Source organism: Tursiops truncatus, chromosome 1 (genome assembly GCF_011762595.2).
Source record: "Tursiops truncatus isolate mTurTru1 chromosome 1, mTurTru1.mat.Y, whole genome shotgun sequence".
NCBI classification, from domain to species: domain Eukaryota; kingdom Metazoa; phylum Chordata; class Mammalia; order Artiodactyla; family Delphinidae; genus Tursiops; species Tursiops truncatus.
In genome coordinates, this window is record NC_047034.1 from 103357665 (window position 1) to 103646022 (window position 288358).

Consider the following 288358-nt stretch of genomic DNA (forward strand, 5'->3'; position numbering starts at 1 on the left):
TTTTCCTCAAGGTAACAAGGCTTTTAAAAATAACTTGCTTTTCAGGCATATCACCCTTTCCAAAAAATACGCCTCTTCTCCAAGCCGAGTTGTATATTCCCCAAAATATGCTGATGCTGCGTGTCCATCACATAAATACCCAAATGTCACACCATACCCCAGCAGGTTACAGTTGGGCAGTACAATACCTTTAAAAGCAGTGGGGCTGCAGAATTCTATAGAAAAGACCATTATATCCTCCTCTGAAAGAGAATCTCATAAGCTGAAATACCAGTTAATAAAAAATACAGGACAGAGAAAACTAACAAGGCAAGGATACAAGTGCACTCAAGCGATACTCAAAATTCCAGCTGAGTTGAACTTAGAGTTATTTAAGAAAAGTCAAATATCTGAAGAACTAGTTTGGGAGCCTCAGTGTGTCTTTTTTTTTTTTTTTTTTTTTAAGGTACATACCACTTAGCTCTCTGGAAAAAAAAAGTTGAAAGGGGTTTCTAACCAACAGAATGAAATCTGAGACTGAAATCTCAGGTCACATGCAAAGTTAAAACTCAACATTCCCAGTAAAGGTTTCTTCCTTCTAAACTTTGTATTTTGAAAAATTTCAGGCCTTGAGAAAAGTTGAAAGAATACTCAGTGAAATTCTGAAGGTATTTGGCACAATGAAAGACTGGAAAATAATTTACATGAGGAAAAAATCTATAAAATTTACTAATTCCTATGTTTATTTTTACAAATGTGCACAAACTCTACAAATGTATATGCTTTGCTTATGCATTTAAATTTAGTAAAATTACATTTAAGGAAAAGCAGGAGGAAATTTGGCAAAAAGAGAAGAAACAAGAGTAAGGAACAAAAAGCCATATAGAACGCACAAAACCCTGTGACGCTTCGGATTTTTAAACAGGGCCTGAACAATTGGTTTGCTTGATTTTTAAAACAGAGTTGAAGTTGTTTTAATATTCTATAGAGAAAACTGAAGGGGATCCTAGTGGGACTGTGTAGTGTCAGAGACCAGAGGCAAAGAAGGAAGTACGTTGTCCTTTCTCAAAGGGAAAAGTGAGTGGGAAGGGAGGAGGCTGTTTAAGTTAATGAATGCTTCCTTCCTTTCTCTCTCACTTCAGGAGTAGCCAGAGACCAAAGACCTGCTTCCTTCTCCTTTAGTATCTGTGCCTTTAGCATTTAAAGATGGCCAGCATTTTCCAGCAATGTTAATAGTAGTGTGGATATGATTTTTTCTATCAACATAGTATAAAATAAGAGTGATATGCAAAGGCATTACATTACACATTATTTCTACTCTTAGTGGCTCCTGGCTCTTTCTCTCCTTTCTCTCAAGCTAACTTGAGTCAGCAGCCTTATTTGCTCCAGCCCAGGGACTTGGTTTATCTCCTCTTTGTTAACGGGTCTGACTGAGATCAGGAAGCCCCTTTCTCATGCTAAACCTGTGGCTTCCAGGTCAAGCTTCATTCATGCTGTTTATACCACATACTTGCTTCCTGCCTGGGCAAATTGGTTCCAGTTCTTCCAGGTCAGATGTATTCTGCTGTCTCCTGAGTCTTGACTTGCGTTAACACCCAAAGCCCTTGTGTCAGTGTCTTGTTGAGCCTCTAGAGGGGCATGTGTCTCAATGGTTGTTGCAAGACTTCACTATTCTCGGTCTCTAACTGTGGGTATCTATCTGTGGAATGAAGCCGTCCATAAATTCAATAATTTTTATTGGATACTTGTTAGAGGCAAGGAGCATTGTACTCTGCTGGGAGCTGGGAATACAATGTTGGTTAAGATAGCCATGGTTTCTGCTCTCATGGTTCTTATCGTCTAATGTGAACTTACACAGACAGCCTGCTCCAAGGAGGGGCCAGCTTTTATTCACTAACATGAACTGTACACAGAAAATACTGAATAAGTACATGTGTTTATGTTAGTGGGTGGGAAGCAAGATTAGAAGTAGGGAGGCTAGAGCTATCACAATTGTACAGGTGAAAAAATTGTATAGGTTAGATAGTATTTTGACTGCAATGGAAATAGTGAGAAGTGATAATTTGAAGATAGAGCAAACAGGCCTGGGTTTGTTATGGGGTGTGAGAGACATAGAGGCAGCAGTGAAGACCCATTTGTTTTTGACCTGAGTCACTGAATGAATGGTTGAGCTATTTACTGAGATGAGGAGATGGAAGATGTATTCATGGGAATCAGGAGTTTAGTTTTTGTCATGTAACATTTGATTTTCCTACTGAACACATTGAGTAAAGATGTTGAGATGTCAACTAAATACACGAGTTTGGAATTCAGGGGAGAGGTCCAGTCTGGAGATAAAATTTTGAGAATTTTCAATGTGTGGATACACTTAAAGAGATGGGTCTGGATAATAACACCTTGAGAGAGAGAGTCTTAATAGAGAAGAGGATCAAAGGTACTGCCCTGGGACAGTCCAACATTTAGATCCTGGGAGAAGGAAGAAGAGCCAGCATCGGTAACTTAGAAGGTCCAGCCAGGAGGTAGGAGAGAAACCACTAGTGCTCTGTATCCCTGTAGGCAAAGGAAATGTCTCAAGGAGAAGGGAGTGAGTACCTGGGTCATAAGCTATTGAGTGGTTACGTAAGATGAAAACTGAGAATTGGCTACTGGTTTGGCCACAAGGTGACCTTGACAAGTGTGGTCTGATTGGATCTGGTTGAGGAGAAAATGATGGGTGAAGAATCATGGGCACCAAATGTAAATATCCCTTTTGGAGTTTTATTACAAAGGGAGTAGAGAACTGGGAGTGAGATGGGTATGCGGGGTCAAGTAAAATTTTCTAAAATGGGAAACATTACAGTATGTTTGTAAGTTGATGGGAATGATCAGAGAGAGAGAGAGAGAGAGAGAGAGAGAGAGAGATCTGAGGATGCAGGTGAAAAAGGAATTACTACAGTATGAAAGCCCTTGAGTAGCTGAAGAAATGGAATCCAGTGCACAGGTGGAGGGAGAAGGGCCAACAAGAGAGAAACCAGAGCAGAGAAGAATAGACACAGATAAATTTGCAGATGTGGTGGTGGGAAGCTGAGGGTATTTATTCAGAGGGCTTTGATATTCTTAGTATCAATAAAACAAGAAATAAGAAGCAGGGTCAGCAGTTGAATTCAGGTAAAGGGCCGAAGGTATTGAAGATTTGAGGAAAGAGGAGGAGAAGTAACATAAACCTCTTGGAGAATAAGAGAGTGAGCTGATAAGGAAAATATAGTAGGATTGCTGAGCAGTGCTAAGAACCCATTGAGGCTTGCGGTCATAAATTTAAGTGAGACCAATCGTGGTTGCAGATGGTAAAAAAAAGTAGTAGGGACAATGGATTAGAGATCCTGGTGGGGTCAAATCATTGTTGGAATCAAGATACTGGAGGCAATGAGTTGGAACAATAGAGACTGATGGTCAGAGAGGGGTGCTTGAAATTGAGATCTGGGAGGCGGAACATTTATTTCTGATGAAAACGACCTGGACATAATCATGTTTCTAGGCGACTGAAGTGGGATGGCAGAACAGGTTGCTGGAGGGGAGAAAGTCAAGGAACTGAGAGGCCAGAACTCTCCAGAGGTGGAATATACAAGGGATCTTGTTGGTAATTTGTCATAAGTTCTAGAGGGCACCTGGAAAGTTTGGAAGGTTGAGAAAGGGAGAAGGATTGAACAGGTTAGGGAACATTCAGAGCCGTATGGTGATAAGAATCCAGGTGTGAGCAATGACTAAGAAGGCTTGGATTTCTCATGGAGACTGAAGGAAACAGGATTGAGAGGTCCTAATAGTCTCTTCAGGGAAGATGAATAGGCTGTTCTCATTCTATTATTCTAGCTTCTTTCTTGGGACCAGTCTCTCAGGTGCTCCTGGCATTATAGCCTTTGCCATTGTTCAGAATGTTCTTTTCATCTTTTGCATCTGCTGAATCCTCAGCTCCCTTCTTATCTTGCTCCGATCATCCCAGACCAAGGATCGTCTCAGTTCTTCTAGCACTTACAGTCACATTTGATACTTAACATATAATACTGTTCTGTTCCTCCTGGAAAAGTGGTACAGATGAAACGGTTTGAAGGGTAGAAATAGAGACACAGATGTAGAGAACAAATGTATGGACACCAACGGGGGAAAGTGGTGGTGGGGTATGGTGGTGTGATGAATTGGGAGATAGGGATTGACATGTATACACTAATATGTATAAAATGGATAACTAGTAACAACCTGCTGTATAAAAAAGTAAATAAAATAAAATTCAAAAAAAATAATACTTTTCTCTTCCTTAGTTATCTTTTATCATGTTTCCTGTCATCTCTATATGTATCTTTCACCTCTTAATATGGCTTAGCAAATGTCAATGAATATTGGTTGATTTTTCATGAAAGAGGCTAACATCTTCCAGAAATTATATGGGTAAGCTGGGGACATGGTAAAGGAAATTTTAATTTAAATTTTTGCAGCAAATTTTTCAAATGTTAACAATGTAAGGACACTTTAAAAGAAAAAAAAATTCTTAAGCATCTCTGGAAATGAATTTCCCACTTCGAAAAACATCAACTTAAGAAAAAAGTCTTTTGTTATGGGAAAGTCTATTGGTTTTTCTTTCTTTTTTAATTTATTTATTTATGTTGGCTGCATTGGGTCTTCCTTGCTGCATGCGGGCTTTCTCTAGTTTCAGTGAGCAGGGGCTACTCTTTGTTGCAGAGCACGGGCTCTAGGCAGGGGCAGGCTTCAGTAGTTGTGGCACGCGGGCTCAGTAGTTGTGGCTCATTGGCTCTAGAGTGCAGGCTCAGTAGTTGTGGTACACGGGCTTAGTTGCTCCACAGCATGTGGGATCTTCCCGGACCAGGGCTTGAACCCATGTCCCCTGCATTGGCAGGTGGATTCTTAACCACTGCGCCACCAGGGAAGTCCAGTCTATTGGTTTTTAATTATCCCTGTCCTCCTCCCCCACAAAAGAGGGTAAATGCTGCTTTTTAATATTACCATTAAAACAAAAATACAAAATGAAAACAAATTTCTTATTGAAATTATTACCGAATTCTAAAGACTATGTCTGCGGGACCCAGTTGAGGCACTCTCCTCAGATTTTATGGTAAAAAACATTGGGTGAGTAACCTAAAGAAATGTTATAGCAGGTAATTTTAACAAATACGTGGAACTATCCATTTGCAAAATATGTTAGGAAATAAATTTTATAGGGCCAAACTTATAACAAGGGCTTGCCCAGAGAAAGTGCTCAATAAAAGGTAATAATAATAACAGTAATAACAGAAGATCAATAACAATAGCAATAATAATTTTTAAATTTTGGTGTTTTTACAAGTGGAGTTTCAGCATTTCTTATATTTGCTAAATGAAGGTAATAAGATTTGTAACATTCACAGATGCTAATATATGTCCTGGGTCCTCCTGGTCTTTTTTTGGTCCCCCTGTCACAAAACAACGTTTTCCATTTTTTTCTCTTCTCCAGGCCAAAACAAAAGTTCTCTGCAGGGCAGCTATGGAGGTGGGGGCCAGGACGAAGCCTTCCCTCTGGAACCCCTGCTCCTGAGGCAGGAAGAGCAGAGGCTCTGCCACATCCCCTACGGAGCTAAGACCACAGGGATCTCAGGGGAGGTTGCTGTTCCTTTGAAATGGTGTGAGGTTTCCTTCATTGTCAGTAGACCCGCTGAGGGGGAAATTAAAGGGGCATTGTGGAAACTGCTATTGGAGGCTCTGCACAGGCACAGGAAATGACAAGTGTGCAGGAACTCGGGCTTACTGTAAGGGAAATTGCTTTGGATTTTTATTTCCAAATTCTCTGAGGAATCCACCAGCCTGAATCAGGTGTCTGTTTGGGGCTCTGCTCTGCAAACGGGTTCACCTGACAGTATCTTTTCCTCATTAATTTGAAATTTGCTGGCTGCAAATATTATCAGTGAAAACCATATTCTAATCTTGGATATAGATATAGAAAATGTGGCTTTAGATTATGGCCTTAGGTTATGGTGATATATAAAACACCTACAGGTATGAATTAGAATCTTTATGGGCAAATTTTAGAAATAAGGTACTAAATCTGTCTGTAATAATAGGTCAACTGAGCAGAAAATAGGAGCACAGGCTGTAGTTTGTAGACCAATATCCTGTCACAACAATTTTGGAACATTTGGTTCTTGTTCTGTCACACATTCTTAAGAGTAGTTATGCAACTGCCTCCAAGATGTTGGCTGTTTCAGACAAACTTTGAAGTTAGCGTCCCTTCGCCTCTCTTTCTTGGGTGAAAGGAATCGATTTTTATGTGGTGGTCGAGGGTTATATTTCTCCTCAACAAACTTTATCTTTTGAAACTTTTAAAGAATTGAGCTTTAAAAATATAAGACTCTTGCTCTGAGGGAAAGGGGGCTCATTTTCACCTGTGGAGCACAAAGCGGAGGTTCAGGGCGGACTCTGGAGTCACAGCTAAGTCACATCCTCATTCTAATCTGTAGAATGAGGATGACAGAGCTGTTACAGGGTTTAATGAGTTAGGATTTGTAAAGTGCAAAGCATATGCAGTACTATATGAGGACTTGTTAAAAAAGAAAAACAACCAGATGATTTTCTACTGATAAAGTCTTTTAGAACTTTGAGGTCTTTGCTTCTGTAAGGAACACAAACAGGTTATTATGAATTTGTTCAGCTGTCTGCTAATCAACACAATCTGGGGACATGCCACTGTCATAAATAAGTGGGTCCACACCTATAGGAAGGGTGGTTCCTTGCGAGAAATACAGCCTCAGTAAATTTGACGCTCTGCTGTCAAACGTTTTTATGCAAGTGAGATAGAGTGCACCTCTATATCTCACCCCCTGCTTGCAATTCTTTTTGAAAAACTTTGGAACGAATGACCAAGATACCACCTTGAACCAAAGAAAGTTTGTATCTTATGGTAACAAATACTGTAACTTGAACAAAGTCCTAATTTGTAAGAGACCAATGAAAGGAGAGGATTCATTCCCCCTAGAAATCAGTTAATATTGCATTATTAAAATGTAGGGGAAACCCCTTTTCTAGAGCTTTGCTGGGGAACCAGAATTTTTAGTTTGTTTTAAACCTTTTCTCTATGCTTCAGGAGTCTGTATTTCTGCAAATAATATCACATTATTAGTGTAAATATTTAGAGAAAACACCTATGTAGACATTGTTGGTTTTGCAAATACTGATATAATTTCTTGTGTTTTTCCGTATCGTCTACAGAAAATAATTAAATAGCCCAAAATTTTAAAGATGTTTTGAGAAAAAAAAAATCCCAGCCAACCAAACAAACCCCCCAAACCTTTCATTTTGCCAACAATGTAAAGCTTTTGATGACAGGTGGTATGTCCTGTTGGTTGAAGACTTGGGCTCAGAGCTAGATGGATGTGGGTTTGAATCCTGACTTTCCCACTTATTAGCTGTACTATCTTAGCAAGTTGTAAGGCCTTCAGTATATAGGTAGGTTTCTACATAGGCCTCAGTTTGTATACAGCCTTATAGGGCTGTGAGAAGTAAATGTGTTCATATGTATAGAATGTTTAGAACTCTGCCTGGCACAGAGTAAGTGTTCACTGTTGAGTTACACTATTAGTTACAGTAGTGTAACTAACTGGTTACACTATTGAGAATCTGACTACTGTGAACAGTTACTTTATCACTCTTTAAAGACAAGACACTGTTAAGTTATCTAGGACTTGGTTTTTCTCTCTCTTCTATGCCATTTATTTTCTTTTTTTTTCTATGCCATTTTATTTAGAAATTAAAAAGCCTTAACGTGATTGATATGTTTAAATGTAGGATTAAATATCCCAACACAGCTCACGTGTTCATGTCTGCTCTTGAAACTAAAACTTGACAATTTGAGGCACGAATACTATGTCATTTGAGTCTATGAGAAATCTAAGGCCTTGAATCTAGAGAGACTGTATCATAGCTGAGGCTAACTCTACCTAGACTGTTGCTCCAACAGGGCATTATGCCTATGGGTTTCTCCAAGGCCTCACTCAAGCCTCTCACACAGTAGGTGTTCAATAAATATTGGTAAGGAATGAATTGTTCATTTTAGAGATTTTTGCAGGAATCCAGTTGATCAATAATGATTTGACTTTTGTCAAACTATATTCAATTGGGTGAGTTCTGTATGTATAGGTACAAGCGAAAAAGGAGGAGAAACACTTCCTCTTTAAGTAGGGAAACCCAGTAACTTTCCAAACAATAATACTGCGTAAGTAATAATATCAGAAACCTCCCCATTCTACTCTCCAACGTTTTGAAGGCCTAGGACCATAACATTTTAGGACTGGAAGAGGTCTCCTAGGCCAAGCTCCTGATTTTACGGAGGAGAAAACAGACTTGGAGAGTTTAAGCCGATCGTCCAAGGTTCCACAGCTCGTCGAAGGGCAGAGTCAGGACTGGAAGTCTGGTCTCTGAAACCTGTCAGCCCAGAGTCATTTCACCAGCCTCTTGGTAAAACAGTGCCCTTTGATTTAAGCATATCTTTTAATAGACAAACCAGGTGTAAAAAAGGAGTATCAAAGTGGCGTACTGATGACAGCATTCGTCAACTCTTGCAGCGACCAGTTCACCCGCGCATGTATGCAGGGAGTTGCACGCCGCCAACACCTTCGCTTATATCGCGCCAACCTTAGGGTAATGCTAGTAACGCTGACCTGCCTTCTTTATTTGTATTCATTTATTTAGCGAGCGGGGGCAATGGCTGGGTAATGCACTCTCAGCTGTTAAAGATGAGGAGGCAAGACCCACCATCGGAGCGCATCTTGAGAGAGCAAACAGCATTGGAGGCGGGAAAACAACCAGGGGCAGAATGAATGTGTGCGTGGGGACTTTTGCTAGCGAGTGGGCAAGAGGGCGTGATCAGATTACTGGAGGTTTTAGAATTTTTAGAGCAAGACGGAGGGAACCAAATAACCCAACTAACTCTTCCACAGAGCCCTGAGAAGTTGGAAGGACCTAGTTTAAGGGAGGGAATCCCTGCAGCTCGCGCCCACGTTCCACCCCCCCGCACCCCCGCCCCAATCCGGCTCTTCCCCGACGACTGGGACCCCCCCCACCCGACGCCCCAGCCTGGGCGCACAGCAGCACAGCAGTTCCCGGTACTCCTCTCCTCTCCCTCCCTCCGCGGTCCGAAGGGAAAGGCAAGCTGTGGCAGCGCTCGGGGTTCATCCGTCAGCCTGAGAGGAAAAGGAGGAGGAGAGAGAGAGAGGAGGCGGGCGGCGGGAGGAGGAGTTTCTCCGCGGCCCGGAGCTCCCGGGGGGACCGCGGAGGAGGAGCGCCCTTCCCCCCGCACGCTGATTGCTGTGGCGTCCTGCCCGTCCCCGCCCGCGTGTGTGAGGGGGAGCGAGTGCGCTGGGTCGGCCCGATGGGGGTAATCGAGGGTTTCGGGGACGCCGAGCGGCGCTTTCCTCTTCCCAGTGAGTGAGGGAGGGAAGTCGGCGGCTCTCGTGCCCGGCCACTTTCCCTGCGCGATTCCCTGAGCTCCCTGCAGGAGGAGAAAGTCCCCGGCGGGTCCGGATGGCGTAGTTGTGCCGCGGCGCAGCAGCTGCCGGAGCTCGCCGCCGCCGGGCGCGGGGCGGGGAAACTTCGTTCTGCTTCGCTCCAGCTTGTGGCGGGTGGATCTCCGCTTGACACATCGCCTCCAAGGTACGCGCCGGCTCGGCCCCGCGGCACTGCCGCCGGCGCCGGGACGCCCTTGGCCGCACCGCTAGCCCAGCACCCGTTCCGGCCGAGGGCTCTGCAGGCTGCGCGGTGCCTGTCGGCGTTGCGCGGTGGTCCGCGCCTGTTTCCCGGCCGGGGGTCGCTCCGGCCGCCCGGACCCCCGGGCTTGTGGGGGCGGTGTTGGTCTGTTAGTGTTTACACTCCGAGGTGCGTGGGCAGCGGCCGCCCCGGGGTGGGCAGCGCTCGGGGCGCTGCACTGTGCTGGCGAAGACATCTACTCCGCGCCTGCCCTCACTCTTCCTTTCCGCGGTTTCTTCTGACCTCCGCGGGGCGCGCTGGCCACTTCCCACTGAGCTCGTGACAGTGTCGGTGGGAGAGATTTGTTGTGGGTTTGCACGCAGTTGCCGTTGCAGAGGCTGCGGCCCCGGGACTTGAGCACCAACGTGAGCTACGCTCCCTGCGGGCCGCGCCCTCGGGGTGCTGTGCTGGAGGCGCCGAGCGCTGCAGCTCGGAGCCCCGCAGAGAATCCTTCTTCCCGCGTTAACTTACTAGCCACCTTAGCCAGCTTATTTGGTTAGAATACGCTGGAAAGTTGGACTGTTGCTAGGAGAATCTTTTTGCAGTCTTGTTCTTATTAGGGCGTTTGCCTCACTTTCCAGAATCATTTAGTGTAGGGAACCGGCTTGTCAAGCTTGAATTACCTTGACAGAGTAGAACTTAATGTGCCTACAAAAAGAGCTGAGAGAAATGGGAATTTCTCTTAGCTGTGAAATGGGAATAATAACAGTATTGGCCTCATAAGGTTACTGTGAGGATTGAATGATTTAAAATATATAAAGTACTAGAGCAGTGCCCGGCTCCAGGCAAGCGCTGCATGGCTATTAGCGGTGCTTGTCCTGAGCCCAGTGGGGACGAGAAGAGCAGGGAGGGTACGGGATGGTAGGAATGACAGACTGAGATAGGGAACCAGGCTTTTTCTGAACTCCGCATCCCTTCCAAGAGAAGTAAGCGAGCGGTTTGGGAGGAGAGAAGTCTCTACAAGTAGCAAAGCACATGTCAAGACCTTTTAATTTTTCTGAAATGGTACTTTAGATTGCAAACAGGTACTTCAGTGTGAAATTAGCTATTAATTTCTGATAATAATAATAGCTCACGTTTATTGGGCTCAAACTCTGTGCCAGACACTCTCCTAATACTTAGGGCACTTAATCGTTACACCAACCCTCTGGAAAAAACAGTATTAATAGCCCTATTTTACAGGTAGGACACTAGAGGTTAGTTCCTTAACTGAGCTATTACACAACTGTTAGTTCTGTCTGACTCCAGGGCTATCTTAGTCACTCAGCAGAGAGCAGCAAGTGCAGTCAGATTTGTGTGCAGTGAGTCCAGGCGTCTTCTCCCATCCTTCAGCTTCCCATTTGAGTTGAACACAGATCTCCTGAAACACAAATCAGGTATCTGTGATTACTTTAGGTGATCTGCCCAGGGGGGCGCCAAATTACAACTCCTCTGAAACTGACCCCAAGTAATTATACATAGAACTCTGATTTGTATTAATTAGTTCAGATCTTTAATCTTCATTTCTTTTATTAATTCTCCGGACATCGTTGGTCAGTGTTACATGGCTTCCTTAGGAAACAGCTTGGGGTTGGCACAGAAGGCAGGGAAATAATTCTTACCCCCTTAAGGGCTATTAAAATGAAATTGATTTCATGCCATTGTGTCAGCTAAAGGTTGTTGCTCTGTTTCTTGATGTTCTCTGCTTTTGGCTATAATTCTGCATTGTTTAGTGTTTCAAGGCTTCAGCATGTTTTCAGCTCTTCAGTTTGTCTTTGTCAACTTTAATTTTTCCTGTTTTGATGGAATCTGACCATTACATGGCAGCTTTGCTTAACAACTGTTGATCCAGCTCATGTTTTTAAACATAAAAATCACCAACTTACTTTTGAACCCCAGCACTTCAAAGGCAACCCCTGGGGAATTCATTGTTATGTTGAATATTAACCAATAGGGGGAGCATAACACACTATGTATTGATGTCCGTTAGGCACCTAAACCAGTTTTTAGAGTATTAAACATACATTTCAGGAATGGACAATGTGTGGCTTTATCTAGCAAAATAACCAAGTTGCCTTCCGAGTTGACTATGGAGAACTGGGTTTAATTTCAACTGATTACTGTTAAGAATGACTGACGACAGGGCCTACATGTTGGATATATGTCAAGAACTCTCTGGTGTCCAGACAGATATTAAGTACACACACAGTTTATTGCCATTTGTTTTCCTTAAGAGGCATATGTAAAACGATTTTGTGTACTTTGAATGATATTTCAGATTATCTAGGAGAACTGGGAGTCTGGAGAGATCCATTGTGAATCCTTTTGTAATGATGCTCATTTGTCTTTTGTAGAAAACTGGATATAGTGAATTTGTTCTCAGGGAGGTTGGTGTACTCACAATCCTGTCATTATCATTTTTCATTAACATCTGAGTGCAAGACAATAAGGGATTGTTATGCTGAGTAACAGCATTTCTATTCCAGTGCATTTTTCAGAGGCTTGTATTTTAGTATGGCAATAGTTAAGAAGTATCATATTTGTTGAGTATAGATACAGTGTGTCTATAGATAAATATATAAACCATATTTAGGAATTAACATGCTTGCAAAAACAGTTAAACTGACTTTTAAAAAAGGTTTTCAATCTTTGTCTGAATTTTGCAGGCCAGTTTCCTTTCTTGTTTCTTGAGTATCAGGTAGTAGGGACTTAACTTTATTTACCAAGTTAGGGGTCAGGTGGATCCTACTTTATTTTTATTTATTTATTTTTTGCAGTACGCGGGCCTCTCACTGCTGTGGCCTCTCCCGTTGCGGAGCACAGGCTCTGGACGCGCAGGCTCAGCGGCCATGGCTTACGGGCCCAGCCGCTCCGCGGCATGTGGGATCTTCCCGGACTGGGGCACGAACCCGTGTCCCCTGCATCGGCAGGCGTACTCTCAACCACTGCGCCACCAGGGAAGCCCTATTTTATTTTTTATAATTCGTTCCTATTTATTTATTTATTTATCTATTTATCTATCTATTTATTTATTTATTTATGGCTGCGTTGGGTCTTTGTTGCGGTGCGCGGGCTTCTCACTGCGGTGGCTACTCCTGTTGAGGAGCACGGGCTCTAGAGCGCAGCCTCAGTAGTTGTGGTGCACAGGCTTAGTTGCTCCGCAGCATGTGGGATCCTCCCAGACCAGGACTCGAACCCGTGTCCCCTGCATTGGCAGGAGGATTCCTAACCATTGCGCCATCAGGGAAGCACGTGGATCCTGTTTTAAAATACCTTTCAAATTTAGTTCTTTCTTTCTAAATCTCAGCATTGCAGTTACACTTCAGAGTAGCATTTTGTTTAGAGTCTAATTTAGTCTTCCAGGGTCTCATCTAGTTTACTTATTCAGCAAACATTTATCAGGCCCCAACTCCCTAATAGGCTTAAGGTTCCTGGTGTTGGAGTTTGGCAAATTAACTATCCTCTTTCAGTCCTCTGATAGCAGGAGGCCTTAAGGCTTCCTAGGGCGTAGGAAAGCTTATACACATTGACAAAATTTTTTGCTTAAAGAGAACTATTGTCCCATTCTTTTGAAGACTCAAAGGAATTAATCTTTCTTTTTTGCATGCAAACTTGATTGTATCTTGTAAAAGTCAGGTGACTCTTGCTTTTCTGAGGGCCTGCTCTGGGCCTAAGTGCCTAGGGAACTCAAATGTCCTTTGAGTACTAAGAAGGTGATCTCTGCTGACTTCTTTAGTACCTAAGTGATGACCAATTTCTTGGGATCATAAATTTGTGGAAATTCCTGACTTTACATCTTAAGCTTAACAGACAGAACTGTTAAAATTTAGAGGATGACTGCTAACAGTTAACATTGCTGTAATATTTTTCCTGGATGAATTTGCTCTGTGGTCATTTAAAATTACCCCTGTTCTTGATAATCCATTTTGAAAATGTATTTTTTCTTCTTTCATTGCTATTGGACAAAAACTAATTATAATCGTCAGGTTCATTAGTTAATGAGGACAGTCTTCATTTTTTCTTTTCTTTTTTTTTTTTTTTACTCAACAGTTATTTTGAAAATGATTTTATCACTGTTTCAGTCTGTCCACTGGAGTGTTTTTCTTATGTTTTTCAACTTCTTTTGAAATTTTGAAACTTAAAAAATGTTAACTACTTTTTGAACTTTGCATGACTCAAGTTAGGTAATGTTTTTAAGGGTCTTTAGCTTAAAAGCAATCTTATATTGCCTTTAGGAACACGGATAGTTTGGAATATAGAAGAGTGAATCTAAGGCATTTGTGGCTTTGGAAGAGAATTACTGCACCAAGATTCATGGCAGTAATTTCTCTGGTTCCACATCTTCAGAGTAACACTTGGAATGATAGCATTGTCTTTTTGTAGCATTTCATAAAGCACAAGCTTTTGCTAATTTGTTTGGTTTCTAGTAAAGCAGAAATAAATCAACACAGCTTGGAAGTGCCTTACAAAAAAGGATTTGGGTCCATTTCCTGGGCTCTGTCCACTTTTAGATTTCTTTTATATCTTTTGAAATAGCACATTTGTTTGTTAACTGACATTGAGATTTATTTTCTCTGCAAAGTTTTAAGATTTAGCACAGATTTCTGAGCATTCTTCCTTCTCTTAGGGAGAAATTTTTATTTCTCAACCAAGATGTGTGCAGTATTTAATGTTTGAAGCAACATTCATAAAATGTCTGCATTGAGGCCCCTCTTATTTGGACCTTATTTTACTTGTTTTATCCTTCAGTTTTCCAGGCCAAACAGCAAGACTTAATAGGCTGACAAGTAGGGGTATAAGGGATGGAGACCATATTTAAAATTGAGATTATCCCTGAAGGTCTGAAACGTGGGCTCCAGAAGCACACCCTTAGGCTATCCTGATATCTCCTGTTTAAGATAATTATAAGAAAAGAAAGATTAAAGTCTGTTGTTAGTGCTGGTAATTCCTTTAATGCTGAAAGCTTCAAGTCTGGGAAGAGGACTCAGAGTGATATAAAAGTTCATTTTTAGGATTTAATGTTAAATTGTTGCCACAGTAATAATTTAGAATCAAGTCTGAAGTGTTAGCTCTGTCTTCACTTTAAGGAAAAGAATGGTAATCCAGAAGCATATACTTTCCCCACCTCTAGGACACTGGGCTCTGGGAGAAAAGGGACTTAAGAATTTGGTGCTGTTTGCAGAAGAAGGAAGAATTGGGTGCTGTTTGTTATGTCCTTCCAAGCACATAATTCATTTTTCTGGTACATGCTGAAGGTCAGGTTTTTGTTTGAATTTGCAGATGGACCATTTGTAAAAACACATTCAAGTTGATTTAGTCCCTGAAAAAAAATGATCTTTAGAAAATAGTCTTTACAGATCCTAGTCCTTGAGTTTTCCTGTGATCAGATTGCCCTGGGAGAAGCTCTGGAGTTTACAGTCATGATGACTAACCACCAGTGATGGGTAAGAACACCAAGTGGACCAGGTGGAGGGTCTAGCAGAACTTTGGAGTTCTTTTTTAAAATTCTTATTATACTATTTTATTAATGGAAACTTGATGAATACTTAATTTCATTTGGTGTGTGAAAAGATTCCCTTTTGGGAGTATAATTCAGTTAGCATTTTTAGTAATTTATGTGTTTTGACATATGAAATTGGTCATTGGATGCAAAAATACACTGGTGGCTGTTTGCAAATTTCATTTTATAATTAACTGCATGATGATTGCTGGAGCAGAACGTTGCTTTTTTTTTTTAATACTTGGAAGGTTATTTGGGGTGAAATACTTAGATTCCAGTCTCAAAACCCTGTGTTCATGTGGTGCCCTAAGTACTTTTGTGTGATACTCCCTGTGTTGTTTTATCTCTTTTCTGTTTTTTTTTTCTTTAAAGCAAAACATACTCAAACACAAAACTCTCCTTCTAAGAGTCCATAAAGAAAAAACGTCTCATTTTGTTATATTCTACTTTGTGCAATTGGCTGGCACATGAAATTCAACTTCGAGGGAAAGCACCATTGACTCATTACATACATTTTGCATCACTGCAGTGTAAGGTCTTCCCTATGTGTGTGGGAGAAGTTTCTGATCTTCTAAATGGGCATGTTTACTATTGCTGGTCTATCTCTTTTTGTCAGAGCCTTTCTGAGCAGACATTCCTCTTAGTTTTCTTATTTTTGTGTCCTTATAGAGATAGTTACTTGTTGTGTATTCATAATATACCATGTGAATCACGAAAAAATATGTAGCACCTGCCATTTTGTTTTGAGTCCATCATACTTACCCATTACAATACTGTGCAGCCATTGGATGCATCATGCTTTTGACACAGGAGCCAGGGGAAGGATGACCTACTTGATACATTTCTTTTTCTTTTGGTACTTATGCCTTTTTCAGTTTGAGGCATCTTTATTTCATTATTAGAGTGGCTGCTCTCTATGATATTCAAGGTTTTAATTTCATTCAGTGTGGGCAAACAGTGAGGTTTCATGTAGAGGCAGTTCTACTAAATAAAAACAAACAAACAAAAAAACCAAAAAAAACCCCACTTCCAGAAAGTATCATATATAGATATGTTGTTGGGTAAGGCTTTGGTAATGTTCAAATGGGAGATAACTGAACACACAGAAGGGTCCCACTTAGCTTAACGAAGTAGGGAGGCTAGGAGAGAGAGGGGAGTGTCTAATTTATTAGGAGAAAATTCACTTTTGCATAATAATAAGCATTTAAATGTTTTCTTTGGAATTAATATATATTTCAAGTAGTTATACAGGTAAGAGATTTGCAAAAGAAATTTTGCTAAGGTTGAAGTTCTGTAGTTGGCAACTCTTTTAGCTCTGAAGATCCTGTTCTCTGAAGCCAGGAAAAAACAGCCTGTTTCCAATTATAAATCACAAAAATAGGGAAATTAGGCCAAGAAAAATGATCATTTGGGGGTTGGGTTGCTTTTTTTCAGAGGGTAAAGGAGAAAGGACCATAGATGCACATTTAAAAAAAATCTGCTAGTTATTCTGTTGGTTTTCAAATGCTTTTCAAGCATTCTATATTGGAAATTAAGAATAATTTTAGGATTAAAGACTCTTCCTCCTTCAGCTCCTTTTTGTTTTTCAGAGAGCAAACAGAAGAGCAGTTAGGCAGCTTCTGCTGAGACTGAGGGGCTTGGTCTCAGTGTTTTGGGACCCCGCTGGTATTACTGGTAAAGCCTTTTCCTGTCTGAATGGTGCCAGGTTATGGTTCCAGCATCATACCAGGTAGTTGATGCTATGGTTTTTTGTTATACTTTATACTATGCTTTGAACGGAGATGTAGTCCCTGTGGATTAGCATTACTCTGCTCTGGGAGAAAGACTAGCGATGCTAGTGTGAGAAGAATCAGAGGTGAGAAGCCTAACTGGGAGTTGGACGATGTGTGGGTGAAGATATTGTCCTCAGCACTTGTCGGAAGCAACTAGCCTTTCTTAAATAAAGCCTGCTGCTAGTTTCAGGATTAGTGGTCCCATGAGACGCAGGTGTTAACTAAGAAATCTCCTTTGTACCGCCAGAAGATCACCACCAAAACAGATCCTAGTTCCTGTTTCTCACACCTTACACCTCCAGAGTGCTGAATAAAACTTTCCTGGTGGTACAGAATCTTTGATAACAACGTAGTCCGTCGGGGCCAGTGGTGTGCAGCTACTGGCTCTTTTCTTCTCACCTCGGGTTAACAACTCGGCCTGCGGCAGGCAGGCTCCCACGCCCACTGCACCGTGACCCATGATGGGCGGGCGCCAGAAAAGGTGCGAAGTGCAAAATTCCGTGCTTGTATTCAGTCAGCATCTTCATTGTACTCTCTTTGGTGCCTCTGCTGCTTTAGTCTCCCCCACGTTTTATTACCTTGGTTTCCGGGAACTACTTGTCCTGGTTTTCCCCATTTCCTGCCCGATCTGTCTTCAGTTTTCCTTCTCAGTGCTCGCTCCGTGCGGGTCGGCGTTCTCCACCTTGCATCTGCCCTTTCCCTCCTCTCCTCGGTTGTTCAGTGGTTCATGTTTCCATGCTTCAGTGGCCACGCCTATGCCAGTAACTCCCAGTTTTATACGCTATACCCTATTTCCAGCAGCTACCTGGCTATTCTGTAGGTTTTACTGTTAGAACTAAGTCCCAAACCCGACATACAATGTCTCTGTGGTCCCCAGTCTCAACTCCTTTATTTCCCATGTCAGTAAGTGGCACCAGTTATCAAGCTAGGAGCCTCAGGCATACTCAGTTTCCTTTTGCTTACTTGCCCCAGCTGAATCCCGCAAATCCCATGGTGTCTTACCTTTAGCAGATCTCAACTGGCATTTTCTTTTTTTCCCCGAGTTCCAGGAAACTTTATTTATGGACACAAAAAGTAGAATTTCATATAATTTTCAACGTATCATGACATATTATTATTCCTTTGATTTTTCTCCATCATTTTAACATGTAAACACCAATCTTAGCTCTAGAGTAGGAATTGGCAAATAGACCTGTAGGTCAAACCCTGCAATTGACATTTTCTTCTCCATTTCCAAATCATCATCTCACCTGGACTATTGCAGACATATTGCAGTTGGTTTTCCAGGCTTCATCATCTCGATCTCAAATTGTTCATCCATTATGATTGGTACCTTCTAAAATACAGATCTGTGTTTTCCTTTCTTACATTTTAAAAGTGTCTGCTGTTCCATTATCCTTGGCATGGGATATCTGGTTATTTACAAGGTAGCTCAGCCTACTTTTTCAGCCATCATTCCTTCACTTCTTCTGTGAACCTCACTGTGCTCATACCAGACTCCTTCTGGTTTCCAGAGCATGCTCTGTGCTCTCATGCCCTGTTTCTTTAGTACTGGTCTCTTCTCTAGCATCCTCTCCTTTCCCTCCTTCCTTGTGGCTCCCTGCTTACTCATCCAGGCTATCTCCATGGTCAGCTTTTCTGGTGAAGCTTCACATGGCTCTTCCCTGGCAGGTGGTTGGTTGCTTCCTCCCTGTATTTCTCTTGCAGCGTTTCTCCTGCTGCCTCGTGAGAACTTACTTTCTTCTTCTGCCAGATTGTAGACTTCTAGAGCAGGATTGAGTCTCATTATCTTTGTATCCTAGGTGTGTGGCATGGGCATGACATACATGTTGTCAAATTGAATTCTTCAGCTTGGTTCCATTTCTGTTAAAGCTTGGGGGAAAGATCAAGTTTACAGCTGATATAAATTATAACTTTTTGTAGAAAAGACAAAGGAAATAATCAACTCAGAATCACAGAGTTTAACATTAGATTGGGGCTTAGAAATAATTCTCTTGAGGTCCCTCTAAAGAGGAGGACAACCAGGTACAGAGAGGTTAGGTGGTCTGCCCAAGACTGCACAGCTGGGAGTACTGCTTCCCTCTGCCCCTCTGCAGTATTCTCCACCCAGTAGCCAGAATGGCCCTGATAAAACCTAAGTCAGATGCTGTTATTCCTCTGATTAAAACACTCTCTTGTTCCTGCCTTTCTCAGAGTAAAAACCCCAATCCTTATAATGATCCATGAAGCCCTATACAACCAGCCGGTGACTCCCTTGCCTGTTACCCCTTTGACCTCACTTCTCTGCTTTCTGGCTTGTTTACTCTGCTCCAGCTGCTTGACCTGCTTTACCTTCCTCATACTAGACACACTCTGTCTCAGGGCCTTTGCATGTGCTGTTTTCTTTGCTTGGAATGTTTTTCTCCCAAATATCTACAGAGCTCATTTAATTGTTTTTGAATTTAATTTTATTTATTTTTTTATACAGCAGGTTCTTATTAGTCATCCATTTTATACACATCATTGTATACATGTCAATCCCAATCTCCTAATTCACCACACCACCACCACTCGCACCCCCCGCCGCTTTCCCCCCTTGGTGTCCATACGTTTGTTCTCTACATCTGTGTCTCAATTTCTGTCCTGAAAACTGGTTCATCTGTACCATTTTTCTAGGTTCCACGTATGTGCATTAATATGCAATATTTGTTTTTCTCTTTCTGACTTACTTCACTCTGTATGACAGTCTCTAGGTCTATCCACGTCTCTACATGTGACCCAATTTCGTTCCTTTTTATGGCTGAGTAATATTGCATTGTATATATGTGCCACATCTTCTTTATCCATTCGTCTGTCGATGGGCATGTAGGTTGCTTCCATGTCCTGGCTATTGTAAATAGTGCTGCAGTGAACATCGGGGTGCATGTGTCTTTTTGAATTATGGTTTTCTACAGAGCTCATTTCTTGTAGGTCCTTACTCAACACAAAATAAACAAACAAACAAAAAAAAAAACAAAGACTCCCAAATACTTCCTTTCTCTCTTCTCTGCTTTATTTGTTTTCTTAGCATTTATCTCTACCTCACGTATAATTATATATCTTGTTTATAGTCGGTCTCCCCTGACTAGAATGTAAGCTCCACAAGGGCAGGGATTTTTATATGTTTTATTCCCTGTTGAATCCTCACACCTAGAAGAGTCCTGCACTGACTGAGCAGGCACTAGATAAATATTGTTGGATGAATAAATAAATGAGAAGAAGCAAGATTTGTGGATTTCTTATACATCCAGTTAAATGTACATTTATGGCATTAAAAAGGGAAAACCATCAGATATGTGTAGAAGGAGAATCTGATTTTTAAAAAGCCTCATTCTAGACCTGTCAGACTAGAACACTGACCTCGTTAATTGTCTGACTTGATCTTTAATTGTCTGACTTGAAGCAGCAACCGTGGGTTCTCCTCAGCCTTAAAAGTGGTTTGGGAAGACTCCCATTTTACCTCTAAAAGGCTAGGGCTTGCTGTGGTTTCTCTCTGCCTGTGGTTTGCCCTTTAACCCATCGGACTGCAAAGATGAAAAGTAAACACAGCATTAAAGAAAAGAGCTGGGGGAGAGGGTATGGGGCAGAGGAGCAGAATTTCCTTGTGGCCCTGACATCTTCCCTTGGCTCTGGGCCCATGTACAGGGCTGCTCACTGGACCTTCTAGAGTTGCTTTGGGGCTGTGCTCTAAGGAACAGTCTGGAGACTGCCAGGCCAGACTCTTAAGTTTTGCTTTGATGTTCCTATTTCTTTGAAAAGAAATGTTTAGTTTAGACAAAAAGGACATTGGAGAAAGGATTTTTAAAAAATTAAATTACTGTCTTAATTTTGCAGAGAGGTTTTTAACCCTTTTCAAGATAGCAGTTGAAATTACCACTTGTGGACTTCCCTGACGGTCCAGTGGCTAAGACCTCTGCGCTTCCACTGCAGGGGGCACGGGTTCCATCCCTGGTTGGGGAAGTTCCACATGCCGTGAGGTGCGGCCAAAAAGAAAAAAAAAAAAAAGAAACTACCACTTGCTTCTCTCAGTGGTGCTGGTGGGGATCTGGTCCTTTGAAACCAATGACTTAAATCCAAGGGGTGGTAAATCATACTTCTGTAGAAGCATCCAGTTCTTGCGGGTGGGGGCTAGGTTGGGTGTAGAACTCATTTATGTTAGTGTAACAGTGATGGTAGAGGCATTTGCCCTCCTCTCTTTTTGTGCTAACATCAGTATGGTTCCTACAGAGCCCTCCTCATCAGGACAGGAAGTCCAGCCAAGGAAGTCAAAGGCTTAGTAGGATGTTATTGGCCATGTACGAAGCTGCAGCATAATTTAACCCTGGGATTCAAAACCATCAAATTGAAAGTGAATTGTCTTGAATGGAGCTGTTGTCAATGACCTAGTTAAAAATCAAAGCTACCATTTCCTGAACCCTAAGAACCTATGAGGTATTAAGTGCTTTATATGTTATTAACTTACTTAATCCTCATAACAACCCCATTAGGGAAATAGAATCATTATCTCTACTTTATAGACGAGGCATGGAGGTGTTTATTGAGTTGCCCACAGTTACACCACTGGAAAGAGGCAGTGCAGAGGTTTGAACCCAGGTAGGCTGGGTCCCCACCCTTTCCACTATATTATACTGTAGTCTGCTCCCGGAGCACACCAAGCATGCTGTCAGTGCAGGGTCTTTGCATTTGCTATCCCTACTGCCTTGCATGCTTTTCCTTCAGATATTCATAGCTCTGCCTCTCATCACTGTGCTCAAATGTCACCTCATCTGAGAGTCCTTCTAAAAAGGGTTCTGGTCACTGATCCCACTTTGGGGGACTGTGTTCCCTCCACACCACCAAGCAATTCTCAGACACTGGCAGGGTGTCTAAGAATTCAGCTCAGCTCTGACACTATCTACTGTCCATCCAGAGATAGCATCATCTTCCACAGGTTAAGGACTCAAAGACCACTGTCCACTTCATTCACCAGTCAAAAGCCCAGGTTATTACCTGGGATTTTGACCCACTGGCTGCAGATTGGAGGTTCCCAGGACCTCCTCCTTGGACTTCAGACACCAGTCCCAGTCACAGGTCCACATTGTTACCTGTACTTCTGACCAGGCTGGCTATAAATCAGAGATTCCCATGACCCCACCTTGGATTTGATTAGTTTGCTAAGAGCAGCTCACAGAACTCAGAGAAACATTTTACTTATTAGATCACCACTTTATTATAAAAGGATATGAGTCAGGAACAGCCCGATGAAAGAGAGGCATAGGGCAAAGTATGTGGGAAAGGGGCGCAGAGCTTCCGTGCCCTCTCCAGGTGCCCCACTCTCCCAGCACCTCCATGTGTTCACCAACCAGAAGCTCTCTGGACCTTGTCCTTTTGGGTTCTTATGGAAGCTTCTTCACGTAGGCACAATTGATCAAATCATTGGCCACTGGTAATCTCCCAAGGATGGGTAGGGGTAGGGGGCGGGACTGAAATTTCCGATCCTCTAATCACGTGGTTAGTTCTCCTGACAGCCACCCCCCCATCTTTAGGTGGGGTCTAAAACTGACCTCATTAACATAACAAAAGACACCTTTCTCTCTCTTGTCACTTAGGAAATTCCAAAGTTTAAGAGCTTTGTGCCAGAAACAGGATGAAGACCAATTACATATTTCTTATAAATCACAATATCACACGTTCCCTGACCACCCTATCTAAAGTAACATTTCTCCTCTCATCATTCTTTCTTTTTAACCTGCTTTATTTTTCCTTCACAGGATTTACCACCATTTGACACATCATTATTGTCTGTCTCTCATTAGAAGGTAAACTCCATGAAAACAGTGTCATGTTTAGTTCACTGCTGTGTCCTCAGCTCTCTGAACAGTGCCTGGCACATGGTAGGTGCTAATAAATAATGAATGAATGAAGTAAAAGAGAACTGCTGATTGAGCCTTGCCTCCATGGCTTCAAAACAAAATAACTTATCTCGTATGTCAGATCTAATCAGACTGGCCCTATCAGAAAGTGAATGTCTCTGCAGGGCCTGGTTGGTGTCCATAGTGGAGGAGCTCCTGTGTGTAGTGGTTAAGAGCATAGGCTGTGGAATCAGACAGACCTGGGCTCAAATCCTGGTGCCAGGATTTATTAGGTGGTGACCTTGGGGGTGGTTTGACATCTTAAGCCTCACTCTTCTCACTATAAAGTGGAGTTAAGGACATCTGTCTCCTTGAGTTGTTGAGAGGTTGAAATGAGAAATTGTGAAAAACAGTGCAGGTGTTCAGTAGATGTTAACTGAGATGTTTTGTGAGGTCAGAAGAAGAAAGCAGGGTGTTAGCCTCTAATCGGAAGGCGAATGTTGTAGAAACACGGGAATGACCACAGAATAATTACAAAGCGGCCTGTGGATAAGTCTTGGCTGTGCTACTTACAAGTTGTGTATCAGTGGACCAATCATCAAGGCTTTCTAATTCTTGGTTTGCTAATCTGCAAAATTAAAGGCTTGGAGTACATGTTATCTTTTTCGAACCTTCTGACTTGGCTCTGAGCAGAAGATAACATGGAACAAATCATACACAAGATGTTAAGGAGACGGTGTTTACAGTGGGCTGGGATTGTTCAGAAGTGGCTTTTGGAATGAGGTGAGGGGAACGAATAGATTTCGTGGAGTTGGAGGAGTGGAATAAAAATGGCAGTTTTATTTTATTTTATTTTATTTTATTTTACATCTTTATTGGAGTATAATTGCTTCACAATGGTGTGTTAGTTTCTGCTTTATAACAAAGTGAATCAGTTATACATATACATATGTTCCCATATCTCTTCCCTCTTGCGTCTCCCTCCCTCCCACCCTCCCTATCCCACCCCTCTAGGTGGTCACAAAGCACCGAGCTGATCTTGCTGTGCTATGCGGCTGCTTCCCACTAGCTATCTACCTTATGTTTGGTAGTGTATGTATGTCCATGCCTCTCTCTCGCCTTGTCACAGCTTACCCTTCCCCCTCCCCATATCCTCAAGTCCATTCTCTAGTAGGTCTGTGTCTTTATGCCTGTTTTACCCCTAGGTTCTTCATGACATTTTTTTCCCTTAAATTCCGTATATATGTGTTAGCATACGGTATTTGTCTTTCTCTTTCTGACTTACTTCACTCTGTATGACAGACTCTAGATCCATCCACCTCACTACAAATAGCTGAATTTCGTTTCTTTTTATGGCTGAGTAATATTCCATTGTATATATGTGCCACATCTTCTTTATCCATTCATCCGATGATGGACACTTAGGTTGTTTGCATCTCCTGGCTATTGTAAATAGAGCTGCAATAAACATTTTGGTACATGACTCATTTTGAATTATGGTTTTCTCAGGGTATATGCTCAGTAGTGGGATTGCTGGGTCATATGGTAGTTCTATTTGTAGTTTTTTAAGGAACCTCCATACTGTTCTCCATAGTGGCTGTAGCAATTCACATTCCCACCAGCAGTGCAAGAGTGTTCCCTTTTCTCCACACCCTCTCCAGCATTTATTGCTTCTAGATTTTTTGATGATGGCCATTCTGACTGGTGTGAGATGATATCTCATTGTAGTTTTGATTTGCATTTCTCTAATGATTAATGATGTTGAGCATTCTTTCATGTGTTTGTTGGCAGTCTGTATATCTTCTTTGGAGAAATGTCTATTTAGGTCTTCTGCCCATTTTTGGATTGGGTTGTTTTTTTGTTATTGAACTGCATGAGCTGCTTGTAAATTTTGGAGATTAATCCTTTGTCTGTTGCTTCATTTGCAAATATTTTCTCCCATTCTGAGGGTTGTCTTTTGGTCTTGTTTATGGTTTCCTTTGCTGTGCAAAAGCTTTGAAGTTTCATTAGGTCCCATTTGTTTATTTTTGTTTTTATTTCCATTTCTCTAGGAGGTGGGTCAAAAAGGATCTTGCTGTGATTTATGTCATAGAGTGTTCTGTCTATGTTTTCCTCTAAGAGATTGATAGTTTCTGGCCTTACATTTCGGTCTTTAATACATTTTGAGCTTATTTATGTGTATGGTGTTAGGGCGTGATCTAATCTCATACTTTTACATGTACCTGCCCAGTTTTCCCAGCACCACTTATTGAAGAGGCTGTCCTTTCTCCACTGTACATTCCTGCCTCCTTATCAAAGATAAGGTGACCATATGTGTGTGGGTTTATCTCTGGGCTTTCTATCCTGTTCCATTGATCTTTCTGTTTTTGTGCCAGTACCATACTGTCTTGATTACTGTAGCTTTGTAGTATAGTCTGAAGTCAGGGAGCCTGATTCCTCCAGCTCCGTTTTTCGTTCTCAAGATTGCTTTGGCTATTTGGGGTCTTTTGTGTTTCCATGCAAATTGTGAAATTTTTTGTTCTAGTTCTGTGAAAAATGTCAGTGGTAGTTTGATAGGGATTGCATTGAACCTGTAGATTGCTTTGGTAGTAGAGTCATTTTCACAATGTTGATTCTTCCAATCCAAGAACATGGTATATCTCTCCATCTATTTGTCTCATCTTTAATTTCTTTCATCAGTGTCTTATAATTTTCTGCATACAGGTCTTTTGTCTCCTTAGGTAGGTTTATTGCTAAATATTTTATTCTTTTTGTTGCAGTGGTAAATGGGAGTGTTTTCTTGATTTCACTTTCAGATTTTTCATCATTAGTGTATAGGAATGCCAGGGATTTCTGTGCATTAATTTTGTATCCTACTACTTTACCAAATTCATTGATTAGCTCTAGTAGTTTTCTGGTAGCATCTTCAGGATTCTCTATGTGTAGTATCATGTCATCTGCAAACAGTGACAACTTTACTTCTTCTTCTCCAATTTGGGTTCCTTTTATTTCTTTTTCTTCTCTGACTGCTGTGGTTGAAACTTCCAAAACTATGTTGAATAAGAGTGGTGAGAGTGGGCAACCTTGTCTTGTTCCTGATCTTAGTGGAAATGCTTTCAATTTTTCACCATTGAGGACGATGTTGGCTGTGGGTTTGTCATAATGGCCTTTATTATGTTGAGGAAAGTTCCCTTTATGCCTACTTTCTGGAGGGTTTTTATCATAAATGGGTGTTGAATTTTGTCAAAAGCTTTCTTTGCATCTATTGAGATGACCATATGGTTTTTCTCCTTCAACTTGTCAATATGGTGTATCACATTGTTTGATTTGCGTATATTGAAGAATCCTTGCATTCCTGGAATAAACCCCACTTGATAATGGTGTATGATCCTTTTAATGTGCTGTTGGATTCTGTTTGCTAGTATTTTTTTTTTTTTTTTTGCGATACGTGGCCTCTCCTGTTGCGGATCAGAGGCTCTGGATGCACAGGCTCAGCGGCCATGGCTCATGGGCCCAGCCGCTCCGCGGCCTGTGGGATCTTCCCAGACCAGGGCATGAACCCATGTCCCCTGCATCAGCAGGCGGACTCTCAACCACTGCGCCACCAGGGAAGCCCCTGTTTGCTAGTATTTTGTTGAGGATTTTTGCATCTATGTTCATCAGTGATATTGGCCTGTAGTTTTCTTCCTTTGTAACATCCTTGTCTGGTTTTGGTATCAGGGTGATGGTGGCCTCATAGAATGAGTTTGGGAGTGTTCCTCCCTCTGCTATATTTTGGAAGAGTGAGAAGAATAGGTGTTAGCTCTTCTCTAAATGTTTGATAGAATTTGCCTGTGAAGCCGTCTGGTCCTGAGCTTTTGTTTGTCGGAAGATTTTTAATCAAAGTTTCAATTTCATTACTTGTGATTGGTCTGTTCATATTTTCTATTTCTTCCTGATTAAGTCTTGGCAGGTTGTGCATTTCTAAGAATTTGTCCATTTCTTCCAGGTTGTCCATTTTATTGGCATAGAGTTGCTTGTAGTAATCTCTCATGATCTTTTGTTTTTCTGCAGTGTCAGTTGTTACTTCTCCTTTTTCATTTCTAATTCTATTGATTTGAGTCTTCTCCCTTTTTTTCTTGATGAGTCTGGCTAATGGTTTATCAATTTTGTTTATCTTCTCAAAGAACCAGCTTTTAGTTTTATTGATCTTTGCTATCATTTCCCTCATTTCTTTTTCATTTATATCTGATCTGATCTTTATGATTTCTTTCCTTCTGCTAACTTTGGGGTTTTTTTGTTCTTCTTTCTCTAATTGCTTTAGGTGCAAGGTTAGGTTGTTTATTCGAGATGTTTCCTGTTTCTTAAGGTACGATTGTATTGCTATAAACTTCCCTCTAAGAACTGCTCTTGCTGCATCCCATAGGTTTTGGGTCATCGTGTCTCCATTGTCATTTGTTTCTAGGTATTTTTTGATTTCCTCTTTGATTTCTTCAGTGATCACTTCGTTATTAAGTAGTGTATTGTTTAGCCTCCATGTGTTTGTATTTTTTACAGATCTTTTCCTGTAATTGATATCTAGTCTCATAGCGTTGTGTCGGAAAAGATACTTGATACAATTTCAGTTTTCTTAAATTTACCAAGGCTTGATTTGTGACCCAAGATATGATCTATCCTGGAGAATGTTCCATGAGCACTTGAGAAAAATGTGTATTCTGTTGTTTTAGGATGGAATGTCCTATAAATATCAATTAAGTCCATCTTGTTTAATGTATCATTTAAAGCTTGTGTTTCCTTATTTATTTTCATTTTGGATGATCTGTCCATTGGTGAAAGTGGGGTGTTAAAGTCCCCTACTATGAATGTGTTACTGTCGATTTCCCCTTTTATGGCTGTTAGTATTTGCCTTATGTATTGAGGTGCTCCTATGTTGGGTGCATAAATATTTACAATTGTTATATCTTCTTCTTGGATCGATCCCTTGATCGTTATGTAGTGTCCTTCTTTGTCTCTTCTAATAGTCTTTATTTTAAAGTCTATTTTGCCTGATATGAGAATTGCTACTCCAGCTTTCTTTTGGTTTACATTTGCATGGAATATCTTTTTCCATCCCCTCACTTTCAGTCTGTATGTGTCCCTAGGTCTGAAGTGGGTCTCTTGTAGACAGCATATATATGGGTCTTAGTTTTTGTATCCATTCAGCCAGTCTGTGTCTTTTGGTGGGAGCATTTAATCCATTTACATTTAAGGTAATTATAGATATGTATGTTCCTATTCCTGTTTTCTTAATTGTTTTGGGTTTGTTATTGTAGGTGTTTTCCTTCTCTTGTGTTTCTTGCCTAGAGAAGATCCTTTAGCATTTGTTGTAAAGCTGGTTTGGTGGTGCTGAACTCTCTCAGCTTTTGCTTGTCTGTAAAGGTTTTAATTTCTCCATCAAATCTGAATGAGATCCTTGCTGGGTAGAGTAATCTTGGTTGTAGGTTTTTCTCCTTCATCACTTTAAATATGTCCTGCCAGTCCCTTCTGGCTTGCAGAGTTTCTGCTGAAAGATCAGCTGTTAACCTTATGGTTATGGGGATTCCCTTGTGTGTTATTTGTTGTTTTTCCCTTGCTGCTTTTAATATTTTTTCTTTGTATTTAATTTTTGACAGTTTGATTAATATGTGTCTTGGCATATTTCTCCTTGGATTTATCCTGTATGGGACTCTCTGTGCTTCCTGGACTTGATTAACTATTTCCTTTCCCATATTAGGGAAGTTTTCAACTATAATCTCTTCAAATATTTTCTCAGTCCCTTTCTTTTTCTCTTCTTCTGGAACCCCTATAATTCGAATGTTGGTGCGTTTAATGTTGTCCCAGAGGTCTCTGAGACTGTCCTCAGTTCTTTTCATTCTTTTTTCTTTATTCTGCTCTGCAGTAGTTATTTCCACTATTTTATCTTCCAGGTCACTTATCCGTTCTTCTGCCTCAGTTATTCTGCTATTGATCACTTCTAGAGTATTTTTAATTTCATTTATTGTGTTTTTCATCATTGCTTGTTTCATCTTTAGTTATTCTAGATCCATGTTAAATGTTTCTTGCATTTTCTCTATTCTATTTCCAAGATTTTGGATCATCTTTACTGTCATTATTCTGAATTCTTTTTCAGGTAGACTGCCTATTTCCTCTTCATTTGTTAGGTCTGGTGGGTTTTTATCTTGCTTCTTCATCTGCTGTGTGTTTTTCTGTCTTCTCATGTTGCTTATCTTACTGTGTTTGGGGTCGCCTTTTCGCAGACTGCAGGTTCGTAGTTCCCGTTGTTTTTGGTGTCTGTCCCCAGTGGCTAAAGTTGGTTCAGTGGGTTGTGAAGGCTTCCTGGTGGAGGGGACTAGTGCCTGTGTTCTGATGGATGAGGCTGGATCTTGTCTTTCTGGTGGGCAGGTCCACGTCTGGTGGTGTGTTTTGGGGTGTCTGTGGATTTATTATGATTTTAGGCAGCCTCTCTCCTAATGGGTGGGGTTGTGTTCCTGTCTTGCTTGTTGTTTGGCATAGGGTGTCCAGCACTGTAGCTTGCTGGTCGTTGAGTGAAGCTGGGTGTTGGTGTTGAGATGGAGATCTCTGGGAGATTTTTGCCGTTTGATATTACGTGGAGCTGGGAGGTCTCTTGTGGACCAGTGTCCTGAAGTTGGCTCTGCCACCTCAGAGGCACAGCACTGACTCCCGGCTGCAGCACCAAGAGCCTTTCATCCACACGGCTCAGAATGAAAGGGAGAAAATGTAGAAAGAAAGAAGATTAGAGAAAATAAAATAAAGTAAGGTAAAATAAAATAAAGTTATTAAAATAAAAAAATAATTATTAAGAAAAAATTTTTTTTAAAAAGCAAAATACCAAAAAAAAAACAAAAAACAAAAAAACTGGACAGATAGAACCCTAGGACAGATGGTGAAAGCAAAGTTATACAGACAAAATCTCACACAGAAGCATACACATACACACTCACAAAAAGAGGAAAAGGGAAAAAAATAATAAATCTTGCTCTCAAAGTCCACCTCCTCAGTTTGGGATGATTCGTTGTCTATTCAGGTATTCCACAGATGCAGGGTACATCAAGTTGATTGTAGAGATTTAATCCGCTGCTCCTGAGGCTGCTGGGAGAGATTTCCCTGTCTCTTCTTTGTTCGCACAGCTCCCAGGACTCAGCTTTGGATTTGGCCCCGCCTCTGCGTGTAGGTCGCCGGAGGGCATCTGTTCTTCGCTCAGACAGGGATGGGGTTAAAGGAGACGCTGATTCGGGGGCCCTGGCTCACTGAGGCCAGGGGGAGGGAGGGTACTGATGTGGGGTGAGCCTGCAGCGGCGGAGGCCGGCGTGACGTTGCACCAGCCTGAGGTGCGCTGTGCATTCTCCCGGGGAAGTTGTCCCTGGATCCCGGGACCCTGGCAGTGGCGGGCTGCACAGACTCCCCGGAAGGGAGGTGTGGAGAGTGACCTGTGCTCGCATACAGGCTTCTTGGTGGCGGCAGCAGCAGCCTTAGCGTCTCATGCCCGTTTCTGGGGTCTGCGCTGTTAGCCGCGGCTCGCGCCCGTCTCTGGAGCTCATTTTAGCAGCGCTCTTAATCCCCTCTCCTTGCGCACCAGGAAACAAAGAGGGAAGAAAAAGTCTCTTGCCTCTTCAGCAGCTCCAGACTTTTCCCCGGACTCTCTCCCGGCTAGCCGTGGTGCACTAACCCCTTCAGACTGTGTTCACTCTGCCAGTCCTGTCCCTGCGATCCGACCGAAGCCCGAGCCTCAGCTCCCAGTCCCGCCCGTCCCGGCGGGTGAGCAGACAAGCCTCTTGGGCTGGTGAGTGCTGGTCGGCACCGATCCTCTGTGCGGGAATCTCGCCGCTTTGCCCTCCGCACCCCTGTTGCTGCTCTTTCCTCCGCGGCTCCGAAGCCTCCCCCTCCGCCACCCGCAGTCTCCGCCCGAGAAGTGGCTTCTAGTGTGTGGAAACCTTTCCTCCTTCACAGCTCCCTCCCACTGGTGCAGGTCCCGTTCCTATTCTTTTGTCGCTGTTTATTTTTTCTTTTGCCCAACCCAGGTACGTGGGGAGTTTTTTGCCTTTTGGGAGGTCTGAGGTCTTCTGCCAGCATTCAGTAGGTGTTCTGTAGGAGTTGTTCCACGTGTAGATGTATTTCTGATGTATCTGTGGGGAGGAAGGTGATCTCCGCGTCTTACTCTTCCGCCATCTTCCCCTAGATCTTCCCCAAAATGGCAGTTTTTATGAAATGGGCAGAGCTGACAAAATTCAGGTTTTGTGGTTGCTTGCATTGCTTGTAAGAGAATTCATTAAAAAATTTTTTTTGTTTTGTAAGTTGTGTGTTAAAAAATAGCTAGTGTAGTATTAGTATTTTATTTATACATACATTGTCAAGTTGAATGTTTTTCTGGGATAATACTTTCTAGTGTTGTTGTCATTCCTGCTAGCCATTACATGATCATGCATTTCAGATTTCCACAAGTGTGTTTGAAGTTTCATTTTATAGGAGAGATTCAGAATTAGTTGTTAGTCCTTATAACGGCAATCATAAGTAAGGTAGAGAATAAAAGATTTTCTTGTTTAATCTCTTCATATTAGAGATGAAGCAATTAAAGCTCCAAATGAAGTGACTTGTCTGAGCTTGTAACACGTGTTGATGCCAGAATTCTTGCCTCTCATGTCCCTTTCAGGCTGCCTGCTGTGTAGGTTCTTTCTTATATTCAACTCTTACTTGTTGGCTTATCATTTATTATTGAGAAATGTTCTGATAATTCACCATCTTTTCATACTGTTTCTCATTTTAATGTACAAGATAGTATTTTATACTTGCGATCCATATGGTACATTCATTGGATGCCTACTATATGCCAGGTGAGCCAGGGAGACTGTCATCCCGCTTTCTGGAGTGAACAGATGAGTGCAAAAACCATCCCCGGAAGGAAATAATTACATGGAGATTTACCAACAGGGTTGAATTGCACTACGTTCTACTTCGAGAGAATCAGAGGAGGCCTCCTTAAAGAAGTAATGCTTATACAAAGACCTGAGGCCTTGAAGGTGTTTGAAATTGACCATATTAGGGGGACCATGGAGGGTCATTGAGTTGCAAAACGTGAACATCGCTTCTGGAAGAAAGGGGTTGGCCCTTGGGTAAAACTGAATTAAGGTGAGCATGGCTGGAGACGATGCAGAACATGAGGTGGGATTAAGTTGGCAACACCCAGCAACCATGCAAAGTGTTTTGGTCTTTATCCTGACCGCAGTGGGCAACCATCTAAGGGTTTTAATTCTTAATGTTTCACAATGCCTGGGCTGCTGAGCCCTTTCCTTACCAAATAATATCAGTTAAGTGATTGAAATGTATCTGTTGAGGGATTAGCCCCACTCAAGAGAAAGAATTTTATATTGGAAGTCAGTGAGAGGAATTAAAAAATGTGCTTAATTGTGATTAGCAAAATAGTCTGTTGCTGGAGTGTTTATTCTAAATTCATATATTTGCAGAATCCCTGCAAATATAAATAAAGATGTGAATCAAATATTTTAGTAAATTAGTACATATTGTACAAAATAGTCTATTGGAGGTCTAGAAGGTGTAGCTTCCCCAAAGGCTTTTTTTTTGTTTTATTTTATTTTTATTTAAAAATTTTTTTCCCCAAAGTTTTTTTTAATGGCTTGGCGCTTGCTAGGGCCTGAGAATATTCAGCTGTGCTGACTTTGCTGGAATAATTGCAGCTTTGTGATTTAATAAGCCCTTCTGGTGATAGCCGATTCCTTTCTCTAGGCAGCTGGGTTAGTTTGGTGGCAGTGCCAGGCTGAGCTCCGCAGCCCCCAGGCTAAACCCCTGCAGCTAATTTGGGAATCAAAAGGTAGAATTGAGGAGGGCCGTTCAGCCGGATCCCTGTAACTTAACACCAGAGCTGTTGAGGCAGCAGCTTTACTACCCTTTGGGAACAGCATTGCAATATTAGGACTATCTTTAGGACTAATACCTTACATTAGGTTTGGAATCATTTTTTGGTGATGAAGGGAATTTTTGAAACTCTAGATGACAAAGTCTAATCCTAAAATTAATACAAACTTTGATGTAAACTGTGATTTTTTTTTTTGCGGTACGCGGGCCTCTCACTGTTGTGGCCTCTCCCGTTGCGGAACACAGGCTCCAGATGCGCAGGCTCAGCGGCCGTGGCTCACGGGCCCAGCCGCTCCGCGGCACGTGGGATCTTCGCGGACCGGGGCACGAACCCGCGTCCCCTGCATCGGCGGGCGGACTCTCAACCACTGTGCCACCAGGGAAGCCCCTAAACTGTTATTTATATTATATTGTTACTGGTAGTTTGCTTGGTTTTTTCCCAAAGACTAGATGTATTTTAATCATAATAACTGCAATGACTGTTATTTTTAAAAAATGTACTGTGTGGGCCAGGTGTTGTTTTAGGTATCATGCCCATATTCTGTCTCATATATTACCATCAAAATATCATTAATATTTTACAGATGAGGGGGTGATGGAGGCTAAATGACTTGTCCAGTGTAAGACATCTGGGTAAGCCAGGTTTGGAACCCCAAGAATAGTTCTCTATTAATTCTAGCTTAAAATTATAAGCAACGGAAATCTTTGGATGCAGAAATATTAAATGTGAAAGGTAGTTCCTGGAATACTGCACGGGTGGGTAAAAAAATCTGTCCTACTTCCCTGGTGGCGCAGTGGTTAAGAATCCACCTGCCAACGCAGGGGACACGGGTTCGAGCCCTGGTATGGGAAGATCCCACATGCCGCGGAGCAACTAAGCCCGTGTGCCACAACTACTGATCCGGCGCTCTAGAGCCCACGAGCTGCAACTACTGAGCCCGTGTGCTACAGCTACTGAAGCCCACACGCCTAGAGCCCATGCTCTGCAACAAGAGAAGCTACCACAATGAGAAGCCCGTGCACTGCAAAGAAGAGTAGCCCCCACTCGCTGCAACTAGAGAAAGCCTGAGCACAGCAGTGAAGACCTAACTCACCCCAAAATCAATAAATCAATAAATCAATAAATAAAGTCTGTCCTAGTTTGTGAACTTGAACAAAACCTGGTCTTCACAACCTTGTGAGATGTGTACATGCCCACCCTCCCCTCTTTGCTGTATTTTCCTTGGGCAGTGAGGTCTGCTGTGCTTGGGATAGACAGAGGGCTTTTAAGGACTGACTGAAGGTCAGCCCCAGCTGGGGCCAGAGATGTGTTGGTTATACTCTGTGTAACCAACAGGAATGAGGGTGGGCCAGGCCCTAGAGGGGCAGGGGAGAGCAGAGCCCAGCTTCTCTGCACATCTTGTACCCTCTGTGCTTCCTGCCTTCCTTTACTGGGTCTTCATGTGGAATTCCTATCCACAAGTGTAGGTAGTTCAAGAGTAATCCTTTTTTTTCCCCTTCCACTGGCAGCCATAGAATATTGGGACTTTCTTAGGCTTCAGGATAATTCTCTTTTGTAGAGACTGCCGGCTAATGATAAGTAATGATAGCTTTTATGCTGTTATGTGTACAATTTCATTTGATTCTTGTAACGGCCCTGTGATGTACGTAAGGTTAGTTTATTTTCTTACAAATGAAGAAACTGAGGCTCCATTCTGATCCAAACCACCTTTCTTATCTGACGTGCTGTCAGAGTCTTAACTGAACATCCAAGCACTCTGGGCTCTCTTCAGTCTCTTCTCCACATGGTACCCAGGGAAATTGTTATTTATTTTTAATTAAAATTTTTTTCAGTTTTATTGAGATATAATTCATACATAACATTGCATAAACTACAACACAGTGATTTGATGTATGTATGTATTGAAAAGTGATCACCACAGTAAGTTTAGTTAACATCCATTACCTCACATAGTTAATTTTTTTTTTTACTCATGTTAACATTTTTTTTTTTTGGCTGCATCATGCAACATGTGGGGTCTTAGTTCCCCGACCAGAGATTGAACCTGTGCCCACTGCAGTGGAAGTATGGAGTCCTAACCACTGGACCACCAGGGAATTCCCTACTTGTGTTAACTTTTAAGATTTATTCTCTTAGCGACTTTAAAATATACAATACAGTATTGTTAACTATAGTCGTCATGTTGTACATTACACCCCCAGAACTTATTTATCTTATAACTGGAAGTTTGTACCTTTTGACCACCTTCACCTATTTCTCCCACCCCTCACCCCCACCTCTGGCAACACCAATATGTTCTCTGTTTCTAAGAGTTCAGTTTTTTAGATTCTACATATGTGTCCTACAGTATTTGCCTTTCTCTGACTGACTTATTTCTCTTAGCATAATGCCCACAAGGTCCATCTATGTTGTCGCAAATGGCAGGATTTCCTTCTTTTTTATGGCTGAGTAATATTCCATTGTGTACACACCACATTTACTTTATCCATTCATTCATCAATGGACGTTTAGGTTGTTTCCATGTCTTGGCTATGGTAAACAATGCTGCAGTGAACATGGGTTTGCAGATATCTCTTTAGCACAGTGATTTAACTTCCTTTAAAGATATACCCAGATGTGGAATTGCTGGATGATATGGTAGTTCTATTTTTAATTTTTTGAGGAACCTCCATACTGTTTTCCATAGTGCCTATACCAGGGAAACTTTAAAAACATAATCGGATCATTCCACTTTCCTGCTTAAACTCTTTCTTGAACCTGTTCCTCTCTTTTCCCTTTGGCTTTGCAGCCATGCTCCCTTCAGCATCAGTGACCTGTAATGTTTCCTCTACTGTAATGTCATCCTTCACCAGAGCTTTTAAATCTCTACTTATCCTTCAGGTTGTGGATACCTTTTCTTTAGGGCCCTTATCATAGTGTATAATTACATATTTGTGTTTATCCCACCACACTTTAAGCCCATGAGGGTAAAAGAATATGTCTCTTTTCATGGCCATTATATTCCCATTGCCTGGCATGAGTAAGCAATAAATAAAGATTTACTGAAGGGAGAAATGAAGCTCAGGAAATTAAATATCTTGCCTAACGTACTAAATGGTGTTACTTTTACTAAAATATAAGCACCATGAGGGCAGGATTTTTGGCTCAATTTTTTTTTTTACTACTATATCCTTGGTATCTTCAACAGTGCCTGGCTCCTAGTAGTAAATATTTATTGAATATTGATTGTACTTAGATGCAATTCCAAAGATTTCTTATCCAAATCCAGGATTTTTCTCCTCTTTGTGCCAAATCTGTCTGAAAATGGGGATTTGGAAGTAGCTAGTTTCTCTGTGTAGTAGAGAAATCTGAGAGTTGCGACTCAGTAAGGTGGCTTTGCTCTCTCTGTGTACAAGTCTTAAAGGGCATCCAAATGTCATCGGACAAACAACAGTATCTGTTCTACACGTTGCACACCCCTTTTTACAGGCTGCCAAGCTAGATATTGATGTCCTCCACCCTGCCTCTTTTCTAAATCCCCTGAATAACATGTTGAATATCCATCAGAACAATTCTTTTACCAGCTTTTACTTAACCATTTGCAGACTTAACAGTATACCTTTCTCAAAAAAATTCACTTAAATGACCAGACTAGAAACAACTTAATGATCTGCTAGAAAACCTTTTCATATTGAAGGTACCAGAAAATCAGGTGTTATTTACTATTTGAGTTTAGGGAATGGCCATTTTTTATTCCACTCAATATATCTCTGTCTTTAAGATCTTCACATTTGTTGAATATTTTCCTTGTTGGGGGCTAAACAGTCTTAGTGTTAAGATATGATTGTGCAAAGATTTGTGCTTCATCTTCACAGAACTTGAGTCAAACAACATCACCAAGGATTGTTTATTTATTATAGCCGCCACCCACAGTCCTGAAGTCAAGTCATAGTTTGTGATCAGTAATGATTTGTGCAGAGTACATATGTCAACATGGAAGTACCAATGTCTGGTGGCAGCCATGGCAGGCTTCCCCCTCTCTTCGAAAAAAAATTCTGTTTCCAGAGATTGAGTATGGAGGGAGAGAAAATGGTTCCTAGTTTGTGGCAACAGACCTGGAACTGCAAGGTAGGATACTGGTCATGGAAAAACCTGGTTTCTAGTCTTGACTCTGCCCTGTTATTTGGGGCAAGTGCTGGGCTTGGAGTTTGGGCTCCTCTTCATCCATGAATCCTGTTGACTGCTTCTAACTTTAAAAGCTGTTCATGTTATCTTTAGCATGCTAATTCTTTTAATTGAGAAATTGATTGGCTGGAAGCTAATTTAAGTTCTGATTTTGAATAATCTCATGTTCATAGCCACTGTGTTAGCCATCTAAGGGGAAGTTAGCAATTTTTCTTGCTGGCTTTTAGCCTATTGCCAGACATCATTTCACCACATTTTTCCACTAAGACAGAGCAAGATTTTCTCTTTAAAAGACATCCTGGTCAACTCAGGGAATACTGTTCCCAACCAATTCCTTTTGAACATTAGTTTAACCCGTAATGGTTTTTGGGACTTGTTTGGGTAGGGGTTTTCAGCTTATCCTGGTCTTTCCCTGTGAATTCTGTTGGATCACTAGAGAATGTGGGGCAGCACACAGTTTAATGGCCTTAGAAATAGATACAGGGGAAATTAGAAGAATTAGTATCACATTCCTTTTTTAAAAAAATCCGTTAAAGTCCCTCTCAGAATTGTGTTCTGTTCATTTGCGGATACTATAAGTTCTGGTACCCTTTGAATGGAATACATTACTTTGAAATGTGGGTGAAATGACTACTACACAGTAGACCCCAAATTGTTCATTCAAGATTTCAGAGTACCCTATTTATATTCTAAAGGAAGAGTTTAGTTCTTAAAGTCCAAAGAGATACAGTGAGGTCAGAAAACCAGAGTGGCGAGTCCCTGGTCTTTGCAGACTGAGTGTGATATAACATCAGAGAAGGAGAAGAGTTTGTATTTCCCTAGTTTTATTCAAGATCTGCGACTTTTCCAAAGCCTTTGATCATCCTGCATTCTTCTAATTGGGGAACTGATCCCTAAGTCGTGTGTTAAGGCGCTGATGTATGCAAGTCTTGGCCAAAACTGGAGTTCCACTGAATGGAATGACTTGCTTCCTTTTTTTATTCTCCTCCGCCTTAGGATCCTGTCACCACATTGGGAAGATTAGACAAAAATTCTGTGCAGTTTATTTTCTTTTTGAACAAGTTACATTATGGAGGGACTTTTAAGCTGAAAGAAGAAAAGCTCCCTCTTTGTTTGAAGCAGCAGTATGTAAGTTTCAACTTGTCTTGGACTTCCTTGGAGATGTTTTAAGATCCGGTGTAAACTTGCTGTGGTTTGCCTTTGGGCATCAAACTGTTTAGCTTGGCTCTATTGTATCTGTAATTGCTGCATTTTAATAATTACCCAATATTCTTGTCAGCAATTTGCAGTCTACATTTTTAATAGAACCATTTGCCTTTCTTTTCCACAGGTTCATTCAGACCTGGTTTAAGCCCCAGATTAACGTGCACAGCTCCACAGAGCCTCTGCAGCTGCGGGCAGGGGGTGATACAAGCTCATTAAATATTCCCACAAGCCTCGTGCTGGTTATATAGATTGTGTGCACCATAAAAATCCTCTGGGAAGTCATCTTCTTCTGAAATCTCCTTACAGGGTTTTGCTTTATAAAAGTTGCCCTTAGTATTTGTTGAAATAGCATATTCTTTTAGAGTTTTTCTTATTGATCCATTCAGGAAATCTAATTTAAAAAATTTAATTTAATTAATTAATTTATTTTTGGCTGTGTTGGGTCTTCGTTGCTGTGCGCGGGCTTTCTCTAGTTGCGGCGAGCGGGGGCTACTCTTCTTTGCGGTGCGCGGGCTTCTCATTGCGGTGGCTTCTCTTGGTGCGGAGCATGGGCTCTAGGCGCGCAGGCTCAGTAGTTGTGGCGCACGGGCTTCGTTGCTCCGCGCATGTGGGATCTTCCCTGACCAGGGCTCGAAACCGTGTCCCCTGCATTGGCAGGCGGAGTCTTAACCACTGCGCCAGCAGGGAAACCCAGGAAATCTAATTCTTTGAAGGGAAAAAAATAGGGACAAATTCTCTTTGCTGTCATTGACTTTTAGGTTAACAGAGGAGACTTCCATTACATCTGAGGTGATGTGGAATTATGGTGACAGAAATTTTGGACTTAAAGGGATGATTGAAGTCAATTTTATGGTGTCCAAAATTGTGTCTATAATTTAGTCAGTTTTTGAGATAAGACCATTGTGCCACCAATGGATTGTGCCTCAATTTGACTGGCAATTTTTTTCCCTTAGTGATTCCACTCTTTAGCTTATCTCCTTTTTGTGTCCATTGTAGTGTTTATTTAGCAGCAAACAAAAGACTAAACTGGTTTTCCAGTAGCTAAGAATTATGTCAATAATCACAACCTACTTTCTCCACTTTCTTGGTATAAATATACCTCAAAGGGAATGGACAAGCATGATAATAATAGCTAACATTTATTCATTGCCTATTATGTGCTAGGTACTGTTGTAGCAATGTATATATATTAACTGCTTTAATCCTCATGGCAGTCCATAGGATAGTTTCATGCATGAAGAGTATTGTGGTCAACATCACCCATTTGGTAGGTGGCAGAGTGGATCCACACTTAGGCAGACCTTTAACTGCCATCATAATCTATATTTACTCACACTAGGCTTTTAAAATCACTGTCATACCAAGATTGAACTGCAGTGCCTCCTGCATATGTAATAGTTTAGTTTTAAAGCATATCTAAAATTTATTTTTGAAATTAGGACATTATTGTTATTTCTGGGTAGGTAATACCTGTAAAACCCAAATGGGAGTTCAGTGAAAAGGTTCCTGCCCCCTCCCACCACTGTCCCCCAATCACCCTGTTTCTCTCCTTCTCAGAGGCCATTAGTGTTACTACTGTAGGAAACCATTTTAAATATCTTTCTCTTAACAATCGATGCAGTGAACTAAGACCATTTGATTAGAAACTCATTTTTCCATTGTTTTTATATTTTTCTACTGTATCTACAAGTGCCCAAACTGGCTTTGTCTCTAAAGGTAGCAAACTGGTTCTGGGGATGCAATTTTCTGGATGAGAGTAACAAGGCTGCAATCTCTAGCTCTTTGAGGTGGGTCCTAGAAACTCTGTGATCTTGCCTTGCCCAGGGCTTAGATCAGGCAGGGTCTTTATACTTTTTTCCAGTTGTTGGGTAATTTTTTTCCCTGTTAACAGGAATCATGTCCTCACACAACGCCTGGAACATAGTAGGTGCTCTGTAAACATTTGTTGAATTGCACCTTCTATGGGTTGTGCCAGGCTCAATGAGATAAGGCTGGAAATACTTTGGAGTGTCTAAATGAGGTGATCTTTAGGGCCATAGGAGGATATTCCAGTTCAGCAAACCTTCACAAAACTCACCATTCAAGGCTCTGGATAGGAAAAGTTTAGAAAAGACCTTCTGGATCCTCTAGTCATGCAACCAGATAGTCTCAGATGGGGTTGAGAGACAGGGAGAGACATTTTTGCTTATTAAAATGTTGGCAAACAGTTGAAATAAGAATCTTGTCTTTTAATGGTTCTTTATTTTTTCAGGTTGACTCTCAATGTGTTTCAATTTGATCCCTGTGATAACTCTGTCACTATAACATTAGATTGAGTTCTTTTTTAAAAAAAAATTATTGAAATATAGCTGATTTATTAATTGTATTAAATAAATTAAATAAATATAGCTGATTTATTGATTGTATTAATTTCTGCTGTACAGCAAAGTGATTCAGTTATACACATATATATTCTTTTTCACATTCTTTTCCATCATGGTTTATCACAGGATATTGAATATAGCTCCTTGTGCTATACCATAGGACCTTGTTGTTTATCCATCCTATATATGATAGTTTGCATCTTAGATTGAGTTCTAATCAGAGTTGTTTGTGTTTTTTTGCTGGCACTAGGGAGTTCATGTATCAAGTGTCACTGATTATTTTATAACTGATGATGTTATATTATAGGTGTACCTTGATTTTCTTCTATATTCTTGAAAATTTTATGTAAAACCAAAGATTTAAAATGTCAAAACAGCATGTATTTGCAGAAGTATTTGCTATAAAATTCTTTATTAGGTAATTACCTCCCCTGCACCCCCAACATTTGCTTGAGTGCTGTCTAGGCACACAAGATAAATTTATCTTATACTTTTTAGAAATTCCTCATTTCACTTTCATGTGTATTTATCAAAAGAAATACCTGCATTAAGTTTTCTTCTTAAAATGTTTATTTTTATAGGCAATTTGAAAATTGGCAAGAAAGATTTTAAGGCCACTTCCAATTTGCAAAGATTATTTATAATCTGAAGAACTGCAGGCTGAGGTGACTGAACGGGACACACTTTTGGAGAAATAAAAATGGCTTCTCATTGTGTGATTGCCATGTTTGCCCTGATGAGTTCCTGTTTAGCAACTGCAGGTAAGTTGCATAATATAAATTGCATGTTCATTATATTCTTTTGGCTATATTTTTCTTCAGTCTCTTCAGTCTAGAAACATTTAGGACATGGGATATTTATATAAAACTTGAGTATTTGTGTTCTTCAAGGAAATAAAATATTTGACTACTCTACAGATACATAGTATGTTTGCCCATGTTATATTTTACTAGACAAGTGCTAGACATTCTAATGTCAGTAACACAGATACCTAACTGACCTTCAGTGTTGAGGTGGCTAGAGAACAAATATGCGGTTTAATACCACTTAATTTTGTTACATGCATTGATTACATTTACTTTCTTGTCGTAAATAAGAATTTCAAGAAAGGCTTTTTGTTCTTTATTACAAAATAAATAGATCTTTTACATAGAGGTAGCACTCCTAGCATGGGCTACTTAGGAAATATTTAATTTTGCCTATTTCAGGTAATTTTTAAAAAAGTAATTTTTAAAAAAGTACAGAGGGAATTCTCTGGCGTTCCAGTGGTTAGGACTCTGTACTTTCATTGCCGAGGGCCTGGGTTGGGGGACTGGGATCCCACAAGCCACGTGGTGTGACCAAAAACAAAACAAAACAAAACAAAATAAAAAAATTAAAAATGTACAGAAATACACTGTGCTTCCTAGAGGCCATCAGAATGGGAGCTCAGAGATGAGAAGAAGCAAATGATTTGGTTGGAACATTGTTGCTTAAATAAGAGTGTCAGATCCCCTAGGCAAGGTCTTAGTGTGGCAATCAGGGTTACTTAACAAATTTGGAAACTTAATTTGCTCTATTTTGTTATAATTTGCTTTGTGTCTCTTCTATAATGAGCTACATAGAACTAATTTGTTGGGCCAGTTCTGGAAACACATTGACTTAAAAAATGATTAGCCTCTTGGTTTTAGCTGTTGAATTGCACATACAGATTACATGAGAGTGATAATAATAACCATGTATTGAGTGTGCACTGCAGCCAGGTACTGTGCTAAACAATTATAGCCTCTAACAATGAGCAAGGATATTCTTAGTTCATGAGCTCACTTAGTCACAACTCTGCTCTTCACCTCTGCGTTATACTGAAGAAGCGGGACCACCATTAATGCTCCAGTTGACTCAGACCAGGAGTCATATGCAGGCACAGACTGAGTGGAAGCCAGTTTGCAGAAGCTGGTTTATGAGATTGGAAAGCAGAATGTCCTCCTTGTTGCAAATATCTTGAGAGAAAGTTGCTAGTTTTTTTTTTTGAATGCTGGTGTGTGAATTTGAACTGCCCATTCTCTCTGTCAGCAGTTTCATTTTGTCTCATGATTGAGAAGTTATTTGCCTTTTAGCCTGTGTATTAAAACTTATCTTAATTAAAATCTCACTGAAAAGTAGTAGGAAAAAAAAAAGAGAGAGAAATGGCTTGATGGAAAAATGTGCTGTTTTGATAACAAGATGTATAATTATACCTGGTGGGTTTGAGGCAGAATTTTCTGCTTTCATTGATGAAAAAACATAACTTAAGAAGGTACTTCATGGGAATGTGGTGAGTTTGGTGGTTCTGTATAGCCTTGATGTATTCGATAGTGAATCAGTTTTGCTTGAGACCTTCCTTCCTCTGTCCAGCCACTGGTAGAAATTTTTTTTGAGTTGTGTACACACTGAAAGCTTTGCTGAAGTGTACAGTAAGATTGAAGGTACAGTAGAATTACAGATTTTATAACAAACTGAGGCAACTGATCAATAGTACAGAGGTAGAGATGCTTTTTTGAACAAGCTGACGGGCCAAATGAATGAAGAAGAAGGGAGAAATGTTTTGTATATAATACTGACATCCAGTAGCTTTCTGTATAGGCTCAGCATACTTTGCAAAATACTTTTTTGGGGCATTCTGCATGAGCTGAATTTCAAGAAGATAGTAGAAGATAATATAATAATGAATATTTATAATAATTAATTAATTACTGTGTATCAGGCCCTGTTCAAAGTGCTTTAAATGTATTATCTCATTCCATCCTCATAACTCCCCTAAGAAATGTAGGTTCTTTGTTTATTCTCAGTTTATAGATGGGGAAACTGAAGCATAGACAGGTTAAGTAACTTCCTCAAGGTCCTACAACTACTAAGTGGCAGATTTAACCAAGAACCTACTGAGTCTAGGTCTACAGATTGAGCCTTTAATCTCTACACTATGAGGGAGTCTTGATCAGAAAGGTGTTTCAAAAAAATGATAATGGGTTTGCTGTGTGTCATCTGTGCCCTTTTGAAGCGTCAAGTAAATCACTTATTCACTGAGTCTCCACTGAGTGCAAAGCACAGTACTAGTCACTTAGGGATATAGAAAGAAATGTAAGAGTCATCCTTCTTTTGAGTTGTTTATACTTTAGTTCGGCATATAAAATATAACCAAATAATCAATGCATGGTGAGGAAAAGCCAGAAGACCTCAGGGGGGTCAGGAGGGTGGATTAGAGCAGCTGGGGAGGGCTTTGTGGAAGCCTAGGTGTTGAGCTGTGTTTTGAAGACCAGGCAGAATCTAGAAGGCGAAAGGCATTGGGGTGAGCAGAGGGGAGAACAGGGCTTAGCACAGAACAGGGCAGTTAGGTGCTTGATGTTGTTTTAAAGAACGGATGACCCAGAGAACTGGTTGGGAATGTAGAGGAGGTCTGTTTGGAAGGAAGGATGGGGGTAGATTGTGGAGGACCTCAAATGTGAGAACAAGGCTGTGGATTTCATTCTGAGGTTTGGATTCTCTCTTCTTCCATCCCCCTGTAGCCAAAAGCATGCACTGTTTAATCTTAGAATTCAAACTGCAGCCTCCCAAAGTTAGACTGAGAATATGGCCTTCTTGGCTACAAAGGCAACAGTGCCTGGCACATAGGCTGACATTCAGCTAGGGCTTGATCTCTGCCAGCTAATTTATTTTGTTTTTATAAGAAAACCCTGTGAGGTGGTATTAGTATTACTATCATCATCTGCATTTTACTCACAAGGAAACTGGGACTCAGTAACTAATAAGTGGGCCTTCTCTGGTGGTCCAGTGGTAAAGAATCCGTCTTACAATGCGGTGGGTGCGGGTTTGATCCCTGGTCAGGGAACTAAGATCCCACATGCCGTGGGGCAACTAGGCCCGCGTGCCACAACTACTGAGTCCACGTGCCCTGGAGCCTGCACACCGCAGCTAGAGAAGAGAAAACCCGAACACCACAGCTAGAGAGAAGCCTGCACGCCACAACGAAGAGGCTGCGCCCTGCAACGAAAGATCCCACGTGCCTCAGTGAAGATCCCGCGTACCCAACTAAGACCTGACACAGTCAATAATAAATACATAAATAAATAATAAATCTTAAAAAAAATACATTTTATAAAAAAAAATCTAATAAGTGGCAGAGCAGGGACTTGAACCCAGGCAATTTGGCTCTAGACTCCAGCCCATCCACCACTCCACTAGAGCCTCTACGTAGGAGACACTCCGTGGGGAATGAATGAGCCTCTTCCCTTGATTGATTCAATACCAGGTGAGTAGCCACCAGTGAGACATCCTGGAACCAGATGAAACCCCTTTGGCCTCAGAAGAGACGTATGTAAGTCATCAGAATGGAAAGACCCTCAAGTAATGGGCCTTTATTCGCGTTCTTCTTTCACTGACGGGGCTGTGGAGCTCTACAGTAGAGTTCTTGGCAGCAGAAGGGGTGAAGTCCTCCTTTAGACACGCGGCCAGGGAGGAGAAGAGCACAGCACCTAAAATGAGCCTGAGCTGGAACAGTAGGTGCCTGCGTGTGGGCCTTCAGTGAAAGCCTTCCTTCCCTGCTTGTGGCTGAGGGTGAAGGAGGCGGAGGCAGAAGCCACAGCCCAGGGTTAGTGGTTGCTTTGACAAAACTCATACTTTTCCTTCCCTCCCTTGTTCCTTGGTTATTGTACAGCATGTGGGGAGAGAGGGCCATGCTCTTGGTGAACAAGAACTGTGTAAGGACCATAATGCCTTCTGATTAGAAATTACCTTAGGTTTTTAGTGCCTTATCTTAGGTCCTGTAATGTATCTAAGAAAAGTGGGAAGTTATAAAGGTAAATGCTTGCTCCTGTGGGCTTAAGGCTCACTAAGTTTTCACTTTAAAAACTGTTCTGCTACACATCTTTAAAAAATATTAACTGCTGCCTCTGAGGCTTGCCAGAGTTAGGTAGGGCTGTGTTCCCAGGAGCCTTAATAATGAGAAAAAGAGGCATGTATGGAGAATTCAGGGAAAACAGTTTGGTAGGAGGGGATGGACTTGTCTGTGCCCTACTGGTCCCTTGTGTCAGGCCAGAGGGGTGCTGCTGAGGGGAACTCTGCAGAAACGCTGCTGGCCTCTGTGCTGGCCAGTGTTGATGGCTTGGCTGTCTCCCTCATTCCGTGGTTTCCATTTGGTGCCTAGGTGTATCCTTTTAGATGCTTGCCGATGACCCGCACACACATTTATTTCTATTGAACGAACTCATTTCTTTTTATCTTTATTCCAGGATGTACCTGGAATTCCAGGTACAGTCCACAGGAAAACAGAGATGTTTTTAGTTGGAGCTATTTTCCTGCTAAGAAATCTCTGAACTCTTCGGGTCCGTAGGACAGCAAGCAGAGACACTAGCTGGTTAATACTTGGTTTGGAATGGAACAAGCTGGCAGCCTTGAGGGGAGGCTAAACATAATAATATCATTTTATTTTTATTGTTTCCAAAATGCTTTCATGTCTAGTGTTTCATTTGATTCTCCTAGCAGTCCCTGGGTGGGCAGGGTTGTTTTCTTCACTTATGGAATGGGAGTAAGGGGCTTTAGAGAAAGTAAGCAATTTAGAAAGCTGGTCTGCCTCTTGATCGAACCGAACCCAGCACACTTCTGCAGATGAACTGCACTGTTGAGTCTTAGTGCGCCCCTCAGCACCTCTTGAAACAATGCAGCCAGGTGCTCTGCTGGGTACTTTGCACTAATCAGTTCATTTAATCCTTATAGAAACCCAGTGAAGTAGGTATTCATCATTATCACTGTTTTTGTAATTATTACTACTGCCACCACCCTTACCATTATTATTATACTAATTTTACAAATGATGAAACTGAGGCTTAGAGAAGAAAAATGTCATATATAGTGAGAGACAAATTTTTTAAAAAGTTAAAACGGTCCTTTAGGTAATAATAGTCAGACGATGAGTAAGTGGCAGCATGGCAGCAGACCCAGAGTTCATGTTCTTTCCATTGTGCTGCCCAAAGGGAACTGGCACTCTCTCTCTCTTGGATTTGAGATCAGTGGTCTGAGGACCGCAGAGGTGGTTCTGCCATGGTTTCCCTGCTCTGCCAACTGAGGGATCAGAGGCTGGAACTCATAATGGCAGAAAGGGAGGGAGGGTGCCGGTGGGAGCTGCCACCAGGAAATGTGAAGGGTAGAGGAGGAATAGACTTGAAGGTTCAAAGCAAATTCGAAAGGCTCTTCTCTTGCTAACCCCTAAGTCTTTGGACACAACTAGTTGATTTGGTCTGTGATTATTATTGTTTATAGGTGGTTATTATAACCACTTTTGTGTTTAATTCCACTTTTGGATACATAGGCAAAAGATCTTGTCAGTTGTGATGCCAGCTATCACCAGGGTGCCAACTTTCTATTTATTTTAAAGGCAAAGTAATGTTATTAAAAGTCCCAGAGTGAATACCATTTTAGGTAGTGATTTTAGGTAGTGATTTAGGTAGTGATCTCTTTGGGGGGGACCATGCACACCCTAGCACGATGAGGTCCCTGCCTCCCTTTCTTTAGTTTTGCACAGAAACAACACACACACACACACACACACACACACACACACACACACACACACACACCACATACACACACAGAGTTGGGGCCGTTAGCTGTAGTCAAGAAAAATACAAGTTCATTTCTCAAAGATTACCCTGCCCTGCATATTCCACCCACAGAGGTGGAATATGATATGATATCAAATAAAAGGCCTTTTTCTTTTTCATTTGCAAGGAGAGTAGATAGTTGGGTAAGCAGATGTTCATATAGTATGAGAAAGATATTTACCAAGAGTGTGTGTAAGATTATACATAGATTTGATGTCAGACAGGTCCACAGAACCCAGGTTTCCCTCTCCTTTGCATCCTTATCCTAGACTGTATCATTGCCACCCAGCTTTCTGAATTGTTGATTTATTTGGGTTATTTTAGGGTACCAATGATGGGGCATTTTTGTAAACACTGATCAACTTTTCCATCAGGACAGAGCTATCTGTATGTGACCACATAGCTGTTTAATTGCTCAGGGCTTATACTCTCACACACTGTGGATTTGGGAAATCAGGCTTTCTCGGCTTGTTTGCTTTGATAACTAAACCTTCCTACTCTGGGACCACCTTGAATCATTGCTGGAGCTCTGAGCTCCGAGTGCTGGTTTTGGAAGTGTTGTAGGAACAAGGCGGGTTCCAGGAAGTGTTTCACTGTGGTGCCTTCCCTCAGGACCGGCCCTGCACATGGGGGCCTCAAGGCGTGGAACAGTTTGCCTGTCTTGGAAGATTGGCCTGACCGGCACTGCGTCCACGTGAACCGCTGACTTTCATTCTCTTTAAAACATTCTCTGCCAGAGTGGCCTAAAATAGATTTATCCTGAAGTCCCATATAATCATATTTTTGTTCTCTGAGAGGACATTGTAAATCAGGCAGAATTCTAGAAGGCTTAAAAATGCACTTGCTCTCAGAATGTTCCTTCCAAGGACTAGGCAGCAGGTGCTCTGGGGACTGAGGCCCAGCTATTCTCCTGTCCTATCCTGCCAACTCCTAGAAATCTTAAGGAAAAAAAAAAAACAAACAAAAACACTAGAGTAGAATGTGGAAAACCTTACTGCCTTCAAAGAAAAATATTGATTAAAAAAAAAAAGTTATTCTCTCTGTGGGCAATGAAGGGAACCATATAGCGATAAGTGGTATAGTTATGGCAAAAGGAAAAAGTTCCAATAAGCCTGCCCTGAGTTCTTTGTGTTGCTTCCCTTTGTCCTCATGTGCCTGAATAACTTAGTCCTGGTCTGGACGATAGATGAGCCATGAGTTGTAGCACCTCCCTTCCTCCCTACCCTCCTGCCCCATCCGGAAAGATGCTCAGGTAGCAAAGGCCTCAGGAGAGAGCAGAGCACCTGCTTCTGGAGTCAGTTCCTGCTCTGTTGCTTCCAGTGGTGCCAGAGCTGCTCCTGGGATGAGCTGTTCCAGCGGGACGCATCTGTGTGGCCCATTTTGGCATTTCGTTGCTGCTTGGTAAAACAGAATGCCACATAGCTCCCATCTGCCCCTTTCTTTTTTTAGACGAAGGAACCATTTATCATTTCACCGTTTCTTTCAACTTTTAAATACTGCTATGTTTAGGTGGGAGGTTGTAGTCTGGTGAATTAGCTTTGAGTGCATACCAGATTTCAGGTAGTTTGCTAGCTTCTGTGGCACAGAAAGGGGATACTTTGGAGTTAGTGCAAATAATGAGTTTTTTCCACCTTCTAACATGGTTGTTTCCTAAAGTGTTGATTGATTTATTCAGCAAGCATCTACTGAGCACTCTAGACACTCTTCCAGGTGTTGGAGGTACAGCAATGAACAAAACAGACAAAAATTCTTGTGCACCTGAGGCATACATTCTAGTGAAGAGAGAGAGAGACCAGAAACAAAAAATTATGCGTATTTTAGCAGGTTCAGTGGAGAAAAAGCAACAGGGCTAGGAATTACTCCTGGGGAAGTATAATTTAAAGTAAGGTGATCAGGGAGGGACTCACTGGGAAGATGACATTTGAACGAAGTTTTGAAGGAGGTGAGCTAAGTGGATATCTGGGGAAACGAGGACTCCAGGCAGAAGGAAAAGCACATGCAAAGGTCCTGAGGTGGGAGCTTGTCTGAAGTGCCCAAGTCCTAGTAAACAGGCCAGGTGGCTGCTGGAGTGGAGAGTCAGAGGGTTACCTGGGGGACAGGTGTAGGGCTGCATATAGCCTTGTAGGCCATTGTTAAATTTTTACTCTGAGTGAGAAAGAGCCATTGGAGAGTTTGAGCAGCAGAATGGTGTGATCTGAAGGATATTGTAACAAGATAACTCTGGCTGCAGTGTTGAGAATAGACTGTTGGGTTATGGTGCATTTAGGGATACTGGCTGGTGGCTATTGTAATAATTGAGGCAAGAGCTGATGGTGGCCAGAATCAGATTTTAGAGGCAAGACCCTTGGGAGTGAAATGCTTATGAAATTAAGAATGATTTTATGGTTTTCTTTCAATTTGTTCCTTTTGAGGAGGAGATTATAAAGACAGATATATCAGTGGAATACTATGCCATAACTTAATAGTAAAGATAATTACTTCTATGTAACAGTAAAAACTGTATCTTAAAACACAGAACAACCCCCCAAACTGTCTAAAGAAAATCTCTTCACGCTGTGAATGACTGTCCTCGAAAAATCACTGTCTTAAAAGCCTGGACCCTCTCTTCCTAATTTACCTACTGTCCTGATTTCCAAGTCTCATCCTTTTCATTCACCATGTGGTCTGTTTTTCAGGATTATGGATTTTGACGGTTTTACCACCTTTTGCAAAATTGCTTCTCATAGCAAAATTAGCGTTTCAGAGAAATACAGTTGCATCCAGCTTTACATAGTAAATAAGCGTGTTGTGTGTAAACTCATTTTTATAAATTAAATTACATATTAGGTGTGAGCAAGGAGCTGGATACTTACAGTAAACTTTATTCTGTAGAGCAAGTAATTACTTTAAAATATGTTTTATAGTATGGGTATTCATATTGCTTTTGCCTGAGAGTGGTACACCCATTTCGCTTTTGGAGTTGGAAGTTAAAAACAGACAGACATTAGACCAGTGCTTTCTAAACTTTAATGTGCGTACGAATCACCTGGGGATCTTGTTAACATGCAGATTCAGTTTTCATGGGGTAACAAACTGCATATATATATATTTTTTTTTTTTTATAATGTTTTTTTGTGTTTTTTTTTTTTTTTTTGGACAGTTTTGCTTTATTTATTTACTTATGGCTGTGTTGGGTCTTCGTTTCCGTGCGAGGGCTTTCTCTAGTTGTGGCAAGCGGGGGCCACTCTTCATTGCGGTGCACGGGCCTCTCACTATCGCGGCCTCTCTTGTTGCAGAGCACAGGCTCCAGATGCGCAGGCTCAGTAATTGTGGCTCACGGGCCCAGTTGCTCCGCGGCATGTGGGATCCTCCCAGACCAGGGCTCGAACCCGTGTCTCCTGCATTGGCAGGCAGACTCTCAACCACTGCGCCACCAGGGAAGCCCAACAAACTGCATATATATTTTTTACCATTGAATTGTATGTGTTATTTTTTTAAATTAATTACTCAATGCTTTTTTTTTTTTTTTTTTTTTTTTTTTGCGGTACATGGGCCTCTCACTGTTGTGGCCTCTCCCGTTGCAGAGCGCAGGCTCCGGACGTGCAGGCTCAGCGGCCATGGCTCACGGGCCCAGCTGCTTCGCAACATGTGGGATCTTCCCAGACGGGGACACGAACCCGCGTCCCCTGCATCGGCAGGCAGACTCTCATCCACTGTGCCACCAGGGAAGCCCTCAATGCATATTTTTTTTTTAACAGGCCCATATGATGTTGATGCTGCTGGTCTGAGGACCACATTTGACAGCATAGATCATCTGTTTTCTCTATGCACAAATTGTAACACAGAACCTGCAAATACCTTCTAGAAAAAGTCTTACTGTCATAAAGGGAGCTTGGTTTTAGCATCCTTTTGAAACAGCTACCTTGAAAACCTTTCAGTGAACTCATTTGGGTCAGAGAGATCCATGTGCTGGAAGGGAGATTGGTTTGAAGGAGTGAGCTCCACAGACACCTTTAGCTCTCCAGCTGTAGGTGTGGTGCACCTGCAAATACCAGGTGCATCTTCATTGGCTGGGGCCACACCTTGAAATAATGGCTGTAGCTATAAGAAGAAGGAATTTTCCCTCAGTTCTTCCTTTCATGTGCCTCTTTTGCCTTTTCCCATTTCTTGCCTCGTGACTTAGTAGGTAATGGGGACACTGATGCAGGCAGCTGTGGCTGAGGAGACTCTAGGTAATGCGGGATGGTACCAGCTGACTGGATAACAGGGAGAGTTGAGGTAGGTTAACAAGGGTGTTAAAAAAAATCCGGAATGTTAAGTGGGGCACACCCCATTTCTGCTGGAGCCGTTCTAGTATTTTTTTTTAATTAATTTATTTATGGCTGTGTTGGGTCTTCGTTTCTGTGTGAGGGCTTTCTCTAGTTGTGGCAAACGCAGGCCACTCTTCATCGTGGTGCGCGGGCCTCTCACCATTGCGGCCTCTCTTGTTGCGGAGCACAGGCTCCAGACGCGCAGGCTCAGTAATTGTGGCTCACGGGCCCAGTTGCTCTGCGGCATGTGGGAACCTCCCAGACCAGGGCTCGAACCCGTGTCTGCTGCATTGGCAGGCAGATTCTCAACCACTGCGCCACCAGGGAAGCCCCACCATTCTAGTTTTTAGCTCTGGCTTCCTCACTGATTCCTATTTTATTCCTGTAATCAGATTCTAGGCTAGAACTTTAAAAAAATTAACAATTTACAGAAGGGAAAAAACTCCCCAAAGTTGTTATTGATATTTATTAAGCATCAACATCATATTTATTGAAAATTGGGATAAGACACTGTGAAGATTTAACCTCCGTGCCTGAAAAGTTGTCTTTTAAAATAACTTGTTTATTTATTTTGCCACTGAGTAGTTTGTAAAATTTTCTGATTTGCTTTCTCAGATCTCATCACTGTCATCGTAGGGGTGGTAGGGGCTGGGTTTTGGGGTGGGTGGGCAGCGATAAGCAGCTTAAGTTTGGCCCTGGAGCTCTCTATAAGCCCCAGGTGGTGGTCGTTCTGTTTTTGAAACTGGAACAGAAAAGTCCAGAGGAATGCAACAACATTTTTACTTCTTGCCCCCCTGCTAGCTTTTTTCTAGGCCTCCCAAAAATGTGTTTATCTTGCTGGCCATGCATGTAGAGCAGCCTGGAATTCTGTGTGGCATTAGATAGTAAAAAAATCGAAAGATTTCTCACATGACTGAGGTTATGGGAGTGGGAAATCGTGGATTATGCAGGACTCTTTGATTGAAAGAAGGGAATTTTGGGACAAGATTTATTCTAATATTTAGTTTTAAAAACTATTATTCATCCCCCCCTCTTTTAAAAAATTAAAACCAGTCTTTCGGGGGATGGAGGTATGGAGGTGTGGAGGTGTGGATTAAAAGCAATATAAAACTTTTAAGTATCAAATTAAGAATTTCCACTCATTAGAAGAAAAAAATGTCTTTAGGGTGAAAGAATAATTTTGAACTTTAAGAGCCTGATAATGATATAATTTGAGAGCAGGGTCTGGCATATTGTGGAGGACCCTAAGGGCCTGACCCCAGCAGCCCCCCACTTTGTCACCCCAGGATCGTTTCCAGGATGGCTTCACTGTCAACAACCAGGTCTCAGCCTGGCCCTCTCGGGTGCCTGGGGAGTCTGTGTCCTCTGGTTTGCCACGTTTAATGAGCTCTGGAAATATGTTATCAGAGGCTGTCTGGCAATGTTTCATTAATGGTATGGGGTGAATTCAAAAGCACTAATTAATTGTTTTAGATCATTTGCAAAGCCCATGCTGAAAAACCTAATGACTGTAGGAGAAAGTTGGCAGAGAGGCTGTTCAGAGATTAGCCTGGACCTTACCCAGCTCAATTGCCTTTTGGAGTTGGGCCAAGAGGGGAGTTGTTTTTCTTTTTGGAGAAGTGCTTGTGGTCACATTGTTCCCTAAATTCCCAGTTTACTGCTCCAGGCTCGTGGCTGATGGAGCTCATATGGACCTTGCAGAGCTAGGGAGCCCAAAGAGCATCTTCTAGAAGTTTTTTTTTTTGTTTTGTTTTGTGAGTAAAACACAATTACTTAACATTCATTAACTAAATAAATACTTCCCAAGGGTCTCTTCTTGGAGGGAGGAAAGGGAGCTCTAGTTTATTATGAAACAGTTTAGGTTCCAAGTGTTAACTGTTCAAAAGGTACCAGGATCAGGCCTTAAGTAGTTTTTTTTTCTTCCTCTTAAAATAAAACAAATCAGATTCCTCATTTCCTCTGTTTGGCCGGCCCAGGGCAGCAAACTGCTACTGCGTTTGGAAAATGGTGTTCAAAAATCTCAGTTTGAAATCAAGTGCACACAATATAAGTTCAGAGTATACTGTATGTATGAAGGATAAAAATAGACTTGCATCATTTTGTTACATTTGACATATGTTATAGAATAATACCTTGAATTAGCTCAATCTGATGAATTATAGAAAAATAATGCAAGTCCTTGCCCCTTAAAGATGAGAGATATTTGAGGCTTGTTGAGCCAAGTGCCAGTTCTGGTGACTCTGAGAGCAGTGTAGGCAGTTGAAAATGAAAGCAGAGAAGAGTATTTCAGACTTATCTCAGAGCCAGTCAAGTGTTCTGTAAGGGAGCTCTTTTCTTTTCTAAGCAATATATAGCTTTGTTGGAAAACATTTATCCAGAAATCTGACAATTCCTGGGCCTGGGCCTGGCCCTGCCTCCTACTGACAGGCCTCAGTGTCTTTTCCCCGTCCTTCTGGGCTTGAGCTGCTTGTGAGTAAGTAGTTACGTATGAATCCGAGGCCAAATTGTACTTTATTAACATGATTCAGGAGAAAAGAATTCTAATGAAAAATTTCAGAGGACTGTGCTGAGCTATTTCATGATAATGTCAGATCTTCCTGAACTCAAGAAGGCCCAAGAGCATCTATTATTTCTGTTTGTTCCTCAACTTGGAATCTATTGGAAAAAACTTACATGCAAACCTCAGGAGAGTATGTGCTGGTTGAGGAATTTATTCCTGAGTGCACAGCGGCTCTGTTTACTCTGTGTGAGGCTGGCCATCCTGAGGTTCCAGGAAACCTGCTTCCTCCTCAGCCAGCAAGCATGGAGTAGCAACTTTGACTTTTAACCCTTTCTGCAGATGGTCCCCAGGCAGCTTGATGGAGTTGATCTCAGAGCTGTGAGGAATCATGAAAGATATTTTTAAAGTTGGGAATGAAGCCTTTGAATGAATAAATCACTGTGATTTTTCTTTGCTGCTTTGTTTTTTTCCATCTCATTACACTTTTATTTTAGAAAGTAATTCTGTGCCACAATGTCAAGACTTGCTGGTATATCCCAGTTAAGTTGTAAGATACCATGAGTAATGTTACTACTAATAGTTAAAGTGCTGACTTTAAAGAGTGGTTTTTCTTTAAAAAGACGAGATTCAGGTTTACCCTAACCATGGTTATTTGCATTTAAATATATCTGAGTGAGAGAGAGCGAGGTTAGGATTGCCGTTGATAGAATGAAAAGAGTGGTACATATATACAATGGAATATTACTCAGCCATAAAAAGGAACGAAATTGGGTCATTTGTAGAGACATGGATGGATCTAGAGACTGTCATACAGAGTGAAGTAAGTCAGAAGGAGAAAAACAAACATTTCATATTAACGCATATATGTGGAACCTAGAAAAATGGTACAGCTGAACTGGTTTGCAGGGCAGAGACACAGATGTAGAGAACAAACGTATGGACACCAAGGGGGGAAAGTGGCGGGGGTGGTGGTGGTAGTGGGATGAACTGGGAGATTGGGATTGACATAAGTACACTAATATGTATAAAATAGGTAACTAATAAGAACCTGCTGTATAAAAAATAAATAAAATTCAAAAATTCAAAAAAAGAATGAAAAGAACACAGAATCTGTAGCATGTAATATCTGTTTTGCCATCCATGAACATGGTACACCCCTCAATTTAAGTTTTCTTTAATTTCTTTCAGTACTCCTTGGAGTTTTCAGGAATTTATTTTGAAGACTGTAGTGTGTCCAAATGTGAACAATGTTCATTATGCATGTCTGTTTCATTAGAATTAGGTTTGAGAACCTCTGTTTTAGAGACAATAACTCTGTCTTCTTTAAACTACCCTTGATTAACAGTGATAAAAATTAATACTCCCTCTGGCCATCTGGAGAGTGAACTCAGTCACAGATAACTAAGGCCTTCTGCTAAAGAGAGTTATTGGCCTGGTGGCTTTGCTCTAAGTTGTAGGAACTCAGAGCTCAGTGTGTACTATAAGAAATATGGCCTTTAGCTGAGGCTTAAACTGGTGTTGCTGAGCAGGGGAAGCCATCACATCTCTTCAGTATGGTAAAGTGAGCACTCTTGTTCCTTTGGACAGTCTCAGAACCCAAAGATTGAAAATTGTGCCCTTTTGCCAGGCCCTTGGGTTTTCCCAGCAGAAATTTATTTTGGGACTTGTAACTAAAGGATTTTGTAGAGATTTTACCCTCCAAATGTGAGCAATACCTAAGGATTCCTGTTACACTTTTATGTAGGAAAAGTAATTCTCTACCACAATATCTAGTCTTAACAGAGATGTATTAAAGTCAGAGAGTCAGGATCTTATGGTAGTTGTGACCATGGGCTTTGGCTTCAGACACAGGTTCAGGCCCAGGCTTTGCTATTTGCAGGCTGCATGACCATAGCCTCAGTATCCTCATATATAAAATAGAGATATTGATTATATCCACTGCACTGTGTTCTTGTGAGGAATATAAATGAGATAATGCATGTAAATTAGAGGGTCATGTTTATTTAAAAAAAACTATTGAAAATGGTGTTCTTTGAAAAATACGAGCATGTTGAACATATTTACCCAGTCTTTTAAGTTGGAAGTCTATTGCTTAGGCATATTTTTAGTGCGAAAATCAGATCTGATCCTGAAATCCAGTGTTGCAGACAAGACAGACTCTATCAATGCCCAGTTTCTTTATTTTCCATATGTTCTGCTCAGAGCAGTACAGTGGGACTGATGAAGTTGGGAGGAGGTTGTGAATAAAAAGCTTTCTTCTTTTGTTTTCTGTATTGAAGATTTGAATTTGAGTCCCAAATGTATGACTTTCAGAGCTTCTGTTGCCTTATCTATAGATTATTGCTAATTATACTTATTCTGTTGATTTTTATGAGAATTAAATAACATGTAAAGCAGCCAGCAGTTTATGGCACATAGTAGGTCTTCAAAAAGTTATTCCTTATTTAGAGAATCTGCGTGTTTAGAAAAAGAAAGAGAGCTAGAACAAACGTAGCAAGGGCAGAATGAGTTTGCTGTTTAGCTCTGTGCTCCCAGCAGAGAAAAGGCAGGTCAGGGTATTTTTCTGGGAGATGGCTGATTTGCTGTTGGCTGAACCAGGGCTCAGGTGGCTTTGAAATGAAAAGAACTAAATCTGGGGCCTGGATAGAAAAGACCTTATTCCTCTTGAGGAAGTAGCTTGGCCTTTAGCTGGAAGTTGGATGGTAAGCCTGAAACTTCAAGAAAGGTGGTAGTGGCACTGAGGATGATGCCTGGCCGAGGACAGGAGAACTTGGAAACAATGGAGTGAGACCACCTATCAGCAATTTTCCTCATCTGTGGTGGTACCCCTGGGCTCAGTCCCACCCTAACTACCTTATTTAAAATTGTAATCCCTCTCAACCCCTGGTATTCCCATTCTTATAATCTTGTTTTATGTTTTCCCTCGTAGCACTTATCACCTTAAAACAAGTTTATGATTTATTTTGTTTATTACTTGTCTTCCTCCACAAAAGTGTAAGCTCCACGAAAGTCAGGTTGGTTTGCTTTTGCTCTGGTATATCTCTTCCATCTATATGAAAACTCACAAGTAGAGGAGTTTCTATGTTTTTGTTTGACCCTTCTTGAATGTGACCATTGTGGTAGAGCATGGGGACAGTTCACTGATAAATCCCTGGTCCCCAGCACATAGTGGATGCTTAATATTTATTGAATAAATCGCTAATTATAACTCTTGTTCATAAAGTACAATAAAGTGAAACAACTTTGCTAAAATAATAAATCTCAAGGTTACTCCATGAAGAGCGGGTGAGGGTCACTGTCTTTTCAGATAAAACAGTGTCTGAGTGACATGTGGGCATCTATTTAAAGACAGATACTCGATCTGTCACTAGATTGTTATGAGTCTTTGGCGGCAAGAAGCTGTTCTTTCTTTTTTTCTTATATAAATTTATTTGTTTTATTTATTTATTTTTGGCTGCGTTGGGTCGTCATTGCTGTGCACGGGCTTTCTCTAGTTGCGGTGAGCTGGGGCTACTCTTAGTTGCAGTGCACGGGCTTCTCATTGCGGTGGCTTCTCTTGTTGAGGAGCCTGGGCTCTAGGCATCCAGGCTTCAGTAGTTGTGGCTCATGGGCTCTAGAGTGCAGGCTCAGTAGTTGTGGCACATGGGCTTACTTGCTCCGTGTCATGTGGGATCTTCCCGGACAAGGGCTCGAACCTGTGTCCCCTGCATTGGCAGGAGGATTCTTAACCACTGCGCCACCAGGGAAGCCCCAAGATGCTGTTGTTACTTGGGAAACATTCTATGAAACTTAGCATAGGGACTTCCCTGGCAGTCCAGTGGTTAAGACTTCGCCTTCCAGTGCAGGGGGTGCGGGTTCAATCCCTGGTCGGGGAGCTAAAATCCTACATGCCTTGTGGCCAAAAAACCAAAACATAAAACAGAAGGAATATTGCAACAAATTCAATAAAGACTTAAAAAAAAACCCAACAGCATAAGACAGTACTTTACATGTTGGCTAAAGTAGTGGTGCTATATTTCATTCAGGAGCTGAAGGTTAACTCTTTGAACCATTGATTCTCAAAGTGTGAATTGTAGATCTGAGACCTTTTCAGGATGTCTGTGAAGTCAGAACCATTTTTATAATAATTCTAAGATGTCTTTTTCCCTGGGTTAATATTGCAATGATGATATATAAAAGCAATACTGGATAATACTGCTGGTGCCTTATCAGGAATTGAGGCAGTGCTTCACTGCCACACACCAGCTTCATTTAAGAATATTCTTGTTGAAGCAGTAAAACCCCTCAAATACACGTCTTGTTCATATTCTGTATGATGAAATGGGAAGTGTGCAGGTAGCACTTTGATACTTCAAAGTACAATGGTTGGCTTGAGGAGAAGCACTTGTGCAGTTGCTTGAATTGTGAGCTGAACTAGTCTGTTTATCATCAAATACCATTTTGCTTGAAAAAACGAGTGACAGACAAATGATGGTTATCTAGACTTTGCTATTTGGCAGGTATTATTCAAAAATAAACAGAGGGAGCATATTATTTCAAGGAAAACAACTATTTGTTGCTAATGATACAATTTTATTTTTCAAGTAAAAATTAAAATTTTGGAAAATTTATATCCATCACCATGACCATGGCAGTTTCTCAGTAGTTAAATGCTTTTCTGATGAGGTCAATGGAGATATTAACAAATGTGATTTTTTGATATCATATAAGAAATACTTCAACATTTGGCATATTTGTATAACTCAGTGAATCATTATTTTCCAGATGACCAATACCTGCTGTAATAAAATCATGTATGGTTAAAAGATCCCACATCTTGATAGTACAAGATAGAGCAATTGATTTTTTTTAAAACTTCATATTTTGAGATTATTTTATTTTATTTATTATTTTGGCCATGCTGTGCAGCTTGCGGGATCTTAGTCCCCCAACCAGGGATTGAACCCGGGCCCTCAGCAGTGAAAGCACGGAGTCCTAACCGCTGGACTGCCAGGGAATTCCCAAGATAATTTTAAACTTACAGTAAAGTTGCATATATACTACAGAGAGTTCCCATAATCCCTTCACCCAGCTTCACCTTACAACATCTTATATACCCATAGAGCTATTATCAAAACTAAGAAATTAATTTGATATAATATTATTAACTGAAGTATAGAATTTATTTGAATTTCACCAATTTTCCCACTAATGTTCTTTTTCTGTTTCAGGACCCAAGTCAGAATCTCACATTTCATTTAATTGTCAGGTCTTCCTTTTTTTTAAATTTTATTTTATTTTTGGCTGCATTGGGTCCTTGTTGCTGTGAGTGGGCTTTCTCTAGTTGTGGCGAGCAGGGGCTACTCTTCGTTGTGGTGTGCGGACTTCTCATTACGGTGGCTTCTCTTGTTGCAGAGCACGGGCTCTAGGCACGTGGGCTTCAGTAGTTGAGGCGTGTGGGCTCAATAGTTGTGGTGCGCAGGCTCTAGGGTGCACAGGCTTCAGTAGTTGTGGCGTACGGGCTCAATTGCTCCACGGCACGTGGGATCCTCCTGGACCAGGGATCGAACCCGTGTGCCCTGCATTGGCAGGTGGATTTCTAACCACTGTGCCACCAGGGAAGTCCCTGTCATGTCTTCTTAGTCTCCTCCGATCTGTGACAGTTCTCTGTCTTTCAGTGACCTTGACACTTTTTCAAGAGTACCGGTCAGTTTTGGAAAGTGTCCCTCATTTGGGGTTTATCTGATCATGATTGCGTTGAGGTTATGTTTTCTTGACAAGAATGCCACAGAGGTAATGGTCCCCTCTCAGGGTATCAAATCAGGGTTACATTATGTTAGTGTTGAATAATAGTGGCTAGAGTGGACATCCTTGTCTTGTTCCTGATCTTAGAGGAAATGCTTTCAGTTTTTCACCATTGAGAATGATGTTTGCTGTGGGTTTGTCGTATATGGCCTTTATTATGTTGAGGTAGGTTCCCTCTATGCCCACTTTCTGGAGAGTTTTTATCATAAATGGGTGTTGAATTTTGTCAAAAGCTTTTTCTGCATCTATTGAGATGATCATATGGTTTTTATTCTTCAATTTATCAATATGGTGTATCACATTGATTGATTTGCATATACTGAAGAATCCTTGCATCCCTGGGATAAATCCCACTTGATCATGGTGTATGATCCTTTTAATGTGTTGTTGGATTTTGTTTGCTAGTATTTTGTTGAGGATTTTTGTGTCTATATTCATCAGTGATATTGGTCTGTCATTTTCTTTTTTTGTAGTATCTTTGTCTGGCTTTGGTATCAGGGTGATGGTGGCCTCATAGAATGAGTTTGCGAGCGTTCCTTCCTCCGCAATTTTTTGGAAGAGTTTGAGAAGGATGGGTGTTAGCTCTTCTCTAAATGTTTGATAGAATTCGCCTGTGAAGCCATCTGGTCCTGGACTTTTGTTTGTTGGAAGATTTTTAATCACAGTTTCAATTCCATTACTTGTGATTGGTCTGTTCATCTTTTCTATTTCTTCCTGGTTCAGTCTTGGAAGGTTATACCTTTCTAAGAATTTGTCCATTTCTTCCAGGTTGTCCATTTTATTGGCATAGAGTTGCTTGTAGTAGTCTCTTGGGATGCTTTGTATTTCTGTGTTGTCTGTTGTAACTTCTCCTTTTTCATTTCTAATTTTATTGATTTGAGCCCTCTCGCTCTTTTTCTTCATGAGTCTACTAATGGTTTATCAATTTCATTTATCTTCTCAAAGAACCAGCTTTTAGTTTTATTGATCTTTGCTATTGTTTTCTTTGTTTCTATTTCATTTATTTCTGCTCTGATCTTGATGATTTCTTTCCTTCTGCTAACTTTGGGTTTTATTTGTTCTTCTTTCTCTAGTTCCTTTAGTTGTAAGGTTAGATTTTTTGTTTCAGATTTTTCTTGTTTCTTGAGGTAGGATTGTATTGCTATAAACTTCCCTCTTAGAACTGCTTTTTCTGCATCCCATAGGTTTTGGATTGTCGTGTTTTCATTATTTACCTCTAGGTATTTTTTGATTTCCTCTTTGATTTCTTCAGTGATCTGTTGGTTATTTAGTAATGTATTGTTTAGCCTCCATGTGTTTGTGTTTTTTACGTTTTTTTCCCCTGTAATTCATTTCTAATCTCATAGTGTTGTGGTCAGAAAAGATGCTTGATATGATTTCAGTTTTCTTAAATTTACTGAGACTTGATTTGTGATGCAAGATGTGATCTACCCTGGAGAATGTTCCATGCGCACTTGAGAAGAAAGTTATCTGCTGTTTTTGGATGGAATGTGCTATAAATATCAATTAAATCTATCTGGTCTATTGTGTCATTTAAAGCTTGTGTTTCCTTATTAATTTGCTGTTTGGATGATCTGTCCATTGGTGTAAGTGAGGTGTTAAAGTCCCCCACTATTGTTGTGTTACTGTCAATTTCCTCTTTTATAACTGATAGCAGTTGCCTTATGTATTGAGGTGCTCCTGTGTTGGGTGCATATATATTTATAATTGTTATATCTTCTTCTTGGATTGATCCCTTGATCATTATGTAGTGTCCTTCCTTGTCTCTTGTAACATTCTTTATTTTAAAATCTATTTTATCTGATATGAGTATTGCTACTCCAGCTTTCTTTTGATTTCCATTTGCATGGAATATCTTTTTCCATCCCCTCACTTTCAGTCTGTATGTGTCCCTAGGTCTGAAGTGGGTCTCTTGTAGACAGCATATATATGGGTCTTGTTTTTGTATCCATTCATCAAGCCTGTGTCTTTTGGTTGGAGCATTTAATCCATTCACGTTTAAGGTAATTATTGATATGTATGTTCTTATTACCATTTTCTTAATTGTTTTGGGTTTGTTTTTGTAGGTCCTTTTCTTCTCTTGTGTTTCCCACTTAGAGAAATTCCTTTAGCATTTGTTGTAGAGCTGGTTTGGTGGTGCTGAATTCTCTTAGCTTTTGCTTGTCTGTAAAGCTTTTGATTCCTCCATCAAATCTGAATGAGATCTTTGCTTGGTAGAGTAATCTTGGTTGTGATCTTTGCTTGGTAGAGTAATCTTGGTTTTAAGTTCTTCCTTTTCATCACTTTAAGTATTTCATGCCACTTCCTCTGGCTTGTAGAGTTTCTGCTGAGAAATCAGCTGTTAACCTTATGGGAGCTCCCTTGTATGTTGTCATTTTTCCCTTGCTGCTTTCAGTAATTTTTCTTTGTCTTCAATTTTTGCCAATTAGACTACTATGTGTCTTGGCGTGTTTCTCTTTGGGTTTATCCTGTATGGGGCTCTCTGCACTTCCTGGACTTGGGTGGTTATTTCCTTTCCCCCCGTTAGGGAAGTTTTCAACTATAATCTCTTCAAATATTTTCTCGTGTCCTTTATCTCTCTCTTATCCTTCTGGGACCCCTATAATGCGAATGTTGTTGCGTTTAATGTTGTCCCAGAGGTCTCTTAGGCTGTCTTCATTTCTTTTCATTCTCTTTTCTTTAATCTATTCCGCAGCAGTGAATTCCACCATTCTGTCTTCCAGGTCACTTATCCATTCTTCTGCCTCAGTTACTCTGCTATTATTCCTTCTAGTGTATTTTTCATTTCAGTTATTGTGTTGTTCATCTCTGTTGTTTGTTCTTTAATTCTTCTAGATCTTTGTTAAACATTTCTTGCATCTTCTCAATCTTTGCCTCCATTTTTTTTTTTTGAGGTCCTTGATCATCTTCACTATCATTATGCTGAATTCTTTGTGGAAGGTTTCCTATCTCCACTTCATTTAGTTGTTTTTCTGGGGTTTTATCTTGCTTTTTCATCTGGTACATAGCCCTCTGCCTTTTCAGCTTGTCTGTCTTTCTCTGAATGTGGTTTTTGTTCCACAGGCTGCAGGATTGTAATTCTTTTTGCTTCTGCTCTAAATCATGTTTTATTTTGGAAAATAGTTGTTTTTTCCTAAATATACTATTTATGTTCACATGCAATGGGTTTATTATTATTGGTTTTAAATGAATTAATAAATATTTTAAAAATTGCTGTTTTAATTTCTGTGTTGGTAAATCTTGATAGATAGAACTCATATCAACAAAGTCTCTGGAGCGCTCAGTAATTGTAAAGCATAAATGAATCCTAAGACCAAAAAGTTTCAAAATTCCTGTTTACTGAATACTAAAGAGGAGCTATCTTGGTGTAGGGGTGGAGAGTCCCTAGCGGATCTTGTCTTCTGGCCCAAATGAAGATTCAAAGGAGACATGACCCTGAGGGAAGTCATTTACTTAGCATCTCTGTAATCAATCCCCTCACCTGTCAGATGAGGGAGATTGGCCTAGGGATCTCCAAGTTTCTTTCAACTCCAAAACTATGACTCCAAATCACTGTGGCTGTCAAAGAAGCCATGCTGGTAGCATGGACATTATGCAGCAACACAGGTAATTTCTAGATATTCACAAGGTTAAAAATGAAGATCTCATGTGGAGGATGTGACACAGTAATATTTGTGAGAACCTTGTTCTGACTTTTTGGGCCTGTAAAATTATGTTTTTCATCATCACCTTCAGAAAATTATAGTTTTAATTATACTAAATTTTACTATAATGAGGAAAGATTTAAGTTATTGCTGAATATTTTTGTCAGTTTATGTATATCACAAATTAAGAAGTGCATGATTTCCTAGAAGTTTTTTGCTATAATATTCTTTCTCCGTGTATGTGTAAGCTTATTTTGTGTGAATATATATAAGTATTTGCATAAATTATTTTTATTTGTTTAGGGTTCTTAATATACCACTGATACCTATATTGAAGCAGGCTCAAGTTGTATATCCATTTTATACTTACTGATCATCTTCATGAAATTAATTAGTTACTTTGGTACTTTGGTTTTTAAAAAATATGATTAAGACTCTTTGGACATCATTGATATTTATAAATATAGATGTAGAAAAATGCCAGGTGGAATGTATTAATAATCCCAAGCTGGGCTTCCCTGGTGGCACAGTGGTTAGGAATCCGTCTGCCAATGCAGAGGACACAGGTTCGAGCCCTGGTCCAGGAGGATCCCACATGCTGAGGAGCAACTGGGCCCGTGCGTCACAACTGCTGAACCTGTGCTCTGGAGCCTGTGAGCCTCGGCTGCTGAGAACCCGTGCCACAACTCCTGAAGCGTGCTCACTTAGAGCCCGTGTGCTGCAGCGGGGGAGGCAGCCACAGTGAGAGGCCCGCGCACCGCAGCTGGGAGTGGCCTTCTCTTGCTGCAGCTGGAGAGAGACCCCGTTCAGCAACAAGGACCCAATGCAGCCAAAAATAAATAAATTAAAAAAAAAAAAAAGAGAGAGAATCCCAAGCTTTGAAACTAACACTTTTCCTTTTTTAGTTTAAATGGAAGGAGACTTGATGACATAGTTTTTTAAGATGAGGAAACAAAAGGGAAAGAGAAGCCAATAGTAAATTGTCATATTAAGAATAAGTCTAAATCAGTTTTTAAACAGGATCCTGCATTCCTGTAAAGTGGATTTTGTAATGGAAACTGCCACAATTGAGGGCCAGCTCTGTCATAACCACCAATTTGGGCATCTCTGATGTTTAACAGAAATATAAATATCCAATGCAGAGTGTGTTTGTTACACTGTCATAGGAAAATTTTGTAACTGATTTTGAGCCAGATTCTTCTAGTGTTTAAGCTACTACTTGGAAATAAGACTTGGAACCTGAACTAACTTTCTGAGCACTTCTACAATTTAGTAGTAATAATAATAATAATTTACCTTATTATGATGAGGTAAATTTAGTATATATTATATCTAGAACAGAAATTTATGATTATCTTATATCAAAAAGGTTTCACTTATCAAATTTGAAAGGTTTCTTTAAGTAGTTAACTATTTTAGGATATTCATGTCACTCAGTCTAAGAGAAAAATGCTCCCCAGCTCCCAACAAGACAGTTTAGCAGAGCACGGTGCTTCACAGCACAGACTTGAGAACCAGCTGCCTGGGTTCAAATCCCAGGTCTGCCATTAAGCAGCTGTGTAGCCTTGTTTGCTTCAGTGTTCATCTGTAAAATGGAGCTAATAATAATATCCATCTCACTGGGTTGTTTTGACGATTTAATGAGATAATATGCTTCAAGTGCTCAAAACACTGGCTGGCATTTATTAAGCACCAATAAGAAGGCTGTAGCTTTTAGTATTTGTGTGCTTCTAAAATTATTGCTTAGTTAATACATGGTATATTTTTGGTTCCTTATCTCTTCATGACATCTGACTTTTTAACTCATTAGTGACATTATCCTCAAGTAATGTTTTAGGAAAAGTTACATCTGGAAAGATTTTACATTCATAGGGCACAGTACAGCTCTAGATTCGTGGTATGTTGCTGGTATTTTAAGGATCCTTAGAGATTACCTGGTCCAACTGAGCTTGATACATAAATCACCTTTCTAATATCCTGTTGACTGAGCCCCCAGCCTTTGCTTGAATTTAAAATATCTCTGACTCTCGGGAAATTCTTCCTTGTGTTGTGCAATCCACCTCTACTCTCAGCCCCAAGCTTTGTGCAGTAGAGCTGCATAGAATTTGGCTAACAAATAACCCATCTGAATAGTGACCGTGAAACAAATGGATTCTGGATAATTCAGGGTTGTCTAGAAGTGACCAGATAGTATAATTCAAAGTTGAGGGGCTCAATGGACTTTGCTGCCTGTTGGTAAAAGAAGTAAGGCTGCTATTTGTAGATGGAGTTGCCCTGAGCTAGTTGGGAACACATTTGGCATAGAAATTTGTATCATTAAGCCTGTGGTGGGGCTATAAACCAGAGAGGGGAAAGGCAGTGCCTGGATCTCTGGGCCCCCCTTGTCCAAAACACCCCCATGCATTGTTGTGCATGTCCTTTCCTGGAGGTGGAGCTTCTTTGTGTTTTAAAAACCTGATCTTCCATATTTAAAATTTTTTTGTCTATTTCTTTTACGTAGAATGGAAGCTTCACGAAAGCAGAAGAGAAACTGCTTACTTTTTTCACTGCTGTATCTCTAGCAGCTACAAGAACTTGGAATATAGTAGGTGCTCAATATTCAAATGATGGAAGCAAAGATTGAACACTTGAATGTGAATATATTTTCAATTTAAATAAATAAATGTCACGTTCACTTTTATGTCATGGCCCATTCCTTGGGTCTTGAGCTGAAGGAGAACCTGTCAGAGGATAGGATTGAGAAAGGTATCTGTTATTATTATTTGCAACTTTCAAATATGTTCAGAAAAAAAGTATCTTTTCTGTTTTGATATGTGAGGATTTTCTAGAAAGAAAATAGAGGTTTCTGATATTATCAAAGCCAGAGGTATACCATGCTATGAGTTTTGGGTTTTTAAATCAGCCCAGCTGGATAGCAGCTTCAGACTGTAGCCTGGGCAATGTTATATGAACTTAGCTGTACTCTGAGTGCTAATGAAACAAGTTTGCCAGACACATGAATGGTAAAAAGCCATCAAAACATTACAATGTAGAAGAAAAATGTAGTGAAAATTCCAACATATAATGTCTAAATGGTTCCTTTTTTCTGAAGGCTTTAAAGATTTTTCTTAGGTAATTTGCAAAGACTATCTGAGGTTGTATAAAATATATGTAAAATTAAAATGACATTAGTTGAAATCTGAGCCTCTTTTTTTTTTGGTGTATCTCTCTTTAACGTGCTAGTAGCTGAGTTTTCTGTAGCTTGAAGGTATATATTTAGGTCAAAACTCATTGGCGTATTCCTTGGGATATCTTGATTTGTCATCTTCTCTGGGAAGAAACACCCTTTGATTTTGGAACCAGAAGGCTGGTTCCTGCGTTCTAGCCCAGGTCCCACCCTCCCTCGTGTGCTGGTCTTGGCTTAGTTATTTGACTAAGTCTATAACTTATGAAGTCAGTAACTTTTGTGACTTTGAGTGAGTTACTTAACATCATTCTACCTCAGATTTTTCGTCTGTAAAATGGAGATAATAGAACTGTATCTCAAGGTTGTTGTAAGGAATAAATACATAAACACATATAAAGTGCTTAGAAGAGAGCCTGGGATATTGTAAACAACCCATAGATAGTAACATCATTGTTGTCAAAGGTGGATATTTTGAAGGTAATTCAGTGGAAAATAGATAAAAGAGCTTTGGAGATTTAAAATCTCTATACAAATTCAAAGGAGTATTGATTATTTGTTTCCATGGTGACCTTAGTATTTGCAAAGTTATTTTGCACTTAGGGCCACTCACTGTGCTCTCATTTACATGTTTCTCTGCAGGGGTGTGGAGTTAATTCCTAGGGTGCTTCCTTAATCATGAGCCAGGAATGCTCTGAGGAAAAGAAGTTTAAGTACTGACTAGTTAGAAAATGAAATAACTTTGAATTTTCTAAGCTATACCTTTACTTGGAATTTTAACTTTGTAGAATTTCTAAGTAAGGGGATAAAAAAAAGACTCTATTCCATTTGTTCATAGGCAAAATGGAAAAAAAAATAGACAATTCAAGGAGAAATTTTTTTTGGCCATGTTACACAGCCTGTGGGATCTTAGTTCCCCAGCCAGGGATTGAACCTGCACCCTCGGCAGTGAGTGTGGAGTCCTAACCACTGGACCTCCAGGGAAGTCCCGAAGGAGAAAAGTTTTGAAGGGAAAAGTTTTAAAAAATAATTGTCTACATTAATCAAATTCCATAGATCTTGTATCTTAATTATCACTTTGTTTATGCAGAGAATGGAGTAGATTTTGAACATGCTTTTTTTTTTTCCTTAAAATATATTGGCATTATATTTAACAGGATCTAGGTTTTTTAAAAAATAGAGGTAATTAATTGTGAAGTATTTTGATGTTCAGCAGGCAAAGGAAACACATTACTTTGTGTAAACAGAGGTTAATATCGAGTCTTTGAAGTCTAAATTATTGAACTGTTTGCCTAAGGACAAACTTCTTAACTGTTTAGGTTTCCTCTGGCCTGTAGTAAACTACAGGGGTGGGAATAACACAAAAATATTCTATGTGTGAAACATTTGGAGTCTGTTTGCAAAGGATGTTTGATCCAAATTTTCAGGTTTCCCTTTGAGTTACACTGACGAATTAGGGAACTTTCATTCCATTTTCCTCTCCTTGTAGCAGTCTAATTGGCTTATGGTTGATAAAGACAGAAGCATGTGTTTCTGGGAAAGGTAAGCCTTCATTTGTTTAAGTTTTAAATGATCTCTTGCCTCTCGAACTGGCACAGGGACCAAAGAATGTTTATTACTTCCATGTCGTTAACATGGGAATGGATCTGAAAGATGTTAAGTGAGGTTTATGTCCATTTCTATTCTATAGCTTCCTTGGGCCCCAGCCAAGGTGACTTGGTTTTGTAAGGGCCAAGAAGGCCTTGCTTAAAGAGTAGACTATTTTTTATATCTGTTTTTAATCTGAAAATATCTACCTCGAGGACAGAGCTCTACTTTGCAGAGTAAAAGACAATTATTGACTGATCTTAGCAAATGGACAACTACCAGAGAGGTGGGCAGGGGCACACGTGTTTCTAGACACAGGTTGTGCCTCACACCTGCTCTGCTTGTGTTACTGGTCAAGCAGATCTTGTGGCCTTTGGACAGGGTTGCTTTGGGAAGGTGGAAACACAATAGTGTTGGTTTCCAACTTAGAAAGACCTTTGGGACTCCAGTCCACAAGTTTTTTGACGTGTGTGTGCCAGGTGGGAAGTAGAGTGTGTGTCCTGCTGTGAGGGTCGGGGCGTGGGGGGAGCGGTGGCCCACCCTCGTGGGGAAGGGAGAAAGCATCTGATTGGCACGTGTGATTCAGAAGCATCACTTCGCAACTCCACATTCACTTTTCCAAGATCCTTCCCTTTGCCCTGAGGTCTGCCCTGCCCCCTTTCACAGCTCTGGGGACTGTGGGAGCAGCAGGGAGGAAGTCGCCATTCTTCATGCCCTTTACTCTGCGTGTGCCTCCGCCCTGAGATCTGTCAGGTGGGACTGGGCCTCACCCAAAATCCCATTTGTATTTAGCAGCCTGCTTGGCCGTTCCCGCTCAGGGCCCAGACTCCTGTCTGAAATACTGGCTGGCGTGACAGCAGCTCCCGTTGACCCTCTGTTCACAGAGGCATAGGAACAGATAGCCCCAGACTGTAGAACCCAAAGAAAGCTCTGGGTGACCTCTCTTATTTAGCAGCTGCTCCTAGCACCAGTCACTGTGGCAACTGGGCTCTGTTTATGAAAATGAATGAGGACCTCAAGCCTGGGGCATCCACACCATGGACAGAGCTCCCCCTGGAAATACATCGCCTGCCAGATTGCCAGGGCTAAACCAAAACAAAGATGATCCAAACAAAAGTAGCCAGGGAAGTGTTCTGCCCTGGAGAGACATGAGCCATGGCTCAACTGCCTAATTATCCTCCCTTACCAAGCAGAGCCATGCCAGAGTGAGCTTATCTCGGTTATGCTAGAGGAAGACTGAGGCTAAGACCCTGGAACTGGTCTGGGCAGTTTTCTGAGCTCATCCTCGCATTGCACTGGCCGGGCCTCTAGCTGTGGGTTTAGAAGGAAGCAGTGTTTAGTACCAAGGATCTGACTTTTTGAAAAGCTTATTTTAGATCCTGCCTTTACGTAAACTGGAAAGCTATTTTTGGGTCTGCACCTTTGGAATGGACCCTTGTCTGGAAAAACTGAGGTTGGAGTTTGTCATCTTTGAGTCCTGGCTTTCACAGTGTCCAAAGCACCCTTAGACGTTATAACTCTCCTTGGGAAATGGTGAACCCGTGGATGTCTTTGAGAACTCTGAAACTGGAGCTTCGTTGGAGAGGACTGCTATGTTCTGGGTGCTTCTAGCCTTCTTAGCTTTTATGATTCCATGGCTGGACCCGTCCAGCATATGTGTCCTTTGGTCTCACTTAGATGTTCCCTGGGGTACTTCACTGAAGTACAGATAAATGTGGAGCTAGAAGGGCCTGTAGAAATCATCAAACCGCACTCCCTTATTTTAAAGATCTGTAAGCCAAGGCTGAAGTTCACGTGGCTAGTGTGGCAAAGCCAGAGCCAGTGCGTGGGTCTTCTGATGCCGTGGCAGAGCTCCCTTCCCCACACCGTGCTTCGTCATGTGAGGGTCTGTTTGGGCCACGGCTGAGGTGGAGGAGGGAGAGTTGGGGAGCTTGAGAGGTCTGGCATTGATGGTTCGCCAACAGAGCAGAGGTGCTTAGAAACATGATGTACGTTCAAAGAAAGAGGGATTCCTCCACATCCGTGTAAGTCAGTTTTAGCTTTAAACTTGGAAGCACCCGTTGGCTGCATTGAGGAGGCCTTGAGGTCGGACGTACCTGCTCTTCTTGATCTGATCAGATGTCAAGGAGTTGGGGATAAAGGGGGAGAGGGACCCGCAGAGGGGATGCTACAGGTTTTGACTGCAGTGAGAAGACCATGGGCTTGAACCAGAGCTCCTTCCCAGAAGAATTCAGGTCCGCCTCTGCCCCAGCAGCCCTTTACCCCTAACTTCGGCCGCATGTCCTGGGGTTTGAACAGCTCCTACCCCTCATGAAGGCAACCCATCGAGAGGGACCCTTGCCTGCGGGGAAGGGAGTAAAGCTAAGCCCTTGCTCCTTCAGCAGTCAGGCCCGTGCAGTTACTGAACGGCTGCCGCTGTTTGCGGATGGTAATTCCTTATGGACTCTCCTGTTGATAAATCAAACCAAGTCAGTGGTAGTTTTCCTTTAACTGAGGATTTAAGTTAAAGTATAACCACAAGTATCCTGTTAGTTTCCATTCATGTCAGTGCTGAACATTTGTACACTGGGCTGTGGAGTTGATGTTTCTGAGCTGTCTCGGCTGAGATACCTGTGTGAAATGTGAGTTTCCTCTGGCTGGTCAGTGAAGCGAAAATAGACTGGTTGATTGGTTATTTTTGAGAGTTTTTCATGGGCGTGAATATTGGCACAGGTAAATCCTGTGTTTCACTCTGAGTAATTGTAATCAGGGGAAGAAGGAAACTTTTCCAGGTTTGTTCTGTAACTATCATGACATTCGTGTTCCTTGGGGAAAGGATAAGGAAGGGGTTTGTTAGAGGATGTCCTGTGCTGGTGCTGTCAGGCTTTGAAAAGCAGACCTCAGGGTGAGCTGAAAAGCCAGTACCCTGGACTGGATGAAGCCATGAACTAAAATGATGTTCTGAACAGTCTGAAGCTGAACAGGTTTCTCTATTATCTATTCACAGTTAGCCGGTGAGGTTAATAACAAGTTAGCTGGGAGTCAATGCCTGCACTGGTCATAACTCACCTGTATTCTGGATGGGGGTCAGAGAAACTGAATAGATTTATTCATTCAGTGAGCAGTGAGTAACAGCGGCCTTAGCTGCAGAACCAGCTCTTTTCAGCTTTTTGATGACATGTATTATTATTGTTGTTAACCGGTTGGCTAAAAAGAACCTGGAAGAGTCAAGGCTTTGTTCCTCTTTTTCCAGCACTCAGATGTGTTCTCCTAGTTAGTCAGTAAACATTTATCAGATGCCTACTGTGTGCCAGGGGCTGTGTTATCACAACGAGTAACTTATTATTAGTTAATGAACGATCTCATGCAGCAAGCATACAAAGAAGCCTTAAGAAGAGGAGGATAATTGGGTTCTTGTGTGTCTCTTCCTGCCCATCCTTTGGTGCCTTCACACCAGGGAAAGGAAGCGGAAGTTGACTTAAATTAGTTTACTTTGGTAATAGCAGTTTTAGCAAAGGTTTGGAGAAGGAAATTGAAACTGTTGAGAAACAGGAGGTTTGGGGATTACTGCTGGAGTTTTCTTATTCCTTCTAGCCCAGGAACTCTGTCCCAGTTACCAGTGATAATGGACCTTTTTTTGTGTTTAACTGTCTTGTCAGGAAGTCAGTGACACATGCTGAGAATAGAAACTTAGTACCATTCCATGTTGTAATCGCTAGTCCATACATGCCCCACTGTTTCTGTTGTTGTGACTGTTGCTATGATGCTTCACATCAAGTGTCAGCCGTTAGCTCGCCGCTTTACATCACACCTGCATGGTCCCTGTTCCAAGCAGTTTACCTGCCCTAGAAGCCCAGGGCTTTTTCCACATTGGCACCACAGGAAGTGATTGAGGGGAAGGGACAGGAACCTTCCCTTTGTGAAATGTGGTCCTTGCTTGAGTCAATAAAGGGAACTGTGTTCATCTGTTTTAATAGGGAAGGCTTTTACTGAGGTAAATGTTTTTTTCTGTTAAATTCTGCTTTTTAAAGCGTCTAGGGTTGGGTGTAACAAGAACAGAATAACACCTCTGTTCACTGTTTTCTGTTCTTTCAGAATATGTGACTTGCAATGGTTGACTACGTGCTAGGCTCTGAGGGAGGAAATGAAACAAGAGATGTAACCTCTAGTCTCTGCTCTGTAGGTGTTTCCTGACCAGTGAGGGAAGAAAAAACATCAGATGGCGTTGTCAGAAGCTTCTTAAACTTAAGGTGGACAGGAGAAAATTTCATTCAGTTTTTAGGTTGTTTTGTCTCCACTTTCCTGGCCATAACGTTATTGTAACTGGAGATGGATCTGCTGGTGGTTGTAGGAATGGCTGGCAGTAGGTATCAGGGCTCTGGGCTTGTTTATAGTTCAAGGAAGTGTGATGCTGCCTTTGGCTTTCTTAAGAATGTGACAGCCTTCTTCCCCAAACTCCAAGCATGCCTCTCTTTGCATTCACTGGCAATTAACTTAGCCCCGCCCATCCAGGAACAGTCATTGGTGAAGAGTAATGGAGTTGCTGTGATTGGCTTAGACTGATCAGCTGGAAACTCAATCACATTGCTGACCACAGGGGTCTCCTACCAAAGTAAATGCGGGTGTACCTTACAATAGAAGAAATGTGAATCCAGCAGGACCCTGACGTAGGGATAAGAGGTCAAGAAGTAATGGAGAGAAGGTCCTGGCCCTTATTTGTGTTCCCTCAGTTCCCTAGACATCCCTCTATGGGGCCCTCTACTGTGGCGCTGCACTGTGGACCTACCTGTCTCCCCACTCTTAGAGTATAGCTTCTTAAGACTAAGGCACTCTGTCTTATTCAGTATTTGTGGGCATGCCTGGCACATCATAGGAACTTAACATGGGGTTTAAACAAATTGATTGAAAAGGAATGCTTTGAATTCCTTTGTGTTTAACTTTTATCAAACTTGAAATACGTGGACCACTGATATCCTGTTGTTCATTAATTTATTTTATAACAGTTTTATTAAGATATAATTCACATACCATGCAATTCATTCATTTAAAGTGTACATTTCAGTGGTTTTTAGTATGTTGACAGAGTTGTGCAATCACCAACACAATCAATTTTAGAACATTTTCATCACCCCAAAAAGAAACTCCATACTCATTAACAGCCACTCCCCATTCTCACCTTCCATCAGACCTTCTCCTTTTTATGGCCAAATAATCTGTTTTATGTATATACCACATTTTATTAATCCATGGTCAGATGATGGACATTTGTGTTGTTTCTAGTTGTTGGCTGTTATGAATAATGCTGCTGTGGACATTCGTGTGCAAGTTGTGTGGACATATGTTTTTATTTCTCTTGGGTATATATATACTTAGGAATAGCTGGATCATATGGTAACTCTATGTTTAAGCTTTTGAGGAACTGCCGAACTGTTTTCCAAAGTGTTGTGCTATTTTACATTCCCAGCAGCAACATTTGAGGGTTCCAGTTTCTCCACATCCTTGCCAACCGTTGTTATTATCTGCTTTTTGATTATAACCATCCCAGTGGGTGTCAAGTGGTATCTCGTTACATGTTCATGGATTAAAAAAAAAAATAAACAATTGGATGTGGCGGAAGCTCTCTGTTAGGTAAAAAGACATTGAGTAACTTTTGACCCTTTCCATCTTTCTGGCCTCATCTCTTTCATGTATTTTTCTTTTTTTTTTTTAACATCTTTATTGGAGTATAATTGCTTTACAATGGTGTGTTAGTCTCTGCTTTATAACAAAGTGAATCAGTTATACATATACATATGTTCCCATATCTCTTCCCTCTTGCGTCTCCCTTCCTGCCACCCTCCCTATCCCACCCCTCTAGGTGGTCCATGTATTTTTCTCTTAATTCATATTCCAAGCACACTAAATTATTTTGTAGTCCCCACACTACTGTGTTGTTTCCTACCTCTAGGCCTTTGCTTGTGCTCTTCCTTGTGCCTGGAATATGAATACTAATGCTAATGCTAATACTAGTAATGATACTGGGTAATTCTTACACAGCCAGTAAGTCATAGAGCTAGCAGTCTGGCTCCAAGTCTGTGTTCTTTTTAATTTGATTTTATTTATTTAATTTAATTTTTTTAGAGTTTGTATTCTTAAATATATAAATATATATTTAAAATCAGTGTTATGGGAGTATATTTACATAGATTAAAAGGCACACATTTTAAGGGTACAGTTTGATGAATTTTGATAACGTGTATATCTTTGTAACTACCACTGCTATCAAGATATAAAAGATGTAGATATTGTCCTATTCCCCGTTCCCCACCATCCCAATTCTCTTATGCCCCTTTGTAGTCAGTATCCCCAGTCCCAGGCTCTGACTGATCTGCATTCTGTCACTATGTTTTTGTTTTTGTTTTTGCGGTACGCGGGCCTCTCACTGCTGTGGCCTCTCCCGTCGTGGAGCACAGGCTCCGGACGTGCAGGCCCAGCGGCCATGGCTCACGGGCCCAGCCGCTCCGCGGCATGTGGGATCCTCCCGGACCGGGGCATGAACCCGCGTCCCCTGAATCAGCAGGCAGACTCTCAACCACTGCGCCACCAGGGAAGCCCTGCATTCTGTCACTATGGATTACTTTTGCCTGTTCCTGAATTTCATGTACTCTTTTTGAGTCTGGCTCCTTTTGCTCAGCGGAATGTTTTTGAGAGTTAACAACCAGGTTATTGTGTATATCAGTCGTTTGTTCTTTTTTGATGCTGAGCATATCCATTGAATGGATATACCCCAATTTGTTTATTCATTCACCTGTTGACGGACATTTGTGTTGGTCCCTTTGAATACTATGAAAAAAGTGGTTATGGACATTTGCAGACATGTCTTTTTGGTGCACGTATGTTCTCATTGTTCTTGGTTATATACCTATGAGTGCAATTGCTTGGTCGCATGGTAACTGTATGCTTAACTTTATAAGAAACTACCACCCAGTTCTCCAAGTAGATGTACTTATATTGATTTTAATACAGATTTGTCCTTTCCTATCCTTTTTGTTTAGGTAACTTCAACTAATTCTTAAGAATTAACTGAGGGACTTCCCTGGCAGTCCAGTGGTTAAGACTTCATGCTTCCATTGCAGGGGGCACAGGTTCGATCCCTGGTCAGGGAACTAAGATCCTCCAAGAAAAAAAAAAAAAAAAAGAGCCCAAGAATTAACAGACATCACCTGCTAGGAAGTCTTTTCTGACCCCTTCATTTCCCCTTCCTTGAGATGGATTTGAAGAGGCTGCTCCTTTGTGCTCCTGTTGCACCTTGGTCATTGAAATTGTTCACTTGTCCATCTTTCTCATTAGACTGTGAGCTCCTTGAAAATGGAGAATGTGTTATTATTTCTGTATCCCCAAGATGGGGGATACTTATCATCTAGCTAGGTGCTCAGTAAATGTTTGTGAATGGGTGACTGAATTAAACATTATTCGGCTTATAAGGGAGTTTACAGTCCTGTATAGGAGTTGAAACAGGCATGCAAAGAACTGCAATGTATAGTAGAAACTGATAAAGTTGAAGAACAAAGTCTATGTGAATTCAAAGAGAGAGATGACTTTTAATGGGGAGAATTTGGGAAGGTTAATAAGGGAGGTGGAATTTCCACTAAGCATCAAAAGATAGGTTTAGATGTACAGAGGTATTATTATACATTGGTTCTAAAGTGATTTGACTTGAACTTCTGTTCAGAAGATTGAGAGGCTGGAAAATGAAGGCTGTGTTTGGGAAGGTCACACTAAAATCCTCTATTTTGTAATGCTTTGCTATTCCCAGTCTACCGCAGACACTAGGGGATGTTTTCCATTTGGCAATAGAAGAATATGAATGTGTCTGTCTGTCTGTCTATTACCTTTCCAAATTCTGAGTCTTCTAGACTGGAGAAAAAAGCCTTCTTGTATCCTCTTTTCCTCTTACCCTGTGCGGTAGTGGTCACACAAGTCCCACCATTGCCAAGGCTCTGCCTGGGAGGTTGTCTTTGGTCCCAGCCACCTGGCTGCACTTTTTAGCATGTACTTGTCCACTTTTCTTTTTTAGCACATGTTCATAGAATATTAGAGCTTTCAAAATAATCAGGTATCAGGCTCTTGTTTAACAGATGAGAATTGATCTTGAGACCCATAGAGTTACCTGGTTAATAATAGTCATGATAAAAGCTGCCATTCGTTGAGCACTTAGTGTGTGTCATATAATCCCTGTGACAGCCCTACAAAGTGTAGATACGTCCCCATTTTACAAATGAGAAAACTCAGGCAAAGTCTCAGATGGTACACAGCAGAGCTAGGAGTCAAAGTCAGATCTTTTCAGTATAGTATCCTTCTGAGCCCAGGCAAGACCCTAGGTCTGCAGGGTCACTGACCACAGAGAAGGAGGAAATCAGGCCAAAGTCCTCAAGTAGAGGAGAGGCTGTTGTCACACAGGTGGAGTAGACTAGGGTTCTCTGCTTCTTAGACATTGGGTGGTGGTTTTTTTTTTTTTTTTTTCTTTTTTTTTTTTTTTTTTTTTTGCGGTACGTGGGCTTCTCACTGTTGTGGCCTCTCCCGTTGCGGAGCACAGGCTCCGGACACGCAGGCTCAGCGGCCATGGCTCACGGGCTTAGCCGCTCCGCAGCATGTGGGATCTTCCCGGACCGGGGCACAAACCCGTGTCCCCTGCATCGGCAGGCGGACTCTCAACCACTGCGCCACCAGGGAAGCCCTGGGTGGTGGTTTTTTTGAACCACTTGTGATGCTGTCACAAAATAGAGACATCAAGAGCAGAAAAGTAATCAACCAGCATTGGCTTTTATCAGAGTTATTTGTATGATAAAGTATGGTATATGTTCTTAGTTTTTAATTATACAAATACAATTGTTTATCTTCATTATACAAGTAATGCTTAAAATACATTTGCGTGGTAAAGGGGTTAAATAATGTGGAAAGACAGAGAGCAAAGTCACAGTTCCCATTCATCTCCCCGACCCCACTCTAGCACCATCCCCACCTTAGGTAAGAACTATTTTAGTTAGAATTATGTGCTTAATCTTTTTTCTATACACATGTAGACATATACATTGTTTTAGGAAGTTAATAAATTGTATCATTCTTTACATATTTTGTTTACAATTTTTATAGAGGCTTAACAACATGCCATTAACAACATGCCATTTTTGTCAGTACTAATAGACTATTTTAACTGCAGCAAGTGTATTTCATGGTACAGATGTACCCGCATGAACGTTTACAGCATTTCTAGTATTTCTCTATTGTAAATACTATGGCAGTTAACACCTATGCATGTAACACTGTAATAATACCTTTATGGTTAATGCTGTAAAGTTATGGTGTAATACAGTTGGTGTATTTACAATTATACCAATTGTAATTGGTAAGGTGTAATTACAGTTATGGTGTAATACCTTTACAGGGATGTTGGGCACTAACCAATCCTATCTGAGAAGGTTGTAACAGGTTCAAAATGTTCCTATTGGCCTTTATTATTGAATGATCACACCCTTTGAAAAGTATTAATTGAGCATTATCATTGTTTTATAGGTAAAAGGTTAGTAAGTACGTAATATGTGGTAGGTACTTTCTTATGTATTATCTCATTTAAATCTTTTAATAATCCCAAGAAAAATGTGCTACTATTTACCATTTTCTGAAACTAAGACTTGGAAAGATTGTGACTTGTGTAATGTGACATGGCTTCTAAGAAGCTGGTTCAAAATTTGAACCTCATCTTCTGATTACCAATTCAGTGTCTCTTTCCCCATTGTTCTGAAGCTGGTCCATTTCCTTCTACGAGCCTTTAAGAAGAAAAACGTCTTTGAAATAATGGAGTTGTAGCATGAGGAGAGAAAGGAAGAGAGGGTATCCTCTAGGTTGGGGGTCAGGGTGGCCTGGAAGCCTCTGCTCCTGTCATCAGGCTTGGAAGTGAGATTCATGACTTCAGGAGGTTGTGGTAGTGGCGACAGTGAGAGGCCTTGGTGCCCTGACAGCAGTGTCCTGCTATTGTAAACTGTGGATTTAATATCATGCTGAGAAAAATAAATCACCACCAGGAAAGGCTGCGTGCTTAGATGCAGCCGGCTCCTGGAGGCCCTCTCCCAACAGGAGAACGGCCCTCAGTGGATGAATTGTCTCAGCTTCCTTTGAGTTTTAATTTCTATATAGATCAAAGGGTTATTTTCAACCCGTGGGATGGCTTGGCCCTTTGAGAAGTGGCCCCTTTTACAGGCGCCGTGGAGTGGGGTGATGGTCAGGATTTAAGGGTTGTTTCAAGCTCTTCCTGGATGCTGTTAAGTCCCCTGAAGTACATGTGAGCAGCCTTTTCTCCTAGAGGCGGAATTTGAGCTGTTTGGGTAAGGGGAATCACTTCTGCTCTCTGGCAAAATGATTTGCATCCATCGATCCTGTTGGCAGTAAAAAAAAATTTTGAGAATAAGTCATCACATGTGTTTGAGGAAGAAAGCTTAGAAAACCTGAAAACAAAACACAACACAACAGAACACAAACCCATAGCAGAGTAAATAACATTCTTATAATGAATGTGTCAGCATTTTTAACGGAAGTGTACTCAAGCATGTGGTGATGCAGTATGTGTATACAAGCGAAAAGCACAAATGTAGTCAATGTTTACATTCAGCCTCCCACCTCCAAAATACACTCACCAAAGCTCCCACTTGTGTATGTGGAATTACATCTCTGAATACTCCCTTGGTCCACTCCTCCCCCTCCTTTCCTCAAACACATATTTTGGTTACTTCCCTAAAGAGACATGATATATATGAGGAAACACCTCTCTGAGTAGTGTATAAAGTGTAATGTTTTGAAACACCAAGGACGTGGGTCCACCGGGAATCCTGAACACTGGTTTCCAGCCACAACTGTGCTGGAATGAAAATAGAAAACAATGAGGCATGTGCAGAGTCAGCTTTACTTTGTATCTCAGCTCAGCAGTTTTCCCGCTGTCCTAAACTTTCCAAAAAAAAAAACCAAGGAAAAAGAGGAAATGATCCGGTTTTAAAAATCCTACTAGTGAAGAGTGAAAATATCAGATGGCAGCCAGGACTGTGGGGACACTTATAAAAAAAATCAAAACTGAACCAATGGTGAAAAATCTCACTGTTCTTTGCTTGGTTGTGAAGACTCACGTATGTGCGCACACCCCATAGTAAACACCTCACTGCACACGTAAGTACACACGCAGTCATGCATTTTCATGGTGGTGTGGTACAAGCTGTATTTGGTTATCATGACGTACTAGTTTTATTTCTGCTGACCGTTTGCTGTGGAATCTTGGAAATGTCACTTTTATTCATTAATCAAATAATTCCATTTAAAATTTTTTTTAATTTTATTTTTGACTGCGTTCAGTCTTCGTTGCTGCGCACAGGCTTTCTCTAGTTGCAGCGAGCGGGGCTACTCTTTGTTGCGGTGCGCGGGCTTCTCGTTTTGGTGGCTTCTCTTGTTGTGCAGCACAGGCTTTAGGCGCATGAGCTTCAGTAGTTGTGGCATGCGGGCTCAGTAGTTGTGGCTCACAGGCTCTAGAGCGCAGGCTCAGTAGTTGTGGTGCACGGGCTTAGTTGCTCCGCGACACGTGGGATCTTCCCGGACCAGGGCTCGAACCCGTGTCCCCTGCATTGGCAGGCGGATTCTCAACCACTGCGCCACCAGGGAAGCCCCAAATAATTCCATTGAACAAATATTTATTGAATGCTGGTTATGTTCAAGGCCCTATCTAGGTGCTGTGGAGGGTTAGATCAATCAGAAAACATGTTGTGTGACTTGAATATGCATAGATGCTGGGGGAATCATGAAGAAATGCTCAGCGTTGAAGCTTGCTGCTACGGTGCATGCCCGTGAAGGAAGAACCAGCCTGCTGCAGGAATTCAGAGGAAAGGGCATGGCTATGTCTAGCTGAAAGAGGCTTCTTACAGGCAGTGAATACCATTGAGGTGGGCTTTAAAGGCCAGGTGGGCGTTTAGAGATGGGGAGGGAAGATTGATTGCCAGAGCTGGGGAAGCATGAGGCCTTTTGGATGACCAGGCCGCAGAAGAAAGTGGGGCTCTGTTTTGGTATGTGCTGACCATGAAGTTAAACTGTGTCTTAATTTCTCTAGTCCTCAGTTTCCTCCTCTGCAAAAAAGACGGTTGAAATTTCTTTTTGTTTCAGTGTGCCAAAGAAAGAAAGAGAGGATTATGTTTGTGGCCAGGCATGCCAACTGCCACTGGTCTTAGGCCTTAGTGCTTGAAAACAAATAGGATTTTAGCCCTTTATAAAAAGTAGACATCAAAAGGCTTTCTCCCCTCTTTCTTTTTTTAAAAATTATTTTCACCCCCTTTTTATTATTTTCTTATTTTAACATCTTTATCACTAGGTTACTATTTACTATAGGATGGGCTTGTGGAAACTTATTTGGTAAAGAGGGGAAAAAAACCTAAGTGATGTGCCAAGCCTTTTTCATGAATGGCGCAGAAATCCAAATTTACATAGTGTAGTTTAAGTTGAAAGGTTTGTTAGTGAAGTATTATTTCAAACATCTGTATATGCGTCTGTAAAAGGAGAAAAACCAAGACAGAAGAAGATGTGAACATCAAGTACATTCACATTTTTTCCCTATTATCAGTAGCATCCTTCAGAAAGTACTGATTAAAAGTGAAGGCCGTTTCCAGTTCTTGGTTTACTTGCCTCATAGCACACTAAGTCAAGGCTAAGCTGGGGGCCACCTTCCAGAAAGCACAGACTTCCTTTATGGTTGGAAATAATCCATATTTTGTTTGACCTTCAGAATACTCATGGCCTTGCTGGAATATATGGGCCAACATTTGTCCTGGCAAGGCCAGGGCAGTTTAAGTTTGGTGTCTTCAGGGATGGCTTTATAGGCCATTAAAAGCAGTGGGAGGAAGGGGACGATAGTAACTCAGACATTTGCATCCTTTCCGACTAAAAAATCAAGGGGGTGATTTAAAACAGGCAGTATTTGAAAACAAACAAACAAAAAAACTTCTTGCAGTTCCTATTTGTCTGAACTTCTGAGAACTCTCTCAAGGTCAGAGTGTTCTTTTGCAAATGACCTTGTCATGAAGAGGGGATTGCATCTCATTTATTACACTGTATTAATATCTGAAATCCTCTTCTGACTGTCAAATATGGACCATGGAAAGAGCACAGTTTCCATGCCTTTTGAACAATATGTTCTTCATGATGCTTTGTTTGTAAAAATCTTGTCAGATGGTTGGGATTTGCCTGAGGGTAGTAATATTAATTGGAATTAGGCCTCATGGTAGCTTTTTCTGCTTAGGCCAGAGGCAGAGTCCGAAGCCTAAGAGTGAAAAGTTATTGCTCTGTTTATTTTTTCACTTTAATAGATGGCACTTTTTCTTCCCTTCCAATTTTATTGAGATATAATTGACATACGGCACTGTGTAAGTATAAGGTGTACGGCATAATAATTTGACTTACATATATCATGAAATGATTACCACAATAAGTTTAGTGAACATCCATCATCTAAGATACAAAATAAAAGAAAAAGAATTTTTCTCCTTGTGTTGAGAACTCTTAGGAGATACCCTCTTAACAACTTTCACATATAACATACAACAGTGTTAATTATTGGGTTGGTCAAAAAGTTCATTCAGTTAATGAATATGTTCAATAAAGTTCTTGGTGAAAATGAAAAATATATCTTTTATTTTTACTTAAAACCGAACGAACTTTTTGGCCAGCCCAGTATACTAATCGTCATACATCACATCCTAGTTCTTATTTATCTTATAACTGGAAGTTTGTACCTTTTATCTTCATCCCATTTCCCCTCCTCCCACCTCTCTTATTATTCTTATTTTAAAGCAAATACATAACTAAAGTTATTGTTGTATACTGGGTTTTTGAGTACTTAGTGAGGTCAGTAATGCCCACTACTTACGGCCAGTTCGATTGTCAGATGTGGTGTTGCAAAGATGATAAATGATAAAGTAATCAGGGATTAGATGGATTCATATGTGGCAATATGAAGATATTGTCTTTAATAAGAATATCCATTATATGGGCATAATTGAAAATAATTGTAATTTAGTTGAAATCTGGTATAAATTTAGGGGAAAAAAGTAAAATAATTACTTTTTTCCTGCTCATATAAAGGGATATAAAAGAATGCATGTAATTAAATTTCTTAATGCTTCATTTTGCTTTTGATGTGCTCACACCAGGTGAAGTTATACTTGAATGTTAACGCTCATAGCGTGAGTCTAAAGTTTCAGTTGCAGCCAATAGATGGGAACCACGGTTTCTAGTGATTTTCAAAATACAATCCCATAAAGATGAAGAGACCCCACAACTGAAACAGGTGGTGTGCTTAGTTTAAGTGAACATTTGGGAGTCCGGAAAGAATCCGACACTGTCTCATCACTGTCAGAAGTGATTCCAACACCACTGCTGTGCACCAGCCCATGTTGTTGGCCGTTAGTTGTACGGATGTTTGCTGTTCACTCAATGACAAAAGCAAAATAGCCAAAAAAAAAAAAAATAAGGATATAAAAGAATATGTCATACACTGTTAAGTTCACATATATATGTATTTTCTTTTTGCAGTTGAGAAAGCAGGATTGGTAAGTGAAGCTCAAGGGTTAGGTATGAAAAATAATTGAGAGAAATGAATAGAAAGAAAGAAAAATTGATGTTTGATAATCTTTGTTAAATATGTTCTCAAAGATCAGCCTCAGATTTAAAGTATTATGTACCTGTAGACTTTGGTCTCCAGTAGTTTTTTTGTTTGTTTGTTTAAATAAATGTATTTATTTATTTATTTTATTTTTGGCTGTGTTGGGTCTTCCTTGCAGTGCACGGGCTTTCTCTAGTTGTGGCGAGCGGGGGCTATTCTTCATTGCAGTGCGTGGGCTTCTTATTATGGTGGCTTCTCTTGTGGCCGAGCATGGGCTCTAGGCACGCGGGCTCAGTAGTTGTGGCTCGCGCGCTCTAGAACGCAGGCTCAGCAGGCTCAGTAGTTGTGGCACACAGGCTTAGTTGCTCTGTGACATGTGGGATCTTCCCGGACCAGGGCTCGAACCTGTGTCCCCTGCATTGGCAGGCAGATTCTTAACCACTGCACCACCAGGGAAGTCCCTCCAGTAGTTTTTTGATAGGAATTCAGCCTTGAGTTGAACTTTGAGATACGTTCTTTTCTTTTCTTTTTTCTTTTTAATTACCAAGCGACCAACCTTTTGTAGTTTGTTGATCTATTTTCTCCTCTTACTCTCTTTCTGTTGCTTTCTGCAGGTGCTGCTGTTTATTCTGGAATGCTGGGCATCCATATGTAGAATTAGGGTTTGCCCACCTCTGTCTTAACCAGTAATGGAGAAAATCTGACCCAATATTTTAATTCACAAATTGAAGTGGACTCATTGGGGTCCTAATCCAGTTCCTTGGTCTAAGCTCCAATTTCTAAAGCCCCCATTTCTTTATGTAATAAGTACATGAGTTACCACTGTTTAGGCTTCTCCACTCCTCTGTCTTTGCTTAGCCTTCTGTCTTCAGGTGTTTAGGAAGGGTCTTATCACAGCCAGCTTCTTTGCTTGTCAATGGATTTTATAACAAAACTATTAAAGTCCAAACTCTTTGTTAAGCAAATCCAATTCATTAATCTATTATATAGATATCTCACTTTATAAGAATTATAGAATTCTTAAAGAATTATAAGCTTATAGAATCCTTTGCTACCCATTATGTTAGTTCATTTTGGCAAGACAGGTAGTATTAGCCCCAGTTTCCCAGGGAGGAAACCGAGTGAGGTGGCCCAGGTCAAGAAACTCGTTAGTGGCAGAGCTTGGTGTAGAACCCAAGTCTTCGAAATCCAAGTTCGACCTTCTTCTGTGTTTCTGTGGTCCATGTGGTATGTTATGAGCTTCTTTTCTGATGGGAGAAGGTAGGATGGTAGGGAAAAAAGTGGTTCATTCCTGTTGATTTTTCTTATGTTTATTAGTAATTTCTTTATATTTGTATAGCATTTCCTGATTTAATTAAAAAAACCCAAAAACCTTTTCATTGTTTTCCTAACAACCCTGGGGATTAGCTAGGACAAGTAATATCCTTATTTTATCTTATTTTTTTAAGGTTTTTTTTTTTAATGTGGACCATTTTTTAAATCTTTATTGAATTTGTTACAATATTGCTTTTTAAAAAATTTTTTTATGTTTTGGTCTTTTGGCCACGAGGCATGTGGGATCTTAGCTCCCTGACCAGGGATCGAACCCACAACCCCTGCATCGGAAGGTGAAGTCTTAACCACTGGACCGCCAGAGAAGTCCCCTATCCTTATTTTGAAGATGAGAACACTGAGGCTCAGTGAAGTGAAATGTTATTAGTTGAATTGGAGCCATAGCCCAGACCGGGTTGGACTAAGACTAAAGTGAATGAGAATTAAATGTGAACCGTTCCTTTCTGTAACATACATGGAGCATCTATAGTGTGTCAGTTGCCATGTTAGATGTCGTGGATTTAAAAATACCTGTTTTTAGCAGTTTGGGAGTAACAATATACACACTACTATATATAAAATAGATAACCAACAAGGACCTACTGTATAGCACAGGGAACTAACCTCAATATTTTGTAATAACCTATAAGGGGAAAAGAATCTGAAAAAGAATGAATGAATATACATATAACTGAATAACTTTGCTATACACCTGAAACTAACACAACATTGTAAATCAACTATACTTCAATTTAAAAAAATTGAAAAGAAAAAAAATACCTGTTTTAAAATTTGTCACAGTATGTCAGAGGTTTTTAGAGTTTGTGGGGTCGTGCTGGGGGTTACTTTTGTTTAAGGAAATCATTTCTCTAGTATGGAGGAGGGGGTAAATTTGGAAGACATTATGTTATAGAACTGCAGCCAGATATATGTTTACTTTTGTGAGTGCCCGTTTTATTTGCTGGTTTATTCATTTCTATGCATTAGGATAGAAAAATAAATATAGTTCTGTTTTGGCTCCCTGAAATAGTTTTTATATTTTCTGGAATTTCCTCACTTATTGTCTTTAATATTCCAAAGTTTTACTATGACTCATTTTGGCCATCCAATAATAGAAGAAGTAGGTGTAGGCCTGTTTGAAGAGGCTCATTAAGTAATTTTGGGGAAATATGTTTTTGAAGTCTGTAAATGTTAATTTTTGCTTGCTGTCGAGATTTGTGTCATGGGTATCAGTTTTGCATGTTCCTATATGTTTTGGATGGGAGAGGATGAAAAGTTATGCTAAAAGAGCTTAGTTATTTTTCTCTTTGGCTCAAATATGTGGTTTTACCATAAACTACTGAAAGTTTCCTGTTCTTGTTTGATAAAAAGGCCACTTCCATTCATTGTTTCCCTGCAACTTCCTATACTTTTCACAGTAAAAAAGGTTGAAATTGAGGATAAATTATGAGTTATCTCTGGGAGCAAAGAAACTCTATTTCATTTCAGGAAAAAACTTAAAAAAGTGAGCCTCCCTGAGTCTGAAACTGCAGTAATCCTCATTATATGCCTTTCCATACATAATCATGATTTGCAAGGAGTTCATTCTGATCCATAACTCAAACTAACATGAGAAGGCGAGGAAGAGTCATGTCATGACTTGATTTTAGAAAGCCGCAGGATGGTATCACTGTCCTGTACAGGGGCTTTCTGAGTGGCTTTGTTGTGTGTTTTCTTTGTGAAATGGCACTGGCCAGCACATAGCCTGCCCTGCGCTGTATTCATACCGTGGATCATTTGTACTCACTGGGAATAGGGACCACTGGTGGGAGTGTCTGATCTCCCTGACGGTGTCTGCTAGCATTGAGGGGAGAGTGAAGATGAAAGGAATAGTAGTTACACGTTCCATTGAGAACGGTGAATGTGAAAATGATGCTAAAATTGTAATTAATTGGGGATGTGCAGTTTGAATATCTCTTCATCCTGAAAACTAAAAAGAGGAGGAGGTATCATGAGAACTTTACATATATACACGAAACCTAATTGTATATTTGCTTTCACCTCTTCTTGAAAAGATAAAATTTCAAAAATGCTTGAAGCCCTAGAGCACTAGGAGAATAGGGCTTCTAGCACAGTGGTTGTGTGAACTAAATTCCCAACAGTTCACCCTTAGTGTGTAAGCTTCGCTTTCTTTGATGCTTGCCATTCAAATTAGATTAGTGTGGACAGTGTCTCTAATATTGTTGCTAATATTGTCACTCACATTATTATACATGGTCAATTTTACACCAGGTTTGTGTGTCTGGAGCACATGAAGGAAGCCAAAATGTTTGGTGAGTTACAAGGAAGATAGCTGTCAAAAGCCCATATAAGTTACACTGGAGGTGGGATGGCCCTCATCCAGAGCTTGTTGGCTTACAATTGAGTATCAAAGAAGGCATGTCATGGGCTTGAGGCAGAGACACAGGCTTGCAGCCAGAGTTGAGAAAATAGAAATATAGAAAGTATAAGCAGAACTATAAAACAGAGAAGTATGGGACCATTTAATGTAGAGATAAAAACTAAAATCCCAAACCAGGTTTAATAAACTGTAATTAGTATCATAATGATGACCCTATGTCCTCAAAAAAAAGAATTAATAAGTGATATTTAGGATGCTCAAAATATATACGATGGCCATGAAGTAATTATGTATGTAGTATGTTTTAGGTAGACTTACCTTAGAAATGACAGAAGTCACTTTCTTGAAAAGGAGTGAAGCCTTAGTTGTTTGGAAGATTTGCTTATGTGGGCTATCTCATTGCTAATCAGTGCTAATTAATGAGGCATTGATTGTGTGGCAGTCAGGTGGTTTTTTGGGCCAGTTGCAGTAGGTGGGAAGAAGGGAGGGAGAATGATATAAAATACTGAAAGAAGGAATTAATTATTACTGTAAATAATGGATTAGTGTAGTTTCGATATATTTTTCTGTGCAGATCTTGAAACAAAGCCCTTTTTGTTTTAGGAACTGGCATGCAAAGGATTTTATTTTCAAACTGACCATTTGAAAGTACTAGAACTTGTCTCCACGTGAGAAAAGGTGAATTCCTTCTGGCAGAGTGGTTTCCGAAGGTTTACTTGAGAGGAAAAGAGAGGAGCTAGTTGATCCAGAGTGGAAAAACACCGAAGAAAAGTTTTCCCCAAAATAACACACAGATTTCAGGAAAAGAAAAATTGCTTTGATTGAATGTGACAAACTAAAAAAAAAAGTTGAGCTTTGAAACATCATATGACACATCTGTTTTGAAAGGTTGCTTTGTCAGATACAGCTGTGTGTTTCACAGTACTTTATTGTGTGTGAAGTTTTATCATGAGCATGCTCAGTAGATGTCTTTCTGAACAGGTATCTCATTTATCCCAGTTTTAAAATTTGGGGGGAGAGTTTATTAAACAACAGTACATTAATTTATTTTATATTTATCTTTAGTTTAAATGCAATGTGATTGAATCAAACCCCTCTCTTTTAGCCTTTTATTAAACTGATAGCTCTGTTTAGATTTTATCCTTTAACAAGTTGCTTGTTGACCCAGGAATATCCAAAACTTTTGATTTATTGCATGGCATGTTTTAAAAAATTGAGATCACGGATTTCCCTAAATAACTTTAGCAAACCAATGCCGCTTTGTTTTTTTGCCTTCGTACCTACAGTAATGTAAATTATTGGTTTAAAAAGTAAACAAAAAAAATCTTCCAATTCTAGAAAGGAGTTTTTGTGCATACTGGAGATGATTGCCTAGATCCCGGATTGAAACTCACTATAGAGTGTATTTCCTCTATTTTTAATGAGGCTGTATAAGAAAAGTTATGCACCTACGCTTTTTGTAAAATAACTCTTGAAATCACTGACCCTTGCTTTATAACGGGCCTCTTAAATCCAGACTTAGGAAGAATATTTTCTTATCCGAAGAACTGATTTGTTTCCTTTTTATGAGATCTTGGGAACGTCACATTTTCTTTTCTACCTCAACTGCTAGGAAACTCAGAGCTAGGTCTGGTGCTCAAATGAAGTTGTTTCCTAAGTTCTTCAATAAGGTTTGGTTTGGTTTTGGTTTTTTCATATCCACTTTTTAATTGATTGGCAGCTGAAGTTTTCTGGGCCTGTTTTTTTTTTTTTTTTTTTTTTTTAAATTTTTTATTACCAGCCCCTCAATTTCCTTTCTAGAAGTAGTTGAGTATATAAATAATAAAGGAATATATAGCATGACATTTTGGTTGGATCAGTAATTTTCTAGGAATAGAGTCCATTAAAACTGGGGACTCTGGTCAGACCTGTCTTGGTACATTAATTTTTGCATCGCTGGGACCAGAAGCCAGAGCAGAACTTATCTAAAAATTAGGAGGAATTGGAAGCAAAGGTCTTTTTACCAAAGATTTTATAGAGGCCTCAAACTCTCAGGGTGACAGTGAGGGCATCGAACTACATGGTACCAAAGTTCCTTTAAACTCTAATATTCTATGCTTCCTAATGCAAAAGGAGGTTGAGATAAGTTAAGAAGTATTTTTTTCAGAACATATTCCATAGTTGGAGAGATGATAATAATAATTATAGTTATATGATAATAAAAATGAGTTAATCCTAAGAACAGGTTTTGTTTGTTTGATTGAAGAATTCATTACTCAACAAATCTTTGTGAACACCTGCCTTATGCCAAGCGCCATGCCAAGCACCTGGGTGGATAGAGAGTTAGCAAAAGGAACATGGTCACTGCCTTCATGGGATTTCCAGCTAAGTAGAAGACACACAAACACATGCCAGAATAAATGAAACAATATGTTTATAACTAAAAGTTGATATTGGGTGTAAAGGAAAAGTGTAATAGGTATGACAGGCTTATGGAGTCGCTAAATTTAATCAGGTATGAAAATGTGGTTCTGGGCCAGGGCTGGTTATCTGGGCACAATCCTTCTGTCTTTCGAAGGTCTGTTGTCCCTCGGTCTACACTGAGAAGTCCTATCAGTGGTGCTGTTTGATTGGCCCATAACTACTGTGAACCTTGGAAATTTCAGCTCCATCAATACTCCTGAGGCTTTTAGCTTCACTGTGAAAGGAGCAAGAGCACATTAGTTCTTCATAGATTTCTCTACAAACTATCAGCTATTTCTTTCTTAACAGAAGCACCTGAGCAGCGAGCTAGCTTGCTTGAGGAAAGACTATGGTTTTGTATTGTAATTGGATTTGACGTATCACTGATGCTTGGTGATTTGGCATTCCTGGTAAGCATTCCTGCATTCCTTTAACAACCAATTGTTGAGTGCCCTGACTATATATAAAATCCTTAAAGTAAATGTATTTTAGTTCATGGCCCAGTTTGTACATATGGCTGTAATTAGTAATATTTTGCATGGCCAAACCAAAAGTTGGTAGATTTTCCTTTTTTAATCTCTTGCCTCCTATTTATAATCAGGACCAGTGGTTACAACCTTTGATTCAACTCCCGAACAGTTGAGGTTTCCCCCTTCCGTCCTGTCTGACCACTCCCCCACTTACAGCTTCTTGTCTTGCCACTTACCCAGACACTGCACCCCAGCCCTAACCAAGGGCTCAACCAGTCCCCGAGAATGCTTGTTGCAGCGTGTTATACCTCTGTGTTTCTGTGCATGTCCTTACCTGTGTTTTTCCCAGTTTTTTCTTTCTTATCAGACACCAGTTTACTAGAGGTAAAAAAAAAAAAAGAAAAGAAAAGGAAAGAAAATTAGTTTAGCGACTATCTTAAGTACAAGTCGAGGTCTGAGAGACAAATTTGGTGACGTTATCCCTCAGAGTTAATGAGGAGTGGCTTTCCAGCCCTGCAAGTTTCACTTTACCATAAAATGTTGCATTAGTAGGAATTAAATTATAATTTTTATTGGTTATGTACCTAAACTGAATTTAATATTTTGACTCCAGATCAATTATTTTCCTTTTAATAAAGAAGTATACTTAAAAAAACCTATTTTGTGTATCTCAAAAACACAGTAGGAGAAAACAGATTTCATTTTCTTCCATCCTCCAAATCTTCAGATTTGTTCTTGGTCCCTGTGCTGAACCATTTAGGCAATAACATTCCATAAGTTCTAATCTCCTCATAAATGAATTCTGTAGCTGGTTTTCCCTTCATTCCCAGCTTCCTTTAGACTTGTCAAAAAAACAGGAACAAGTGCACCATCTTATTGATGGAAAGTAAATGATGAGAAAGTTGACCAAGATGGTGCCAGATTACTGTCTTTCTGGATTGTGGGAATTCCCTGGAGGCAGAAACATGGCCTGTTCTCACCTTTGGGAGTTGTACTTCCAGATTGTGGTCAGAGAATAGGAATTTTTACCCTAATACTGAACATAGTTTTATTTTAATCCTTCCCAGGGCAATTCTTAGAAATAATTTTTGGGGAGTAATGGCTAGGGAGTAGTATGAGAACATTTTATCTTAGATATTTTATTAATCATTCTAAAGGCTCATAAAGAAAACATTTTTTCAATTGGAGAAAATATTTTCATTCATTTATTTCTCCCCCCCCAGGGGGCTTTATGTTTCTAATAGTAAATGAAATTTGTAAAGTATTTGCATGTATAGGGTTTCATTTGGTCTATGAGTCGAGCCTGTCATAAAGTAAGAGAAAGCGAGATTATGGGAATCTTAAAGACAAGGTCAAACAACTAATAGTTGGCAGACCTGGATTTAGAATGCAGTTCTTGGATCTCCTGGTCCAGTGCTCCTCCTGTACCAGTATGTCTCTAATACAAGGACTCTTCTCTTGCAATGCCCAGTGGTGACTTCTGGGGCGTGCTCCTTCTGCTACCTTTTCTCTTCAGGTTATAAAAAATTATGAAACAAAACAACCCCACAGCGCTTCCCTGGTGGTGCAGTGGTTGAGCGTCCGCCTGCCAATGCAGGGGACACGGGTACGTGCCCCGGTCCGGGAAGATCCCACATGCCGCGGAGCGGCTGTGCCCGTGAGCCATGGCCGCTGAGCCTGCGCGTCCAGAGCCTGTGCTCCGCAACGGGAGAGGCCACAGCAGTGAGAGGCCCGCTTACCGCAAAAACAAAAACAAAAACAAAAAACAACCCCACATCCTCACAGAGTTGCGTAAATCCTCTCTGATACTTTTCCGTTGTATAGTGGTATCTTGCTTAGATGGAAGAGTAGAGTGCCTTTATAGCTTGGCACTTCCCAACACTTGGAGAATTTAGATTCTTAAAGAAGCTCTGCCCACTGTTTCCCTTTGAACATTTAAAGACACAACTTGAACACAGGAAGTTCTTCAACATGGTTGCACCATGATTTCAACACAACAATATGCAGCTATGCACTGGCTTTTGGCCCAAGAAGTTGGCGGTTGACTTCTTGGAAGAGGGTTGGTTTGTCAAGAGAAAGGTTTGGATTTAGATATTCACTTGGAGAATGAATGAAACTATGATAAGATATGCTTAAGGAATTGTTCTGTTTAAAAAAAAAAAATCTGGCTGTTTTTTCCTGAGAAATCCACAGTACAGGTTTTAGAACGTTGTATATACACTCTTCTGCCTATCTTTTTCTTATCAAGGATAAGCTTTAGCCGTAAGCCAGGTTTTATTGTTGAAAAACCCAGGTGGAAGCTGTGGTAGAAGGTCCCCCTTTGGATTTTAATGGTGGTGCATTCCACAGCTCCATCCCCAAGGAGCCGTAGCTCCAGTGAGTTGTAATGTAAGATGGTATAAACACGAACATATGTTGTCTACACTGCATGAGCTTGGGGCCTTCCAGGTGCTTTTTCCTGGAACTTTGTTTTCGCATCATATCCTGATGCCTGTCACATTCCCTCTCATAAAGCTCAGTTAGAGCCAGGCTGTGCTATTGGCTGAGAAATCACCCTGGGTGTCCTTTCTTACAGATTCTTGCATCCTGTGGAGGTAGAAGGGATTTTCAGCTCAGGGGCAGAGTAGATCCTGCGGTGCCAGGCCCACAGTCTGTGGAAGTTTGTCCCTCTTCGCAGCTGACAGCATTGCGGAAGTCCCTGTGGGACAATAACAGAAACCCTTATTAACCAATGGTGTTGTTGGAATAAAATCTCCCCACTGAAGTGTCTTGGTCCCAGGCTATAATGTTACCCCTTGATTCCCTCTGCATCTTTACCACTTTTATTACAGCTGAACACACGCTCCTCATTAGTGCTCTGGGTGATATGGGGAATCAGTGTGCTGGAAATTATGTGGAATAGGTACCAGATGTTTGTGTCAACTTGGTATGCATTGGTGTTTAGAATGCTTAAGGATCCCATTTATTAAATGTGAAAATTACTTACTATACCTTCCCCTAAACAATAACTCTCCCCCTCCCCAACCCCCAATATTTTTCTCTGTGTTGCATGAGGTGTGATATTAATTTCTTTGGGGACAGATTAAATTTAATGTGTGTGCAGCAAATGCATCTGTTCCCAAATGCTTTGTCTGCATTTTGTCAAGTCTGAGGGCTGGCCTACAGCCAGTGGGGATGTGGGGTTCTGTAACTGAGACTGGAATGCTATGTTGCAGCTAAAGGATATAATGAAAGGGTGAGTCCGTTTACATTTTTTTCTTTAAGTGGAACTGGGAAGTTAGACATTCGTGTTATAGCCAGGCCTTAGGAACATTTCCCATGTGTGCAGATAAGCAGGCATTAGTGAGAAAGAGGAAGACAGTTGGTAAAATGAGAAATGAGCTTGTGCTTTCTCATTAAATTTATGAAGTCTTTTAAGTCAACCAAAAGGTTGCAAGTGTGAACCAAGCAGTTTATTTTATTATATTTTATTTTATTAGACATGAATTAATGTCTGTGTTTGGCTAAGGCATTGGCCTGTTCATCAAGTCCTGAGGTGAAGGAGTGGAGAATGCAGGGTAGAAGCAGGCAGTGCCTTGTCATGGGAAGAACTTGGATCTGGAGTCTGAGAGACCGCAGGTTCGAATCCCACCCTGCCACTTACTGATGGTATGTGACCTTTGGTGAGTTGCTTAACCTCTCTGAGGCCCAGTTTCCACCACTGTAAAGTGGGAGTTTTAGCACAATCTTTACAGTGGTGTTATGAGGATTAGAAACAGTATGTACACAGCATGTGGCTCAGAGAAGGTGCACGATAACTGTTTTCATGAAGAATTAAACCCTCGCTTATCACAGGGGTCCCACCATATGCTTCACAGTGTTCCTCCAGGTGGCCCAGCTGCTGAACAGAGGGCCCTGCTTGCTGAAGGAGGCCACTCGGTCAGGGCCACCTGGTGAGTTTCTCACCACAGGGTTTACTTGAATTTGTGCTGCCTTCAGGGCAGTAAACATTTTTACTCAATAGAAGTAGCATCTTATAGATGAATAGGGGCTGTGTGTCTGTCCTGGTGGCCAAGGAGGGTGTACTGAGCAGGAAAAACAGAGTCTGACTTAAGTTGGATTCTTTTGGGAATTACCCCCAAAGAATTCTGGACAGGCCATGTACTAGATGTCTGGAATAAACAGAAATATCCAGATTGGGAGGCAACAGTGAGGAGCATCTCTGGGGGTGTGTTACTGTCAGGAAGCACTTTACTGAAATATTCACCCAGCTCTGTGGCTCGCAGCAATTTACTTATAGTGGGAATAATATCTGTTCTACCCACTTTACAGAATTTCTATAAAATGCTTTTTAATTATAAAGTACAGTGCAAGGTTAACAGGAGTGTTGCTTATGAATATTGTTGCTTTCAGCCAGCATTTCTTTTTTTTTTTTTTGGCTGCGTTGGGTCTTCATTGCTGCATGTGGGCTTTTCTCTAGTTGTGGCAAGCGGGGGCTACTCTTCATTGCGATGCGCGGGCTTCTCACTGCAGTGGGCTCTCTTGTTGCAGAGCACGGGCTCTAGAGCGCAGGCTCAGTAGTTGTGACGCATGGGCTTAGTTCCTCCGCGGCATGTGGGATCTTCCCGGACCAGGGCTCACACCCATGTCCCATGTATTGGCAGGCGGATTCTTAACCACTGCACCACCAGGGAAGTCCCTCAGCCAGCATTTCTTTCCGCCATCATCTGTGCCCTGTTGATTCTTACTGTGGTAAAGTAGCTTTTGCTGTGCCACTCAGCATCATCGCCAGAGCATGTGCTCACTTGCCTCTGGAGTGTGGGGGAGAGATTGCTCAGGGGAGGAAGGGCTGTGGGTTTCTAGCAGTGGCCACAAGAGAAGCTCCCAGCCCTCTGAGGCTGTCAGTGAGAGCCTACACTAGCAGAGCTCACAGGTCACAAAAGTGAGGAGGACATGAGTCAGGTCGGGTTTCGGAGCACGTTTTCCTGGTTTCGGAGCCTTTGTGACTGTGAGGTACTGTACTTGGGCCCTGTGGTGGTCATGTGAGAATCACGGCCACCTGCCTATTTCAGGCTTGTGTGGTAGAGCCTGGGGAGGGGATCAACTCTTCCCGGGTGGAAGCTCTTCTAACTGGAGTTGGATCTGACATTGTGTGGGCAGCCCGTTGTAGACACCACCGTGAGGCCGGTAGGGAAGGATGGGAGACCAGTTTCTGGAGGCAGGCCGTGGCTGCAGGAGAGGGGCAGGAGGGCCTGGGGGCTGACCCAGGGGGTGACAGGATGAGGCCGGCGGTGTGCTGTGCTATGGGAGAGGGAGGATTGTTATGCCACCTGGAGAGAAGGATATTGCCAGACCGTGTTTGGCATGAGAGGACAAAAACAGGTTTGCATTTCCTGCCTTCTGTGACATTTGAGGGTGGGGAAGCCCTGATGAAGACTTGATTCTTAGCAACCAAAAACGTCACCTGCTTCAGCTCATGATCGATTTTTTTTGCTTTACCATAAGATTGAAGCTTTGGCTACTAGGTAAAGAGTCGAAGGAAGAACTCTGAGATAGAGTCTCCTATTGGTATGAAATCCTTTGCACATGGATCGCCTCGTTGTTCTTTCCCTTTTCCTCTCTTACTCCCTTCCGTCATTAATATTTGAGTGCACACTGTGTGCCAGACATTATGCTGGGCTGAGGGATACAGCAAAAAACAGAATGATTGGGTTCCTTTCTTTTGTGGTATTTGTAGTCTTTGGGTGTGTGCAGACGTTAAACAAATAATTGCACAAATAATTATATAAGTATAACCACATGAAGTGCAGTGAAGAGAAATAGAGAGTATGAAAAATGTATATCTAATGTTGTAAAAGAGGTAAGAGAAGCTTCCTTGAGAGATCTGAGTAGGAGTTCATCACACCAAGGCAGAGGAAAGGGATAGGAATGGTAGGGAAAGTGTTGCTGAAAGAAACCTTGTATGTGCAGGTCCTGGTGGGAAGAAGGTTGAAGTAAAATAAAGCCTGTATATTAATGAAGGCAGGTCAAGCTGTAAGTGTCAGAAAACTCAAAACAATATTGGCTTGAATAAGAGAAAAGTTACGTGTGTTTCATATTAAAAAAAAGAAAAACAAAAAACAGTTCAGAGCTAATTCAACAGCTCCATGTTCATCATGACCCAGGCAACTTCTGTCTTATTGCTTTACCTGACTCAGCATGTTGCTTCCATCTTATGGCCTAAAATGGCTGCTTTAGCTCTGTTCATCACATCTGTATTCCAACCAGCAGCAAGGAGGAAAGGGCAGAAGAACACAACTCCTTCCTTTCTTAAGAAACTTCTTAGAAATTGCATGTATCACCTCTGGTTACATATTATTAGCCAGAATTTCATCACATGGCCATACCTAGCTGCAAGCATTAGCTAGAACTTCCAGTACAATGTTGAAAAGGAGTTAAGAGAGGGGATGTCCTTGTCTTGTTGATCTTAGTGATCTTGATCTTAGTGAGAAAGCTTTTAGTTTCTCACCATTAAGTACATTAGCTGTGAGATTTTTTGTACACGTTCTTTAGACTAGAAGTTCCCATCTGTTTCTAATTTGCTGAGTTTTTTAAATCATGAATGACTGTTAGATTTTGTAAAATGCTTTTTCTGCTTCTATTGATACGATCATGTGATTTTTCTTCTTTAGCCAGTTAGCGAGATAGATTATATTAATTGATTTTCAAATGTTGCATACCTAGGATAAACCCCAGTTGATTGTGGCGTATAATTCCTTGTATACATTGTTGGATTCGATTTGCTAATATTTTGTTGAGAATTTTTGCACCTATGTTCGCAAGAGATATTGGTCTGTAGTTTTCTTGCAATGTCTAGCTCTGGTATTAGGGTAATGAGTTAGAATGAGTTAGGAAGTATTGTTCCGCTGTTATCTTCTGAAAGAGATTGTAGAGAATTGGTATAATTTCTTCCTGAAATGTTCAGTGGAATTCACCAGTGAGCCCATCTGGGCCTAACATTTTTTTTTTTTTTTTTTTGGAGTATAGTTGCTTTACAGTGTTGTGTTAGTTTCTGCCGTACAGCAAAGCGAATCGTTTATTCATATACATATACATATATCCACTCTTCTTTAGATTATTTTCCCATATACGTCATTACAGAATATTGAGTAGAGTTCTCTGTGCTTTATAGTAGGTCCTTATTAGTTATCTATTTTATATATCATAGTATGTATATGTCAATCCCAATTTCCCAATTTATCCCCCCCTTCTCCCTGGTAACCATAATTTTGTTTTCTACATCTGTGACTTTATTTCTGTTTTGTAAATAAGTTCATTTGTGCCTTTTTTTTTTTTTTAGATTCCATATATAAGTGATATAAGTGATATGATATTTGTCTTTCTCTGTCTGACTTACTTCACTCAGTATGACAATCTCTAGGTCCATCCATGTTGCTGCAAATGGCATTATTTTGTTCTGGGCCCAACATTTTTTAATGAAAACTTTCACTTTACAGAGATACTAGTCCTGGAGGCAGGTCTGAGTCTGAGGCCTTGAGCGACTGGGGCACGCTTAGAAGGGTTACTTACGTTCATTGAACTCACTTTCCTGTTCTTTACAATGAGGATAATACGACCTCCTTATGGTGGTATTGAAAGGATGTATAGCATGTAGCACTGCCCAGCCTCTAGTGAGCACTTAATGGGAGCTATTTATTTACTTACTTACTTATTACTTACTTGCTTACTTTCTTTACTTACTTACTAGACCAGACTGACATTGTGTGTTGAACTGTTGAAGGCACCATGTCTTATATACCCTTGGAGGATGGGGTAGATAGTTCCTGTTTTTTTCCTTTTCCTTTCCTTCCTTTCCTTCCCTTCCCCTCCCTCCCTTCCTCCCTTCTTTCCATTTTCTTTCTTTCTCTCTTTCTTTCTTTCTTTCCTTTCTTTCTTTCTTTTCTCCTTTCTTTCTTTCTCTCTCCCCCCCCCCCCCCCCCCCCCCCACTTCCTTCCTCCCTCCCTCCCTTGGTTCCTTCCTTCTTTCCTTCCTTTCTGGGGCTTTTTGGCTTCAGGATGTATTAATCATATGTTGAACTTTTTTCTTTTTTAAACTTGGAGGACAAAAAAATTCATCAAGGCACCTCAACAGCCAGCACTACTCTAGTGTGTCTGATGGTCAGGGACACTCTGTACCGAGCATATTTAAACATTGACCCCAGTGGGTCTCTGTAAAGTGCAGCTCTTCCGTCACTTGATCAGAGTAAGCCTTGTACATTGCTTTCTCTTTTTTTTTCAACCTTGGTCTGACTTGTATAACACGTGGCTGGAGCTGCAGCCCATAAAGTGGGGGTCTGCCCCGTCTTAGACTCTGGTAGGACAGAGAACAGACACTCTTAAGGCAAAGAGTGCCCATTTTCAGTGCTGGGGGCATCCCCTCTCTGATTCCCTCCACCTTTGGGTAAGACCTTATCCTCTGGTTTGTTGCCAGTGAGTTTTGCTCTCGCCCAGTGTGGAGATGAGCAGTGTGGTGACTTAAGACCCTAATGGGTGATGGTGGTATGTAAGGAGGAGGGCAAGTCAAGCAGATTGCAAGCCTTTTGCAGACGTGTTTTAGGTGGAACTATAGTCCAGTCAGAGCTTTGTACATACATACAAAAATGGAACTGTAAAGTATTTTTATTTGTGCTTAATTTGTGATAATGGGAAATTCATGGCAGGAGGCTGTGAAACCAATTCAGAAGGGTTTCCCAGTGTTGGTAGCAATAGCCACAGCAAGTCGCCAGGGTCAATTCCCTCTGCAGGTCCAGAGCCCAGCGCCCAGTGCAGGAGTAGGAGACTTCTTCTGGAGCTCTGGGCTGTGAGATATCTCACTGTGACTGGTGCGGGCAGGAGGAGTGGGTGGGGGCACCTGCTCATCCTGTTTGCTGTGCTTGGGGAGTTCAGGGAATCCTGCGTCCAGTACCTCCTGACTTTGCTGCTGTGACATCTTCCTTTACCACCTCTGTTTCTCAGAAAGCAGCCGGGTGCAGGAGAGCAATACGGAGGGTGGCAGTGATTATTTGAGAAGGTACATACTTCATTTCAGATAACAGTTGATAACTGTTATCAACCTAGATAATTTCCATGAGTTCTGAAATAGACTTGCACACCAGGTGGGGTATCTGCATATAGCACAGCAAGTGGGGATACAGGATTGTCTGGTTTGAACTGTATTTGCATTTTAGACTGGGGCTAATCCCGGAGGGTATTTTTATTATGTAGAAGTCAGGAAGAACTACTTGGAGTGCATTCAGGTCTTTTATCGGGTTCCATTTGGAAGGTCGGGGTTTAGGATGCTGTATGTTCCAAGTCCCAGTCTCCTCAGCTAATTGAGGACAACACCAAGCTTACAGAGGTATGTGAGGTTTAAGTATTGCTGAGTCCCTTTGATTTCTGGATGTCCTTCCCTATCAGTTCAGCTAATGTATGTCACACCACTGTAGCAATCTGTTTCCCCTTATTGGCTGCATATAGCCAAATCCAAGTCCCCAGAATGGGGCCCTAATCACTGATCAGAGAGGGGGCAGTGTTTTCTTTAAGCTCAATGATTCGTTTAATAAATATGTTTTGGGCATTTCCTACACGTGAGGCAGTGTGATGGGTGCTGAGGATACAAAGAGAGTAACCCACAGCTGTCAGGGAGGTCCCACTGGACTGGCAAAGACGGACATATACACTGGTGGTTACAGTGTAGAAAATGAAACAGCCGAGACAAGCAGAGGAATTATGGGAGCACAGAGGAAGTGCCCCTTCCTCAGCTTGGGATGTTTGTTTTGGGGGTGGAAGTAGAGTGGACGAGGAATTTGGGAAAAGGAAACAAGCTTGAATAAAGACATAGAGTGAGAAACATCATGGTATGTTTCGAGACATTTAAGCCACGTGGGGTTCCTGGAGGCGGAGGGCTTAGGCTGGAGAGCTAAGAAGGGGCTAGATCAAGAAAGGCCTTCGTGTGCCAGGTGAAGGAGCACAGACCAGCAGTTCTCAAGGGACGGGACATAACTGCAGGGCTGGGCGGGGCAGGTCTTTGAATCTGGAATAACCATTCAGTTGAGGACCACGCTGGGTTAGGTGAACCTCGTCTGTATGGAAGGAAGCTCGGAGAGCTTGAGACCAGAGTCTCCTTTCAGGAAGATCTGCAGTTGTCTAGGGATGGAGACAGTGAGTGCTGCAGGAAGTAGAGACGGGGAGGAAAGGATGGATTTCAGATTTGAGTTCTGATTGCTTAGAGGAAGGGAGAATGAGGAAGTAGGAGCCAGGCATGCCCAGGGTTCTACTTTTTCTGTCTGAGGCTCTGCTCGTATCCTACCTCTCTTGGGAGGATCTTTCTGACCTCTCTCAAACTTTGCTGTACAGCTCTGGCCCCAGTTGCCTCTGCTCATTGCATCTTGCTTTTGTATGTTCTTAAGATTGTTTTGCTTTCCCTAAGAAGGGGAAGCACTTAGAAAGGTAGAATCTGCATCTTATACCTTTTTGGGTGCAATTTTAGGTGTCTAATATTTATGCGTAATATCATTGGTGCTTTCCACAACTTATTCTATTTATCTCTGCTTTTCTTCTAAGAGGGGAAGGAAGAATTGAACACATGTCAAATGGGAACTTTCCTCCATCCAGAGGAATACATTCGTGGCTTGTGTGTCTAAAAGGGAATTTAATCAAATACACATCAAAAGTATCCAAAAGGAGTTTAAGAGATTGGGATTTTACAAGAATAGACTAGCTTTTTTGCCATTTAGTTCTGGAAACAACTTACCTGGAAAGGCGCCTCTGGTGGGTTGGCAGTGACTTGTATATTCAGAACAATTAATTTAATCATGGCACAATTAATTGCGGATTCTGAGGGGTTCATGTTTGTGATTCCCTCTGCAGGTCCAGAGCCCAGCGCCCAGTGTGAACTGTCGCCTGTCAATGCCTCCCATCCGGTCCAGGCCTTGATGGAGAGCTTCACCGTCTTGTCGGGATGTGCCAGCAGGGGGACGGTGGGGCTGCCCCAGGAGGTGCACGTCCTGAACCTCCGCACTGCCGACCAGGGGCCCGGCCAGCCACAGAGAGAGGTAGGCGCAGGTGCCAGCTTTCTACCCACTGCCCCTAGGAATTTGTAAAGACATTTTCCTGGATGAAGAGTCCTTTTCTTCCTTTCTGGGTTTAACGAGGATGCTCATGTATGAACGTAAGTGGGGAGGAGGACACAAAGTACACTCAAGAGACAGAGAAGGATTTCATTTAATCCAGAAGGATTGCTCTCTGGACTGGGCAACTCTAAGACTTCGCTCTAGAGAGATTTTTCAGCTTTTCAACTTTCCTGGTCCCCCTCCCTGCCTCATAGTGGAAAGAATGTTCTTAAGAATTTCATTTTTAAAACATGGTTGTGAAAAAACAAAATAAGGTGCCATTTCTCTGTTATTGTAAAATGTCTTCCTCAACTTCTCCTGTGCCCTGTCTTTCATCTTTCTTTGTTTTGTCTTGTGGACCTATTGCTCCTGCAGGATGAGTCAGAGGAAACAGAAACACTCTGGAATAAGGATGGCAGTACCTTGTATGTGCATGAAAGCACTGGGGGTGGGTAGCTCCTTATGTTATCCAGGCAGCTTCTTGAAGACTGTGGTGGTCTTGGTGGTGGTGATGATGACCCAAGCTCATAGTGACTCAGTATTTCCTCTATCCTCAGCCCTGTTTGAAGCACTCGTACACTTATTCCATGAAGTCCTATTACTACCCTCAATTTACAGGTGACAGGCACAATGTTAACTCACTTGCCCAAGGTCATTACCATAAGAGAGAAATGGTCTCCTCTTTCTTGTGGCTCAGAAATGACCTGGGTTGTGGATAATGGTCCCCCTGCTTCTTTTAAGATAACACACAGTTGTCATTCTTTCTGTTTCTAAGCTTCTGTGTCAGAAATGTTATCACTCAGTTATTAGCTCTTCAGGAAGAGAGAAACCACAATAAACCATGATCACAGTGAAGTGTAGAAAAACTAATATAGAGCAGAATTTATCTTCGAGCTTTCTTCTGGTCAGGAAAGTTAATTTCCGGAACTGTTTGTTTATGTGCCTCAACCACTCTTCTTTTTGGGGGTGGGGGGGTGGGTAGGAATAGGAGAGGTGAGGTGTGCAGAAGGAAAAGCAAACTGATTTTAATCTTGTGAAAGTGTGCAGAGTTGGCTCATTTCAAAGACAAATCATCTAACCTTTCCAGCTACATTGGAAATTATCATTAATACTCTTGGTTGCTTGCCATTGTTGCTGCAACACATATTTCAGGTTGGATTTCTTTATCCCAGTAATGCGTCTTTAATTCTTAACTTATGGGGGAGAATTTGGGTGGGAGGGAAAGGAAGGGAGGAGGAAGTGCAGTTCCTATGAAGCCTTGCTGACTCCAGCAATTCTTTAGCGGCAATAATTACTCATTTTATATATGCTCTCTCAGAAGAAGCAAGAAAGAAAAGCAAGTCCGAGCGATTACAGAAGCGGCAGAAATTCTGCGTGCTAAATTGTGCGGTACTATTGTTGATTCTGAAAATAGATTCACATAAGACTACTGAAGCAAAAGAAGAATACCTCAAGGAATGACAGCAGAGCTCTCCCACACTTATATTGACTATGTTAGATCAAAATAGACATGGCTCTACTGAAGATACGGAAAATTAGCTGGCGTCAAGGGACGTCGTACGTTCAGTGAAGAGGTAAAGAAAGTGGGCCTACGGGGGATAGTCTCTAAATCTTGTTTAAAAACCTGAACAATTAAGTATCTCTCATGTTCTTCACATGTGACTCTGGAGATACAGGACTGCAGCCATGCCAACAGCTTTTTAAAATCATTCGAACTGTATGACCCAGCAGTTCCACACCTAAGTGTATACGCAAGAGAAAGGAAAACATACGTCCACATAAAAACTTGTCCACGATTGTTCACAGCAGCATTATTCATAATAGCTAAAAAGTGGGAACAACCTGAATGCCCATCAGCTGATGAATGGATAAATGAAATGTGGTACATATATCCATACAATGGAATGTTATTCAGCAATAAAAAGGAATGAAATACTGATACGTGCTGCAACGTGGATGAACCTTGAAGACGTTACACTGAGTGAAAGAAGTCAGGCACAGAATCCACGTGCTGTCCGGAGTAGACAAATTTATAGAGATAGAAAGTAAACTGGTGGTTGTTTAGGGCTGAAGAGCAAAAGAGAGACGTGGGGGCTGACTTTATGAGTACAGTGTTTCTTTTGGGGGGACAGAAATGTTCTAAAATTAAATTGTAATGATGGTTCCACAATTGAATATGAATCTAGTAAATACCATTGATAAATGTCAATACATGTGACTAACCAAAACCCATTGAGTTGTACTTTTAATGGGTGAATTTTATGGCATGTGGATTTTATCTCAGTAAAGCTGTTAAAAAATGAATGCAACCTGTCGGTATATTAATTACCCATAAAATTTACCTTAACTATATCCACTTTTTTTTTTTTAAAACTAGGATTGCTTCCTCTTCCAACCTAAACCCATTCAACTCTTTCTGATATTCTCAATGGATAACTTGATTTTTATAGATATGCTATTAGATATGGTCTGTGCTAAAAATCACAGCCAGTCCGTTCTGGAGGTAATAGTGGGAGGACCAGAGGCAGCCTTTGTGCATGTCTCTACGAAATATTAAGGGCAAATATTTTTCAAGATGAAATGATAAATGTTGTTGCTTATACATTAGAAAAGAATGCCCTACTGGCTCCAAGCCATAATTACTTTGACTCTTATGACCGAAGTTGTTGTTTTTCATGATGTCCTCCTTAAATGTGAGGGAATTACTAAATCAACCCTATCCCCACTCCCCGCCCCGACCGGCTTGTTTTGGTACAGGATTAGCATTAAGATCTGTTATAAATCATCCCTTCTCTAACATTTTACTAAATTCCTACCTCCCGGGCGCCTGAAGCTTCCTCAGCTGAGGAGAGGCTGCTGCCTTTCCTGTGTGGCGGAGGTGACAGAGCCTACACCTGGAAGTCATAACCTCAGCAGGTTGACAAGATTTGGGGAAACAGTTATACTTAATTAGACAAACAATTTTATAGGCCAGCAGAGAATTTGTATCAGAAACATACTTGATACAATAATGTATACAAAGCCCCCTGTGGCAAAGCATGGTTTTGCCATTGGCTTCCCTGCTGGGTTCTCATCAGGACAGCACAGACCTGTAGTTGTATTTTTCATCTGAGACCACACCTCTCATGTGTAATCATTGGTTTTGGAAACAACAGTCCTGGAAGTGAACCGGAAACTGGAAAAAGACTCTTTGGCGACAGAGGAGGGCAGAAGAGGGTAAACAGCCCTGAGAGACCAACTTTGTCTTTTAGAGTAAGTGGGGAGATGTCATCGGCTTCACCCTATGAAAACCAGCTGCCTGTGCCCTTTAACTTCAAGGTAAAATGTCCCGCCCCTCCCTCACTTCCTGCCCCTACTCTGTTCTGACTACCGCTCCATCCCCTGCCCCTACCCCTGAGTTCAGTCCCTCTGGGTGTTTCCTGATTCCTGAGAAGGGCTGTAGCACCACCAGAGGCTTGTTTATAGTAACATACGTTCATTAGTTGCTGGAATGGCAACAATTTTGTTTCCGATCCTCTAATTTTTATTGTGACCTGCTTTTTCCGGGCGATGCTTCTTTTCTATTTCCCGTCTATCTAACTGCTCGCTTATTATGAAAAGCCCTTAGTTAGCAGTACGTATGTGTATAACAGCTATGGACGTTTAAATTTATGTATTTGTTTTGACATTGAAGAAGCGACTGTTAATGGGCGTGCCAAGCCAGCGACTGGCTGTAGGGGTGGAGTGAGGATCTGGGAGGATCCATGGTCATGGGAAAGGGGCCAGGTTTAATAACTTTATCCTCACTCTTCAGAAAGCTCAGAACCGTCCATTCTTGTATGTATTTACTTATTCTCTGCTTCATTCCAAAAAGGGATTTGGGATGGGCTTACAACAATAGACATACCAAGAATGTAAGCAGAAAAGCAAAATGAGGACAAAAGAGAAGTGCAGTTTGCTAGCCATATGCGTTCTGTGGTGGGTACGACTGGGTTTGAAATTTGGCAGGCTTCTTGGCAGGCAGGGCCACGTGGGATATGCGGTTAATCACACATGTGACTCCAAGTTACTCTCCCTTGGTGCCTTCCCTGAGGACTGTGGCGTACAATTGTTCCTTCCCTGGTTCTGTTTGAGGGCGGGAGAGACCACAGTTGGGAGAAAGAGAAGGAAGAAAACACAGCCTAATGCTAACGGTTCTGCTTGCCTCTTAACAGCTCCCGTAGGCCCCAAATAACAGTAACAGTGACCACAGTGGTGGTGAAGTGCCAGCTGTGGGCTAGCCACCTGCCCGGCACCTGTGCCGTCGCCGCCCATCCTCACTGTCGGCTGGAAAGGGAGGGAGGCCTAGGGAGGTTTCACGGCAGACCCTGGGGCACGCAGCCCACCTCTGAGCCCGTGTGTGACTCTACAGTCCAAGGTTTTCCCACACGTCAGTCCACTTCCCTTTCACCTTTAGCTCTGACCTTGCTCCCAGCTATGAAACCTGCCACCCTGTCTCACTTGGCTCAACCTGTTCCACGAGGCAGCAGATCTCTCACCGAAGGTTTGGGTTTCCTGCATAGGCTCGTGATAGCTCTTTCTGATGCTCAGAGTTCCTTTTCGTTCCCTTCCTTGTGGCTTTGGGGCAGTAGTGAGGGTGTTTTTTTGTGTGGCATTGTCTCTTTGTTCCTTTCTGACTTAGAAGATTATCACGTCAAGTGTCAGTAATTATAAAATGCAGGACTCAGCTCAGGAGCCCTTGCACTCTATGTGGTTGTTAATCCTACACTAAATGTCACCTCCCATCTGTTTTTCACAGTTGGTCATTTTCCTCCCCCCACCGCCACCCCAAATAAAGCTTTCAGCTGCCTCCACAAAAAGTAACTCACCTGTCTTCTGCTAGTAATCCATGACTTGTAACCAAACTTGCTTGAATTGTGTGACAAGGGAGAACAAACACATTAAGGGACTCTTCCTGCTATGCGTGAAACGCAGGACCTTCAGTGTGTGGACTTTGCCATCTGATTTGACATCTTTTTTTTTTTGCGGTACGTGGGCCTCTCACTGTTGCGGCCTCTCCCGTTGCGGAGCACAGGCTCCAGACGCGCAGGCTTAGTGGCCATGGCCCACGGGCCCAGCCACTCTGCGGCATGTGGGTTCTTCCTGGACTGGGGCACGAACCCATGTCCCCTGCATCGGCAGGCGGACTCTCAACCACTGCGCCACCAGGGAAGCCCCTGACATCTTTTTTGCTTACTTTGAGGAATCTTGCAGTTCAGGGATTAAACATTTTGGAGAGCCCTACTACCTACCTACTTACCTATCTATCTATCTGTCGTCTTTCCCGTTTCCACAATATTAGTAAGTTGACAACTTCTCTCTTTTTGTTCCCCTTCCCCTCAGTTATTAAAAATATAATGGAACAGTGCAGGGGTAGGGGGAATGGGTGTGTGTCTTACCTTTACCCATCACAACTAAAAGGACTGATAAAAAATTTCAAGACTTGTTTTTTGGAGAGCATACACACGAGAGCAGGAATACCAAATGAACACTAGCACGCTAGTTACCTTCCTTCTCTTATCCGGGACATTGTCCCCTCTGCTGTTATTCATGAATGACTTTCCAGTGCTAGTCCTGTGTATATGCTGGGGAAAAAACCTCAAACAAACTCAAGGCTATTTATATTTCAGAGATCTTGTGTGCAGTGTGTGCTAGTAAGCAAGCGTCACAGTAAACTCCTCACACACGGACACTATACACTGATGAAATTCAGTTACTAAACAAACACCTTCCATGTGTAAACACTGTCTGGTGTTTGTTTAAATGGAAGTTGTTTTGGAAATCACCCCAGGCTGACAGGTAAGGTTATCTTTGAACTGGCCGTTTTGTCACAGACCTACAGCAGATTTATGAGAAAGTTACACCCACAACGAGGGTCACGTTTCTCTAAAGGCATTCATCTCTCTTTCTCTCTCTTTCCCTTTTTCCTTCTCTCTCTCCTCTTCCCTCTCCCTCTCCCTTTCTTCTCTCCTCTCTCCCTTCCTCTTTCCCTCTCTCCCCTCCTCCTCCCTTCCCCCCTTCGTTTGACTGTTGTTCTGGAAATTATTTCATTAACTTGAAAGGCCACTGAACCTGGCTCTTACATAGGATTGGAGGCCCTAAATGAATAGGACAGTCACATGATTTAAAACGAGTTGCCACTTCACTTGAAGATACTCCGTGCAGGTTAAATGATGGCAACCTGCTGCGCAGTATGAAGGTGCCAGGCTCGGACTGGACAGAGGAGCAGTCAGGCCGTGGGGTGGGGCTAGCCAGGCCGCTAGACCTCTGGCTGCTGTTTCCACGGAAGGCAATGCAGGCCGGGTAGAACTGGCTACGCCAGTCATTGATGGTTTCTAACACGTTGGGGCAAGATGTTCAATCTGAAGCTACAGCTAACTTTCAAATGAGAACTCTCCAAAAACCCAGTCTTGGAATCTTAGAAAGAAGTGAAAGCAGAAATCAGAGCAATAATAGTAAACATCGAGATATAGCAAACAAATTAGGACACAAGAGGAAGCGAAGAAGTTATAACGTTCCTACCAATACGCTGGTTAGCCATGTGGCTTCAACTTTGCCATGTATCACAGTAACGTTGCCCTGGGAAAGCATGCCCCCTGTCCCACAGGAGGACTGAGCCTGGCTGGACTCTGCCATTTTAGCATGAGGTAATGCCAGTTATGTTCTTTGCTGGCTGGGAGCTGACACACTGAAAGAGCCTCTCTCGTTATTGCCTCTTCCCCAGTCTGGAGGAGAGGCTGCCTTGACTCCTTCTAAAATTTGTCCAGCAGCAGCATTTTCCAACCAGTGTGGTGTTTGTCTTTATGGAGGTTAGGGTTACAACCCTGACCCATACTGTTGTTGCCATGGTAACTTCTCTTGACTTTTAAAAGACTGTATAATTTCCCAAAACTGTCATTAGAAAATGTTTCTAACATTTTCTAGGAGCACCCTCCACATTTGAAAATGTGACTTTTTGGAGAGTATTTTAAGAAAGCAACAGACCAAAGTAAGGAGCGGGTGTGCAAATCTGAGACCTTGATGTGCCGATTGGGCAAAGGCCCAGTTTGTGTTGCAGAGTACCCAGATATCCAGCTTGTATTTTCTTGTTTCCATTGCTGATTTGCTACCTTGACATTTTATTTGAGAATGTCAATTTACTTGCTAATACCTCTGATTTAAATGCCCAAATTCTGCAGAAGAATTTATTACTTTCAAGAGTCCCACTCCTCACTGTGTTTTCTAAATATTTCTGTGAAAATTAGACACATGTTTAATTATTTTACTTTTCCTTTCTCCCACAGTGAAGGGGCCATGTGTGAACTTGGCCCTGCTGATCGCCTCTCTGTACTATCTTGTTTCTCTTTTCCTCGCCTATCCCACACCTTGAAGGAGTGAGTCTGTGTGTCCTGCCTTTCCCTTCTTTCCTCTCTGCAACCTGACTTCTGCTCTCCTGAACTAGTCTCTGGAGATGCCCTTTTGACCCAACTCATAGGATGCTGGGACTGGAGAGGTGCTCTCAAGACAACCTAGTCCTAACCACCTTGTAGAGCCAGGGGGTGAAGCGATGACTTATTCACCGTCAAACAAGAATCGGTGCCAGTGCTGGACTGGACCCCGGGGACCCTGACTCCTATCTCAGAGTTCTTTCTACCGCCTAGTTTTTCTGTTTCTTTCCCAACTGGTCTTTCTTCCTTCTCAGGGGTCTTGACTGAAGTGCAGTCCTTGGCCCTTGTTTTCCCCTGTCTACTCTCCCTGAGGTGGCTTGTTTGTTCTCAGGATTTGGGTTGTCACCTCCATGCCAGCAACTCCCAAAACTCTCACCAGGGTCTCCAAATCTCCCTGCCTCTCATGTCTTACCTCAAGCTCCCAGGTGCCTGAGCTGTGCTGTGGAGGAGTGGCTATCAGTGTGCTTCTACCTGGTGTCAGATAGAGGGCTGACTTCAGCCCTGTCACTTCCCAAGCGTGTGACTCTGGGGGAGTTACTTAATTCTCTGAGCCCCAGTTGCCTCATCTGTAAAATGGAGATGATAGTAGTTTTTTAGGGGGTTCACTGAGGATTGAGAGATGTCTCTGTGGCCCCCTTAGGGCTGGCATGTGTGCCTGGCATACAATAAACAATCAAACACTAGCTCTTTTCTTATGTCTAAAATTGACTCTAAGGACCTTTCTTACCCCCATGCTGGTTTACCAGTCCAACTTCCCTGTCCCATCAGTGGCACTGCTACCATCTGTCTGGGCACTTTTGAACCATTCACTCAAACCTTATATTTGGTCAGTCACCAAGTTTTATTGACAGTCCTCTGGAATTTCCCGAATTTCTACGCTCCTCTCCACTTACCTGCAGCTCCTTAACCAGTATCCTGGGACTGGTGCCTCCAGCGTTAGGCACTGGCTCTTTTGGTTCAGCTTGTGGACCACTTCATAAAACTGATTTTCTCTAAATAATACTCCTATAATTGATTCATTTGTCCATTCCTTTACAGACTTATTCAATGAATTATTCATTGAGAACCTACTGTATGCTAGGTAGACACTCTGCTGGACTCCTACTCATCTTTATATCTTCAGCACTTATTGGGGGTGGAGGGAGAATAAGTTTAATACAGTGTGACAAATAATATGACCATTATTTGTTATAAAATTAACAGAAGTTTGCAGGAGCCCAACAGAGGGAGTGGTAACTCTATCTGCAGGGGAGGGAAGGATCCAGAAGAGAGCATTTGATGAGGGGCTTGACAGTCAAGTAGAAGTTACTGGGCAGAAGGGAAGGGAGGCTTCAACATGCACAGAGGGAAGAGCAAAACCATGTGTGGAGGAAAGTTCTTCCTTGTACATGGTGTGGCTGATGTACAGATCAGGGAGTGGCAAACTATGGCCTTTGGGCCAAATCCTGCCTGTTGCCCGTTTTTGTATGTATGTAATTTACATACCATAAAGTTCACCTGTTTAAAGCATACAAGTCAATGGTTTTCAGTGTATTTTATAGACTTGTGCAACTACCACCACAATCTAACTTTAGAACATTTTCAGCACTCCCAAACTTGGTACCCATTAGCAGTCATTCCCCAGTCCCGATGCTCCCACCCCTGCCCTAGGCAACCATTAATCTACTTTCTTTATAGATCTGAAATTCTGGAGATTTTTTATAAATGGAACCACACAATATGGGTGACTTTTATGACTGGGTATCTCACTTAACGTAATGCATTTGAGATTCATCCATGCTGTAGCGTGTATTAGTTATGTCATTCCTTTTTATTCCTGAACAGTATTCTGTTGTATGGCTGTACCACATCTTGCTTATCCATTCATCAGTCTGATGCTTGTTTTTGTAAATAAAGGGTTTTTTTGGGGGGGGGTGTAAATAAAGTTTTATTGGCACATAGCCATGCCCATTTGTTTATGTATTGTCTGTGGCCCCTTCCTCATGACAGTAGAAGACTTGAGTAGGGTAACAAGACTAACAAAGCCCAAAATATTTAGTCTGGCTACTTGCAGATAAAGCTTGCCAACCCCTGGAATAGAGGATGGGGCAGTGATGGGAACAGTGATGGGGGCGAGCTGGGGCCTGGGAGTGGAAGATGAGGCTGGAAAGGCTGAACAGGTAAGGATTTGGACTTAATCCTGTGGATCAGTGTTTCCCCAAGTGTGTGTGGGACGTGAACCCCCTGCATCTGAATCCCTTGGAAATGCTTAAGTGCAGATTCCTGAGCCTCACCCCTGACCTTTCAGCTGAATCTACTGCCCCACAGCTTTTTCTTAATTCCACCTGAACTTCTTTCTTAACTCTCTCAATCCTGGCCATGTTTGAAGCCCATGCGTTAAGTCTTAACTCTTCAGCACACCCTTTCCTGATTCCTTTATCCGCCTCCATTTCCCTCTTTTCTAAATGTTGCTCTGAATTCCTCTCCCTGCCCCTTCCAGTCTGAACTTCCGCAGAGTATGGGATTATATGTTTTCCTGTATTATTCGCTGCTGAATCACCTGTGTTAATCTTGCGCAGTCAGCTGGTGAGTGGACTTCTTAAGGCCAGGAGCCAAGTTGGACTCTTTTGCATTGTGATATTGGGCTTTTGCATAGTGCCGAGGACGTTAAAGTATCACTGTAAGTCTTCTTAAGCTCTTCCCCTTTTCCACAGTGTACTTTTATTTGATTTCATTATATCAGTGGACTTGGTGTTTTGTCCCCAGTCCCCCTTGACTGCTATAGCTGAGCAGGTGTCCTCCACTTTGTATTATGGCTTTGATTTATTTTTTCTAATTAAATCTCATGCTACTGCAATTTACCGTATATTCTCCAGATCTCTGTGTCAGCCCGTTTCTGAGTTTTTGTTACAGTTTTCTTTATTTTAAATATTTATTTATTTATTTGGCTGTGTCGGGTCTTAGTTGCCACACACGGGATCTTTAGTTGCACCATGTGAACTCTTAGTTGCAGCATGTGGAAACTAGTTCCCTGCCCAGGGATTGAACCCGGGCCCCCTGCATTGGGAGCGTGGAGTCTTAGCCACTGGCCCACCAGGGAAGTCCCACATTTTTCTTTACTCTTATGGATTTTAGTCCTCTGCTAGTACACTAGTTAGTCCTTTCCCTCAGATGGGTAAAAGCTATAAATGGCTTTTGACTCCATGCTACTCCCTTGGGTAGCTCATTTGAGTTGAGCCTGGTTTGAAGTTGGGCCATTGAGAACAATCTGTCCTCATGATGTAGGCGGTGATTCCTGGCCAATTCTTAATGTTGCTGGAATTAATTAAACTGATTCCTCCAATTGAAAGAGGACATTTTACTCTACGCTGTATCATTGAATTCTTAATAACTTGATTTTTTTATTTTGTTTTTTTGCTCAGTGAGCACTTAAAATATCCCTGCCTGTATAGTAATTTGTTCCCTGTTTAATGTGGCTTTTTCCTTTGTTTACTCTGGACTCAAGTCTTTGTAGCTTGTTTTCTAAGTCAGCTCTAAAGTTGCTGGTCATTGGATTTGGCAGCCTTTTCAAGCTTTACCCACCAGAACCCTACAGGAAGTTGTGTGTCGGCCAGAAGAGTCTGTTTATTTAAAGCATGGTGTCCAGCAGAAGCAATCCATTTATGAGGGTCTGGTCTTAAAGATACAGGAATCTGAATCTGTTTGGAAGACCTGCTGCTTTGGCTTCCATTGCAGTTGTGTGCTCTGTGCTTTCCTTTCCAGGCTGCCCAGGCACCTCAGCTAGACGGGTGGTTAATTGAAATAGCCCTTTCCCTGAAGCTCCTTGGCCTTGTCTGAAATACTAAAACATCAACACCCAGGTACTAGATAGCCCTTTTAAACTCATAAGAATGAGGTTAATTTTAAAGAAATCAATTGTCTTTCGTTAGTTTAGTGCCATTTGCTAGTATTCTGATGGGATTTTGCTCTGAGGGCACTCCTGAGTTAGAATGCTAAAACTCAGGTGAAATGGCTGTACTTTTGACTTCTGGGGACTGTTCTTTGCCCACAATCGTCAGGCATTATCTGGGTTCTAGTCCAGGACTAGTGCTTTATTTATTTATTTTTTTTAAGATTTATTTTATTGAAGTATAGTTGACTTACAATGTTGTGATAATTTCTACTGTACAGTAAAGTGATTCAGTTTATACATATACATACATTTTAAAAAAATTAATTAATTAATTAATTTTTGGTTGTGCTGGGTCTTTGTTGCTGTGTGAGGGCTTTCTCTAGTTGTGGCGAGCGGGGGCTACTCTTCGTTGCAGTGCGCGGGCTTCTCATTGCGGTGGCTTCTCTTGTTGAGGAACACAGGCGCTAGGCGTGCAGGCTTCAGTAGCTGTGGCACGAGGGCTCAGTAGTTGTGGCTTGTGGGCTCTAGAGCTCAGGCTTAGTAGTTGTGGAGCGCGAGCTGAGTTGCTCCGTGGCATGTGGGATCTTCCTCGGCCAGGGCTCGAACCTGTGTCCCTTGCACTGGCAGGCAGATTCTTAACCACTGCGCCACCAGGGAAGCCCTATACATATATTCTTTTTCATATTCTTTTCCATTACGGTTTATCACTGGATATACAATAGTACTTTATGTTTACAGCATTTTCCACCTGAACTACAGAGTCCTTTGACTAGATCTAGAATTTTTACATCCCTTGGTGGAAGAGGCAAATTGCAGGTAAGATTTGGCTTCTTTTGAAGTTAGAGAGACTAGATTAGGTGTTACTGGGTCTAACGATAAACCAAGGAGAGCAAGCTATAGGATTCAGGATCACTGTAATAGCCTAATTCTTGCCTAGAGCCCAAATACCACACTGTGCACATTAAAGTTTAATCTTATTTGTTGATACAGGTGTACACGCATCTGATTCTTTTTGAATTTGCACAGCGAGTTGGTGATGTGGCTGTAGGTTTCATGTGCCTAGCACCTATGCACTGATTTAAAGGGAAGCTGCGTTCATATCTTAAGAGGTGAGCCCCCCACAAGGCCTCACTCCTAGGGATGTAAGCGCATATGCAGGTGCCTTGGGAGAAAGGAATAAAGAGATATGGCAGCTGCTGAGAGGACTGAGAAGTGAGAGGCAGAGGAAAATGAGGTGTCGCACTTCTCAGCTCTAGTCATGCTCCTGTTGTCTTTTCTGGTCTACGGTTGGATGTTTTGTGAGGTGGAAGTTATATGAGATTCCTACCTCAGAATAGCTCCTAAAGAACCTTGACTTTTCTTGAAGTGTTTGGTAAATTTAAACCTTAATGAAGTTAAAAACAATACTTTACACATTTCTCTCTTACTCCTCCACATTTCTCTCTTACTCCTCTCAGCCTCAAGTAGATAGACATGTAGGCAAGGCCTTCCTTGGGAGAGAGTAGTTTCTGAAGATAAGGAGAAAGCTGAAGTCTAAGGGAGCCCAGGGTCCATCTGGACACGGACATGCAGGCCTTGGTGTGAGACATATGTCTCCTTTGCTTGCCATGCTGAGTCTCAGATTTGGGGGTCTTCCAAAATCCAAGGCGACTGAAGAGCTTAATTTCCAGTGGAGTCATGCGTGGGCATTTTGCCTCCGTCATCTGCCCCAGAGGACTTCTGGGGGCCAATTACCCTGCCTTCTACTCTGAACACCCCCCAGCTTGTCATCTGGTGCAGCTGACCAGAGGGTGCGTGTTCCCCAGCGTGAACTCTTTCTGCTGGGCCGAGAGGCCTTTAGAGGCTTTGCTGCTGGCCCTTTATTGCTCTTTGTATGTTGTTAGTGCATGTGTTGCTGTTTCTTTTGTTTCCTACCTTTCATATGGGTTGAAGATTCCACCCTTTTTTCCCTTATCACCCCTGGTTGTTAAGATAGTGAGAATCTCAGTGAAATGGCAATCTTACCATTGTGCACAAGTACTTCTCTGTTTTTTTTTTTTGTTCAGTTTTAATGCCGATAATATCTAATTCCCAGTGTTTTAGTTGGAAGCTGTTCAAATTTCCCAATTCATAAAATCTTTCAAAGCCTACTCCAAGTTACTTTTTCTTGATTCAGTTCTCCTCCTTTTTGCATTTAAAAATAAGCCTATTTCCAAGTAGGGAAATGACCTATGTTTATTAGAGACCAGAATGATATGGACCTCTGATTTGCTGTGAGGTTTTTTTTTTGATGTTTTTGGAGCAGTGTACAAGAGTAATTTTTAGTCCTCTTTTTGCCATGTGTTCTTATACGCATTTCCTAAACACTTTCCCTGGCTTGGTACTATTACTGTGTATATGTCCTACATGTGTTTCCTATTTTTGATGACTCATACTTACGGTACTCATAAAGATTTATCCTTTATCTTGGCTCTGAGTAATGAGCACACTTGCACATTTCCAGCAGAGATGTGAGTTGGGACTTTTGCATTTAATCCTGTAGGATAGGCCTCTTGAAGGCATAGTGAAGGAAGCATGACATATTCATCTAAGGTTCTACTCACTTCTCCTGCCTGAGGAAACAGTCAACTCAGTTTTTGTGAATTTATTAATTTGTGTTTTCCACGTTTTCTTTTCCCTTTGCCCCTTTTAGCCATTTTACTGCTTATGAGCGAGGCCACCAGAGGGTGACTAGATGGAACAAATGTGCTACTCCTTTTCCCTGTTGGTAACTATGTTAAAGAGTTTGGTGGTGGAAGAAATGGAAATCATTAAACTGAAATGATATCTGTATTACATGTGGCAGCAAACATCCAGGGGGGGCCTTCTTGGGTTCAGATAAACACTTAGACCCAAGAGATTATCACAGGCCACAGGTGGCTTCAGACTACTAAAGGATATAGGGTAGGGGCTGCAGCTTGGAGCAGGGCATCATGGCCTTCCTCTTTTTTTTTTGATGCTTGCGGCTACATACACATGAGTTTATACAGCCATCTGGAGTGCTCCAACTGATGGCTCAAATGCTAGATCTACATGGTGTGTGTGTGTGTGTGTGTGTGTGTGTGTGTGTGTGTGTGTGTGTGTGTGTGTGTGTGTGTGTGTGTGTGTGTGTGTGTGTGTGTGTGTGTGTGTGTGTGTGTGTGTGTGTGTGTGTGTGTGTGTGTGTGTGTGTGTGTGTGTGTGTGTGTGTTCTGATTTAGAGGACTCATACTTCCCAGGAGCTAATAGGCAACTATGCTTATAGGAATACTTTCCATGATGTCCATGAAAAACATGCTGGTTTACAAGAGTCTCTGCTCTCAGGGAAGCCTCCAAATATCTCTTCTTATCAGATATTTAAAAATTTTCCAATCCCCATACAATTTACCAATCCCAGGGTTAGTTTTTATTATAAGCAAGTGGCCTTTTATTATAGTTGACATATGGTTCTAGATTACCAGGGTTATAGAGATAAGAGAGTTAAAAGAAGATCAAATTCTCACATGAAAAAGGGATAAACTTTGCCAACTCTTTGTCCATTGTGGATTTTATTAGTTTTCTTATTATATGTATTCCTGACTCTGGTAGGCTAAATAGTGGCTCCCAAAGATATGCTCACATCCTAATCCCCAAAACCTGTGAATGTTACTATATGAATATTCAGTGGAAAAAGTCTTTATAGATGTGATTAATTGAAGGATTTTGAGGTGAGAAGATTCTCCTGGATTATCTAGGTGGCCTCTGAATGCAATCATGTGTCCTTATAAGACAGAGATTTGATGTAGACAGAAGAGGAGAAGGCCACGTGACCATGGAGGTGGAGACTGGAGTGACGGGGCCACAAGCCAAGGAATGCCAACAGCCATGAGAAGCTGGAAGAAGCAAGGAACGGATTCTCTCTTAGAGCCTCTGGAGACTCTGACGTCTCTGCTGACACCTTGATTTTGGCTCAGTAACACTGATTTTGGATGTCTGGCCTTCAAAACTATAGGAGGATAATTTCCTGTTGTTTTAAGCTACCAGGCTTTTAGTAATGTGTTACAGCAGCCACAGGAAACGAATACGCTCACTCCCCATATCACCTTAGTTTGGGGGATTATCTTGAGTTCCATGCAGCCCTCCTGTCCCCATTTTGTTCACAACTTGTGTTCTCCATCTCTGTAAAGGACTCTACTACCCCGTTGCCAAGGCCAGAATCCTTGGCATCATCCATGACTTCCTGTGTTTTCTCAGATGTCACGCCCAATCCTATCTATTCTACCATAGAAATATATTCTGAATCCGCCCACCTTTGGCCCCCCACTCTCCCACCCTTGCTACACCTCCCCCCATCTTTGGTCTGAGCCACCATCACATCTTTACTTGAGGCGCAGTGGACCCCTAACCCAGGTCCCTGAAGAGGGCAGGGTCTGGAGGTAGACTGCCTGTGTTGGAAGCATGGTTCCACTGTTTATGAGCTGAATTTGGGCAAGTTATTTAACTTCTCTATGCCTCATTTTCCCTCTATGGGGATAAGAATAGTATCTACTTCAGAAGTTGCTCTGACAATTGAATAGTTAAAATGGGACAAGTGCTTAGAACAGTGCTTGGAATAAATGTCAGCTACTATCCTTATTAGCTAGTAAAAATCTGTTCTCCACATAGCAGCTTGAATAATCCTTTAAAAACTTAAGTCTAATCACAAAGTTCACCAGCTCAAATGTCCTGTGGTGGCTTCCCACTACATTTAGAGTAAAATCCCCAATCCCCAGTGTAACTCTCACCCCCTTCTCCCATCACTCACCGTTTTCACAATACTGCAGTTGTTGGCCCAGATGTCTTTCAAAGGTGCAGAGCATGTTCCTGCCTCTCATCCTTTGCCTGGAGCACTTGCCCCATTTATTCACAGGCCTTGTTCCTTCCCTTCCTCCGGTCCCTGCCCAGCCATTACCTCTACAGAGAGGCCTTCACAGACCACCCCATTTAAAATAACCATATCCCCTTGCTCCCGCTGTCTCCAAACCCTGTTTTACTTTTTAAAAATAACTCATATCACCGCCTGATATTTATATTTAGATGTGTTTATTGTCTGTCCCTTGCATTAGAATATCCATGAGATGTTTTACCTTGTGCACTATCTCCAGTAATTAGAACATACCCAGCACATAGTAAGCATTCAATAAATATATGTGAAATAAATACTTGAATGAACAGTGAATATGTTGATTGTAGCGGTTTAGCTTTATTCAATGGACTGAGTTAGAAATTTTTTATTTGGAAATTCCTTATATTAATTATATTTTCTGGAATGTTTGGTTATTGATATTGGTATGTATGGTTCAGTCATAATGTTTTTTGTGTTTTTTGGGGGGGGTCACTGCTCGGCTTGTGGGATCTTACTTCCCCAACCAGGGATTGAACCCGGGCCACTGCAGTGAAAGCACTGAGTCCTAACCACTGGACCACGAGGGAACTCCCTAAAGTAATGTTTCTTAATCCAGGTTTCAAGGAGTAGAAAATAGATCACTGGATTGTGCATCTTAATAAATGATTGGTTCTTCATTTATCAAGATTCTATTTAAACCTGAGCAAATCTGTAGACCCATGTGAGTCAGTTTCTTCATTTGTCGATATGAAGAGGTTGGGAAGATTGAGATCTAATATTTCTTTCAGTGTTATTGTTGTTTTGAGTCTACATTGAGACTTTAAGGCATATTTTTTTTAATACATTAGTCCAGGCCTCCAAATAAAAAACAGCATAACTTGCATTTAGTGAAAAATACCCATTGAAAAGTAGAATTGAAAGTGTTTCTGGAATTGTTAAACTAGAAAATATCCTCAGAGAAACCCTCAGCATACAGTGCGTTAGGAACCACCTAAAAACGAATGATATGTTTTCTTATGTGTTTTTAAAAAAACCTGTATTAAGTAGGATTTCCAGATCCGGGGGCCAATCTGGCCTCCAAATACTTGGGAAAATGCTCTTCAATTTCACTGCTTAGATATTACTGCCTTGCACAGTAGAAATTTCATGATTTCCCAAACAGCTCACTGTTTCATCAAGACAGAGTACACGCAAAGAATCTTTCTCCCTCTCTCTTTCATTTATTGAAATACAGAAGATTAGAGGAACGAATCATTTCAGTTTGCTCCAGCGAAGGCCCCTCCCCACGTAATTAGAACCAGGCAGCTGCACAGCCATGGGCCGCCGACTCCGAGCACTGTCCCCCAGTGCGAAGCATGGTGGGAGGGAGGAAGGCCGCAACCCGCAGAGCTCGGGCTCCGCAGTGCGGACCCTGGCAAAGAACACCACCTGTGAACAGAGAGGACAGAGACATAGAAACATATTATTGCCCTAAACATACATGACAGAAACGGAACCAAGTAGATTTAATCAACTGCAGCTGGGTGGAGATAAACACAAGTGCTAAGGAATCAGGCGTGTTGGAAGGGGCTGGGACTGGGGAGGCGCATTGGAGTAATTGGAGCCGGGTGTGCTACTTGGAGGTGAGAATTTGGAGAGGTTTGAAATAGGGATGTGGTTTGGCTGAGGGCTAGAGGCAACGTTTTCCAAGACTAGGGGAGGAGGCTGGTAAATAAAACAGACGAATTGAGGAGTAGGAACCAAGTTAGGACAGCAAGTACCTTGGCAGCTGTGAAAGCTTGTGTCTGATGGCCTTGCCCGTTGGTGTTTTCGGTGGGAGAATGGGTGCCCAGCTGTACTGATGCAGGTCTTCAAAGCCAGATGAATTGGTTCAATCTTTAACGCTGGAAGGGGCAATTTAGGTAGACCTCTAAAGATAAAACTTCCCAGCCACAGACTGAGAGAAACCTCTAGCTTTACCTCATCCAGTGACTTCAGCTGCCTTGGAAGGAGTTCATGGCTTTAGCACTTCCTGTGTTCCTGTTTCTCTGGAAGGCATACTCCAGGATGGAAAGGCAGGCGATTGAATTTCTGTTCAGAAATTTGGGGTCTCCTTAGAGCAGATGTGGTGTTGGGGTCAAGCGTGGAATGAATGTGGTATTCTCAGGACTGCTTCTTGTTAGATTCTGAGCACAATTCCCCCAAATTGCAATGAAATTTGGAGAGCAAGACTTGAGCAAGACTTAGCCTTACCTGAACAGGAATCACTGGTGAAGATGATCGATCACCTTTGTGCTGCTTGTGAGCTGTCATTCGGACTGGGTCTTTGATGAGACCCAAATCCCAAAGGTTGAGGGGAAAGCTGGGGGATGGCAGAAGAGCCGCTAGTTATTTACTGGGAATCTAAGGGTCGTGTGTGCGGCTGTAATCAGTTTGTCATCCAGCTTCAAAATCCAGGGACCTGTAGGCAGGAGGTAATGGTACCACGTTGATCGGAGCCACAAACATTGGTAAACTGCTTCCTCAGAGGATTAAGAAAACTGGCATTCTGGTCAATCTCATCAACACCCTTGCAAGGGAGTCATTCGCACTAGTTTACAGAGATAGAAATTGAGGCTGAGAGAAGTTAAATATTCTCCCCAAGGTCATGAGCTAGGAAGGAATCGGTAGAGCCCAAGCTTGGATGTGCAGCATACATCTCCTATAGATGGGTCGATGTGCAGTGAGTGGCTGTGGGCAAGGTGGGCTCTCCCGAGGTTTAGACATTTGTTTGATCATTAAATCAGTGTTTATTAAGCACCTGTTACTAGGCAGTCCTGACACCCCTTGAGAATTTGCCAAAGGTAGCAAAGATAGAGTGGGTAGCAAGTTCTCCCCCGTCTCTGCTCCCGTTTAGATGATCTCAGCCTCCTTGCTCTTCTTAACTGTGGGCTTAAGTATTGCTGCCAGTGTTGTTTGTTAACTTTAATCATATTGGAGGTCTTTGAGCTGCAGTAAAATAGCCATCTGGTAAGAATTACATGTGACTAGCTGGGTTGTTATCTATAGGTTAAGCGCTTAGAAAGAGGGGCAGGTTGGGGTGTCCTGTTACTCCCGATAGCTCTGCTCTATACAAACAACTTTCTTTACCGGATTATCTGTGCCAGAATATTACCAAATAGCTTGGAAACAGGTTGGTGTTTTACCCTTTAGGGGAAAAAAAAAAAGGACCATGGAGTTGAATTTGGAAAGGAATCTTGGAAAATATTTCAGTAAAACAATGTATCATTCACATGCCCAAAAATTCAGCACTGCGGGGCTCCTGCTGGCAGAATAAGGTGAGCTTTGAGATATATTATGGCTTGATCTTGAATCCCTTCATATCTGGAGTAGGCTGAAAGTTGGTTATTTTTGTTTTCTTGGCAATGACCTTTTGTAAGAAATGCTTGTGAGATATGGTTTAGGTAGATGCCAACAGGGTTTCTGGTAACTTTCTGTATCTACATCCACCTTCTTTTCCCTTCATTTTATAAAAACATAAGTGGAAGGATTTCCCAGCACCATGTCGTGGAGTCACCCCGTATGTTGGTTCATCTTTCCTTTGTCTTTCATACATTCATTCATTTATTCATTCTAAAAATGCGTGAGCGTTTGCCATGTATGGGCATTGTTCTAGGACTGGAGATAACAGTGGGAAAGCAGGCAGAGTTTCAGCGTTTGTAATGCTTACATTGATTTGAACATGAGGTACCCAGGTATTTAAGTGACACGAAGGTGTGGTCGTTCGGCTGGTTAGGAAAGGCTTCCTTGAGGAGGTACACTTGAACAGAGACATTAATGATGAAGAGGAGTGAACCATGCACAGATCCAAGGGAAGTATAGGGCAAATAAAAGATCTGCTTATGTCAAGGCCCAAAGCTTGGAAGTGACTTGTTGGAGGTGAATGAGAAGGCCGGTGTGGCTGGAATCTAGTGAGCAAGGAGGAAAGCATGGGAGATTGGATTAGTTAGTCAAGGGTCAGATCATATGGTACTTTGCAGAGGGACAAGTTGTTTCTTGGTGTTCCTTATGTTTCTGTGTTCTTATCCAGTGGTTAAAAAGGCTGGCCCTGAACTCTAAAGGTTCAGGGAGACCTTCTTCTCCAGTATCAGAGAATCAGTTCTGTAAGGAGAGACATGGAAAGTTCCACTAGCAGGATAAGTAGAAGCTGGAACACTGGATAGTTGGGTTCTAGTCCCAATGATGCCATAACCAGCTGTGGAATTTGGGCATGCCATTACGTCTTTGGGCTTCAATTTCCTTTACAATAAATATTTGGAATAGACTATATCTAAAATCTCCTGTATCACTGAAAGTCAATGATTTTATTATACACAAATTTCATTTTGTGTTTTATCCTCTTCTTTCAGATTTTTTATCAGTGCTGCTTACAGTAACCAAGTCTTGTTGGTTCAAAAAGTGGCAGGAAGAAGTAAAGAGTGGGGGGAAAATGAGAGAACTTCATAACTTCACACCTTGGATTCAGAGCTGGCCACAGTCATTGAATGAGTCAATTATAGTGACTAAGGCTTGATCCCAGCCTAATGATTTATGGTTAACCAAGAGCAACCGTTGTCCTCATTAAGAGAGATTATCCCATCAAAATAGTGTTTTTAGAACCTGACAATGTAATAATGTTTGTGTTGACGCCTTTATTTTTAAATCATATTTTGATTTATTGGAAAGATAGAAAGTAGAAAAATCTGCCAGTCTTCCTGAAATTCAGAATAAATCATGCAGCTCTCTTATTCAAAAGTATATCTAAAAGAAATTAGCAAAACCAAATAAATTAACTTGTTTTATAATCTTGTCAACGCTACCTATTTTAAAAGACCCTGTAAATCTTGATCTACCTTTAGGATTAGCCTTGAGAATTTTATGATTTATTTTGCTTCTGCCAAGCATAAAAGACTATAGGGCATACATTGACCCAGAGTTAAAGTGAAAAAAAAAAAGAAAAGAAAAGAACGAAATTCTCTAAAAATGCTCACATTGGTCTGAAAAGTTTGATAAATTCATTTTGGAATATTTTCAGTTCTTAAAAGAAGAAAAATCTTCTATTTTAATCTCTTGCGTTCACTTTGGCAGGTTCAACTGAACTTTTGTCAATCTTTCCTTTTAATTGAGTACACAAATCATTTAGTGTGACCTGGCATTTATGAGTTGATGACTCAGTCACATCAACCCATTCTTTTTCATCAGCTACGTCTATTCCTAGGGATCTGCCTTGAAGACTGTTACTGACTCTACCAGTTGCTCAAAGAACGGTAGGCTTTGGTTTAGCCCCTTCATTTATGGGGAAACTGAATCCCAAAGTAGGATTCCAAAAGTTCTTAGGCAGAACTTTTTTTCTTTAAATGAGTGATATGTCCAGAATCTTACACTAGGAAGAAGACAAGTTTGGGAAGCACCAGTGTTTGTGGTTTATAATGAAAGTTCCTTTTCTCTGTTTCTCAGGCAAGGGTAATTAACTTCCCCCCAAGGGCAGACAGTAAATCGTTTTCTGTAAATCAGGCAATCTCATCTTCATTCCAAAATTACTTACCAACCGTTTACTTGCTTTCTCTTGTGAAAAGAATACTGTATGAGAGATTATGACCCAAATTTGTTTCAGGTGTGTACTGGAAATATTGGAAACGTATTGTTAGGTCTTGCCAGGATTTAGGAGGGCATCTCAGGAAGACATTCCTAGGGTGGAGAATGGAGACTTGTTGTCACTTTAGGACTAGTAAAGTAGAGGGAGCAAATGAGCTGGTTCATTTCTTAGACAGTAGAGAACTAAGGGTGGGATTTAAAGATTTTTCCATAGAATATTATAATCAGGACTGAATTACCAGGCCCGTGAGTTATTCCTTGTAAAAATGCTCAAGGCTAGTAACTCATAGTAGTTGCCTGGTTTATTCATTTTCTGTGGTTAAAATATATCCCAAACTCAACAAGTGTTTAGTGAGGGCCTATGAGCTGGGGACAAAGCCAGGGAACAAACTCCTCAGGTCTGGGAGACTTGGGGTTGAGGATTAAGATTTCATTTTCTCCCCTTGCAAGATACTCCTTGGTAATTCCTTAATAATGATACCGTATAAGACTTGGAATGGGATCCTATACAAAATGGGATTTAAAAAAATTTCTATTACTGACATATATTCTGTTGGGCAAAAAAGTGAAGTGATTGAAGGGGATTTAATAAATTAATGTACTAATGTGATTATCTAAGTCATACTTGATATGCCAGAAGTTGACGTACCCATTATTTATCAGGAGGCAAGCCATGGTCACATCTCAGTGAATTATATTACATGCTATTCTTTCAATTGCCTTCACTGATTAGTTAAGCTTGGGTTTCACGGCCCATTGAGATCTGGCCCCAGTCTACCTTTCCAACTTTATTTCTCTATATTCTTTTGTATATTTCCTCAGCTCTATCTGAATTAAATGTTCCCCAGACCTACCCAAGCTGCCTGCCTTCCCTGTCTTGACATTTCTCTCGAGGCTCTCCCTGCCCTCCTTCCTGCCCCCTCCCCTTAGTTCTGCCTGCTCTGCCCTGTTCACTCTCAGGGCCTAGCAACAGCGCCCCCTTTCTGCTCCCCTGGACACATTTACATCTGAGCATCTTGCTCAAACCCCAGAACTTGTGCAAGTGGACCTCCTCTTCACGATAGATTCAGGAAGCAGCACTATACGTGGGATGCATCTAGAGAAGAGGAATGTGATGTGTGTGTACACATCACATTGTTCTAAACAAATTTCTAAATGTTCTATTCAGGGTAATTCGAGTTACAGATTTCTCCCTACCAATAATTTTTTTTATTATTAATGGATTGTGTACTACCAATATAATTGAGGTTCTGAGAATTTCTTCCATAAATTATTGCTAATGGGAATAATGGTATATTTTTCTTACCTAACTTTTGAGGATGCTGTAAGGCTACACAGGTGTATCACTTTGAGTTCCTTAAAATAAAAATGTTCTGTATATTAAAGCTATCATAAACATAGTTAATAATTAACTTTAGTCATGTTAATAAAAATTGAAGGCTTTTATAAATCCATGAAGAAATACTCTGTAGTTGCTGCTTCTATGTGGTACAGCTATAATATAGTATACTCTTATTCTTATATAGTTTCTTATTTGCTATTTAAATTATAGCATAGATTGATGGTAGTAGATCAGAGACCCTAGAACAGGTCATTTTCTCCCTTAGTGTTAAATAAGGTTTAGATAATTTTTCCTTAAATTTATAGGAATTAGTCCAGGTAAGGTCAGTATGGAATAAAGTCTGTTTAAGATTTTATCAGAAAAATCACCTTCTCTCTTTCTCTCTCTCTCTCTCTCTCTCTCTCTCTTTTTTTTTAAATCCAGGGTTGGGATCAACAGCTGTTCTAGCATGGGCAGGGTAACTTGATATAATGGCATACATTTTTACCCTGGTCTGCTCTTAGAGCAAATTTGAAATGGTTGTTTTGGAAAATGTGCTATGAATTTATCTCTAGACCTTCGCACCAGAGCAGTTAGTTCAGCCTAGCAAAACCTTGGCACTTGATGTGCATCTTTCATAACAGAACTCTGATGCTGTGACTTGATGCCTTGAAATCAGCACAACAAAATGGTGCTTGAAGAGCAGTGTTTACTTTGATCATTTTTCAACTTCTGTGCCCCAGCCTTTCACGGAGTACAAATTGCTTTACCAGAGTTACGGGGCTGAAGCCCACGGACTGTTTTTGTAGTCTGGTTGCTGTGGTGATTCTTAGTCTTCCATGAAACTCTGTCTCCAGGGAAACAGAAACCTTTGCAGCTGTCTCAACCTTTTTGGTATCGTATCCGGTGGAGGTCTTCACCAAGCTCCGTAGCAAGCCTGAGAGTGGTTGATTTGTGTCAGCGTAAACAAATATGTGGAAACAGGACATCTCATTCAGTACATGCTGTATTTCAAAACAAATAGCTCCCCTATCCTTCTCCCAAATCATATGGGGACTTTGAAGTATCTCCAAGTCCGGCTGAAGCCAGAGTTTAGTGAGCCATCGAGATGTTGTTGGTCACGATAATGATACGAGTAAGAGCTTTGGAAGAATGACTGATGAAGTCTGTAGAGTTGCCAGGTGGGGAAGAAAGTGGTGGCAAAGGAGAAGCTTAATGGGGCTTGTGTGTGCCCAGACAGGAGAAGCTGGTTTAGGAAGAGAGGTGGGCTGAGTCTAAGGATGCCAGCAGTTTGATGTTTAGGGAACAGTGAGAAAAAATGTTTTGACTTTAAACTTCAGTGGAGAACAATAAAGACAAAACCTTCCTTCCATAGGAACCAAGGGAATGGAGAAAAATTGCCATGGTTTTAGAGGGTAGAAGTAATAATAGTGAACACTTAAAGAGCACTTACTGGGATTTCCCTGGTGGCGGAGTGGTTAAGAATCCTCCTGCCAATGCAGGGGACACGGGTTCGAGCCCTGGTCCAGGCAGATCCCACATCCTGCGGAGCAACTAAGCCCGTGTGCCCCAACTACTGAGCCTGCATTCTGGAGCCCACAAGCCACAACTACTGAGCCCACGAGCCTAGAGCCCGTGCTCCGCAGCAAGAGAAGCCACCACAGTGAGAAGCCCGTGCACCACAACTAGAGAAAGCCCGCAGCAATAATGACCCAACGCAGCCAAAAATAAATAAATAATACATTAAAAAAAAAAAAAAGAAAGAGTACTTACTATAAGTGCCAGTCACTGTTCTAAGTGTTTTACACATATGGCATGTTTAATCCTTTGACATTTGATGGAATAAGCACAAGTATTATCCCCATGTTACAATGGATGAAACTGATGCCCATAGAGTCTTAACATGCTCAAGGTCCTAAGGCTGGTAAATGGAGAGCTGAGAGTCCAACTGACTCTGACCAGTAGGTCAGAGCTCTTAACCAGTAGGTCAAACTGTCTGTAATTTAGGAACGAAGGCAGAATGACCCAAAGGATTGGATTACAGGAGATACTGGCCAACTTGGAAGAAAATGTAGATCTTGGAGGAAATTAAATTATGCTCTAAAATGTGTTTATTGATTCATTCATTTGTTCATTCATTCATCATTAAATATTATGTAGTGCCTTCTAAGTGCCAGGTATTAGACTAGGCTCTCAGATGGTAAGAAGACAAGTCCCACTCTCTCCCCTCAGATAATGTGCGTGTTAACTTAATACAAGGCAGCAGGTGCTAGATGCTATAAGAAGGTCAACTGGACCTAGGTCAGGAGCATCCACTGGGAAGAGCTTCCTTCTGCCTTCTAGGGCACTGAGGACTCGAAGCCTTCTTAAAGAGTGTGATATTTTTCTGGGAGGTGAACAAAATTGATCCCAGGTGAAAATATGAAACTATAATTAAATTCAGTATGTTAGTACATACCTCTACCTCTTTCTAAACAGAATTGAGAGGTCCCATTTGATGAGTTTACATATAGTTGCATATAGTTTGCTCTTGAGGATTTCCAAACCACAGAAGAGCAGGATGTCCAATTTGTAAACAGCACCGGCAGGAGTGGGTTCCAGGGTAACAATGGAGAGCACTTTACAGGAAGGGAAGGTTTTGAGAAGGCCTGGGAGATCCATCTTTATAGGAAGAAGTTCCCATGATGCCTCAGGTGATGACTGTGCAAAGTTCCTGAGATATGTTGAAGGCCTGTCTGAAACTAATGGATGATTTTTAACTATGGGGGCAAGCATGTTACTAGTGCTTTACAAGTATTAACTTATTTATTCCTCGTAATAACTCTAAAAAGTAGGTACTATTCTGTTTTTTTAGGTGAAGAAATAACAGCACAGAGAGGTCAAGCAATTTGCCCAAGGTCATACAGCTAAGGAATTAATGGAGCTGGAATTGAACACAGGGAGTTTGGTGCAAGTGTCAATGCTCTCAATCATTAAGCTTTGCTGATTAGTCATATTTCACTTTATGGGTCTCATTTTAAGCCATAAAGGTAGTCTGTTAGATGCAAAGGCATTCTTAAGTTTAGTTTGAGGCTAATGTCAGACACCCCCTCCCCATGAAACATCTGGTCATCCACTGTTCTAAAAGGGACGATAACCTACTTTGCACATCATGCTTTATTTCTCAGGGCTGACTGGGAACCTTCCATAGTAAGTGGATAATTAATAGAAAAAAGAAACAAAAATCGCAGAGTTTAGCTACTTGTTAACTCTGGTTGAAAAGTTTGTTTGCTTAAGAATGTGGAATCTGATGGTGACTTTATCAGGTTTCTCTATTTTAAAAACAGTTATTTTAGAATATTATCCCTTGAAAATGGGTCTGAGAAATTTAACTTTTCATCATCTTTCTTTCAGAGAATAATAACATTTCCTTCACACGTTAGAGTTCACAAAGAATTATATTTGTCATAATGTAAATTATTTAACCTTCTCAACTATCCTACGTGATTGCTCTTAATCTCTTTTAAGGTTAGAGGAGATTTAATTTAATATCTTATGAAGAATAATGGCTTGTTCAAAGCTAGTTCTAATTTTAGAATCTGGGCTTAAAAGCAAGAGGCAACAAGCTCCCACAGACTCAGATATACCAAGACATGGACAGATGTGACCTGAACCTACCAGGAAAGTATTCTGAACTCTTTATGAGATACTAAAGAACTGTCATCACTTCCCTAATAGGTTTGCTTTATCCTAGTATCATTTTCTTTTGAAATAATTACTGTTGAGAAGTACTCTCAAGTATTTTACTGTATTGCTTACTAAATATATGGACTTTAAAAAACAAATTTAGCAAACTTCTATAGAGAGTAAATGAAATAGGAAGTGGGTGAAGTGATTCTGAAAGTCTTAAGAAAAGTATTCAGTAATGAAGTCATGGAATCCCTAGATTCTAGGATCAGAAGGGGTCTTTGTGGTCGTCCACAAAATATTTATTTTATTTATTCCTTGTTTGTGAATTTTGTTTCTAAAATATCTCTGGCAAGTGCTCGTCCAGCCAATCCAAGTCATTCAGAAAATTGAGAAGGATTGGAAGAAACAAGAAAATTGATGACGTTGATAGATTTTGCCTGTTTCTTTCAGAGAAGTTTAGGTCTGATTTGTCCTGCTTGGGAGCCCCGCCCAGCCAAGCTTCTATTGCCTCTCCCGATCCTTGACATCTTCTCTCCCCACACACCCTGGACATACCTCAGTCTTGGTGGTGTATTCTCACCATCTCTTCACGTGTCTGTCTTCCTCTGGACTGTGGTGAGCACACTGGGGAAAGATAGGTTGCATCTTACTCATGTTTCTGTTGCCGGTAATTGACATGGTGCCTGGCGCATCATAGGACTTAATTTATGTTGTTTGAATAAATGAAAAACATGCACAGGAGACATAGTTACTGTCCTAAGCTAGCTTAGTGTGTGCCTTGGCTTTGATCACCTTAGATCTGAAAGCCTGAGGATTGATGTGACCCTTCAGACTTCTAAGATACTCTGAGTTCCTTGTACTGTCACATGAAGCTCTTTCTCGATAAGATTTGAAACTCAAGACTTGGTCAGGTTCATCCTGTAGGAAAGTTCAAATCACATTTTTTTGGTGTGTGGTAAAAAACACATAATATTTACCATTTTAGCCATTTTAAAGCGTACAGTTCAGCGACATTTGTAGACTCACGATGTAGTGCAAACATCACCACTGTTTTGTTCCAGGACATTTTCGTCCCTCCAAAAACAAACTCCATACCAAATAGCGGTCAGTCCCAGCCCTGGAAACTACTCTCTGTCTCCGTGGATTTGCCTGCTCTGGACATTTCATATACATGTAAAATCATACAACATGTGGCGTTTTGTGTCTGGCTTTTTTCACTTCACATAACGTTTTCAAGGTTCATCTATGTTGTAGTATGTGTCGGTGCTGTAGTCTTTTTATTGTCGAATAATATTCCATTGTATGGATATACCACATTTTGCTTATTTCAGATCATATATATATATATATATATATTTTTTTTTTTTTTTTTTTTTTGCGGTACATGGGCCTCTCACTGCCGTGGCCTCTCCTGTTGCGGAGCACAGGCTCCGGACACACAGGCTCAGCGGTCATGGCTCACGGGCCCAGCCGCTCCGCGGCACGTGGGATCCTCCCAGACCGGGGCACGAACCCATGTCCCCTGCATCGGCAGGCGGACTCTCAACCACTGCACCACCAGGGAAGCCCATTCAGATCATGTTTTTATAGAGAGATTTGTCATTGTGAGTCAGATTTCTTACTTCTGGCCAAATATCATGAATGGCAGAGAATCTTCATTATTAGCTACAAGATCCTGGTAATTTTGGAATATTTAAATTTATAATCTAAGCCTGAATGTTTTGTAATGCAACACCCCCACCCCTTCTGCTTTTCCCATTTTGGCTCAATTTACTTCTTATTAATGGTATTTTCAAAGGACGAGTCAAAGACAGAATGGGAGACTATAGTAGTTTTGCTGCAATTGAGAAGTAGAAGACTAGTGGCTGTTGACTTAATAGGCATTTGCGTCTTCCCTGAATTATGAAATAGAGCTTAAGCTATCTGATTTTGATATCTTTTAGGACCTTCCAGACTTTGGTCAGGATTAGAACGTTTCTTTAGAGATGTATTATGGAAGAGTAGCTTGTACTTTTCTCTATTTGCATGGGAAACTAAGGCTTTGTAGTACTTTCAAACTCTGTTTAAATACAAGAGCTCCAGCTGTGCCTTCCATGTTTAACATACTGAGTAAAATTCAGAGATTATGAGCTTTTTTATAAGTCATTTTACATATAAAAAATGAGACTGTATAAAAAGTTGACAATTAATATTTACAAATATTAAGGCAGAACCTCATATTTCCTAATGTCAAATAGGGAAAGCAGTTTTAATTATTCACTTAGAAATGAACTGATATTGTTCCCCTTTCTGTTGCTCTGCACATTCACTAATTCCCAGCATTATGACTTGATTCACCAGGGTTTAAATTTGCTGACTATGTGTATGGTGTTGACAGAATTACAGTATCTTCATTATTGGGAAACGAACGACTGTGTATAAGTTATATGACTTGAAAATCAAATGGTTTGTGTTTGAATTTTATTTATTGATTGATTGATTGATTGCCTGCGTTGGATCTTTGTTGCTGCGCGTGGGCTTTCTCTAGTTGTGGCGAGCGGGGGCTACTCTTCGTTGTGGTGTGCAAGCTTCTCATTGCGGTGGCTTCTCTTGTTGCAGAGCACGGGCTCTAGGCGTGCGAGCTTCAGTAGTTGTGGCACGTGGGCTCAGTAGTTGTGGCTTGTGGGCTCTAGAGCACAGGCTCAGGAGTTGTGGTGCACAGGCTTAGTTGCTCCACGGCATGTGAGATCTTCCCGGACCAGGGCTCGAACACGTGTCCCCTGCATTGGCAGGCGGATTCTTAACCACTGTACCACCAGGAAAGTCCTGGTTTGTGTTAGAATTTGCACTTGTTTCATTCTGAGGTGAAATCTATTCCTCGTCCCTGCTATGACACTCAATTCTGATTTACTTGTACATAAATGTCAAGAGGTTCCTTCTTGATCTAAATAAGGAACGTTGTTCAGACTTCTTACAACTTAGTCTTTTGCTTCTTTCTTTTTTTTTTACGTTTTATTTTCCTTTTTCCTTCAGGTTATTAATTAAGTGCTGAAAGGTTTTTAAGGGTATAATGTAACTATAATGAATTTGTCACCAGGTGTCCACCTCTTTACTGTAGCTTTGTCCCTTTCCAGTTAGAACAAATGTATTGAACTACTTTTAATGCTGCCTGAAGAAAATAGGAAATTTAAACCCTTCAGTACTGGCTCTGGGAAGATATGATCCCATCTTAGACACTTATCACTTACAGCATGCCAAGTTCTGTAGGCATATTTTGGCAACTTTCCCTCTGCTTTCTGTGATCATAGCTCTTACCCTGAAAACTCATTTCAGGGCTTGGGGAGAACTGATTCTGAGGAGGAAAACAGGCAACGGTACTGAACTCTAATGTAAACACTGCAAACTGCATTTGCTCTGTTGTGCATTAGGCTGTTCTGACACAGTTCATTGCCTGAATTAAAAGCATTTAAAATTCTGTGCCTCTAAGAGATAATAGAACATTTGATCAAAGAACATAATGCTTTTTCAGGAAAAATGTTCCCAAAACACAGACAGATAACATGTTCTCCCACCTTTGACCTCTGGATTATTTGTTCTCCCTTTCTCCAGATAGGCCATGTAATGTTGAAACTATAGTTCCTCTAAAAACATTTCCACTTAAAATTATAACCTGGCTGGATGAGACCAGAATACTCTTAGGGGACTGGTACTGTGAATTTCAGGAGTTGTTTTGGTTAGAGCTTTCAAAGGAAATCAGACTTCACATTATTCCCAATTCTACTGTAATCAGAATTTAGTTTCCTTAGAGAGTGACTTGGTCTAATCCACACATCAACTGGGAGGCCCTGGAGCTCAAGGAATGATTGACTCACACCTCTGCTAATTCCGCGGCATGAAGAAATCCAGAGGAGGGTATATTTCTGCAGATTGCCAGAGCCTTAGCATTCTTGTGGCCCTCTCCACTTCCTGGGTTTATAACTCTATATGTTACATGGCTGCGATACACTTGATTCACTTGGATTTGAAATGCAACCAACACTATCTTGAGTTCCATAGTGCCTTCGTTCACGAGAACAGTAAGCATTATTAGAATTTTTGTAGAGGAGATAGAGGGGAACTCATATCAAAGCAATTCAGACAACTTTAGCTGCACTGTAGACATCACTATTCATAAAAATACTTGTTGACCCATCCCTGTGGAGTTTCACTGACCTCTCGGCTTGTGCTGACCTCCTGTTTTCTTGCTTACAACTCAGTCCCCTTCCTTTCTTCTTTGTCTTTCCCTCTTTTCCAGAAGCAAAATAGTTCCTGCCTCTTACTTCTGTAGAGCAGCTCCCCATCAACCCCTATGCCCTATGGCCAACACCCAAGATTAAGAGTGGGATGGGAAGGTAGGGAGAAAGGAAGAGTCAGACATTTCATGCTGTTCTTAGGGATAGAATATGAATATTCTTATGAATGAGAGACGTTCATTCTATTCTTAGCATTGCCACTTTCTAGCCATATACCTTTGGATAAATTATTTATCTCTAGCACCAATTTCTTCATCTTTAAAATGGGAATAACTAGATAATTATGCAAAGCGTCTCTTGGTGAGAGTAGCGAGTCTTAATCCAGTAGATGGACCCAGGGGTCTGCTTATTGTCTTTCTTTGGGAGGTGATGGCTGTCACTACTGTTGGCACCTCTATTCCTACTAACAACAACAATTCCAAGTGTAGTGTTTTTGAACATCCATATCTCAGTAATTACTCCTCTCTAGGTTTCTCTTTTGTTCTAGAAAGCTAACACTGTGTGCCCATTCAGAATTCCTTACCAGGTAAAGGTTAATGTACTAGCCCAGGGGAATCCAAATGCCATCTTTTGACGCTTAGAGCATCAAATTAAATTTAATCACTACCTGAACACTGGTGTATTTGCTAACTGTAAGATGGTGCATAGGCAGCAATCTTTATTGAGATCCGTAACTACAACTGGCAGATGGAAATGATTAATCCAGTATTCAGATCATATGGGAATTGGGTTCTTGCTATGCCTACCTTTTAAATTAGCTTCTACTGGTCACCCCATGATTCTCTTTATTACACAGTTCTGTTTACCATAGTACTGACAAGCAGGCCATCCTGACATCCTATTATTATAGACATATACATGTCAAAGGACTGGCTCACTAAACAGGTAGCAAAAACAATTTCAAGCCCATTGTAAAAAGTAGACATTGAGAGGAAATAAATTGACACGGTACATATTATATGGAACTTCAGTTAGTGTTCGAAACAATAATAAAGTGTTTGGAATCGATCTGTTTATTAAGTGTGACAAAGGAATATGAAAAAATAAAAGCAAACTTTTTTTTTTCACATTGGTCAATTTGCCAATATTGAGTTCCTTCAATTTGTCTAGAAGTTCAGTTTCTAACACACTTCATTGCCTGAATGAAAATCATTTAAAATTCTGTGCCTGTAAAAGGTAGTAGAATATTTGGTCAAAATTTTATCTTTGTTATCTACCCCTGAGAAGGTAAACATGCTCCAAAGTTTTCTTCACGTTTCACATATTTGTATTTGCATAACTGTAAAAGATAATAAATAAAAACATTCTGTTTTCTTTGTTTGCCTAGTGTGATTCCCCTAAATGGCATAGGTGGTGCTCTGCCCTGGCCTATACACACAACAGAGGATGATAATCAGGGCAGTTATTCTCACAAAGCCTGGGCGTGGCCTTGAATTCTGTCCGACACACGTTCCAGGCAGCCCCTACCATTTGTTTTGGAAGCACGAGCTGGAATCTGTTTGCTTTCCTTAACTGTGTTTTAAAGTTCAAGTAGAACTGGATAGTGAAGTTAATGTTCTCTTTACTAGATGCATCCCCCCATCACTTTATGGCCAGGGAAGTGCAACCATATGACTCTGTAACCATTACTTGAGTCACATTTCATGAATAACTGTTATTGGTGCTTCCTTTTGTTCATCTTTCAGAAAACTTGTTGCCTGCTTACTCGATGTCTAGCCCTGTGCTAGGCCCAAGGATGCAGAAATGAGTGTGACTTAGTTTCTGCCCTTGAAGAATGCCCTGAGGATTTCACAATGTAAGGTGGGGAGTCAACGGCAAACATCTGACCAGATCGTTGCCGTGCCGTGTGAAGGTAGAAACAGGAGTGTGGTCTGTGGGAGCGGCGCTGGACCCAAGTCTGCCTGCAGGACAGGGAAGATTTCCCTGGAGGCTGCATTTTGAACTGGACACACATGTCAGTCCTGCGGCTGGCGGGAGGGTGCTGCAGGCTACCGTCCTGAAGGGCCGTGGTGTGTTACTGACACACACAGTCCCGTTTTCAGACGGCAGATGCTTAATGCTCCAGGACGATGGGAAAGTGCTTGTCGATGTTCCCAGACTTGCCATTAGCAGCACCTGTACCTCAGAACATACCCACACCTGGGGTCTCCCCTTTCTCAGCCTCCCTTCCCCATAGTGACTGAGCAGTGGGCTACTCTGGGAAGGCAGGGCTAGGGTCCCTGGAATCCCCTTGCAACTCTCCCAGGACTCCTTTAGAGGGTCATGACCTGTAGTTTCAGAAATACTCTTCTGTTTATATGAGCTCTTGTCCCTCAACCCCCAACCCAAATTTAGTTCCGAGTATTTTTCCAGGACATTCAAAATACAGAGCAGAGAGGGCAGACTTATTTCTGCATTATATTTCAGTCTTTCATTTTAGGGCTTTTTCCCCCTATTTTATGGTTTTATTAGATTATTTTCAGAGGTTCCCAGGGAATCCTGAATCCTGTCCTTGTTGAGGGGAGGAGGAATTAGTTTTGGAATTGACTGGCTTTGTTGCTCTCATCATGTTAAGTGTTTCAAGAAAAAACCATTGGGCAGGAACTTGATATCATTTGTCATAGCAGTGAAGTCTTTGACCTTAACGCTGCTGAGACCAGGGTGAATGGTCAGCTGACTTCCCGGGTAGCGTAGAGACACTTAGGGGGGCTGAGATTCCTTGAATTTGATGCTAACTGATGTTCTAGAAATTCAGAGAAATGTAAAAATAAAATCATAAGGAAATTTTTTAAAGTTCCGAATCCACCCCTCTAAGAATATTTTAAGGGAATCTTTTTATACCAATTCCCAGATGGCAAAAGACAAGCAGCGGTAAATAAAATGTCAGCTGTAGGGGTTCCTCAGACTGGAATATACTTTAAAACACTGCAAAGCAACTAACTACTGTTCCCCACTCCCAGCAATTGGTTGTGTATTTCAGATGCATCTGGGCCAGATTTGAGTTCCTAAAAGTCCTTTTGCCTCCATGTAAGTGAAATTTGGGTTCTGCTGTGGTTACCCTAGTGTCCTGAAGTAGGTTCATGTCTCACTGTTCGGCTGTGTAAATTACGAGTGCTATGGGACCCAGATTTAGGATGTTTTCAGTTACTGCGAACACTGTTGCTAAATGGATGTCTGCTTACCTCTGAAGAGGGCATAGATATGACTATACACACACCAGGGTGGGAGTTTATGGGTCTTGTTTATAGACACAGTGCTGGAGTGCTTCTCTTATCTGTCTTCATGTAAACTGATTATTGGATCATCCATCTCAGAGCAATATTTGGTCTGGTTTTAGAGAACAGGAGTCCCTCTGGTAGTGTTTTGGATGACTTCACTGTTTCATGGGTCCATAGGGGCTCTTACAAGAATCAGAAATGTTGAGCTGGAACTTCACTGACACGTTAGCAAAATTAGACAACTGTTAGACTCTCGTATCAGTTGTTCCACTCGCTTTTCTTTTGCTTGTTTTAACAAACCCCAGGAGTAGGGGATCTGACTAATAAGAAAATTTTGAAGTCACTGTGGTAGAAATATCTTGCATCTCTACCACGAATCCTGGGAAGTTCAAAACAATTTTCATATGGCATCTTTCCATCAAGAGAGTAGGGTGGTTTTTTTTCTTTTCTGTAAGAAAGTACATAATTCATTTAGATAAAGTGATTTACCAAGTTTGCTACAATGTATAGTTTTTGCTTATCAAAGATAATCTTTGGAGAGCTGAGAGTCTTCACCCAGACAAGGGTCCAGAGAAAACTCTCCCTGTTGTTTTCTGGCGATAATGTGGACAGGAACATGCTTCCTAAATGGGAGATAGGAAGGTTGTCTTTCCACTCAGAGGCTTTATGCACCTGAGAGTTGGCCTTGACTTTCGTTACAACTGTGTTCAGATTCCCCAGAAGAGTACTCAAAAAAGATTTACTTTGGATTTCTTTGTAAAATAGGAGAACTACATTAATTGCATCTAGTAGTTTATTGAAGTGCACAGATAGCCTCAGAAGACCTAATATAAATAGATGTCATGGAACAGATTAGACCAATTAGCTTTTCTTTATTTGGGGGAGGGGTCAGCAGTGCATGAGGAACAGTGTCTACATCTGGGATGTGACAGATCACATTTACTTGTATTTTCTCACGACATTAGGAAGACTGAACATTCAGCACTGTTTGAGACAAACGTGATTAAAGCTGGAATTCTTGGACAGGACTTTATGGACCACTATATGGTCAAAGTATGGTTTCAAGAAGTCACTGGAACCCCAGAAACTGCATGTGAAAATTTTTTAGTTCTGAGTTGTCATCTATTATGTTCTTTCCCTGAGGGGATGTTATCTTAAGACTAGAGGTGTAATTTCTAGTTTAATTACAGGGAGTAGTTTTGTTCCTGATTCTGTCATTAGAATTTTCCTACTCATCTATAATGGATTCTTTAACCTGGGTTAATGGTTACTTAACCTGGGGTTTATGGGCCCTGCAATGGATGTATTTCCCTGACGTGGTCAGAAAGTTTTATGTGCATATGGGGTTTTTTGGTGTGTTTGGGGTGTGGCGTTCATAACTTGCCTTAAGTTCTCAAGTGCTCTATGACTCCCAAAGGTTAAGAAAGAAGCCATCAGCTATGTGGGTTCAGTTTTGTCCATGGACTAAGCGATGACCCTTATTTTTATGTGTAAATTTGACATAGGGTTGAGAGTCAACTCTTTAAACTATTGTTTGGATTTCCAAGTTGGAAATTACTGAATACTATTTGTATCACTTCTCCATGGGCTATTTCTTTGCTACAGTCTGTCTCACCTCTGGTCTTCAGACCATGATCACTGGACAGTTTACCCAGAGGAAAAAAACTTTAGCAGAACGCTCTTACCTTTGTAACTATAGTCTATCCTGATCTGTAATTGGTTCTAAAGAGGATTTTCTTTATTTTTTACTTCTTTTTTTTTCTTCTTCTTCTCTTCTTTCCCCCCCCACCCTTCTTCTTTTTTTCAACCTGAGAGAAATTAGGCACCTTAGCCAGGAATTCTTTAAGAGCTGTTACGCGTATGTTCTCCCCACATTTCCGAGAGCTTTTCTACCTTCGTTCTTTTGTTGGTTGTTTTTGGTTGTCCTCTAGTTTCCCTTCAGTAAGATTTATTCAAGTGGAGGAAGGTTGCTGAGGGATTAGGTGAGCAGGTGCTTGGAGGACTCTCTGTTCCTGCCAAATGATCTTTTTAAAAAAGTATTGAGTATTTTTCTTTTAATTTCCCAATCGTCGTGTCAATTCTTCTTTGCCAAATGGTTTTTGGGGCTTTGCCTGGGCCCCATGTGCCAGAGTCGGGGATTCATTTTGGCCAGACACTGCCACATATTGAAGAGGGAACCGATTCCAGGAAAGCTCAGAGAGCCATGGCTCCTAGAAATCTTTCCTTGATGGTATGAGCCAGGCCTCAACACTTTTGACCATCTGGAAAATTTTGGACTTGAGCACCAATATGTGTCTCATACATATTTTTCTTTTCATTTCCTAAGGTTTTTTTAAAAAAATTCTTGTTCATTTGAGATATATATTTATTACTATTTTATCTGTGAGCTCCAAGAAGAATCATATGCCTGAGGGCTGCAAAGAAAATCATCCAAAAAAGAGTTGATGTGCCCTCTGTGGGTATACATTGCTCTTCTTGTGCTCAATAAACAGTTTTGGAATGAATAAATCTGGAAACTTTTCACATACTATAAGTGACAGAGTGTTTCTTTGCAATTTTCAAGTACTCTTGGACCAGTAATGATTTCATCTCTCCTTTCTTCACTCTCCGTAGTGTGTGCTTTCTGTAGTGTGCCTCTCTCTGTCTAGTTAATGCTGCAGTATGAATCTCTGCCCCTGCTCTGTTTCTACAGCCTCTCCTGTTTATAGTGGCGATCAGTCTGATTATTTCTAGATGTGGACAGCATCTCCAAAATGCTGTGAGGTAGATTCTGTACAATAAAAGAACATGTTAATTTGCTGTAGCTGACATCAAATTGACATCATTGTTCATTAGTACTCTGCTTTTAGTGCTATGCTTATGCCAGTATTAAAATGATCCTATGCTTATGCCAATATTAAAATGACTCCTAGCTCACGACAGTTGGAGTCTCGCTCATGTGTTTTTTCACTTTTGGTAAATTAGCTAACTAAATTCCTTTGAGCCTATTAATCAGATTTTAAAAAAGCTTTTTAGGTAACATAAATTTATGAATTTGTTGTGATAAATCCATCATTAAAAATTATCTACTCTATATCAAGCAGAGTATTAAACATAAGACATATCTTTGCCTACTGAGTATTTGCAGTGTATTTTGAAAATTAAGACACATACACTCAGTAGCAAATGAATGAGATGCTATTATATACCACAGTGCTAATTATTCATAGAATAAAGTACTTTCGTGGCCTTGAAAAGTAGAGACAAACATCCAGTTGGCATTTACTGAGTGCCTATCGTGCGCTAAGGCATGGATATAGAAAGTTAAGTTTAGTGCCTTATTATCAGTGACTTGAGAGTACACTGTAGTAAGTGACACTGGTGTCATAAGCAGTCTCTACAATGAAAGGCAGAGATACATTGAGATCAGAGTGAGCCAGCAGCCACTGGGAAGATATCAAGTAAAGTATTCCAGCTTTGAGTGCTCTACCCCTGATGATTGTATAGATTCAGATCATAGATCTAGACCATTTAATCCTCATAAGGATTGTGACTGAGACGTACGATTATTCCCAGTGTATCACTCAGTCTGTGTCTTTTTAGCTAAAGTCCTTTTTTGTTCTTTCCCTCTCTTATCACTCTATGGTGCTCTTTGGTGAGTTCAGTTTGTTTAAATACGTGATTCTTGGGTCTTGCCTCAGCCCTCTGTACAGAAAGCCAGTGTGAGACATACTTATATGAAAGCATCTGTTCAGTATTTCTTTATTCATCCTATCGCTTTTCTGTGTTTGTGTTGACTGATCTTGGGTGATGTGCTCTGGGAGGGTGTTGCTGAACCCACTGTTTCCAGATATCCTCGCAGGTGCTTTTGGATGATGCTAATGATGACAGTGTAACCTACAGTAGTCCTTGATCTGCCAGCAAAACTGGCCACAGTTTTCCTATGCAGACTCCTGGTTTTCTTCCCTGTTTTTTTCTTTTTTTGGATTGGGACTGTGTACAATCAGTTTTTATTCTGTGTGTTCTCTATGCTTCATTTCTTTGGAAAATCCCTTCGAGCTAATAGCTGGGATGATGAAAGCACTGGCAGCTCCCCTTGGCAGCCCCTTTCCCTTAGCTTTCGGCACTTTTCTTTGGCAGAACTCACTTAACTTTATAGAGGGAGGTTGGAGTTTACCTGGAAGAGAACAAAGTCATTTCTTTGGTGATCCAGAGGGATGACATGCCCCCAGGTGATTGATTCTGTACTCCAATTTTGAACTTGGTCATTTGACTTGAAGGATAAGGTAGTCCTGAGGGAAGGTAACCTTTATTTTGCCTTTGCCAACTTTGAAAAAAAGAAGTGTTCTGTTTATTTGTGTTCTGCCATCACTAGGAGCTGATTCATGTTTTGGTTGGAATTAATGTGGGTTGAACCACACGATATAGCTATGTTTTGTAGTTAAAAAATGATCAAATATTGGCAGTATCATCTAGTTCAACCTAATATATCGAATCCACAGAATCTGAACTAGCTTATAGCTTGTTTCTGTTAATGGTGAGCTGTGAAAAAGAATTCCAGATTCTGTGCTAAGTGATTTTAATGGAAAGCCAGTGCTAAGACTTCTCTTTGTTTCTTCCTAGGTCACTCTGCACCTGAATCCCATCTCCTCAGTCTACATTCACCACAAGCCTGTCGTGTTCCTGCTCAACTCCCCACAGCCCCTGGTTTGGCATCTGAAGACAGAGAGACTTGCAATTGGCATCTCCAGACTTTTCTTGGTAAGTGTTTGAAACCCTCCCAAAGTGATCCTTAGCATAAGGATATAATGACCCTAAAATTTTGCAAGGCTTTTTAAAAGGCTTATTTCATCGAAATAATACCAGAGTCCACAGTGTATTAAATTTGGATTTTGCCGTTAGTGATATTTGGATGGCATCGATAAGCATTCACAGAAAACAGATACCATTCACATGCCCTCTTCTGTGGATGGAGAGTCCGGTCTCTCTTGCACGATAGAGCAGGATCTGCAGTCCTTCTTTGTGTGGACTGAGCTTTGGTCTCAGCTCTGAGACCACCTCCCCACGCTCCCCATAGTACCAGGAGCAATGTAAATATCGTAAGTAGCCATTAGGTGTGTGGTCTCTGACCGCAAAATAAATATGCACAAACCCATTTTATTTGTGTATAACACAGGCCTAATTTCTGATATGAGGATCTGTTTGTTGAGCAAGTAACACAGTGAGCTCCAAAATGAAAACATTTGTATTTTATAAAAAAGCTGGAACCCAGCTCTTGTGGAAGGATCCAAATATTACCTACTATTTGTAAATCATGTCCTTTTGAGTTTGCCAGAACATTCAAGTTTGCTAGTTGTGGAGGAATTGATGGGTTGTTTGGATAGAATATTTGGGGTATGATATCATGTCTGATGATGAGCAACACTGCACTTCACAGTGATAACTCACATTGTCTATTGCTAGAGCTATGTGCTGATGTCCTAAACTACAGAGCCTTGGACTCTTAAACCTCTCTTGCCTACAAGCGATCAAAACAAGAAGAGGCCTCAGTTAATAGTCTTCGTCTTGCACAATGAATACATTTTGCCTAATTAATGATTCTTAATTCAGTTCTGTAGTTTCTTGTCACTTGTATTTGAAGAGTACTTTTAACTCAAAGGTCCCCATTGAATAAGGTAAGAATCCATAGTCAATACAGTTTAAAAGTAGATAAATAAATGAGTAAAAAGGAGAGAAGGGAAAGCTCCTCTTTATAGAAGAATACCCATCAATTGATATAGAAGGAATGATGGAGTTAGAAAAGCATCAGTTGGTAACCATCACAGTAAAAGTGGATTAGGCAAGAGTCATCAACAGATACTAGATCTAGTGGTGGTGGAGGGAGTTTGAGGAACAGTATATTTACATGGTCTTAAATTAGTTATTATTCTAGCCCAAAATGCATATAATCTGAGTCTAATCATGAGGAAACACTGGAGAAAACTAAATTGGGTGACATTCAATAAAATAACTTGGCCCGTACTCTGCAAAAATGTTAGTCATGAAAGACAAAGAAAGACTGGGGAGCCATTCCAGATTGAAGGAGGCTAAAAAGACACATGTGATCCCTGGGTAGGGAGTGGCACCCTTGCTATAAAGGACATCAGAGGGACAATAGGAGAAATTGGAATTGAGCCTATAGATTAAAGTATTGTATCAATGTTATATTTCATAGATTTAATAATTGTACTTTTCTTATATAAGAGAATATCCTTCTGAGGAAACATAATACACTTAAGCATTAAGGGTTAAAGGGCCAAATAATTCAGAAAACAAATTAATGTGTAGATAGAATAATAAAGCAAATATGGCAAGGTGTTGAAAACTGGGGAATCTAGTTAAAGAGTGTACATGAGTCTTTGTACTATATTTGGAACTTTGTAAATGTGAATTATTTTCAAAATAAAACTTTTTTAAACTCAAAAGTACATTTACAAGATAAGAGTTACTAATAACTTAAATTATAGCCTTTTCTGAGAATTGAAACTCTCATTACTTCTAAATTTAAAAGTCCAAAAGTCAGAATTAGTTGTTATTACTATTATCAGCACATTTATTTAGCACTTAGTACATTCCAGGTATTGCATAAGTGCTCTAATACTTTATCATATTTAATTCTCATAATAACCCTGTGACGATTTACTCCATTTTACAGATGCATTCACAGATGAGGAACTAAGATTTAGAGAGGTTAAGTAGTGACCCAAATCACTTGGCTAATTACTGGCGGAGTTGAGACTCAAACCCATATAGGACTTAACTCTACAAGCTCTTATGCTAAACTGGCTCCCTTCATACTTATAAGCATTGTCAATCTCCTGTAATTAAAGGCATTTGTGATAGTAAGACTAAGGGCCGTGATTATAAAGTCATATGCTCATTTAGCCCTTATCGTGCAGAGCTGCACCGTCCAATACTGTAGGTACTAGCTATGTGTAGCTATTTAAATTTAAATTAACTAAAATCAGAGGACTTCCCTGGTGGTCCAGTGGGTAAGACTCCACATGCCCAATACAGGGGGCCCGGGTTACATTCCTGGTCGGGGTACTAGATCCCACATGCATGCCACAACTAAGAGTCCCCATGCCGCAACTAAAGATCCTGCATGCTGCCACTAAACATGCTGCAACGAAGATCCCGTGTGCCACAACTAAGACCCAGCACAGCCTAAATAAATAAATATTTAAAAAATTTTTTAATTAACTAAAATCAGAAATACAATTCCTTAAGCACACTAGCCATTTCAGGAGCTCGATAGCTATGAGAGGCTAGTGGCTACCACATTGGGCAGGTTATAGAGAGGTTATGAGCAAAGGCTTTGCCTACCCTGGTTTGAATCCAGGCAGAACCTGGGAAAAGTGTTTAATTTCTCTAAGCCTGACTTTCCTCAGTTGTAATATGGGAATGATAATAGTCCCTACATCATGAGGTTGTTTTCTTCATTAAGTGAGATTACATGTAAAACGTTTAGTATGGGACCTGGCACTGATAATTTCATAAACATTACCTACCATTTTTGTTGCTATTTATTATTAGTCATAGTAAAGAACACTTGGGAAGGACGTTGAATTTACATTTCTAATTATGAAATGTCTAGCTTGGCCGGCCCCAGATTGAAAGGAGTTCCCATTTCTCTGGGCTGTAGGTCCAGATGAAAAGTGTGGACCACATCTATCATAGTTGTACTGATCACTTTCTAGATTCTTTCTTCAAACTGCCTCTCTGTGACTTTTAAGGGGAAGTATCTTACTCCTAGTTATTATTTATTTGCTTTAATTTTGTTTAATATCTGTAAGAACTGCTTCTTGGCCATCAGCTTAAGATGCAACTAACAATGAACCACAGGAGACGGTTTTAGTAAATAATTGAACATCAACCCTATTTGGAGTTTATCCCATGTAAGGAGATTGTAGATCAAGTGATAAATCTCAAATTACCAACACAAGGGAGGCAGCACTGGGAGAAGTCGAGGATTTAAACTGTGGGACACATGAACTCTGCCTTGCTGTCCAGCAGGCCTTCTTTAGGGAACATGGTTTTCTCTATCTGCACATTTCCTCATGGCCTGGAAGAGATAGTGGAGCATCTGTTGTTCATTCAGGTTCTCAGATAGTTAGACGACGAGTGATACAAGTTCTCTCACAAGCTGGGCAGCTCTCCCTAACAGAGACTGTGCTGAAAGAAAGAAGGCAAGGCAAGCTCTTCCCTTGCTCTCTGTAACCTGAAATGAATGACTTGACAGCCATTGCAGCAGAGGGATCTGGATAGAAAATCAGTGGTGTGTTTCATTTATCCATTTATTGTAGTTAAGAGTTGAAGGTTAGGGATAAGATAACTAAATTATTTTACATAAAGTGTTTCATCCAAACACTTCGGAAGGCCCATGGAATCTTTGGAAACTGAGGCTTAGCCATTTCTATCAGTGTCTTTTCCAAAGTTACCTGGAGAGCTTAAAGGAGCTGAGGAGAGAGGGTGGGTCCCTTGACTCTCAGTCGAAGAGGTGTATGTCCTTGCTCCCTCCTTTATATATTGCTGAAGGATTTGCATTACTGTCGTAAAGCTGTCTTTACTTTCTGTGTAGAGTTACAATACTTTAACAGTTATTTAAAAAATTAAAAAAAATTTTTGGCTGTGCCGCGCAACTTGTGGGATCTTAGTTCCCCAACGAGGGATTGAACCCGCACCCTCAGCAGTGAAAGCATGGAGTCTTAACCACTGGACCACCAGGGAATTCCCAACAGTTATTATAATTATTTTTAAGTAGGGTTGTGAGAAAAGCTCAAGTAATGGCATCTACTCATCTATCATGGTGAACCTTTTAAGTTGTCATGTCTGCATTATTATAACTGCCCAATTTAAAAAAGGAAACCTTTCATAATTAGTTAGCAGGACCTTGTGTTACTCAAAATGTCTCAGCCACCCACGAGGGTGACTGAAAACATATTTTAATACCGTCTAAAAAAATATCTGTTTTCTACTGTCAATCTTTTTAGTCCTTCTCTTGATTCCACAGTGCAGGCAAGAGGGAGTGTGTCATGTAGGGAGAAAGTGGGACTGAGTTTCCTCTGCAAGTGCAATTCCTTTATCTGGTTGTTCTGGTTACCCAGGAAATGGGAATGGATGAGAGTGGTTATCTCAGGCTGAGTGTGAAGTAGTAGATCTTTGAGTATGTCACACACATACACATACACAGGCGCGTGCGCGCGCAGTGGAGTTCTCACAGCCTCATAGATTTTCTTTTGCAGGGTGTAGGGATAGCCCAGAGAAAATTGGGTAGGTTAGAGTTATGCTTCAGAGCAATCAGAAATAAAAATAATCCTACTCTCTCAGTCTGTCATGTTGAAACTACAAGTAAAACTCTCTTAGAAGGATCATCTAAGCTTATTTTTATTTATGCAATTATTTCTGCATCAAAGAAGAAGTATCGTAGCTCAACTGTGTAATAGATGTCTGAACTTTTAACTTGAGGTTGCTAAAAAAAGATTGGGAAGAGCCACAGTACCAGATTGTCTTTAAAAACATGCTACAATTTGAACAGACGTTTCTCCAAAGAAATAACACAAATGGCCAATAAACACATGAAAAGATGCTCAAAATCATTAGTCATTAGGAAAATGCAAATTTAAAACCACAATGAGAATCCACTTCACACCCACTAGATGGCTATAATAAAAAAGGCAGATAAGAACAAGTGGTGTTGGGGATATAGGGGAATTGGAACTCTCATACATTGCTGGTGGGAAGGTAAAATGGGGCTTTGGAAAACATATGTCCGTAGAAAAACTCGTCCACAAATGTTCATAACAGCATTATTCATAATAATAAAAAAGTGCAAACAACCTAAATGTCCACCAACTGATGAATGGATTAAAAAAGTGGTATATCCATACAATAGAATATTATTTGGCCGTTAAAAGGAATGAAGTACTGATACATACCGAACATGGACGGACCTTGGAAACATAAATGAAAGAAGCCAGGTGCAAAAGGCCACATAGTGTGTGATTCCATTTGTATGAAATATCCCAACCAGGCAAATCCATAGAGATGGAAAGTAGATCAGTAGTTGGCAAAGGATAGTGGGAGGGGAAGATGGGGAATGACTATGAACAGCATGAAGTTTCTTTGGGTGGGGGCGGGGGGGGTGATAAAAATTTTGTGAAATTAGGTAGTGGTGATTCTTGCCACAATTGTGAATACACTAAAAATACTGAATTGTACAGTTTAAAAGGAGGAATATTATGATGTCTCAATAAAGTGAATTATAAGAATGAATTCTAATATATAATCATGTTTATGTAGTTTATGTAATAGAATTATAATAAGGTTGAATTATATCTCAATAAAGCTGTTAGAAAAAAAACTTGAGGCAGCATTCTTTTCAAAAGTGATGTTGTAAAATCAGTGAACCAAACTTTAAAATCATTTTACTTTATCCCATGGTTTTTATTGAAAAAATCTTGCTTTATTTGTATTACAAACCTAAGCGCTCTCTCCTAAAAGGTCTACAGACTTAGAACCCTGGGACAAGCAGAAATTCTCTAGATGAGACCCTAATGCCTGGCTTCTAATAACATGAAATGTCTAATCCAGGGGCCTCTGCAGCCCTTTGACATCGGGCTTGTTGCTTTGCCTGCTCGTGAGGGGAAAAATGTATTTTAAGATTAGGAAAGTCTCAAGAAATAAGCAGCAACTTCTTCCAACCTCATTCACTGTTGGGATTACAGTACTATGATTTATTTTTCCCAGCCATTTATCAGTAAAATCAGGAAAGAAATGCATGTAAATGTGTGTGTGTTTGAATGAAGGTGGGGAGTTGAAGGGGATATTGGTCTTCGAGGTAGAGTTTCCAATATTTGGGGCATATTTATACTAAAAAGTTATTCATTGTTTATCTGAAATTCAGATTTAACTGGGTGTCCTGATTTTTTCTGGCAGTTCTACCTAGAGGTAACTCAGATTTTTGTTTCTAGTTAACACTCTGGCCTGGGTGTCAGGAGGCCCAATTATTAGTCTTTGGTTCTGCCACTAACCAGTTATATACATCAATCACCGGACAAAATCACTTCACTACTCAAGCCTCAGTTTCCTCATCTCTAAAGTGAGGAGGTGGTACTAGTCAATCTCTGAAGTTCCTTCCAGCTTTCAAACTCTCATTCTTTGATAGTACAACTGCTACATATTACATCCCAGTTTAACTGGAAACAGAAAATGGTAATCTGAACATTGCCTCTTCAGCAAATCCAAGTAAATATTAGAGCAGGGCAATTGAAATAAATGAGAGAAACCAAACTCTATGCTCTTGGCTTTGGATTAAAAACAAATAAAAATTTAACCCTAATGGAAAATGTAAATTAATACCAGGAACATGCTTAATATTTAAAACCTTATTTTGTGTTTTTGAGTGGGGTGGGTGGGTGAAGAAGCTGAGGTTGCCAAAATCGGTTTATTCCTTTCACTTAAACTTGGGGGGGGGAAGGTCCAAATATGTTGGGGCTCTGCCACCAAACCACAGGCAGTTCTCTGGTCTGCATTGCAGTTTGGATGACTAACAAGGCTCAGTGAAAAACAAGTGCTATTTGTTTTCCTGTGCCCAGTATTTAACTGGAAATCAGAAGGCGAAATTTCCAATCAGTTGTTAAATAGCCCCAGATGTGTGCTTAGCGCTGCTCTAGGAAGGGACATGCACAGCCTGTACCACAGCGCATGTCCAGAAATTCCTTTTCTGAATCCAAGTGATGTGTAACTGGACACTGAGCGTCCAAAAATGCCCTCTGAATAACTCAGACATTCAAGTTTGCTTGTGGAGGAGGGAACTTTTGAAAAATTTCTGTATTCTCTACTGTGTTGCATTTAAAAACCTGGAAATGATTTTTTTTTTTTTTCTTTTTGAACTTCCTCCTTACTCTTTGTTTGGCAGTTCTCCCCATGTTTAGAAAAACATGACATTAGCATACCTGGTATGACGGTTTCTGGATCTACTTGTTCATTCATCCAACACCTAGTTTTCAGTGCCTGCTGGGAACTGTCCTAAGTGTGGAGGCTCCAGAGAGAAAGGGGGTGGATTGCCCTGCCCTCAAGGAGCTTCCCGTGGTGTGGGAGGGATGATTACGAGACTGGGAAGTACCACCAGTGGATCCTGAAAACTGGAGCAAACAAGAATCTTCTTATTCCAAGTGCAATTAAGGCAGCTCCTTCTGTGAGGCTGACCGGGGAGCAGCATGTGGTTGAGGGCTCGGGGTTGCAGACCCAAGCACGGCCTTTTGCTCAACCAGAAGTGTCACCCCTATATATAGGAGTCTGAATATACCATTTTGGATTTTCCAGTGAGGTCTTTCCCCAAACAAATTCTCTCTTAAAGGCAGATTAAATAACTAAATGTTTCAAGATTGGTTCTTCCCTTTTCTTTTTTAAAAATATCTCTTGTGGAATGACTCACTGTGTCCTGTGGGATATTCCAAGTGGTTGTGTACCAGGCATTTTTGTCCCAGAGGCTGCTTATCTCTTGGTTTTGTGGCTTGTCCATAAGAGCCTTAATTATAAGGGGCTTGATCCTCTCATGAACTAGGGTCGGTCAACTACCATATTTCCTAGGAGTGAGTTTCTGGCCCTTTTGTGGTGAGAGAGCTCTTCCTAAATGTCACTGAGGTAATTAGAGCATTGGAAAGAGTCCAGTTTGGGCTGGTAATCCTGGTCCAGAAAGAGTTTTTGAAAGACTTCCTAGGATTTATCCTAACTCGTGATATTAAAGCTGATGAATGTTGTCAGTGAGTGGCCTTAGGAGGTTTGCCTGGGTGTATTCTTCCTGATCAAGACATCCTGTCCTGAAGGGTTCACGCGAGCATGGACTTTTCCTGCCTCTGCTGGACTTGCTTTGTCATGGCTCTGTGGCGGAAGGTTGATTTTTTTTGTGTAGAGTCCCATGCTGCCCTTTAAGGCTTTACTGTTAAAGGCTGATCTGGTAATCTGATGAATCTGCCCTTCCCAAGCGTTGGGCAATTGTATCAAATGTAACGTCTCTAGTGCCCTTGGTTAATATGGTGGACAGCCTCCAGAGAGCTGTTTGGTAGAAAAAGCAAATGTTTTGTTAAGGGAGATGGCAGAATATTTTTTTCAGGTCATGGGATGGGGGAAATCTGTCTCCTGGGAAATTCTAGTGAGGCTGACTTGAAAGCTCATTGGCGTTGCCTTGGTCTTCTCATAAATTGCAGACAGTGGGGCCCTTGGTAAGCGCTCCCCACAGGTAGCTGACATTCCTTGTCTCTGAAAAGGACTGCAGGATGGCCTGACTCCTTCCTAGGGAGAGTCGTTGAGTTTATTTGAGGCAGCCCAGTTCTGGCATTTCAGGCCTCCATCATCCAGCTCTCTGGCTTGGAAGCAGATTTCTTCAGGGGAGGAAGAAGCCCCTTTAGTCTTCCTATTTCTTTGTCCAGAGTGGAATTTATATCTCAGGATCTGCCTTTGCCCTTGATCCTTATACCCTGTCCCCAGATGGCCTAGGGTCTGTGTTGCAAACTTTTTTTTTTTTTTTTTTTTTTTTTTTTTTTTTTTTGCGGTACGCGGGCCTCTCACTGTTGTGGCCTCTCCCGTTGCGGAGCACAGGCTCCAGACGCGCAGGCTCAGCGGCCATGGCTCACGGGCCCAGCCGCTCCGTGACATGTGGGATCTTCTCGGACTGGGGCACGAACCCGTGTCCCCTGCATTGGCAGGCGGACTCTCAACCACTGCGCCACCAGGGAAGCCCTGTTGCAACCTTTTAATGCCCCTGGACCAAGGAGTCATCACCGGTTTGCTTCCTTCTGCCTTGTCCTTTTTGGGTGGTGAATGACATAGCTGCGATACTAGGAAGCAGGTTGTACCTGGAAGTCAGGGGCTTATCCATCTGCCATCTCTGGCAAAAGCCCACAGTGGCCACTGCCCATTTGATCTCTAATTTTCATAACAAGCCTATGAAGTAAATACTCTTATTATCCTCATTTTAAGATGAGGAAACTGACACAGTGAGAGGTTGAGTTAACTGTGCACGGTCACACAGTGAGTGGTGGCTATAACCTGTGTAAAGTGCTTAGAATAGTGCCTGGCACAAAGTAAGTGCTCAATAAAAATTAGCAAAAATAATAATAAAAAATCTTTTTTTTTTTTTTAATGATGGGGATTAGTAGTTTGGGCTAGACTCCCCCTACTTTCTCCCTTTACATCACATATCCCAGATTTTGACACTGGGATTGAATGAAGTTATACTTTGAATGGGAGTAATAGGTGAGGCAGGGATATTAGATATTTTTAAAATAAATTTATTTATTATTTATTTTTGGCTACATTGGGTCTTCGTTGCTGCGTGCAGGCTTTCTCTAGTTGCGGCAGGTGGGGGCTACTCTCCGTTGTGGTGCACGGGCTTCTCATTGCAGTGGCTTCTCTTCTTGCGGAGCACAGGCTCTAGGCATGCGGGCTTCAGCAGTTGCAGCATGCGGGCTCAGTAGCTGTGGCTCACGGGCTCTAGGGCGCAGGCTCAGTACTTGTGGCACACAGGCTTAGTTGCTCTGGGTCATGTGGGATCTTCCCAGGCCAGGGATCTAACCCGTGTTCCCTGCATTGGCAGGTGGATTCTTAACCACTGTGCCACCAGGGAAGTCCAGGATATTAGATTTTAATTACCCACTGTCATCTGGTCCAGGGCTCTCCTTTGCAGAGGAAGATACCTAGGATAAATGATTTTCCCCAAGACCTAGATGTGGGAGGTGGTCCTGACCACATCTGACTGTACATAACAACAGTATTCCTAGATACCATGTGAAGCTTCTGAAATAGTGCTACAGTTGCTCTACCAATAGCTGGAAGTGAGCTATAGTGGCTGCTGCCTTAAAAGTAGCAAAGCATTCTAAAAGTGATTAAACCCCCCAAGTGTTTTGAGCCCCTCTTTCCCTGTTTCTTTTCCTCCTTTGCTTGGAGCCCTTGCCACTATCCCTCAGTCACAGGTAGTGCAAGGAAGGTAGTTGGGTGACCCTTCTGAGGGACGTCATTCAGGTAAGGATTTAAAAACTGCTTCTTGGCTGCTTTCCCAGCAATATTGTGTCCCTGGGCTCCTCTGGTTGTCCTGTCTCTGGATCAGCTCTACCAGGATGCCCTGCTTTAATATCTGCATCTGTTCTTAGCCCTCTGGGGATCATTTCTTCATAGCTGTTAAACGTGTTCAGTTCAGCCTTCTGGCTTTGGCATAGGAGATCCCCGCAGTCGTCTTCAGAGACTGTGGAATGTAGACTGGAAAATGGGGGTGGGAACAAATACACGGCCTGCCTTTGGTTGAAAGCTACGCTTAGGAAGTTCAGGAGGGCTCCAAACAGTCGTTTTGGGTTGGAGGCCCCACCTTCATCTTGCCCCACAAGGAAATGTCCTTTAGAACCCTTTTCCCCCAAAGTGTTCTTAGATCTGTGGTTTCTGGGCTAGAATATGCAGCTCCATTTCTCTTGGGGTCTATATCAGCCATTCACAGAAGCTGTCAGTCAGGGGTTATCCAGAAAAAGGGGATCAGCTGTGGGTATATACGGGGAGAGGTTTATTGCAGGAAATCAGCTTATGACACTGTTGGGACAGGCAAGGTAAGTCAGAAACCTGTAGGGCCAGTAGTCAGGAAGGGCAGCCAGAACTCTCTGGCAGGAGCCAAAGCTGCTGTCTACAGGTGGGATTTCTTCTTCCTCAGGGAAGCCTCAGCTCTGCTCGTAAGGCCTTTCAACCGATGGATCAGGCCCACACAGATTATCTAAGATAATCTCCCTTACCTAGAGCCACCTGATTGTGGAGTTTAATTATATCTACAAAATACTTTCACAGCAACAACTAGATTAGTGTTTGATTGGATAATTGGAGACTACAGCCAAGCCAAATTGATATATAAAACTGAACGTCACAGAAGCACTTATATTTAACATTTTTACAGCCTCAGGTTCTCGTCATGCTGTATCTACTATAGTCTCTATTCTATCATTTTCAGATTCTTTGGCAGTTTTTCTTGCTGTTGTTGTTTAGCAGATCTCTCTTCTTCCAGCCAAGCAATTTTTTGCTTCCATAACAGTCACTACGATTTTCTTTCTGCACCTTCCATTCCCTTTCTCCTCCACTTTCACCAGCATAGCTCCTCCAGCTTCTGGGGAAGGTGGCGGGGAGAGAGAGAAGGAAACAACCTGACGGGGAGACTGTGCAAGAGGTAGAGAAGGCACAACCCCCCGCTCTGCCTTACTGCTTTCCCCTGTCACTCTTGTAAAAGCCTGGGTTTGTATTGCATAGCTTTTGGAGTCCTGCAGATGCAGTTTGAACGTGCACCTTGCTAAAATTATGTAATCTGGGGCTTTACCTAACTTCTCAGAAGAAACTCTGACAACAGTTTCTTCAGTTGTCAGATGTGAGGATTCAGTATCTATGAAACATGCACTGAATGATCAGTAAGTGCCTGTGGGACTTTCTCTCCCAGTGTTCTATTAATCCAGGGTCCAGGGGGCTCCTGTCTACCCTACTCTACTGATTTCTTGCGCTCAGTAGCAGCTACTTCATGGAGGTGGAGTAGAAAGAGCTCTGGAGTGAGAAAAGAGGTGTTTGGTTCTGTTGTCAATCCTGCTTTTTACCAACTCTGTGCCTCAGGCAGATTCTTTAGCTTCTTTGAGCCTCAGTGTCCTTGTCTGCAAAACTGAACTTAGATTGTCAGTCTTGATGAAGAGGAACTCTGTAAAGAGGATTCTAGGTACCTATTTGGAGCCAACTGTTTGTAAAATCCAGTTTGTGCCCTTGAACCTGGGTCGGCAGATGGGATGTAACTTAAAAGAAAAATAGAAGAAAGAATCCTTCTTGGTGAGGGGTTTCCCAGAAGCACACTTGGAGGGCCACAATAGATTGAGGATCATGGCACGTACTGGTAAGGATGCCAACATTTTATTGTTTTTTCCTGAAAAACACCCTTTAGATGATAAATACACTTTAAAGTTTGGGTCAACTCCTTCTAACATCATGCTGCATTGGAAGATGGGAAAGAATAAATTTAAGAGTCTCAAGAGATGATTCTGTAAGGTCACTGAGGATCCCTGTGTGGCCTGGGGCTCTACTTTGGAAAACTCTATATTATAAAGCAGCTTACGCTTCATTAATTTGGTAACCTGTGGGGACTGAGTTCATCTTTCAGTTGCAGTGAGTTATTTTGCTTGTCTCTGTGTATATATGTATTCACATATACTATCGTTCTTGTGACATCTCCATGGGAGATTAGAGTATTGCTTTTGTTCTGGCTCACGTTCAAGTTTGTGCGTGTTTCTATTTGGAGGGTAGCATCTCAGAGCTTTCCTCTTGGACATGTGTAAACATGTAGGGCATTAAGAACAGAAGGCACTTTCAATCCTTTATTCTTTATATTTCAACAGGAATAAAAATTAAAAGCAGAGGATGATCATCATGAATGTTTTGAGAAAAATTGTTGAATATATTTTAATTCATTTTATTGGACAGAGTAATATGGTTGTGGATACAAAATTAAAACATCAAAGAATTTTTTTTTTTCATCCAAGAATTTTTAAATGATTGCATGGATTTGTGTTTCTTGAGTGCACTACTGGCAGAGACCACAATCACATGGCTCATGAATATGTAGCTTTGCAAATTATGACTGTAGGTTCATGGGCATGGAAGTTATTATTTCTTTAAAACAAACTTTGAAAAAAACATTGAGTCTTGATATATGGTTAGTAGAAAAACATGTTTCAGATCACATTTCATATCACGAGACTTTGGAGGAACTGGGCAAGCACAGTCCTCCCAGGAATTGGGGTAGGGAGAACGTGTGATTTTCCTCTTTCAGAATGTAGGGTCCCATCCTCATTTGGGAGGTAAATATTTCCAGGCTGTTCCAGCACTTTATGTAAGTTTGTTTTTGCTGGACTTGGTGCACAAAATACATCAAAGCATAATCTCCTCAATGCCTTTCTGTGTGGGCACTGTTACGAGTTCTCAGGCCAATCTGCATAGATCCTACTTATACATAAACCTAAGCTCTAGAGAAATGCCTATTCTACTTTACCATAAGTCTTTTTTCCCCCTAGCATTGAACTAGCAAATTCTTGGCATGGCAGGTGTTTCTGAAATGCCCACGTGTTTTTCTTTGCTTTATTTGTTTTCCTTGTTTTGCTCTTCCTGTTCTCCTAAGCAGGCATCTCCAGAAAGAGATGTGTCAGTGAAAGAGTCAAGAAAAAGGAATAGGAATAGTAAAGGTTGGGGGTAGGGCAGGACAGAAGAGGGAGAGGAGCTCATCCTGACTGTGCAAGTGTTGAACTTTCAGCAATGCCAAAGTCATGTAAATGTGCGAAGTTGCGTGTGCGAGTTAGAGCAGCCTCACGGAGCTGTAACCTGAATAGCAGGCGCTCACCCAAGCGATAACTCAGGCTCTAAATGGACCACAGCCCAGCTATTGGGTGTGCACGCGTGCATGCGTGTGTGTGGGGGGGGGGGGGGAGAGAGCTTGATTCCTGGAACAGATTTTCCTCTGAGATTTCAGCAAGCATTTCTTTATCATTGGGGAGCTATGGCTCCTCGTTTCACAGGGCCCGTTTCTATCTTTTTAGATATAGAAGAAGATGACTCCAAAAATGACTTGGCTTTACTCTCACCCTCTTAGCTTTTTTTTTAACCAGTGCAGGGGAGAAAATTCTTGCTTGTTCTCCAAGTAATCCTCTTCACGCTTTACAAAGATTGGAGTTTACATAATATTTTTATCTATGGCACAGAGCAGTGATCCTCAAGTATGCCTGGGAATCATGGGATAGTGGGCGGAGGATTATAATGCCTGACCCTACATTCCCACCCCACCCTGGAACCTGCATTTTAACATACTTTTGTCTGTGATACACTGATCTGAGGATCACACTTCAGGAAGCAGTGAGATTTCTTCTTAACACTGGTTTTACTACGCCTTCAAAATCTGGTTTGTATTTTACAGTTATGACACAGGTCAATTTAACTAGCAACATTTGAAGCTCTCAATGGCCAGTGGCTATTTTACTGGGCAGCCATAGAGCCAGGAGAGCCTGCCCTGAGCCCCTGGCAGGCACATGAGTGACCATGGCACTCATTCCCCTTTCTCCACTGCTCCTGAGTATGGCCTCAGAATTCTTCCCAGCACAGAACTTTAGGTAGCCACTGCCAGTTAATGGGACCTCAGGATTCATTCATTCATTTAACACTTATTGAGTGTCTTCTATACCCAACACTGCGCTTGGGATATGCCCATAAACAAAGCAGGCTAAAATCCCAGCCTCTGAAGGAGCTTACATTCTAGTGGGAGGAGATGGGCTATAAGCATAATATACAAGTAAATTACACGGTAGTTTAGAAGCTGGCTATATTATACTCTAATCTAGAAATAAGAACATGTAAAGCAGGTGTGAGGGAGTCAGAGCGCTAGAGTGGGGGCTGCCGGGTGGTTGGATTGTAATTTTAAATAGGCTCTATCGAGAAGGTAACATGTGAGTGCACATGAAGGAGATGAGGGGAAACTTCAGAGGAAACTCAGTTGCCACCCGTGCAATTACGTGCGGCCTGCATTTTCATCTGGGAGCGTGGACGAGGCGGGAGGAGGTGGGTAGGACTAGGTGAGGCCTTGCAATATGGCATTATGCTCAGCAAAGATTCTCTCTCCCTCCTCACTAAAGACCACACCAGCTTGGGGGAGGCCGCAGAGTGACTGTGAGGCAACCGCCAGGCCTCTGAGTCAGCTGATGTGCTGAGATAAGTGCTAAGACGAAGAGCCTCAGTTCCAGGAAAATGGTGTCTGCACCCATTAGCCGGCATTTGGTTCCCTTCCCTGAGGCTTGGGAGATCAATCTTGAGGCTTCAGTGGGTCTGCTTAGGACTTTAAGAGTTAAAGCTTAAACGCAGGTGTGGAAACAAAAGGGCTGGTTGCCTCTTTTGCTTGTTTCTTGCTCTTTTGGACAAGGTTGTTGAATCTGATCCAGAAAAAATAATAAACTTGGCTCTTGTTGCCTAGCTGTAAGTTCTTGTAATAAAACTCCCAGCACTGGCAGAGAGAGTAATGTTCTGCTTTTTTAAAAAGTCTGGTAGCATAACCAGAATGTAAAATACAAATGCTGTGCGTGGTTTCAGTAGGGAAGAGCAGTCGGGAGAAGGGGTGGCACAGTGCATTTTGAAGCCTGGGGCTTGTTGGACAGTCAGGTGCTTCACGTTTGCCCCTTCAATGGACGCTTGCTAAGTAAGATTCAGAATTCTCAGGGCTCAGGGCTCTGTTTGTTCCCACAGGAAGATGTTTGTCATGTCAGGGAATGTCAGAGGACTGGGTTTTAATTAGCAAACAGGAGGAAAGTTTAGTGGATTCTGCGGGGAGACATGGAACTACTAAATGATTTGATCATTGGTTTTTAGGTCAGCTATTAGGTGAAAAATCAAATACTAGCTTTAAAGCCTGGCCGAAAGATCGTTTCTGGGCAGTGAGGGAAGTAAGTGTTGTGAGAATGAAGAAATTATGGCATCGCCTTTCCTGTAAGTAACACCATTGAGCTTTCATTCAACAAGCACTTACTGAGTCCCTGCTTTGTGCCCAGCACCTCTCCAGGCCAGGAGATTCAGAACGAACTAGGCACTCTCTTGGCCTTGTCAAGTGGGGTGGCAGGTTTGCTGGTAGACAGTAGCAGTTCACGCGAGAGAAGGGCTGGGCTAGTGGTGTGCACAGGGCACGGAGGGTAGCTCCATCCTGAGGAAAGAAAGGGAGTCGGGAGGTTTTACAGAGAAAGTGAAAACCTGTGGAGGACAGGAGCAGTTACCAGGTGAGCAAGCCAGGTGGGGAACAGGCTGTAAAAAGACCCAGGAGGTGTGAAGCAGCATGATGTGTTCTGCCGTTGTGAGTGGTTCCATATGGCAAGTACTTGGGGGAGTGGTGGGAAGTGCGGCAGGCAGAGGCCCTCTCTGGTCCCGTGCCAGTTCAGATGCTGAGATGCTGTCCTGCCTCATCATGTGTTTACTTTGTAGAAAGATCGCCTTGGTGACAGTATGGGTGAGGGATGGAGAGAGACAGGATTGGCAGCTTGGACAGCAGGAGGTTACTGTAATGGTTGAGATACTAGGTTGGTTGAGACGTAAGGGCTGGAAGTGTGGTGGTAGCAGCACAAGGACCTACAAATAAGGTGGAAGATGGGGGAGGGAATGAATTGCCTTGGAAAGTTTCTGCCACGTTATCCAAATATAAAACCCTTGCTCTTCAGGGAGATCAGCTCAGTGCTTTGTGACCACCTAGAGGGGTGGGATAGGGAGGGTCGGGGGGAGACGCAAGAGGGAGGGGATATGGGGATATATGTATACATATAGCTGATCCACTTTGTTATACAGCAGAAGCTAACACACCATTGTAAAGCAATTATACTCCAATAAAGATGTTTAAAAAAAAAAACAAAAAAAAAACCCTTGCTCTTTAACACTTTTTTAAAGCAATTCCATATTCAGTCATGTAGTTATTATCCTTGCAATAGTGATTGTAACCACTTCTCCTATTAGAAAAATACTATTTTTTCTTCTATTTCTTGTTTTCTGTTATTCTCTTTATATCTCTGTTCTTCCACAAACTTTAACCCAAGCTGGACTCCAGTAAGAACAGACACCACACCAGGAAGATAAGGCAGGGACTGGAGTGCTGACTGGTATAGGAGTGGTGATACTGACGTGTCATGTCTTTATTTCCAGAGGGCTCTTAACAGGTTCTAGCATGACGTCCTTACAGACAAGATGAGGATAATTCCGTTGGGTTACTTTGTAGTTGGCGAACAACCAGGGCAAGTGCTGTTTAATGCGCTTGGGTCAGCGTGGGAGCGTGCCTGTAAGTCACAGACCTCAGCCTTGTCTGGTTCAGCTTCTCAGGGATTTAGATGAATGTGTAGATGGTGCACACACGAAATTTAGAGATTTTTGACAGCTAACAGAATGAGCATTTTTATGTGGTCTCTACAGAGTTGAAATACGGGTCTAAAGAGTTTGATTTATATTACAGAAGTGCTGGTGTAAGGGAAGGATGTAAGGGAAGGATGTAAGGGAAAGTGTAAGGGAAGGATGTAAGGGAAGGTGTAAGGGAAGGATGTAAGGGAAGGATGTAAGGGAAGGATGTAAGGGAAGGTGTAAGGGAAGGTGTAAGGGAAGGATGTAAGGGAAAGTGTAAGGGAAGGTGTAAGGGAAGGTGTAAGGGAAGGTGTAAGGGAAGGTGTAAGGGAAGGTGTAAGGGAAGGATGTAAGGGAAGGTGTAAGGGAAGGTGTAAGGGAAGGTGTAAGGGAAGGTGTAAGGGAAGGATGTAAGGGAAAGTGTAAGGGAAGGTGTAAGGGAAGGATGTAAGGGAAGGATGTAAGGGAAGGTGTAAGGGAAGGATGTAAGGGAAGGTGTAAGGGAAGGATGTAAGGGAAGGATGTAAGGGAAGGTGTAAGGGAAGGATGTAAGGGAAGGTGTAAGGGAAGGATGTAAGGGAAGGATGTAAGGGAAGGATGTAAGGGAAAGTGTAAGGGAAGGTGTAAGGGAAGGGTGCAAGGGAAGGTGTAAGGGAAGGATGTAAGGGAAGGTGTAAGGGAAGGATGTAAGGGAAGGATGTAAGGGAAGGTGTAAGGGAAGGATGTAAGGGAAGGTGTAAGGGAAGGTGTAAGGGAAGGATGTAAGGGAAGGTGTAAGGGAAGGATGTAAGGGAAGGTGTAAGGGAAGGTGTAAGGGAAGGATGTAAGGGAAGGTGTAAGGGAAGGATGTAAGGGAAGGTGTAAGGGAAGGATGTAAGGGAAGGATGTAAGGGAAGGATGTAAGGGAAAGTGTAAGGGAAGGTGCAAGGGAAGGTGTAAGGGAAGGATGTAAGGGAAGGTGTAAGGGAAGGTGTAAGGGAAGGATGTAAGGGAAGGTGTAAGGGAAGGTGTAAGGGAAGGTGTAAGGGAAGGATGTAAGGGAAGGTGTAAGGGAAGGTGTAAGGGAAGGTGTAAGGGAAGGTGTAAGGGAAGGATGTAAGGGAAAGTGTAAGGGAAGGTGTAAGGGAAGGATGTAAGGGAAGGATGTAAGGGAAGGTGTAAGGGAAGGATGTAAGGGAAGGTGTAAGGGAAGGTGTAAGGGAAGGTGTAAGGGAAGGATTCTCAAGCTGATAAAATAAAGACCTGGGGCTTTAGGTATTGTCGTGCCCACCTCCACCTCCACCTCCCTGGTGTGAGCTGCTGTTCTTTCTCCCCTGGATTATTCCAGAAGTCTACTACTGGTCTCCTGCTCCTTGTCTCCCTTCAGTCTAGCCTGGCCCTATTAGCTAGAGTGATCCTGTTAAAACATCTGTTAGGCCCATCTCACCTAGACTAAACACCACAGTCCTTAGCAACAGTCTGTAAGGTCCTATTGGACCTCCTGGTCTCCTCTGTGATCTCTGACCTCTCCTCCTACTCATCTGCCCCTCACCCCTGTGCTCCAGCCACACCGGCCTCCTTGCTGTCCCTTCCCCACACCAGACCTGTACCCTCACCGCTGCCTCCACCCGAGAACTCTTTCCCTGAGGTCCACGTGCCCGGCTCTTTCATCTCTTTCAGGTCTTCACCTGCTCAGTGACTTTCTCAGTTAGACTTGTCCCATCACAACACTTTATAGTGCCCCCTCCTCTTCTCTCAATTTATATCATTCCTTCACACTTATTAACATAGATTTTGTTCCTCTGACTTCCTTACTAGACTGTAAGCTTCACAAAACAGGAGATTTTGTCTGTTGCCCTCTCCAGTATATCCCCAGCACCTAGAAAGGTGCCTGACACTCAATAAATATTTGTTGGATGTATGGTTAAAGCATAAATTAATGGTTATGAGATAATAGTAGGGTTCAGCTGATATAAAAGCTGATGTGATCTTGGGCCTCATGCAGTGTTCACATAGATATAGAAAGATATTTATTGTAAAGAATTGGCTCACGTGATTATGGAGGCTAGCAAGTTCAAATTCTGCAGAGCCCATGTCCCAGTTTGAGTCCAAAGGGCAGCAGGCTGCTATAGAACCAGGAAGAGCTGATGCCCAGTTCAAAGGCCGTCAGCAGGAGAATTCTCTCTTACTCAGGGGAAGGGTCAGCTTTTTGTTCTATTTAGGCCTTTGACTGATTGGGTGAGGCCCACACCCATTAGGAAGGGCAATCTGTTTTAGTTAGTCTACTGATCTAAATGTTAATCTCATCCAAAAACACCCTCACAGAAATACTCACAATAATGTTTGACCAAGTATCTGGTACCCTGTAGCCCAGTCACATTGACACCTAAAACTAACCTTCACAGTACTCTCATCAGACCACACCCAGAACCCTAGGTTTTGTTCTGGGCACCACATACCAGAGACTATGCTGATGAAACTCTGACAACATTGGTGTCTGGGGAGGAGATGGGGGGAGTTGGGACTGTTGCCCTGAAGAAGTGAAGTCGTGACTGGGGTTGAGTGATGACTTCAAACATTTGAAGGCTTATCTCATGGAAGAAAGAGGAAGGGATTCTTTGGTCTGGAAGGCCTACCTCAAACAAGTGGACGGAGGGCAAATCTTACAGGTAGAAAGTAGGCAGAGAACTCTTCTGCCTTGGGAGCTACCCAGGTCTTCTTTCTGGAAGGGTTCAGGCAGTGGCCAGCTGTAAGCGGGAGTCTGAAGTGTCCTGTGCTGGTCTGCCCTGGGTGCTGCTTCTCTGACCTTGGGTAGGCCTTTAGCTTCTCGGATGTTTCCTCCTCTCTACCGTGGAAATCAGACTAGCCTACCTCACAGGTCATCCTGAGGATCAGGTGGAAATAACAACACGTTGTAAAACTCGTTGGGGGTTGGGGTCAGAGTGAGAGAACTGGTGGTCAGAAGGGGCACTGACTAACCCCTTGTTGCGGCAGAAAATTTCCACTGACCCGCAGTCAGGGACGCTTCCCTGCCCGTGGCAGCTTTGCTTTCTTCTCACTGGAATGTGCCTGAGGAGTGGCCGTTGACTCCTTTTCCAAATTCCTCAGCCCTGAGTGTATGATCTGTGCCGCTGCTGGCCCTGGGGGAGACGGACGCGCGAAGTGCATGGCGCATGGAGGGAGCTTCCCCTTTCGAGGAGTCAGCTACACGGTGGCGTCCCTTTTAATTACTTCAGGATACGTTCCCGAGTTGCTCCCCATTTCTACTCTTATTTACACTGTTCACATTCTTGCCTCTGGAATGCACCAGGGTGATCTATCCCACCTTCCACTCTGAAGAAATGTACTCTCTGCATAACGTATTTATAGCCCAAGTGTTTTATTTGATGGCTGTAACATGAATGAGAAAAAAAGAGCAGAACATCCAGGGATGCTTGCCTAAACATTCAGAACTGTGCTGGCAGTGGGACAAAGGCCTTTGGACTGTTGTGGGTTTTTTCAGTGACAGGCTTAATAAAAACGACTTTTTAGCACAAGTGCTTTTCAGTGAAAAGAAGATTTTACTACAGTGCTTAAGTCAGAAAATCAGATAAACATTGTTTGAAGTTCACTGTTGATGAGTAGCTAAGCTTCAGAGGATTTATGCATAGGTTGGCATGGTTACCGTTGGCAGGTAGTTGGTTCAGGAGCTTTTTCTTATGCAGGTGATGTCAAAACAAGGTCAGGGCTTCCCTGGTGGCGCAGTGGTTGAGAGTCTGCCTGCCGATGCAGGGGACACAGGTTCGTGCCCCGGTCCGGGAAGATCCCACATGCCGCGGAGCGGCTGCACCCATGAGCCATGGCCGCTGAGCCTGTGCGTCTGGAGCCTGTGCTCTGCAACGGGAGAGGCCACAACAGCGAGAGGCCTGCGTACCGCAAAAAAAAAACAAACAAAAAAACACAAGGTCAAAGCTAAATGGTCCCCACTGGTTTTGCTTATAACTGGCATTGGGACATGTAGCAAGTGTCATTACTAGGTAGCACTTCATGGTGCCTGATACATAGTAAGTGTACAGTAAATGGTGACTGTTGTCAGTGGTCATAATTTACGCTCAGCTTATTAAAGATTAGTTCCGGGTTTCCCAAGCCAATACAACCCAGAAAGGTTCTATTATTCTTTATTAAGTACTAAACAGCCCAATTTCTAGGATAGAAAGAGCTGTCAATTTGGGGATCCAATTTGGGGATCCAGTAGATGTTCGAGTGGCAGTAACGTTCGGTCAGTCCAAAGCGTAAACCAGGATTTCTCAGTCATGGCGCTATGGACATTTCAGATAATTCTTTGTTATGGGGGCTGCCCTGTGCACTGTAGGATGTTTAGCCGCATCCCTGACCTCTCTATTCACTAGATGCCAGTAGCTCCTCCCTCCCAGTTGTGACAATCAAAAACGTTTCCAGGCATTGCCAAATGTTCCCTGGGGGGCAGAATCACCCCTGGTTAAGAACCACTGGTGTAGAGGAAACTGTGAGATGCACGTTGGGCTTTTCAAACTGTGGATCACGCAGTACCCATTAAGGCTAGGCTTCTCAACTGTGGCTGAACATTGGAATCACCCAGGGAGCTTTTTTTTTTTGCGGTACGCAGGCCTCTCACTGCTGTGGCCTCTCCCGTTGTGGAGCACAGGCTCCGGACGCACAGGCTCAGCGGCCATGGCTCACGGGCCCAGCCGCTCCGTGGCATGTGGGATCCTCCCGGACCGGGGCACGAACCCGCGTCCCCTGCATCGGCAGGCAGACTCTCAACCACTGCGCCACCAGGGAAGCCCCCCAGGGAGCTTTAAAAAATCCTGATGCCTGGGTCCCACCCCCAAGTTCTAATCCGGGATATGGCCTGGGCCTCAGGATTTTTAGAAACTCTTCAGATGCTTCTAGGTTTCAGCCAAGAGGGCAACTACAGCATGAGTAGGTGATGGAATCAGTTTGGTGAAGTGCTTCTTTGCTAGCATTTAAAAAGTATATGTATATATAGTTGGAGAGAAAATATTAATGCCTGGCATCATAGTTAGGGTAAGTACTGTTTTGTATGTGTGTGGAGGCTGAAAACATTGCTGGCAAGGGTAGAGCCCTAAGCAGAATCCCTGCCCTCAACCTGCTGTTAGTCTGGCTATAACCACTTCAGAAACTGCTTGCTTTTTGTTAATGATAGTTAATGTGAAAACATTTTTTATTGAGGTATAATTGACATATAGAATGATATTAGTTTCAGGTGTTCAGCATAGTCTTCAATATTTGTATATATTGTAAAACGATCACCACAATGTCTAGTTAACATCTGTCACCATATGTACAGAATTTTTTTTCTTGTGGTGAGAACTTTTAAGATCTATTGTCTTTAGCAACTTTCAAATATGTGATACTGTGTTACTAACTATAGTCACTAAGCTGTACATTACATCCCCATGACTTATTTAGTTTATAAGTTGAAGTTTGTACCTTTTGACCCCTTCGCCCATTTCACTCACCCCCTACCTCCCACCTCTGGCAACCACCAATCTCTTCGCAGTATCTGTGAATTTGGTTTTTTGTTTTGATTTTAGACTCCACGTATAAATGAGATCATATGGCATTTGGCTTTGTCTGACTTACTTCACTTAGCATAATGCTCTTGAGGTCCATCCATGTTGTTGCAAATGGCAAGATTTCATTCTTCTTTATGGCTGAAAATATTCCATTGTGTATATATACCACATCTTTATTCATTCATCCATGGGCACTTAGGTTGTTTCCATATCTTGGCTGTTGTAAATAATGCTGCAGGGTGCATATATCTTTTCAAGTTAGTGTTTTCATTTTCTTCAGATAAATACTCAGAAGTGGAATTGCTGGATCGTATGGTAGTTCTGTTGTTAATGTGAAATTTAATACAAAACATTTAGAGTTCTGTGGCTTGGGAATTTTTGAGCCTTTTTGCTCACATTTTGAGGTTCCACCCTGACACTGATAAAATCAGTTATAAATGCTAGCCAATAAAGATGACATGCATATTTTCACCAGCAGCTAAATTTAATTATAGTACAGCAACAAGATGATAATTTTCCCCCTTTGTGTGTGTTAATTATATATACCATGATATGCTAGGTCAGCATTGGTCTAAATACATCCAGCAAAAAATGTGGGACTTGCATCAATCATCCCAAAAGTTTTATGAGGATCAGTCTAACAGCCTCTTGACTTCATTATCTATGGGAATTTGGGGGTCTTACAAAATAAACTGTAATACACATTCATCTCACTATGAGGAAGTAGTATACAAAGTGGTAGAAGACAGGCCAGCTCTGCCCATTTTTTATCTCAGTGCTCAGGAGACCAAAGGGACTCTTGCTGTGGTGGTGACTCTGATGGCAGAGGCTGCAACTGTGGAAGACTCGGACGTCAAGTTCGGGTGCTAGCAGGCCTTTGGGATCACTTGAGCTGATCCAGAAGCCCATTACAAGCCTATGAAAACACTCACCAAGGCTTCCTATTTAACTTGAAACTCATTCCTTGAAAGGTTGGCCTTCAATTTAGGTATCTGGAAAATAGTGATAAGTCTCATGATTCCTCACAATGCACTCTCTCATCACAAAGTTCTTTAAAAATTCAAAAGGACATCCTGCCTTGTGTGTAGTTTTGTCTTTACCTGGAAGAAGGTAGGCTTGTGATTGTTTCTTGAATCAGCTGCTGAAAAAAGATGATGTGCCTCTCTAACAAAGGGAAGAGGTTGGATTGACAAATACCCATTAATTGTCTGATTAGTTCTTTCACTAATTATGATTCAGCTCTGGGTGACTGCACCACATTAAATATGCAATTCTATTTCTTCTAGGTGTCTGAGGGTTCTGTGGTCCATTTTTCATCAGGAAACTTCTCCTTGTCAGCAGAAACAGAGGAAAGAAGCTTCCCGCATGGAAATGAGCATCTGTTAAATTGGGCCCGAAAGGAATATGGAGCAGTTACTTCATTCACTGAACTCAAGATAGCAAGAAACATTTATATTAAAGTGGGGGAAGGTAAATTTTATGCGGCATCCATTACTGACTGATTTATGACAGTCAGTTTTTTTCTTTTCTGAGACCAGGTGGTTAGGGCAGGGAATTATAGAATTACAGATTGTTGGAGCTGGCAGGGACCTGAGGGATCACTGGGGCCTACTCACCACCACATCCCCTCCTTCCCTTTTTCCTTCTGAGGAAACAGACCCGGTAATGGGGGAGAAGTGGGGAGTAGCCTGGCTGAGAGAGGAGAAGGTGGTTGTGCAGAATTTAGAAGACACCCATACACAGAAGTTAGAAGAAGTGAGTGGAGGCCGAGAAGCTGAGGTGTGGGAAAGGAGGGAATACCTGATGGAATGCACGAAGAGTTAGCAGGATGGGTCAACAGTTAGAGCTTCCTCCCACTTATAATTCTGTAGACATTTGAAGCCAATGTCAGCTTTATGGCCTCGAGACATCAGTTAAGTTTTGGACAATAGCAGAGGAAAAGTGTTTGAAAATATTTTTTAATACTAATGCCTGTTACAAGGACAAATTATTGGAGAAAGGAACTGTTTAGCCTTGATAAGAAATTGCCCATTTTAATTTCCTTGCCTTGCAGAGGGATATAAATATCTGGTGACTCAGCTTTGAAAGCATATTATTTCTTAAATAACTTTTTAATCATTATTTTTAGTTGAGGAGCTCCCGAATAAGTTACTGGAAATAACAACTCTTGTGAATGGGTCCTTGTTACAGTCAGGTGATTGTGTGAAAATGGCATTTCAGGTCCTCAGGGTCCATCTGCTTTCTTTTGAAACCTACAGCAATTGTCACCTCTTCCACAGGCAGCGTGGCAGCACAAGTGAATTATTGAATGCTAGTTCCCAGCCCTTTTTTGGATCTGGGATGTTTAATATAGATGCAGGAAGAGGTGGACACTGAAGTTGAGTGTGTGCTCTGTGCAGAGGCCATATCAGGTGCCTTCACATGCACCCCACTTAACCCTGCCAGTAATCCTAGGAGAAAACCGTTATTTCCACCATTTTGCAGAGGGGTTGGTAGAGGGTTAACCTAACTTGCTCATATCCACATTACTAGCAAGTGACAAAACTAGAACCCAAACTCAGGTTTCCTGACCTTTGAGTCTAATGCTTATTTCCTGATGCTGCATTTTAAGTCTTAGCCAAATAAGCGTAACCTAAACGTGAAAGTAGGTTACCTGGATGGGCAGACTTGTTTAGTTGAGTAGAGGGAGGAAGAGTTTTAGACGAGAACTGGGTTCAAAAAGTTGAAGTTTGTTACTAAACTCTCATGGTATTCAGGCAGCTAAGCATAGAGGTCAAGTCCTATTGGGATAAAACAAAAAGTCTCTTTTAATAAAGGTTCTAAGCCCTGACCAACAGTCTCTATTTCTGAAGCAGAATTCTGGTGCATATTGATTGAATATTGATTACCCCCCTGGAATGTGTTAGAATAAGAATATGTGTTATGGTAACATGTAGAATGTTGGGCTCCTTTCTCTTTCTGGTGCATGTGCTTCTGTGTACAGAAGTGAGGGGTTCCATGACTTCCCCAAGGCTGCACACTGGATCAGGGAAGAACTTTAAGGACCTGGTGTCCCACCCAGTAAAAACTGTTTAACTCCTTGGCGACACCTTTGGAGCCCCTGAAACTTGACTCCAGCCACCAGTTGGGTATAAGTCACTGGCCCATACCATGGAGAGGAGCAGCTGGGAGAGTGAGGGTCCTTGGTTAGGTTGGTGGACCACAGGCGATGTTGTCTATCACCATGGATTGGACTCTGCTGAACAAACCTCATCCACTGGTTTCCCAGAACCTGACCTGTCTCTACCCAACTGAGTCGGGAATCCTAGGCCATGAGCCTCCTCTTGTTCTTTCCCCAGTGGTTCTCAAAGTGTGGTCCCCACCCCAGCAGCATCCTTATCACCTGGGAACTTATAGAAATGCTGGTTCTTGGGCCCACCCCAGACCAAGTGAATTGAAAACCCTGGGGTCCAGCCATCAGTGTTTTAGCAAGCACTCTAGGTGATTCTGTTGCTTGCTAACGTTTGAGAACTACTGCTCTAACCTATATGCTTAGAGTGGAAGAACTGAGGGCTTTCGGTTCTTATCCCAGCTGGTCTCATTACCTGTGAGGCTTCAAGCAACACTCTGATTTACCTACCACCGGAGCCTCAGTTTCTATAACGGCAGCATGAGGTGTTTACATTACCTCCCAGGTTCTTAGAGTATATTATTCTAGCTCTCAAAGTGGTTTGTCAATCCTTTCCTAAAATACAAATAAGCATGTGACTTCCCCCCTCCCCCAAACTTGCCAGGTTTCTACCCGGGGATTCCCCTTTGTGGTTTCCTTTCTGCTTGGCAGTTGGTGTAAGTTTTGATGCCAGGCATGCGGAAGGTCATTTGGGGGGAAAAAAAAAACCACACACATGCATGCACGCACAACAAAAAGTGATCAGCTTATTCACCTTAGTGACAATGGCAACTGGGACTTAAGCCCTTAACAACATCAACTTTTAAACAATTAAAGCTTTCCTGGTGGCTTTGGAGGGTCACAATGTGGGTGAGTGTTTTGTTATTTGTCTCAAATCTCACACCATTGTTAATTCAGGAAACCTATGCCATGTGCCTACTCTATTATGTGCCAGATGCACCCCAGGCCCACCTATGAACTGGGTATACGGGCCAGAGTCCCAGGAGGGTCCTAGTCTCTTGAGTTCCAGACTGACCTGTCCTGGGCCCATACATCCACCCTCTGATTCTTGATTAAGTTTCAGCCTTGCCACCCCAATATCATCTTCTGTCCTGTGATCTGGGGGAGGCATCCGCAGGGCTGCAGCTGCAGGGTGTGCGTGCCTCATCTGCTCATCTGGCAAAACCCTCAGCAGATGTGGAGGGGAGGCTGCTCCGGCGGCCCGAGTCGGCAGAGCCCTGGCCTCTTCTCTCTGAGGGGGTCTTTAGGGAAGAATACAGAATGCAGAGCCAACACTTTCTTGAAGCGAGCCTCCAAGCAGGGGCCTCGTGAACTCCTCTGGTCCCCTCTGTTCTAGGGGTGGCACTGGGGGTGCCATGGTGCACGGAGCCAGGATGCCACAATGTATGTTGTGAGCTTCAGTAGAGGGGAGGTTGCACAGTTGGGCAGGCAGGGGAGGGCACTGTCAACCCAATCTTGGGAACTCCCGGGCTGATTCCTCACTCCTAAGTGAGACTTGCATATGAATCTGAACCCTGGCGTGCTGTCCATTAAATGAAAAAGGCAGAAGTCTGTTTCATTAGAGTGCCAGGGCTCTGATTAATTACCCCTTCTGAATAAAGCTTGCTACACCTAGAACTTCCTTGACATTGGTCCCAGCTGTCACACTGCCAGCAGTTTCAAGTCCTGTTTAAACATTTAAACCACTAAATGGAAATCCCATCAGCCATGGTGCTGTGTAAGCATCATGTGCCGTTGGGGGAGTATCTTCAGACTGTTAGTAATTGCATCACTTTCCCTGGTGGAGGTGATGAACAGCCCTCAGCACAATCAGATAATGTTTATGAAAGCACCTTATAAACTGTAAAGTGCCATGTAAACATTCGCTGTCTGTGTCAGGATTATGGGAAAGAGTAGAGGTCTGCCCTCACTGTTTCCCTCAAACTGTTACCTTCAGCTTTTAGAGTATAAATTGCTTTGAGGGATAAATATGAAGGAATGATTAATTCTACACCGTGCACCAGAGAATTAGTTAGGTTGCTGGTTCTTCTATTAATTGAAGTAGCAAATATCCAAAGAGGAGCATGTTTGGGGATAGGGTAGGTCATTGGATTCAGTGTTGAGTATGCTGACTAAAATATCTATTGGATTTTTGGGTGGAAGGTGCTTGGTAGGCAGATGACAATGCAGGTCTGCAGCTCAGGAGTCATGATCTAGGTATAAATTGGAGCCGTGGGAGTGATTGAGATCATCTAGGAAGAAAACGAAATAAAAAGAGAGTTGAGGAAGGAACTGAGATTCTTAGTCTTGGTTTATATCAGGATTAACTATGGAGCTTTTCAAAAAGAAAGCTTCCTAGGTCCCACCTAGATCTTCTGAATCAGACTCTCTGGGGTGGGGTCCAAACAGGTGGATTCTGATATGCACCAAAGATTGAGGACCACTGGTGTTTAAAGGATGAGCAGACGAGGAACTAGTGAGAGGCTGAAAGGTAGGTCAGAGGAAATGGGTGAGGACAAAGCAGAATCAAAGAGAACAGGAAAGGAGAGAATTTAGACCAAAAGAGGCCACTAAAGTTGGTCAGTAGGAGGCCACTGGTGACCATAGAGGAAGCATTTCAGGACACAAGCTTGTGATTTCCTGTGTCCTGCACTTGCCCAGTGTCACTGTTATCTTCTCTCCTTTGAGTCTGGTTACCATGTAGTTCAATGTGTTTTTTTACTTTCAGATCAAGTGTTCCCTCCCACGTGCAACATAGGGAAGAATTTTCTCTCCCTCAATTACCTTGCCGGGTACCTTCAGCCCAAAGCTGCAGAAGGGTGTGTGATATCCAGCCAGCCCCGAGATAAGGAAGTACACATCATTGAGCTAATCACCCCCAACTCTAACCCCTACAGGTGAGTGTGAGTGTGAGTGTGTGTGTGTTGTGTGTGTTTTCTGAACTAAGAGATGAAAACAAAGATCTGATATGACTTGAGACAGGGAGAGGCTTAGCCCTCCCTCGTGTGAGGGGGAGGAAGCCACTGATGCTTTGGGTGAGATTCACAGAAGCTTTGAAGAAGGGAGTAAAGGTACCAGTGTCATATTTTATTTTCTGCATCTGTCTCTAGATCCCATATATCCCAGATGAGTTCTGAAGCCTAATTTGAACTTCTTGGTATAGTCGTCCATTGGTGTCTGTGGGAGGTTGGTTTCAGATCTCCCTCGATACCAAAACCCATAGATGCTCAAGTCCTTTGTATAAAATGGCATAGTATTTGCATATAACCTACGCACATTCTCCTGTGTACTTTAAATCGTCTCTAGATTACTTATCATACCTAATACAATATGTAAATAGTTATAAATACAATGTAAATAGTTGCCTGCATGTGGCAAATTCAAGTTTTACTTTCTGGAACTTCCTGGAATTTTTTTTTTTCCCAATATTTTCCATCCGTGGTTGGTTGAATCTTCAGATGTGGAACCTGCAGATACAGAGGGTGGACTGTACTAGTTATAGAACAGTCACTCTTACTCCATTATTATCTCCTTTGACTGAGGTTATCCCTGTTAAGAAAATTACAAAATGTGCCTTGTTGACATAATTATTATTTTGACAATATTATGTGGGTTTTTTTAATATTATGTTTTTTAACAGATTCCTGTTTATAGTGTCCTCAGAGCACTTTTGCACTCATAACTGTTTAAATCTGTGTGTGAATGTGTGTGTGTGTGTGTGTATCAGAGGAGTGGCCCTTCATGGTGACACACCAAAGAGCCATTAGATACCACTTACCTCTCTCTCTCTCACCCCCACCGTCCTACCCCAGGACTGGAAATTTAACTCTATCAAGAATGATTGTGGAATTTAAGAAAGAAAGAAAGAAAAGGGAGAGTGTAGGCCTTTCTCCCACTTTCACCTGCATTTCATGGGGACTAGTGAGTTAAAATGTAAATTTATATTATAGAAGGATTTCACAGTTAAAATTCTAATGAAACTTTGATTTCAAAAGTGATTAAACTACCAATCGGTTTTGGTAGGGTTGGAAATGGAATTCTGTTCCATGTAAAGAATTTGTGGCAAATTAAAAGGGAATGGGAATAGAAGCGATCTGGCATATGTGCTTAGATATAAGCCTGAGGCTTCATTTGAGTACTGTATATCATTCATTTTACGGTTTACAAGTGTGTAAAACCAAGATGGAAATAAAGACTTTCCCCTAAATCCAGAATGACAGAGATGTTATTGTTTGGTAAAAATTCTCTTTTATACTGGATTCTTAGAAGTTTGGATTGTATTCATTAATTTTCCAGTAATCACTTGGTTGACCATCTGTTTTTTTATTTTAATAACTGTATATCCAGAAGTTTGGGAAAGTAAATGCAGATATGATTTTGTGACAAATGTTAATGGCTTAAGCACACCTTATATAAGTCAAGAAATTCTCTAGCCTTCTGCCTCTTATTTTATTCTGAAGCTTCCTCACTGCTTTACTGCCTCCCTCTTCCATCCACCCTGTCATCCCACTCACCAAACTGCCGCCCACTACTGCTCTGAAGGATTTTGAGCATAGAATGTTACACATCAAAGGTGCTGGAGGCTGAAAAAGCAGCAGTTCTGCTTCAGAAGTAAACTCTCCGGGTTTGTTCACGTCCATTTCAAACAGTGGCTGCCGCATCATACAGGGAAATCACAGAGAGATCAGCTCTGCTTTGCGTCCACCTGGAGGGGTGGGATAGGGAGGGTGGGAGGGAGACACAAGAGGGAGGAGATATGGGGATCTATGTATACGTATAGCTGATTCACTTTGTTATACAGCAGAAACTAACACACCACTGTAAAGCAATTATACTCCAATGAAGATGTTAAAAACAAAAACAAAAAAAGTGGCTGCATTAAGTAACCACCTTTTTTTTCTTTTTTCAACAAAGAGAAAAAGTTTAGTGGCTAATTGTCCACAGGCATATTTTTCTATTGTTATGTAAAACCATTTTGTTATGTGTGCACTAACAATCTGTTTTGCACATGTCATTTGCCTGGGATCAACTCCAGCTTTTTAATCAACTGGCCAGACGCTGGAAACATGAAGACTTGGAAGAGGGGAAGATAGTTGCAACTTTCTGGCATTTGGGTCCTAACTCTGCCTTTGTTTTCCATTCACAGTGCTTTCCAGGTGGATATCATAATTGACATAAGACCTTCTCGAAAGGATCCTGAGGTGGTCAAAGATCTCATCCTGATCTTGAAGTGCAAAAAGTCTGTCAACTGGGTGATCAAATCTTTTGATATTAAGGGAAACCTGAAAGTTATCGTAAGTTAGTTAAGTGTTTCTTTGTTTTGATGAATGGTGGTAATTTAAGCTGTGTTTGTATTTTTGTGAAGTTTCTCTCTGTTATTTTTCACTTTATAAAAGAGGCTGCTCCTTGGCTTCTCCTGACAAGGGCGGGCGGGGTGGTAGTTAAAAACATGGTCTTTGGGGTCAGTACAGACCCAGATTTAAGTTCAGACTCTGCCATTTACAAACTCTGACCTTGGGCAAGCTCCTTAACCTCTCTGGACCCCACTTGCCTCATTTGTGAAATTCCTGGAATGTATTAGTGTGCTTCCCAGACTTAGTAAGTATAAAATAATGAACACAAGCCTTTCATGGCTGAGAGCCCTGTAGGGGCCTCAGTGTCATGGTCCTAAATTTCAGCTCTCACTTTGGGGTTGGGTACTGAAGGAAGCTGTGGGAAATCAGCTGACTCTAGCCCATTTTTCTTTTTGAGATAAATACTTGGTATTGGCATGTCTTTTTTGCTTGCTTCTAAGGGTGAAACACTGATAAAAGCATTATAGCCATGGAGAGGTTAGTGAGAGGATGCTGGAAAAGCATCCCCCAGCCTGTTCCCTAAGCATCATATTTCATGAAGGAAATATACTTAAGAAGTTTAGCTGGGTGGCACGACAGGCAAACAGTAGCTAGTTTCCTGAAAAGATGAATGTTGAAATTTGGTAGAATAAATCTTTTTCAAGTCTTTAGGGAGATAACTCTTTGACAGAACATTGGAGCAAATTATATTGAAAGTTAAAGAAGAATTGCCCCTCCTCATTTTTAAGAAGATAATCACCTCTTTAGCATCTCTTTCGTGGGCTCAAATTTTTGTGCATTTTCTTTTATAAAAACCGTGGCCAATTCCTCTTTCAGTACCTGCATTGAATCAACTGGAGTGGGTTTTACGTTTTCACTATTTGGGGAGAGGGATACCTTTGGCGTTGGTATTATTCATTCATGGCACCTTCCGTGTGATAATGCAGTGACAGAGCCAACGGTCCCCTGGGCAGCGTCATGTACAAGCATTTGCCAGGGGCATCGGGCAAAGCCATGAGCACACACATCATAATTTTAAAGTAATCATTTCTGGTTCCTGTGGGGTTGTTGTTGTTTTTTTTTTTAACTTTGAGAGGATCCCAGTGAGCCGTCATGTGTAATGGTGATACATTAATTTGGTATTGAGCACAGAGCCCAGCAGTGATTTTCTGAAGTCAGAGCTGTTTTGATTGTCTTCCGTGGCATGGCCTGAGGGGTGTTGGTGACCAGGGGTGTCTGCGGCCTTTGCTGCCTGGCACACCAACCAAATGTTTTTAATTTCAGAATAACAAAAACAGGAAAGGGAATCATGCTTTGAAAGGCAAAAACATACGGTACATTTTAATTCCCTGCTGGAGTTCTTGTGTAAATGTTCTTTTGGCCCTGACCCTTCAATGGCTCTTTCTCTCCCTGAGTATGTGTGCCTGGTCCATGGCTGTCCTGGAGTTCACTTTGAACATCCCCACTTCTCATATGAATCAGAAAGGCTAGAAATGAGATTGCTCATCCCAGTGCAAGATCTGTTTATATTGCTCTCCTTGGCCGTACTCCTGTTCCAGGCCAATTTTGGACAATGCATGACAACATTGCTAAACAATTAGGTAATGTTTCATGATGTTCTTTTTTATTCTCCCAACCAGTTTCATGCTTTGTGATTTCTTAACTGCTGTCTCAGATGTGAATTCTGACTGTGCTGGGAGGAATAGTTACCTGCTAATAAAAGGCTGCTAATAAAAGGGTGGAGTGGAAAGAATCCTGGCTTTGGGGCCAGAAAGGGCTGGATTCAAATCCCATTTCCAATTGCCATTACTCCCAGTTGATACTGGGCAGTCTCATTAAATTCTGGGTCTGTTTCCTTTCCTGTGAAATGGGTACGATGATAATACTCACCTAGAGAGTTCTTGTGAGGTTTAGCAGAGTCCATTCATTCATTCAACAAGTATTTGTTAAGTGTGTCCTGGGTATTTCATCTAAAGCACTCAGCATACTGCCTGCACATGGTGAGTTCTCAGCTACATGTACTACGTAGCTTCTGTGAGCCTCAGGTTCCCCTTCTCTAGAAAGGAATAGTAATGCCCAGTCCTTATATTTTGGAGGAGAATTAAATAACACATGTAAAGCTCTTAGCACAGTGCCTGCCATAAAAAGGAGGGTTCATCTTCCTTCTATTAACAACTCTTTAAAAGTTTGTCTGTAGGAGCAATTAACAAAGTGAAGACAAGGACAAATGTCCACTAAAAGAATTGTATGGAACTTGATGGGGTAAATTTAAAGAAGAGCATGCAGACATAGAGAACGGATGTGTGGACACCGGGCGGGGGTGGGGTGGGGCGAATTGGGAGATTGGGATTGACGTATGTGCGCTGCCATGTGTGAAACAGATGCTAGTGGGAACCTGCTGTACAGCACAGGGAGCTCAGCTCGGTGCTCTGTGATGACCTATATGGGTGGGATGGGGGCGTGGGAGGGAGGTCCAAGAGGGAGGGGATATATGTATACATGTAGCTGATTCACTTCGTTGTACAGCAGAAACTAACACAACATTGTAAAGCAACTATACCCCAATTAAAAAACCAAACCAAAACAAAACATAGGCGCGCGCGCGTGTGTGTATATGTGTGTCAGGAATGGGACCTGGGTAGAATGCACCCTCCAAAAGACAGGATGGTCCTAAGAGACACAAAGGGTTGTGTGCTGGAGCCAGACGGGACTACTACAAGTGTCCACATTACATCGCCATGCCCAGCTCTGGCTTTTAATTCAGGGCCCTTATGGACCATGCATAATCACATTTTGGAAGAACCTCCAACACATAAAAGAATAGATGGAGATAACTTGTTAGAAATTTCCTGTTGTATTATTTCATATGGCCTCAGGGCTTCAAGTTTGGAAATAGTGAGTTTATTCTTAGAAAAGACATTTTTTAATCCCAGTGGGAATATGCACAACTCTCTGCCTAACCCGTCCCCCAGATGCCCCCTCCCAGACATCAGCAGTTTTGATGCAGGTGTGTTGGGTGGTGGGAGAGAGGGGAAGCCACTCAGACTCTACTTAGCTCATCGTCCTTTGTGAAGATACGAGTGGGAGATGGCGGTGGTATTTGAGACCTCCTTGAACACTCCCATAGGAAGTAGCTATACTGAGGCCTTGAAAAAGCCTGGGGACTCCCAGAAATACAGGATGAGGAATTCACTCATTGCCGGGAACCAACTTGCCTGCCATTGTCCCAAACCTTGCTGCTTTACGAATGCGTAGGTAGATTTCTAGCCTTGTAAGTCACGAGGTGTCATGAGTATGAGTTGTACTGACAGCTCCTAGAGTTAATGTGGAAAGGTGGAAACAAGTCATTCCATATTGTTACAAAAAGGATAGGTGGCAGTTATGATGATAGTATTCTGGAAATACAGTATTTTCTCAGCTGTCCAACAACATGAAAGACTAGTGCAGATGAGGCCAAGCGGTATTGTTTAGGCCAATGTTGCAACTCCAGCCAGTCAAAACAACAGGCTACCTTGAAAGGCTGGAAGAAGCTGTGCTGAAGAAAATGCTATTGACTCAGTGAATAAGAAGTTCTAAGAACAAATTGGATCCTTCTTTACTTCATTTTAGTTTCCTTCTTTCCTTCCTTCCTCCCTCTCTCCCTCTCTCCCTTCGTTTCTTCTTTCCCTTTCCCTAAGGAATTTTCTCTGAAGGAGTTTTCTCTGAATCCCAGTAAGAATAGAATAATCCAAACCTGTGAAACTGAGGTTTTTTTTGCAAATGGCTACAGAACTTGGTTAAAGCTCTCTGTGGTCCCTTGCATGCATCACTGTGACTGGCCAGTCTGGCAGTTTTTCCTCAGATAAGCACTTTGGGTAGTAGAAGAATATACTGGGTGAGATCCTTTAAGCTTTGAATTGAAAATGTGTGTCCTCAGCCAATATCTCACAACCAGAGAGGCCAAGAGAACTTAGAGGCTGTGAATCTTCTATGGTTTTACAGTGGGAAAGGATTAATATTTAGTCATGTTAGGGGCAAACAGAATGGGAAACAAATGGGGAATTTAGGAAAAATGCTGCATGTATGCAGAAGAAAATAATTGGGCATGGAAATTAAAGTGATTTTTCTATGGCATGAGATGGCATAATCTGCCTGCTGGAAGGGCCTTCCAGCCCTGTTGGAGCAGTTGTTGAAAATGTGGTGACTTCCCTTTGGGGTGCCCCCTGCAGCATTCAGCTCCCTCACCGTCTGAGAAGATCACTGCTGTAGGATCAGAAGGTGATGTGAAATTTACCTTCCATGTCCTTGTTACTCAGAGTCCTTTTATATCCTTTCCTGGAAAGATTTCTGTCATTCAGTTTTAAGTTTGTAACTGATTACCAAGTGAAAGTTAATTTTAACAGTTACTTGTACTGCCGGATAAAAATATTGGTACTATACACAATGGAATATTACTCAGCCATAAAAAGAAATGAAATTGAGTTATTTGTAGTGAGATGGATGGACCTAGAGTCTGTCATACAGAGTGAAGTAAGTCAGAAAGAGAAAACAAATATCATATGCTAACACATATATATGGAATCTAAAAAAGGTTATGAAGAACCTAGGGACAGGACAGGAATAAAGACACAGATGTAGAGAATTGACTTGAGGACACAGGATGGGGGGAAGGGTAAGCTGGGATGAAGTGAGAGAGTGGCATGGACATATATACACTACCAAATGTAAGACAGATAGCTAGTGAGAAGCAGCCGCATAGCACAGGGAGATCAGCTCGGTGTTTTGTGACCACCTAGAGGGGTGGGATAGGGAGGGTGGGAGGGAGACGCAAGAGGATGGAGATATGGGGATACATGTATAAGTATAGCTGATTCACTTTGTTATAAAGCAGAAAATAACACAACATTGTGAAGCAATTATACTCCAATAAAGATGTTTAAAATATATATGTGTGTGTGTGTATATATATATATATATGTACTTAGAGGGATGGTAACTTAATTAATTAATATTTTAAACCATAAAATCTGAACATATTCTGTTAATAGAATTGGCAGATGTATACAGTTACAGGCTTCCTAAATTGATCATAAATTATAAATGAAGTATGAACATTGACTGTTTGACTGTGTGGAACTCAGTAGTTTACAAAGGTGGGATAGTCTCCACAGTGAAGTAACTAAGTTGTGCCTTCTTTCATTTAACTCTAGGGTATAGGATTTGGGGAAAATATAACATGTACACCTGTATACTTTATATATAATTTTAAATAAAAATAAGGAAAAGTTTGGTATCATATTTGGTGTGTGTGTTAATAAAATTTAAACATTAGCTCTGTAGTGACATACTAGGTATGCTTATGATAATTAGTTTATCAACCAATGACAAAAATGATTATGCCATTTGTATTAACATAAGCAACCCAAATGGTATAACCAGTCAGCATGAGTTTCTTAATCTGCTGTTAACAGATTTTCACATCAGTATTCTCAGCCCAAGGAGAGTAGGGATCAAAAGAGGAAATAGTTCTTTCATACACAATAGAGAATCTATTTGTTTCAGATATTAAGGCACTGTTTAATTTCATACACTCATGAGTGAAATTTTACTATTGTCTTCAGGCTCCTAACAGTATTGGCTTTGGGAAGGAAAGTGAAAGATCCATGATAATGACCAAATCAATAAGAGATGACATTCCTTCAACCCAAGAGAGTCTGGTCAAGTGGGCTTTGGACAATGGCTGTAGTCCAGTAACATCATACACAGTGGCTCCTGTGGCTAATAGATTTCATCTTCGGCTTGAAAACAATGGTAAGTATGATTTTTTTTTTTTTTTTGTATAAAAAATGTCCCCCAAATGAGTTTTCCAATGAGGAACTCTCATTTCAGCTTATATGGTGCTGTTTTTCTGTTGCAAATTTTAATGATTCATTCACTACTTTTCACTATAAAGCTTAAAGTTATATAGAATTGTGCTAGATTATTTTGGGGAAATTATCTTTAATATAGATTTTTTTGTAACAGAGTTGATTGCGTGTTGGAAAACTTAGTTATAGATCACTTTCGCCGTGCTTATATTAAGGATAAATTATCCTGGGTTCTTTTCTCAGAGGTACCTAATGATCACTTTTGGCTGATACACAGAGGGGCTGGGCCTGCAGGAGAGAAGTCTTAGTTCAGGCTGGATCTTATAGGAAAATAGTCATGAGTACTCGTGCTTTCGCATACTCATCCAGAGGGAATGCAGGAGTTATTATCCCACTTTGATGGAGGAGAAAGCAGAGGCTTAACAAGTTCTTAAGGTTCTCCAGAATCTGATCGGTAGTAAGACTTGAAACCCAGGTTTTCTGATCCCCAGACCTCTTGCTTACCACACAGTACCACTACTGAGTGCAGTGCCGGTAGAATGAAGGTTAAGAGTACAGGTTCAAGTCCCAGCCCTGCCATTTGTTCACTGTTTGGAAGTTGCTTAACCTCTGAACCTCAGATTCCTTCTCAGTCATATGAGTGAAACAATAGGCCCACCTCGAAGGGTGGTTGTGAAGGGTTTTTTTAAATCAAAGTACAAATTAAAAACCTCCAAACCTCTGACTTCTTTTGGACCCATACACTGTGCCATCCTTTTCAAAAAAATAGTATCTAAGGAGAGCCAACATCCACTGTCATCCTCATTCCCAACTCCCACAGAGATGGATTGACCTCAAGCATACGTCGGTTGGCTTTGGATAGTAGATGTAGAGAATACTGGGAAAATATTTTTTTCTTTAAATTGTTGAAAATATGACGGAATAATGAGTATGGATTGTATGGAAATATGTCTCTCCCTTTGAAGGAATAACTGTGCCTAAGCAGCTTTTTCTTTCTTCCTTTGGGACTAGGTTCTAAAAGGCCAGGGTACCCAGATACGTGTTAGAATTTAGCGCTCAAAAAGGAGGTAGCAGGGCTTCCCTGGTGGCGCAGTGGTTGGGAGTCCGCCTGCCGATGCAGGGGACGTGGGTTCGTGCCCCAGTCCAGGAGGATCCCACATGCTGCGGAGCGGCTGGGCCCGTGAGCCATGGCCGCTGAGCCTGCGCATTCGGAGCCTGTGCTCTGCAACGGGAGAGGCCACAGCGGTGAGAGGCCCGCGTACTGCAAAAAAAAAAAAAAGGAGGTAGCAAAATCATTTCGAAATACCAATACTGTTTCAAGAAATCTTTAGAGAAACTGTTCTAAAGAATCTCTAGATTCAAGGAAAGTATTTCATTGGCATTTGAATGGAATAATATTGTCCCACATAACTTATTCAAATAGTAGATTTGTATAGCTTGAAGGGCCTTAGAAATCATCTAATCCAGTGGTTCTTAATCTTGGCTCCACATTGGAATCACATGGGGAGCTTTAAAACATAATGATTTAAAGAGAGTTCAGTTTTTAATTGGCCTGGGATGCAGCCTGAGCTTAGGGATTTTCTTTTTTAAGCTCCCACAGTGATTTTAATGTGCAGCCAAAGTTGAGAACCACTGATCTAATCCAACCTCTTAATCTTAAAAATTGGGAAACTGAGGCACAGAGAGGTAGACCACTTACCCAAAGCCATTCAACCAGTTAGAAAGAACATCAGCACTAGAATTCAGGCTTCCAGGCTCCTCATCTCTTTTATACATTGCTTGTTAAGAGTAATTTTACACATGCCCATTCGTTGCTAGTTTTTCCTGTTCTTGCCTCTAATGATATGATTGTGGCCTTGCAGCAAACACTGATGATGTTTTGCCTTCTTCTCTTACCAGCAGAGGAGATGAGAGATGAGGAAGTCCATACCATCCCTCCTGAGCTACGGATCCTGCTGGACCCTGGCAACCTGCCTGCCCTGGACAACCCCCGCATCCGGGGAAGGGGAGGCCAAAACGGAGGTTTCCCCTTTCCCTTCCCCGATATCTCCAGGAGAGGCTGGAAGGAAGGGGGAGAAGATGGGATCCCTCCGCCAAAGGACCCTGTCATCCCCAGCATACAACTGTTTCCTGGTCCCAGAGAGGCCGAGGAGGTGCAGGGGAGCATGGATGTTGCCCTGTCAGTCAAATGTGACAACGAAAAGATGACTGTGGCTATAGAAAAGGATTCGTTTCAGGTGGGTGCAGTGTCTTAAAGGAGAGAAGGGAAGGCTACCTCCCTCCCCATCTTGCCTCAGCCTGTGTTGGTTATTTCCAGCTCTTTCACTTTTGAACTCCAGAGATTTGATACTGTTTTCTCAGTTGGATGGGCTCACTTCCCCTTGGCTGTGATTCTCACCCGGTTCCTGTTGTTCTCAGTGAGGGGGGTTCCAGATCCTTGTGTGTCAATATTTTGCTATTGAATTTCCAAGGCCAACAAACACAATTCTGGGGCTGTTGAGAGATGGTAGGCTGAAAGGAGGTAAGGGGGGAGGGGAAGTGCAGGCCTCCAGCAACTTGGAAGGCCTGGACTTGCAACTTGGAAGACCAGGCAAAATGTGTTAACTGCATGCTGTAGAATGGCCTGTGGGCCCCCCTTCATGTCTTCGGTCGTTGTTGTTTCAGGCCAGAGGCTACTCTGGGATGGAGCTCACCCTGTTGGATCCCACATGCAAGGCCAAGATGAATGGCACCCACTTCATTTTGGAGTCTCCCCTGAATGGCTGTGGGACTCGGCACCGGCGATCAGTCCCTTACGGTGTGGTTTACTACAACTCCGTGAGTGTTCTCCAGTACAAAGCTTTCCCTTTGCCAGAGCCTTGCTGGGTGTTACCTTAAAATTAGTCTTAAGACTTCTAGGAAAGTGAGGAGGGTCTGAACAAAGCCAAGTGTCAGTTCTCAACAAAATGGGATGTAGTATGACCCCGAACTCTTTTATTTGTTTTGTTGGTGAGTCTGTGGGCGTTGGGAGGCCCTGTTTTCTCGGCTGGAGCATTTGTGGTGATCTTTCCCACCCTTCCTTCCATCTCCTCTTGGCAGAGTTTCACTGGCAAGGTGATTATGACTTTTTTCTGGCTAAGCTGCAGGCTCGGATGGCCTGGTCCACAGAAAGATAAAATCCAAGCCCTTGGGCTATGAGTGAGCACCTCCATACAACTGAGCTAACCAGAGCCGTGGGCTCTCTGGCCTCCTCTGAGTCTTGTCTAGAAGTAGGAGAACTTCTCCCTCCCTCATGAACAAAAGAACCAGAAGAGAGAAGTCTGAAAAGGTCATTCAAGAAAGTGTTAAATCTCTCTCCATCTCTAAGAAAGACCCTAAATTGAAGAAAATCTTCCATTTTTGAAGTTACCCCGAGAGAGATTCCACAGATTCCCCCAATGATAATCCATTGCAATAGCTACCCTTCACTTTCCAGACATGATTCTTGTCAGAATCTTGTCAGAACAGATTCATCTAAATCTGTTCTTATAGAGATGGACACTTAACAGTGAATGTTGAAAGAATTTGAACATGAAATTTCAAAAGAACTTTAAAGTGATAATTTTGCAATTTGAGTTGTACTTTGGATGGTAGAAATAGCTTGGACATGGTGTGTGTGTCTGCACTCAGCGCCTACCCCAGCTTTGGCTTGGCATGGGGAGACCCCGACTCCTCTGTTTATTCCACTGCCAGTCAACAGATAGGCTCAACCTAGCCAGAGAAGAGACTGGCTCTTTGGTCAGTGTGGCTCATGTGGAGACTGACTGTCCTGTGAGCCAAGGTTATGGTTCCTCAGACAATCTTAGAATGTTTGAGCTGGAAAGAGCCCTAAGCTGATCTCATTCAACGTCCTCATTTCACAGGTGAGGAAATGGAACTCCAGGGAGTTAAGAGACTTGCTTGGATTTGAGAGACTAGTTAACAGTAGAGCCAGGACCGAATCCAGCTTCCGGACCTCTCGTCCACTAATCTTCCCCCAACTCTAGGTAGTGGCAGTTACTCTCCCTTTGTTACTGAAATCATTTATTAACCTTTGACTTCTATGATGAACCCTCTTCTGCCAATTCCAACACTAATTTTCTTGCAGTTATCCAATTTTTCCAGATGTAATGAATGTCATATATTACTGGTATACTTGATTTTGGAATTTTAAACTTTTATCTAAATTAATGCCAATAAGAGGCCATGGTAATCAGTCTGTTAAGTAAAAAAAAAACGTGCCATCTGCCTCAGGAGAGAAAGGTATATTCATTCTTTCTTTTTTTTTTTTTTAATTATGATAGGGTAAGTCATAACCTAACTTCAGTTGTATCAGTACTTTCTTTTGAGGGCCTGGTAAAGGATAGAGAGGCAGTTTTCCTTCATTTTCTTCCCATTCACCTCTTCAGTGGCTACTTTAACTATTTCTTCCAGTTATAATTGTTTGTAGTAATTTTCAGACTTAATATGTATTTTTGTTTTGCAACATATTAAAAATCTAAGGACGTGGAATGAAAAATCAAACAAAAAGTATAACTATCCTATATATGCAAAGAAATTAGGAGTTAATTTATGGAGTCCTGGTCCTTGGGTGAATTTTTTCATCTTACCTGGAGCTAACCTAGGAATAATCATTTCAACCAGTGTTAAGAGAGGTTGTCATGGCATAAAACAGGATGTTCTTTCCTGCATCTATACACCATACAAAAGATATATTGGGGGACTTCCCTGTGGCACAGTGGTTAAGAATCCGCCTGCCAATGCAGGGGACACGGGTTCGAGCCCTGGTCGGGGAAGAGACCACATGCCGCGGAACAACTAAGCCCGTGCGCCACAACTACTGAGCCTGTGCTCTAGAGCCCGTGAGCCACAACTACTGAGCCTACGCGCCACAACTGCTGAAGCCCGCATGCCTATAGAGCCCTTGCTCACCACAGCTAGAGAAAGCCCACATGCAGCAATGAAGACCCAATGCAGCCAAAAATAAATAAATAAATTTATTTTTTAAAAAAAGATATATTGGGGAGATGGAGGAGTGCAGGAGTAAAAGTAAGGAGAGAATGGCTCAATAGTAAACATCAGGTCCTTTGCTTCTAACTCAAACCAAACTTGATCAAATCTTGACAGATACAAATTACAGGACTCCTTGGATTAACCAAATCAGTATTTCTTAGAGTTTTCAATATAAAGGTTCCTAAGGAGACCCCCTTCCCACCCCCCACAGAATAGGGGGGGCCTATTGACAACCCCATCCAATCCCATTTCAGTGTCTGGTGTTTTCCCACTGTTTGAAATCATTTATATTTTGTCACAGGGGAAAATACATATTTTACTGTAAGTCTTAATTTGAACATGCATTGGGCTTCTTCGTTTTTTCATCTCTTTGAGGATGAAGTCCTAAAAATACTTGAAATTCTTTGTTTTTTTTTTTTAAGTCAGATTTTCAGTTTGCCTCTGAATTATTACATGGGTGTTTGTGTGAGGTAGAACCAAAGGCACATGATTTGGTGTTTTTATAACATTGTGTTTTCCTTGCCTTTTAGATTGTAATACAGGTTCCACCCCCTGGGGATAGTAGCGGCTGGCCAGATGGTTATGAAGATTTGGAGTCAGGTGATAATGGATTTCCGGGAGATACGGATGAAGGAGATACTTCCTTCTTCAGCCGACCTGAAATTGTGGTGGTATGTGTTTATTTGTAGTAGGTAGTTTGTAGAGACCGGTGTCTTTTTGGTCAGCTTTAGTCAGGGACTATTGGAAAATAAAATCAGATGTTAAAGGCTAAAGCTCATAAAGCTACAAGCTTCATTTGACTGTGATTTATCTCCATCTGTGTTTTGTTTTTTTTTTTCCAGTTTAATTGTAGCCTGCGGCAGGTGGGGAATCCCGGTAGCTTCCAGGACCCACCCAACAGAAATGTCACCTTCAACATGGAGCTGTACAGCACTGACCTCTTTCTGGTGCCCTCCCAAGGCGTCTTCTCTGTGGCAGAGAACGGACATGTTTTTGTTGAGGTGAGACACAAATGTTAACCTTGGGCTGTTAGGTTAGCACAGATTCGTAGTAGCTTCTGCGCATGAGTGAAAGCAGCTGGGGCAGACGTCTTCCTGCTCTTCCTCACCACTTTGACCAGCTCTGCGTGAGGGCGTGGCTTAGAAAACGCTCCCACGTCGATTTCTGACCAAAGCAGGAAATTTCAGGATTCACTACGTTCATTCTAAACGGAGAGAGTAATTTGTAGATGAATGGATAAATGTTTTAAAAAAATCAGCACTGTGAATTCTAATAAAGTCCTGTCCTTACTTTGTCCTTAGCATTTTTGCTAAGGACAGTTGTTCAGTAGCTGCAGTATCAGAATTAACCAAAGAATATTTCAAACCACCTCAGAGACTATCTTTTAAACTGTGGATACTTTTGAGTGAAATACTGTGTGTTACTGTATCTCATGAAAATTGCTTTTTCTAGATCATCACCTAAATGTATCTATAAATTCATTAAAACTATTTCCTATATATAACAGTAATAACCACACATAACATAAATCTTTGGAATGACTCCAACATATTAGGTAGTGATGGTAATAATGAAATAACAACAGCTAACATTTATTGCAGATTTATTTTGTGCCAAGCTCAGTTATAAGTATTGTAGTATTTTACTCTTCAGAGCAATTCTGTGAGACAGGACTATTAATATCCCCATTTCGTAGATGAGGCAATTGAGGCACAAACTTGTCTAAGGTCACACAGTTAGTACCTACTAGAGTTCAGAGTCAGAGTTCATGCTCAGACCATCTGGCTCCAGAGCCCACACTGTTATCCACTGGATGCTATCGTTTATCCTCAAAGTACCATTTGAAAGGGGGAGAAAATGTAACCTCTTAGCAGTGCAAATATCCAAGTTCACAGATTGGATTCCAGAGAAGATCAATATCCTCATGGCCCCAGAATGTCTGCTGGTCTTACGTGGAAGTCGTCCTCTGTTGAGCTGATTTGGGTGCTGAGCTGCTAGCTGGTGTTCTCCTTCACTGTGGGAGGAGGGAGAAGCTTAAGGGGCCAAAATGGGATACTTCCATATATTAAAAGTGACTTCAGTGCACATATTTCTAGTTAAGAAAGACAAATAACTCACATTTGTACTGATTCTGGGACGGAGCCCACTGGCTCTAGACATTTTCCTGGATCGTCTCCTCCTTTTTGATTCCCTGTTCTGAGAGACCTTGTCTTTCTTTGGGTATACCTTCTTTCTCAGCTGGGGAAAATATACTGCTTTCTACATGCTGTCCCTAATCAGAGCTCTCTCCTAATCCAAGATGCGTTGTTTTCTTCTTGCTTTTCCGGCTGCACAATCTACATGTGTGGTTGGTCAGTGGTTCGCTGTTATGCTATGGGTTTTAGGGGTGCTGCTTCATTGCAGTTTGTTCTTTTCCAGATGTGTGCCTGCTTTTGCCAGGCTGTGGCGTTGCTGCCTTAAATCTTCCTCATGTATCCTACCCTGGGTGTTTTGGGTTTTTTCCCCCACCCTGCCACCCCCAGTGTTGGCTTACTTGAAATTCATTTTCTTTTTCATTCTTATTTTCCCATTTATATATCATCTGTATTGTTCATAATTAAATTTAATCAAAGACATGGTCAAGTGATGGAAAAAAGTGAACCAAATCCTTTTGCTATACCATTTTAAATATCATTATACATCATAATAATACATTGAAGAGAATCTGGGGAGGGGGAAAATGGTATAAACTGCTTTATTTTAAAGTTGTTTCAAACCACCTGAAGTATGAGAGAGAATCTGTAAATATTTTGCTAAATAGGATAGCAGCCATGCCTAGTCCTTGTTTCCCAGTTTGGACTCCACTGCTAATAATAAAATTTTTATTTGGGGAAAGTAAATAAAACTCACCCAATCATTGGCTTGGTCTAAAGAACTATTTCCATGTTTCTTCTCGTGGTCATCCCTATCACATCCCCTCCCAGAATCTTCTATTTCCTCTAGATCCTAGTCTCTTCTTTTAATCCAAGACATTATCAGCTTTGCCACCTGGTCTTTGGTCATCCTTGGGTGATAGTTGGTCACATAGTTGGCAGCTTTTCTTTTAGTTCATTTGTCTTGGGAAATTAAAAGAATATATTTCTATATATAACCCCCCAAATTTAAATCTAGACGAATACTATTAATAACAGCTGGCATTTCTTAACTAGAAGGGAACTGTGTTGTGTGCATGTAATTTTGACTTTACGGATCATCACAATCATTGTATCTAGACAGTGTTAGTGCCCTCGTTCTGTGGGGGAGAAACCAAGGTTTAGTGCTCACAGCGCGTGAGCAGCAGAGTCCTGCCGCTACTCATTTCCGGTCCATTTCAGAGGAAAAGGCTTGTTGATGATTTTTTTCCTCTCATCGAAACAACTTTTTGGAATACCTTAGACATTCTGCCATTGCATACTTTCTTTGAGATTAGAGAAGAGGTTTGCATTTCTTCTGTCACACATTTTTGCATTGTGGGTTCTGAGTACATGTTAAAGGCCACTTTTTAAAATAGAGTATATGTAATTTGCCATTTTCCCAAGATTAAATATCTCATTTTTGGAAATACTGTAAAAATAATGAAGTGTGAATATTTGCAGACTACCAAATACTACTTCCTGGAAAGACTTCTTACCAAGCACCCTCCCTGGCCACGTCATGGGTGGCTTGAATTGACCCTGTAGCTGTAGTGAAATAGTGAGGAGAAAATCGACGGGCTCAGAAGACCTGGGCTCACCCACTGTTTGTTAGATATGATTTTGAACAAGTCAGCTATCCTGTGTGTTCAGTTTTTCCTCCATTTATAAAATGAAGTTGAAAATATTTATCTCATAAGACTGTTTCTCAGGGATTAAGCTTTAAGGCACAACAAAATGTCATTATCACAGTCATCTTCATTGTTTAGCATCTTGCAGTTAACCACATAGGGATCTTTCAAAATAGTGCCATGGCCTAAAAGCCCCGTGCAATGTCAGGGATTTCCCCTGGGTATTTCAGAATGGAAAGTGTGTTTATGCCTCTTCATGCCTTTGAAAGGACTCTGGGGCTATTGGCCTATGGTTGAGGACCAACTTTATTTCTAAAGTGTTTAAGTTTATTTTGATCCTGAGTTTAGTCAAGGAATGAGGCAATAGAGGGGAGAGGCAGTTCACACAGTGATGCATGTGTCACCAAATGGAGGATCCAGTCTGGTTTGAGGATTTTAGCTGAGTTCAGGATAGTTGAGATTTGAATTGGTAGTTGAGATGAGAATTGAATTCTGTTTACTCTTGGCCAAATACTACTTCCTGTTTCTAAAGAAAAGAACCTTAACAAGGTTTGGACATAGCCCATACAAATGTTTTGTAAGAGGGAAGTGTAAATGAGTCGGAAACGTTTCCAGATTAGATTTCCCTTAAAACACCCTTGGGCTTAAAGAGTGAAGGGAGAGTACTTGGCAAGGTCTGGTTTGGACCTCTGAGAAGCTGGGACACTTCACCAGGCCTGCGATCGCCACCAGATTGCACCCTCCCCGACATCCAGCCCCAGAGGCCAGCTCTGCCTGCTCACCATGAACCAGGACTTCAGGTCAATCTATAGCTTTACTGCGATGTTTTAGGCTCAGTCTGACTTGCTGCAGTTTAGAAGTTTGGTCTTCCGTGCCTAGTTTAAATAGATTCTACCTCTGTCCTCTATTTTTTGAGTAATTTTTTTTTTTTTTTTGCGGCACACGGGCCTCTCACTGTTGTGGCCTCTCCCGTTGCAGAGCACAGGCTCCGGACGCGCAGGCTCAGCGGCCATGGCTCACGGGCCCAGCCGCTCCACGGCATGTGGGATCTTCCCGGACCGGGGCACGAACCCGCGTCCCCTGCATCAGCAGGTGGACTCTCAACCACTGCACCACCAGGGAAGCCCCTGAGTAATTTTTTAAAAGAGCTTGCCTTACAGGTGCTACACTATTAATGACATTAGGGGCTTTGCCTACTGGTGTTTTGTTTATTTGGGAAAATCCACTTAGGTGCATGATGTACTTTTGTTTTTATTTCCCAGAGGACTTATGGGAGGTTGAAGGGACTTATGTATCTTGTATTATAGACTCTTCCAGGCTGGGACTTGAACTAAATAATTCACTGTATCATCTATACCAAGTTTAAAGGAAAACGTATGTTTCTTCAATTAGTGTGTGTTACTTTTGTAATTAGAAGGAAGACTATATGGATATGTTATGAAAGTAAAGCAATGTCTCTCATCAGAAGGGCCGCTTTGATGTTACCCTTGTGCCTAGAGTGAAAGTGGCATGCTGACTTGTTTCTGAATTGATCTTTCTGTTCTGTTGTAGGTGTCCGTCACCAAGGCTGACCAAGAACTGGGATTTGCCATCCAGACTTGCTTTATCTCTCCATATTCGAACCCTGATAGGATGTCTGATTATACTATCATTGAGAACATTTGTCCTAAAGATGAATCTGTGAAATTCTACAATCCCAAGAGAGTGCACTTTCCTATCCCGCAAGCCGAGATAGATAAGAAACGATTCAGCTTTGTTTTTAAGCCCATCTTCAACACCTCCCTGCTCTTTCTACAGTGTGAACTCACATTGTGTACCAAAAGGGAAAAGGACCCCCAGAAGTTACCTAAGGTTAGTGGTCCTTCATCCATTTGTACTGTTATGTTGACATTTTTAGGTGAGGCAGTGACCTACCAGAGAAGTTCAATCACAAGTTACAGCAGGTTGAGGTTTGGGGTTAGGGAACTGCCCAGTTGAAGCCATAAAGTTCATGTTAGCAGGGAACTGAGTTTTATGGAGTCTTAGAGAATAAATCCTGACAGTATGATTTTTTTTTTTTCCATGCGTGCTACTCAGTAGTATCTTACAAATGATAAATCAAGACTGTTTTCCACTGAAGGAGAGGTCTGGCTTTATCTTTGCTATTCAGATAGTATCCAGTGCCAAGAGTACAGAGAGCCGAAGGACAAGTTCAGTGTGAGGATTAATTTTTCCAGGTCCCGCTGAGATTTGTATTGCAGTTGTTTTTTGACCTTCTCTGTGTGAGTTATAAGGTTGACTTGTCTCATGAGGACTTCTAAGGGAAACTAACAAATATTTAATTTTTCTTGGTTTCTCATCGGTTCGTCATGTTCGCCTCATGTCACTCCCCACATTGAACCAGTACATTCTATTGCCACAACAGAAATCAGAACCCTTTGACCTTGCTGGCGTGGCCAAGGTAGGGAGGATCAGCAAGGGTAATTACCTCATCATTTTGGCCTTGTGCACAAAAGGTATCTTCTGCTTAGTTTTGTTTCTGTGATCTGCCGTAATTATGTATCATTTCATATGTGCATTTATTTTTTAGATATCTCACACAGTGTAAGCTGACTTCTATTCCTTTTATAATCACATATCAATTAATGTCTAAAAGTCTAATAATCGAGTCCTATCATTAATAATGTATCGTATGGATGGAATTTTCTCACCTGATACACAGGTTGTAAGAGATGGGTGTAGAGGGAGAAGGAAAAATTATTATTATTGGATGGATTACCATTGACATGAATCCTTTGCACTGTTATATTCCCCTGGGCATCCATTTCTCCATAAGACCATAGGAAATTTTATAATACATTTGAAAATATAGCAAATCTGATTTCATAGTCCTCCGGGAAGACGTATATATATATAAGGTAATTTAGGCTGTGTTCTTTAGGTTGCCTTTGGAAACATTGGTGCCTTAGCTGTGTGGGCCTTCACTTTCCAGTGGCCATCAAGGTTGGGGTGTAGTGGACCATGGTAGAAAACCATGTGGAGCTTCGTGCATGGCTGGGACCCAGAGGATAACTTTTAGGGATTAGGATCTAGGAGGAGAGGCCTGGCAGTTACCAGGGGTCTATACTGATGGCTGTGTGGCTGTTACCTTTCAGTGAGCCTGGCCTGTGGCAGCCCAGCTTCATAGTGTGTTAATCTGTGAAAATTAGTCCTAATATTTCCTTCCAGAACATTCAAAGGAGAGTTCTAAGTCACAGGGGATGACATGGGCTGTGACCCTAAGCCTAAAGTCGCTATTTATATCCAAGGCAAGATAGAATGGAAAGGGCATGGAGGACCGAGAAGGAAGGCCTGCTGCTTACCAACAGGACGTTAGCAAGTCCCTGACCTCTCAGAACCTGCGTGTCCTCATCTGTACCATTGAAGTAATAGTACCGGCTTCCCTCCTGGGTAGAGGAGCAAATGAGACGGTAGATATGATGACAGAGGACCATTTATAGAGCTGTTACCACTGTCCCTCTGTTTGCTGTCTGTGGTTAATATTTCCACATTCCTGTGAGTGCTTTCTATGACAATAAACAGAGTCAAAGAATCTTCTAGGAAGAGTTCTCAAAGATCGGTGAGTCCAAACCTGCCCATTCCTGATGAAATTGAGGCCAGAGAGTTCAGTGCCTTGCCCAGGGTCTTGCAGTGAGTTTGTTGTAGAATCATAGACTCTTGCTTAACCAAAGAACTAGTAGGAAAGTAAGAAGGCTTTTCCTAAAATGCAGATCTTTTCAGTAATGATTCCTCTCCACAGAAAATCCATTGTTTCCCTTTACAGGAGGGCTATTGTAAAGGCTTTTCTTGTTTGTTTGTTTGTTTGTTTCGGGAGGTGGGGAGAGGGGGAGAGTTGTCTTCTTATAACATGTATCTGACTTTCATGTTGCCTAGAGCAGCAATGACAGTAAAGCTACAAGTCTTTGCTCTTTTGTGATTGGAAGAACTGGAAGCTAATTAACTTTTCTGGGTACCTTGCTGTATATAGACTTCTAAAATAATTGATATGTTTCTTCTTCCAACAAAAGGGAATGGATGTCATTGACATTAGCGTTTTACCCACTGATGGGCATAGATAAGGAGCCAAAGTTATTTTAAAGAAAAAGGTAATGGAAACAGATACACTAGGCTTGGGCATTCTGGTTCTAAGTTTGGAGCCTTAAAATAGCTAGAAACAGCTGATCTCATGGCCTCCACACCTGGGCACAACTCCCCAGGACTTCATTTTGGAACATTAAAAGCAGATGACCCTGGAAAGCTTCATTTTGCATGAGCCTATACCAGAGTTAAAAAATCAAACGTACTCGACAACATGATTATCTTTTTGGACAACAAATGTAAAATCTGTCACCCTCATAATGCAATACATGAAGTTTCCCACAATCACAAATCACAAACATGAACCATTTATGTGAAGCCAGCTTGGTGAAGGGCCAACATTCGTCATGTAGTTTTTTTATTTTTCAGACTAAATAACACTAAAAGCTCCAGTTGTTTTGTGGGAAGCCGTCCAGCCATGTTTGCATCTTCAAGTGCAGCTGAGAATACACTGAGCCTGCTCTCACATCTCCCAGATTATTTGTGGTTCTTTGAAACCATCCCAATGTCCTGTTTTTCTGGGGTAAACAGCTGTGAGCTGTCTGATAAGGGGCCACAGGTCAGCTGTGCAGGCCCTTTTGAGTGACCTCCTGACTCTGCTTTGCTCTGCCTCTCTGCAGTGTGTGCTTCCTGATGAAGCCTGCACCTCGCTGGATGCCTCGATGATCTGGGCCATGATGCAGAATAAGAAGACGTTCACCAAGCCCCTCGCTGTGATCCACCATGAAGTACAATTTAAAGGTGCGTTTCAAGGAGGCACAGTCAGAGAAGCCTGAGGGCTGCTCATTAAGAGGCTTCAATACTGTAAATCAAAGTCCACTTGTATTCAAAAGAAATACAAAATTAAAATACAAAATTAATAGCCAATTAGTAACTTTAGAATAGAATTCTTTGCCCAAGGAGTATTTTATTTAGTTGGTTCTCCTGCTGGCATGCGGTTAGTGATACCTTTGCAAATGATTTCCTTATTTATTTATTTATTTTCCCCTTTTTGGCCATGCTGCACGGCATATGGGATCTTAGTTACCCAACCAGGGATCGAACCCGTGCCCCCTGCAGTGGAAGTGTGGTCTTAACCACTATACTGCCAGGGAAGTCCCAATGATTTCCTCTTTAAATATTAGATCAAAGTCTAGGTTGCCTCCATCACATCACGATGTCACTCTCCCTTGCGTGCAAATATGCTTCCTTGAGGAAGTGTAGGAGAGGGTTAGAGTTCCTGCTGGAATTGCATGGAGTCCATAGCCCATTTTTCCATGACCTACTGGGAAAGGTTGTACTGGCTGCAAGCTATTAGAGTACTTTTTCCGGACCGCAGATGCCTTTGGGGAGGGCACTATCTATGTGAACACCATCCATCTTAGGTGTCACAGCCGAAAGAAGGCTGAGAACTGTTCAAGTGCATTTTTATAATTTAGTTTTAGAATCTTATGCACAGCTCTTGGCTTTCCCTGCTAGCTGGCTGTGGCACTTTGGAGCTCTCCCCTTAGGTCCTGGGGTTTCATTTTCTTTATCTGGAAAAAGAGGGGTTTCGACCAGATGACCCTCAGAGGCCTTTTCAGCTGTAACACTCAGCTGTACTGTTTGAAGAAGCAAAACCATTTTTCATTCACTTCCCAGCCCTCCTAAAGTTGGTGTGAAATGTACACGTGGGATGTTTATTGGTTCCTCATCAATGTTTTTGTTGTTGTTGTCTGTTTTACGTTATTAGGTTATTAGTTGGTTTTCAATAGTTTGAAACAGCTATAACAGCCTCAGTCTTTCTAAGTGGATTGCCCAAATAGTTCCTTGTTTTTTGGGTCCAAGGGAAAGAAATAAGAATAAATTAACTGTGTTGCAAAGTATATGTGACGATTGGGCGACAGCTGGCTCTGTTTTGTGCTGTGAAAGTGGTTTAACAACAGCAACAGCTACCTCTACTCCATCTGTTACTCTTACCTGTTTTGAGAGAGGTCGTTCTGCTGGTAACTGAAGGCAGCAACTTGCTTTTTCCTGTGCCAGACAATAATTAGGCATCCGTATAACTTCCAGTAATTCATTCATCCATTCTTTTAATTCTGGTGGTATTTTTCTAAGTAATTCCTCTTTTATTTAAACTTTGTAATTATCCTTAAAGGTCAGTGTTTTCTTTACATAAAAGTTCAAGAGTAAAGTTTTACCAAATATCAAAGCAATTTCATGAGATTTGCTAATTGAGAGTAGATTTTAGTGGAGAAGCATGCAGTGAAGAAAGTTTATTGCTTCGGTTTGTTAAACAAATTGAGAAGGTTAGACTGTAGGCTGGCTTCCCAGAGCAGAGGCTGTATGCAAATGCTCTTTCTAACTTTACACTGAATGGGGTAGGTTTTCTGGCAGTTTTTAGCTTTATGAGTGACTCCTCCCACCTTTTATGTTTATTTTCCTTTGACTCTAGAAGCATTTCTCCTCAATGCAGGCCACTGGGGTCTGTGCTTTCCTTCTACCTCTCAGTGATTTGGAATAATCATTTATAAGGGGAGTGTGGCCATTTGCCTGATAACATTGGTCTCTTTGAAAAATAACAGGATCATGAATGTTCTTCCTGCCAGACAGCCTAATGTGTTACTGTAGTAAGATAACATACTATAGTATCTCTGGAAGTGGGCAGATGTCTTGTTGGGAATAACTTTGGGGGTAAAAATTTCCCAACCAATGGGATGGTTTACTGTCTTTTTACTATATGGGTGCTCTTTGGAGACTGGACCAAAGTTCTAGCTCTCCCTGGCCATTTGGTCCATCTTATTTCTCAACACTTGGGTTTTCTCGGGCAGATAGAAGTTTTCAGCTTCACAGCCAGCCACAGGGCTGCTCTGTGGCTACCACTGCCAGTAGCATGGACACATTTCAGGTGGTGTTTCTTCCTTCTGTGGACAGGGAGAATAGGCCATCTAGACTAAGTAAATAATTCTGGGTCCCTCCTCTGGGCCACTGTTTTTAATGGAACTTTCCTGAACCTTGCAGCACATCTTTGCTACCTTTGATATCTCAGTCCCTTGGGAACCAACATTGGATTAGAATTCTTTTGCTTCTTAAATTTTCAATAATAGATGTTGATGGTAGTGGCAATGATGGAGATGGAGATGATGATAATGATGATCTAACATTTATTGAGCATTTACTTAGTACAAGGCTCTGTGCTAAATGCTTTATGTGGATAATAGTATATGATCCACATAGCCCCTCTGTGAGGCAACTATAGTATAGAGCAAGGATGGCCAAGGCATATAAATAAATGGTGGGTCTGGGATTCAAATCAAGGAACTTTGATTCCAGAGCCTGTGCTCTTAAACCCTATGCCTTGTCCTAGGGGGAGGTTGATTCTAGTTTTTAATAAAAACTGCAAGCAACATAGGCATCTGTCTCTTCATACCCCTCTTCCTGGCCCCTTCCCCTGTTCATGCCGCATCACACTGGTATGCAAGTTAGCACCCAAGTACTCTAATAATTATGAAATGAAAAGAAGTTGAAGAATTTACACTATTGATACTATGTGTTAAACGGATAACTAATGAGAACCTACCTTATAGCACAGAGAACTCTACTCAGTGCTCTGTGGTGACCTAAATGAGAAGGAAATCCAAAAAAGAGGGGATATATGTATATGTGTAGCTGATTCACTTTGCTGTACAGTATAAACTAGCACAATATTGTAAAGCAACTATACTTCAATAAAAATTAAAAAGAAAAAGAAATGGGTTTAAAGGAAGAGGAGAAATGCAATAATTTGAGAAAATTTCTGTTTTCCAGCAATATATTTTATTACTTATTTTAAGTTTTCATTTTAAATTTTTTATTGATTTTTAATTATAAAATTAATACCTATTCATTCTAACAGTTGATGCAATATTAAATGTATAATAAAATAGGTAATAACTAGTCCTTAAGCCACACCTGGTTAATGAAAGTTAACAATTTTTGTATCCTGTGTATATCTTTCCATCCCTTTCTCTATGCTCATATAACCGTATACAAATAAGTAGAATCTTTTCATTTTCAAAAAAAAAAAGAATTTAAGGAAAAAAGTCTGTTCCCCAAAGGGTTAAGATGTTGGGAAACATGTAAACTGTTTAAGAGAGTATTAAAGTTTAGGACAAGTTCTGTGACTTTGAATTGTAACTCACAAAAAAGCCCAGGAAACGTGAATAGTTTATGCAGATTATGGTTTATGGCAAAACAATTAAAATAGTTGAGATGGTGCTGTCCTACCATATTTTCTGAAATATTTTGAAGTATAGGCAGGTTAGTGCTGTTTGCTTTGGATGCTGTGACCACTTTTTACAGCATCTGAGAACACTTGGGCTTACATAATAAAAATGATTACACCATGTCAGTGATGATTTTATTTTTTAATGGTGAAAGGGAAAAGTAATCATCTGAAATTTAGGGCATATATATAAAAAAAATTGGGGGCACAAAAGAACATCCCCAAATTTGCCATGATTTATATACAATATATAATTCTTAGCAAGTGTTTAAAATACTGAATTTTCTCCATATTTCTACCACATAACTTTTTTTTTTAAAACATCTTTGTTGGAGTATAATTGCTTTACAATGGTGTGTTAGTTTCTGCTTTATAGCAAAGTGAATCAGTTATACATATACATATGTCCCCATATCTCTTCCCTCTTGCGTCTCCCTCCCTCCCACCCTCCCTATCCCACCCCTCTAGCTGGTCACAAAGCACCGAGCTGATCTCCCTGTGCTGTGCGGCTGCTTCCCACTAGCTATGTATTTTACACATAACTTTTTAAAGATTAAAATGTGCTCAGGACAGTACCTGGCATATCATGGGCACTCAGTAAATGTTAATTTCCTTTCCTTCCTCTTAACATCTCAGCCAAACTAGGGTTTTTGCGGGGGATTAGAGGGGAGTGGAAGGGAAAGTTGTGAACGTCAGTTGGAAATTAATCCAAGAGAGGCGTTACTTTTTGGAACACATTTGATTTTTCCAGAACAAAAATAGTCTAAAGCACCAGCCAGGTTTTGTCCTCAGGCTGAGGTAGAGATGAGGGGAAGCTGAGTAGAAAGATGGTATGAATGTTTAATTAACAGACCAAGACATTCAGTCTCTATCCAGTAAGGAAGAGATATCATAGGGTTTCTTTTTCATTCAATGTGCTTCACATTTTGAAAACTTTTTACTTTAGAAAAGTTCAAATCTAAACAGAAACAGAGGTAATAGTAGAATGAACTCCCATAAACCCTTCAGTTGGTTTCAACAATTACCAATTCATAGCCAGTTTTGTTTTATCACTTCCTGTCCCTGGATTGTTTTGAAGGAAACCCAGACATCTCATTTTATTCACAAATAATCCAGTATGCACCTTTAAAAGTTGAGACCCATCAAAGATCTCAAGTAGAGAACCGATGGTCAGATCATTTAGGAAGGCTACTCTGAAAGCAGCATGGAAGTTGAGTTGCTAGGGTATGTATGCAATAATAAGATATATATGATATTTATGGTTATTTATAATGGAAATGTTTATTGAGGACCTACTACATGCTTGGCATATAGTAAACAAATTTTCCTATCTTTGAATGAAGGCTTTACAATCTAATGCACTACTGATGTTTTGGGCTGGATAACTCTTTGCTGTGGGCGTTATCCTGTGAATTGTAGGATGTTGAGGAGCACCCCTGGCCTCTACCTACTAGATGTCCTTAGCAAACCCTTCCACCAGCAGTTGTGACAACCCAAAATGTGTCTAGACATTTCCAAATGTCCCCTGAGGAGCCAAGTAGGCAAAAATCACCCCCAGTTGAGAACCGCTGATCTAGTAGAAGGATGCAGATAAGTGAATAGGCAATTGCAGTGCCTATTGATATTGAAAGAACCCAGAGAAGAGATTAATTAATTTGTTAAGAGTGCAATAAAGTTAGTAAAAAGTATATCTTCAGTGATCTGCACAAGCTTCTTTGTCTCCCCATCCTTCCTTCTGTGTCAAATACTAATAGATGTGGGTGCCTGTTAGACACCTCATTTCCCTGTGGGCCTGCCTGGTCCTGCCATGTTTAGGAGAGCTGAATTGAAAGCCTGAGGCCAGAAGCTGTGGTCAGTTACTCATGCATAAGCCCAGAAATATCCCTTTTATGAAAACCATGCCTAACAGTCTGAGGAGGGAAATTTTGGTTCTGGGGCAGACCAAAGCTTGCTCAGAGTATATGAAAAGATTTAATTCAGAATGTTGATTATAGTTTGTTCTGTGTGTAAAGAAATCTTTACTGTTAAAATTCTCTTTACAGTAATAGCTAGGATTCCTTTCTTGCAATCGTACCCTGAAACCAAAAGTAAATATTGTTCTGTCCACTCTTTTCCTTTCAGCATGCCAAATCGATCATAGGGTTCCGGTGGAGATCAAACTATTTTAGTTATACTCAGGGGTTATTGGGAATTTTGGAACCCAAGTGTTAGAGGATAAAATCCTTTAACCTTGTATCTGCAGCTTGTGCTTATTATTGTTTATGCACAGAAAGCATGGAGGAACTTCGCCTCTGGGGAAATGAGCAACAACTGTTTCTGCTTAGCTCTATGAGGAGGCCCCTATTCGGGGTGGGGTAAGAGGATTAGGTCATAACGTAAATCCATTAAGAATTTTAAAACAATGTCATCTATCACACAGGCCTTACTATAAAACCTACATTCTCACATCTGATGTCTCCTTAGGGGAGAATGATGATTTGAAACCTCTTGGGGATTTTGAGTGACAGAGTTTAACCATGGGTGGTTGATTGAATGGAACTCTTCCCAGAAGTGTGTATATTTCTCGCATGATGAACGCTATAGAGACCTTTAAATGCCTTTGGACTTAGTTCAGCGTATCAAACCACTACTTCTTGAAGAATTTTGTGGTTAGATACCCCTACTTCATAGGACTCTTGAGAGTTTAAAATGAGAAAATGTAAGTGAAGGTTTTTTGTCAATTGTAGAACACAATACAAATGTACAAATGTAAGGCATCACTGTTGTTACTCTATTGCTGCCAGTAAGGCTGGTGGAGCCAAACTCCCAGGAGACAGTCTCTTATGTGCATTGTGTAGTTGGTGTGTGTTCTGCACACTGAGATAGATTTTCTTTAAAACACACAATTATTTTAATTTTCTTAGTAATTCTATTTAAATATAACTTTCGCATATATCCTGATCTTAGGGCCACTACGCTGCACAGCTCCAGGGGGCATCGTTCAGTTGTAGTGGCTTTGATTCATCCCATAGCATTCCTTTCCTTAGAGCTGGACCATGATACCCCATGCTGCAAGAATGTGATCAACCAGCTAAGATGGTTAATCCCGAGAATTTACAATCCTATCTAGCTTTTTTTATTTTTATAAACATCAACTCAAATGCTGCTTGTTTTGGTCAGTTTTTCACGTTGATTTTTTTGCTTCCCTATGGATTCCAACACAAGGTGTGTGTTCCTTTATTGAATGAAAATGGAGATGAAGAGAGGTCCTAAACACATCACTTTTAAACTCTCAAGAACAGGGGCAGAGTCTGTGTGAGGACTTAACATATTTTTTCTATAAAGGGCCAAATGGTGAATATTTTCAGGTTGTGGCTTATGGAGTCCCTGCCTCGACTATTTAACTGCTGTTGCAGCGTGAAAGCAGCGGTGGACAATATATAAATGAATGAGTCTTGTTATGTTCCAATAAAACTTTATTTATGGAAGAGATTTGACTTTCATATAATTTTCACATCATAAAATCTTATTTTCATTTTTTTCAGTGACTTAAAAATATAAAATTCATCTTTAGTTCACTTAAACAAAACTAGAGTGGTTGGCTGTTATATGCTACCCCCTGGTCTATGATATTCTCACTGTTGAGAATAGCATGTCACTATGCACAAGTACTTTCTTAATCAGTGCTTCCCCAGCTAAGGACAGAGCAACACTCACCAGTCATTTAGCTTACGGGGCAGAATCTGGAATCCTTGGTCAGCCCCTACCCTGATGCTTTCCAGCTCTGACCTTGGGCTGGTCACATGATAACAGTCTCAGGCTTCTCATTGGTAAAATAGTGATAAGAATTCTTTTTCTGCCTGCCTTACGGGGTTGGTTGAAACCTCAAATGAGATTAGGCTTTCTAGCACTTTCTGAACACAAAGGCATTGTATAGAAATGTCAAAGCATATAAGCATTTTCTTATAGTCTTACTCCAAATTTCCTTTATTGCCTTTATTTTCAAAAAGTGCATCAGCATTCTAACCATCCTCCACCAAGCATTTCTGCTAAGGCCGTTCTATGCCAGGCTGAGCCCTGAGGATATACAGATGAATAAGATCTAGACTCTGGGGGTAAACAGAATTGAGAGAATTCCGATGTGATGTGGCACATTTATAACAGAAGAGGGAGGGAATGAGCAGAGGTGGGAGAGACTTGTCCTGCTGGGGTGGGCATGAACTATGAGAGAATCAGAGAAGGCCTCCCTGTGAAAATGCCAGCAAAGCAGGTCTGGGAGAGCGGGGGGTACTTGAGGGGATGGCTTGCAACTTGTGATGACATGGAGCCACATGGAGAATTGGGGGAACTTCACTACAAGGAGCCCAGCACGGGTGAGGAGCTCATGAGGAAAGGAGGCTGGAGAGAGGTGGATAGAGGGAGGCAGACCTCTCTGTGCTGTGCTAGAGAGTTTGGATTTTTTTCCCCATAAACGAAGGGAAGTCATTGAGTGTTTTAATCAGGGCAATAGCATAATCAGCTCTGAGCTCTGGAAAAGTCACTCTGGGGGCACATATGGGGGGAGAAACATTTGGGGTGGGAGCAGTAGTGGTGACAAGGAGACCAGTTAGAAAAGCTCTGTAATAATGCAGATGCGTGATGAGGAGCTGAACTATAGGATGATCGATGGTATTAGGATGGAAGAATGAAGATGCCTTTACAACACTTGTGTACATTAAGAGACTTTTTTGAAAGTCGAATAATATTGAATACATTGGGCTTCCCTGGTGGCGCAGTGTTTGAGAGTCCGCCTGCTGATGCAAGGGACACGGGTTCGTGTCCCAGTCCGGAAAGATCCCACATGCCACGGAGTGGCTGGGCCCGTGAGTCATGGCTGCTGAGCCTGCGCGTCCGGAGCCTGTGCTCCGCAACGGGAGAGGCCACAGCAGCGAGAGGCCCGCGTATGGCCAAAAAAAAAACCAAAAAACAAATATTGAATACACTGGAGAAACACAGGATTTAAAGATATTGGATTCTTTTTTAAATAAACAGAAAGGTATACACACACACACACACACACACACACACACACACGCGCGCGCGCGCGCGCGCGCGCGCGCGAATTATCAGACTCAGATTCCTTAAAGGCGTTTGCCTTCAATTTTTCTTCAAATTGGAGAAACTGTACAATTGATCACTAACAAAGTACAGTGTTTAAAATTTCTGAGTAATCCATGTTATAGTCTTGATATCTAAAGAGGATAATTGACAGAGCTTTTACAGAGGGAGTATTTATTAACAAATAGAAAAGTGTCAGCCTCTGCTGAGATTTCGATGACCTTTCGCTTAGAACTTGGTTTCTCTGTAGAACGCATTGTGATTTATGTTTTTGTTTCAGAAACAGGTCCAAGCATTAAGAAACCGATTCCAGTTTCTCCACGTAAGTCTTTATGCAACTGTTTCGAAATAAAGCCTCCTGGGCTTTTATAAGAATGAGTTGGTTATGGAACATTTGCCAAACTTTGAGTTTTGATAAGAAGACTTCTGCTCTCATTCTCCCTCACCCCATTTTTCTCGAACTTTCTTTTTTCCTTCCCCTGTCATTCCTTCATTCTCCTTTCTTTTTTCCTCTCTACCTTTGCCATTTTAAAATATGAATTTGTTAACCCATTGGTGTGTATCACCTTAATGCGAATGTAGTAACTTTCTTAGTTTTAGAGAAGTTCATCGTCTGCATACTTATATCGATTGTGATCTGAAAGCATTAACATACAGCTATGGGAGGGGTTTGCTTTATGTATCATCAGCAGTATCTACCTGCTCAGAGAAGTAGTGATAAAGGAACTAGCTGCTATACCATTAAGACAATCACTAGTCCAAGGGGTGTTGAGAAGGCTTATAAGACAAAAAGGGAGAGAGACCAACTGCTGCAAAATGATGCGTTGGAAATTATCTGGGCCAATTTCATTGCTTTATACAGAAGAAAACTCTGACCCAGAAGTATTTAAGTGACTTCCCCATGGTTATAATTGTCACTGAGGCAGGACAAGAGCCTGGGCTTTCTGGGTGTGCACCCAGAGCTCTTCTAGATAATGTTGCCTTGTGAGGAGAGTCTATACTTTTTTCCTCTTTAAGACTTTCCAGGTTAGTCTCCATGGCTGACCCCATCACATACATGTAAAAATCAGTCTGGAGAGTTCCTTTATGCTAAGTACTTTATAAACCATTCTATTAAGTGTATTATTTTAACAATATCATGGAATACTATCATGAACCCAGAAAGAGATGCATATGGACACATTCTCTGGTTCTCACCTAGTCTGATTCTCATAAATGACACCTTCATCTTTAGAATTTTAGAATATTTTCATTAAAAACTTTTACTCATGCCTCACTTTTGCATCTGTAGGCATGAAAAGACAAGTCATCTTTTTTTTTGCGGTACGTGGGCCTCTCACTGTTGTGGCCTCTCCCGTTGAGGAGCACAGGCTCCGGACGCGCAGGCTCAGCGGCCATGGCTCACAGGCCTAGCCGCTCCGCAGCATGTGGGATCCTCCCGGACCGGGGCACGAACCCGTGTCCCCTGCATCGGCAGGTGGACTCTCAACCACTGCGCCACCAGGGAAGCCCAAGCCAAGTCATCTTTTAATATCTGTCCTACAGACTAAATTAGGTTGATGGCGGCTTGGTTCGTCTTAACCTCCATAGCGTTCTTCCCACTTCTTACTCCTCCTGGGGGATCCCCAGCCCCTTTGCAAACTCCTTTTGTTTACCCCCTGCCTTCAGCAGGTGAGGTAGTGCTGTCCCATTTTTTAGAAGTTAAATGAACACCATAGGGCCCATGGCTAGAAGAGTAGGGACCAGGACTTGGGAATTTGGATCCTTCAGAATCTTCTCTACCACATTATACTTTTCCTGAGCCCTTTCAAGTGCTGGGGCTGCTCAAGGGTCACCTTTGTCTACACCTGTATCTTCTACCCTGAAGTTATTGAATTTACATAGAGATCAACTGGAGTCACTTCTGACTGGAGAGGAGCATAGAAACAGTATTGAAATAATGGGGAGATCCTGTACCTTCAATTTATAGTAAAAAAAAAAAAAAGAGAGTAGAAATTTTATTCCACCAAAAACCTCTCTCCCTTGGAAACTGATTTTTACTTTTTATAAGTGATCCAAAGAAGGTAGTTCTCTTAAATGAAAGGAAGTGTTCTATTTCTGTGGCCTAGAGTTAATTTCAAATATAAAAATCTTTGCCAAATTGAGGAACAATTGGTTCTATTTATATGTTTTGCTGACCATAAAATTGACATCACTCCCCACTGAGGAGTATTTCCGTTCACCTTATAGAAAGATCATGGTTGGAAAAGTGTTAAAAAGTAAGTTGTGTTCAATGACACAGTAGGTAATTGTTGAGATGGAGGGTTTAATGTGAGGAGGTCAGTGAGATTTTATAATCCATAGGAATAGTTTATCCTTATTGTATGTTTTCTCCTTCTCACCACCTTTCTTCCTGTTATCTTTCATACTTTTAAATGTTCATGAAGGTATGTTTGTAAAGTGTTTGGAGTGTGTTTTTTATGTAGTGTCTTGTTGTTTTCTGTGTAGTGTCTCAGTGTTCAGTGAATAAGAAGCCATGAGTCAGATTTTGATAGAAGTTCACCTTATTTTCCCAAGCATCTTAACCTTTGACTTTTCAAGCCACTTTACCATTCAAATAGTAGGTCTTCAGATTGAAACAATGAACCATAGACCTAAGGTTTTACAGAGTTGACAAATCTGATTTTTTTTAGTAAGTTTGTTGCTCAAAATAAATTGCAAACTGGGGGTATCTTGGAAATCTGAAATTTTCATTTTTCTGTTGAGAAAATATTTGCAAGTCACACATACAGTGTATTTTGTTGGAATCTGCTTTTTATCCTCAGATTTTATTAGCTGGTGCTCAGCCTTTCTGACAATACTTGTGAAACAATATAAAATTGCAGCATGTGATGCAGAGTCACTCAACGTATGCATTGGTTTCTCTTCATTATAGCGATATTCCATGGTCTGGACACCCTAACCGTGATGGGCATTGCGTTCGCAGCATTTGTGATTGGAGCACTGCTGACAGGGGCCTTATGGTACATCTATTCTCACACAGGTTAGTGTGACTGTTGCATATCAGTTGGTGCACATTCCATGTGCCTGGCACACTATAGACACTCAGTGTTTCATTGCATGGATGAATGGATGAAATAATGAATGAAAGACAGAGAAAGTTCATTCCCACCATTTTCACATTTACGTATTGGCATGAATTGGGTTTTGCAAAAATATAATTTGCTTTAAGCAAATCTCTAAATTCCTTTTAGAAAAGGAATGTTTAAACTATTTATGTTAATTACATTTGAGATGTTGCTGAAGTCTAGCTGCTAATAAAGCTATTTTGTGGTTAGCGTTTAATTAAAGAAAGATAATGCACACAAACTGGAAACATAAAACATTCCCCCAAAGCTAAAAACTCAGAATAAACATATAAATGGGCAGGAAGTAAAAAAGGAAGCCAAGGTGCTGAGCACTGTCCACCAGAGGCCCTAATCAATGGCATAAACCAGAATTTCTCAACCTTTTTTAAATCCATACCATGTCTTTTTTGATAAACATAGAATTCTCATGTCTTGCTTGAAAATTATTTAAATTTTCAAAATATATTTTCATGAATTGTAAACAGATAAAAATGGTTGAAACAAAGCAGTTTGTTTTCAAGTTATGCTCTTCCACCCCTAAAAATTCTCATGTGCCTTTCTTCTTGCCCCTTACCCCCAGTCCCAAGGTTGAAACATTCTGGCCTGAACAGAGAACCTGTTCTGACTCCAAGACAGAATGCAGGCCAGGCTCAGAGAATCTGTCGGGCAAGGGGAAGGAACAAATGGACTGCCCTTCTATTGCTTCTTTCTTAGGTTCCTTGCAAATATGGAAAGGAAAGACATGCATTTTGAGGCGTGTCTAGGAAGCTAGTTGGTATTGTCTGTTCTTGGATGCTTGTTTACGCTGTGAAGCTAGGTAAGCTGCTGGATTGATCATTCAGGTGAGACAGGCACAGACTTTCTGTTTAGAATTTCATTAATTCTCCATTGAACCAACACATGCCACGATCTTTGGCCTTACCTTGGGCCATCCAACTAGCCAGGCTGAAACGATGACTGCTTTATAGGGAAGAGAAGCACGGAAGGGCGTTTTGAGAAGTCACATCTTAATCTTCATCAGAATCTTCCCTTCAAATACTGCATTCTCTGACTGACTTACTTTAAATTATGGCAGAAGGAGAAGAATGAACCCTATGTGCCTAGCATGGGAAAGTCACACAGTCCAAAACAAAAGTTTAGGAGTTTAACAGTAGGCTTTGAGTCCACAGATTCCTCGTCAGCATCCTTTGAGTGAAGCCAGTTACCCTTAGACAGCACAGGTTTGAACTGTGAGGGTTCACTTATACGCGGATAGTTTTCAATAATAAATACTGCAGCACTACACGGTCTGCGGTTGGTTGAATCCACGGATGCAGAGGACCTGCGGATGCGGAGGGCTGACTATAAGTTACATGCAGATTAACCTCTGCGTTGTTCAAGGGTCAAGTGTATATTTCACGTGAGAGAAAGGAAATAAGTCTCTTAAGTTTAAGGCTCTGAGGATATATGAACATCTGTGAATCAGTTTAGGAATGTTCTTCATGAACAGCGTATACAAGCACTGGAAGGCACAGCGTTTAGCAGAGGAGCATCTTAGAGTTAATAATTTTGTCACAGGAGTACTGACACATTCACATCTCAGACTCACAGTTCTTTGCAACTTTCCCCAATCCTGCATTGCTGTAAGGTTTAGGGCTGTTGGGCAGCTTATGCTGTATATATTAGGAATGAACTTGAAAGTACGCCTAGAAGACCCTGTAGCCCTGAGAATTTCTACGGGGTAGTCACCCACAGACGCTTACCACGTACCTGCTGAGCCATGACTGGCCTTGGTCATAGATTTGTAAGTAGATTAAAAAACAAAAACAAAACACAAAGGCCTTCCTGTGATGATTTCCAGCAAAATAAATTATGCTGATTTGGAAGCTGAAAGGTTTATAGACACTGTCATTTGGGCTCTAAACCTGTTAGCATCACATATGATACAGCTTCAAATGACTTTTTAAAAATTAATTAATTAATTAATTTAGGCTGTGCCAGGTCTTCGTTGCAGCATGCGGGATCTTTTTAGTTGCGGCATGTGGACTCCCAGCTGTGGCACGCATGCGGGATCCAGCTCCCTGACCAGGGATCGAACCCGAATCCCCTGCATTGGGAGCGTGGAGTCTTACCCACTGGACCACCAGGGGAGTCCCCAAATGACTTTTTATTAAAAGCTATAGCCTATGGTTCATTTTAAAGATTGCTCATAAGGAATACCAGTGTCATGCAAGGAAGAAAAAGGCTCACTTTAGGACCAAATGGTAGTTTCCTATCCAGAACCCCCTCAGTTTCTTACCTGGGTCAGCTAGCAGCAAGTTTAGATAAAAAGAGAAGGTCATAATGCAGTGGCCAATGGGAAGAGGTGTCTATACAAACACTGACTCAGTCCATTCAGTTTCCACAATAATCTAAGCTGTGGACCTCAGACCTTATATGGTATATTTGGGGGTTCAGGCAGCATCTGCCTCTATGGCTAAAATGATCCATAATTTAGACAACTTCCTGTTGTGCTGTCCATTCCTTCTGCAGCACAGAGTGCAGAACCAAGTCACAGGTTTCAATTGTGGAGATCTACTTACACACCTGGAATGTGTGTTAGTCCAAAAAAGCTGGGTCCCTGCTTTATCATATGACAACTTTGGGCACAATAAGGGATACTTCCTTAGGGCTATATTCACTCTGTTTGGAAAACTCCATTTCTAATATTTACATTCTCCACTAAGATGGTGCAGAGAGGAGGGGCAGTCAGAGTGGAAATGGTGCTGGAATGGAGCCATAGAATCTTCATACTCCTGGGAGCCTAGCTAGGTCATGGTCCCTAACCTGACTCATGAAGATCCCAAAAGTCATGTGCAATATTATATCATTAATTTTTTGAGGAGAGGAGCAAAACCATTTACTTTTAATTTTTAGTAAAACTTTTAAGCTTTATCACAACATGCACATAGTTTAAAGGCTGAAATAGTTCTGTAAGTTCTGTAAATAGTTCTTGTTATGAAAAACATGAGCCCCCTACTGCCCCACTCCCTTTTCTGTCTCCTCAGAGCACCATTTTTGACTCTTAGCTGATTCTCTTGGACATCAATCCATATTTCTAAATAACATGAATATGTTGCCACTTCTTGACAAAAATTTTAGGTCTTTTCTGTCGACCTCTTACTATGGAAAATGAAAATTTAGTTCTCTTTCAGCCCTGTGTCCCAATTATATATTCATGCCTTTCTTGTCCCCCTTGTCCCCACCATCCTCCAAATAGAATTATACTGACATTTTGGTTAGGTCAGAATTAATGTTTGCGTTATTATGACAGCCTAAATCCTAACCACACTTTAGCCATGTAGTATAATAGTGTTGCTTCTCCTGCATGACTTCTAATTTTTCCTAGAATTACTAATTGTCTCTCTCTCCACCCCCACATTACCTTGGTTTTGTATATAATTATCACTAATTCATCAGTTGACTCTGCCAGTTGTCTCAATCTCCTCTTACACTTACACATTCAGACATCAGATATTCTACTGATTCATTTTCCTCAGTACTTTTGAGTTGTGGATGTCCTGTGTCATGCATCTTGTCTTCCCCCTTCTTGGTTTAAAGGGAACATAAGAGGTAAATGTTTTTTGCACCATGCATGTCTGCAGATATCCTCATTTTATACAAACACTTGGTAGATAGTTTGGCAAGGTATAGAATTTTAGGTTACAACTTTCTTCAGAATTTTGAAAGCACTCCTCATTGAGTTTTACCTCTGAAGATTGCTTTGGGGAAATGCAAAGCCATTCAGATTCCTGAGCTGTTTTTTCTCTCTGGAAGAAATTTTACAATAATCGTGCTTGATGTAGGTATATTTTCATTCATTATGCTGGGCATTAATTGAGCCCTTTCATTCTAGAAACTATGTCCTTCATTGTTGAGATTTTTTAGAATTATTTATTTTTTCTTGCCCCTGTTTTTTTTGTTCTCTCATTCTAGAAATAATTTTATTTGAAAGTTGAACTTCTTGAATCATGCTCTAATTTTTCTTTTCTGTTTTCCATCTTTTTCCTTTCTTTATTTTCTAGGAGATTTCTTCATCTTTATCTTTCGGTTTCTTATTGCATTTTTAATACTGCCTTCACATTTGTTAATTCCAAGAAGTATTTCCTATGAATTAAAAAAATATATCCTACTCTTATGGGTGCAATGTCTTATCTGTCTGAGAATATTAATATAGAGTTATTTAAGAATAGGGAAGTTCTGAGCTTGTGGATAGAACATATTGATTTTGAACTTCCCTTAGGGTGATCTGGCTAAGCCTTTTACTGAGGAACTCCTGGTATCTCATCTTTGGATCTTTCCTCTTGAGCTTATCAGGTTTTCAATGAAACAGGTTTTCCTGTTTCCTTCCTGGAGGTTGTAGTTCTGGCTGTCAGCATTCTGGGGGTCACAACATTCAACGTGTAGACATTAATTTAATTCTCCTGTGTAATTGTGGTTCTCTACCCTCAATTGTGCTGGTGTTGGTCATTCCCGGAACCCTAGTTTCATCCTCTTTAGAGAGTAAACTTGTTGTCTTTCTCCCAGATGAGGAAGGGCAGGGTCCCAGCACCATGGAGTAAAGAAGGGGATTTAGAGAAATGTTATTGCTTCTCAAGCAGAAGTTTAGCCAACCCAACTTCTTACAGCCCCATGTTCACCCTCTTGTCTAGGGGTACCTGATGCCACCATTTCCTGAGTTTTTGAGGAGTTCTGTGTTCCTACTTGGCTGTTTCTCAGCTTTTCCTACTGGTGGCTTAGCTTCCACCTAAGTCTTGACTTGAATCTGCTAAGTCAGTTACTACTCACCCATTTCCTCATTAGCTTCCAGTATTTTATTGCTATTGTCTCCACTCCTGTTTTCTTTCTTCTTCTTGTAGGTTTTCTTTCTTCTTATAGGTTTATGCCTTTTAAAAATCTGTAAATTGTCATTTGGGTAAGGTTTTTCCTCTAAGCCTATGACTTGCAGTTTTGTACCAATTAATATCTTGATTCTTGATATTTGAATTTCATAAGCTCCCTCCTGTGAGAAGAGTAAACTAGACTACCCTTAGTTTAGGGAAGTTTTCAATCCCTTTTCATCAGTTTCAAAAATTACCACTCCCCATTCTCCAAAAAAAAAAGACCTACCTTTTGCGGGCAAAACTGTAGGAGGGGGTGGTTTAGATGTTGTTATAATTTATCTTTACTTTAACTTGCCTTTGTGGTCCCTGAACTGGATGCACTCAAAGTTTGATGATAATAAGAAGAGGAAGAAGAGAAAGAAGAGGGGAAAAGTGGGAGGGAGGCCACCTTCTATGTGTATCTGTACCACCTTAAGTATGGGCTATTGTCAGAAATTGGACTTGAAGCACTAGTTTGTTCAACTGCTAATCTTGTTACCTGAGCCAAGAATATGAACCATGTTTCTCTTTAGTAAACATAGAGATGATCTGTACTTCACAGGGTTATGAAGGTGAGCGTATTTAAACAAATGCAAGTGAAAAGTTTTCTGAACTCCAAAGTCCTCCAAAAAATGTAAGGTTGCTCATATGTGCAGGCAGAAAAAAATCTAAGTGTGGAAGGAACACTGTGTTTCACAGAACAAAGTAAAATGCTGAGGTGTTGAATTAGATGTGCCTGTCCCAATCCCTCGGGCTTCTGTTCAACGATCCTGAGTTGAACACACTGTATGTTCTTAAAGCAGAAGTCAAGCACAAACCCAGGTCCACCTGAGTCAGGTAATTAGGATGCTCCTTTTAATTAGGAACATCTCTAGAGGCTTCAAATGCTTTCAGACATCTGAAGTTTCTCCAAGCTCCCCAGTTTAGTCCAGGTGAAGAAAGAAACAGCAAGAAGATCAGCTAAAGTGGGACTAAGTAGGAGACAAGAGACTAACTCCCACGGATCAGAAAGATGCAGGTGGGACAGATGGGAACCCTGGTATGCCTGGAGAGAGGGCAGGATCCACTCTTTTCACCCAAGTGCTCAGGTTAAGTTAAAGGAAGATGCCTACAAAAAACCAAAGTGCAGGTGCGAACAGGTTGGCCATATTGCGGGAATATAGAAAGAAAGTGGGAGGCAGGACATTTTGAAAGATTTTACTTCCTGCCTTGGAACCTTTCTCCATAACTTATAACAACATCTAATTCACCCCTCCTGCAGAGTTTTGGCTACAACAGGAAAGTCCTGTAGCTTGAAAAGTGAGGAGGGACAATTTTTGAAAATGATGAATAGTGACTGAAAGCTTCTCTAAACTAAAGGTGGTCTAGTTCACTCTCCTTATTGGAATGAGCTTGTGAAATAATTATAATTAGGATATCAAGAGACAATAATTGGTACAAAATTGCAACCAACACATAGGCCTTGAGGAAAATATCTTTGTTTTCTCTGCAGCATCAAGTAATATTAGGTCTAAGTCACCCCCAGGCATATGGTTTTCAATCCAATGCTTAAATATCTCTCAAGAAAGAAATTCCATAAATTCCCGCTCTAACTAACCAATCCCCATAATCAGCAAGTTCCCTGCTATGTGACCTAAATCTCTGTCACTGCCATTTAAACTCATTTCCTCATGTACTGCTCTCCAGGGAGCAGTACACCTGTCTGCTCCTCTTCGTAATAATCCTCTGTGGGCAATATTTGCAAACTGTCTGCTTTGGGCTAAATAATTGAGATTCCTCTCACCTTTCTTTAAAATTCTTCTGTTGTTGTTTCCCCATAGAGCTTCTCCATGTTATTCACATCTTTAGATTAAGTTTCTTCCCCAGGACCTGCCGTGGTGAAAGATTTAAGAGATAAGAATCCAGTTATAAAGTAGACTGCCAAAGAGGTGGCAGGAAATCGGATCTGGACAGCTCCATGCCAAGCTAAAGAAAGGAAATAGGTTATCCCTTAAAATATGTGGGTTTTTTTTTTTTTGCGGTACGCGGGCCTCTCACTGTTCTGGCCTCTCCCGTTGCGGAGCACAGGCTCCAGACACGCAGGCCCAGCGGCCATGGCTCACGGGCCCAGCCGCTCCGCGGCATGTGGGATCTTCCCGGACCGGGGCACGAACCCGCGTCCCCTGCATGGGCAGGCGGACTTTCAATCACTGCGCCACCAGGGAAGCCCTATGTGGGGTTTTTTTTTTTTTTTTTTCTTAAAAGCATCTCTGGCAATATCTAAGCTCAGCCACAGGCTAATATGTGAGCTGGGTGGAATGGAAGGCAGCCATGCTCACCATTATACCACCAACTCACACTGAGCCGGGTGGAAAGAATCCTTGTCCTAACACACCTTCCTCCTGAGTATCCTGTGTGCCAGATGCCTCTTTCCCCGACTCACTCTCCTTCTCAAATATCTCTTCCTCGGTGGTTTCAGATTTTAGGAGCAAAGCATGAAGACTGAACACATTTCTTCTGATGGCCAAGTTTGATATTTATGAGCAGGGAGCCTTCCTTGAACTTGCATTCTCTAAGTGCGCCTGCTCTGCATAGCCCTGCAGTCCTCCCTGACCATCCGTCTTCTCCAGAAGTAGGCCAGTTGTATTTGTCACCCAAGGGATATTTTAGAGAAACTCAGTGCTCCAAGAAATCAGAGGTCACTGTGATAGAGAGCAGAAAACCAAAGAACCCATCTTAGAAAACCTAAGGGACTCTGCTGGCTTTTTAAGCAGAAACATCTGCACATTAAACTTCCTTTCTCATGGTGAATTTTTCTGTAGTGCCACTTGCATCTGACAATGAGAAAACTTTTCTTGATTTCTCCAAAGGTAAAAGTTTTTCCAAAGGTAAAAGTTTTTAACAACTTGGTTATACTGAGAAATCTCACATCTCACATGTGAAAATAGACACAGAGCTAGAAGGGATAGTCTAAAGAAGCTGTTTTCAACATTTCCGAAAGGTACTCCTTGGCACACTGTTTTCTCAAAGCCAGCGGATTATTAGGTTAAGTTGACTTGTCCACCCTGGTGAAATGTAGCCTGTAGTCTTGAGTATAGGGGACTTCTTTGTTTTGTTTTGCTTGGGGTTTCATTTTGGACGGTGTTTTGTATTAGCAGCGCAAGAGTTTCCAAAACTCTGGAAGTTGAAAGACCTTTTTAATGGGCAATGATTAAAATAAACTGACATGACAACAAATTATATTTGGCAAATAAACATCGGAAAGCAAATATTCAGACTTCCTGGGCAGGGAGTAGTACTGGCACTTTTCCTGAATGTGAATAATCAAGCACATGTCACATTTGGGATGAGACAAACCTGTTCACTGTCGATAGAACAGCCAAAGCCATCTTGCTTTAGCTGCTATCAGGCTGAACGAACGAAACCCAGGTGAGCCAAAACAGGGAGGTGGGGTATAGTGACTTACCGCCTGCTTTTCTGACGGCTCCTTTATTGAAATGGGGAAAAGATATTTTTAAAATGTGCTTCACATACAGCCACTTTAGTCCTGCTAATTGATAACCTGAGAATCCAGCTGGGTATGTTTCAACATGTGGGTTGTAAGGGGGCTGAATTTTTAAAGTATATCACGAGTTGTTCTAGTCTCTGGAGGATTTGGGGTTTTTTGGGGGTGGGAGGGGGTAGACATAATTCAGAATAGCTAACAGATTTAATTTCCTTTTAGAAATAAAGTTCCCACTCTGGGGAAAGTGGATTTCTGGCAGAAAGTCACTGTCATTGAGGCAAACTTCCCCACCTTTAACTAAATGCACACATGAAGGGTAGAGGGTAATGCTGGAAAGGGTCCAAAATATAGATTGCCCAAAAAAAAAGAAGAGTGAAAAATACATTGTTTCTCTGCCTCTGAGGAATATTGACCTGCTCTCCCCTCTGCATCCCACCAATCCCAGAAGAATAGATAATCAGAGGAAATACAGCAAGGGCCAAATATGCAACAAGCATATGGCATATGCAAGGCCCTGAGGTTGAGGCCAGAATGTGTGTTGTAGCCGTGTGGTTCATAAGTGGGTGACAGGGAAAGCTGTAACCAGACCCAGAGGCATGAGCTGCTTCTACATTTTGTAGAACTGCTGTTTTGGCAGAGGCTTTTGAGGGGCCCCAAAAGGGGAATGGAAGTAACGGACTAAGTTCCTGTGCTTGGAGGGCAGAGCCTTTGCTGGTGTGTTTTGTTTTAAGGAAGAGGCCAGAGGGTTGCTTATCAACTGCGGAGTGCTGTGTATTTCTGCCTGACAGGAAAGAGGAGGCTCGTTCATAAACAGACCTGGCCCTCTGGGGCTTCCCACAGTGGAGTGGGGAGATCGCTGACCAGAAGTGTACGAAGTTGATGCTTTGACTTTTCGAAGAAAATGCAGTGTTTGTCATCAGAGAGCCTTGATCACTTTTCCCTACCTAGAGCCATTGTTTGAGGGCTGCCCTGAGGCCAGTTTTGTTGAAGAAAAGACAGCTCTAGAGCCTTTTGCAGTGCTAAATGCAGACCATCTGTGTGACCCAAGGTTCCCCCGCCTCCCCACAGCCCTGCGCACTTGGCGTGAGGTATGGGCTTTGCTGAAATGCAGTGGGGTGTGTGATGAAAAGTGGGGTGCTTGATGTGCTCAGCTGCACCCTGCAGTAAACCTCCCAATGGAGGGGCTGTTGCCTGGCAACCACAGTCCCCTTGTGCAACAGCTAAGCCCCTTCTTCAAAAGGTGTTTCTGGGAGCAGGCTCCTCCTATACCTCCATTTCTCAGGCGGGTCATGTGCTCCGTGCACGGTGCTCTCTCCGCTGTAGCTAGGGCGAAACCTAGCCGTCACTACCCCTATTTCGACCAGGGGTATTCAGAAAAAGGCCTCCAAATTGCCAAGATTCTCTTATTACAGTTTAAAGGTCTCACTCTCCGAACCCTACGATACCTTTATGAGAGGAGGTGTTTCCTGAATACAGGTGCTAGTCAGTTGGATCACACAGTACAGATGATGGTGGTCTTCAAAGGTTGCAGGCACTGAAATCCTGGGCATTCGTCCTCAACTATCAGGGGTCTTTGCCCCTATTAACTGTCAGTCCGCTTGAAATCAGTTCTTTTCCCCATGCAAGAGGCTTTAAAGGAAAATAACATACCCACAAGCAGAACAGCCTATGGTACAAGGCCTTTTGGTCTAGTTGCTTCTTCCCATGGATGAGAAGAACATCAGAGAAAATGGGCTTTTCATTGTTACACAGCAGAAACTAGGACACCATTGTAAAGCAATTATACTCCAAAAAAGAGGTTAAAAAAATAACCAAATAAGATAAAACAGAAACTGAGAAAAAGGTCTTTTCAGAAGTGCCCATGTGTAACATGCATCTCTCCTCACCCCTTTTCTTCATTAACTGCAGGAGAGACTGCAGGAAGGCAGCAGGTCCCCACCTCCCCACCAGCCTCGGAAAACAGCAGCGCTGCGCACAGCATCGGTAGCACGCAGAGCACGCCCTGCTCCAGCAGCAGCACAGCCTAGCCTGCCCCACCCACCGCCAAGAGCAGGACTGGGAACTCGGGAGGCTAGATTGTGGGTCCCTGGAAAAGAGAGTGAATTTCAATATAGCGATCACCTGTTGTGTTCACCCCCCACCCAGGGCTAATATAAATGTGACCCCTGGGCTTCTGTAACACACTAGATTCATGTGAGAAAGCTAAGGTGGTGGCCTTCTCCACCAGCCCCTCACAGGCTTGGGGGTTTTCAATGTGAAACACATGCCAGTTTTTAAAATGCTGCTTTGTCCAGGTAAGAACATCCGTAATTTGGAGCCCTGCGTTTTACCCAGACGCAAAGGGTTGGTAAAAGGATAATAGCCAGATGGTAGAACCAGTGAGTAGATGTGGCCAAAGATTCTTTTATAACTGAACCAAGATGTAAAACAACAGAAATGCTTCGAGACTTTCTCAGTGTGTTCCTCCGTTTCTAATTTGCACCTTCTGGATGCGCACTTCTCACCTTGCTGCCACACTCGTGGGGACTGCAGTGTCGGCTTGATCGGTGCTGCCCTCACGGACTGCATCCTGACACACCTCAAGGCAACATTCCTTTCTTGTGCCCTGGGCCAAAACCAGTGCTGATTTCCTTATCAGCTTCCTCCTTCTCCCCACATTCACACACCAACTGCAAAAATGTCTTAATGTAAATTTTGCATTTCTTTATAGGCATATAGAAATTGAAAATGGCCAAAATCCGAGACTGAAGATTTGTGCCCATTTATGACAATGTGTTCTATTACATTAATGTGTAAATGGGGGCAAAATTCGGTTGTAAAGTTGAGGAGGAATTTGCACAGTGATATATGTACCAGTACAAGTATATAATACATCATTTGGCACATTTGTTTTTTTCAGTTTAAGAAGAGAAAATTCATTCCCATTTTAAAAATGTCCTACACCTTCCGAGTTGGAACTTATTCTTAAATATATTTGAGAGAATTCGTGTTTCCACGCAAAACATGTCAGCCTTTTCATTAGACCCTTTTGTAAACGCCAAGCTCTTGTAAGATGCAAATGTATGGCAGACTGTTGGTTATCTGAACAGTGTCACGAGTTCTGCCAAGAAACTGATGAGATACGGAAAAAGACACTCATTTGGATTGCTTTAGTTCTCTTGCCTTCAATATACCCCCAAAACTCAAAAAGAATTTGAGGTGAATTTTATTAAAATGGAATAATATGATACCACTTTGCAGCTAAAATAAGCTCAACTGATACCTCTATGTTAAAAAAAGATGCCGGAGGGAAATGTCCATGCCAAATCATTTACTCCTGAAGGTAACTTCATTGCAAATAAATATTATTCTCTTTCCAGAATTCTCCCAAACAACTCAGAAGTCTACAAATAGAACAGGCTAGATTCTAACCCCAAACTATTCAGAAGCAAATCTAACTGCTCTTAAAATAAGGAAGTTGTGCCTGGTTCTCTGTGAATGGAATCTTAAGTAGGAAATGTTGATGTCACCGGAGACCTGAGGGCAGTGTCTACAAGGCAAATAGGTAGAGATTGACAATCGTTAACCCATCATGGAGTCATGCTCTGATTGATTTGATAGTTATAGACATTCAATCAGGATGATTTTAATCAAAACAGATTGTGGGCTAAGATTTCCAGGCTATCTATATTGATAATTTTGCAGATTTTCACAGACAAATGAAGATAGGAGATTAGAAAAACGTTTGCCTTCAGTTAACTTTTTTTAACATAAAGGTATGAGTGGAGGACCTAGATTATGCTACCTGTGTTTGAAAATAATGCGCTTTGCCTAACCTTCAGCAGAATGTATTGTTTTAGCATATTCTATGTATAAAAAAGTTTAAAGATGTCTTCAAAGAAGACTAGAGTCTTTAAGTCACTTATAGCTATATTTTACTACAAAAATCTGTGTATAAAGATATATTTAAGTGTTTTAGATAAATTTAAGTTACTCCATATGAAATGTTTAATTTCAGTTACTGTGAATTCTTTTGATCAGTTCTTTGCTTTTTAAAAATCCCTATCCATCCTGTTAAAAAGATGATTAACTATTAAGAGGTATTAAAAGGTCCAATTCTTAGATGGACAGGGTTAAAACCTTTTGTAATATATTTAAATGTATATTTTTGAGAGAGATGCTACATTGCCGATGATTTTATAAATAATTTAAAATTAATTTACAAATTTATGGGTGCAAACCAAAAGATTTTAAAAGAAAGAGAAGAAGAAATCAACTTTTATTTGTTTGGGTCTTACTATCCAGAAGTATTATTCAGATCAAGAAATTCATGTTGATGAAACCCAATCCTGCGTTAATTGCAGAGTGAACATCATTAAGTATTTCTGAAATGTTTCTAAAAAGTGAACATTTTAAAAAAATTGTGTTTTCTCCCTAGCTTCCTGTTACAGCATTTCCAGTTGCTTCATATTTCACAGTTTTAATACAAAGTATAAGCTCTACTTTATAATACATCCTACAGGTTTCTTTAAAACTGTTTTTATATTCCAGTTAAATTCCTCTATCTGCAAAGTCTTCTGTTACTTCTGCAGGTTACACCCTTCATTTGCAGAGGCCATTTTGTTTTATTTATTTGATGCTAAAGCTATTGTTGAAATGCCCTAAACTCGAAGGCAGATTGTGTAATACCCTATAGCTTTTCACCGTGTGGTGTGTACCAGCCCGTTGCTCTGTATTTGGAAAGTCAGGTTCCTTCTGAGTAAGCTGTTTCTATAGCATTTTCTAAACAAAACAAAAGGTCTTTTCCTTGTCTGTAATGAGATTGTAAACCCGTTTCCTGTGTGTGTTCTGTTGTGGGCGTGCTTGTGAGTGTGTGTGCACCTGCGTGCCGGTTTTTTTGTACTGTAACTACCTCATGATTTGAGTGATGGTTGTACTGCTGATTGTGTTAACAGAGCACATTTTGTTGGGTGACTCGTGAGTGTGATTTTTTTTTTCCTGTTTGTTTTCACTGGGGGTTGTTCATGAAACTGACAGATGTTTTTCTGAAAAGGACTATTATCAGTTTCCAAATACAATACTTCTCTCTTCTGGTTTTTCCTGAATGAGCCTGATTTTGTTGCTGTTTTTCATCATCTATGAGGGTAAAAAGAGTACCCTGAAAATCCCTGTGGCCAGTTTGAGCACCCCTGTTGTACTCTTTTCTCTGTTCAGTATGTCGTCAATCTTATGAACATGCTTAGATGTATAGTTTTGATAACCACAGTTTTAAGTCCTTTATCTGTGCATAATAAAAAGATATATATCAATTATTAATACGTGTCTTGTTTGGTCATCATTAAATTCTACCCTCAGGCTGATATAACCATTGTTCATTGTGCCTTTCTCCTAAATTTATCCTCCGCTACGACTGTGCTGACGAGGAGGAGGGAGGGGAAGGGCGAAGGCTCACAGAGCAGAGGTGGGGGGGTAGACAGACCGGAGGGGACGTGCAGGAGCTGCTACTCTTCTCAGAAAAACATGGCAGGAGACCTGGAAGTGGGGGTCAGCCCTGGAATCCGCTCAGGGGCTTTCTGTCAATCTCCTAGAGGCACGGAGTGAGAAATAATACGTATTTTGGACCTACTATTTCCAATCCCTCCAAACACCTCAGTGCTACTTCTAGCATTCTCTATCAATACGCCATCACCATCTACCAGCTGCTCAAGCCAGAAACCTGGGAATCCCTCTGGACTCCTTTTTGGTTCTCACACCCCCAAATGAATAAATCCAAGTTTATTCTATCTTTCGAGTATCTCTTTCTCCAAACCATGCACTTATTTCTTCTCCTCCTGCTGTTACCCGGAATCCAAGGCCTGTTATCTCTTAAACTGAATCACTGCACAAGCCCACTTCCCAGCCTGCTCCCCTCCAACTCTCTCTCCACCGCGCAGCCAAAGGAGTCCTGAACAGCCTCAAGTCATGTCACCTTCCAGCTTAAAGCCTTTAAGTAATTCCTCTATTTGCCTTCAGAATAAAGTTCAGCCTCCTAAGCATGGTTCAAAGAGAATAATCTGCTTACTTTCCCAGCTACTTCTCTCACCTCGCTGGAACTAAAGTTCTATGTGGCATATCTCCCACCAGACACATTTATGTTATGAAAAGAATAGCTTTTACTATCAGAGATGAAATTATAACATTGAATATGTGTTTACAAACTGCTCTCTCATATCCCTGCCTCTCCACCCCTTTTGAGAATTAGTGATCTAGATGGTTAGAAACAGACCCAAAAATGTATCAAGGCCAGTGGCCCATGCTCACACGTCACACAGGCAGGTGTCCACACAGCAAGAGCAGTGTGAGGGGCTTAAGCAGCATCTCACTCCAGCGAAGGTGGAGTCCTTGTTACAGATAAGAGTGCAGCCAATGTCCAGTACCCAAATTGTGCCCTGGAGCCAGCTCCTCGCTCAGAGGAAAAAGAGAGAAATTGGCAGGTCAACAAATTTTTCTGCTGTTAAACTCTCTTTGTGTCTACTGAAGCAGAAACCTAGCTGATCCATAAATGAGCTTCAGGGTGTCTATTAACTACCTGAAATTGCATGTAAATTTTTGCATTGATGTGTCTGGACTTTTTTTCTAGTTTTGAGTTTCTTTGTTGAAAGTGTCCATAGCCCTTTTGTAGTTACACTGAATAAAAAATTATTTTTTTTTGCAAACAGTTAATGTATATGTATAAAATGAATGCAAACAATAGACATGTAACAATGAAAAAGCCTCCATAGTCCTCAAATTTAGAGATAATAATACTGATTTAGTGAATGTGTTCCCAGACATTTCCTTAATGTTCATATCAACATGTAAATGTCACTACAATAAATAAGATCACATTATAACATTTGTGACTTGCTTCTTTCTTGTGGCATATCTCCCTATCAAGCTTCACGAGCACTGATCATCACTTTTGCACTAGACTTTCCATAAATTGCCAAAGTAAAAGGTGGCCATTAAAGGAGGTGAAATGAAACGAAGTTATTTGTTAATGCTCTTCCCACCCCCTCTAGTCACTTCCCTGGAGGAACTGCCTTTTTTCTAAGGCAAACATATTGATACATGTTCACAAATAGAGGAAATTCTTTTGGTTTACACTGTATACATACTCTGAAATGTGCCTTTTTCACTTAACATGGACCTGCCTTTAGTTAGTACATATAGAACAAATTCATGCTTTTTAGTGGCTATATAGTATTTCATGTAATGAATTCAGCCAATTTGCTACTGATGAACATTTAGAAGGGTTTTGCCAAGATACTCTACTGCAGTTAACATCGTTGTAACATCCTTGAATGTCCTGGCATTCTAGTACTTTAAAGAAAAAAAAGTGACAGAATCACAAAGAGAAACTGACAAATTCATCATCACCGTAGAAGACTAATATATCATTCTCAGAAGCGAATAAATAAAAAAAATTTGGATATGGAAGATTTGAACACTGAAGTTAAGCTTGATCTACTGGGCATACACATAGAATCTGTGACCCCAAATTTGAGAATTTTGTACATATAGAATATTTATAAAAATTGACCATTAATAGACCATAGTGGAATTCTCAACAAATATCATAGAACTTAATCATACTCGTCAAGTTCTTTATCCATAATGCAAGTAATTTAGAGATCAATAAGAAAATAATTTTTAAACACTCAATATATTTGGAAATTTTAAAACACATATTCCTGGTTCAAAGGAGTACTTATAATAGAAATCAGAAAATATATAGACTTGAAGAATTAAAATACTAAATTCGTACATGCAGCTAAAGTAGTAATTTATGAGAAATTTATAGCTGTAAAATGCTTATATTGGGAAGCAATGAAAGGGTGAAAGAGTATTCAATATAACAAATTAGGAAAAATGCCAAAAACTAATTATTATTTTAAAAGACTACCAGAAATAGACAAAAATTAAGTAAAAATAAATGCATGCATTAGGAATGAAAAAGGACAAATCAACAGATACTACAGAGATTTTAATAAATAAGGGATCACCATAAATAATTTTCTTCTAATAAATTTGAAAACTTAGACAACATGGATAATATATCAGTTAGGGTCCTATTGGATGAAGAGAAGTCACACTGGGTATTTCAGCAGAGAGAAATCAATATCAGGAATTGGTTAAGCAGGTGTTGGATGGCTGAAAAGGTGAAGAGAGGACACTGAGGTAACACAGAGTTAATAAATGTAGGAAGAATTGCATCCCTGGGACTGGTGATTGTCAGCAGGTGTAATTGGGGGTGGTTTGCAGAGTCCCAGCACCAGCATCATCAGGCAGGTAGAGACGGGAAGATTGGGATCTGGGAGACAGAAGCTTAGTAAATGGCACAGATGATTTCCTGGAAAACTACAATTTTCCAAAACCAATTCAAGAAGCAACAGAAATTGAAAATACATCTTCAACCATTAAGAAAATCGGGGATTAAAATCTACTTACAACGAAACAGAACATAAAATTAAAAAAAAAAAAAGCTGCTAAGCCCACATGGTTTTACACCTAACTTCTACCAAGTAGTCAAAGAATTGATAACGGATAGTGCCAGGATCACAGTGGCCCTTTTATTTTGGAGGGGGCGGCAGGTCAAAAGGAATGAGTTTTTTAATATTAATATCTATTACCACATTACTTTTTCTAAAGGTTGTAACAAATCATAATGCCACAGGCCTCCCCATCAGAACGGGGCATGTCGAAACAGAGCTTGGGCTCCCAGACTGTCTAGGTTTGAATCTTGGCTCTGCGATTTGCTAGCTGAACTATTTCCTTAATTTAAAAAAATTTACTTCTTAGCATTGCCATGAACATTAAATGAGATAATCCACATAAAGTGTTTAGCATATACTAATCACTTAATAAATATCATCTATTATTGTTACCAGCATTACGTTTTAAATTTTGCCAGGCTGATGGATGAAAAATTGTATCTCCTTAGTTGACTTCATATTATCCTCATAACCAGTGAGTTTTAAGTTGTTATAAATTATTGGCTTTTTCCAGGTTCTTCTGTACATTTCTATTTCCTTTGCCTGCTTTTCTACTGAGTTGCATTTTTCTTAATACTTTTCATATTAGTGGCATTATATGTCACATGTCATGTATGACAAATATATTTTTCTAATCCACGATGGTTTTTTCTTTCATTCTGTTTATAACAGATATTGCCAAGATAAAATGTTTAATTTTTATGTAGTTGAATATGTCTACCTTTCCCTCTTGGGTTCCGGGTTTCCTGTCTTGCTTAGTGTCTCTCTAATTCTAGGCATATACTAATAGTTTTATTAATTTGTTTTTCAAATTTAGATCTTTATTCCATATTTTTGTGATGGCATGAGGCTAGGGGTCTATTTTTGTTTTCTTCCAGATGATTATTCAATTCTACCAGAATCATTTATTTAAAAGTTCATCTATTTCTCACTGAATTAAGATTTTGAAAAAGAATGGTCACTGTGATTTGGCCTTAGCAGATACTAGAATTTAGCACAAAATCTTAAAATAAAAATAGTATGATATTAGCACAGGAATAGTTAAATAGATTTCTCAAACAGATAGAGCATTCACAAAGAGATCTAATTCATTGGGACCTTAACATATGATAACTAGTCACAGTTTTCACTTGATTCTTAAAGGATTCCATGACCCCAAAATGGTTATAAATTCAAGACCAAAAATAAGAGCTATAGGTTGTCCCATTTTCATTGTAAAAAAACAGATCTGATTTTTTCTCCCATCCTTTAAAACATTTAGAGGAAAAGTTGTCTGAAAAAGAAAAAGTCGATTAATGTTAGGTCTACCCTAAACTTTCTGTGGGCATGATGTCGCTGCCCCGCTGGGTCTGGAACAGAAAATCAAGCCAAAGAGAATTGTGTTGGTCCTTAAGATCACATGGAACTTGTTTTGTTAGGTTTTGGACTTGCTTGGGTCCTGTCATGCCTTCCTTTTTTCTTATTTTTCCTCTTTGGAATGAGAATTGTGGGGGAGGAAAAAAAAATGTTCCCTCTACCCTTCTAAGTTCTTAGCTGAGACCTCTAATAAAAGATGTATTAACAAAAGAAAAATAAACAGAAGTTTATTAACATGTATGCCTTATATATACATGGGAGACACCAGGGAAAAATGAGTAGTGCAAGCAGGCGGCCTTAGAATTCAGAATTAGATAGCATCTTAGGGAAAGAAGAGGGGGAAGTAGGCCTTTTAGGGGAGCAAAATAATTAAATAATTTTTTAGGAAAGATAAATAGATGAACAGATGAGTTTGTGACAATGGTTAAGATTGATGTTCTATTCTCCTCTACTGTGATGAGTCAATCAATCTCCCCTGGTTGATAAAACTCCTGGGGAGAAGATTTATGACAATTGAGGTCCTTTTGGAGGATCTGTCTTCAGGCAGATAAGGGGGAGTGCAGAGTAAGCTTTTCCCCATATTTGCTGTTTTTCAAGTGCCTACAGCTCAAAATAGTCAATATACCAAAGCTGCATATTTTGGGGTAGTATGACTCCTAAACTCCTACAGTCATATCTTGGGGTGGCATGTTCTGCTGCCCTTCAAAATGTCTATCCTATGCCTGTCCCACTATTGTATTTTGGAAGCACACAACTTGTTTGGCTTTACAGGTTCACAGCTGGAGAGGACGTTGCCTGAGGATGAATTGTACCTACCTCGATTCTCACTGTTATCAGGTGATATTTAGATGAGACTTTGGATGTTAAAGGCAATGCTGGAATGAGGTTGAGACTTTGTGGGCTGTTGGAATGGGTAGAATGTATTTGGCATGTGAGAAGGACATGATGGGGTGCAGGGGTGCTGAGTGAAATGCCAGGGACTGAGCGGTTGTGCCTTCCCACAATTCATAAGTTGAAGCCCTAATCCCCAGTGTGATGCTATTTGGAAAATGGGCCTTTGAAGATAATTAGATCATGAGGGTGGAGCCCTCATGTTGGAATTAGTGCCTATATAAGAAGAGACAGGAGACAGCTTGCTTCCTCTCTCTGTCATGTGAGGATACAATGTGAAGACAGCCATCTACCAACCAGGAAGCAGGCTCTCACCAGACACCAGATCTGCCAGTGCCTTGATCTTGGGCTTCCAGCTTCCAGAACTGTGAGAAATAAATGTCTGTTGTTTAAGCCATTTATTCTATGGTAGTTGTTGTAGCAGCCTGAGCTAAGATAGAAATCAATGATTTGCATGATGATTTACTACTCCTCCTCCTCTTTGTCCTTCCACATAAATGTTTATAGAAAAATTAATATTAGCTAATCAAATGTCATTTATAAAGTGTTGGTTTCTTCCAGCCACTGTGAATGTTACAATAATTCTGTAAAGTGAAGAAATATTACCAAATGCCAATTTCAAGGAAAATGCACACATCTTTTTTTGTGTCAAAGCAAGCCAAACCTATATAGCATTGCTCTTCCCTAACACAGTATGTTTGAAAATGGGCAAGTGGCTGCTTGAAGCTTTATAGATGTCATCAATAATCTACAGTTTGAGTTTTTGCCTATTTTCTGCCTTCGTGTCTAAATTTCAATCTCAGCTCTTTTGGAGGAACTGAACACTGCACTTTATGTAGATTTTATTTCACCCTTAAAGGTCATATGACATCACCTCCCCTTCTGCAGAAGATCACAGCTTGAATTGATTTTTAATGACCTTCTCCATATATTGCCTCTGAGATTTCATTTAAAAAGAAACAAAAAACTTTCAAAAGTAGAACTACATGACTGAAGTTAACTCTACCTTGACTTCAAGAGAGATAAGGGTCGTGAGCACGCACGTGTGTACACAGACACACACACGCTTGTATCTCAAACACTTTCCTCATTTTAAAAAAAATTAACATATTCTCAATATTTTTTTCTGCTCAGAAGCCCCAGAACTGATCATTCTTTTACAGACCGTAGCACATCATCTGTACAAGAAGGATGGGCAAGGAGAACAAGAATTTCTCAGCTTTAAAAACGAACTGGGTCCCTTCCACTTGACCAACCCAAGATCCAGAGTTGAAAGTCTTCATAAGTAACTTGGGTGGAGCAGTTTTTGCCGATCTGTTGCTCGTCCCGGTTCATAAACTGCGTATGACATAGTTCCTGCAAAGAACACAGTGCACTTGATGAGAGTGTTGAAATAATACTGAACTTTAAAAGGGGAAAAACACATGGATTCTGTTTGATGGAGGGGAAGGGTAGGAAGAGAGAAAACTGGATTGTTGGTGTTAAAACTCACCCCAGATAATAACAATCAACCTCCAAAACTGGAAACCAGAGCTTCAAGTATATTCTTCAGAAACACAAACTTCTGGGGTCACTAGTCTTTCAAGATAAGTACAGAATCTGCAGGGGAGTCTCTCCATTGAGGAATCTAGTTATTAAATCTTTTTCTTAAATGGAATGGAGAGGTGAAAACAAAAAGCTTCTTAGCCTATCAATTAGGTTTCAAAGTAGAAGCATCTGTTGGAGTGTCTAACCTAGACTCCAGGGAAATCCACCATTCTTCACTGTTTCATTACAGTTAACAGTTTACAATTACATTCCAAGAGAAGTTAATTCAGTTATTGTGCCAGCAAAGGAAAAATCGACAAATCCTAAGCCCAACCAGAGAGTCCCCATTTTGACTGGCTGATTTTCCCCTCTTAGTATATTTCTCAGAATGCTAATGTGTGTGATAGGAACTCTTCAGTTACTGCAAGGAAACAGTCACAGGAAGAGTAGGAAGCAGTTAAAAGAAGCATGTAATGGAAACGGAGGATTTGGTTTCAAGTCATTTAATGCCCTTGAGTCTGAGCTGAGCTGCAATGGAGAAAAACCAGAAGCAACTGTTAGGAGAGTGATCCATCCCCCTGCCCTGTGCCCCTTGCCCCCTGTCCTGTGCCCCTGGCCTGCTCCATTCCCTCCTATCCATCTGCACGGCCTTCTCACCATCTCCTCCAATCCTAATGTCCTTCATAGTTCTGCTGTTACTCAACCTTCTCCGTGGAACCTTATGAGCTGCCCCATCTGTGAGTTATTTTCTCACTTTCTGAGCTCTAGTAGCATCACCATGCTACCCGTGCTCAAGGCACAAAACTCTTATTTTCTCCCACCCCTCACAGCCTATCTATCAGCAGCAAGTCTTGTTGACTTTACTTCCAAAACATATTCTGCTTCTCCCCAACTGCACCACCTCATCCTGGTCTAAGTCATCCTGTCCTGGAACATAAACTAACACATCTCTTAGACTTCTGCATCCTTCTTGTCTCACTACAGTTTGTTCCCCACTTGACTGCTGGAGTACTGTCTTCAAAATATGCCCCTGTTTAAAGCTCTACGACTTCCCATCACACTTAAATTCCAAATTTTTCCTATCACACTTAGAAAAAGTTCCAAATTCCTTTATTTTTTTTCTTAGCTCAATCGGTACATTTTCTTACTTACTCATTTTTGTCTTTAACTTTTTATTTTTACATTTTTGAATAAAAATACAATTTATATGATTTGAAAATCTAAATGATATTCTATTCTCCCCATAGGTAACCAAACCTTTACAAGTTTGTCCTGTTTCTTAAAGGAAATGCAAGCAAGTAGGAATTGCTTCTTATTTTCTTCTTTATTACACAATGGTAGCACACTACACATGCTCTGAATTTTGCTTTTCTCACCTAATATATTTTGTTTCCATATCAGAACATAAGGGAGTTCCTCATTCTTTTTTTTTTTTTTTTAATAGCCATATTGGGTTCTACAATGGGAATATACCATGATCTATTTAACCTGTCCCTTTCAGTGCACACTTGGTTTGTTTCTATCTCTTGCTGTTACAAACAAGCTGCACTGAGTAGCTTCATATGCAGGTTTTTTGGTTTGTGTGCAGGCAAATCTCAAGGATAAAGTCCCAGAAGTAGGATTACCAGGCCAAAGAGTAAATGCATTTATATTTCTAATAAATATTACCAAATTGAATTCTATTGAAGTTGCACCATTTTACACGTCTGTCAACAATACCTATTTTCTTACAGCTGCACAAGTTGCGCGCATTATCCAACTTTGGTATTTTTGCCAATCTGGTGGATAAAAAATGGTATCTCAATGTAATTTTAATTTGGATTTTTCTTGTGATGAACGAAATTGTGAACTTTTTTATATGTATATAGATCAGTTATTTTTCTCTTTCTGTGAACTGTCTGTTCTTTACCTGTTTTTCTATTGGGTTGTTGTCCTTTACCTTCTCAATTTCTAAGAGTTCTTTATACATTAGGGAGATTAGATCTTTATCTGTGATTATCTTGGTATTTAAAGCCCTAGGGATCTGACCTCACCTCTGACCTCAGCTAATATAAATCTCCTTCCCACCTGTTACGCTCCAGCCTCGATGTTCTGTGATCTCTTTCTTGCCTGAAGGCCTTTAAATTTGCTGTCCCTCTGCCTGGAATGCTGTTCCCCATGTCATTGCACAGTTGTCTCCTCCTTATTACTCAGAGCTCTGCTGAAGTATTGATGGGAAAGTCTTTCCTGGACCACAGTCTACTGTAGACACCCAGTTCTGCTCTATCACATCATTCAGGCTTAATTCTTTGCGAAGCTCTTATTTTTCACCAGTAATTTTTGTTTGTTTTGGTTTGTTTATCGTCAGTCTCTCCCCATCCAGAATGGAAGCTCCAAGAGAAACAGGTCTGTCTTGCCCATCACACTATCCCCAGAGCTTAAAATAGGACCTGGCACGTAGTAGGCACGTCAGATTGTGTGATGAATGAATCCTTTCATCCTCTCTCCAGGCATCTTCACATGCCTTTACAATGTGCATCGCCTGACATATTCCCTAGAAAGAAGATTGAAAATAACATGTTTTTTTCTTGTTTGTTTGTTTGTTTGTTTGTTTTGATACCAATATGTGCCAAACACTGGGCTAGGTTTTATTATACATGTCATTTCATCCTTCTGGTCACTCTGAGCTAGTTAGCATTATGTTCACTTTTATCAATAAAGCTGAGACTCTAATAAGCCCCCAAAGAAGTTGCCCAAGAACATGTGGTTTATATACATGCACGTCCACGTGAGGTGAGCTGGTTTCAAAGTCCGTTCTCTTCTAATTACACCATACCTAGGACATTATCTTACTCCTTAAATTTCGGCATGGCATCTACTTTTTACTGGCATGCCATACTTTCTCAATAAATCACAGAATCATAATATGTCAGAGCCTGATAGAGTCTTAATGGTCACCTAGACTTAACTAAGTGGTACAGTAAATCAGCAGTAGGTCCAGGATGCAAATCTGTAACCCCTGAATCACTGAATCACTAACCTCCTCCCTACTCCCTGTTATAATGGTTATGCCAAGCTCATTCCCACCACAAGGACTTTGCACTTGCTATTCCTTCTGTCTGGAATTATTTCCTTCTAGATTTTCACATGGCTAACTCTTTTGTCATCATTCAGGCCTCAGGGCACATGAGCTCCTTAGAGAAGACTTTTCTGACCACACAAACCAAATTAGGCGCCTCTCTCACCCCAATCACTCTCTATCGTGTTTTTCTGCTTTTATATTCTTCTGAGTACTTCTCCCAATCTGGAACTCTTAGTTATTTGTTTTCTTGCTTGTTGTATGCCTTTCACACTAGAATGTGAGACCCATGAGAAAGGGGCCTTATCCAATTTGTTCATGGCTGTATGTCCAGTGTCCAGAATAACAGAACTATAATAAATACTGTGAAATTTAAAAATTAACAAGATGGCTCTAGAAGCAGCATGGAAAAAGCATAGGCCTAGGAGACTATTCTGGCTCAGTGATTACCCAGCTGCTACCTCACAGCTAATCACTGGGCTTTGGATTTCTCGTCTTTCAAGTGAGGAAATAGATACACTCTGTGGCCACTTACAGTATGATAATTCTATGAAGCTGTAAATTATTCATATGATTCAAGAGTGATTCTCAAAGAGATGAAGTTTACCCCTCTCAGTACAAACTCTTTTCCTATTTTTTTTCCATTTGGGATGGGCATAAATCCTAAAGGTTATCATACTTTTCAGTTTTTAAACAAATAAACAGAACATCATTTACCTTCTTATTTAACTAAAATTCTCATTCCTAAAAGCAAGTATTGTACCATATTGCAAGGAAAATATTGGGAATGTCAGTTTCTATTGACTGATTTTTCTTCTCATTATGGTTCACGTTTTCCTGCTTCTTCAGATGTCTAATAATCTTTGATTGGCTGTTGTAAATTATGAATGCTATGTTGCTGAATTCTGGATTTTGTTGTCTTCTTTAATAGAGGGTTGAGTTTTGTTCTAGCAGGCAGTTAATCTACTTGTGGATCAACTTGGTCTCTTCAACAGTTGTTTTTAAGGCTTGTTAGGGTGGATCTAAAGTAGCCTTTACTCAAGGTTAGACTAACCCTTCTCCTAAGATGTGGCCTTCCTGGGTCTCTATTGACTGCCTGGAGTGTTCAGTGAGATCTCTCCATCTGGCTGGTCAGAACTTTAATGTCTCCCAGTCCTGTTTGAGTTTCAGTAGTTGTTTAGTTTACAGCACCCCAGTGGTTGTTCTTTCCCTGATAGCTCTTTGCCTAGCCTTGTGGAGTCCTACCCCAGACAAAAACAGCTTAGTATTCAACCATAGATTCATGGGGACTCCTAAGCAGATGTCTAGAGTTCTTTCTCTGCAGAGTCCCTCCTCTCCAGTGCTTTGCCCCACGAATTCCGTTCACTTAAGTAGCCCTGACCTCTGATTACTGTCTTCTCAGCTCAGCAAGGGGACTGTACTCTGATTGAATGTCCTCTCCCTGTACCCCACTGGGTAAGGGGCCTCCAGGCAGAAAGGTAGGGCAATTGAGGGATTTACCTCATTTGTTTTCTTCTCTTGAGGATCACAGTCCTGTCTAGTGTCTGAGAACAATTATTTTCTACATTTTTGCCAGTTGAAGAGTTGTTTACAATGGGAGGCTGGTCTGGTATCACAACAGCTAGAAATGGAAGTTACCTCCTTCAGCGCATTCAAGGTGGGTAAGCTCTATTTGCCACCATACAAAATGACCCCAGTGTGCTATATATTTTTATATTTTTTCTTGGGAATGAATATGATGGTTTATAAAGTACAAAGAAACTCAGAAGATATAAACAAACTGATGTAATAACTAGATATACACCTGGTGTAAATCACTAAGTCATGGAGTATCAGGATTAAATAAAATAATGACCAATGGGACAAGCCCAGTGACTGGAACATAGGTAGGTATTTGATAAATATAATCTTCTTTCTTTTTTCTACAGGAGATGCTTGAAGTCAAGTCCTATTTTAAAATCATTTGGTGAACTAGTTATTTAAAGTGTTCCTGTGGTGAATCCTTTTCCAAAGCAAAGGATCCTTTTCTGAAATGCATAAACTCCTCCTAATCTTTTTGTAAATACAGATTTTTGTATATTTGGTTGGCTTAACGTGTTCTGTGAAGAATTTGCTTGCTAAGGCTAAGCGTGGGTGTGGATGTGGATGTGTGTTTGGGAAATGGGTAAGAAAGAAGGGGTTTTGTTGTGCTGTGTCACAAACCCTGCTGGTTTGGGTAGAAGCCATGAGGTTTTAGAACTGTATTTTGAATGAGATGATTAGACAATAACAAATACGGGTGGGAAATCCCTAGACTGCACAAAAGAGGCAGCTGATGTACCAGTTTCTGTTGCTACCTGCTGCTCCTTGGGTTTTCACAGAACATTTTCCAAGAACCTGGAAAGAAGCTTGCCAGGTCAAGTCTCATCCATGGCAGTTCACTCATTCATGCATTTATTCATGCAGCTAATATGTATTGAGCTCTCACTGTGTGTCAGGTGCTAGTCTATGTGCTGACAACACATCAGTGAACAACAGACCTGCTTTCAGAGAACTTATGTTTTAGCGAGGAGGCTATCAAATAAACAGATGATGTACAGAGAAGATAGAGCAAGGTAAGAGTGTTATGGAATAGGCTAGACTGGTAAGAAATGCCTTTTTGATATTGGGAGGTGGCACCTAAAAGGAGCGTACTTGAGCAGAGACCAAAGGAAAGAAGGGGGAGAGTGAGCCTATTAAACATATCTGAGGAAACAAGGAATGCAAAGGCCTGAGGTGGGAGCAACATCACTGGGGTGTAGAGAACAGGTAAGGAGGCCATAACGTCTAGAGTGAAATAAAGAAAGGGTGAGATTTAAGGAGAGGGAGGTAAGTGATGAGGATAGAGGTTGGAGAGCACCAGATCGGGTAGTCTTGTAGGCCATGGCAAGGACTTTGGGTTTTATTCTGGATGAGACAGGAAAGTGAACTGCAGAAGGAGATGACCTTACATTTTTAAAGGATCACTCTGGCTGTAGAGAAGAAACAGGTGAGAAGACCAGTGAAGTTGCTCTTGCAGTAGTACTGATGAGAGCTGCCAGTGGTTTAGGCCAGGATGGTAGCAGCAAAGTTGGCAAGAAGGGGTCAGATTCTGCATACACCTCAAAGGGAAATCTGACAATAAGTGCAATGGATTGGATGTGGGATATGAGAGAAAATGCAAAATCAAGAATGACACCCGAGCAATTGCAAGAATGGCAGTGCCATTTCTTGGTAGGAATGGATGGAATGGGGGGTGGTGAGAGTTGGAAGAGAAGGTCAAGAATTCTTTTTGAACTATCAAGTTCATTTCTACATATCCAAGTGGAGATGCTGAGCAGGCAAATAAACAACCAGGCATGGAGTTCTAGGGAGCCTTTTGAGCTGGAGATACAAATTTAGAATCATCAGCAGAAAGGTGGTATGTAAAGCCATAGAATGGGTTGAGACTCCCTAGTAAGTTGAGTTATTCCAGTATTTAGGGTCAGGATAAGGAGGATGAAGCAAGTAGCCCGAGATAGAGCAGTTACTCCAAAGAGACTAACAGCTGTGTTATTGAGTTTCCCCATCCCCAGGCTCTTCCTCTGTAAAGCAGAGATAATAACTCTCAGCTGCGATGGTTAAATGAGCTAAAGTACTGGGCCGGCTGTGTGTAGCCCGCTGAGGGAGAGAAGAGGGCTTCTTTCTTTTCCCAGTGGCTTCTCCCCCTGTGTTCTCTCCCCTGAACATCACGGATCCAGATGGAATCATTTCTCAAGCTGCTCTGAGATGGTGAGTATTAGTCTGTGGCCCTGGGAGCTGGTTGTGTTGCCAGCTCAGAGGGACACCCAAAGCCTGATTCACAGGGCTGTCAACAGAATTGGCCTAAAGGTATGAGAAGCTGTTATCTGTGTGGGATGGCAGAAGAAGTGTGAGGTAGGGTAGAAATAGGTTAAGGAGGACCACTAGGGAGAATGTAGGGGTGCAGGAATGTGCCTCGGGATCTAGGCACCCATCCCCCAGCCGCTGGGCCTGTCAGCAACAGTGCTCTCAGCTGACTTCCTCCGAGAGAGTTTCCCTCAGGGAAGAGTTGCCAGCCCAAGGTCGTGCTCCTTCACTGGGAGCAGCCTGGACTCAAAGATTGGATGAGGTGACGTATAAGGTCCTGGCCTCTGGTCTCCAGACAGAACAACTCTCCAGGGCCAGCTGGGTATGGCTCCCTAGAGGAACAGCTGAAAGCTCTGTTACAACTACATGGCAGTTCAACTTCTCCCCCTGCTCAATCCAGCCTCCCTCACTCCTCACAGAAGTTTGGCCTGAGAGAGCTCCTTAATTAACCTCCTGCCTGCAAATCTCAGAGTCTTGTCCTCTGTTTCTCAGTGTACCTGAGCTATAACAGTTGGAACAGAAAGTAGTCTTAGGAAGCAGGCTCTAAATTGGGATATTGAACTTACTCATTCATTGGCACATTGGCTATGAAGACCCCATCACTGGTGGTAGGTGAAGTACTCATAGCCTCTGGCAATAGCTAACAGTCAATTGTTAAAACCAATAACAAGAGTCAAAGTAATAAATCCCAGCTGGGGGAGTGCTGGGCCTGCTAAGAGAAGAAAGGCGCTTCAGGACCTGGCCAGTATGTACTGGTAGAAACTGGGAGAGTGTGGATGGGACTGGGTCCTGAGCCTCCTAGAGGTCAAGGTGGGGTGGGGAGCAGGGGGCTGGGTAGGACATAAGGCTGGATAAAAGTATATTAGTTACCTACTGTTGCATGATAAGACTCCCACAAGCTTAGTGGCTTAAAGCAATACACAATTATTTTTCTCAGTTTCTGTAGGTCAGGAGTTCTAGCACAGGTGAGCTGGGTTCTCTGCAAGGCTGCAATCAATGTGTCAGCCGGGGCTGAGATTTGATCTAAAAGCTCGACTGGAGAACGATCCACTTCCAAGCTCACACGGTTGTTGGCAGGATTCAGGTCCTTTCTGACGGTCTGACTGAGGGCCTCAGTTTCTTCCTGGCTGTCTGCCTCAGCTCTTTGCTCCGGCCCCCTCCTTGGGACAGCTCATGACATGACAGCTTGCTTATTCAAAGCCAGCAAGGGAGAGAGCTTCCTAGCAAGACAGATGTCACAATCTTGTGTAAAGTAATCACACATATCTCAGCACGTGTCCGGATCACACTCTAGGGGAGGGAGTACACAAGTGTGTGAACACTAGAAAGCAGGATTGTGGGGTTCACCGTGAGTCTCTTGCCACAGAGAGTTTATTGATATGGGAGAATTCTCCTGTGATACAGGACTGAACACCCTGGCATGGACCCTGGGAAATAGTGCTAAGATGCTGCTCAGAAAAAGCAACGTCCCACATTAAGTGAAGTAGAAATGTCACACTGCTGTGGCAGATGGTGGAAGAAAGGACCAGGACGCTCAGAGCAGTGGGCATGCAGGAGGGGCTACTTCATATGACACTGGAAAACCCAACAGCTCTGTTCATCAGGAGGGCCTAGAGGACACTGTGTTTACCAAACTGGTAAGTAATGCACAAAGGCCAGGGATGCCGAGTGTCTGCTACAGAGCCTGACTTGACTAGTGGCAGAAGTGGTGAGGAGTGATGGATGCTGGACAAGATTTGTTGACAGGTCGAATGAGGCGTGTGAAAAAAGGAAAGGAGTAAGGGGTGACTCTAAGGTTTTGGGACCGAGCAAAGTACATTTACTGAGCTAAAGAAAACTGTAAGGATAATTGCTCTGTGGATGTCAAAAAACCAAATTTAACTGAGTAAATTTTAAGGATCTTATTGGCTTTTTTCAGTGATTCATGAACCAAGAAGCATCCAATCCAGCAGATAGAATAACTCTGAGGAGCTGTATGAAATGAAAGACTATTACAGGCAAAAGGGAGCAGATTGGTCATTGTAGGGTTACTTTCCTTTAGGGGATGGCAGGGTAGCAGGCAGGTTACCTAACTAGTGCTGATCAGATGATTCCTGATTGACTGGTTTAAAATTCTACTCCTGGGAGAGCTGAAATTGTAATTAAGTCTCAGTTTGGTGATGTGGGGCTTAGCATTAGTAACCCCAGTTTGAGTCTGCTGTCTTGTTTTTTAACATGGGGAAATCAAGAGTTCTGTTAAGAGTGAGATGTCTGTTAGACATTCAGATAGAGATGTGAGTAAGCCGTTGGATATATGAGTCTGGAGTTCAGGAGAGGTCTAAAGAGATATAAATTTGGGAGTTATTAGCTTATGGATGTACAGAACATCCATGGGATTGGATGACATCACCTAGGGAGGAAGTATAGATAAAGAAGGGGTCAGAGAAATTAAGCCCCAGAGCATTCCAACATTTGGAGACTAAGAAGATGAGAAAGCCAGGGTTTTTTGGGTTTTTTTTTAAAATAAATAACAGAAAGTTATTTCTTATACTTCTGGAGCCTGGGAAGGTCAAGCCAGGGTTCATCACAGGATTAACGAGGGAGGGAGGGAGGGAGAGAGAGAGGGAGAGAGGGGAGAGAGAGAGGGAGGGAGAGAGGGGAGGGAGAGAGAGGGAGAGAAGGGAGAGAGAGGGAGAGAAGGGAGAGAGAGAGGAGAGAGAGAGGGAGAGAGGGGAGAGAGAGAGGTAGAGGGAGAGAGAGAGGGAGAGAAGGGAGAGAGAGAGAGAGAGGGAGAGGGAGAGAGAGATTTGCAAGAAATGAGGGGAGGGACCGGGATGTAAGAAGGAACGCTAGGTGGGAGTATCATCTGATGTCATGAGCTTCAGCACTGAAGCTTTTAGAGAAGAGTGAGAGCCTATGCTCTGTGGAACAGGCTGTGGCAGGACTGACAGCCCAGGAGAGGCTGAGTGCTCAGGGTGCCCCCAGGGTTCAGACATTGCGAGTCATGAAGGGAGAGATCGGAGAAGAGGTTGGGGATGTAGGGATTTTATTGATGATGGAGAGATTCCTCCTCTCTGCTCCTGCCCCTCCCCAGGCCACCAAAGAGCTTCCAGTAATTTCCAGATCATTGCTCTCCTACCCCTACCCCCATCTTCCCAAGAGAATGCCTCAGTCAGACTTTGGTGGAGGCAGTTGTGCTCAGAAGTTCTGAAGACACGAGAGACTAGACCAGGAGGCCGAAGGAAGGAAAGGAATTTTTTTTTTTTTTTTTTTTTTTTTTTTGCTGTATGCGGGCCTCTCACTGTTGTGGCCTCTCCTGTCGCGGGGCACAGGCTCCGGACGTGCAGGCTCAGCAGCCATGGCTCACGGGCCCAGCTGCTCCGCGGCATGTGGGATCTTCCCAGACCGGGGCACGAACCCACGTCCCCTGCATCGGCAGGCGGACTCTCAACCACTGTGCCACCAGGGAAGCCCAGGAAAGGATTTTGAAAGGGGTTAAGTCCTAATAAATAGCTGGGGTGGGAGAGAACATGGGAATGTGCTCCAGGTGGGATTAGGAAAGAAGGGAAATGAGGAAGGTGGTAAAGAAATGTCTAGATTGATCTATATTCTTGTGGAGCTGGACAGAATTGGGGTAGAAAAAGGAGAGTATGAGAAGTCCTGCAGGGGTTATGAATTGGACTCCCTTGAAGGTCAAGATACGAGAAACAAATGAAAGTCCTTTTCAATAATTTCTTCATTGAACTCTACTTCCTTGCATGCAGCAGTGCTTTGGGGCTGAGCTTATGGGTACTGGCTAGGGTAGGGTTTAAGATAAATAAAGATACTTGGACCCCACCTCAAGCCAAGGTTCTGGTCTCTGGAAGAGGCAAAAACCAGGTAGGCAATTCTTATAGAGTACTCTCATGAAAAACGTACCCAAGCCTATTCATTCATTCATCAATCCATACATCATCCAATCAGTCAATCAATCAACCAACCAACCAACCAACCAATCCCTATAATGTCAGCTCCAGGGGGCAGGGACTCTATCTCATTTTCTCTTATATCTCCAACACCTGGAGGAGTGCTTATTCATCCTGCAATTGTATGTTGCCTCCTGGCTTATGCCAGCCTCTGTGCCAAGTACTGATTTATGCTGGTGTACGAGGTAGGCATATTCCCGTGTTGCCCTTATGATATAACTCTCTATTGGAATCACAAATGAATAAATACATTTATAATGATAAGATGTGGTTTTGTTAAATGCTATAAAAGAAATGCACATGTTGGTGGGATAAAGAGTAAGGAAGGTCTTGAATTAGACTGGTTAAAGTAGGCCTCTCAGCTCAAGCCTGAAGAAGGAGACATGGCCGCCCATGGTGGTGAGAGAAGGAATATTTATTTTCTAAGCAGAGACAACAGCAAATGTGAAGGACATAAGGACTGAAAGGACAGACATACCTCTTTTTATTGCATTGCGCTTTATTGTGCTTTGCAGATACTACATTTTTCACAAACTGAAGGGTTTGTGACAACCTTGCATCAAGCAAGTCTATTGGAGTCATTTTTCCAATAGCGTTTGCTCACTTTGTGTCTCTGTGTCACATTTTGGTAATTCTAGCAATATTTCATACTTCTTAATTATTATAATATTTGTTTTGGTGATCTGTGATCAGTGACCTTCGGTGTTCCTATTGTAATTGTTTTTAAGTGCAACAAATCATGTCCTTTTAAGATGGCGAACTTAATTGATAAAAGTTGTGTGTGTTCTAAGTGCTCCACCAACTGGCCTTTTCCCCCATTTTTCTGCCCCCTTGGGCCTCCCTATTCCTCGAGATACAACAATGTTGAAATTAGGCTAATAAATAACCCTACAATGGCCTCTAAGTATTTAAGTGAAAGGAAGAGTTGCACATCATTCACTTTAAATCTAAAGCTAGAAATAATTAAGTTCAGTGAGGAAGGCACGTGGAAAGCTGAGACAGGCTGAAAGCTAGAGCTCTTGCGTCAAACAGTCAGCCAAGTTGTGAATACAAAGAAAAGGTTCTTGAAGGACATTAAAAGTGCTACTTCAGTGAACACAGGAATGATAATTAGGTGAAACAGCCTTTTTACTGATAATGGGGAAAAGTTTTAGTGGTCTGGATAGAAGATCAAACCAGTCACAACATTTCCTTCAACCAAAGCCTAATCCAGAGCAAGGCCCCAACTCTCTTCAATTCCATGAAGGCTAGGAAAGTTAAGGAATCTGCAGAAGAAAAGTTGGAAGCCAGCAGAGCTTGGTTCATGAGGTTTAAGAAAAGAAGCCATCTCCATAACATAAAAGTGCAAGGTGAAGCTGCAGCTAGTTATCCAGAAGATTTAGCTAAGATAGTTAATGAATGTGGCTACATTAAACAACAGATTTTCTTTTCTTGCCTTTTTTTTTTTTTTTCTTGGCCATGCTGAGCAGCTTGTGGGATCTTAGTTCCCTGACCAAGGATTGAACCTGGGCCCTTGGGAGTGAGAGCATGGAGTCATAACCACCGGACTGCCAGAGAATTCCGAGATTTTCAATATAAATGAAACAGCCTTCTATTAGGAGAAGATGCAATCCAGGACTTTCATAGCTAAAGAAGAGAAGTCAATGCCTGGCTTCAAATCTTCAAAGGTCAGCTTGAATCTCTTGTTAGGGGCTAATGTAGCTGGTGAATTGAAATTGAAGCCCATGCTCTTTTAGCATTCTGAAAATCTTAGGGTCTTTAAGAATTAGGCTAAATCTACTCTGCCTATGCTCTGTAAATGGAACAACAAAGCCTGAATGAAAGCACATCTGTTGACAATATGGTTTACTGAATATTCAAATCCCACTGTTGAGACCTACTGCTCAGAAAAAAAAGATTCCTTTCAAAATATTACTGCTCTTTGGGCTTCCCTGGTGGCGCAGTGGTTGAGAGTTTGCCTGCCGATGCAGGGGATGCGGGTTCGTGCCCCAGTCTGGGAAGATCCCACATGCCACGGAGCGGCTGGGCCTGTGAGCCATGGCTGCTGAGCCTGCGCATCCGGAGCCTGTGCTCCGCAACCGGAGAGGCCACAGCAGTGAGAGGCCCGCGTACCGGAAAAAAAAAAAAAAAAAAAAAAAAAATATATATATATATATATATATATATATATATATATTACTGCTCTTTGACAACACACCTGGTCACCCAAGAGCTCCGATGGAGATGTACAATGAGATTAATGTTTTCATGGCTGCTAACACAACGTCCATTCTGCAGCCCATGAATCAAGGAGTAATTTCGACTTTCAAGTCTTATTCTTTAAGAAATACATTTTGTAAAGCTATAGCTGCCATAGATAGTGATTCCTGTGATGGAGTTGGGCCAAGGAAATTGAAAACCTTCTGGAAAGGATTCACCATTTTAGACGCCATTAAGAACACTTATAATTCATGGAAAGAGGTCAAAAATATCAACATTCATAGGAGTTTGAAAGAAGTTGATTCCAGCCCTCATGGATGACTTGGAGGGGTTCAAGACTTCAGTGGAGGAAGTAAATGCAGATGTGGTGAAAACATCAAGAGAACCAGAATTAGAAGTGGAGCCTGAAGATGGGACTGAATTGCTGCAATCTCATGGCAAAACTTCAACAGATGAGGAGTTGCTTCTTATGGAGGAGCAAAGACAGTGGTTTCTTGAGATGGAAACTACTCCTGGTGAAGATGCTGTGAAGATTGTTGAAATAACAACAAAAGATTTAGAATATTACATAAACTGAATGGAGAAAGCAGCGGCAGGGTTTGAGAGGCTTGACTCCAATTTTGAAAAAAGTTCTGTGGGTAAAATGCTGTCAAACAGGATTGCATGCTACAGAGAAATCGTTCATGAAAGGAAGAGTCAATCTGTGTGGCAAACTTCGTTGTTGTCTTATTGGAAGAAATTGCCTCAGACACCCCAACCTTCAGCAACCACTGCCTTGATCAGTCAGCTGCTATCAACATCAAGGCACGACCCTCCACCAGCAAAAAGATTATGACTCACTGAAGGGTCAGATGACGGTTAGCATTTTTAGCAATAAAGTATTTTTTCATTAAAATGTATACATTAGTTTTTTAGACATAATGCTATTGCACACTTAATAGACTACAGTATAGTGTAAACATAACTTTAATATGCACTGGGAAACCAAAAAATTCCTGTGATTCGCATTATTGTGATATTTGCTTTATTGCAGTGGTCTGGAACTGAACCCGCAACATCTCCAAGGTAAGCTTGTATATTTATACTTTTTAATGAGAATGTTGTAACCAGTCAGTTGACTGAGGTCTCAGTTCCACATCTTCCAGTTGACTCTAGTTTTCCAATAGTTAAAATTTGCGAATGACATTATTTCTTTCAATCCTTTCCAATCTGAGGGACACAACGTGGTCCCTCATTGTTTTGATTGCATTTCTTTGACAATATCGGGGGTGAACAGCTTTTCAGGTGTTTATTGGGTGTTTGTTTTCCTTTTCTGAACTGCCAGTTCATATCCCCTGACAATTTTTCTATTTGGGATTTGTCATATTTTTATTGATCTGCTAAAAGTATTTTAAATCCATTTCCACTTCAAAAATAAATATTTTTACATTACTTCTGCCAAGAGAGGAAGAGTAACTAAATGTCACATTTCAACACTAAGATGTGAGCAGTCTGGAAAGGCTACAGGCCTGCAAATTGACTTTTTGTTTCCTTGGTCCTTAAACTCCAACGATAGGGAGGGAGGTGACCCATAAACGGCGGGCGCAGTCAGGAAAGTGCCGCTCCGATTCAGCAGCCGCCAGCCTCGGTTGCCACCCCCTTCCCCGGTTCCCACACTCTGGGCCTCCCCACTCCTACCGCCCCTTCACGCCGGGTGGTCTCCCGCTCAGGTTTGAGGCGATTATCCGGGATCAATATTTGAAATAGTTGTATTTTTTTCTAACTGGAGTTAAGTTTATAAGCTTTTTTAATTTAACCACCAAACACCAGAAATAGAAACCTGGAAGGGAGCCAGTATAGCTCTTGGTAGCCAAGGAGCTCGCCCTTCTCCCTGTTTTTCTTTGTTTTTCCCCAGAGTTACTGACATTCCCTTTCAAAAGCTGATTCCGCTACTTCTCAAATTCTTCATCTGAGTCGTTCATCTGCTTCCCAGAGATCCAGCCTTCCCAGTCCAGCCCCTACCCCTGCCCAGCCCTGACACCTGAGATGTAACTGGGGCCCGAACCACGTGACCCGGGCTCCAGCGCCGGTCGTTCCTTGGGGGGAGCTTTAGCTGCCAGCTCTGCAAATGGGAAAGGAGGCCCTGGTGGGTGGCGGATGGGGCACAAGAGCATCTGAAGACTCTGAAGGCTGGTCCCTGCAAAGAGGCGAGGGGAGGGTTTTGTTCGTACTAATCCCTAAGGGCTGGAGTAAGTCCATGCATTTATTCCACTCATTGTCATCATCATCATTATTATTTATTATTATGATTATATCAATCTTCAAATATATATTCAGCTGTACTGTGTACCAGGCACTCCTGTAGGTGCTGGTGAACAAGACTAAATGGATATTGGTGAAATTTACAGCTCAGGGGGAAAGACAGACATGGAATAAATAATTCCACATCACAAATTCAATAAATACAAGTGTGAACATTCTGCTTAGTCAAGTGGGAACAATTTCATGGGCAAGCTTACAAGCTCCTTTCTGAATCCTTTGAAAGGATTCAGGGGAACAGTAAGGAGACTGCCCCTGGGACTTTTGATGGCAGTCCCTTTATTCTGCCTCCCATGTTTAGGGCTGGGCTGTCCTGAGAAAACAGATGACCCTGACATGAATAAGGAGACCTAAGGGGAGGGCACGGGCAGAAGCTGGGAGACACTGAAGCTGCTTTCCCTCCCTACTTGGGAAACTAGTCTCCAGGTTCAGCCTCATGACTCTTATGACCACCCTCAGCACTTTGGCACTGGTCCGAGACATGGCGGGATGGTCCCGGCTGACCTTCAAAGTCATCTGAGTCAGCTCTCACTGACCTGCACATTCAGGCCTCCTCCCCTCGTCTCTCTGCTCTTGCACTTTCATGCTCAGAACTCATGTTCCAGATGGACTCAACTGGCAAGCGTTTGAGACGTGTCTCAGCATCTTGTGATGTGTTCCTGGACCTCCGGGCCCCTGTGTGGGTTGAGTCACTGGCTCTGACTTGATTCCTGCTGCATGTGGTTCCCTTCTTCCTGGGTCCATAAACCAAAGCTCGTCATCTGAAAGCAGACCCCCAGGTCCCTGTGACAAGGCCTGGAGGGGACAGCTCTGCCTGAGGCACAGCCAGTTGGCTCTGCCCTCCGAGGATTCTTTTTTTCCCTTTTTTCCTCTACACTGATTCTTTCTCAGATTTCATTTCTCAAGGGATGGGATTAAAAGCAGCATCCACTGGGTCTCTCTCCCTCCCAGCTCCCTTCTTCACTTAACTTTTGTTATAACTTTTTTACACCTGGGCTATGAGACTGAACGTAGCTGGGAAAGCTGCCAAAGCAGGAATATTGCTGTTCCATCCAAAAGGGCTAATTTCCTTTTCAGCAACTTGGAGGAGGAGGCCAGTTGGTGAAATCGGGAAATGCGAGGAGACGGAGCTTTTGTTTTGTGGTTAAGAGACTGCTAGGATTCAAATCCTGGCACTGTCGCTTCCTAGCTGAATGGCTTTGGGCAAGTCTTCTGTGCTCAGTTTCCTCATCTATAAAACGTAAATAAGCACCCAACTCATAAAACTATTGTGAAGATAAAAGGAGTTAAAACATGTACAGATCTTTAAAAAATCCCTAAAATATATGTGAGTAGTAGTGCTCTTATTGAAATTGTAGGCAATTATGGAGGTTCCTTTTTATAGATTTTTTACAACTTCAGGCTGGTAATAATGGTTTTTAGGTATGGCTTCCCCCTTTCTGCCTTTTCTAGATTAGTACTCCAAAATAGCTAATCTGGCACGTTTTCTTCCATTCTCTGTCAACCCAGATCAATAGCACTTGGTTGGACTATTTGCTCCAGTATCTCTGGGCTCTGCTTCACCAAGTTTGGGTGAGGGCTGGATAGGGGAAATCCATTCATGAGTGAACAATTCTTTTCTCCCCAAGCATGAGGGCTCCCCTCCTCCACGGCTGACCCCCAGGGAGAGCCTATTTGAATCATCCATCCATGAATCCATTTAATCCAAATGACTCACTTATTCCACACACACTATTGGGTATCTACTATCTATTAGGTAGTGTGAGAGATACTAGGTCTAAGAAGTTGCAAAATAATCAGTTTCTGTGCTCAAGGAGCTCAAAGTCACAGGCAATTATAATCCTGGTGTATTAAGTGCTATTATAAAGGTAAGTGTGAGGTGACTTTATGCTGGGTATGGGGGGTTGATGGTGTTCTGTGCTGGGTTCTGGGACACTAGGAGGATTTGGCCAAGTGAAATGAAGGGGAGGACATTCTGGCCAAGAAAGCAGCTGGTGCAAATGCCTAGAGAGGAAAGAGAGCAGGCTCTGAGCTGGGTGTGGATTCACGGGGAGGGGTGTGCCAGGATTGCTTGGGGGCTTCTCTCTAGCTTTTCCACTGATGATCGATCGGAATCTGTTGTATTTACCCTATGCTTTCTTATTTATTAATATTGCATCTCAAATGGTGCTCAAAAAATGGCGTGAATTTTAATAATTGTCGCTTGACCTATGTGAAGCTGGGAGATTCATTATGTGTTATGTATATGTTTTCACGCTTCTGGTTAAACACAACGGATTGAACGTATGTGTTTATCTCAGATACCTTGTAAAAATATCATTGAAGTGAGAGTAGAGGACACAAAAATAGGTATAAACTCACAAAGCCAAAGAGAGGAGACAACAGCAGATGAGAAATGTCAATAAATGTCTGGAATATGAAAATCAGATGAAAGAGAGCTACAAGGGGTCTTAGACGGAGCTCCTTGTGAAACAGACCCTGAGATGGAGATCTGATGCCGGAGGTTTATTGGACAGAGCTCTTGGGAACCACACCTGAGGGGGAGTGAAAGATGCAGGGCTGGGCAGAGAGAGAAGTGGAACTGGGATGCAGTCACGGCAGTCTTAACTGACCTCACAGGAAGCTCTTCAGAGTGGTCCCAAATTGAAGCAAGGGACTCAGGCCTTTGTACCCCTCCACGGGCTAGTCATTGGATGTGGCTGCCCCTCGAAGGGAGATAATCTTGGGTGAGGCAGGTTCCTTCATCCGGGGCCAATTCCTGGGAGGAAACTCAGCTGTAAGCCTTCATCAGAAAATACTTCCAGCCGCTGGGAAATGAGAGTCTCCATCGAAAAGGGAGCACCTGGGTGGCGTACCCTAATACTCTCTACAAAGGGATTCAAAGGAGAGGCAAGCCCGTTCATGCCACAGAGCCCCGGAAAGGCTGAGGAACTAATGATGAAGGAGCCTCTGAAGGCGAGGGGGCGGTGTGAGGCTGAAAACAGAGACAGCGTCTGAAAGGGTATATGAGGAGGCCGCCTCCTCTCCCCAGCCCTGGCAGAGACTGAAGATTTACTGTTGGGGAGAGGCTTTAACCAGAGAGGTTCCAGACCCCGAGACACTAGATATGGCAAGGTTGTGCAGGGGAGGTACCTGAAAATGTAAGAGTTGGAGACAGTCTTTGGGAAACAGGGAATTCCACATTCTGAACGTGAGACCTCCAGCTGCTTCCCCCACTTAGCTCACAGAACTTGAGAGACTAGGGGGGAGTCTAGACAGGAAATTCATCTCTAGAGAGATTGGCCAGCCCAGGAGAAAAGACCTACCATATTGAGATTTGGGGCTTCTTGAATAAAAAAGCCAGCCAGTCACCTTATCACCCTAATGAAGATTACCAGGCACTAAACCTCACCCATGCTCACATAGCTTTTTTTTTTTTACTGATGTTCTTAAATTTTTTTTAAAAAATTGGATCATATATTCACCTTTCTCTTTAACTTGCTGTCACAAGCCGGTAGATGGGGATCTAATGCTATTCTTTTAAATATTTTTTTGTGTGGGAGGGGGCTAGGTCATAGATCACATATAGGAAATCTTCAAACAGTGGTACAGTCAGTAAAATATTCTCACTCCCATACCATCTCCCGGTCCTTTTGCCCAAAGATAAACATCATTTTCTCCTCTATCCTTCCGGATATAGTGTGTATATGTATGTGCGTGTGCGTGTGTGTGTGTGTGTGTGTGTGTGTATGTACAGTCCCAGGAGGGATGTCCCCCAGCAGGCAATGAAGCTGGTAAATTGTCTCATTCATTTGGATCCACGGTCACATAGCTTTTAATCTGTTTTTTAATGCTTCAATTTCAAATATGGTCAGAGAGTCAATGATCATACTCATATATTTAGGGAAAAACTCAACATGAAAGACAGTTGCAAAACAGAGAGATGGCAAAAGAAACTCAGAGGAAACAGACAATGCAGGAGGCAAAAGAAAAGTAAAAACAAAACAACAAAAACCCTTCAGTGTCCTCAAAGTGATACACGTGATGTTGCATTCTTGAAATAAGAACTGAATGCTATACAAAGGAACGGCTACAGCATAAGAAAATTATTTCTCATTCATAAGTCCAATCAGTGGTAAAAAGATGGCAGAATGAGGTGAGACTCCAACTCCACAAAGTTATTCAAGCCTCAGCGGACAAAGTCTGTGCCACCTTTACCACGGAGCTCCTACTGTCACTCTGGGGGAGAGGAAGAGGCACTCTTAGGGGATTTTATGGATCAGGTCTGCGAGTGGAGAGCATCACTTCTGCTCACATTCCATCAGCTAAAAGGGACACAGCCTAGCTTTGTGCTCAGGGAGAAGGATCTGTTTGGGTGAACACACTGTAGTGTCTGCCACAAGAAGTGTTGGAAGTCAAGTCAGGGGATTCTCATAGCAGGCCTGGAAGTTAACTAGTCCAGATTAAAGCAGGCAATGGAAAGCTCCCGGAGGGAGTGTCTCTAGGAAAAGCTGGAACTGAAAGAGCATGAGACATTGAACTGAAAATGAAAGTTGAATTCAGGGGTTTTTACAATGTTCTTGTGAGTGTAGAAGAAATTATGGTAGTAAAAAATGAACAGATGCTAAAAGGGAGGAAATTATCCCCTATAGAAAAAACAAACAGTGAAGGAAAGAAAGGTAATCACTAAGTAGTGATTTAACCAAAAATTGTAACATATCTGTTTTGGAAGAGTGATGTAGGGTGAGGGATAATGAGAAGCAATAGTGCTGAATTCTCATCTTCTGTATATACAGAGTCAATAGATAATACATAAAACTATTGACCTGAAAAGTAGCTGTATAACCCTATTGGTTAAAAATACAGACATAAACACCAGACAAAGTAGAAGAAAACACTTAAGAGGAAGATAAAGGAGACAGGGAGGAGTTAGTTGGGCTTCTGTGGTTGTTGTTTATAAACCTTATAATATTCTTTGACTTTTGAAACCTTGTATATATATGACCTCAAAAATAATAACGATATGTGTAAATCAACTACGCTTCAATTAAAAAAATAATAATGACATAAAAAGTCCATGCATAGGACAAGCTTCAGGCATGACTGGATCCAGGAACTCATCCAAATTTATCAGGGCTTGATTTCTCAGCTTTGCTCTCTGTTTTGACTTCATTTATAGTTAGGCCCTTTTCATGGGGCATAGGACCTCCTTGCCTATGTTTTACTTCCCTCCTCCCTCTTCCTTCCTTCCTTCTTTCTTTCTCTCTTATTAAAAACAATTTAATTGTGGTTACAAAGCACATATTTCCATCTTAACCATTTTTAAGTGTACACCTTAGTAGTGTTAGGTATATTCGCATTGTTGTGCTACAGATCTCCAGAACTTGTACATCTTGAAAAATGGAAAGTTTATATCCATTACACACAGCTCTTTCTTTCCCCCTCCCCCCAGCTCCTGGCAACCACACTTCTACTTTCTGCTATTTTCTTATAGCTATTAGTGGCAGCAAAAAGAAACCTCACTTTCCTGACAATTCTGACAAAAGTCCCAGGACTGTTCCACTGGAGTGACCAGGGATTGGCCAGCAACCCCCAAACAAATGGCCTGAGAGTCAGGGGTGAGTGGCTGCCCAAGAAGTGCTGACAGCAGAAGGGGCCCGGATTCCAGGCAAAGAAAACCAGCCGAGTCCACAGAGGGAACAGTGGGAGGACCAGGCTGTGAGACAGCAGGCCCCACTCTGCTTAGACCCCGGCTGATTTAGAGCTTACTGTTATCTCCATGATCTTTCCAGCAAGTAAGTTTATCTCAACTCTCCACCGAACTCTTTTAAACCTCTTTAATACAAACTTTTTTTTAAGAGTTATTATTCAGGTAAGAGGAAAATCGTGATTATTATTACCTTTAATCTTCTTTGGAAATGTTCATTAGTTATTTGTTTCTTTTCTTATGAATTGTCTGTTCATGCTCTTTGCCCATCCACAGTGTTAATAAACACATTTATCGGACTTCCCAATTCTAATAAATGTGCAAAAATATGTTTTAAAAAATATCTCATAGAAACTTGTACAAGACTTTAGAGATTACCTAGTAGTGTGACTCTCAATTTACAAAAAAGAAAACTAAAGGATTGAGAAGTGAAGTGTGAAGCCAGCTCTAGAACCCTGTTGGTAACGGCTGAAGGAAGAGAAAACCCAGTTTGATCCTCCACCTGTTAGATTACGCAGCCCCTTCAATTACTCCTAAATTTGGTTCCCCTCAATGTCACATTTCCCGCCCAATCAATTTTCACGGATGACAGAGAGCCACCTTTATTTTCCCACAGTTTGCAGCATTTTTAAAAGACGGAATAAATAGCTGAGAAGATTTTTAAGCTAACTTGGGGCTTCTTGTGACTTCATGCATGAGGGCATCCCTTCCCATTTCACCTCACAAATCTCCACTCCTGCTAGCGCTGTATTGGACTGTGTTTTGCCATTTAAATAATACAAGTTACAGGGGGAAAAAAAGAAGATTATTCTTGTAACCCTATCAAAGAATGAGAATGAAATGCTGATTTTTTGCAGGGGGAGGGAGTAAGAAGGGTAGAACAACCATCGCAGTGTTGTCCCCAGTACCTTTTTGCTTTGCAGTACTGGATTCTCATGAAGCTCTTGACCACAGAAAAGATGGAAAATATGCTGGCTGGAATGAAGCATTCGGTGCTCCACACTTAGCGTTAGTGATACGGTTGCTGTGTGGGCCACAGCAGATGTAATTTGTAGAAGAGTAACTGGAGGGTTTAGTGTTTCAAAATGGAAACTGAACTCTAAGGAACATGAGGCATTGGGCAGGATTTTCTCTCACTGAGGAAATCTCTTTGTCCAGAGTAAACTTTAAGCAATTGTGTTTTGTTGACTCTAAGTTTCAAGACTAATCAAGTATCTACTGCAGTTTGGAAGGCTAACTGTTGAACTCTATTTTTATCTGTTAACTTCGTGTTTCCTTTTTCCTTGACAGTGTGCACCACTCAAGTGATAATAGGTTAGACAGTTGCCTCAGTTAGGCTGCTGGTGGGAGAATAGACGACTTTTCTTCAGTAGATAATAGAGAGATTTAGAATTATTGAGAGATGGGACTAGAGCTTCAGATGGACAAATCTTCAATGATAAAAGCAGGAGGGCAGAGTTAGAGTTAATGATAATAATAGGTAGAGCACTTAGTATGTATCAGACATTGTAGGAAACCTTCACAGGTATTATCTCATATAATGTTCATAACAATCCATGAGGTGGGTACTGTTATTTTTATTCACAGATGAATAGGCTGAGGTTCAGAGTAGTAAAGTTACTTGCCCAAAGTCACACAGCTAGACTTCTTGGGGCCAGAGCAAGCCGTCTGACTCTAGGACCCTGGGCTCTTAGTCTCTCTCTTTAAAAGCTCCATGATTGCCCTGGAGGTTATATTCCCTGCTCCTGAAATAGTGCTTGGCAAATAGTAGGTGCCCCCAAAGTATTAACCAGCTGAATGTATGAATACTCCATGCTGCCTTGGCCTGGGTGAGGATCGGTGTGCTCTGCAAGCCGGGGAGACCTGAATGCTGCATTTAGATGGCCTTTCAAACTTCTCAGAACTTTCTTTTCAAACTGAAACCTTCTTGGATAATTGTCACAGTAACAAACCCTCTTTGTTTTAGCAGAATGAAAATACATATTTAAAAGTGGTAATTATTATGATTATCACAGAGTTATTTTTTAAAGTGGGAAAAAAAAAAGGTAATTACTGAACGTCCAATGGCAGGGAGTTGGTTAAATAAATCATGGAATGCAATGGTGGAATATTTAACAGCTGTTAAAAATCAAGTTGTAGAATACTGCATGGCATAAAACACATTCGTGATACATCGTTCAGGGGAAAAAACGGGTTACAAAATACTATGAAGAGCATTAGCTCAATAATGTACACATATTTATGCATAGAAAAAGTCTGAAGGAAAATATAATAAAGTGTAAATTGTAGTTATTTCTGTGTGGCGAGAGTATGGTGGTTTTAATTTTCTTCTTTGTGAAGTTTAAATTTTTTTCAAATTTTCTACAATAACTATAAATTTTATATTCAGAAAAAAGCAGTAACATGATTTTTTTAAAAACAGCTATTATCACATTTTGATTCTTGTTTTAAAGTTAAGATACGAAGTTATAATTTAATGAAAGACATCATAGTGTAGCTGGTAAGAACATGGTCAGTGGAGCCAGACTGCCAGCGTTCAATCCCAGCTGTGCCGTTTATAAACTGTGTGACCTTGGTGAAATTACTTATCTGTGATTCAGTTTCTATATGTGTCAAATGGAGAAGATACTACTTCCTACTTCAAAGAGTTGTTATGAGGATTGAATGAATTACTATAGCTAAAGCATTTGGAACAGTCTGTATGAGTTTATTATTAGTTTATCATTAGAAATTCTCCCAGATTCTCTTATCCCATCTTTAAAAATGCACAGGCAGAGGCACACCTAGGTCAGGCATTTTAAAGCCTACTTATTTGGGACTCTGGTACAAATGTGTGACTAGGATATGCCAAAAGGACGCCAGGAAGATGCCCAGCTGGACCTCCCAGGGCTCAGTATCACCATGAAAATAAGCAGATTTTGCAAAAACACAGATTTATTATGTCCTCACTTATTAGCGAGATTAACCAAAATATAGTTAAAACTGGGAAAAATATTCAAATGCAGGGCAGAGATAATTCTTCCTATCTCAACCCTCAAATCACCTTCTACCATGACCCTTGACCTCCCTATGTCCCCCAAATATAAGCCACCTTGTGAACCTTCAAATTCGTGTCTTCTTCTCTCTCACTCCTCATCGTTCACCCTCCTCACACCCCATCCCTTGGCAAGCACCCCACTCCCACTCCCAGACCTGGCTTTAACAACTGACCCCCACGCAGAAGAGGCTGAATTCCACACCAGCCTGCAACAGCCCTGACCTCTCGGACTTCTGAGGTCCTGGGAAAGGGAGCCTGAACCTGACCCTGTCAGGAAAGTGGGAATGGCAGTGAGATGCTCCTCACAGGACCTGCTCCCAGGCTGGCCTTATCCTGGTTCGGGGGCTGGGATTTCCTGCCCGGAAGCGCCAGGCCTGGACACAATGGGAGTTATCAGTCACCATCGGGGGATCAGAACCACGGTAGGAGCCCTCCACTTAGCTGTGGGTTTTCCAGGCCTTTCCTGTGTGAATCTTTACTTCCGCGGAAGCTGTTGTTTTGGTCTTTTCCAAGATGGAAGCCCTTCCCCCAGCTTCCTACCCTCTGTCACTTTGGGTCAGCTGCCTTTCACTTCTCATCATTTGGGTCTAAGTCAACTTAAGATGGTAATGACCAGAGTCTAGGTAAGGAAAGTGTTTCCACTCTTTCTAGATCTCTTTTACTTTTTTAAATTATAGGTGAACTTGACGTATTAACTTAATTGTCTTCCATGATAATAATATCTTCAACTGAGAAAATTAATAAATTATACCTGTATTGAGGTTTACATTCTTAATCTAAGAGCTTATTTAACAGTACTCAATAGAGAGTTTTTTATATTAAAAAAACAAGTGTTTTTTTTAAACCCAATAGTTTACTTACTAGAAAACATTTAAAAGGAAACATAATTTATCATATTGCAAGTCTTAATAATACAAACAACAGATTCACTTAAAAAATGTATGTTACAGAATAATAGCGATCACTTACTGCATACTTACAACATGCATCAAGTGGTTTACTCGTGTTAGCTCGTTCAGTCCTCAGGACCACCTATTTTATGAGTGACAAAACGGATCCTGAGAGAGGCTGAATAACTCACTGAGATCACTCAGGGTGTAAACTGAGTTTTGAACTCAGCCTGCGTGACCACAACTTTGGTGCTTTTAACCCTACGCTCTACTGCTGCCTCCCAAAGTAGCTGAGACTGCTCACATCTACCGACAATCGCGAATATTATTGCACTATTGGACATGACCTTAGGTCTGAAAGCTTGTCTCCCCTGATTCATACTAACCCCAGCCACAGCTTCTCAAAACTCACCTTGCCCACAGGACCTTAGCGTCTCTAAGCTCAGAAAAGAAGAAAAGATGATGGTGTCTGTTCCCATAGACCCACCTGTAATTCAAAAACTAAACTAAACTAAACCACAAAGAAAGTGTCAACAAGTTAAACAAAGGTATGATTTTTCTGTATATCTGTGTATGTGATAACGTATATGATATAATAGCAGATGCTTTCCAAACAATTCTTGGGATGTTCTATCTTTCTAGACTTTCTATCTTTATCTGCCTATAGGGTCATTTGAGTATTGCCAATTCCTACTTCCCAAGTTGGAGGTGGGAAAATAGAAAGCAAAGCAAAGGAAAAGAAAGGAGAGAAGGAGAAGGAGGAAGAAAAGTGCATCTGCTCAGAAATGGAGGTGTGGGATTAAAACCAACCAAGGACAACCTGCTGTCCCCTCCCGTCAGCCCCAGGATTCCTGAGCAGGTGTCCCTGTGTCTTCTCCTGCAGGAGGGTGAGCTGCTTCGGGGAGTGTGCCCCACACAAGGGAGGAGGGGCAGCCAGGTCTGGGGGACTGCAAGCGGGAGGCCTGCTCTGACTCAGAGGGGATGGGCCAGACCTGCACCTCCCTGTTTATACTTGGATTCCATTGGGGCCCATTGTACAATGACTCAGATCAGCGCTCACTGCCCTGCGAAGCCTGAGGGATGGATGTCAGTGGCTGCTCTGGGTTAACACCCCAGAAGTCAATTTAATGTAGTTAATTGATTTTTGTGACATTCAGACAGCTGCCTGAGGGGTGGATCTCTGAGATCATGATGACACATATGCCTGTGGCTCCTCGGGTCTCTGCAATTGCTGTGGTTTCCACGGGACTTTGGGTCACATGCAGGGCCACTGGTGCACTTAGAGGAGCACCATCCTGGAATGTGGTCCATGTGAGAACCTGGGAGGGAGGAAAGTGGGCACTTTCCAGGGAAGAATGGGGCTTTGCCATCAGAGGAGCCATCCTGCTGCACCCCTTAGGCTAGGTGACCTCATGCAAGTGGGTGCCTTCATGGCCTCCATAGAAAAAAGCAACTGTGGGTCCTTTTGGGGTGCTGTGAAAGCCATGCGCCTTGGGGGAGCTTGGAGGTTTTCTAGGGGAATCCAAATTTATTGAGCAAGGGCCCTGAGATTTCCTGGAGAGAGTTCTGAGTTTTGGTCGGGGATCCTTCTTCCCAAGTTGACCTTCATGGCCTTTGTACAAGTTCATGGTGACTCTTTGTATATTGGGAAAGCACTGCTATCCGGCAAATCCTTGGAGGTCTTGTGACCTGGACAAGGAAAAAGTCCAGTGCCGGACTCCAGTGCTGCGTCATCCAAGTGAATGGCTTCAATTCAAGCACGATGAGGAAATTCGGCTTTCTCTGTGGGGACTGCTCCATCAGCCCGATGCAGAAACTTTGGATGCCCAATGATATGGACTCACGCAGGTCTAAGGTCCAAGGTGGAGGGTGGGGAGTGAGAGCTGAGGAAGGGCTGTTCCCACAGTTACCGGGGGCACAACTGCCCCTGCTTTCCCCCTTTGCCCTTACCACCCCTGTCTCCTAGCACCCCCTCGGAGGCAGCCCAACACCACCTTCCCCTGCCTGGGGTGAGGGTAGGGACATCCTCCCTGGGTCAGCTGGCTCAGCCCAGCCTACCATTTCTAAGTGCAACACATACTTTATTCAACACGGGGCCAAGGTCTTGTGGCTGAGAGAACAGAGCCCTCGGCCTCCTCCCATGGCCTTCTGGCTGAAATGCCCACTCACACCAGACAGTGGATGAAGGTTGCTTTTCCCAACAATTAGCTCTTGAGCTCTTTGGTTCCTTGTTCCCAGTTCTCAATTCAGTAAAGTTCCAAACGTGATTAAAAATAAAACAGGAGATAATGGTTTGGAAGACAAAGGAGATGTGTTCCCCCTTCTCCAGATAAACGATGATTGTAAGGACAGAGCCTGGTCTCTGAGGATTCTTTGGTTTAGGTAATACGTACTTTGGGAAGTCACAATCTTTTCAAGGGACTTTTTCACTGCATTGAAGAAAGCGCCTTAGCTTCATTTGGGAAATACAGGCATTGAAAAATAGAGGTAAAGTCATTTCACATCTTCGAATAGGCTATAAAGACTGGACTTGAAATTCTTTTAAGTTCATAATTCTTTTCTACTATGTTCCTCAAGGAGTCTTCAGTTGTAAAAATGTGTGTCCCGGACTGTCAATATTAAGTTGGTGGCAACATGTAACAGAAGCTTTAAGAATGGACTTGGACCCAGCAGCTCCACCTCCAGGAGGCTCTTCTATGAAATTAGAGCTGTGCAAAGAGATAGTCGTGATGTTCATCACAGAGTTGCTTATAATATCAAAAAAATTAGAAATAGCCTGAATATTGAGCAAATAGAGAATACATGATTGTAATGTATTCATTATGTGCATTGAAAATGATGTTGTGGAAGAACATTGTCAAAGAAACAACGTATTTTTAAATGAATAGGCAGGCTTCAAGACAGTATGTATAGTATGACCCCAGCTTTAATTTAAAAAATATGTATGTGTCTCAGAAAACTGAGTGATATTATTTCTGGGTAGTTAAAATTTTATTCCTTTATGTTTTCTAAATTCTCTGCATTGAATATGCATTTGTTTTTAGTAAAAATATACACATAATGAATATTACAAAAACAGTACTCAAGAAAGTAACTAAGGGGAATTCCCTGGTGGTCCAGTGGTTAGGACTTGGTGCTTTCATTACTGAGAGCCTGGGTTAAATCCCTAGTTAGGGAACTAAGATTCCACAAGATGTGCCGTGTGGCCAAAAAAAAAAGAAAAAGAAAGTAACTAAGATTCTAAGTACTGGGAAACAAAGACTGTGGCCACTTATTGATCTTATTCAACAGTCTTAGCTGGGACCTGGATAAGTCATTTAATTCATCTCTGAGGCTTGAAGCTTTCTCACCTGCCCATCAGCCAGCTTTGGGGAGAGGCACAATCTCCTGTTGGGACCTATCTCTCAGAGTTTAATCATTTTATAAACACCTCACTCTAGATAATACTTACAGGTTCCATACATTACCTTCCATGACTCTCACAACAGGAAGTAGTAATAATAGTAATAACACCTGAAATTGATTCACTGATTTCTATTAACCAGGCTCTATGGTAAGTAAACAGTTTACATATATTAACCCATTTTTATTTCTCCTTTACTGACTTCTCTCTTTCTCCACATCCCAGTGGATCTGTCAGCGAATTCTGTCAGTTCCTCCTCACAACATATACAGAGGCTAATCATTCCTCACCACCTTCTCCACTGCCACTCTAAGCCACATTACTCTCTTGAGTCTGGGCCACGGCAACAGCTTCCCAGCTGGTCTTCTTGCTGCTGCCCGCCTGCAGCCTGTTAAAATGTAAGTCAGATAATTTTACTAATCTGCTCAAAACCTTATTATAGTTCCCCTTCCTGCTCAGAAGAAAAGGCTTATAACAATCTATAAGATTCTACATGTCTCTACATGCCCCACTCTTCCTTTGTACTCCCCTAAAACACCGTACCCTCTGACCTCTCATGTTTTATCCTACATCTCTATCACTCAACTTTGCTAAATTGGCTTTCTTTCTTTTTAAAATTTATATAGTTTAAAATGAAAATTGTATACATTTAGTGTATAAAACATGGTGATTTGATATTCGTATACCTAGTGAAATAATTACTACATGCAAGCAATTAACATATCATCTCACAGCTGCCATTTTTTGTGGGTATGATGAGTGCACCTGAAATCTACTCTCTCAGCTTATTTACAGTGACCAATACAATATTATTAAGTATAGACCTTATGCCTGTACATTAGAGCCCTAGACTTATTCATCCTACATGATTGCAACTTTGTACCATTTAACCAGCATCTCCCGATTCCCACCCCACCTCCCACTCTCTCAGTCCCTGGTAGCCACCTTTTTAGTCTCTACTTCTATAAATTCCACATTTTTTTTTTTTTTTTTAGATTCCACATATAAGTGAGATCATACAGCATTTGTCTTTATCTGTCTGACTTATGTCACTTAGCATAATGTCCTCCAGATTCATCCATGTTGCTGCAAATGGCAGCATTTCCTCCTTTCTCAGAGTTAAATTTCATTTATATAATATATAAAAATATACATATATAACATCTTGTTTATCCATTCATTTGTCGATGGATGCTTGGGTTGTTGCCAAATCTTGCCTTTGTGAATAGTGCTGCAATGAACATGGGAGTGCAGATACCTCTTCAAGATCCTGGTTTCATTTCCTTTGGATATATACCCAAAAGTGGGATTGCTGGATTACATGGTAGTTCTATTTTTAATTTTTTAAATAAACCTGCAAACTGTTTTCCATAATGGTCATACAAATTTACATCCTTACCAATACTGTATAAGGGTTTCTTTTTCTCCACATCCTCACCAACACTTGTTATTTGTTGTCTGTGTGATAACAGCCATTCTAACAGGTGTGAGGTGATACCTCATTGTGGTTTTGATTTTCATTTGCCTGATGAATAGTGATATTGAGCACTTTTTCATATACCTGTTGTCCACTTGTACGTCTTCTTTGGAAAAATATCTATTCGGGTCTTTGACCATTTTAAAACTGCGTTATTTGTTTTCTCTTTTTAAAAATAAATTTATTTATTTTTGGCTGTGTTGGGTCTTCGTTTCTGCGTGTGGGCTTTCTCTAGTTGTGGTTAGCGGGGGCTACTCTTCGTTGCGGTGTGCAGGCTTCTCATTGTGATGGCTTCTCTTTGTTGCAGCGCACAGGCTCTACGTGTGCGGGCTTCAGTAGTTGTGGCACGTGGGCTCAGCAGTTGCGGCTCATGGGCTTAGTTGCTCTGCGGTATGTGGGATCTTCTCAGACCAGGGATCGAACCCATGTCCCCTGCATTGTCAGGCAGATTCTCAACCACTGCACCACCAGGGAAGCCCTATTTATTTTCTTACTATGAGTTTTTTGAGTCCCTTATATGTTTTGGATATTAACCTCTTATCAGATGTATGGTTTGCAGATATTTTCTCCCATTCTCTAGGTTGTATCTTCACACTGTTGATTGTTTCCTTTGCTGTGTAGAAGCTTTTTAGTTGGATACAATCCAACTAAAAACTAGTTTGGAAGTATTTCTTCCTCTTCAATGTTTTGGAAAAGTTTGAGAAGGATTGGTATTAATTCTTGTTCAACAGTTTGGCAGAAATCACCAGTGAAGATATCAGGTCCTGGGCTTTCCTTTGCTGGGAGGTTTTTATTACTGATTCAATCTTTTTACTCATCATGGGCTTGTTCAGATTTCCTATTTCTTTGTTATTCAGTTTCTTCTTAACCTCACTGGTAGGTTGCATGTTTCTAGGAACATATCCATTTCTTTTAATTTGTCTAATTTGTTGGTGTATAAACATTCATAGTAGTCTCTTATGATCCTTTGTTTTTCTGTGGTGTTGGTTATAATGTCTCTTTTTTCATTTATAATTTTATTCATTTGAGCCTTTTTTTTTCTTAGTATAACTAAAGGTTTATCTATTTTATTTTTTTTTAAACCAACACTTATTTTCATTGATCTTTTCTACTGTTTTTTCCTATTTCATTTATTTCTGGTCTGATCTTTATTATTTCCTTCCATATGCTAACTTTAGGTTTAGTTTGCTCTTCTTTTTCTAGTTCCTTGAAGTGTGGAATTAGGCTGTTTGAGATCTTTTTTCCCCCTTAATGTAGGCATTTATTGCTATAAACTTCCCACTTAGAACTGTGCTGCATCCCATAAGTTTTGGTATGTTGTGTTTTCATTTTCATTTGTCTCAAGATATTTTTTAAATTTCTCTTTTGGTTTCTTCTTTGACCACTGGTTGTTCAGAGATGTATTGTTTAATTTGCACATGGTTATGACTTTTCCATTTCCTCTTATTATTGATTTCTAATTTCATTCCATTGTGGTCAGAAAAGATACTTGGTATGATTTCAATCTTCTTAAATTGGCTGAGACTTGTTTTGTGACCTAACATATGATTTATCCTGGAGAATGTTTCATATGTGCTTAAAAAGAATGTGTTTGATGAAATATGCTTTTATGTCTATTAAGCTCATTTGGTCTAAGTATAGTTCAAGTCCAACTTGTTGATTTTCTGTCTGGATGATCTATCCATTGTTGAACATAGGGTATTAAAGTCCCCTACTATTACTGTGTTGCTATCTATTTCTCCCTTCAGTTCTGTTAATATTTGCTTTATATATTTAGGTATTCTGATGTTGGATGCATATATATATTTATAATTGTATCCTCTTGATAAATTGACCCCTTTATCATTATACAGTGACTTTGTCTCATGACAGTTTCTGACTTAAAGTCTATTTGTCTGATGTAAGTATAGCCACGCCTGCTCTCTTTCAGTTACCTTTGCATGGAATATCTTTTATCAGCTCTACACTTTCAGTCTATGTATGTCCTTGAAGGTAAAGTGAATCTTTTGTAGGCAGCATATTATTGAATCTTGTTTTTTTTTAAATCCATCCAGCCATTCTATCTCTTTTGACTGGAGAATTTAATCCATTTACATTTAAAGTAATTATTGACAGGTAAGTATTTACTATTGTCATTTTGTTCATTATTTTCTGGCTGTTTTAAAGTTTTCCTGTGTTCTTTTCTTTCTCTCTTGCTGTCTTCCTTTGTGATTTGATGAAGTTTTGTAGTGATATGCTTCGATTCCTTTCTCCCTCTTTTTCTAAGCCTGAGCATTTCTTTAAGAGAAGTTTTAAAATTACTAATTTAATCTCTTTACTTGTTATAGGTCTATCCAGATTTTGTAGTTATTCTTTTTCTTTTTAATAAATTTATTTATTTTTGGTTGCGTTGGGTCTTCATTGCTATGTGCAGGCCTTTCTCTAGTTGCGGAGAGTGGGGGCTACTCTTCGTTGTGGTGCACAGGCTTCTCAGTGCAGTGGCTTGTCTTGTTGTGGAACACAGGCTCTAGGCACACAGGCTTCAGTAGTTGTGCATGCGGGCTCAGTAGTTGTGGCTTGCGGGCTCTAGAGCACAGGCTCAGTAGTTGTGGCTCACAGGCTTAGTTGCTCCGCAGCATGTGGGATCTTCCTGGACCAGGGCTCAAACCTGTGTCCTCTGCATTGGCAGGAGGATTCTTAACCACTGTGCCACCAGGGAAGTCTGAGATTTTGTACTTATTCTTGAGTCAGTTTCTATAGTCTTTGTCTTTCTAGGAATTTGTCCATTTCATCTAAGTTGTCTAATTTGTTGACATACAGTTGTTCATAGCATTCCCTTATAATCCTTTTGTTTTTCTAAGATCAGTAGTGATGTCATCTCTTTCATTCCTGATTGTAGCTGCAATTGCATTTCAGTGCAAAGATAGGGTATAACTATGGAAACTGGAGACATTTTTATTCAAGAAAACAAGTGTCTTTGTAAGATTTCAAAAGGAATAATGTAAACTATAGAACCAATAATATCATCTATCTTAATGAAGGTTTGTTCCAGCAGTGCTGGAACACAATTCTTAAGAATTGTCTTACAGACCTGGATAATTAGAGGGAACATCTCTGTATTGGGATTGCTACCATTGGAGCCCCATGGCGTTACCAAAAAGTCATGTCTCAGCCCATAGAGCAGCTGAGAGTTATCTGATAATGTATGGGAATATTTTATGGCAGAAATAATTTGAAAAGGAGATTAAAATTGTCATAAACTTAACCACCCTTATTCATTTACATGATAAAATCATGAAGGACAGAATTCACTAACTCTTTATTGTTTTTTTGAATTGTTTTCAGAAAAGCAGTTTAGAAGAAGAAAGGGAAAATCATGCTTCCCAATTCACACAAACCATGTAGCACAAGCAAATCTGCTAATCATTGAATGTTTAGCTGTAGAATTAATAAGCCATTATTTGGGAATGAGCTAGAATATTTAGGAGAATGGTAATATAGGTCTAGGGATTTTTACTGATTGGAGGTTATTCTAGTACATTCAAATTTTAATGAGTTGAGGCATTTCCTATTTTTCATATAATTATACAAATGAAAATTGTCTATTTCTTTTAAATATGGTAAAATCAGGCCCTAAATCAGACACCACTCTGAGCTCTGCCATAATACTAAAAATCAAATGTTTGTCTCAGAACAGCAGGAATTTTGGTTGTTTCATTTCATAGTTGTGTCCCAAGCATAGTGCTTTGGACCATGACGGCACCCAATGAATAGTTGTAAAATAAGTAAATGATTAATAGTAGCTGCCTGTCATTATGGTTCCAGTTTAAATAATAATAATGGAAACCTCCTTTTTGTTGAAGAGTTATCATAGTTCAAAGGCAAAATAACCTCTCCCAGCAACTTCCCAAATGCAACTATGCAAATCCCCTGAAGGATTAGTCCCCTGAGTGATGAAGCACCCCAATTTAAGGTTCCAAAAACTCAGCCTGTCGGAAATATCAGAGCCTTAAAACAATCACGTTTAAAAACACTGTTGTTGTAAGGATTTTCTTTGATTTAAATGTTGTTTCTTTTGGAAAGGGTTTGTTATTTTTCTAAGCAAGTTAGGTCATTTAACTGGGCAAACCGGGAAAAGGGAAGATTAAAGAAGACATTTTAAAAACAGAAACTATGGTCACTTTTTTGCCTTGACTGAATTTCTGTTGCCTTACATTTAGTTTTACCAATAAATGCTTTTTATTAAAAATAGATTGAAAATATAATTTGATACCAAGAATTTTAATAAGATAGTTAATGATACCTTCCTCCCCAGGTCATTATGAGGAGTAAATGCTCTAATGAATTAGAGTACCTCAAGGACACAAGACAATCGTTCAATGGAGGACGTTCATTACTCTTGTTATGGGCAAAGACTGTCCTTATTTAACATTTTGATATTTTGTTCATTGTAGATTTTCTAAAAGTTATTTTGCTCCTCTAAAACATTGCATTAAGATATTATTTATCTTGATTACTAAGTGTTTGGGCTCTCTCTAAATTTTGTGCCTGACCCAAGTACTTCACCTGCCCCACCGTAATCTTGGCCCTGGTGGATGCCCCTGTGATCACAGCTGACTTAATCACATTTTACAGTGTGTACTATGCATGATCCCCTTATACAGAAAACTGTTCCACTCTTGACCTGTGGAGAAGCAGTGTCATTAGAGTCAGTCAGTCTTGATTGGACTGGGTTGGTCACCTAACCCAAAGACATCCAATCTATGGGCAGTCCAGTTGTATGGTTAGGCTTGAAATGATGAGATAAGGCCAATTAGATTCTTTTTTTGATGGAAAAGATCTAATTATATTAAAATATGGAAATTGAACAAAGGTATTTAGAAGTGAAATGAAATTATTTCTGGGATTTGCTTTAAAACATTCTAATAAGAGAAAGTCAGAAGTTTAACAAAATGTTGATAATTGCAAGCTGGATGATGGGTTTTGGGGGTTTCATTATCTATCCTCTCTCTATTCTTATCTATTTAAAGTATAGCTATTATAAAACTAAGCTAATGAATAGTGAAGACAAAAGCCAAATATCTATATCAAGAGTTGCCATTAGGTAGGGTCGTAGGAGGCCATGATAAGCCATAGGCATTCCAAAGTTATGAGGGATTTGAAAGTATGGGTAAGAAGAGGAAGCTGGTCAGCTTAGGGAAGAGAACGGAGTGGTCATTCAGAAAGAGACAGATGCCCTGCCCGAGGAAAGTGGCCCCTGCTCCTTGTAGATTTCCAGTTCCTGGTTCCTTTTCCCATGGGGCCCAGCTATACTATAGCTGCTGTCCTTGAATGCCTATGCCATTACTGATCCCTTTTTGCTTTGTGTATATCTTTAAAAGTTGATTCCTCTTTTTTTGAACTGGCTTGAGTCAAGCCTCTGTTCCTCCACATCAAAATAGGCATCCTCAAAACAAATGATTATTTGTACCTATTACAGTCAGAATCTGCCCAAGTGGAGTGGCCCTGCCAATCTTGGTGTCAAATGGTGTTCAGCATCTCATGAAGGAGGGTTAGGAGAGACCCTTGTAGGAACCAGAATATCAGGTGATCAAAGCCAATCTGTCTTCCCTCCAGGTACAAATGTACCAGGAGAGAATTAAAAGCATTTTCTTAGGAGGTCTAGACAGTGAACAGAGAGAACTAATAGGTAATTTGCCATGGCAGTTTCCTGGGGACCATGTTGATCTAAGAAGTAAATACGGGGCTTCCCTGGTGGCGCAGTGGTTGAGAGTCCGCCTGCCGATGCAGGGGACACAGGTTCGTGCCCCGGTCTGGGAAGATCCCACATGCCATGGAGCGGCTAGGCCCTTGAGCCATGGCTGCTGAGCCTGTGTGTCCGGAGCCTGTGCTCCGCAACGGGAGAGGCCACAACAGTGAGAGGCCCACGTACCGCAAAAAAAAAAAAAAAAAAAAAAAAAAAGAAGTAAATACGGTCACTGGACAGTCAGGCTGACCTACAGGCTGTGCGCTAGACCAGTGTTCTTGCCTGAGGTGTTTTACATTCTGAGTGCTACCAGTGCAAGGTAATCTCCCATCTGGATAAAGATGAAAGGCTTAGAGAACACCCCCCTCTCTTTGCCCTTCAATTTACCACAAACAATAAAGGGTTTCTAGTCATCTAGTTTTCTAGGAGGTAATCCAGGAAAGAAGCCAGAAAAAAGAATTCCAAAGGGGAATGTCAAGAAACTAGTTATCGGAGGAAGTTAGAGCAGAGGTGAAATGCAGAACTTGGTGTTCATGGTAGGACAGTCCTCAGAGGTGTGGGTGAATGCATCAAGGGCACCAAAGGGAGAGGGGCCAACTCTGCAGCCTTGGTGTAGGGGGATCTTGCTAGAGCTAGAAGATGTAAATCTAACTCAGGGAAATCTGAATTGGGAAAGAAAATATATTTGTTCTTCAGAGCTGAGAGGAGGGGGAATGGCCCACTTGGCTCCTCTCAGGAAAGTGAGGGGCTGCCTTGTACTTCCTGGGTGAAGCAAGGTCACGTACTCACAAAAAAAGGAAGAGATATGACAGAAGTGAACACAAGTACCTGTAAGTTTAAAGAAGAAAATAATAATCAGTCATGCTCCACCATGCAGAAAGAATCATCCTAAACAATATAATTTATTTTCTTAGTTTTTATGCATTTACTGGGTGGAGATAATAATATATGCTGATTTTGAGTGTCATTTAATACAGGAATATTCACAAATCATATAATCTAAGAAGAGGCATTTAATAATATATAATGTCTATCAATGGATGATTTATTGTCTTTCTTCATTAAAAAAAATTCCAATGAGTTAAATCATTTAACATGAGGCTTAAAAATGATTAAATGATTAAAATCATTTCTCAAGTTCTTTAGCAATGAAAAAGTTCATTATGTCATTCTATGCAATGCTGCTTTTGTGAAGAGGGAGAGAAAAGACCTTTTGTTTAGTAATTTTCTTGGCACAGGGTCTTCGTTATATAATAAGCTGAGCCATTGTTAGAAAAATCTGGACAAGAACAGCACCAGTTATTGTTATAAGTGATCATCAAATAAGGCAAGAGATTCCATATGAACTGTAGGTTAAAGGATATGGCTCAAGAAAAATGCTTCTTGGTACTAAGAGAGGAGTGGGAGCGGTAGAGAAATAGCTAAGTTAACACTTCAGGGCTGTGTCACTTGGGATGCTTTTTTGACTCTAAGTGACAGAAAAATCTGGCTCATTTGGATTAAATAATAAATGCACCTAGTATTACACTGCAGGCCCAGGTTTGGTTAATTCACCTAATCAATAATGTCAGCAAGGACCTAGGCTCTTCTCCTCTTCCAACTTTGCCATCCTACATATATTGGCATGGTCCTCAGGCCAGCTCCTCTCAAGGCTGTGTGATGACAGCAGCAGTTCCCAGACATGGCAGGTCCAGAAATGGCAATGACCAGGGAAGATGAGCCTGTATTCTATGAGATGTCTCTTTTTAAGAGTGGGAAGACTTTCCTAGAAGTCTCCACCTATGGACTCCCGTTATATCTTATTGGCCAGGATTATGTTGTATGTCCATACCTAAACTAATTACAGGCTGGAGGTGGCCCAACCACAGTCCACACCCTGTGTCTGGGAGAGGCTAGCTTTCTTTGAAGCTCATGGCTGTATAAGGAGATGGATATGAACAAAACTGGGGTAGCGTTGGAAAGGAGGAAGGAAGGAAGATGTTGGGTAGCAACCAACAATATCTCTCCCAAAGGCTAAGTAGTCTCTGTGCTATACAATGTGCCAGACAACACATACAATCTACTGAATTCCCGAGTGTGGTTCCAAGCTGTGTAAGGGAAGCCCTGCTCCTTTGTGCATGTGTTGTTAATTTTGATTATTTCATCAGTCAGTGTATGTCTTCCAATAACGTCCAAGAAAAGACCCTGGGGGCTTCCCTGGTGGCGCAGTGGCTGAGAGTCAGCCTGCCGATGCAGGGAGCGCGGGTTCGTGCCCTGGTCCGGGAGGATCCCACGTGCCGCGGAGCGGCTGGGCCCGTGGGCCGTGGCCGCTGGGCCTGCGCGTCCGGAGCCTGTGCTCCGCGGCAGGAGAGGCCGCGGCAGTGAGAGGCCCGCGTACCGCAAAAAAAAAAAAAAGGAAACGACCCTGGGCTGATCTATTTTCTGAGTCCTTGACTATCCGAGCACGTCTTTCTGTTGCCTATATTAATCAATAACAACATGGTTAGATACAAAATTCATACATCACAATCCTTTTCCATCAAAACTTTGTACATGCAGTTGCACTGTTTTCTGACAGCATTGCAAAGAAGTCAGAGATTAGACTAGTTTCTGCTTCTTTGTAAGTAAATTATTATTATTTTTTTAACCTGAGTACCTGAAAGATTCTTTTATCTCTTAATTCAAAAATGTGCTCAGGATCCATCTAGATACAGGTCATTTTCTTTAGTTTTACCTAGAATATCATGAGTCTTGTCAGTCTGCATACTCAAATATTTCTCATAACAAGAAAGCAATTTTCAATTATGTCTTTGATTTATCTCAGTTTCTCTTGCCCTTGTTCTTATCATGCTTATTAGGTTGAATCATGTTTTCTATCCTCCATGTCTACCATCTTCTCACCCACCATTTTTATTTCCTCATTTTCCTCTATATTATAGAAGAGTATCTCAAGTGTGATCTCCAGAGTACTAACTTACTTTTCCATAGGGCTAGTGCTGCTTTTTACTCATTCCAATGTATACTTCCATGCTATAGTATTTAACATGAAACAATACATTTTTGGTGTTGTTAATATTCTTATTTACGCGTCCTATCTCTCATTGCTGTTCACCTCACTCATGTCTTTGTATCCCATCCTTTTGTCTCTTTGTGACTATCTGCCCCTCTTTCCTGGAAGCCACGTCTTCTTGCATCTTTCTAAGGGTATTACAGAGTTTCCTAAAAATGTTTTCTGGTTCCCCTGCAGGAGGCCATTTTCAGAGGAATGTTCTTCATCTGGTTTTCTTCTGTGTAATGGTTTTTCATGTTTCCAATGACAGTTTTTCTTTTTCTGATTACTCATTTTTGAATGAAAAGAGAAAGAGCTAGTTTCAGATTCACCCACAGACATGGTGCGTAGGCTTTAGTTGATTCTATTTATTGGACACTGGGGTAATGATGGAATCTTCTCAGCTCTGTGAGTTGATGGGAACTGGGTGTCTGCCCAATTCTGATAATTTAGCTAGCATTCCCATCGTATGGTTCTGTTGAGCTAGGTTTCTACCTCCGTGTCTGGTCTTTGATACCTTCCTCACTGTGTGTTGCTACTGGGACACTTCTTTACACATCAGATACAGCATTTTATTTCTCCTGATTGTTTCTTTAAGAATATAATGAATCCAACACTCCCCATCGCATACATTTCCTAGAATTAGTCTCTAAATGAATGTTGAGAGATGGAGATGGCAAAAAATGTTTATATCAACTAGAAATGTCACACCCACATGGTAAAAGGATAGCTGCCAGGTTTCTTGTGGTGTAGACCCCAGGTCTCTAATTGGGAAATGGAGCAGCCAGGAGGAACAAAACCTCATCCTGCCTTCTTTTAAACGATCAGAGATCCTCTGTTTCTTGGCGGGAAAGCCAGAATGACAGCCAATTGTTTTCCCTGCTCATTTAAAAATTTTAAGTGTAAATTCCTTCTATGGTAACTGATTTTCTGTTGGTCTTAGCCTTTGGTGGTAAATGGGGTTTTTATCTTTCTGTGGCTTCATAGGTACTTTAGAAGAAAATGAGGCAAGTTTCTACCAGGGCAGTCAGTCTAGAGCTGTTTAATATCAGAAGTAAAAACCAATAGTTTTAGTTGACCCAAACTACATGTGAGCCAATAATGTACTTGGCTGCTAAAAAAAAAAAAGGCTATGTTAATATACAGATCAACACGGGCAGTACTCTCATTACACTCTGCCTTGTTTGAGTTGCATCTGGGAGCTTTGGGTTCACTTATGGCTCCTATTGTTGATAAAATCTCCAAAGGTTCTTTTGCCACTGAGTCCGATCGCATATTGCTCACTGCACGACAGACAATAAATCAAGAAAGGAGTTGCTGGGGTGAGGAATAGGGACTTTATTCAGAAAGCCAGCAGACCGAGAAGATGGTGGACTCGTGCCCCAAAGAACCATCTTGCCCGAGTTAGAATTCAGGCTTCTTTTATACTAAAAGTCAAACATTTCCTGGTTCTGGTCATCCATAGGTGGGCCTGGTCAGGATGTTTCCTGTGAGCTAAACAAAGGTATTTTAGCTTAATGCTCATTACCTGGGAGGCAGGGTTCCCAGAGATGGGCCATTATGTATAATTTAAGCTTATAGGCAGCATCCCTTTAGTGAAAAACTTCTAGTAGAATACAAAATGTTCTTCCCTATTACACTTCGATGAATAAGAGGAAGTTCAAAAGTAAATAAATAGGGCTTCCCTGGTGGCACAGTGGTTGAGAGTCCGCCTGCCAATGCAGGGGACACGGGTTCGTGTCCCGGTCTGGGAGGATCCCACATGCCGCGGAGCAGCTGGGCCCGTGAGCCATGGCCGCTGAGCCTGCGCATCCGGAGCCTGTGCTCCGCAACAGGAGAGGCCACAACGGTAGAGGCCCGTGTACCGCAAAAAAAAAAAAAAAGTAAGTAAATAGGATGCTAAAAGTCTGTGTATCATGTTGAGGGAGTGGAGGTATTTAACTTTGAAGAAGAGGTGACCTGGATAGGGAATGGGGGAGACCTGATAACTGCAGTAGAATATTTCAATGATGGTCGTGTGGAAAAGGGATTCTACTTATTCTGGTTTGCTCCAAAATGCAGGACAAGGGTCAGTTGGAAGAAGTTACAAAAAAGTGGATTTGGTTCAACATAAGGTTGATTGGCGGTGGAGTGGACACCTCACAAGGAAGGCTGTGAAACACCTGGCTGTTTCTAGAAGATCCTGGCTGATTACCCAATGGAGGAAGCTGTGGAAGCAATTCTGATATTGGGTGGGAAGTTGGGTGAACCTGTGATCCGTATTTTAATGATCTTGGTTTTGAAGTTTTGCCCTTGAGGTTTCTGCCTTTTCAGCTGGATGAGTGACTGCTTCTCCTGAAGCACTGAAAGCACTGAACTGTGAGAACTCAGCTGCTCTGAATACTGGGCTCCATCCAGACAAGCGAGGACCCAGGAGAGGCAAGTTCCACTTTCTCCTGTGCTCCACAGTTCCCAGCGCACACAGTAGCAAAGGCTACTTCAGAAGCAGCCTGGGACTAAGCTTCTGTCAGCAAAAGTGGGGAGTGGAAGCAAACAGGTGGTTTCTCTGTCATCTCGTGCAGTCCTCACCACGGCCCAGGGAAGTCGCTTCCCGGACAAAGGACCCAAGACAACTTGCCAAGAGCAAGAAGATATTCATTCACGGAGCCAGTGGAGGCTTCAGAGTTTTGATATAAGAGGGGATCAGGGGCGACAACTGGGTTGGAATGAGCACCTGGAGACTTATCATGAAGCTGCATTTGCCTCTTTTGCGTTTTCTAATGATGCGTTTAGTGACATTTTAAAGAGTTGATATATGTGGTGCTATTTTTATTTTGTCTCTGGGGTGGCTTGTGGGGGCAGATGGAGATGAGGATAGAGTCCCTCCGTCCCACCCTCACGCACTCCTTGGCATCATGTGGGGCGAGTCAAGATTTAAATACTGGTCTGATTCCAAAGCTCAGGCTGACCTCATGGTGAGCAGAAAAACCTCTTTAAATGTTACTAGGGATTTGTTTTGTTTTTGTACTTCATTTAAACTAATATAACTAAATAAGGCAGGAGAAAGCAGACTGCATGATTTGGCCTGTTTTCCTGAAGACTCCCCAAATACAGAAAGCTGGCTGGAGGCTGGCCCGTCTTCACTCCTGCACCGCTCTGGCTCCAGCCCCATGCTGGCCCCTGCCTCTGACCTGCAGGTGCTGCCCCTGCTTGCAACGCCCTCAGGAGGACCCCCACCTGCTGCTTCCCAGGCGGGACGCTACAGTCAGTCTGGGTCAAGGCTGGAATCCTTTTTTTCCTTTCCTCTTACAAACAAAAATTCCTCCCCTGTTTGTCCTATTGGGCTTTCTGTCCCAGATGTGTCAGGAGTTGGTTCTCGTAAAGCAGCCCAACCAAGGGGCTCTTCCACTGCATTACATAATGGCAGGGTTCACGTCACTTTTCCATTGGTTTTGGACTGTGCTGCCTAGTCCTTTGGGGGTGTTCTGAAGTTCAAGCTCTTTCAGAGCCAGGAGAGAAAAGCCCAACAGCAAAACAAGTGGAAAGAAAGAGAATACTGGCCATGTGGTCTTGGGTCTTCTCCGATATGCCTGCCCGTGTCTGTATTTTGTTTCTGGAAGGTTGTGAATGGTCTTCTTAATGCTAGGTCTAGTGTTTTTTGCCCTCATTATCAATCCTCCTCTCCCGTTGTTGGACATTTAAGACTGCTGAGAACTTCTTTTCTGCTCAAGGATGTGCCTCCCTTGATTTCTGTAAGGCTGTACTTTGGGAGTTCTCCTGTTTCTCTAATCATCCATCTCCTTTCTTTAGCTAAATATTCTGATTCTCTATCCCCTTTGCCCTGCCATTCACCTTCAACCTGACATTCCCTAAGAGCCCTTGTAGGCCAACCTTCGATAACAAATAGTTCCAAAAATTATAATGGCCCAATCACAAAAGAAGTCTATTTCTCACTCGTTTTTTTAGTCCACAGTGGCTTTTCCTATTGGCAGGTGGGTTTCCTCTACCCAGGGACCCAGGATCCTTCCATTCTATGACCCTACCATCCCCCTCAATATTACCTGCATCCCGCTAGCCTAAGAGGGAAAAGAGAATGGAGAACGCACATCTGCTTTAAGACTTTGGCCTGGAAGTGACCTCTGCTCATTCTCTGTAGGAGAGAACTAGTCCTATGACCACTTCCAGATGCAAGGGGAGTTGGAAAATACAGTTCATGGATGGGAAGCCCCTTCCCCAGCAACAGCTCTATGCTATGGTAGGGGAAATGGATTTTGGAAGACAATTGCCGTCTCTGCCATGGCCCTTGAGTTTTCTCACAAGACTCTCACCCTTGGTGAACTCATCCATTTTCATAGTTTCCATCTTTATCCCAGCATTAGTGACTTCTAAATCTCTGTTTCCACCATCAACCTCACATATATATCTAGCCTTGTATCTCCAACCTTCTCCTAAACATCAGCCTCCCTCCCCTAAACTTAACATCTTTCCCCATCCAGAGCCGGCTCTCGTTCTGGTCCTCCCCAGTGCTGTCAATGGATCACCATTCTTCTGGCATCATCTATAATTCTTGCCTTTCCCCCAGGCCCCATAGCCAGTGCCTCTCTGATGCCTCACTGATTTGTCCCTTTTCCTAACTCCAGTCTCTCCCTCTTTTCTGATCTATTTAGAATGCTTTTGACAGGCTAATCTTTCTAAAACACTTTTATTATATCACTGCCAAGAAATTCTCCTTAAGAACCTATGATTCCTTGTTGCCACTTTAGAAATGTGTAAGAGTTTTAAATAGTAACAGCCTATAAATAAGACAGCTTGTTAGGCAAAATAGTTATTTTTTAATCTGAAGGGCAAGTCAAGTTCAGTGTGATGAGATATAACAAGCAACAGATGAGGAAGCAAGAAATCATAATTCTAGCTCACCCTCCATCTCTACCCAAATCTCAGAGCCTCAGTTGTTTGTTTTTTAAAATTAAGAAGGTAGCATCTTTCCTGTCTGAAATCTGTGGGCTAGGATAGATGATCTCTTTTGGTTCCTTCCAGCACTAGGATTGAAGATGTTAAAAATGCAAACTCCCTGCCTAAGTTTTAACCAAAATTTGACCCCACTTCCTGTCTAACCCACACATTGTCCTGGATGCTTCCTCTACTCCATCGGGTTGTTTTCTCTCATTGCCCCACGTACGCTGAGTGTAGCTGGACCCAGTGTCTGCGCCATGTTGCTCCCCTCATCCAGAATCCCCTTCCCTTCCCCTCTGCCCATCTAAGTCCCACCCATTCTCCCGGCACCCTCAGGAGCCAACCGGGCCACCTTGGAGGAGTTGAGGCATTTAGAAGGACATTGCCACCCACCTGGTTTGGCCACTTAGGAGCTCGGTGACCTCAGTAACATCTGTAACTTTTGCTTTGTACAATGCCTTCACTACATACTTTAGTCCTATAATTGCTCATGAGTTAGTTTTTTTCCCCAGTGGAAATCTAGAAAAATGACACAGATGAACCTATTTCCAGGGCAGGAATAGAGACGCAGACATGGAGAATGGACATGTGGACACGGGGCGGGGAAGGGGAGGGTGGGACAAACTGAGAGAGTAGCATTGACATATACACACTACCATGTGTAAAATAGCTAGCTAGTGGGAAGCTGCTGTATGTCACAGGGAGCTCAGCTCAGTGCTCTGTGATGACCTAGAGGGGTGGGATGGGGGTGAGGTGGGAGGGAGGTCCAAGAGGGAGGGGATATAGGTATACTATAGCTGATTCACTTCGTTGTACAGCAGAAACTAACACACCATTGTAAAGCAATTATACTCCAATTAAAAAAAAAACTGGCTGGTTGGATTAATTGCTGATTAATGGATTGATTCAATCAGCAAGATTTGCATAAAGTTGAACCATATGAAGTTGTTGATATTTGACTGCTTTTGACCTACAAAACACAGCAATTTTTGTAAACCGAATCAAGTACTCTAAAAATATTTGTTATTCTTTCCACTCAGCTTAGTCAAATCCTCCAAGGCAGAGAAACCAACATCTGAGAGTAAGAGTTGAAACCGCTGTGGATGTAATTGGCAAGTTTTCTTTCAGTGGCCATTGTCTGTGCTGTGATTTAGGGGAAAGAGCTACACCCAGGCGGACGGCGCATTCTAAACAGTGGCTGCCCACCTCAGAAGGCTGGTCCTGGGGGCACAGAGCAGCAGGTGGCTCCAGACTGTGTGAGAGGATTAGAGTTTATGCTGTAGTTATGTCTCAGGTGGGCCCATGGTTTCATCTGCACCAGGCTGAAGGCTTTGTGGTATTTGGAAGCACAGATCTTAGACCCAGGTTTTGGTAACTGGGCATCCCTACCTTAACTTTCCACAAGGGAACCAGAGTCACTTGAGTTAAGACCTTAGGAATCCAGGTCCTTCCATTGTCTCCTTTCTGTCCCTAGAATTCACTGCTTATCAGAACTATAATAACATGGCCACTGTGCAACACATGAGGGGCTCTGGGGGAGAGAGAACATGAGTTTTGGAACCAAGCAGATCTGGTTTAAAATCCTATCTCTGCCGCTTACTAGATAAATAAACTTGGACAAATTACTTGATTTCTTTTCTTTTTTTTTTTTTTGGCCACACCGTGTGGCTTGTGGGATCTCAGTTCCCTGACCAGGGATTGAACCCAGGCCATGGCAGTGAAGGCCCAGAATCCTAACCACCGGGATGCCAGGGAACTCCCTATTGATTCCTTGAATCCTCAATTTTGTCATCTGAAGGGGGGATAAAAATGGAATAAAAACAACAACTGAGGTTTTCATGAAGATTAAATGAGCTAATACATGCAAAATGGCTAGATATTATCTAATGCATAGTAAGGCTTCCATAAACAATAGCTATTATTATTCTAAAATGAGAGCGTGAGCAGACTAGGCCTTGATATTTGTATATGAGTGTTTCAAATGAGGGATGCTTTACTTGATGATCCTGGTGACGTCACTCCAGGCCAGGTTGCTGCAGAGGGCTCACACCCCAGGTGGTCGTGCATGTCAGAGGTGAGCCCTACTTGTGAGGGTTTGAGGCTGGCTGACAATGCTAGGCTTCTGTTAAATACTCAGCCCCCTCCTTACTCAGCCAGGTCCTTCATTTTCAGGCTGGGTCTGGGATGCCATCACCAGACAGGGTTAGGCTCCGTGAAAAGTCAACCTGGCTGTCCCTATGATCTGCTTCGTTGACCATGGACCACAAGGCTGGGATATCTTAGTTGCTACTGACCAGCCCCATCAAGCCAGAAGAACCCCAACTTGGCCCCTTTTGTGTACATTGTGGAACAGCTACTCAGGGCTCCAGAGGCAGTCTGATGTCTCACTTTCCCTCTGTTTCCTTCGTCTTCATTTCTGCATTGTGGGAGGACAGAGGTTAGAGTTGAGGAGGGGATGCATGGCCAAGAGGGCAGGAAGGAAGCTTGGCACAGCCGGTCCTTATTTATCTCCAAAGGAAGGAGTTCTGTGGGCCCCATTGCCCTCTTCCCTCCTGGCCCCCGTCCATAAGGGAGGATGCCTTTCCGAGCAGCTTCACCTGATGAGCTCCTGGGCTGCTGTGTATGTGAGCCAATCTAGGCAGCCCCCAGTGACCCCATATATGTAGTCACTAACAACAGCACACTGAGGAGAAGCAGGGGGACCCTGTACCAAGCCCATCTGCTTTGTTTCTTTAGATCCAAGACAGGCAACCAACCATCTGGCAACAAGATGGTGTTTGGAAGAGACTGTGGGTTCCCTGGGTGTGGTTGGTGGGGGGTGCCTTGTGATGTGCTGTGACCATGAGGTAGGGGACCACTCCAGCTTACTTGCAAAGCCCCAGGGAGTCAGAGCACAGTGACTTCTGAGGCGCTGGAATCCCACAACAGGTGCTGCCACTTCCCACCATATACCTTCCCCAAACATGACAGGAATGCAAAACCTCCTGCCCTAATCCGTTTAAATTCACAGCCTGGGAGGAAGTTGCTATAGCACCAGATTTTAGGGTCTTGCCTTTTTATCTTCTTTTAAGTTTTTAAAAAGTTTGTTGGCAAAGATCTTAAGGCCAGAGAGTTGAAAGCCAGGGTTCAAGTTTGCAGGTAACAATGGAGGCTGAAAATGACAAATGTTAGAAATGGAGCAAACAATGTCATAAGGTATATTAAGAATAAGAAAATGTTAAATATGAGTTTGTGGTGCATGGAATAATCTGATATTGGATGATGACATCACCCATCCTTATACTCCCTTTCTAGGAAATAATAACTGCTGATGCTTTTGAGCACTTACTATGTGTCAGAGTCTGTTCTAAGTACATTTCATGCATTAGATCGTTTATTCCCCACAACAGCCTAATGAAAGAATTCCTATCATCATGCCCGTTTGATAAAGGAGAAAGCTGAAGGTCAGGGAGATTACGTAACCTGCCCAGTGTCACAGAGCTAGTAAATGGCAGATTTGAACCCAGGCAGTCCGGCGCCTCAGTGCCCTGTCTCCTTTACCAGCTACACTGCCTCTCTAAACATAAGGCCTTCAAGGCCATGGTCAAGTCTTCCAAAATCCAGCTTTCTATTTCTCTTCTCCACCACTCAAGCAAGAGTAGCAGGGTCTGCATATGAAATGCACTTACGAATGAGCCAGTAAATTAATGAAAGACTTACCAGCAGAAGCAAACTTTTTCTGTTAAGAACCCCTTTGATGTTTGATCTAAAATACTTGCCCTTCTTACGACAATAGCCCAAGGTCAGTGACTCATTAAGACTTCAGCTCTCTCCTTTCCTCTCATCAACATACTTCTCACACTCCCACCTTGAATTCTTTCTGAGCTCTGGCACGAAAATACACAAATGGGATTTCCACTTAGTTTTTTTTATATGGTTTCGCTTATCACATGGATCAAATCAAGTTCTGGAACCACAGTTACATTGGGAAAGGCTACTCACCAACCTCAGCGTCAGTAGGGAGAACCCAGGTTGTGGGTTACACATGACAGTTTTTCAGTGAAAATGTTTTAGGTCTTTACTGTCTCACAGATGAAGTGTAGGAGCTGTGGCTCTTCTTCCCATTGCTGAGCTAGGGAAACTGAGGAACACAGGTGTGGCTGTCCAGGCTCCCATGGGCAGAGCTTGGGGGCTGTCCTGAATGCTGGTTCAGGATGCTGACTGCAGGCCGTGGTCTCCCTGCTCTAGGTGTCCTCAGGACTCCCTGGACATCTTGGCCTTCCCCCTAAGTCCCTCAGGCCACCCCTTGCCCTGGCAGAGGGACACTGCCAATTCTGCTTTTGCAGAGGAAGGGAGGCAACAATATATTTGTTCTTGCGCTCTTCATTCATTCTGATTTTTTGGCCGTCTGGCAGGGCCAGAAAGTGAGGCAAGTCCGAGATGGTGCTGGCATTTCTTGAGCCTCTGGGGTTCCCTTGTGGGCTTAGAAGTGGAGCAATCCAGAAAGTCTAAAGCTTGTCTACCGTGTGCCTGCAACTGGGGCCTAGTCCAGATGACATGGGCCTCTTCAGGTCCCTCAGATGCTTAGGGTGGATCCAAGTAACACTGAAAAGTGTCCAGCAAGTTCCCAGTCTGGTCCACACCCATAATCCCCAGAGCCGAGTGACTAAGAGTGTCAGAAGAGTGTCAGTGCCAACTCACCCCTGACGCCTCTCGAGGAAAGGGTGTTTCACATGAAGGGCTGTGTTACCTGTGAGCTGGAAATATGTTCTAGACCTTTCCACCCAAGCTTTCACTTTCACCCTGGGGTTTGCAATAGGAACTGGCATTCTGCCACTATATTGCAACCAGAATATAGTGACATTGCCACATTTGTGAAGACTCCTTCGTGGGGAGTCATGGTGTCCTTGACCACCCTCTCCTCTCAGCCAATTTTTTATTTATTAACCAAAGAAGAGAGAAGCAGCGTGGGTGGTGTACATGGGATTAGGGGTAAAGGGGGATATCTACATAGCCCAGAGGCCTACCTGTGGGAGACTGTGCACACGGTTCTCAGTCACACACTGCAGGTGGGTGCACTCGGCTGATCCTAAGTCCAGAGATCTTTCCTGATCTCAGTACCTTGTGCTCTGATACAGTTGAGCTCTGGATCTTTAAGCTGAACAGCAAATTCTGTTCCAGCCCACAGGTGACACAGCCTCCCCTCGGGGGGTGATTTAGCACCAAGGTATCTTCTGAAGCCCTGAGTCAAAAGTCTGCCCCAAGCCTCATCCATGGATATCTTGGAAGATGTGCTTTTAGATTCAGCTGAGACCTGGCTGAGTATAACTGAGAACAAGAGTGTAGACCGTCTGTTCAGAGCACACACTGATGTTCACAGACATTCCCCGCAGGAACTTCTCAAGAGGAGAGAGAGTGCTGAGTCCCGACAGGATCCCAGCCTTCCCATGATCTCCAAAGCTATCGTTATTTATACATTTATATATAAATTTATAGATGATTTACATATAAATTCTGCATGTTCTGAGGCGGATACTGCAGAGCACAAGTTTTGGAACCAAGCACACAGCTTTTAAGTAGCTTCTCATCTTTCATATATATGTGCCTACTTTTTACTCACAATATTTGTTTATTGCTGTATTTTTATTATATTAATAGCTCATGAGTTCATGTAAATGTCCATCTACAGAGAAATGATAAGGTGAGCTATGGTGCATCTGTACAATGAGACAATCTGTAGCCATTAAAATCAGAATAATGACATGGGGAAGTGCTTATGACATTTTGCTAAGTAAGAAAAGCAGACTAAAATTCTATGGGAATTCCCTGGTGGTCTAGTGGTTAGGATTTGCCACTTTCACAGCTAGGGCCCGAGGTCAATCTTTGGTTGGGAAACTGAGATCCTGCAAGCTGTGCTGTGCGGCCAAAAAAAAAAAAAAGAGTTTAAAAAAAAAAAGCAGACTAAAAATTCTATATGAACTGAATTTTGAACCCCTCCCCCAACAAACCCAATAAAAAGCAATGTTTTATATAGATGTATGTGTGTTTACATTGAAAAAGTCTTCAGTCATATATACCAATATTTAGGCAATTATCTTATGTTTTCCTACATTGGTTATGTATTAATATTATCATTTTTAAAATGTTATTGTGTTTTTAAAAGGACACTTACAAATTGTATATTTTGAAACCTCCTGGGGTGAGACCCTGGACCTTCCACCAGCACCTGCAAACTGTGTACTGAAATTAAGTGCTGATGACATAGTTTGGGCCCAGGGACCACAGGCCAAGGATCACCAGGGTCAAGGCCGCAATCTTCCCTTCATAGCCCTGAGCTGATTAGCCCTCAATCAGCCGACAAAGTAAAACAATACCCTTTGTTATCAGGGCAGCATAACTCACATTCTTAACCGCTTCACGGGTTATCCAGGCCTCTGCTTTGCTGCTCCTCTAGCTTGGAGCCGGTCCACATTCAGGGACCAGCAGGCAGCACATGCGGGGGAGCTCCAACACCTGCTGGTGGCCAAGGTCTGCTGACCCACATTAATACCCTTAGAGGCAAAGGGTCCTGTTTACCCTCACCTTAACAAATGAACCCCAAGCGTGAGCTGGAAGGGTGAAAGGAGTCACAAGATGGCAGCACTCAGCCCGAAAGATATTGAAAAGGCTGGTGGTGATGGGGTGGAGGGTACTGTGTGGGATTCCTGCCAGCCACGCTCACGGGGTCCCAGACATCTCTCACGTCAGCCAAAAGCCCCACTGATCATTGCCCAGACGCTGAACATAATAAAAGCCCCTTTCTATGCCCTCCCAAAGGGACAAAGCATGAGGCCTAATCCCCTTTGGATGTCTGCATTTCTGAGGGGATTTTACCCTTAGGGTGATGTAGAGCATTTGGCTTTTGAGAGTCTAGAGGGCACATGGGCAGCGCAGGTGCTAAGCAAAGGTAGCAAAAGCAACAAAAGATACCACTTATTCATTCATTCATTCATATGTTCACCTAATACATATTGAGGGTGTACCGTGAGCTCTGGGGTTATAGCAGGGAACACAACAGATAAGGACACTGCTTTCATGGAGCTGACATTCCAGGGTGATGGGAGAGAGATGATATGTAGGCAAATAATAAATTATACTAAACGTTACACTGAAGCTATAACATCATGATGTAATAGAGAATACCTGAGGGCAGGGGTGCTGGTTCCTGCATATTGCCACCAATGTCCATCAGGGGCCACGAGAGGACAGAGGGAAATGATTCTCAGTAAAGTAGGAGATGCCCCGCTGCCAAGGGTGTTAAAATTCAAATTAGGCCACCGTGTGTGTGTGTGTGTGTGTGTGTGTGTGAGTGATCTTATACTTGGGCTCTCCACTCTAGCCTGAATTGTTTCTCCTCCTGAGATTTGTCTCACTGACTGGTAAGGAGGACCCATGGGGTGATTTCATGTGAGTCTTTTTTTTTTTTTTTTTTTTTGCGGTACACGGGCCTCTCACTGTTGTGGCCTCTCCCGTTGCGGAGCACAGGCTCCGGACGCGCAGGCTCAGCGGCCATGGCTCACGGGCCCAGCTGCTCTGCGGCATGTGGGATCTTCCCGGACCGGGGCACGAACCTGTGTCACCCGCATCGGCAGGCGGACTCTCAACCACTGCGCCACCAGGGAAGCCCATGTGAGTCTTTCAGAGACCGGAAGGAGTTCAAAAGAGCACCAGTGTCCTATGTAGATGGAGAAGACAGTAGGGATCTGGCTTGCTATCTCCTATGCACCCACCACCCCAGCCTGATGAACTCCTGTTTGAGCTTTCTGGAGGGAGGACCTGCAGACTAAAGCTAGAGAAACTTCTGTCACCAAGGACTCTGAGATGCAGAGAGCCATAAGCAGTTCTGATTGTGTATGGTTATGTGGGTTTGTGTCCAGTATACTAAATGCTCAATCATGCTAACTATTATTACCACTATTTTAATGATAAAATCTGAGACCCCATTAGGAAGAGGGACATTTCATTTTCAAACATGGCTTGGTGCTGAGGCTCCAGGGCATCTGGAAGGCCTGGAGCTCTGGACGGGTTGAGGGAGATCCAAGGCCTGTGCCCTCTGTGCAGACATCAGCTTTCTCACAGGAGAGCCATACTAAGGAGCCAGGAGGGCAGCAGGGTTGGGATGGTGACCTTACCAGAAGCTGGGAAGAGGGAGAGAGGAAGACATAGAAGGAAAAAGAAAGAAGGGCCAAAGTATAGTTCTTTTTCTTTTCAGTTCTTCCTATTCATCAGTAAGCTGAAGGTAGAGTGTGTTGTTGGTAGAACATGTGCATAGAAAGATGTGAAATAAAAATTGCATTCGTTTTGTGCAGTGTCTCCACTGTTCTGGTAAGAATGAAATACATAGACACATACAAACTATGAAATAAAGCTGTATAATTTCCGTGATTCTACATACGAATTAATTGCTCTTATATTTGCACTTAAAACAGTATTACACAATATAGAGAGGAATGGTAAAAGTCATGATAGTAATTTAAAATGTTAATTTTTCTTTACTTAGAACAACATTATATAAAATATAAAATATATAAAACCAGGGCTTCCCTGGTGGCACAGTGGTTGAGAGTCCACCTGCCGATGCAGGGAACACGGGTTCATGCCCCAGTCCGGGAAGATCCCACATGCCGTGGAGCGGCTGGGCCCGTGAGCCATGGCCGCTGGACCTGCGCGTCCGGAGTCTGTGCTCCGCAACGGGAGAGGCCACAACAGTGAGAGGCCCGAGTACCGCAAAAAAAAAAAAAAAAAAAAAAAAAAAAAAAAATATATATATATATATATATATATATATATAACCATGGCAAATAGAGACAATGGATGAAATGAAAAACTTTATATTTTAGTACCTTTAAGATACTTTTTTTCCTGCTTTTTTAACAAGGGACGTCATATTTTTATTTTGCGTGGGGCTCCACCAATTATGTAACTGGCCCTGGCAGGAAGTTTATGTACACGTTACAGGTTTAAAATTTTTTTCCATATCATCGTCACTGGACCCCAGGGGAGCCTTAAGACTCCTCACCTCCCCCTCCTGATAAAGAGATGCCTGGACCATGGATCAAGCAAAGATGCAGCGAGGCCGTGTTGTCAGAGGGAGCCTGAATGGGACATACAGCCTCACCCTTTGTTTCTTTGACGTATCTTTCCTTTTCTCAAGAATGCTCAAGTCTAGAGGGCTCTGGCGAAGGTGTTGGCCACGCTCAGATTCTCACTAAGGCTGCAGACCTGCCTATAGCCTGTAAACACTTGGCTTCTGCTAGCTCACCAGGAGATGATTTGGAGGTTTGTGGCCGAAGATCCAATCGGGAGCATAACTGCTGCCCCACCGCACGCCCCGGCCCGTATGTAAATGTATATGTGTATATGTACCTCCTTCAAGACTTATCTTCATTGTAGGGACTTGGTCAGAGCTGGGATTCTTGGTTGGGAGCCCCAAACTATCATCTCAGTGTTAACAACCATGGGATCAGCTCCTAGAATCCATCCCTATGCCTTTTCCTCCTGTCTGTCGGTGTTCTGGGGCTGTGGACGAAGATCGATGAGACTGATGAACTGGCGAGAGGTCCTGGGAGGGGCGGCCCTGGGAAGCCGCACCTGAGGACAGGGGAATCAATCACCGCCAGCCGGTGACACCACCGCAGCTCTTTTCTGGCAGCGGGACTGGCCTGTCTCCTTGCTTATGCCGGGCAGTGGGGAGGCTGGCGGCATCCTGAGCGGGTGGGATGCTTGTCAGGGCAAGGCCTTTCCAAGGCTGCAAACTGCCTCGAGCACTCTTGGGGCCTTTTAAGTTGGTTCGCCTGTGTCCAAAGAGTCCACCAGAGTAGAACAAAACGCTTACAAGTGACTGAGCTCCTCACTGACGGAAAGGGGCAGGGTTGCAGGCTTATCTTTCCATGGTACCACTTTTGGTCAGTGGGGAATCAAGGAATATTACTGGGAAAATTCATTCATTCATTCATCCATTCAGTGTTTATTACCTACCTATTTTGTAAAGGAAGACGATATTCCGGGAGATGAGACAGACTGAGACAAGAAGAAAACCCAAGGGAAGTTTGGGTGACAGCAAAGTTTAGCTGCATTTAAACAAAATGAATAGTAGAAATGGCTAGAAAGGGTAGGGGGTCTGGTGTTTGGACTTTATTTTAGTTCCTTGGACAAATGGGAACCACTAAATGTTTTTCGCTGCTGTCATCTTTGTTTTTGAAGTATCAATACAATTTACATGCAGTGAAATTCATCCTTTTTACAGTTTTGCAGATGTATGTCGTGATGTAAACACAGCCACAAACAAGCTGTAGAACATTCCCATCGTCCACAGAATTCGTTATGTCTCTTTGCAGTCAATCCTTCCCCTACCCTAGTCCCTCATAACCACTGGTCTGCTGCCTGTCTCTACAGTTTTGCCTTTTCCAGAATGTCCCATGTTTTTTTATGTCAACAATTTCTTCTTTCTTTCACTCAGTAGTATTCCATTGTGTGACTACATCACGGTTTGTTCATTCTTTCATCAGTTGAAGGACATTTGGGTTATTTCCAGTTTCGGGTGATTAGGAATAAACCTACTAACAACATTTATGTACAGCTTTTTGTATTAACATACGTTTTCAATTCACTTGGGCAAATTTCTAAGCATATAAGAGTAAGATTGCTAGTTCAAATAAATGTTTATAAGTGTATGTATAACTTTATTTTTAAAAACCACTGCCAAACTCTCTTGCAAAGCAGCTGTAAGATTTTACATTCTCCCCAGCAGCGTATGGAAGTTCCAGTTTCTCTGCACCCTCACCACCACTTGGTATCATAATTTTTATTTTTAGCCATTGTAATAGGTGTGTAGTGGAATCTCATTGCGGTTTCAACCTGCATTTCCCTAATGACTAACGCTGTTGAGCACCTTTCCATGTGGTCGTTTGCCATTCTCCTGTGTCTTTGGGTGAAAGATCTGTTCAAACCCATTCAAGTGACATGATCGGAGTTATGCCTTAGGAAGATTATCCTGGCAACAGAGCACAGTCTGTTTACTCAAGTGTTGAATGAGAACCAGCAGCACCTGTTCTCCCGGGAGCTTATTAGAAAGGCAGCACCTTGGCCTCAGCCCAACACGGTCTCCAGGTGGTTTGCGTGCCTGTTAAATGTCCAGAAGCACTGATATAACGGAAAAATTGTAAGAGAAAAACAAATGCAGGGGCTAATTTAGGAAACTGTTGTAATACAGAGGACTCAGGGAGGCTGAGCAGAGAGAAGGCTAAGGAAATAACTATCTACACATCTCCTGCTGAGCCCATCTGGAAACCTGGCTCAGGGTTTGAGTTCCTATCTGTTTGCTTGCCTGGGTCCCACTGCTGGATGAAGGCCCATGTGGTAGCAAAGAGGGTCTTCAGAGGAAACCATTCCTGAGCCAGCAGACACATCTGTTCAGGCCCTCAGTCACTGCCAGTGGGGCCAGAGTGTAGGGAGGAGGCCTGCTGGGTCAGTAAGGCAGGCAGGATGGGAGTCTGTTTAATCAATTACTCCAGCCAACACTGACAGTGCCTCTGTGTGGGCACACAGGTGAGGCTCAGCCCTCAGATGAAAGTTCATGGTCTAGGTGAGGAGATAGACACAATTGCCGTTCAGTATGCTAAGTGTCATAGCATATATATATATAGTACTGTACGAGCCCAGGGACAGGAGAGACTAATTGGGGTGGAGGATAGAGAGAAGGGCAGGAGGATTCAGAAAAGAGTTAACAGTTGACTTGGGATTTAGAATTTTATTATTAATAGCTAACATTTTCGGAGCCCTGGCTATGTGCCAGACCCTGTATTTCGTAAGACCGTTGCGTTTAACCCTCACAAGAGCCCTATGAGGAGGGACTGCTATTAGCCCCATTTTATGGATAAAGTAACCATAGGCGTAGGGGATGCAGGAACTTGCCCCAGGACTCCCAGCTCAATTCCCACTCTGTCTGGCTTCAAAGTTTGCATCCTTAACTGACCATGCACTGTGAGCCAGGGGCTGGCCAAAAGAAGCCCAGGGAGAACAGATGCAGAGACCAGTCCCCGGACCAAGCAGCTCCCGGCCCGTGCCCCAGCCCCAGCTCTGCCCAGAGGGACTGAAGACATTGAACAGATGTCTAGACCGAGCCTTCTAGCTGCCGGCAGAAGACTAGGGCACAGGTGGGGGGCACCTGGTTTTCTCATTTGCTGCTGAGCTGCGCTTGTTCAAGCTTCCATGGTCATCCTCGGCTCTGGCCGCCGCCTTTCTCTCCAGGCAGAGCTGGAGAGTATCAAAGGCTGGCTCTGCTTAGATCTCACATAACTGTGGATTTCTCCTCTATCTAAAGAGATAAAGCCAAAGGCAGGCTTTTGCTATTTCTCAGCCTCCCCTGACAGCATAGAGGCCTGTGCATTGTAAAGATTTCCAAAAAGGAACTGTTATAGTTTTTTAGAAGTAAACCTGGAGGTGCAGGGTAGGCATGACGCTCAACATGTCTTTGTAAAGGCCTCGTACCCCCTTGACCTTAGTTGGACCTTGCAAGCTCCTTGAGCCCAAGGACACTTATCTCTTTATGTTTCTCTCTCAGTGCCTTCAAGCCATGCTGGCCCGTGACAGGCACTCAAGGAGTGCTGGTTGTTGACAACCTAGGAGGCTGGAGCTCGGAGAGACTGTGGCTCATAGGGGTGAGGGGCGCAGACTCTGGAGCCAGGCTGCCGGGCTGAATCCTGTCTCTGCCGCTTACTAGCTGTGTGATGTTAGGCAAGTTACGTAACCTCTCTGAGCCTTGGTTTTTTCCTCTGTAAGATGGAAATAGTAGTCCCTTCCTCCTAGAGATGTTGTGAGGTATAAATGAGTGGTTACAAGCAAAGTGCTGAGAAGAGTATTGAGCCCATAGTAAACACAATATAATTAGCATAATGGAAGAAAGCAGTCTTTGGAGTCAGACCTGGGTTGAAATCTCAGCTCCATTCCCCTTCTAGCTATAACCTCAAGCAAAGTACTGAGCCTGAGTTTCAGCTTCCACATCTGAAGAATAGGGAGAGGGTTAAAAGCAGTAACGTATGTAAAGGGACGGTGCAGTGCCTGCTCAGAGTAAGACGGCTGTAATCATCTGGTTTCTTAATTCACTTGTCCAAACGATCTGAGGGTGAGGGAGATGTGGCTGCTGTCTGGTCGACCTAGTAGCGTGCCCTCAGTGCAACCAGGGTAGAATTGTGAAGCAATTGAAGGTTGTGGGTAACTAGGCAGCAGGGCTGTCCAGAGAGAACCTGCTACTTCTAGGGCACAACTAGCAAGACCCAGCTGGTGGGAGGCCTGAGGAAAGATGAGCAAAATTACCCCTATCCCAGAAAGCAAACACCAGACAATGTGGCATCTTCAAGGCCCCAGGGGAGGGGAGTTAGGGCCCGATGGATGCTGGGTCAAAACCCCTGTGCATCTCTGCCCTTGGCTATCTGCCAGCAGCCTGGTCTCTGCCCTGTTGCAGTAGCTCACTACCTGTTTCTGTGCATTTCAGGCTCCATATAGACAAATCCGTGCCCTTTGCTACTGCTGGGACTCAAGCTCTCACCAAACCCAACAGAAAATGTGCACTATCAGAGTGCTTCCAGCAAACCGGGGTCAAGGACAAGGGCGAAGAGAGAGAAGAGGCAAACGTCTGCTGAAGATCAGTGGAGGTATGGTACAGAGTGGGCAAGGACAATGTCTTCTGGGTTTCTATGCAGCTGACCTTGGGTGGATGGTCTGATGAGGCCTTTTATCACCTTGGTCTTCTGAACCATCTCCACCGTGACCACCGCATTGGGGCCCCATGACGTCTTTGGGTACAGCCTTCAGGAGCCCCTGGAGAGGGAGTGCATGGAAGGGGGGATGGGAGCTGACTCCAGAGAGGTTAGACGGGCAGTGCAGGATCGCAGAGGATCCTGGCTGTGGAGCCCAGGAACCTGACCTGTGATCTGTAGGCAACAGGCAGCCAGTGATAAACTACAGGCAAAGAAGCAGAATGATTTGTCGGGTGTTTTTGAAACTCCTTTCATGGCTGTGTAAAGGATATGTTCCTTGAGAAGATGAAGGGAACATCGGCTAATGTTTTTTCTTAAATGTATTGTATTTTCCAAGGGAAGCCTAAATCACTGACTTTGTTTTTCTCGAAGTATGCATTTTTGATTTGCTCTCTTTAAAAGGGTAAGGAACACTTTTATTATCTTAAGCCTTGTTAATGTCCTAATTTGTCCTCTCCCCACCATCTGAAGCGGGGCTCAGAGAAACAAGGCTATTTTCCCAACTCACACAGTGGGTTTTGACACAACCAGGAGGACTTCACGCAGTCTGGAGTCTCAGCATTGTGCCCGAACGAGATCCCCCTGCGGCCCCCACACACCTACACTCACACTTACCTTCTAAAAAGTCACTTTAGAAAGAACACACCCAACCTTTGGAAACTCGGCTCTGAATCCTAGTCCCGTTAGGCATTTGCAGATCACTGCCTCAGTTTCCTTCTGCTTCCCCATTCTCTCGTTGCTACTGTTTCTCAGTGAGTTCCTGCCAGTTCCTTCACTGTATTGTAAATGCAAACACAGTACCAAAGTTGACTGTTAGCCCAGTGTGGCTCTGAGGCCCAAAAGAAACCCTCCTTAGGAAATGCGAGGGGTAAACAAACACTGAATAGAGAAGTGGAGGTTGACCGCCTTCTCTTCTACTGTCTCCAATGTACCTCTTCCTTTACCATGAACATTGGCCTCAGCTGGGAGAGCATAGCAGCAGTTTGTCCTAATTGGCTCAGAGCTGCGAGAGCTGCCTCGTGGTCCACCCCACTGCCCTCTGTCTCCAGAGCACACCTGACAGGAAAGACCCGAGTGTAAAGGAAGTTCAGGAGGCTGCATTTATAATATGCTGTGGATTTCACATAAATGCTTCCGTAATTTGGAGTAGAAAATTGTGTACCGTACATCACTTTAACTAATTGATCTCAAACTTTATGCTATTCCCAAAGGCAACATACATGCATGACTCTCCTTTATGCAAAAGGCTTCCAAACTACAATGCCAAAGAGGTGTGTTTCTGCATAGTTTGCTCTTTCCATAATATTATGTAGTACTTTGCTTCTAGTCCATATATCACGCACCTACCCTTGAGTCTTCTGATGAAAGCAAAACCCAAAAAACCCCAAAAAACAACAAAAAAAACAGGTGACAGCCCCTAAGTCACAGAAGTAAACAAAATTGAGCTTTTGAAACCAGATGTTGTTGGACTCATACTGGACTTTGGGCTGAATGATGGTTTTTACCACAACCTCAGGCTTCCAAAGAAAAGTACAGCAGGCTTGAAAGGAATCAAGCTTCAGGCAAGTTAGGACTTTTTCAAAAAAAAAATAGAAAACAGAAATCTGTTTGTACCTTTTGAGCATCAACTAGTAAGATATTTTCAGTTAGGTTCGTAAAAGCGTGTTTAAACCCGTTTGTGGAGACAGTGTCATCAAAACGTCCTGGCCAGAAAGCAGAAGTGGGAGTGGGGGAAGGTGGCAGACACTTTATTTTCCCTCCAAGAACTAAGGGTTGTCCCAACAGGATACAATATCCCCCTTGATCTGAATGAAGCCTGGAGCAGTACAGCCGGTGCCGTATTTCACTGTGACACAATCTGGCCCCTATTCTCAGAACTCAACTTCCTCATTTTCTCTAAATGAAACACTAACCTGGAGCAAGACTGTGCTTACAAGGGGACTCACGTTCAGCTCAGTCCCCGATGGGAGGGGCTGGCGAAGGGTGACCACAGCTGGCAAAAATCCAGGTGGGAGAAACCTGTCTACGTGTGTCTTCCGGAAATCTGAGGTGTCCAGTCCCTATTGTACTATAAGCCTCTCTCTCTTGATTTTTTAAAATCTCAGAGGCCATCTTTTATTTACAATCAGTCATTTGTTTTACTCTGGGATGTATTTCTGTCATTAAATGATAGTTTCATAGCTTCGTTTTAATTTTTCTCTTTTACCTCAAGCCTGCTTTCCTAGGCCAAATGGGGACCTCAAAATATGACTGTCATCAATTATTATCCCAGGGAATTCAGGAAAAGCTGAGAATAACGTCCCTTAGGATCACTTTCTAGAATCAGCATTTAACTGCAAGCCTGAATATTTCTTCCTTTTGCCACAAGAGAAAAAATAATTCACTGGAGAAATCGTGTTGCTGATGAAACTGAGATGAGAGCATAAAGTCAAATGTCCCCCATAAATCTCCGAGCTGGGGAAATGAGAGCAGCTTCCCTAAAAAGGGATGAGACTGAAGGGACTTGTGTTATTATCCTGAGCCATGTTTACAAGACTCGAGTGTAGGGTGAGCACAATGATATCAGGACAAAACCAGCTTGTCCAAATGTATTTGAAAAAGTCAATTAAAGCAAACTAAAAATTTACAGAAGGCGGAAGAGTGATTTTTTTAAAAAAGAAGAGGGGGTTTTAAAGCCTATTTGCCCAAATTTCCAAGTTATTAGAATTCATTATTAAAATGTGAAGTTGACACTTGAAAAGCCACACCATTAGCTTAAACCAAACTTGACTTGTACAATGTCTTTTTTTTTTTTAAACATCTTTATTGGGGTATAATTGCTTTACAATGGTGTGTTAGTTTCTGCTTTATAACAAAGTGAATCAGTTATACATATACATGTGTTCCCATATCTCTTCCCTCTTGCGTCTCCCTCCCTCCCACCCTCCCTATCCCACCCCTCCAGGTGGTCACAAAGCACCGGGCTGATATCCCTGTGCTATGCGGCTGCTTCCCACTAGCTATCTACCTTACGTTTGGTAGTGTATATATGTCCATGCCTCTCTCTCGCTTTGTCACAGCTCACCCTTCCCCCTCCCCATATCCTCAAGTCCATTCTCTAGTAGGTCTGTGTCTTTATTCCTGTCTTACCCCTAGGTTCTTCATGACATTTTTTTTTCTTAAATTCCATATATATGTGTTAGCATATGGTATTTGTTTTTCTCTTTCTGACTTACTTCACTCTGTATGACAGACTCTAGGTCTATCCACCTCATTACTGTACAATGTCTTTACTGACTTTCTCCTTACATTCTAACTACGTCATGTTGGGTTTTTCGCCCCCACTTATTACATAATAAGCACCTTCTATGCTATAGTCTTCATAAGTTATTCTCTATACATTAATATTCCAACCACTGAATGCACTATGAAAACAATTTTTCTTTTTTTGCTTAGATCGTTTCCAGTTCCTCACTATTATAGATAACGCTGCAATGAACATTTTGAGGACTTTAGCTTATTTCAGCATTTCAATTACTTCCTTAGGATTGATTTCTAGACGTAGGAACAATGAGTTAAATAGTATGCCCATCTTTACGCCTCTGGATACAGTTTGCTGGATTGTTTATCCAAGAGATATACCGTGCTACCCAGTCATTTAGCACTGAGCGAAAAGCTTGTTCTCACCAGCAGTGGGTATTAATACGTAAAATTTGCTCATTAATTTAATAACAAAATAATTTACCTGGAAGCTTTAAAATTTTTAGGAAGGCAAATATGTCCCTCTTTCTTTCTTAAATTGCATCAGCTTAGGAGGTTGCTCCCTCCCCACTTCAAGAACATCCCAGGCCCCAGCTGATTGCTTCGTGCAGCCAAGGCTGAGAACCACTGGTATAGAACATGAGGATCCAAGTCCACTTTAAAGGGCCATATAAGAAAAGGGGTGTTAGGAGGGGGAGACAAGTTTTCCCTCCAGGGAGTTTGATGGAAGGCAAAGACATACAGAGTTTAGTCTGAGGAGGCAGCCGCGTCAAAGAAAGGTGCTATTAGCAATGGAATAGGTGACCTGCATATGTCTGAAGGTAGAGGGAAGAATTCCCTGGAAAGGGAGAGAATGATGTAAAAGACTGAGAGAAAGAAAGATGAAGCACACAGAAATGAGGGAGGGCCAGGAAGAGGGGACAGCATGGTTAAGGGAAAGTAGTTATTGCTCAGGGATGTGAAGATGAGAGCATGGGCAAAAATGTAGGGACATGTTGAGGTGTGGGAGTTTGTATCAGCAGGCCCTGACCTTTTCCAGGGAGCAGGTCGTCTCCTGGGAGTGGGATCAGGGCAGTGGAAACCATGGGAACAGCTTACTGTGGAGGAAGGGAAGAGAGGAAATAAAAGGACAGAATACTAAAAGCAGCCGGTTTGGTCAACTGGTCAACAACACTCTTAATGATAAAGTCCCCATTGAGAAAGGGGACAAAAACTAAAGGCGGAAATCAGGGTTGGACATTATTAGCTGTTGTTTATTCACATTATCTTTGCAAGTTTGGGCCAATGAACTGGCTCTTTACATTGTATCAGCCATGGTTCAAACAGAAAAGCTTAACCACTATGTGTAATATATAATAAGATTTTTCTTTTTAATGTGGATTAGAACTGAAGCAATTGTAGGATCTGATGGAGAAGTCTATGCAAGACTGTTGCCTCTGCATCTGGTGTTGGGATTGTAGTCACCGTAGATCAGCAGGGACTGAAAACTGGATATGCAACGAGGGAGAGCAAAGACAGGCTGGACTTCTTGAGAACAACTGGTACCCGTGTCTGTCTCCCCGTCTCCAGCCTTGAGGATGTGGGCGACTTGAGCAGCAGCTCCTGCCCTTTGTCAGAGTTGCTCACGTACCTAGTCCAGGACCTGGAGCCCCACACTAACAAGGTAGGCTGGCAGATGCTAACAACATGTGCCGGCTGCCCGGGTACCTGGTGCCTACAGGAGCTTCAGAGCATAAAACGGCTGTTGCTTCACTTTTGCCTCCCAAATCTCACCTGGAACCATATAGGGAAGGGAATTCCGGGAAACTTGGCTTCATTGTGGTTGAGCTGACGTCTTTCAAAGTTACCAGGCACACTCCCTGTTTTCAGAAGTGCTTTAAAGCACTCCACAGGGTCATGCAGGAATCTGGTACACAAAGTAGACTGCAAGCAATATTTTAGTTTTATAAGAGCCAGAAAACACCAGCCGAAAGGTCACAATTTGGGCCCAAAGTCACATCTTGTTCCGGCGGGAAGGGTGACATTTAACACTTAGTTTTCTGGTCCTACAACCAAGTGAAGAACTGAGGTGCTCTCTCTCCTCTGGCAGCGGCAGCGAGAATGCCGTAAATGCCTAGGGAACTCCTCCTGCAACTGTTTTACAACTGTCATTGCAACAGGAAGTTTGGGGCAAGAAGAGTTCCCAGCGCGCTCGGAAATTCAGCCTTACAGGAGCTTTTCCTCATCTCAGCACAATCTCCTAACCATGACCCGCTGGAGGATGGGAGGCTTACACAGCCAGCACCGCAAACAGCGCCCGGCATGAGCGATGAACTCGTGTGTGGGCAGCTCAGCTGTGAACTTGAAGGCTTGGCAACGTCCCGGATCCTCATAAAGCAGCTCGCATATTTGCAGTCCAACGAAGCATGGCTGAAATAACACAATCTCCTCGTGGTGGGTTTGGGGGCGCAGCGCCAGCTAGCCCCTAGGCCCTGTGGCTTCCGCTCCTCTCCGTGGAGGTGGCCAGGATCAAGAGGGGTCAGCCCTCTTGATTCTGAGGCAGGGGGGACCACGTCTGGTCTGGCATGGCCCTGCCTGCTTCATCTTGCATCTGGCTTCAAACGCAAACGGAATCAACTCCAAGCAGAAGCTAGGCAGCCAGGTCTTCCTCTAGCATTTAAGCTCGGTGACACAGCTGATGCCTTGGAGACGGTTATATTTTAGTCGGACTCAGATGTCATACAGTCTTACTACACATGTGCCATCAAGCTAAACTGGAAAGCAGAGCCATTTAATAGGACCTGGGTTGGAAGGATTTGGGAAAACGTTCTTGGAACCACGAAGCTCTCTTCCCAAAGCTTTGCTCAATCTCTCTTTTCTTTCCTCCCCCTCAGTTCCTTCTTCCTCCTTCCCACTCTTCTCCATCCATCCTCTGGTCTCATTCCAGAAGCACATAGCCAAGAGTTTACTGGGATCAGGCATGTGATGGGAGCTGGGAGGCTGAGAAAACACAGCCTCTGCCCTCAGGGGACAGACTAACAAACACAGCGTTGCCGTGGCTGAGCAGACCAGGGGTGGGTGGAGCCAGGTGAGCTGAGTCTTGAAGCAAAAACAGGAGTTACCTGGTGGTCTCCTTTGTCCTTTGGTTCTCATTTCTCTGCCCAAACGTTGTACCCTTGGCTGACCACTAGACCATCTGAAGAAAGGAGGAGTCCGACAACGGGTAGTAAACCTTCTTATGGCCATCTCTGGACCCCATCTCCTGCGCAAAGAAATTATTCTCAAATGCCAAACTCTTCTAACTTCCTGACTCTCCAGAAGGACCCAAAGTAGTTTCAAGAGTCCACTAATCCACCCACTTTTATTAAAGCCGGTGAAGTCCTCTCAGCTGTGTTGGCCTGTTAACATTTCTGCAATTCTCTTAAAACACAAATACACTTCGCTTTCCAGTCTCTTTCCTGTTATTCAGTTTTCCTGGCTGCTATGCTAGATTTTGCTGATGCCTCGACTCTCACTTATGCCCTGTCCACACCAAAGCTTGTAAAGTGGTCAGAAACCGTTTTAAACATAGTTTGGCTCCCAGCCTGAGAGTTGAATTTATCGTCCACCCGTCCCCTGGTATCAACCTGTCCTCCTAATAGCAACCTCTGGTACCTGGCCCAACTGCAGCCCGAGGCGTTAACTGCCAAGGAATCAGAACCAGCTGTTAGGGAAGGGGCTTCAGAATGCTGACGCCACAGTTACCAGATCTGCAAAATGGTATTGAGCAGAGTGTGAGATTGCTCTGAGACTGAAGGCTCAACTCAGTAAACATGCAAGACCTTGAAACTAGGTATCGAGAGAGCCACTTTTTGCAGAATCTTTAGAAGCAGCATGTCACTTATCGGCACTGCCTTGTGGACGTACCTCTGGACAATTTGAGGGTCTTGGAGGTTGCTGTTGACCTGATAACCAGAATGCTGCCTTTATGCTGTATCGCAGCAAATTAGAAGACGGGGGGGGCGGGGGAGTGGTCCCTGGAACAGTAGCATTCGAGTCACCTGGGAGCTTTTAGAAATGCCAGATCTCAGGCTCCAAAGCTGATCCATGGAAACAGGCTGCATTTTAACAAGATCCCCAGGTGATTTGTATGCACATTATTGTTTGAGAAGCTCTGCTATAGAGTTTATGGCTAACAAAGTGCTGTCAAATAAACTCTTCATCTGAGGAGGCAGAGGAAACCAAGGATTTGAGGTGAATGACTTACCAAAGGTCACTTGGCTGGAACTAGAAATCTCTTGCCTTCTATGGTTTGGAGCTCTTTCCACTATATCACTTTGCCTCCTGGCAACAGTCAAGAGAGAATACTAGCGGCAATGGCTGCTTTTACTGAGCTCTCTGACCATATGCCATGCACTGTTGTGAGTTGTTTAATTTCACTGGCTCTACGAGGCGGGGGGACCTTTTCTTCTCTCATTTTTCAGTTAGTTAAGTGGTGGAGCACCTGAAGCAACCAGTGTATTCCAGACTCTGTTGGATTTCCCAGTAGTAACTGGGAAGCAGCAAGGAACCAGGGAATGATACGTACACAGGAAACTAGCTGTGCGACATGGGACAAGTAGCCTCACTTCACACGACTCATCTAAGAAATGAGGTTGAACTAGATGATTTTTAAGGCAATTTCCAGTCCTGAAATTTGAGGATTCTAAATCCTTCCTTTGGTATCTACTGATAACTTTTCTTCTGAGCAGCTTTGATCCAGGATCAGAGATGATCTGCCCAGACCAGAGACAGGGGATGTGGGCTGAAGGCAGAGCTCTATTCTACCGTAACGGGGACAGATGGCACACCGTGCCCAAATCCCATACCTGGCCTGCTGGCCAGCCTCAGCCCAAGCTGCTGTGCAGCGTCTTGGGATCATTTCCAAGTAGTATGGCCATCCTACAGAAGTTTCTGAGAATGACTTAAAAGACCCTCCTTGTGGCTGCACCGCACCCTTCCAAGTTCAGCTGGCAAGAAGATCCCTTTAAAGAAGCAAAGGTGGTTGGGCCTGGAGTGTTTCCTACATACCCCACACCACAGAATGAGTCAACTGCCAACGAATCAGAAACATATGGTACTTCACATGCTTTTCTCAGAATGCACACCGTTTAATAAGCTAGGGAATCCCTGTTTCTCAAAACAGTTGGGGCTTGTTACCAAATCCAGGACCTCCAAAATCCAGTTTGAAATATATTGTCAAACACAGCACACTCCCCAGGGCCAGATTAATGTATCTTTGCTCCATCCACAGGAGATTATTTTCCAATTGGACCATTTGGAGATTGTGACTCAAAACAGGGTCTGATTAGGACCAAGGTTTAAAAGACACCTGACCAATTAGGCCTGAGTAAATCCAGCTTAAAACAAATCACAAGTAAGCACTACTTTAGTCACAGCGCAAAAGAACACACACTTGCTTCTATTTTCAGAAAATTAATGAACGATTTCAGTTATGGCAAAAACAACCCTGCAG

The 288358-nt window shown here is 41.9% G+C and overlaps 1 protein-coding gene across 22 annotated transcripts; it reads left to right on the forward strand.

The window, feature by feature from the left end:
- Window positions 1-9258: 9258 nt before the first annotated feature.
- Window positions 9259-220777, forward strand: TGFBR3 (transforming growth factor beta receptor 3). Of its 22 annotated transcripts, XM_073811152.1 has the most exons (19): window positions 9263-9645; window positions 37864-37995; window positions 41018-41197; window positions 100128-100312; window positions 139199-139336; window positions 163347-163530; window positions 167937-168105; window positions 170355-170502; window positions 176142-176331; window positions 178287-178624; window positions 179052-179204; window positions 181928-182068; window positions 182240-182398; window positions 186730-187029; window positions 187562-187618; window positions 189915-190035; window positions 198873-198914; window positions 201507-201614; window positions 211972-215358. In XM_073811152.1, the coding sequence occupies exons 3-19, from the start codon at window positions 41137-41139 to the stop codon at window positions 212088-212090; spliced, it is 2613 nt and encodes an 870-aa protein (XP_073667253.1). In that variant the 5' UTR covers window positions 9263-9645; window positions 37864-37995; window positions 41018-41136; the 3' UTR covers window positions 212091-215358. The 22 variants fall into 22 exon arrangements, 19 of the variants coding, with proteins under 19 accessions (XP_073667267.1, XP_033719504.1, XP_033719516.1 ...); XM_073811166.1 differs by lacking the exons at window positions 37864-37995; window positions 211972-215358 and adding an exon at window positions 220683-220777 and having other exon boundaries at window positions 9259-9645; XM_033863594.2 differs by lacking the exon at window positions 37864-37995 and having other exon boundaries at window positions 9261-9645; window positions 198879-198914.
- The last annotated feature ends 67581 nt before the right edge of the window (window positions 220778-288358 follow it).

Bases quoted from the DNA above. Each gene is read 5' to 3' on its own strand.
- TGFBR3 (XM_073811152.1), top strand. From the start codon at position 41,137: ATGGCTTCTCATTGTGTGATTGCCATGTTTGCCCTGATGAGTTCCTGT. The intron at 187,619-189,914 runs GTAGGGAGGATC...GCCTCTCTGCAG, and splicing joins ACCTTGCTGGCGTGGCCAAG to TGTGTGCTTCCTGATGAAGC. The intron at 198,915-201,506 runs GTAAGTCTTTAT...TCTTCATTATAG, and splicing joins ACCGATTCCAGTTTCTCCAC to CGATATTCCATGGTCTGGAC.